We start from the raw sequence: 285156 nt of genomic DNA on the forward strand, positions 1-285156 counted from the left end.
AACTGACTTTGCTTGTCTTACTGCCACTGCAATTCCCAATGGTTAAAAAAATGTGCTGCTGTTGCAACTTTGATAAGGAATCTTTAGGCCATAGGATACTCAATTTTTTTTAATGCATCAAATAAAGAAGGATTTTGCTGTGTTTATGTGGGATTTGCTAGTACTTCAGCGCAGAGCAATGTAAGTCGGTCATTAAAACACCAATAAAAAGACGTTTTTGAAGGATTTCAATTTCTGGGTACATGCAAGTTTCGATATTGAATTTTCAAGTAAAGATTGATGAATAATGCAAAAATGAAAGTGGTTTCTTAGGAAAATGTTGTTGTCAATATTGGGTTTAAGCAATATCAATACACTGGAAAACAGTTTTTCAAAATTCTGTTAACAATTGTTGGGGGTATCCTAATAGAACTAAATATATCCTTAGTTTATGGAGCCAATGTTGCACTGCATTAAATTAGTGATTATTGTACACTACTCTCGAGTGTATCTCCTGAAAAGTTCCAGCGAATTGTTTTGAACGGCTATACTCCAGTCAGAAAGTAGTAGACGAATGTCACGAAGCCAACACATCACCACTGTAATGTGAATATTTCGCAATTTTTGAAGACGTTCTAATTTTTTTATGTCCCCGTAATAGACCAAATAGTTTTGATCTGTCTTTTCTGACGTATCGTTTCAAGATTAAATACCAGCGATACATTTCGAATTTTATGTACACTATGTTAGTCCCCGAGGGTCTCTACAGCCCAGTAGCTAAGTACTTCGTTACTAGCTTGAAAATACGAATTTAACTCCACTTTTTTGGCACACTGTTTTTGACTGTAATAGCTCTAAAACTTCATTGTTATTTCGGATTTCAAACATTTCGGTTGAGCATCACTGAAGAGACATAATTTGTCGAAATGCGCATCTGGTGCATCAAAATTGGTACCGTATAAGTTTTACATGTATACTGTAGAATCATTTAAATTCGAGGGGGCCAATTTTCGTGGATTGCTGAATTTTTACGGGTTCGTGGGGACGTAATTTCGTGGATTTATATACTAGTATTTGAAAGAAAGATAACTCTGGAATGTTTGCTTTGTCTTTATTCGTTGAGGATGTAAATTCGTGGGTGAGGGGTACCCACGAAAATTGAGCCACCACGAATTCTAATGATTCCACAGTATTCATATTTAAAAGAAATCTCCATTTATTGGCAAAGTTAGGCATTTGATATTAAACACTTCAAGTTATCCGATAAAGTATACATTTGGATTTGTTGTACAGTGGTTACTGCAGTTTTTGAAGAGTTCGAAATATATAAAGGGGTATAGCTTACTTTCTATTCGATACGGCCTACAAAATAGCGCATTTACAAACACGTTCAATAATTCATAATACAGTAGCTAATAAATCTCGCTAGTAACAAAGGCAAAATTCACAATTTTCTGACCAAAATTTCACGGAAATTATCATCATGCTGTATGAGTTATATTATAAATTGCTAATTAATGCATTGAAAAATACAGAATTTAGGAATTTAACCACAGGTGTACGTTAAACCAGAAAAGCTAAGGATGAATTATGCTGTATAGATATTGTAGAATTGTAAAATTTTGATTTTATTAGATATGGTCCGTATCGAATGGCAAGTGAGCTATACTCCTTTATATATTTCCAGAAAAGTCAAGGATGGATTATGTTGTATGGACTGTATTATTTCAAAGCCTTTTTGGTTTAAGGCGATCTTCACACCAAATATTCTTTACATGTATTATCAATTACCGTATGTTCTATTTCCATTCTTGGAAGAGGCTGTATCGAATTCTGCATGCTCTAGTTGTTAACGTGCTCTCTTTAGTTTTGCGGTTCCCTAAAGTAATTTTTGAAAATATTATTAGCAGTATGTGATGCCTAGACCCGCCTACTACGTCCCGATTGAACTCCAAAATACATAATGAGGTTCTCAAATACATTGAAAATACCAAACGAACCACATAACAAACATTTATCTTCACAATAAACAAGCATTCTGAGAGTATTGTATGGCAATACATAGTCCCCTACCGGTTGCAAAAATTACTGTACCACAACAATATTCAAAGTTCATTATGTAGGTTATGGTAAAAGCGAAAATTGGGGAACCAGGATAGAAATGGTTGGAAATCAACTACTATTTGAGTATAGACTAGACCAGGGAAAAAAGACAAAACTTATAATTAGGTTTAGGTCTTTAACCAAGTCAATAAACTGTGACATGTAGGTGATCATGAATAATTTAGCTATATTGTTGTATTACTATGCTAGAAGTTTTAATGAGTGTAGTATTCGTATCTACAGAGATAAGAAACTTGGATGTAAACCAACAAATCATGCTATTTTTCTATGTCCAAGGACCATAACTTAATGGAAAATCAACGGAACGAGATGAAATTTGAACTTGATCTGTAACTTGTTATGACAAAGCAATGTACCGAATATCAAATGAATATCTACAAGCACAACCAAAAAAAGTCCGGAAAACTGATAATTCATGCTATTTTTCTAAGTCCAAGGGCCAAAACTAAGTGAAAAATCAACGGACCGAGACGAAATTCGAACTTGATCTGTAACTTGTTATGGCAAAGCATCATACCAAATATAAAATAAATATATGCAAGAACAGAGAAAAAAGTGTGGAAAACTGGACTGACGGATGGAGCGCAAACCTAAAGCCCCCTTCGGCTTCGTCGGTAGGGGACTAATACATGTAACTGCATGCATACAGTGAGCTCTTGTTAACGGAGGTAATATAGGAATCCAATGTCCCCCACCCAATTCACTTGCACTCCAACCCCACCATTTCTTATTTGTATTATAATAGAAAACTATAATAACTATTCTTCAATATATTTTATATGTCATCAGGATACGTGTACTAATCACTAGCTAGAGAAGGCATTAGTAAATTGGTATAACGTTTGTCCTGATTCTTTTGTCGATAGTAGTTGACAATAAAATACGTATAAACTATACTCGTACCTAAACTTACTCCATCAACGGTACCCTCGATTGCCCACATTGAAACGTTCTTCAACCCTTCGATTTGAATAATCCAAACAACAGCTTAGGTGATTTCACGTTGTAAGGTAAGGCCATCTTTAACTGTTATCGACTTGGGGAGCTACCGCTCCCAACCCAAACGTTGTTAGCCTTTAATCTTTATTACACGAAGCATTGGCGAACACTCTTGGACAACCAGTGAGCCACCGCTTTCGGCCAATGTCAAACAATTGTACTTGTGTTATTCAGCTATCAATGTACTATATAACCGTGGAACACTTGATCTGGGTTTTCAATCCACCTTGAGCAATATCGTAAATAATAGATAGTATATGAATTTAATTGTATTCTGATGGGCTGTAATAGTCAAGATTATCATTAGTTAATAAACTATGAGATATATTGGACGCAAAGATTTAGCTAAGCCTATTTTTAAAAAAAAAAAAATCCACTCCGTTGCTCATAAGAAATGAATGAATAAATAAATATAGATGAAAATAAACCATGCATATTTTTTCTACAGGGTAACCCATGCGATATCAACTTTGAATATTTGGTAAGCGAGTGTAAATTTTTTAAAGGAACTTCCATGAGTCAATTTATGTACAACAGCACATACATCTTGTCATGAAGAGAGCAATAAAAAAAACTTATTAACTTTCCTGTGATTCAGTTTGGATATGACGGTGAAGCTATTAATCAACAAAATTCTCATATTCACTTAGGCCTGCCTTTCCAGTCTGATGGTTATTGGTCCAAGCATATTTCTAGTATTTATGAAAAAGCATCCAAAAGGTTAAACATATTAAGATTGCTTAAACATACTCTTGATAGGGGAATACTTATCAAGATCTACTTTGCTTTCATCACACCAGTCTTGGAATATGGTGATGTAGTAAGGGGTAATTGTACTAAAGAAAATTCTGAATTACTTGAAAAGATTCAAGTTGAGGCAGCACGAATAATTACAGGGCTTAGAGTTAATTTTTCAAAAAGCAATTTATATAGTGAATTGGGCTGGGAGCCTTTAGAAGCTCGTAGCGATAAACATAAGCTTAAATTATTCTATAAAAGAATAAATGGCATAGCTCCACAGTATATGTCTGACTTAATTAAACCTTTTCTTGCAACTGATCATGTGTATAATCTCAGGTCAAGTGGCAATCTTTATTGTCTGCCACTTTGCCGAACATCTTCTTACTACAACAGTTTTATTCCGTCGACAATCAAACTCTGGAATGAGCTAAAAGCTGATATAAAGAATTCTCCAACTTTATCCATATTCAAGTCTAAACTCAAGATGATGGAAATTCCAAAAAACCAAAAAGCACTTTAGTTTTGGCGACAGACGAGAAAATATTATTCTCTGTCAGTTACGGGAAAAAAGCTAGTAATTTGAATGCTCATTTATTGAAATATTATTTGACCGATGATCCACATTGTTTGCATTGTGGCTATGAATTTGAAGGGAATGTGCATTATTTCCTTGAATGTGCAAAATATAATCATCAAAGAGATATTCTTATGCAGCAATTTCATGACATCGATGTCCCGTTTCAATTGAACTATATTCTATATGGTAGTTCTAAGTATTCATATAGCTTGAATTGCAAAATTATTTCTTATGTTCATAACTACATTAAATCTTCTAAACGCTTTTGACAAGTTAATTTTTGGGATTTTTTATTTTTTTTTATTTATTTATCATTATTATTATTTTTTTTTTTTTTTTTTTTTTTTTTACAAATTATTCATTTTCTTTTTTCTTCTAACGGGCTGGATTGATCTACGTTGGTATTGATCTATATTATATGTATGTGTGTGACTGTAGGTGGAGGGTTAGTATTGATCTATATTATATGTATGTGTGTGACTGTAGGTGGAGGGTTAGTGTTGATCTATATTATATGTATGTGTGTGACTGTAGGTGGAGAGTTAGTATTGATCTATATTATATGTATATATGTATGTGTGTGACTGTAGGTGGAGGGTTAGTATTGATCTATATTATATGTATGTGTGTGACTGTAGGTGGAGGGTTAGTATTGATCTATATTATATGTATGTGTGTGACTGTAGGTGGAGGGTTAGTATTGATCTATATTATATGTATGTGTGTGACTGTAGGTGGAGGGTTAGTATTGATCTATATTATATGTATGTGTGTGTGACTGTAGGTAGAGGGTTAGTATTGATCTATATTATATGTATATGTGTGTGACTGTAGGTGGAGGGTTAGTATTGATCTATATTATATGTATGTGTGTGACTGTAGGTGGAGGGTTAGTATTGATCTATATTATATGTATGTATGTATGTGTGTGACTGTAGGTGGAGGGTTAGTATTGATCTATATTATATGTATGTGTGTGACTGTAGGTGGAGGGTTAGTATTGATCTATATTATATGTATGTGTGTGACTGTAGGTGGAGGGTTAGTATTGATCTATATTATATGTATATATGTATGTGTGTGACTGTAGGTGGAGGATTAGTGTTGATCTATATTATATGTATGTGTGTGACTGTAGGTGGAGGATTAGTATTGATCTATATTATATGTATGTGTGTGACTGTAGGTGGAGGGTTAGTATTGATCTATATTATATGTATGTGTGTGACTGTAGGTGGAGGATTAGTATTGATCTATATTATATGTATATATGTATGTGTGTGACTGTAGGTGGAGGATTAGTATTGATCTATATTATATGTATGTGTGTGACTGTAGGTAGAGAGTTAGTATTGATCTATATTATATGTATATATGTATGTGTGTGACTGTAGGTGGAGGGTTAGTATTGATCTATATTATATGTATATATTTATGTGTGTGACTGTAGGTGGAGGGTTAGTATTGATCTATATTATATGTATGTGTGTGACTGTAGATGGAGGGTTAGTGTTGATCTATATTATATGTATATATGTATGTGTGTGACTGTAGGTGGAGGGTTAGTATTGATCTATATTATATGTATGTGTGTGACTGTAGATGGAGGGTTAGTGTTGATCTATATTATATGTATATATGTATGTGTGTGACTGTAGGTGGAGGATTAGTATTGATCTATATTATATGTATATGTGTGTGACTGTAGGTGGAGGGTTAGTATTGATCTATATTATATGTATGTGTGTGACTGTAGGTAGAGAGTTAGTATTGATCTATATTATATGTATATATGTATGTGTGTGACTGTAGGTGGAGGGTTAGTATTGATCTATATTATATGTATATATTTATGTGTGTGACTGTAGGTGGAGGGTTAGTATTGATCTATATTATATGTATGTGTGTGACTGTAGATGGAGGGTTAGTGTTGATCTATATTATATGTATATATGTATGTGTGTGACTGTAGGTGGAGGGTTAGTATTGATCTATATTATATGTATGTGTGTGACTGTAGGTGGAGGATTAGTATTGATCTATATTATATGTATGTGTGTGACTGTAGGTGGAGGGTTAGTATTGATCTATATTATATGTATGTGTGTGACTGTAGGTGGAGGGTTAGTATTGATCTATATTATATGTATGTGTGTGACTGTAGGTAGAGAGTTAGTATTGATCTATATTATATGTATATATGTATGTGTGTGACTGTAGGTGGAGGATTAGTATTGATCTATATTGTATGTATGTGTGTGATTGTAGGTGGAGAGTTAGTATTGATCTATATTATATGTATGTGTGTGACTGTAGGTGGAGGGTTATGTAAGTATGTGTGTATGTGTAGAACATGTTGATCTATAAAAAAAATCAATTCATAGCAAAATTCAACAAAACTCTTATTAACTATTTTCATGTAAACCTCATTACAGTATTGTTAAATCTTCAAAAAAATCCTTTTTATACACTGTACCTTTATATCATGATACAAACTTGACCTTTGTATTTGGGAGAGGGCCTACATTGGCTCTGCCTGTTGCCCATCCTTTTGAGTTTCTCAATAAAATATGTTTAAATCGAGAAAAAAAGCACTCCAGATACTTTTGAAAGAGGGTGTTGTACCGAAGCGGGAATTTTTCCTAATCGGAGCTCCGTGCCAGCACTCGTGACGTAGAACTGGCTTTCATTCATATTTATACTCATTGCGTATTTGCCATTTAAATACCTGAAGGATTCCCCAGTACTAGGGACAAGCCTAATACATTTTATGTGTCAATACATTATACATGTAGTCTAAAGATAATTTCTGAAATCGTGAAAATTAAATTGTCTTCTTTTTTGCTGAGTATCAGATACAATGTATACGGTTACATGTTACATGTACGAGTGTATCAAATATTTAATATTCTATACTACTACAGTCCAAAAGCTCTTATAATCGTATGTATTATTTTCTACAACCAACAATTGGCAACTGTGCATTACTCTGACCACAAAACAAAATATGGAAAGTTTAATACGCATTAATAAAGTTCAACATTAAAGTACATGCATCTGTAAAAATTGATTCAACATAGCAATTTGCTACTGGAATACATATAAACTCAAACTATTTAACGGTTATTTACAGAGACTTTACATGAAACATTCATAAAAACTAGAAGCGTGTTTCAATTAAGAAAAAAAATCTAGATGAAAAAAAAAATGTGTTCGTGAGGGAGTCGAACCCGGTCCTTTTAAAAATAGAAAACATTTTTACATATAAGAGTCGATGACCTTACCCACTGAACCACGCGGTAGACCATACAATACTAAGGAAAATTAACGTGCAGGTGAAGTTGAAAATAATATCAGTGAGATCGTTTCAATTTTTTAAAATTTACAAAAAATGCCTTCGTGAAACAAAATTTCAAAGCGACGGTTTTTAGAGGAAAACTCGAAGAACATGTTCATGCTAAATTTATTTTGTTTCACGGTGGCAGTTTTTCTGAAATTCGGGGATACATGTACCCCTCCATTTTAACGCTAAAAATCTTATAAATCGCTTATTGCTTGATTTCAACTCGAAATAATTTGGCTAATTTTGTCAATACATGTCTTCTAAATTTATTTTCAAAAATTCTTGAATCAAGACAGAAGTTCCAATTCGTTTTATGATATATCTGAATAACTTAATTTTTTTTCGATCTTTCATACAACACCTTTACGGAAATTAACATGAGACGTGCAACACCTTTTAAAACGCGTTTCACGAAGTTCTCGTATGAGACATACTGAACACATACATTTCATACCTATGGTGTGACCAGGGGTCCGTGTTTGCCCAACTATCTAGTTTGTATTGCTTATAGAATTTATGAGATTGATCACTGTTCGTTATCTTCACCTTGCATTAGAAGTCACCCGATGAAATACACATGTAGCAGGGTATCCATATTTTCGGATTCGTGTCGCTCATATCCCTACTGTGATGTTTAATTTCACATTTACTGCAAGCAAAAAAAAAAAAAAAAAAAAAAAAAAAATTAAAAAGGAAAAATAAAAAACACCCCAAAATACTCCTACTTTATAGTATTAATTGTCAACGCTGAATTATTCGGCTATAAATCATACATGTAGATATCTCTAACCTCCTATCACCCATTGCATCTCCTGGCGATGTTTATCTCCCAGTATGGTGATCTGTTCATTCCAACTTGTTCAGGGAAGGGAAGTAAGCCCTATTCTATAACATCCCGCTATTATAAACTATTTAGACTCTGAACAAGGTCACATAGCTCCACCGTGTCAGGTCATTGTGTTCGGACATCAGGGATAAATCAAGAAGACAAGGATCATTAATCATATTTAGGATAAAGCTGTATACATCGGCTGCGTCGCCCCATTTACCAGACGACGGACGCACAAACAAGACGATTAGCAAAGCGAACAGGGACTAATAAGGTAAGTTTCATTCCCTTTCTCAAACAATTTCTGAGATATTTTTGCAATGAATGGGAAACAGTTTTAATAATGCATTGTAAATATGATTCTCCTTCACTGGAAGAAAATACAGTTCTTATCACAATGTACCCGCTCGTTCTGTCAGTATAAGCGTTAAGTGAACTCTTATATAGTATATCAACCCCCACCCCAACAAAGATTTAAAAAAAAATACAATACCCCTACTAAAATACAACCCCCACCCCAACAAAGATTAAAACAAATACCCCTACTAAAATACATTATTGTATATCAACCCCCACCCCAACAAAGATTTAAAACAAATACAATACCCCTACTAAAATACAACCCCCACCCCAACAAAGATTAAAACAAATACAATACCCCTACTAAAATACATCTGATAATGCTTTTGTACTTTCCCTATACAAGCGCAGTTTGATCCAATACCAAAGTTGGCATTGTATATTACGAAGACCTTTGAGTGCAAAGGAACTGCAATACACACAAAAACTACACGAAATTACAGATAAAAAGCCGAATCTAGTGCATCAACAAAAGTCCAATCTAAAAACGTAAATGATTTAAACAAGGAATACATTATTTTTAAAGAAACAACATTACTCAAAAAATTCGGAATTTAAAAATTACAAAATAAAAACCAACACACTGAATTAAAAGAAAACAAAATCAAATACACCAGGTAAGAAAGTGTTGTCTGGTACACACCAGGAACGTTATCACAAGAAAAAAAAACAAACATCCGTACCTTTTGGTTTTGTGGTACAGTTGCTATTGTCGGACCAAGGGTACGATTATATTTCCCACCTTGTGTCACATCCTCTTGTCAAATATGGGGGCTCGTCCGTTCCGTAATTCAACATTGTTGCAGGACTCGGGAGTTTCGATTCACTTGGGTAGGTTAAATCTGAGGAGGGAGCAGTAGTTATGTAAAGTGTTTACTAACCAGTTTAACAGCGCTGTATCTGTTGTTTTTTTTGGTAAAGCACCTGACGTTTAAAATCTATTTTTCCCTATAAATTTTGCTTCGTTTAAAATCTTATAATAGGTCATTTCTTTTGTTACTAGATCAATTTTATTGATTTCATATTTTTTATTGAGTGATATTTTGTTCAACAAATTGATGAACTAGCTACTATTATAAACTTTTTTTTCTGGTTATTTTGAAAATAATTAGTTTGCATATATAAGTAGAAGATGACTATCACCATAATTAATGGACCTCATAAAAGTAACTTCTTCACAGCTACTATATTAATCTTCTTTATGCCGAGCTGCTCCGTAAATCAATTACCGCATGCTCTAGTGCGCAATTTTTTGGTTTCTGTATGTTGTAGGCAAGGTATGGCTGTGACAAAATTATCAACATCGTCGGAGAGTTGGGTGGACACACTGAACGGAAAGTGGACGCCATTGCTATTTCTTGTATTTGGCATAGTGGCATTTTTTGGTCCTATGTATTTTAGCTCAATTGAATGTAGGGTTCCTCGAGAATTCACCACTCATGATACTGCAACCACCAAATCTCAGTGTTATGAAGCCACGAAAATTCGGAAGTTTTCTCCAAGACTTCCTGACACCGATCCAAATAAAGTTTCAGAAGTTTATCTAGGAGATGGATATAAAGATGGTGAAAGAACTCTGTATCAATATGTTTCATTAATCTTGATTTTGCAAGCTCTATTTCTTCGAATTCCGTTCATTGTATGGAAGTTGGGAGAGAGGAGATTGGGTATTCATTACTGTGTCAACACACAACACCAGGGAGACGATCGTAAGTCTGTGGGAAGAAGACTGGCAGTCTACCTGGACCAATGGATCCAACACCGGAAAGTAAACATTCTGTCACTAGGGGCATTTACAATTTTTCATTCCTTTATCAAATTGCTTTATTTCGTAAACGCATCAATGCACTTAGGATTATTGGACTCGTTCCTGAAGCACGAGAATGAAACCAGCTTTGGATCCCAGATTTTAGGAAACATTAGAGAAAACAAGTCAGTTTTTCAGAGTTCTCCAGCATTCCCAAGGAATGCTATATGTACTTTTTCCATACCTCTTCTTCAAAAGGATCAATGGTTTACGGTACAGTGTTCTTTTCCATTCAATCCGTATCTAGAACAGATAATGGCTGTGGCCTGGTGGTGGTTGATGTTCAGCGTTGCTGCAACTGTAGCCGATGGTTTATTTCACGTTTGTGGTGCCATCTTTCCGTTTTTCAGGGTCTGGTAAGCTTCAAACATATCCTCATAGAAGTATTATTGTAATCTTGATAAACGAAAAATATACATTTATCAACATTGATAATTCTTTTTAAATTTGTAAGTCTGATTTTATTTCAAAAATTGCATTTTTAGGTTTGTTAAATCAAATCTGATGAAACTAGATCTTGAAAATTCAAATCAAGTTTTGACGGACCGAAGTATTCAACAATTTGCTAATGACACTTTGGGCGAAGACGTCATATCCTTCCTGAAGCAGGTCCAAGAAACTGAAAACGGGTGCGTTGTTATGGAAACCGTCACAGAATTATGGAAGATTTGTAATGGTATAACACAACCTAGTCCAGCCATAGTCACCTACTCTGTACAACATCCAAGTTCTAGACCGAATTGTCCAACTGTACAATATCATAAACAGACAGGAGATATACAAGATGGATCAGAGGCATACAAAGGTGAAGGTCACCAGCCGACTGCGCCATTACTATATCCACCAGTGATGGCCGGCACACAATGACAGAATCCTCGGAGACTTAGATAACTAGTCTTCTTCTGTGCTCCAGAAATGCTCTATGAATAATAATATGTAATCTCATTCAAATCATAGATCTGTAGTTGCTCGTACATGTAATGCAATGTCTTGTAAATCAATGTATCTGTTCTGTTCGAAAAGTAAGATTAAATGTTTAATTTTTCCATCTCTGTTGTACTACTTTCTGCAATAGTTACATAAAATTAAATTGAAGTAACATGGATTAATTTTGCGCATCAGGCTCCGGGATCATGAAACTGTCTTAAACTTTAAGATTGTCTTAAATCAATAAAGTTGCGCTTAAATCTTAAGACTGGTCTTAAAGTGGATCACAAAAAAATCACTTAGGCTTAAGATTGGTATTTTGTCTTAAATTTTAAGACTGCCTTGGAGCTGTCTTAACTTTCTAAGACTATCGCTAAGTTCGTTCAAAATGGCCGCGCTGGTTGCATTTTTGAGGCGAGTAGGATAAAATCTGTCGTTGAAGATGTCTGTCCCTACCATGAAGCGGACAAATCATTTATTTAAGAAACAATAGACTGTCGGTAGATCGAAAACAGGATCTTGACGTCGAAAATCATATAATGAAGAAAAAAAAAATGTTTTTCTTTAAGCAGAGTATTGCCATTACAGGAAAAGAAGTCAAATCCATGTAATCGAAAAGTAACACCACTAGCCCAGAAAAATTGAGAGCGGGCGTTTTCAAATATATAGGCATAAATATGACTTCTTATGTGATCAAAATATCACAGGATTGATCGCCCGATTGTCCGTTTCACTGCCTGATCGTAGTTTGTAAAGTAGATGTAAATGTGAAAGTAGCATGTACACATACGACCGTTTCACTAAAAAGTTACGACTACAAAAGTACATGTATTTACCTGACTGAGTTTGTTGACAATGTGGAAGAAGAAAACAATCATTACTTGCAGTCTGCATTTGCACACGAGTAATGTGCAGTCCGAGCCCGAATTTGAAATTAATTAGAGTTATCCTTCTTTGCTACATGTACTCACACAGTCGACAAAATAAATAAAGGCATTGAATTTAATAAAATTATCGCTTCAATCACTCTTACATTCATTACTACTTTTTGAAAGAGGGAGGCGACAGGGTCAATACATCAAAATTTGTATGCACATGTATGTAAAAATGAAAATAAGTTAACTTTCTTTTTAATAAAAAAAAAGGGGGGTGTTGGTACATGTATGTGCCTGCGTCAGCATTAGTGATCATAAACTAGACGTTTTAGACACTGACTATGTTGTTTAAGTCATTTATTTTTTTTTTATATATCTTTTTGTTACGTCTACGCAAAAGAGTTCCTTGTTGCTATAAGCAATTTAAGATTCTAGACTTAAACTTAAGTTAAGACAATCTTAGTTAAGATTTGCTCAGGTTCGTTTTGTGATCCATTTAAGTCAGCAATCTTAGCTAAGTTCAAATCTTAATTTAAAAGTAGACCTATACACGGCCTACGTCACAATCAAATGTAAATGCGGAACCACGCGTCCGTTTTCCGAAATGTGGTTTTTCAAAGATATCAGTTTGATTTTTTACATGGCGATATGATTGTCCGATATTAATTCCTTCCAAGGCGTTCTTATCAACTGCGGTCAAATTTTGTACAATGTATTTTTTTAAAAAAAAAAAAAGGGGGGGGGGCTAAAGATGATTCAAGCTTTAGATAAAAATCGGTTGGAGAACAGACAACATTTTGGCGGATGAGGGCGTCCGTGAGATACATTGACTATTCATGTATGTAAAAGTTTTACAATGATCGATGTTCAACATATGGGATTACGCGGGCATCAGAAAGTTGGAGAGACGGATGGGAAAGGGGGACCAATTCATATTTCCACCAGCATCATAATAATAATATTTCTTTTGTGAGGATCCGGGTTAAAGTAGGTCCTCGGTACCCCATGCTTGTCGCAAGAGGCGACTAAATGGGACGATCCTTCGAATGAAACCACAAAAACAGAGGCCCCGTGTCACAGCAGGTGTGGCACGCTAAAAATCCCTACTCAAAGACCGTCGGCGTCGAGCATAGGCCTAAGTTTTGCAGCCCTTCACCGGCAATGGTGACGTCTCCATATGAGTAAAAAATTCTCGATCGTAATGATTGCTAATTCAAAACTACGCAGCTGTTGAATCCATATTATCATGAACAAATACATGGTAAGCTTGTGTAAAAATAAAAATTCACACTTCGCTGCTTCAGTGACCATGACCACAGATGTCGTAGACAATTATGTTCGCTGCTCCAATGTTGCAGATATTGACGCAAGCTTCAAAGAACGGCACAAGCTTCAAAGAACGGCTGCAAATAATTTGTTTTATTTCACCGACCGTCATAAATTTGTCATTTTTTCCTCATCCCCTCTCCTGTTTTTCAAAATTATTGGGGCGGCATCTGTATAATGCGATTACAGTGTAGTTCCTTATTGAGATTGCATCTACATACATCGGCGTAAGTGGTGTACATGTACGTATATCCAATTTATGTATATACAAATGATTCCATGATAAAAGATATAACACACATTACACACATGCATTAATCATAATAGCAAAACTATCAAAATTCAGTTTGTTACTTTCCTTTTACATTCACATTGTGAATACCATCTTCTAGAATGATTTGTTTTCAGATAAAATGTAAGATCTAATTTCAAACCACATGTATCTATAATACTTATAGTTTAACATAGTTCAAATTATTATCCAATGTTGTAAATATACTCAAAGTTCACATGTCGTATGAAAATATGATAATGTATAATTCAAGAACTTTTTGGGGGGTGGGGGGTGTACTAGTTATAGAGCTTATAGCTTTTAAAATGATGCGTCAACATATGATTTTCTTACGCAAATCCTTTTTCTGAGATAATAATCTTTAAATTAGAAACAATTTATTCAAGGTTTAGTCCATAAAAATTGGAGGAAAAGACCAATATTGACATCAAATGGCATTTTCAACAGTATTTCTTTTAACATGTGTGGGCTCACAAAGTGTACATTATGAAAATAGTTATTCAAATTTATTAAAATAAATGATTACATATCATTAAATAATGGGTATATAGTTTATGTTGCTTATTACAGCCCATTTGTTTTGGTAAAATAATAATTATTAAGAAAAATAAGAAGGAGGAATAGATTTTCGTTAATGCTGATTATATGTGGATGGGGTACTTACTTTTGAGAAGCAATAACAATGAAATTAGCATGTTGACATATATATTTTTCAATGTTTATCTATTACTGGAATATATATCTATCTTATAAAGGCAATTTTTTCATGATTGAGTCCATTTAAGGCAGAGTATAGGTCTACCTTAACTTTAAGACAGTTTCTTGATCCCGGAGCCAGTACTGTGTCGTATTCTGTCACTTATAATTCGATCAGCTACACGCATATCGTACTGAATGAAATTTTACACAAACATATTATAATATATTTGCATTTGTTGATGTTTTCTCTAATTCAACACTATACGACAGTCATATTGATTCTTTCAGTTCATTATCATATTAAAGATATCAAGATACAATGCTGGTTGTATTCATAAAATTGGGGAACAAGTATGCGAGTCTGTGATAAGAAATTTAGACAAAAGTGACCACAAGTCTTTGAGAAGCATTCATTATAAAAAACAAATTACGCTTAAACAATTTCGTATGAAGGAAGAGGAAGTTTCACCAGAAGATGACAGTTTACTTTAATTTTAAACAAGATATGATTATAATCTACCGATTATAAAGTCTCCCATACGAAGTACTACTGGTTGTATAAATGTGGCTTTTTCTGAGTACTACTATTTCCTCCCTTGACAAAATCCATAGCAATTTTAACTTCATTTTAAAAATCTAGATGATTGATTGATTGAATATTGTTTAACGTCCTTCTCGAGAATATCACAAAGGCTTTGATTTGAAATTTTAAAAAAATGAATCCCCTTTTTTGTTCAGTAAAACTGGTGTCACTTGACCTTGATCCTAGTTTGTAGGTCCCAACTTCCTCATATCATGTTTGATGATCATATGCCTCTCTCAGTCCTGACCCTGAGGTTATAAAACTTTTACCGAACTCATACTCAAACTCAGCCATGTTTCTCTTGGATACAACTCTGAGCAAGCTACGAAACATACTCGAAAAATCTTGAGCATGTAGATCTACTCAATTTCAGCGTGAAAATAATTTTATAGAAGTTTTATAACCTTTACTTTTGAGTATGAATACAATTTAGAGCACAGAGTTTGAGTATAAAAACGTGCTCAAACAGTTTTATAACCCCCAGGCCTGGTTCTAAAGTTATACAAGTTTTATACTCAAGGTCAATGGGGATACTAGTTTGTAGGTTACTACATCCTTTTATCATTGCTGAAGATGACATGTCTCTATCACTTACAGTTTTAAAGTTATACCAGATTTAGGTTTAGGGTCATAGCTTAAGGTCACTGGAGTCACTTGACCTTGATATCACTTTGTAGATCCCATCATCCGTTTAGTATTTCTGAATATTACATCTCTATATCAGACCTAGTTCTTAAGTAATAAAAAAATTATGATCAGAGGTTAAGGTAACTGGAGTCGCTTGACCTTGATACTGATTTGTAGATCTCACCATTCTTTCATTTATGAAGATCCAATGTCTCAATCAATTCCAGTTCTAAAATTACATGAATTTGTATGTTCAAGGTCAAAGGAGTCACTTGACCTTGATACCAATTTGTAGATCTCGTCATCATTTCTGAAGACCTCATATATCTATCAGACTTGGCTCTTGAGTAATACCAATTTTGTGTTTTAAGGTCAAGGTCACTGGAGTCACTTAACCTTGATACTACTTTGTATGTCCTGTCATCCTCTTGCCATGTCTGAAGATTCCAATTTACTATTAGTCCTGGTTTTAAAGTTATACCAGTTTTTATGTTCATGGTCAGATATCAAGGTCACTGGAGTCACTATACTGTGATGCTTGTTGGTAGGCCCTGTCATTTTCTGAAGACCCTAGGACTCTATATATCATATTTGTCAAGTTATATCTGTTCAATTTGGAATTAATTTTCCCCCATAGAGTTCTATGTTTAACCCCCCCCCCCCCCCCCCCCCCCCCCATAAATATACCCTAACCCCCTTCAATCTGAAAACAAAAACATTTCTACACATCTAGATATATTGACCTATCATATCCTTGAATATCTATTACGTATCACTAAAAATTCATTTAGTAGTAATTTAACTGGACGTAGTTTCTGTACCAAAACGTTTGATAATCTGACTTGTAAATCTTCTAACGTTGTCTACGCCATTGAGTGTAACCTGTGTGGCTTAATTTATGTGGGAGAAACCAAGGGTTCACTTAATAAAAGAATATCGGGGCACAGATTTCAAATTAATAATGGTGGTAACCAACTTCTTTACAAACATTTTAATGCACCGGACCACTCCATCTTGTCCATGAGGGTAAGGATTTTAGAAAAAATTTACCATCACACAAACAATCCTACATTGAGCACCCCCTTTCGTAGACAACGAGAAGATCACTGGATCAGGACTCTAGGCACTGCATTTCCATATGGATGCAATGATAATGTATATGATGTAGGAAATTTGACTAGTCCACAAGGAAATAACGTTAATGTGATGGGACTCTTTCCCAATACCCAAAGACGAAAACGCAGTCACGGACATCGTTCATATAAAAGACCAAGTATAAATGATGTCACGTTTGATTAACTTTTGCCTCACGTCAACAGACAATTGGGTCCACATCATATTCGTACAAAACTTTACTCTATTCCATTGAGGGTTTTACGTACGTTATTCGAAGAAGCTATGGCTAGTCTATACTTGGATTTTTCAACACCTGAATATAGACTGAACTCTATGATTATGGATGTTGCCTACCACAGGCTCTATAAACCAGCACGGACCATGGATGATATTCCTTCCAAATCATGCCGTCAGTTCCTTAAGCTCAAATTTACAAACAAAGGAATAGATGCCGTCAACATAAGCAACATTCTTCGTCATAAAAGGGTTCAGTCGTGTATTCCTACTTATTTCAAGTTCAAGTCTACACCCTGTATTTCCTACAGCTATACTTCTACTATTGTATCCAAACTTTTTAATTATAAACAAACTTTGCAGTGCTTAGATATAGACCATCTTATACGTAATCCACCAATGTGTTCTTGTTCTTCATCTTAAATACAGAAAACCTCGGTCTTTTAATTGGCGACAGAACTTCATCTCTATTATGAATTGTGTCGAAGATTATGTCAGACGGTGGGCTAAATATGAAAAAGAAGAACTTGATACACTGTCAGAATGGGTTAAAAGCATAAGAGGGATATTAAAATCCCGCATTAGACACATGAAAACAAAAGTACGTACCATCTATCCTTCTGTGTTTAGTAAACCAGAAGTGATAAAAGAATTAGATAGGTTACATGAGGAATATGTTTTGGTTCCAGCTGACAAAGCTAGTAACAACATTGTCTTTGTTTGTAAGGCTCATTATTACAACTGTATTTTAAACGAACTTGGCATTAATTCCACTTTTGGTAATCATACTTATACTCCAACTGCCCTTTCAAAAGACGAAATTCTTCAAAACCATGCTTCAGTTTTAGACACATTTAATATTCCAGTCAATGGGTCGAATGAATATGAGTTACCGTACCTATACTGGATTCCTAAACTACATAAAAACCCTTACAAACAAAGAGACATTGCTGGATCTAGTAAGTGCTCTACCAAGCCCCTATCTTTGCTCCTCACGAAAATGTTAACAGCTGTGAAGGAGAAACTTCAAACTTACTGTGCGACTACATATGCCAGAAGTGGTGTCAATCAAATGTGGATTCTAAAAAATTCTAAAGAACTTTTAGTAAACTTGAAATCGCAGAATTTTCCCCAAATCAATAGCATTAAAACCTATGACTTTTCAACACTATACACGACCATTCCTCACGATAAATTAAAGACTAGACTTTTTGACATCATAGACAGTTGCTTCTTCAACAAAAACGGAAAACGGAAATATTCATATCTAGTGATCAGTCATTCAAAAACTTACTTTGTTAAACACTACTCTGATTCCACGCACAAGTACTCAGAAGTTGAAATAAAAAATATGCTAGAGTTCCTCATTGACAATATCTTCGTGGTCTTTGGTGATCAGGTCTTCCAAGAGTCTGTTGGAATTCCCATGGGCACGAATTGTGCTCCTTTGTTAGCTGACCTGTTTTTATATTCATATGAAGCAGAATTTATTCAAAAACTTCTACGTGAGAAGAAAAAATCTCTCGCTGTGACCTTCAATTCGACTTTTAGATATATCGATGACGTTTTGTCTATTAACAATGATAGCTTTCATTCATATGTCGATTTGATATATCCCTGTGAGCTCGAAATAAAGGACACCACAGAGTCGTCCACTTCTGCTTCATACTGAGATATTTTATTGAAAGTAGACATTAACGGCAAACTGACAACTCAACTGTATGACAAACGGGATGATTTCAGCTTCTCCATCGTCAACTTCCCACATTTATGTAGCAATATTCCATTATCACCTGCATATGGTGTTTACATATCTCAACTGATTCGATATGCAAGAGCTTGTTCTGGGTATAGTCAGTTTTTAAATCGAGGTAAGCTACTGACAAACAAGTTGATGGTACAGGGATTTCAACAGTCTCGATTAAAGTCAGCATTTCGCAAATTCTATGGTCGTTATAACGATCTAGTTCGTCAATACAACCTCGCATTGGGTCAAATGCTGTCTGACGTGTTTCATACCGATTGTTAAGCCGTTCTTGGCACACTGATTTGACTGCGGATAACTCCGTTTACCTGATCAGGATATGGGCTCACGGCGGGTGTGACCGGTCAACAGGGGATGCTTACTCCTCCTAGGCACCTGATCCCACCTCTGGTGTGTCCAGGGGTCCGTGTTTGCCTAACTATCTATTTTGTATTGCTTGTAGGAGTTATGAGATTGATCACTGTTCGTTATCTTCACCTTGCATCTATTAATTTCATTCACTGGTTACGGAGAACGGTGTCGAAGAATTTTAGGCGCGAGAAAGAAGCGGAAGCGGAAGAATAATAGGAACCGAGCAAAAACAATAGTCTTCAAACTTCGTTTGGGAGACTTAACAAGGACAGAGTAGGGGTTTACTCATTGTCAAAGATAGTGTGTTAACTTTGTATTTTGTTGTTGTTGCTATGTTGGATAATGTACAGAAGCACGTTACATCAAACGCTTTTCATTTTTTAAATTTTGAAAATTTTCATGTTATTGGTATAGAAAAGTTGTTGATAGTGGTGACAAATTGTGTTTGGATTGCACTGTTTAGAAATTTTCAAGATGATCAAATTGGGGATGAAATATTTTAACATTTCTTAAAAACAATTCTATTTTGGATTCACTCAAAACATTTAAAGAACTTGTCCACCCCAAAAGAAACAGGCTTTCAGAACAAAAGTGGCAGCGCTAGGAGAAAAGAAGGGGGGGGGGGTGAACGACATCAAAGAGACACTACGGGGGATTAAACGGTATCAAAGGAAAACTACATCAACAGTTGACACACCTTGAAGTGGGAATTTCATTTTTAAAATTTGCAGCAAACTGTGTGAGGAACACGCAGTGCTTTTGGTAATCAATCCATAGGATGCGACAATTGGTTTCATTATTATTGTGTATAAATTGAGGGAAAGCAATCATTTTTTAAATAAAAAACTACGATGGTATTGTGATTTCTATAGTGACAAGAGGCCCACAGGTCTTATCGTTCAGCTGAGTACTAGTTAAAAGCATCACTAGTCCCAAGGGGTATGAATCTAAAAAAAATATATTCCTTTCTGAATATCTAGTAAGCTATATTCTAATGTTCAGCAACAGTATAAAACAAGATGTGTTCTTAAATCTTCAATGCCCTCAAAAGTGCATACACTGATGAAAGGCTTTACATAACATGATATATATGAGCCTCGCCAGGTAGAAATCGACCTTATGGCAAAATGTTCACAATTTCATATTTTTATTATTATAGATAGTACATGAAATAGTGATAAAAAAATTGATAACGGGACTAAATATCTGTAGTAATGACAAAGACATTGAAGTTTGAAAAAGAAACTTTTAAAAATTACTTTAAAAAACACCGATATTTTAGATTCAATTGTGACGTCATGAATTTTTGATAACATGACTGTTCTGTAAAATTAGTTTTATCAATATGTCATAATGATGTAATTAAAAAATACAAATAATTCAGCTTTGTCTGATGAAATACATATACATTCATTCCTCCTCAGGAGCTGGGCACGTGACATCTTTGTAAGGCCTAGTTCGATCATCAACTATAGTAACTAGAGTTGAACCAAACTACGATCGATCTGCCTTTGGTCGAAACAAGAAGGGGTGTCACTGCGCATGTCTGGTCTACCACACAGCCACCTATGCTTGCAGAGTGGTTGAACTTTAGTAACTAGACATGCGCACTGAAGGTCCGGAAGCAAGCTAGGCAAGCTCAATGAAGTTTCGGAAGTGGACTAGACAACCACATGTATTATGGTTGATGATCGAACTTACTTTGGTTCAACTTTAGTTACTATAATTGATGATCGAACTAGGCCAAGGTCTGATCTCGCGGAAAAGGTATTGCATTCTGTCATTAGAAAGTCCACCTGGCAAAATAACTTCCGGGAATTCAGTGCGCATGCCATCTAATTCGACTCGTTCTTTGAATAGATTAATTTGTACTGCTGGGGTATCAAGCGTTTGTTTCGCATATACTATGCCTGGTTCCTCAACTGTGAACATGAAATGATGGAATTTCCCGATCCCTTTCACCAGCTTACAATATATATTGAAGAAGGCATCCCACTTGAACCATTGAAAATCTCCACACCTTGCTACCGGATTGCTCTATTATTTTGTATTTAATCGGCGTACAGATGACAACCCGTTTCGCCGTAGCTGTTGGCCTCGAAGTAGTGATGCAATATACACAATACAGCATTTGGTCCGTGCGTATTACTTCCATTTTCACCTATAGTTTCATTTTAATCAATTAGGTAATTGGATTGAAGGGGAAATTCTCATCACATACTTAGAATATCTGTACCTTTCGGGGTTGTAGAAAAAACAGTGGTCCGACTTGCTGTCAAGAATGGGGAATAGTCACGTATTGAGAAAAGTCAAACGAATAATGTACAGAACATGACTGTAAATATCTGCCATGAGGTTTTTCAGTATTCTGAATTTCATCCCGTGCTATAGTAGCACACTCATTGTAGAACTCGTGCTTCTGTTTCGCTTGGTCTAAATGGTCAATCAGACGCTGTGTGAATTCCAACTTGGTATTTTCATCAAATGCACCAGTTATATTTTCACGGAGGTCATAACAGGTCTGGTTTGGGTTTAATGAATTGTATGAAAACCACACACGAATTCCAAGCTTCTTTAAATGTAGATAGCACGACGCACGGACTACTTGATTCCAGGCAAGCATCTTTATATTTTGCATATACTGCTGCTTTACTCTCATTACATAGAAAAAGAATAGGTGGCGTGATATAATGGGCAAATTTTATATTTATTATACATAATGTCTTTATATTATGAAATGTCTTTATACTATGGTATCCGGATAGGGCCATTTGCAAAAGCGTAACTGCACGTTATTCACAACACGCCAACAAGCAACGCACCTTCGCACTGAACGCCAACAAGCAACGCGCTTTCGCGACAACCACCAACGCGTCTTCGCGCTCTCACGCTAACAAGCAACTCGCCTTCGTGCCAACAAGCAACGCGTTTTCGCGCCGACAAGCAACGCGTCTTCGCGCTAACACAACTCGCCTTCGCAGACGAACAACGCGCAGTCACGATAACACAACTTTACACATCTCGCGCTTGTCTGCGCGATGGCAAGTTGTGTATAGTTTAGTTGTGTTAGCGTGACGGCGCATTGCTTGCTGGCGTGAGAGTGCGAAGGTGCGTTGCTTGTTGTGACTAACGTACAGTCACGCTTTTGCAATTGGCCCTATCCGGACACCATATTATACAGTGACGGATCCAGGATTTGTTAGGGGATAGGCTGGAGGCTTCAGGGTTTTGAGTTACTTTTTGGGGTTATTTTAGATATACGTTATACAATCAACAAATAATTTATTTGTTTATCTTTATGCACATGTTTGTATGTTTAATGTCATATCTTATGCTTTTGATATTGTCCTGCTATTTTGATTTTTTAATTTGTAGTCACAAAGTGGGTGGGGGGGGGGGGGGTACCTACATACACTGTATAATAATAATTATTAGTTATATAGCGCCTTATATGATTATAAATAATCACTCTAAAACGCTGTACGCAATAAAAATTTAATGACATGTTATAAAAGTAAATTATGATGGCTATATGACATGATATTAAAACTATATTAGCAAAACATCAATAAATAAATGTAAATTAAAACGATTAAAATTGATTCAGACTGTGCTTGTAGGAACGTTCCACACCATACTGATAACCGATTTGAAAGACGATAGTTGAAATAAATGTTTTATGCATAAGAAGTCCAATAACATTCTTCATGAAATCATAAAAAATTAACCTCCGACATATTCATAATATATAAATTCGTCACTGTAATAATATAATTGAATATCTGATCAGGGATCTTTTTTTAATTTTGTATTTATTTCTTAAATGGTTTCTCATATTTTCAGTGGAATAACGAACATACTGTTAATGCAATATATTCGTAGCATATTTCCGCTTTGCAGTACTTATTCATATGTGATGTGAAATACTTATGACTCGTGAATACATAGTAAATACTGAAAATAAAGAATTTATTAGTTTATTGAAAATAAGAATTTAATAGTTTCACAATTGCCAATATTTGTCAGTTCTTTCCACTATCTCAAGCATAGGTGGCGCAAGGTCCGATTACGTCCTTTTTGACTTCCTGTACAGAAGACAATTATAGCGATTTTGTTGAGAGGTTCGGAATTTTCAATGCCGTCTTGTTGTGTGCCGGGATGCTCGACCCGCGGGGTTGGGGGGGGGGGGGTGTTAAGCTTCACGAAAATAAAGCTCTGAAAAAATTGGATTATCGCCATAGAACGCAACAGCGACAATGATCGTTTTAAGTTTTGGAAACCACATCCACGCGGCATCGTTTGCCATAAACATTTCGAAGATGACGACTTTGTAGCTGAAACTATTCACGGTGGGTTGAAAATTTGCTCTGTAGTTCGAAAAATTCTGCATAAATGTTTTATGTTGAAATTTAAATTGTTCTTAATAATGCAGTCATCAATCAGCTGCCAATGGCTTTATAATTTTGATGACACGAAATTTTCACGAGCCCCGTGCGATTCAAGATTAAAATTCTCCGCTAGTCTATAATCTTGAATCGCACAGGGCCGGTAAAATTTCGTGTCATCGATGTATGAACGGAATATGGTAGTTCTTACAGTAATATATTTAAAATTTCTTTTAAAGATTAATTTTAGAGTTAACGAACACTTGCTGACAACAGTCTGACCCCTTTCTCCTTTCCATCCGTCGTTAGAACGACGAAGGGGATGGCTGTAATCACACTGTACCTGCAAGTTACATTACTGTAACTATAAGGCAATGAACATTCCTAGAACTTGTTTTTGATTACTGCATTGTAATTAATTTTTGAAATTTCACTTTCATTGTTAATTTTATAATTCATTTTTGTTGTTGTTAATATTGTGTTGAATTCAAACTTCAGGGAAAATGACAGTCTGGATTCTTCAATGCATATGACATTAATCAAAATATGCGACGAATTTGTCAAACTTTTACAAGTTATCAAAGTTTGCATTATCATGGTTATTTTGTTATGTCATGTTGACCAACTGACCCATGGAAGTACAGTCCAATACATCAAAGAAGTGAATACCAACCCTAGCCTATTTCAACTTCAAGTTTGTCTTTTGATGCAAACGAGGAGGAAAATTCACAGGATTAAGACATTTCTAAAAAAAAAAATAATTAGAATTTCAACATTTTGCTTAATCTATATTTTTATCAGAATTAAATACAAAGTTCTCATAAAGCTATAAATTTATCCAGATCAAGTAAATGGATATGTTACTATTTGATATGAAATTTATTGAAATATCTGGATTCAACTTTTCTGTTAAATCAGTGTGTGTTATTCCCAAGTGTGCATTTTAGGCACTGACCCTAGAAGTGAAGGTACCTGTGATGCATATGGATCATCGTTGTTAGTTTGCCGTTAATATCTACTTTCAATAAAATATCTAAGCATGAAGTAGAAGTGGACGACTCTGTGGTGTCTTTTATTTCGAGTTCACAGGGATATATCGAATCGACATAGGAATTAAAATTATTATTGTTAATAGATAACACGTGGTCGATATATCTAAATGTCGAATTGAAAGCCACAGCAAGACATTTTTTCTTCTCACGTAGAAGTTTTTGAATAAATTCTGCTTCATATGAATACAAAAACAGGTTAGCTAACAAAGGAACACAATTCGTGTCCATGGGAATTCCAACAGACTGTTGGAAGACCTGATCACGAAAGACCACTAAGATATTGCCAATGAGGAACTCCAGCATATTTTTTTTTATTTCAACTTCAGAGTACTTGTGTGTGGAATCTAAGTGACGTTTAACAAAGTAATTTTTTAGACGACTGGTCACTAGATAGGAATATTTCCGTTTTCCATTTTTGTTGAAGAAGCAACTGTCTATGATGTCAAAAAATCTAGTCTTTAATTTATCGTGAGGAATGGTCGTGTCATACGTTTTGATGTTGATTTGAGAAAAGTGTTGCAATTTCAAGTTTACTAGAAGTTCTTTAGAAATGTTTAGAATCCACATTTGATTTACACTCCTTCTGGCAAATGTAGTTGCACAGTACGTGTGAAGTTTCTCCTTCACAGCTGTTAATATTTTCGTGAGGAGCAAATATAGGGGCTTTGTAGAGCACTTACTGGATCCAGCAATGTATCTTTGTTTGCAAGGGTTTTTAGGTTATTTAGTTTAGGAATCCACTATAGGTACGGTAACTCATATTCATTCGACCCAATGACTAGGATATCAAATGTGTCTAAAACTGAAGCATGGAATTTCATCTTTTGAAAGGGCAGTTGGAGTACGATTACCAAAAGTGGAATTAATACCAAGTTCGTTTAAAATACCGTTGTAATAATGAGCCTTACAAAGACAATGTTGTTACAAGCTCTGTCAGTTGGAACTTGGAACCAAAACATATTCCTCATGAAACCTATCTAATTCTGTTATTAATTCTGGTTTACTAAACACAGAAGGATAGATGGTACGTACTTTTCTTTAATATGTCTAATGCGGGATTTTGATATACTTCTTGTACTTTTAATCCATTCTGACAATGTATCAAGTTCTTCTTTTTCAAATTTAGCCCATCGTCTGACATAATCTTCGATAGAATTCATAATAGAGATGAAGTTCTGTCGCCAATTGAAAGACCGAGGTTTTCTGCATTTAGGACCTTCTAGAATAAGTGATTTGAGATCCAGTTTAATTCCTGTCAACTAGTCCCCTTCAAGTGGCACTTTGTATTTCCCGAACAAGTCAATATTTCCTTTACAAATATATAATAAACATTTATATACATGTATGAAAATAGACATAGTAATGTTATCATGCAAAATTCTAATATATCATGGTATGATAAGAAAGACCTTGCTATAAGAAATCTATGTCTAAAACATGAAAGCTCTATCTTAAATAGTTCAGGAGATATTGAAAAGAGACGATTTTCATCTAAAGTAGCTCTAACTTCCAGGTCAAGATCAGAATAGCTCACTTGAGATTTCAGCCCAGGTGAGCTAAACGTACCATGTAATAATCGATACTTGAATCAATCGTGATTTTGTTTGGAATATAAAATTTTATGCAATGTGATCTGCCATGGATGCCACATGATTTTGTTCAGTTTATGTATTATTATTAAATGATAAACCAATTTCATAAATCCCTCTGGTGTGTCCAGGGGTCCCTGTTTGCCCAACTATCTATTTGGTATTGCTTATGAGATTTTTGAGATTGATCATTGTTCGTTATCTTCACCTTTCATAAAGCTTATCTTACCAAAGGCACCCATGTAAAGTTTTGTTAGCTGATCCTCATAGCACCCCATAATGGATAGCCAGTTGTCATGTTTGGCTTTGTTTTGAATTGAATTGGCAATGGTAAAACTATGGACCTTTCTGACATTTTTGTCATAAACTCGTGAGGAATGTGCTCTGATATTACATTTTTGAATGTTTGAAATACAGTTAGTTTGCACAAGATTCTTCCTGAAAGTGTACTATAGGCATGTATAAGCTTTTGTCTTTGCAAATCATTGTTGCGCAACATGTTTTCTGCTGATACCTTGCATAGATCAGTTTTTGGAGGGCCACAGTTCATATCAATGGTTGCTACTCTACTGAATAGAACATCTGATGTACAAAGATGGAGATCTTTGTTTCTTCTGTCAATTTCCAAGTTAGATGTTTTTAAATAAAGATCGCTCCCTGCTCAATGGCCGTAAGCGCCGAGCATAGGCCTAAATTTTGCAGCCCTTCACCGGCAGTGGTGACGTCTCCATATGAGTGAAATATTCTCTAAAGGGACGTAAAACAAAATTCAATCAATCACTCTCGGTTCTAAAGTTATACGAAATTTATGTTCAAGGTTAGAGATCAAGGTCACTGGAGTCAATTGACCTTGATACAAATTCGTAAATCCCCCATCATTAAATCTCATCTGTATCACACCTACCGTAGTTCTCAAGTAATACCATGTTTATGATCTATGGTTAGGGGTCATGGTCACTGGAGTCACTTGACCCTGATACTAGTTTGTAGATCTCATTAGCCTTTCATCATTTCTGAAGACCCCATGTGTCTATCAGACTCGGCTTTAGTAATACCAATTTTGTCCTACGGCCGGAGGTCAAGGTCACTGGAGTCACCTGGCCTCGATACTGGTTAATTGGTCCTCTCATCATCTTGCCAACGAGTCAACCATGTTGAAACTTTGAATTTCAGATGAAGATCCGCAGCATGTGAACTCGAGTCATTCAGTGCTGAACAACCACAATATGGTTGACTCGTTTGAACTCGGAGGCTAGTAGCTGGTGAAAACGAAACGGACGATCAACATTCATTCAAATATTGTGAGGGTGACCACAAGTAACTATATTTTAAACGGTAATTCTAAGTTGGACTGCAACGGATGACGGATGCATAACATCCAACGTAATGAAGGAAAATTGCATGTCGAAAGTGGTGTAGGGTTAACGACGGCGACCCAATTCTCGGAAGTTAGATTTATTTTTTCAAAGTTTCTGTGAAGTCACGATTATGTATCATAAAACAGAACAATATTTTGGCTTTCGACTGGGAACGCTTTAATGAATTATCACAACTAATACCGAAGTTTTGAGAGTTTGAAGCGAGCAACCGAGAATTTAAATGGCTGCTGTTAGCTCCCTTCAATCTATATACTATACCGGTATGCTTAGATTGAAACCCTGTTGTAATGTATTTTAATAATCCGGATATTGTCAGGTTGACCATACGTGTTCTATATTTAGTGTTATGTTGAGAACCGGAATAAACGAGTTGAGATCACGGCATGGCTGAATGTTGGTGTTTGGACTAGGTGTCCAGCTTGAATGTAACTGGTACTTTGTTAATGTTCACTGTCTCAGTCCATGGTACCTCTTCCTGAATAGTGTCCACATTCACTATGCCCAAGTATAGGTCATGTGATTCCTCGTCCACGTAATGCACAGATTTTGGTGTCTTATTACAGTATTTTGCAAAATGGTTACGACCTTTGCATTTGTAACAATTCTTGTTGTACGCAAAACATTTCCCTTTCTCATGTTGTTTTCCACACTTACTACACGCATTCAGTTTGTTAGTGTTTGGGTGAACGTGAGCTGTTTGTTTTCTGGTACTACCGCGGTTCTGTAGTTTTTCAGGTTTTCTGGTCACAACATGAGCAGCTAAAGCAGTTGATGGTTCTTTGTGTAAACTTTTCAATTGCTGTTCGGAAACTTCTGAAGCACGGCAAATGTCTAAGCACTTAGTTAATAATAAATCTGCTTCCCGTAGTAGCCTGGCTCTGCATGCTTCACTCGAAATACCACACACTATCCTGTCTTTAATCAAGGAGTCTTTCAAATCACCAAACTCACATTGTATGGCTTTGTTTTTTTTTAAGTCAGTGACATAATTATCGATTGTTTGATGACTTTCTTGATTTCGTGTGAAAAATAAATGGCGTAGATACGTTTAGTTCTTACGTGGTTCAACGTAGTCTTGAATGTTTTTCAGCATCCTCCTCAGGAATGTTGAATGTGTTGTAAATACGTCTCGCTTCGACACCACCAACATGTAAAAAGGTAGCACCCTTCACTTTTCCCGCCTTTTCGTCGATCCCAGAGGCTACCAAGTATAGGCGAAATCCTTCCAGCCACTCTTTCCAATTTCCAGCTAAATTCCCTTCTAAACTTAACTGCGACGGCGGTTTTAACTGATCCATTGTTTTGGTACGTCAAAGTTTTCTTCTTACACCATGAAATGTCTTCTACAGACATTAATATAACGGACACCTAGTCCAAACACCAACATTCAGCCATGCCGTGATCTCAACTCGTTTATTCCGGTTCTCAACATAACACTAAAAATAGAACACGTATGGTCAACCTGACAATATCCGGATTATTCTCCTGCTTAAGATAAAGAATAAATCATTCACCAATATAGTTACACATTAACTTGAAAAAAGTTTGTGAATGTCAATTCTGCAAAATTTAAATGTCTTATTGAATTAACATTTTCAAAATCATTTAAGAAATGAACATCACTTTTGAGCTGTTCATGGTCAGTATGAACGGATTTGGATTTGAGGCAAATTCTGTGAATCGCGCTAGCGATTCACAGAGAATTTGCCTCAAATCCAAATCCGTTCATATTGACCATGAACAGCTCAAAAGTGATGTTCATTTCTTATATTTATATTCATTTACTAAAACACCGTTTGTTTACATTGCTTCTATTTTGTTGCATAAAACGAACTCCTAGCCTCTGTCACAGTAGTTATTGTGACGTACGTCAACACATAGACATGACGTCACATTTCGTCTCACCCTGCCTTTTATCAACATTGCAAGGTGCACTGTATTTTGGAGGTAGGAGACCGCAAGATTGGGATGATAATCCACGTAAGTTTACGATCTTAATCCAAAGGTGTGACTTGAGAGATCTTTGTAACAGATGTTCTATTTTTTCCCAACCATTACGCTCTCTCAGTCGCGTGCTTTAAGCTAGTTCATAATCCGTTCATAGTCAATGTGAACGGATTGTGTCGCGCGCTGAAATTGGTTGGTTCATAGAGGAAAATGTGATTTGCAATATAAATATATGCTTGTATTGATTTATTCTTTATCTTAATGAAATGGATGTAATGTATTTTAATAATCCTGATATTGTCAGCTTGACCATACGTGTTCTATTTTTAGTGTTATGTTGAGAGTTGAGATCACGGCATGGCTGAATGTTGGTGTTTGGACTAGGTGTCCGTTATATTAATGTCTGTAGAAGACATTTATTTCACCTGAAGTTTGCATTGTAAGTCTTTTGGGAAGTAAATTTGAATGGGAAATCGGAAATCATACAAAATCGCTCTATATTTATTCGTATATTTGATTCAGTTGCTGTCAACACAACATGACAATACAAATCTTTCAATACATGTACATCAGTTAGATGCATAATATATAGATTGCTTGATTATTGTTTTAACGTCCCTTATAAGGACCTCCGTGCCCGAGTGGTTAGAGCATCGTGCTCAAAATCACACAGCCTCTCACCTCTGTCGTCGCGGGTTCGAATCCCACTCCCACCAGTAAGTGAGAAACTTTCCCATTTTACTTTCGGAAGCTCTTCCCAAGTACCTTGTATCTGGGTTCTCTCTTCCACCAATAAAAACTGGGCACTGCCAGATAACTGAAAAATTTAATGTGGCGGAAAACAGCAAAACAATCAATCAAGCAAACAATCCCTCTCGAGAATATTTCACTCACATGGAGACATCACCACTGCCGGTGAAGGGCTGCAAATTTAGGCCTATGCTCGGCGATTATAGCCATTGAGCAGGGAGGGATTTTTATCGTGCCACACCTGCTGTGACACGGGACCTCGGTTTTTGTGGTCGCATCTGAAGGACCGCCCCATTTAGTCGCCTCTGACGACAAGCAAGTATTTTAACCCTGATCCGATGAAGCAAAACAAACGAGAGATATTTGTAAAACATATATGACCCCAATGGTGCAAAATTGAAAAGAGTTATACGCATGCATCATTTAATTGATAGTAGTATCACCAATTCAAAATATTGAGCAGACAACTTCCTACGTCAAAAAAATCAATAGGGTTCATCTACTCCTTATGGTGTACCAAGTTTGATGTCAATCAAGCAACTAATTCTTAAAATATAGGAAACAATGTATTACTATGCCCAGTATGACCTTTAACTGTGTGACCTCAAAATCAATAGGGGTCATCTTCTCCTGAAGATGTATCAGTGTACCTTGTTTGATGTCTGTCAAGCAAAGGGTTTTCAAGACATTGAGTGGTCAGTATATTCTTATGTCCAGTTTGACTCTTGACCTCAAAATCAATAGGGGTCATCAACTCCTTAAGATGTACCAAGTCTGTCAAGCAAAGGGTTCTCAAGATGTTGAGCAGACAATGCCTTCCTATGTCTAGAGTAGATTGACCTTTTGACCTGAAAAACAATAGCGGTCCTCTTCTACTCATAACCAACTCGCATATGAAATATCATTACGATCAAGTGAATGGTTTTCAAGATATTGAACGGGACAACATGTGGTCTACCGACCGACAGGTGCAAAGCAATATGCCCCTATTCTTTGAAGGGGGTATAAAAATTATCCTAGTAGACTGGAAATTCATGACCATTTCGCACCTTTAATACAGAAAAAAATATTATCTACAATTTGACAGTTTATAGGAACATATATTATAAATATTTTGACTATGGATAGCTCCGTTTATCTGATCAAGATATACAGTGTAGGGCTCACGGTGGATGTTACCGGTGAACAGGGTATGCTTGCTCCTCCTAGGCAACTGATCCCACCTCTGGTATGTCCAGGGGTCCGTGTTTACCTAACTATCTAATTTGTATTGCTTATAGGAGTTATGAGATTGATCACTGTTCGTTATTTTCACCTTTCATTGTCAATTTTTAAAATTACATATTTTTGCTAGACAATTCACAAAATGTACTCCCTGTCAAACTCTTTCAACAATTTAACAACACAAAATTTCATACTGGATAGGTTATATTTCAAATGCACAATATGTTTGGAGCAATGGATTCCATATTGATCCATTACATGCTAGTCCCGTGAGGATTCGGGTTAGAATAGGTCCTCTGAACCCTTTGCTTGTCGTAAGAGGCGACTAAATGGGACGGTCCTTCGGATGAGACCGAGACCCCGTGTCATAGCAGATGTGGCACGATAAAGATCCCTCCCTGCTCAAAGGCCGTAAGCGCCAAGCATAGTCCTAAATTCTGTAACCCTTCAACGCCAATGGTGACGTCTCCATATAAATGAAAAATTCTCGAAAAGGACGTTAATCAATTTACAATCAATCAATCACAGGGCAATTTTCCCGATTTTAAGCATGATTCCCGATCTCAAAGTCACCCCCACCCCCAACAAAAATCTCGATTTTGTAAAAACGTTCCCCCGATTTACCACAACAAACCCCCGATTTCCAAAACCCGTATTTGAAATCCCGCGCCATTTCTTTGTTACTAGCCAATCAGAAATTGGGGCAATAGTTAGTCATTGCTGTTTACCTGTATCTTGTGGTATCGCGATCGTGTAATTTACCTGGACTACCAGTGTCGGTATGTTTATTGGACAGTGAAGAAAATGTTTTGATAGTAATTAATCGAGAAGGTGGATTTCAAATTGGCTTATTCTTCATACAAACTTGAACGACAAAGACCCCTTTCGGGATGGCTCACAGTATCCACAAAGATGTGTAACAGATACAGTGTACGTCAAATTATATATATATCCACCACTATTTGAAAACTTGAGCTGTCTGACTTTGACGCAGCTTGTTTTTGCATTTTCCTATCAGATGAACTTCTACACAATAGACAACCTGAAATTTGAGTGAGGATTGGTCATTTATTCTTGAACAAATGACTTGAAAACAAAATATTTATCCGAATCTAGCGATGTGTCATAGAAATTACAGGGGGCCTAGTAGCATTCAATAGGTTTTTTGGGCACGTTTAATTGGGAAGACTCAGGTAACCCCAGAATTATTCCCGCGTATGAGCAGAGGCTAGGCTCCTTGACTGAATAAATCAACTTTTGCTCACGTGTTTCGAAATATGGCGTTTACATGAAAATCGTCTGAAAGACCATTCATTAAAGTGGTAGTTTATTTTTACTTCCTTTAAATATCGAGCAGTATTTAATTCCTTTTACATAAATATAAATGCACACGCAGTACTAAATTAGTGTAAATATCAAAAGTAACCAAAATTAGATGGTACATGTATATAATTCACCCCCAAACTGATTTTATCTACAAATCAATATTGATAAATGCTTAAAAATATTTATTTTATTCTATAAAAACATCAGTTTCATTTAAACTTTAGTTATGTATCTTTTCTTGGCAATTTTGCTTTATATCCCCCTTCAATTATTTCACATGTCAAACTGAATATTTTTCTTCATTCTCCGCCACATGAACACTTGATGCTCCCACTAAAATCAGAGTAAACTTTTCCAATGCATGTTGAACGCTAATGTCATGAATACACGTTTTATTTACAACTCTAGCAACTCGCGGAATTCGAATTATTCAATCAAGCGTGTCCTTCGATATACAATTCGCATAAGTCTGTACTGTAGACAGTTAAATTGTAATGTTGAATTTGATATTAGCAATTATCCTTAATCTACAATCAAATAAATGATTTTTGATGATTTTTATTGGTAATTATTTGAAATGTCATGGGTGCAAAGGTTTTTGTTCGCGAACTTCGTGGCAAGGCAGATCACTCCTTTTCTGATTGCAGATTGTTCTACCAGACTCTGCAAGTCGGACATGTAGTCGTACCTTAATGCATGTGCTTTAATTTAAATTTTGATTCATAGATCAGTCATGTTACGGTGTAAAAGGATGCAATATAACTTGATGTTGAAACTTGAAGGGAATATATTGATATGATAGTTTATATTTTCAAAACTTTACTGGTGATTTTGATAAAATAATTATGTATATCTTTCAAAGTGGTTTTTTTTTTTTTAGTTTTGTTGATTGATTGCATATTGTTTAACGTCCCGCTGGAGAATTTTCAACTCATAGAGACGTCACAATTACCGGTGACGGGCTGCAAAATTTGGGCCTATGGGGGATCTTTATCATGCCACACCCACAGGGGCTTGTCTTCCGGATTGTGGTAAATAAAAAAATATCAAGAATATGAATACTCTTTAAAAAAAAAACTTTGAAGTCGTTCTGATAAAGATGCCGACACGTTTCGGCAATTAATACATCGTTTAAATTACACCCCTGCATCAATACATAGGACTAAAGTCGCCATCTCACCCGTTTCTGTACTGTATACTAACAATGTATTGGAATATCCTAGCAAAATTCGTCCCTACTACTTGCAGGGGGGTGTAATTCAAACGATATACATATATTCATTGCCGAAACGTGTCGGCATCTTTATCGGAACGACTTCAAAGGGGTTTTTCAAGAGTATTCATATTTTCACACCCCCACCCCCACCCCCAATCCGGAAGACAAGCCCATGTGGCCACACCTGCTGTGACTGTGACAGGGGACCTCAGGTTTTGCATTTAGTCGCCTCTTACGACAACCAAGGGGGTACTGAGGACCGATTCTAACTCGCATCCCCACGGGATGAGGTTCGTTGAAGTTGTTGGTCAAAAACACTTAATGTTGTGTTAATATATATTACATGTACTATGATTAGATTGATAGACAGATATTCATTTTCACGACAAAATGTCGCGAATATAGCGCTTTGAAAAAAGGTCGTTGCACGCAAAATCACCTATGGTTGTTTTGAAAAGTTGGCATGTTAATAACATACAATTATAACATCCAGCACAGTTGTCAAAAATTGAGGCGCTATAAGTAAATTCCTTACGTGACCTTGGGAAAATGATGAAAAAGTAAACTGATATTGTTTCTTGACTCTAACTGATGCAGAGAGAGAGAGAGAGAGAGAGAGAGAGAGAGAGAGAGAATCCGAGAAAAGTTGGGTTCACTAAATAGATCTTGTTTTCATGTAAGAATAAATAATTTTTCATATAAAATGAACTTTCTCGATAAGGACCATAGGGCTCTTACTTGTAGAGTAGTAGGAAAAGAAAATTTTCTCGTTTTGCATATCTGTATGAAGCATGTGATGAATTCTGTAACATACATAAAACTTGACGGCCCAGTTTCCAGGTCAAATGGCAACAAATGTTGAAAACCGAAGCAAGAGGCCCATGGTCCATATCGCTCACCTGAGTCATCTTGGCTCATATTTAAAGACTTTCCCTATATATTCGCGTATAAAACTTCGATCCCTATTGTGACCCCAACCTAACACCAGGGACCATGATTTTTACAAACTTGAATCTGCATTATATCAGGAAGCTTTCATGTAAATGTAAACTTCTTTGCCCAAATGGTTCTTGAGAAGTTTTTTAAAATGTTGTCCATATATGTGTATGTAAAACTTTCATCCCCTATTATGGGCCTCATCCTATCCCCGGGAGCCATGATTTTAACAAACTTCAATCTGCACTATGTCAGGAAGACTTTATGTAAACTTTTCTGGCCCAGTGATTCTTGAGAAGAAGATTTAAAAAAAGATTTTCTCTATACATTTGTATGTAAAACTTCGATCCCCATACTGTGGCCCCATCCTATCCTCAGGGGTCATAATTTTAACAAACTTGAATCTGCACAATGTCAAGAAGCTTTCATGTAAATTTGTATTTTCCTAGCCCAGTGGTTCTTGAGAAGAATATTTTTAAAGATTTTCCCTATTTATTCCCATGTGAAACATTCAGCCCTATTGTGGCCCTCATCTACCCCCGGGGCCATGATTTTAACAAACTTGAAAGTGTGCTGAATCAGGAAGCTTTCGTGTAAATCTGAGCTCTTCTGGCCCAGGGGTTCTTGAGAAGATTTTCCCTATTTATTCCCAAGAAAAACTTTGATCCCTTATTGTGGCCCCAATCTACTCCTGGGGCCATGATTTGAACAAACTTGAATTTGCACTGTGTCAGGAAGCTTTCATGTAAATTTCAGCTTTTGAGGTCCAGTGGTTCTTGAGAAGATTTTTAAATGACCCCACCCTACTTATGCATTTTTGTGATTATCCCCCTTTTGATAGGACATGGCCCTTCATTTGAACAAACTTGAAAGCCCTTCACCCAAGGATGCTTTTGGCTAAGTTTGGTTAGAATTGACCCAGTGGTTCTGGAGAAGAAGTCGAAAATGTGAAAAGTTTACAGACGGACAAACAGACAACGGGCGGTCAGAAAAGCTCACTTTCTAAAAAGCCCTTTCTTTTCCGCACGTCATTTTCCGATACAGTGAAGAATACGGATTGTCACTACCTGCAGTACCCTATGCCAAGTGTAGAGCCTAAACCCCAGTTCTTTTGCCAGCATCCTCGAAAAGATATGAATTGTTCTCTCTATGATGGGTAGATCTGTCATAAGTCATGTTTTCTTGAATGAACAAATTGGTAAAAAGTTCTTCAAATTTTAAAAAGAGTGATTAATTAAACAACCTCTTTAAAAAGTTGCATACACATGTACATGTGTATGTAAACTTTTATCATTTTACTCACAATCTGAATAAAAATGTGAACAACACAATCATGCACAACCGCTACATGTACTTTTTACTACTGCATGACTGGTGTTTACGCTGTCATATCGTAGAACACTAACTATATCCATAGAGTAAAATATGAGAGAAGGGTGATATTGTCAACAATTTATGTCTTCCTTACATTAAAATCGCCTTCCTCAGCTGTTTGTCTTAATGTGAATCTAGTCTATGCTGCGTTGGTGGCCACTGTCTCAGAGGAGGGAAAAAAACTTCTTGTAAACGTCTTAGGGAAAGGTACACTCACACGCCAAAGTAAAAACTTCTTCAATCGTGTCAAAAGGCAAATTACCAGACCATATGTGACTGCTATATTTCTGTTTAAATGTTATTTATTCACATAATATATCCGATGCCGCGTGGTGGCCGCTGTCTCAGAGGAGGAAATACTGACGATATAAACGTCTAATGGAAATTTCTGAAGGTACATTCACATACCAAAGTAAAAACTTATTCAGACGCTTCAAAAGACATTTAAATTAACACACCACATGTGACTTTGTTGTATTTCAGTTTGAATGTGTTTTGTTCACATGACGTTTTCTTACTTGAAAAACTTTTACAAGTATTACCAACGACACATCGCATTTAAAGGAATGAATGTATTTTTTTTTATCGATTTAAAATATAATCTTAAGGATATATAAATGTTTCAGTACCTCAACAGCTGAACACGCAGTTTACTGTTTATGCGTAAACCTCACTAGAGAGAAAGAAAGTGTACATGCTTGCGCCCTCCGATGGACTTATCTATCTCTCGTGCTCAAACCAACTGGCCCTGGTTCATTACACCTTTGATTTTCTGCATACACATCATTCTAGAAAAAATGGCCCCATTAGTTCACACTACCAAGAAAAATTCACATTTTTGGGACATGTATGGAAGGAACAGCAAACCAGTACAATCACTACCTTATTGATGAAGAATTCATGTAAAGATCGGCGTTGATGGTCAAAATGTCGTCCCAAGGCTCTAACACGGTTTCATTTATGCTAAATCATATGGATGTCATATTCATTTGTTAAAGTTGTACAACACACGTTAAATAATATATACCTTTTCGGTAATTAATTGATTGATTGTACATGTATATTGTTTAACGTCCCTCTCGAGGATATTTCACTCATGGAGACGTCATCATTGCCGGAGGGCTGCAGAATTTAGGCCTATGCTCGGCGCTTACAGCCTTTGAGCAGGGAGGGATCTTTATCGTGCCACATCTGCTGTGAGATGGGGCCTCAGTTTTTCCGGTCTCATCCGAAGGACCGCCCCATTTAGATGACAAGCAAGGGGTACTGAGGACCTATTCTAACCCAGATCTCCACGGGACCTATTGGAAATCTTGCCATAAGAAATAAGAAGATATGTTTGTAAAACACATATGCCCCCCCCCCCCCCCCATTATGGTGCAAAAATTGAAAAGGGTTATACACACACATCATTTAATTGATAGTAGTATCATCAATTCAAAATATTGAGCAGACAATATATTCCTGTTAAGAGTGAATTGATCATGTGATCAAAAAATCAATATGGGTCATCTACTCATTATTCTGTACCAGTGTACCAAGTTTGGTGTCAATCAAGCAAATAATTCTTAAAATATAGGAGACAATATACTACTAGGTCCAGTTCAACTATTGACTTTTGACCTCAAAATCAATATGGGTCATCTTCTCCTGAAGATGTACCCGTGTACTAAGTTTGATGTCTGTTAAGCAAAAAGGTTCTCAAGATATTGAGTGGACAGCATATTCCAATGTCCAGGTTAACCCTTGACATTTAAACATGTGACCTCAAAATCAATAGGGATAATCTTCTCCTGAGGATGTACCAGTGTACCAAGTTTGATATCTGTCAAGCAAAGGGTTCCCAAGATATTGAATGGACAGTATACTCCTATGTCCAGTTTGACCCTTGACCTTTGAATCAGTAGGGGTCATCTCCTGAAGAGGTACCAGTGTACCAAGTTTGGAGTATGTCAAGCAAAGGGTTTTCAAGATATTCAACGGACAGTATATTCCTATGTCCAGTGTGACCCTTGACCTTTGACTATGTTACCTCAAACCTTCTCCTGAAGACGTATCAGTGTACCAAGTTTGATGTCTGTCAAGAAAAAGGTTCTCAAGATACTGAGCAGACAGTATATTCCCATGTCTAGTTTGACCCTTGACCATGTGACCTCAAAATCGATAGGAGTCATCTTCTCCTGAAGATATACCAGTGTACTAAGTTTGATGTCTGTCAAGCAAAGGGTTCGCAAGATATTGAGCGGACATTATATTACTATGACCATTTTGACCCTTGACCTTTGACCACGTTACCTTAAAATCAATAGGGGTCATCTTCTCCTGAAGAAGTACCAGTGTACCAAGTTTGAAGTCTGTCAAGCAAAGGGTTCTCAAGATATTGAACGGACAGTATATTCCTATGTCCAGTGTGACCCTTGACCTTTGACCATGTTACCTCAAAATCAATAGGGGTCCTCTTCTGAAGATGTATCAAGTGTACCAAGTTTGATGTCTGTCAAGAAAAGGGTTCTCAAGATACTGAGCAGACAGTATACTCCCATGTCTAGTTTGACCCTTGACCATGTGACCTCAAAATCGATAGGAGTCATCTTCTCCTGAAGATATACCAGTGTACTAAGTTTGATGTCTGTCAAGCAAAGGGTTCTCACGATATTGAGCGGACAGTATATTCCAATGTCCAGTTTGACCATGTGACCTCAAAATCAATAGGTGTCATCTTCTCCTGAAGACCAGTGTACCAAGTTTGATGTCTGTCAAGCAAAGGGTTCTCAAGATATTGAACGGACAGTATATTCCTATGTCCAGTTTGACCCTTGACCATGTGACCTCAAAATCAATAGGGGTCATCTTCTGAAGATGTACTGGTGTACCAAGTTTGATGTCTGTCAAGCAAAGGGTTCTCTCGACATTGAATGGTTAGTATATTCCTATGCCCAGTTTGACCTTTGACCATGACCTCAAAATCAATAGGGGTCATCTACTCCTTAGGATGTACCAGTGTGCCAAGTTTGATGTCTTTCAAGCAAAGGGTTCTCAAGATATTGAGCGGACATTATATCCCTATGTCCAGAGTAGATTGACCTTTGACCTGAAAAACAATAGGGGTCCTCTTCTACTCATAACCAACCCACATATGAAATATCATTGTCATCAAGTGAATGGTTCTCAAGACATTGAGCGGACAACATTGGTCTACCGACCGACCGACGGGTGCAAACCAATATGCCCCTTTTCTTTGAAGGGGGGGGGGGGTATAAATGTACAAGATATAAAAGATCTACTTTAAATAGTTCAGCACATATTAAATACGGGAGATTTTATTTTATCAAAAGTACGATAGGTCAAACTCACAAAATTACACACCATTGTATGACATGAAAGGTCTTTCCGTATAGGTATAAAATATGAAAGCCTTAGTTCAAGCGATATTTTAAAAGATTTTTACTATATACATATATCAGCATACAACTTTTGATTCCCTGTTGTGGGCCTCAACTAACCCGAGGACCAGGATTTGCACAAACTTGGATTTACTCATGTCAGAAAGCTTTTATGTAAATTGTCACTTTTCTGGCCCAGTGGGTGTTTTAAAGATTTTCCCCATTTATTCACATGTAAAACTTTGATCCCCTATTGTGGTCCCACCCTACCCCCAGGGGGCATGGTTGATTGATTATGATTTTACGCTGTGTTGGCAATATTTCAGCCATTTTACGGCCGTTAAAGGATTTCCCCGAAATTTGTTTTTCACTTTTAATGATTAAAATCTACTGTCTGATGTGTTTAAAAATGTTTCACAAAACATTAAATATTATACATAATCACAGAAGCTCATTTTGAAAAGTTTATTGTTTGTTTTGTAAACAAAGATTGTGGTATGCTATTGTTTATGAAGTTTTCAAAAGAAATGGATATCGATAAAATTTTATCATATCTATCACATTTCAAGTATTCTTTAGATAAAATGTTTCATCTAAAAGTTAAGTTTGTGAATGTGCATAATTATGATGCTTTATATTGTAACATTAATATTTCACTGGTTTATTTGTGAACATTAAGACTCGAGTCTTTTTTTTACATAACACAGAATTAGGGCTAAAATATTGCTTTATTCTTGCATTCAGGTCAAGAGTTTGGCTGTCAACATTAAATGAGTTATATTTTAATCTTTAATATAAAAAAGCGAAAATATTTTCCTTAAATCGTGAACCAGTTCCTTTCATTGTAACTGAAATAAGGTGATTGTAAACCACGACATAAGACACCCTTTAACGTTCCATCCCACGGACATAAAAGTTGAAAAATAATACGTATCATTTCGTGTATATATTAAGCAGTTGCATTATAAAAGAATTCAGATTTTTCTGTAAAAATTGCATTCTTGTAAAAATTGTATAATATGATTGTTGTAAAATGTTTTTGCATTGATTGCACATTATTGAAAGGTCTATTTCGTGTTGGCGAAAAATCACTATGTGATGCATCGTTACATGTAATGGACAGTCACAAGATATACATTCAGGCTGAAATTCTCTGTTAAGTAGGTACGAATGGGCCAATTTTGAATTAAAAATACGAAATAATCACTTTGTTAAATGTAGATGTACGTACATCGATGGATTATCTCGTCGGGGTCCAGCTTGGAATAGGTCCTCAATACCCCTTGCTTGTCGTACGAGCCGACTAAATGGGGCGGGCCTTCGGATGATACCGCAAAAACCGAGGCTCAGTATCATAGCAGATGTGGCAGCCCTTCACGACAATGGTGACTTCTCCATATGAGTGAAAAAATGCCGAGAGGAACATCAAACAATGTACAACCAATCGATTATCAATATCTTAAATAGATTAGATATATACTCAATTGATGAACCTGAAGATATGCACTAAGGTAGGACTGGAGTACAAAATCTGCATTAGGCAAGTAATTTTAGAATATCTAATCAAACTAAACAAAACGTAAAATCCTACAATCCACTCCAGATACGATCGAGATCCACCCATCGTGTGCACCAGCACATATTTACTGAACCACTTCATAACAGTTTCTTGATACGCTATTTAATATAAATTATCTACATACCAATGAATAGTTTATTTCAAAAAATTTAACTCCGTGCATTAAGTTTGCTTTGCATCAATGATCAAGTTGAAATCGCTAAGGCTTACTTTCAGATCAAAAAGATAAGATAATTGGCATGGTGTTTTTTTCTCTTGTTTCTTTATGAAAGCGTTGGTGAATCTAAATGTATCCTACACACGTGTAGGTACAGTGTACATGTCAATATTATATAACATGGGATGGACGGTATGCCACTCATTCGGTTGTTTACATCCCAATAGATCATCCGGTACCCTTTTATTTCGACACACAACTATTCAGGTACATTGTATATTCAGCCAAAGAGCTCAATATAGATATTCATGCATACACATCTTAAATCAATTACATGAATATAAAAAATATTAGCAATATTGGCCTTGTAACATTTGTATGTGATATTTATATAAATAGTTATTGATACATACAAAATTAGTACATTGTAATTAGCAAAAACAGAACAGTTAATTAAAAAAAATTAAAAAAGAATATTGCAGAAAAATAGTGTATACCTCAATTTCTCAATTATATTCATTATTAATTTTAAGTTGTCCGACCAATAAATGTATTTATTTTCACAAAAAGTCAATATCTGTAGCACTAAATCTTTTGTAAAAACAAATTGTTTCGGTTTTTATTGAGATAAAGATGGCGGAGAGAGTAGATGATAGCCAGATATTTTTTATCTGAGTTTTCTCCCCTTGTTGAAATGTTGAAAAAATTAAATATTTTTATAATTTGTAAGGTGACCTTTCCTTTTCATTCCATACTTTGAAAGACTACGAAAACACGATCTTTTCATAGCGAGCTTTCCTTGGATATTATTTTCTAATTGACTTCTTATATACATGTACGTCAAAAATGTATTTTTCTCATAGGGATTAACTTTAATGTCTATAACAGATATTTCTTAAATTTCTCGTCAAGTTTGAAAATTCTCACGGTGAATCACAGTGGAAGTTAATTACCTTTCATGAAAGGTGAAGATAACGAATAATGATCAATCTCATAACTCCTATAAGCAATACAAAATAGAGAGTTGGGCAAACACGGACCCTTGGATGTACCAGAGGTGGGATCATGTGCCTAGGAGTAATCATCCCCTGTCGACCGGTCGCACCCGCCTTGAGCCCTATATCTTAAACAGGTAAACGGAGTTATCCGTAGTCAAAATCAGTGTGCCAAGAACAGCCTAACAATCGGCATTAAACACGTCAGACAGCATTTGGCCCAATGATAGGTTGTATTGGCAAACTGGATCGTTATAACGACCATAGAAATTGCGAAATGCTGATTTTTAACGAGACTGTTGCTAAAAAGTCTACTAGGAAACCATTTGATCTACTTTTGGCCCTTTAAGTAGGCCATGGTGCACGAATTAAGTTAAAATGTGAACTGATTATGTATTTCTCTGAGAAGGAATATATTTCAGAGCAATACCTGTGACAATACCCCTCAAAAAATCTGGAAAACTCTTTGACCTACTACTACCCCTAAAGTACTGTAGATCATAGTGCACCGATCCACCTGAAATGCTAATTGCACTTGTCTTCCTCCGAGAGGAAGCCTTTGACTGAAATATCAGGGCAACATCTGTATACGTAATGAAAAAATCTCGGAAAAGTGTTTGACCTATTTTTATACCCCCCGCAACAAGTTGTGGGGGGGGGGGGGGGGGGTATACTGGAATCGGGTTGTCCGTCTGTCTGTCCGTCCGTCCGTCTGTAGACGCAATGGTTTCCGGGCTCTAAAGCATTATCCTTTCCACCTACCGTCACCATATCATATATATGGACTACCCATGGGATGAAGATGTTCCCTATCGATTTTGGGGTCAAAAGGTCAAAGGTCAAGCGCACTGGACATCGAAGTAGCAATATGGTTTCCGGGCTCTAAAGCGTTATCCTTTCCACCTACCGTCACCATATCATACATATGGACTACCAATGGGATGAAGATGTTCCCTATCGATTTTGGGGTCCAAAGGTCAAGCGCACTGGACATCGAAGTAGCAATATGGTTTCCGGGCTCTAAAGCGTTATCCGTTCCACCTACCGTCACCATATCATTCATATGGACTACCCATGGGATGAAGATGTTCCCTATCGATTTTGGGGTCCAAAGGTCAAGCGCACTGGACATCGAAGTAGCAATATGGTTTCCGGGCTCTAAAGCGTTATCCTTTCCACCTACAGTCACCATATCATTCATATGGACTACCCATGGGATGAAAATGTTCCCTATCGATTTTGGGGTCAAAAGGTCAAAGGTCAAGCGCACTGGACAAAAGGTCAAGCGCACTGGACATCGAAGTAGCAATATGGTTTCCGGGCTCTAAAGCGTTATCCTTTCCACCTACCGTCACCATATCATACATATGGACTACCCATGGGATGAAGATGTTCCCTATCGATTTTGGGGTCAAAGGTCACGTGCACTGGACATCAAAGTAGCAATATGGTTTCCATTTAAATTCTTTAACGGCTTCTTTCATCGCATGGAGATGCTTGTGTTCCTAGATACCTTTTGGATCATAATACTGAAGTTTTACCTATTACCAACACCCTTTGGGAGATTGGGGTAAGCGGGGGGTATTCTTAGTGATCATTGCTCACATTACATCTTGTTAGCCCAGAAGTAGATCAAGGATTGACCAATTCAACTGAAATGCAAACTGAACTTGTATTCCTGAAAGAGGAAGCCTGTGATTAAGTTTCAGGGCAATATATGTATCATTAATATAAAAAAAAGCCCGCAAAACTGTTTGACCTATTTTTAGTCCTAATGTAGGTCACGGACGGACGGACGGACCAATCCAGCTGAAATGCAAACTGAACTTGTATTCCTCTGAAAGGGGCCTCCGTGGCCGAGTGGTTAGAGCATCGCGCTCAAAATAACACGGTACATGTATCTCACCTCTGTCGGCGCGGGTCGAATCCCACTCGCGCCGGTAAGTAAGAAATTTTCCCAGTTTAGTTTCGGAAGATCGGTGGTCTCTTCCCAGGTACATTATATCTGGGTTCTCTCTTCCACCAATAAAAACTGGGCGCCACCAGATAACTGAAAAATTGTTGAGTGTGGCGGAAAACACCAATCAATCCTCTGAAAGGAAGCTTATGTGCAAATTTCGGGGCAATATCTGTATCTGTACGGAAAAAAAGTCCGGAAAACTGTTTGACCTACTTATAGAGCTAAAGTAGGTCAAGGATAGACCAATCCAGCTGAAATGCGAACCTACTCTTATATTTTTTGAGGGAGATATTGTGACCAAATTTCAAAGTTGTACATGCATCCGTTACGGAATAAAGTCCGGAAAACATAACCCCGGACGGACAGACAGACGCACGGACAGCGCCATAACATAATACTTATGACGGGCGTATAAAAATGACATGGGTCACATTGTCCGATTATAGTATACCCACATACCATATATCAAGGCTTTTTGTCAAAAGTCAAAGAAATTACGATTTAACGTCCCTCTCGAGAATCTTTCACTCATGGAGACGTCACAAAATGTTGCCGTTGTCCCCATGGGAGCAAAATGGTTATGATCCGGACAACAGCAACAGGCCCACAGGCCTTATCGGTCACCTGAGTACTAGTGAAAAAGTGGCACTACTCCCAAGGGCTATGAAATCTAGAAAAATTCCTATTCTGAATCTCTTAGCTCAATTCTAATGGTCAGCAACAGTATAAAACAAGATGTGTTCTTAAAACTTCAATACCCTCTAAAGTTGTGAAATTCACCATTTTTTTTACATCCTTTTCTGCTTCTCCTAAGTATGCATTTACATTTTATACAGTATCAGCAAACTTACACATTAATACTATATAGTAAGTTTGGCCCTACTCTGGGGATCATCAAATTTAGAATTTTGGTAAAAGACTACCTGCTCTTTCTAAATATCCATTTAGTTTCAATTTAATATCAGTAACACTAAAGATGTTATTTAAGTCTTTTACACATAAATACTATATACCAAGTTTGGTCCCGCCCTGGTGTCAGAACCCCTACCCCCAGGGATCATGAAATTTACAATTTTGGTAGAGGCCTTCCTGCTTTACATCACTATGTATTTAGTTTTTCTTACACGTGTGTGGTTATTGAGAAGAAGATTTTTGAAAATTGATCAATTTTGGACAGTTTTTGCCCAGCCCCTAAGGCCCCAGGGGTGCAGGAATCCTGAAATTTACAGTTTCTGTCCCCCTTCTTCCAAAGATGCTTCATACCAAATACACTATATACAAAATTTGGTCCCACCCTTTGGTCAGAGTCCCTAACCCGGGGATCAAGAAATTTATAATATCAGTAGAGGCCCTCCTGCTCTACATCACTATGCATTTAGTTTTTCTTATACGTGTGCAGTTCTTGAGAAGATTTTTGAAAATTGGTCAATTTTGACCCCGCCCCTAGGGCCCAGGAGTCCTGAAATTTACAATTGATGTCCCCCTTGTCCCTAAGATGCTTCATACCAAATTTGAAAAGAATGGACTGGTAGTTGTCAAGAAATTAAAAATGTTCAATTCTTAACGCACGGCACACGACAATCAAATGCAATAGGTCACCTGAGTTTACTCAGGTGACTTAAAAATACCCCAAACAATTTATTATTTATCAAAATCGGCACGTGACACAGTCTTATCATGGCACACCCACATACGGTACCAAATATCAAAGGCTTATGTGAATGGTGAAGAGAAGTGATCAATCTCATAATTCCTATAAGCAATACAAAATAGAGAGTTGGGCAAACATGGACCACTGGGTACACCAGAGGTGGGGATCAGGTGCCTAGGAGGAGGAAGCATCTCCTGTCAACCTGTCACACCCGCCGTGATCCTTAAATCGTGATTAGTGTCAAAAAGCAAAAAATTATATTCGGGACCAAAATGCCTTTTATTATTTGACTTTTACATACAAGGTCATCAAAATGGTATGCGATACACGGTCTTATAGTATCCCTTCGGATGTAACCAGAACAACCGAGGCCCTATATCAAAGCAGGTGTGCTACGTTAAAGATCCCTTCCCTCCCAAAGGCCATTAGCGCCGAACATAGGCAGAATTTTGGAGCCCTTCATCGGCAATGGTGACGTCTCCATATGAGTGAAAAATTTACGACAATATGTTAAGCAATATACAATCAAATTAATAATAAATAGTTTATCTGTGATCAGTAAAGAGTTACATAAGGAATGATACATGTACAGGTAGGCCTTTACACATCAACACTACAAATGTGATAAAATCATTACTAAAAATGAAGACAATGTTTTAGTACGCAGGCTCTAGGGCTACAAAAGTAAAGGAAGCTTAGTTTTAACAATAATCTCCTTCCCCTTGATATATCCTTTTTCAATAAGCGAGCTTATCTAACATTGAAGATATAATAATAGTTATGAAGATACAAATCTTGAATTCAATTACATTACTCATATTATCATTCAGAATCCATGAAAAAAAGGTGCCGATGTAACTAGGTGCTGAATCAACCAGGTGCCGAATGTACTAGGTGCATAATTTACCTGTTGCCAAGTCGACAAATATTCTTGCAAATTTAAAGCACACATCTGAATGAGAAAGCACTGTGACGCCCCATTTAGCAGACGGTAGATACACACGGTAAGTGTTATTCATTTTCTCCATTTTTAACTTTCCCCATCCTTCTAGATATGTGAATATCATTTCCATGGAATAAGAATTTCTACAAATACGTTGGTTTATCTAAACGCCTCTAATATCTTGTAAACTAGTCCAGTTGGCGCTGTAAAAACCGGACTGACGCACCATATCTTTGCAGAGAATTTTCTCCTGGAAAACGGGCCCCGGGAAGACTTTCCCCTCGAAAAAAAAAATGGTCCAGCATAGAATTTCTCGCTAGGAAGAATTAACCTAACCAGGTTCATCTCTCCCCCTACGAAAAAACGTCGTAGTAAAAATATTCCCCAAATAACAGCATAATCTTCTCCATTCTATTTTAGCTATCTATCCGTTTTGGGTACTATTATAAGAATGTGCAAAACAATTTTCAACTCAAAGCAGAAAATCTTGTGCTAAAATTCATTTTACATAACAAGGCCATTGTCGACTTCTGTAATTAAAATATTTAGCTGAGAGAGAGTTTATATTTCTAATGTAAATGACCGATTGGCTTGTCAAATACATAAACATACAAAGGTGAAGGTGATGAACAGCGGTCATTCTCATACATGTACATGTAACTGCTATTGAGAATACAAAATTAAGAGTTGGGCAAACACGGACCCCTGGACTTAACCATGTACCTAGCAGAAGTACGTTTGCATCTCCTGTCGACCGGTCACACCCACCCAAAGACCTAAACCTAATTATAGATTTGTCTTTTTGAGACCGCAAAAACCAAGGTCCCTTGTCACAGCAGGTGTGGCACGACAAAAATTCCTCCCTGTTCAAAGGCCGTAAGCGCCGAGCATGGGCCTAAATTTTGCAGCCCTTCCACACCCAGCCGATGATGAAGTCTCCATAGTAGTGAAATTTTTGATTGATGTTTTCCGCCACATTCAACATTTTTTCAGTTATCTGGTGGCGCCCAGTTTTTATTGGTGAGAAGCCGTGAAATGTTGAGCGCGATACTCTAAACAATTGGCCACGGAGCCCCCCTTGAATATTCTCGAGCAGGAATGTTAAACAATATAAAATCAATCAATCTTTCTATAACTTTAAGATACTTTTGAGGTTTAAAAATACAAGTAGCGACTATTCGTCGTCAGAACTAAAATCGCTCAGGAATATAAAAAATACGGTGCGAGAATCCGGAACAATACAATAATTATGAATTGAAAACTCAAGGCCGAAACGAGTTTTAAGTTAAAAGAGTTGTGCTTGAATTATACGACAAATACGTTAAAATATTCAATACCGTAATGGTACGATTCAGAAACACAAGGCCGACACTCATAAATTATTATATGTATCACATTAAATTTTAAAGCTAACGAGTCCGGCCGTGTCTGTAAAAGGTTTGCCTCGTTTTGGATCAATGTACGTTAACGAGAGTTCGTACATGTACCGGGATCCTGTGGATATGTGTTGAACAAGAAGAGATACAGCGGGAGGAAAAAACAACCCACAATAAAACAGAATCATTGTATACTAAGATTAAGCTTATGACCTTAGTAAGGCCACGGATTTTATTTTATTAGGTGACCTATTGCCATCAGTCTTCGTCCGGCAACGTGTTTCGTCCGTTAACAATTTTAACATGTTTAACTTCTTGAAAACTACAAGGCCAATCGTTACCATTTTTGGTTTATCTCTAGGATAAGAGGAAAATAAAATATACAATTCATTATATTAGCCTCCAGGGCCCTCATGGTCGGGACAAAATATGCACACAAAAAAGCCAAATTTTTCCACACATGTGGGAGTAAATCTAAATGCATGGTTATGATGTCCATGAGACCCTCTACTAAAATTGTGACATTCATGGCACTTGGGTGAAGGATTTGGCCCTTAGGGGAGGGCCAATATGGCCGTATAGTGAAAATGTTCTTGGCTCAGAGGCTCGGGCCCTAGGGCAGGGCCAATATGACCATATAGTGAAAATGTATTAGATTGATTGATTGTATCTTGGTGAACATCCCTCTCGAAAATTTGTATCTTAGAAAATCTTGTCTATTGATGTATATATTTGAGAAAAACTAAATGCATAATTATGATGTCAATGAAGCTATCTACCAAAATTATTACATTCAAGGGTTCAGGGCCAAGGGTGGGGCCAAGATGGCCTTAAATAAAAATTTTATTCGGTATATACACATACATACATAAATACCAAGGGTAACCCATCATGAAAGCTTATTTCCAATGGAGTCCTTTGATGCACGGATGTTTGCGCTAGGGTGTCTTTTATGTGGGAGGTAACCCACGTGTCCGAGTGGGAGACCGCCATAGCCTCTCACTTACAACCACTGCCGGTCATGGGGATCGAACTCGGGTCGTAGTGGTGAGAAGCGAGAAGTGGTGCGCTACCCGGACACAATATGCCATATAGTGAAAATGCATTAAATCTTAGAAAATCTTCTCTACTGCCATATATATTTGAGAAAAACTAAATGCATGATTATGATGACCTAAGTCGTTAAAACAGGTACACTGTAAAAAAGAAGTGTTTAAAAAATAAACACCAAATTGCAACAGATAATAAACACCTTTTCAGGTGTTTAAGAAATAAACACGTTGAAGTGTTTAAAAACTAAACATACAGTATTTAAATTTTAAATACTCATTTTGTATTCTGTTTGATTATTAAACACTATAAACGCATCATGATTAGACAATTTTTAAACACTTCAACGTGTTTAATTCACGAAATAAATAATCACTTAATTAAACATGTTTAAATTTTCAACTCGTTTAATTTGAAACAGTTATATTATTCATAAAACATGATTAGAATTTTACACAGCATAATAACTATACAAACAAGTATACTCCTCATATTTAACAATCATTTAGATGATTATGATATAAAAACCACGTCATTATCAAACATACATAAATATACACGAATTTACAGGATATCAATAGATTGCAGTATTCCATCCTAAATTTAGTGTCAGTGTTATTTTATTTTACATACATCGAACATGAAATCGTGAATGTATTAGACTTAACTTTGGAGAACCCACAAAGTCTGTATTATAGACATGAAGAGCAGAGTCTTTAGACAGACATTGATATTTCACACATGTCAAATGTGAGATACGGGGTTGTTGACAAACATTTCCCCCAAGAACCTAAGTGAACAAATTTTCTCCATTTCTGAATTTGATACAGTGATGCAAATTCACATTAAGTGGTTTAGAATTGATCACATTAAGGAATACCATTTGCATCAATCACTTTAAATTTTACAATATAAATATATACAAAATGAATGCTAATACAATCGTGTTGAAATCAATACTGACACTATAAAGGGAGATCAACCTCACACAGAAAAAATAACTCAGAAAATTTAACAATTCAAACTATTATCAAAAATACAAATTCTTTTGAAAGGAAAGTAACAGTGCGTTGTTGATTCATTAATAAATCCATGATATGTTTACTTTCTAAGTTGCTGATTTAGGGTTTTGGCCAAGTGAATGTAATAAACGGCAAACAATGCAATGACTGAGTCCAAAACAGTTTCCGCTTGGGTAAAAATTTCGGTTTCGTCACCAATAATGGAGATTTCCCCCAGTTCCTCATTTTCCAAAAATACCAGAAGTCTTGGTGATTCCATTTCTTTTGTTTTGATGACTTTTTCCTTCTCTGTCTCGGAAAGATCCTGAAAATGCATATAGAAACTTGAGCAAATCTCGTTGCAAAGCAACGAGAGGTCTTCCGTCGGAGCTGTGTGACATAAAAACCTTGAACTTGACCATATGTCCTTAGGTCAGGTCCTAATGCAGCCTCAGTTAACATGAAAATCTGTTGTAAGTATGAAATCTAAATGTTTTTTCATTACTTGATATGGCCAGGACGGGGTTTGTATTTTCTAAAAAGTGAACTTGACAATGTGACCATGGGTCAAGGCCAGGACATATTCTTTGATCATATGGAAACTTTTTATCACTATTAATTAAAACACACAGTGCGCACAGAAGTCGTGTATGAATTTCACGCCAGGGGCACGTACCGAAGTTACATAATTTGGACGGAGTTCTGAATCAATGTTTAATCAAAGTCATTGTTTTTAAACAATACAACAACAAATCATTTGAAATGAGACTGGCCGGCCATGGGTTTCTGAATATTCTATACGCATGTTTAGATTTGCATGGTTTAATCATGATTATAAACTATTGATTTCAAAACATGTTCAGAAATAATTCGTTATGATTGTAAAATGTATCCATTTTCTTTTTCACAACGAAGAATTTGAGTAAAGCTTGTGTGTTCAGTTAAAGTAGTGTGAAATCACTGATCGCTAGTCCAGCAGTGATGAATCTCCGATATTAAACACACATTCAATTAGACATGATTGAGAAATGAACTGTATATTAAATTGCCTGACTCAATGCTCTAGAGTTTTGAATTTAAAACAAATCAAACGTAAGACCAGGGACGTATAAACAAGTATATACATCCCCGGAAAGACTGAATTATTCGAAAAATCCAATATGATCAAAAACATAATATTCTGTGTTATATTTGGGACGACAATGTTTACTTTATGTACATGCCCTGGTTCACACGCGATGGTTCCTCGAGTCGGTTACGTAATTGTAAACAAAAACAAACCCCGCGGTGTATGTAAGATGCGTGTAGTTAATGACTGAGTTATTCTATGCTTGAAGGTTTGTTTCTTCAATTAAATATATCGTTGTGTTAATAACAAACGTTGAGGAGATAACCTTTTCCTCTTTTTTTCTTTGGAACGGTTGTTTATATTAAAGCTACTAAATAATAATAAAAAAAAAGTTGTCGATAGATGATTTTTAAAGGAACCATAGATCACGTTAAAACCTTATTTTAAAAGAATATTAGCATTTCATGAAGTCAGATTTATCAATTAAAGCAAGTTTATTTAAGTTATACGCATATTTTCCCCCTTCACCTACCTAATGATACGGTTACCTGTTTTGCGGGTCAAGCTTTTTACTCATATATAACACAATACTCGAGCAAAATATTATGTTTATCAGATCAAGAAGAACTTTTCCAGCAAAAGCCATATCGAAATATTTACCGTTTTTGAGTTATAAAGCGAAAACTTTGAAGATCCCCAGATCCCTAATTTAAGGGGCCAGTCCCTTTTAAGGGATATTAAAAGAAAGCTCTTAACATTTTGCACAACTTTTGTTCTACACGTCTTAACAAAATATTTTTAGTTTAAAAGATACAAAGGAAAATATGTGTAATTTTTTGCTCCTTTAGGCGTCCTAATTTTTTTTTAACCCTGTCAACCACCATTTCGAACGCTGTAATCAAAAAACGATGTGCACAACTACAATGCTCCTACTTTTCATTTTCAATGCATTTTCTGCTCAAGCTTATACAGTCTCGGAGCCTTTGTCTGGAAACCAAAGCCCCTAAAATTTCATTCAAAGGGGAATAACTCGTGAACAGAAGGGAATTTCTGAAATGTAGTACATGATTTTAAAATTGTTCTGTAAAAGTTTATAAACCCTGAAAATTTGAGCAAAATCCATGCAGAAATGAGCGAGATATGAAGCTTCAAAGTTAGCGTCTAGGAAAAAGAAGAAGAAAAAAAAGAATAAGAAGAATAATCTTAACCAGCACAATCAGTAGGTCTTCCGTAACAATAAGAATATTTTTTATGCCTTTTAAAAATAAATCGGGCTCGGAAAAATTAGACCTTAAAATGTGCGTAATGAAAACGAACAGTTTACAACAGCTAGCCATTTTTGTGTTCTGATTCATTTTTAGTTCAAACTTGATACCAAAAAAAAATATGGAAGTATACTTCTTTTTTGTTATATCCTTATATCTGTGTGGCTTCGAGTGTCCGGCGTTTGGATGGAATATTATGACGTCATATAAATAATAATATTGCGTCATTCTCTATCATAACTTATTAAACACTGGTGTTTAATTTGCGAAGTCTGTGTAAATATTAGATATTTAATTTATAAATATATGACGATTAAGAATTGAACATATGTTTTAAACACCGGTGATTAAAATATTGATAGAAAGAAAGAAGTCGTCACATTTTCTATTCCTGCTGATGATATTTTAAAATATTTGGTATATGAATCTTAGTACCAAATCAACGTCACTTGTTAATGCATAATTGTAAAATTAAAAAATCAAGTTATTCCCTCTGTATACTTGTATTAGTTTCTGTGTCGTAATGTGATGTACAGAATCATTTATTAAATTAGGGAAATATCAAATTATGTTTTATTCATACAATAGCTGCGAAAATAATGTTAAATAACATCAAATTTATTGCATTTGAACACTATGTGTTTAAGGTGGACAGATTAAACACGTTGCTGATTGAACATCAAATTAAACGACAGTGTTTATGGATTAAACGCTGAAGTTTGGTGTTTAAACATATTGTGTTTCATTTTAAAACGGGTCAGTTGAAAACTTAAACACATCTTTTAAAAACACTGGTTTTTACAGTGTAGTGACAGTTCCATCGCCAAACGCTAGGCATCAGGTGTGAATGTCACGGGTCCTCGGAGATGACTTTAAAAACGGATGTCCTGTGTCACAGTAGGTATGGCACGCTAAAGAACCCTCACTGCCCAATGGCCGTAAGGGACGAACAATGGCCTAAATTTGAAACACTTCATCGGTCTTGGTGACGTCTCCATATGTGTGAAAAATTCTCGAGAGAGACGTTAAACAAGATATAATCAATCAGTCTACCCGAATTGTAAAATTCATGGCTCCTGGGTCAGGCCCTAGGGTGTCCTTCATTGAATGAGATGTATGTGAGTAATATAATTATTAATCTTTATAGAATAATAAATTTGAACCCAGTCAAAATTATTATAACTAACACTGAACACCTACACAATTTTATGTGGTAAACCAATCGCAACTTCTCGGTTGCTGGAAAGGCCTGTGAATGTGCGATTGGTTGTAGGATGTTGCCTGGTTCTTGGCGCTTCGTTCTGGATTTCCATAGGAAAGCTAATTGAAGACTAAAATCACGGTTTGGAGAAAAGAACAGGCATACTTTATTCAACAATTATCAAAACTTATTTCTTCTGTAAGATGAAAATCAAGCATCGATTAACAACGGATTGAATTCATATTGTTTTATCTTTAATAAGCTGTCATGAAAAGAAGAAGAGAAAACTGGCTTACATGTAGATCCGCCACAGCGTGTCTCGCCACTCTAACCTCATTTTTTGCTATTTCAGGGTAGATTATCGAAAATGAAAGTAGGTTTTTAGTTAATTTTACGATATTTACTAATCAAGTAAGATTCTATTATAGCTATGGACTTCACCGCAGATAGGAAACAGTATCAGATGTGCAAGCAGTGATTTCGGAGTTTATTGGCAAAATGTGTTAGTTTATACCAATGTAGGTATACTAGATAAAACCCCCGCACAAAATACAATTAAATAATATTGCATAGAGAAATGCGTGTTTGAATTGTTGCGCACATGAATGGAATGAACGATATCTTTAATTCAAACGAATTTTAAAACAATTTTTGAATAATTTCGTGCATTATTTATGTTATACTTATTTTCATCATATACAGTAAATAAAATTTGGTTTTTAGGAAGTCATTTGGAGCTCCAAATTAAATGTTCCTTATGTAACATGATCTCGATCTCGATCTCTCTCTCTCTCTCCGTATTGAAAATTAAATAATTTTACGAATGCAATTGTAATCCGTCATGCCGAATAGTTTACCAAAGACAGGCTTTCTTAATTTCAAAATTTGAAACTCAATACTACGAATGTGTTTATAATCACACGTTAGTTTTTCTCCAGTGCAACAATTTAAAGGCAAATCTATGAATACATGTCATTTCTAACTTCTCGTCCAACGCAATAATAGGAAATTTGAATGACAAACAGAAAAACTGCTATATTGTGAACAATGGCCTGATTTCTTGGACATTGCCAGGTAGTGTACAACCTAATTTTGGTATAAATGTTTTAACTTTTAAAGCTGACATGAATTAATAAATATAATATAATTCTATATGTCCGCCATATTTCTCTTATAATCCGCCATATTAGTTGGAATTTCTATTGTTATATGTATCAGGGTTCGCATGGTATATAAGGGGACGAGCTTTGCTACGCTTCACTTCACATCAGTGTCTTCGATTCACCTGTGCGGGTAGCTTCGACAGGTAACACTTACATCTCCGATACTAATTTATAGGACATCCAGAAGAAATGAAATCACGTTTTGGAACACCACGCAGTGCTCAAAATTATAATAAACATATCGTACAGTAGTAAATCATTCTAAATATATATATATTTGGATAAATATATCCATTTGTATAGAATGCCTTTTCTTTACGTGAACGTGCGTACATTTGCAGTAAATATGTCAAAACTATACAAAAATGCGGAGAAATATTTCATCTTTTATCTATTGATAAAATGGAATAAGCAAAGAGTATACAATCTATACCATTCACAATTACTTCAAGTAAAAGGCAAAGACATAAATACTACTGTACTTATAAAAATGGCATGTATGCTCGTCATGAAAACGCATCGAATGTGGACGACTATTTACCTGGGCCTACTCGTAATATCTGTAAAGGAACGCAGATGTACGTGTACACTTGTCGAAAATACTCTTAAGTAGTAGTAAAACTCCCTTTATTTGCATAATCCATGAAACAAAACGATAAACTCCATTTGCATTCCAACAGTAAACAACATTGTCCATTGTACAGACTGCGACACACTTAGCCCGTGCCGATCAGCTATCTTCAATCAGGGGAAGTATCAGAGTATAATATTTACCCTGTATTGTGTATGAATCCTTATACCATATGATTTACTGGTCAGAGTATTGCAGATTTATAAATCAGGAAATCATTTAGGTACATAAATTTGCATATACAACACTGACGAGTGTATGGGATGAGAGAGAGAGAAAGAGAGAGAGAGAGAGAGAGAGAGATACATGTAAAGACGAGAGAGAGAGAGAACCGATGATCTTGTAATAATCGTCCTCTTATTAAGACAAATGATATCGTAATTCAATAAAAAGAGAACAGTACTAGTAACTCAATATTGCTCTCATTAATTGATAATACAGATTTATTTGATTCATTTAAAGCACGCAATAATTAAAAATTAAACATATTTTTAAATAATGTTATTTTCAATTACTTCATTTTATGTTAATTTGGCGCTCAATAGATCTTATATATCTATGCCATTTTGCGTTATTACATTCTGCGTCGAACTCGACGCCAATTGTACTAATGCAAAATGTAATAATCGAGTTGATCATATTATGCGTCGTTATCAAACATCAAGGGGAGAGGACAAGAGTGTCTGTCACCCACCTTTAATAACAATATCCATTTATTGTCAGTTTGTCATGCAAACAAAAGATACATTGAGTGACAACCCCTCCCCCACTTACCCCAGCTTGAAAGTTCTGATAAAATAGTAGAAGACACACACCACCACCAATTAATAAAATGAAGATATGAGGCACTCATAGTAGAGGACTCTAACCACCCCATCCGACCCCCAACGATTGAAGAAAATGAAGTGTAGGGGGAAATTATTGAGGTAGTCAAAGAAAAAGACTCTTTAACCCTTCACCCCCACATTAGGAATTTGAACATCGGACAAAACATCTTGGTTTGTTTGGGTGTTTTGTTTTATTTTATTGCTGTTTTCGTTCATCCTTTTTAATTATTATTTTGAATGGCAAGAGATTTTGAAGAATCCAATTTTCCATTTTTTCCCCTGTTGTACCCCCCCCCCCCCCCCATGAAAAATGACGATACATGTCTGGTTATTACATGTACATTTTGCTTTGAAACACATGCATGTATACTAATTGTATGGTGCAAGTAGAATTGCACCCTTTACCAAGTTTTCCTTCATTTACACAGTGTAAGGAATGGTAAACCAAAATCACAAATCAAAATGCATAAAGACCAAGATATTTTCAAGCGTAGGAACTTCATTCATGAATACATAAATACATGTATTCAGAAAAATCGCATGCATGCATTGCAGGACTATAGCATTTGTGTGTTTTAACGTTTCTGTAACATGCCATAATGATTACTTTGAGGCTTGAGTGTAATTTATTCATAAATATTTTCATTTCGTAGATCTGGCGCAATGGCCATACCGCTGTACGTTGAAATTTCAAATTCAAATGTATTCGATAAGATGTTAGTATGCATAAATCAGTAAAATTCGTGTTGAGGTTTTATTTGATATGATACAATGTCAATATACTGTAATGCATTAGTAGGATATGCAAAAGGCAAGAGTATAAACATTTTCTTTTTTCATTATCAATATCTATATGATCACGAAAAAACATTATATAATTTATATCCGGATTCATTTATACCGATTTAGATATCAATAAAAACAAAGCTGCATAGTTTGGGAGAGGGGTTTCTATTGAGTCTGATGAAATTAAAAGAAGGAACCCGATATTTGCATTCAACTAGATGTACTTCAAAATGAATTCATTTCTGCTCTGACTGAAAGCATGATTCTAAATTCGGGAATGAATCTTGCATACAAAATAATTAATAGGGGAACACATAAATTCGAGCTCCTTTGGAATTTAATGAAATGTAGATAGGCACCTTTCTTTCAACACGAATTGATATGTTGTTTCAGGCACGAAAACAGGGGGTTGGGGTGGGCAGGAAGGCTGGTCTGCTTTTCCCACTTTTTTTGACAATTTACTTTTTTCCCGTTATTGTAACATACAAAATCAGTATTTTCTACATGCACAGTTCAAACTAATATTCTTTTTTTAAAATTTGTAATGAATTCAATTATAAGCATCAACTCCTGTAAGTTTCCAATATATTGTCAATCACAAATTCTTAAATAGCTGGAATCTTTAATGCTTTGAAGATTACATTTATATAAGTGATCAATTTTCTTTCCTTCTGTGAAATGATATACATGTATTATAAATCGAAGTAGGACGGTCGCTCTCGCTCTCTCTCTGAATATGGACATACAGAGACCGTAAATAATTATGTGGTTCCAAAAGAGACAACAAAACTATATTTTCGTTTATAAATTTCCTTTCATATGTGTCTTTGTGTAATGAACTGTTTATTATGGATTGCAAATGTAATACACGCATTTTTAAATAGATGTATCTTTTCGATCATTATTCCCTTATTTGTATATCCAAGTTTGTATATGATCATCGAGAAATTTTGAATTGTGCACGCAATATATCCAACCAGATATTAGATTCCCGATTTCTATAAACTGCAAAACCTCGACCAGACAAGCATTCAATACAGGAAAAATTTTCGACTCTGACATCTCCCCTGATTGAAGACACACTGTTTGGCACGGGTGAAGTGTGTCGCAGTCTGTATAATGGAATGACGACGTGTTGTAAAGTTCTAACGAGATACAAATGGAGTTTATTATTTTGTTTCGTGGATTTATCAGAATAAAGAGAATCTAATATTTTCGGTAAGTGCACATCTCCGATACCTGTTGAATAGACGCCCGTATTTGATACTTTGTTTGGCGATTATACCTTGTGCATTGCATACTGTGCATGTGGCATGCACCTTTATTTTGCAAGAATTGATATAAATAATATATTTTATGCTCTTTGCCTATTCCATTCTATCAGTATGTAATTGGCAAATGATTTATCCGCATATATTTTATTAGAAAATGCAAATACTTGCATGCACTTGCAAGTATGCAAGAATTTTTTTTTTTGTATTTTTGTCTAACTTATCTAAACTTCCAGAATGTTGCATTAGTATACAATCAATATTTTGTAATTTTGAGCAAAGTATAATGTTTTAAAATGTTATTTTATTTGTTTCTCATTCCCTTTATATTACTATCGGAGATGTGCACTGGTCGAGTCCACCTAGAAAAATCACTCAGGTGTGACAATCACATTTGGGGTATATACGGGTAGAGTAAATTAGGCTACCTGAGAGAAATATGGCGGATAAGATGAGAAAGGTGTACGTATTTATTAATTCATGTCAGCTTTAAAGTTATAAGGCGCAAACATCCCAAAACATTCCCGGACCATTCGATATCTGACATATACTGGACAGTTTTCGACTTACTTTCAAGATTATCTGTGTCATCACAATACATGTTCAACCAAAATAATAACTTTTTTGTGTTTATCCATGTGTTTGTACATATCAGTAAATGTTGATAAATTATTACAAAAAGCCATAATAGTGATTTCTATAATCACGGGAACAATTAAGAACAACGAAAATGTCAGAAGACAATTATATTTATAAAATTATCGACATGTCAGATCGTTGGTCTCGGGAGGGGTGCCCTTCGTTGAAGTAATATAATTATAAATCTTCATGAAATAATAATCATGGGCCCAGTCAAAACTAACATTGAACACCTACACAATTTTATGCTGATCATGTTGTAAACCAATCGCAACTTTTCGACTTGATGGAAAGACCCGATAATGCGCGATTGGTAGACCTAAGCGTCTATAGTGATGGCGCTTCGTTTCAGAAATTTCCATAAGGCTGATTCAAGACTAAAATCACGGATTGAAGAAACGAACAGGCATAATTTATTCATTCAACAACTATCGAAACTTATTTCTTTTGTAACGTCAAAATCAAGCATAGATAAACAACAGATTTACTTCATATCGTATTATCTAAAGTTGTTATTGAAAGTAAAACTGGCTTAGATCCGCCAAAGCCTGTCCGACACTGTACTCTCATTTTTGCTATTTCAGGTTAGTTTATCGAAAACAAAAGCTATGAAGTTTTTAATTAATTTTACGATATTTACTAATCAAGTAAGATTCTATTATAGCTTACGGACTTTATCTTTCACATGAAACAATATTGAAGGTACAAGCAGTAACACTGGAGCAAGCGTTTTGAAGTTTATTGACGGACTTTGTTATTTTATAAGAATATATATGTGTGAAAGAGAGAGATACTATATGCAAGATAAGCTCTCTACGAAATTGTGAACTTCATAACTCCTGGATTAAGGGTTCAGGACCTTGGGCAGGGCCAATATGGCCAAATAATAAAAATGTATAAAAATTATTTTTTCTTCTCTACTTCCACAGTCATGTGAGATAAATAAAATGCATGGTTATGTCCGTAATGTCATTTTCTTAAATTGTGAAATATATGGGTCAGGGTTATTTTGGGGAGTTGGGGGATGTCAAAGTGATTTATATGTTACAATCCCGTGGGGATCCGGGTTAGAATTGATCCTCAGTACCCCCTAGCTTGTCGTAAGAGGCGACTAAATGGGACGGTCCTTCGGATGAGACTGCAAAAACCGAGGTCCCGTGTCACAGTAGGTGTGGCACGATAAAGATCCCTCCCTGCTCAATGGCCATAAGCGCCGAACATAGGCCTAAATTTTGCAGCCCTTCACCGGCAGTGGTGGCGTCTCCATATGAGTGAAATATTCACGAGAGGGACGTTAAACAATATTCAATCAATCAATTTATATGTTACAAACTTCCATTTTTTCGTCTGATGTAAATCAATAGGAATTGTGTGCATATTTTGAAAGATCATAAAAATATGCTCAAAGGATTCCATATTGAGACTTAAATGCAGATATGTGACTCTCAGTATGGGCTATGATACTCAGGTGACCGTTAAGGCCCTTGGGCGTCTTGTTTCTTGCTTTACGGATTCACCGACACTAATTTCTGGAGAATCGAGAAAAAATAATGCAAATTCTTCTACTTAAAAAAAAAATCCGCTGATTATATCCAACATGCCAAACCGAAAAATAAAAATAAAATGCATTATAAATTTTACAATTGGAAAATCGTGAAACTCAAACCTATAGTTTTGTAGTTGGTAATCACTATTGGTTTTGCGAAATCGCAATATTCTGTATCTTAAAAAAAAAAAAAAAACCAGCATGCAGACAGATAAGGCCATTGATGACAGTAATGATGCCGATATCGTTTTTGTCGACGAAACAGGTTGTGTTTTATTACGAAAGAAAAAAAAGAATTGATAAAAATAAGTATATCTCATACAATTGGCAGTATTCTTGCTGTTAACGTAGACGAGAAATGCAGTGTTATTTGGGTACCGAAGGGTGATACCAAAACAAAGAGGAAGGTACAGTTTTTATTGAATTTAACACACCAATAGTGATATGTCATGATACGTGTATGTGCATGTACGTGCATTTCCGTCGTCAAAAATCTCACAGGGAATAGATCAGCGTGAGAAATTGCCATATGCTGTTGATATTTTTGAAATATACCCAATTCCCAGATAAGAGGTATATATATTTCACGGATATTGGTATACCTTGTGTAGTGGTGTAAAGAATTTGAGTATCAAATAAAAATGAAAAACACTTTTTCAAAAAAGATGATAGTGAATTCCAAGGGCAATTCTTTGTGGGTAAAATTATTTCATGGGGTATAGACATTCTGGCATCAAATATGGAATTACTACACAAAATTGTTTTAGTGCTTGCATTAGATTTCTTTCATTATAATTACAATTTGTAAATATGGTAAATGTAAATTTTTGTTGAGCAGATACAGCAAAATTACTGAACAACAAAGTATAAACATCATAGATAAAAGTTTTACATTGAATTTTAAATTGCATTTTTAAATTCATACATACTAGTTACTCATAAAGAGTTTTTGATCTAATACATGAAAGGTGAAGATAACGTACAGTGATCAATCTCATAACTCCTATAAGCAATACAAAATACATAGTTGGGCAAACACGGACCCGTGGACAACACCAGAGGTGGGATCAGGTGCCTAGGAGGAGTAAGCATCCCCTGTCGATCGGTCACATCCGCCGTGAGCCCTATATCCTGATCAGGTAAACGGAGTTATCCGTAGTCAAAATCAGCGTGCCAACAACGGCCTAACAATCGGTATGAAACACGTCAAACAGCATTTGACCCAATAGTAGGTTGTATTGACGAACTAGATCGTTATAACGACCATAGAATTTGCGAAATGCGGACTTCAATCGAGACTGTTTAAACCCCTGTACCATCAACTTGTTTGTCAGTAGCTTACCTCGATTTAAAAACTGACCATACACAGAACAAGATCTTGCGTATCGAATCAGTTGAGAGATATAAACATCATATGCAGGTGATAATGTAATATTGCTACATTAATATGGGAAGTTGACGATGTAGAAGCTGAATTCATCCAGTTTGTCATACAGTTGAGTTGTCAGTTTGCCATTAATGTCTACTTTCAATAAAATATCTAAGTATGAAGTATATTTCAAGATTTAAAATCAATTTTATTAAATTTTTAAATATTTGGAGGTAATTAAGGTGACTGTGTCATATAAAAGTACTGCATTATTGGCATGTAATTTATATATTGATAATAATTGATGTACATGGACCACAGATAAATTTTGGTGATGCAATTTACAATTATATTATTTACTTACACAAAAAGATACTTATTCTAAATCTGTATCAGAGTTGGAGGTTTCAAGAAATCCTTCATAAATGCAGTGTTCTTTATAGGAAATGCTCCCTAATGTATGTCACAACAAATGAGGGTAAAACTACTCTGGTTTACCCCAAGAGGCTATCCAAGTTGATAAAATGTCGATAGGCCATAAATCTTGATAGCATGTCTACCACAGATTTGTTACTGCATTGTATTACGTGTGAGTGGAATTGGAAATCTTTACACATAAAATGGCATGTTTTGTTTAGATTTTAATACATGTGAATACAGAAGTTTGTATTTTTCTTACTTGTAATTTAAGTCCTTTGGGGCTCTTCCTCTCTACATACATAACTGTAAGCTGTATCATACAGTGTCAAAATATTGGTGTAGAGAACTGCACTTAAAATGTGTACATCTGTTATCTGACACAAAACTAAGACACCCTTTGAATGTACACCAAGCACACCATTCAAGGAAAATTCCTCTCATATTAAAATTAACTGCTGGTGAAGAAGCATTATTCTGAGAAACCAATTTTTCCTCTCTAACACCTGGTTCAAACTGATACATGTTACCCAGCAGGGAGGTAAAAAAAAAAAAATATATATATATATATATGGTAGTTCCCAGGGATTGAAAAGATTCTTTAATCTTTATGAAATATCTCCCTACTGAAGAAATCTACATCTTAATGATTTTCAGAATTCATCATATACATGAAAATGACAAATGTGAACCCTTTAACACATTTTCAAGTTCACTTCCTTTAATTAAATAATAAGTTGTCGTCTATTTAGTATTGGAGTGCTGTGGTCACTCATTCTATGTTAGTTAAAAAGTAATAAATCAACGCAAGATGTTTAACTTCTTGACTTACAAATGTAATAAAACCATGAATCTCGCTGTTCTATTCATACTACACTCCCTGTTGTAAGTCAGAGAGAGAGAGAGAGAATTATGTGTAAATACATATATGAGCGTTATAGACGTTTTGCTACGAAAGGGCGGGGGCATATAAACTTTCCATGTTCTTTCCATTCTCTACCCACAAGTGTCGCTGCTCGTTAACATCTCTGACAATGCCGAAATTACAAGATTGTAAAACTCATTGTAAACCTATATAAACATTTCACTGAGCTCAATCAATTTATGGTGCAGAATTTTAAGATGAAGTTGTTATACCGTATGTAAACAAGTCCTAAAATTCTGATTTTAATTTTTTTAAAAAGCGTATTTGCCCAATTTTAAGTGATATCTATATGTAAGCTACAGTGCATTTATTCTAATTCGGTTTTAAATTCCGTTCAGTTTTCCGTTCCGCGTTTCAGCAACACTCGCCGTACATTCAGAGGACACAGACAGCCCACGGTGTACCCTAATCAATAACAAGGACCATAACGTAGTATTGATCGATCACCTTTGAATAAACCACAGGTAAACGCATCTCACATGAAAGGACAGCAGAATGAAAATACTCAAATGAAAAATTGCTATGTGGATACAAAACAAAATGTTGAATGGACCAGTGAGGTTCAATGGAAAATCATGTTCCGTCACCATCAACGATCATTCTCACCCGGACCGTGTAAAGGAGAATAAAGACGATATTTTTGTTCGTGTGACGTACAAAAATAAATATTATATATCGGGCATTTGTTTCAAAATTATATTTATTTTTGAGAATATGTTCTGGAAAACCTACAAAGCTTTAAAATTAGTCGACAAGGCATGAGAGGATGTCTGGGTAACGCAGAGGTAGCGCTCTCGCTTCTCACCGCTGAGACCCGAGTTCGATCCCCGTGACCGGTGTTATAGAGCCAGATTTCCCCTCATAGTGAGACTCACCCCCGGAAGTCTGGCTCTAAAGTGAACCTTCCCCCCAGCAGAATTGCTCTAGAATAAACCTTACCCCCAGGGGGAAGACACACTCAAGAGCCATAACACCCTCTTGAAGTTTCGCTCTTGAGGGACACCCCCCGCTTTCATCCCCTCCTGCGCAAACTATGAAATAAATTTTAGTTTATCGGACAGGGAATTACCTACCTACCTCTCTACCTACCTACCTACATATTTACCTACCTACCTACATACCTGAAGTTGTACAAGTTTAAAAGCATAACCGATATTTGTACGCAGATGAGAAGAAACATAAATTCGAAATTTCCTCATTTCGTGTTTCAAACTTCTAAAACTAATCAAGGCATAGGTATTGTGTGGGTCAAAGTTCAAGGTCTATGGGTAAAACAAAATGACATATCAATTCCAATGTGTTTTATTCACCGTTTTCTTCTCTTGAGTTTAGAGAACGACTTAAGGAGGTATGCTACACCAGAGAAATTTGATATGGATGAAAAGTGGAGGATATGTACAACAATATTTTGTAATTGTAAACGTTCAAATTTACTTTATTTAGGCAAAAAATGCAGTTTTAGTAGAAACCAATCCGAGAAAAATTGAAAACCGATGCTGGACTCGAATACACGATCTACAGTTCATCAGTCGACGTGCTTTTTTCTCTCTTTTATTGCAGTCGACGTGCTAATGTACAGAGCTACTCAGCTAGGTGAGGATTCTTTAAATGATTAGACAAATATTGCTGATATTTATATTTTCATTCATTTTTAAAAGGAAGTCAGCCACTATGACGATGTAGAGTACCTCCTTAAGCACAATCATTTAATGCCCTGGCTCTAGAGTGAGAATTCCCCGGGGGTTCTCCTGCTCTAGAGTGAACCTTCCCCAGGCTCACTCTAGAGCCAGGCTTCCGGGGAAAGGCTCACTCTAGAGCCAGGCTTCCAGGGGGAAGTCTCATTATGGGGGAAGGCTCACTCTACAACACCGGAAATGGTTGTTTGTGAGAGGCTATGGCGGTCGCCCGCTCGGACACGTGGGGTTCCTCCGGTTTTCTCCCACATAAAAGACCCCCTAGCGCAATAATCCGTGCATCAAAGGACCCCGTTGAAAACAAGCTTTCGAGTTTTCATGGGTTATCCTTGGTATTTATGTTTGTATGTATATATATGAGACATGATCAAAAAATGTCTGCATTTTTGTCTTTTTACTGGAAAATGTAACAAATATACATTTGAGTTAAAATATTTTCATCCCAGCAATGTTCATTATCATATTATTAAGAATTTTAATTCCAAATTATTTCCCTGGCGCGTCTTAAAAATATGGTATGTAGTCTGATGCAACAGTAACAGATGAGTCTTGTCACAATGTTAGAAATTTTTTCAACGATTAACATACCCGAGAGAAAAATATTCAGCGTAGATATATCAACAAAATTTTCATCTCGAATGTGATTATTCTTTTACACTTATATTTTAGTTAATTTTGTGTATAGTTCATATTATATAAAGGCTGTGACATGTCCTACTGGTTCATGTCACTCCTGTTACCAGAATAAAAATATGAAAATAACAGTTGTTCCCCTTTTCCTGGAACTCTTCCCATGTCGTACAATGTTACATCATTTCCTGTTGTTTCAGGTTTGTAAGCGCCATGTTTTTGAAGTGAAGAGGAAAAGGTTATAAAGGTATGTTAGTTTGGCCGATAGGTAATATATGATATACATGTGTCCTATCTGTTACCTCCATTATAAAGAAGAACTCTTTTAATTTTTTAATCTGAGTGAACAAATATATGAACTGAGTTACACAAAAATGATTTTAAATCGTTTGATGTCATAGGAAGAGTCTATTTTATTATATTAGGGTTGTTTATATTGAATATGTCCTTTATGTTACTGTCACTCATGTTACCATTAAAATTGTAACAGTAGGGACGTTGATGGAAACAGTTGGGAAAATTTAAACTTATGTATGATGAAATATGTTTTAAAATAAATGAATGAATTATATATTTATAGGCACTGAAAAATGAAAATGCATGTGATTTTCAAAAAAATAGTTGTTTGTGTTTGAAATATTTCCAATAGTATACACATTTATGGTAACAGTAGGGAAAATTGAAACTTATTTATGATGAAAAAAGTTTTTAAATAAAATGAATGAATTATATCTTTACAGGCAATAAAAAAAATATTTCATTCGTAGAAATACATGACTAATTTTTTTCAAATAGCGGTTAGTGTTTGAGATATTACCAATGATATATGCATATTTGGTAACAGTAGGGACAAAATGTGTAACATAAGGGGACATTGAACAAATGTATTCCCTCAAAGTTGGTATTTATGCACATTTCAGAATTTCAAAATATTCTTTTATGAACATTTCAATGTTATTCAACATAGAAAACCCAATTCAATGTATATGGATTTCACTTGTTAAATAATTAGTTTGGGTAAGAGGGTGGACATAGATGATATCATATTCACAGAAATGATATTGTTCCTTCTTTCTCTTTCATGGTGGGAGAGGGCAACTAACACCCTACCCCCAAAATTTCAGTTTCCGATTTAGGGGTCTTCGATCATTCCGAACCCGAAGTTTATTCACTAAGTGTAATGTGTTATTCATAAAAATTGGAGGGGCGGATCTTCGTAACTAGAGAGAGTAACATCACCATATCTTCACAGTGGTGGGAGAGGACCACTATTACTCTACCCCCAAAATTTCAGTCCCTGGGGTAGGGGTCTTTGATGATTCTGAGCCCAATGTTTATTCACTAAGTATAATTTTTTATGCATAAAAATTGGAGGGGCGGATCTCCGTAACTAGAGAGAGTAGCATGCAAGGTGAAGATAATGAACAGTGATCAATCTCATAATTCCTATAAGCAATACAAAATAGATAGTTGGGCAAACACGGACCCCTGGACACACCAAAGGTGGGATCAGGTGCCTAGGAGTAAGCATCCCCTGTGCACACTGCTTCAACTTGGTTGAAAAGCCTTTCAGAGAGCATAGATATTTCATCTACTATGAGTACTTCGGTTTTGCAAATACAATCAGAAATGTCTTTCCGGTAATTCCCAATTCTTGATCTTATGTTGGCCAGTTCATGTCTGCATTAAAAGAATTAAGCACATATTAACTAATTTATCTTTATACATAATTATGTAAGAAGAAATTGAGACCGAGTGGACAAATAAAAATAAATGATTTTCAAAATATGCCTGGTTCTATACCATATAGGTTTGAACCAGGTACCTTTTTTAATGATAAACCTCATTTGTATCATGAACGAATGCAATTCAAATAGTAGTATGACACGTGCTAGAGTAAATCCGAAACTAGTTTACCGTACATCACGCAGTGAAGATTCAACCCAATCCACAACCCTTCTCCACTTGCATGCATCTTACATCCACGTGTATGTAATTCTGATACTGTTGATGAGATCCTGAGGTAAAGTTATTGGAACAATCTGATTAAAATCCGATCTTTGATCTACTCCTTTGATCTAATGCGTAGCGATATAATATTACCAGTACTACCACAAAACATTAAAGTCTAGCTGGTTTCTATTCGAAATACTTTCTGTAATTTATTGGGGCAGGGGGGGGGGGTAGTCCACCACAATTTTTGTAACTATATTAGAACAGAAAAAGACACTTCAGAATTGTTTCTCCGATGTGGTGCCCCTTCCCCCTCATCTACACCACAAGGGTTTGCCCCCGTTTAAGAAATGTTGTAAACGAAACTAATTTCAAAATATAATATTGTTTATTTTATTTTTTAACGGAAGCACCTGTGTCTACAAGCCCTCGTAGTCGGTGCATACACCCCACCCCGAGTATTGAAATTCTTAAATACTAGCTAGGATGGCAAAGGTCAGTAGGGCCGAACCACCCCCACCCCCCTCTTGACAGATCATTTTGCTTAAAAAGGTAAAAATACATATTTTGAGGGTGGACCCCCAACACCCTTTTAAAACCAAAATTAATGGTTAAATCCCTAAAAAATTCCTGGATCCGCCCTTGAAGGGTTTATTTCCTACGTCACTTGTGATTGCACAACAAACAAAAACGTTATCACTTACCTCCTATCGTCTATCCCCGCCCAGCTATGAATTGTTCTGGCATTGGTCCCCTCGGGGAGATTTGTGCATGCAATGCCCGTGGTACAAACACAACTGACGTTATTACCTTTCTCCAAGAAATGTCTATATATCTCTCCTATCAAAAAGGTTTTCCTGTTCCCGCCTAGCCACCAATAAAAATATTGTGTCCAGTGATTGCTAAATTGAAAGTAATTTTCTGAGATTTCTGCCATTGTCAAATTGACTTCTTTTAAAAGTAATGAAAGCTCTGGTGAGAACTCTAAAACATCCGGGAAAATTTTGACCAATGACAGTCCATTTAACAACTAGTCATTGAATCGAACAAAATGGCCGTGACAGTTGTGAAAGCAGACGTATTTAAAAACTTTAGTCGATCGGGACTAATTGAGACTTTCAATTACGAACTGAGATAAGATATTCATCTTAAAACAGTCATAGGATGATGTCAATGTTATGCATGACACACTCTATTTACTCTTGTAAGTCACCGGGCCCAGCTAAATCTCGACCTCGCGAAACCCGCCGGATTTTTAAATTGATTTCTGCATATCTTTGGAAGCATATGGAATTTAGGGATGCAATTTGGCAGATATGTGGAAAAGTTATATACAAATAGATAATACAAGAAAGTATTATTATAAACATTTTATTTCTTTAAACGGTAAAGTGAGGTACCCTGTTAAAAGAGTTCTATACCTTTACTTTTATATAGTAATTAGACCCCAAGCGATATAAGTGCCTGTGGTTAATATCTATTTCCAATAATCCCGTAGGGATCGGGGTTAGAATAGGAACAAAGATAGCGGCTAGGTAGAACATTTACTGGATCCAGCAATGTGGTTTTGTTTGTAAGGATTTTTATGAAGTTTAGGAATCCAGTATAGGTACGGTGACTCATATTCATCTGATACATTGACTAGGATATTGAATGTGTTTAAAACTGAAGCATATTTTTTGAAGTATTTCATCTTATGAAAGGGCAGTTGGAGTACGAATGCCATAAGTGGAAATAATGCCAAGTTCGTTTGAAATAGAGTTGTGATAATGAGCCTTACAAAGACGATGTACATGTATATGCTTTTCAATATATTCTGCCTCACACGAATCATTTGAATAAATCATATCTTCATTTTAATTCAAGTCATCATCTTTCCTGTGAAAGGTGAAAATAACGAACATATAAGCTATACAAAATAGAGAGTTGGGGGAAACACGGACCCTCGGATATACCAGGTGGGATCAGGTGCCTAGGTCACACCCGCCGTAAACCCTATATCTTGATCATGCAAACGGAGTTATCCATAGTCAAAATCAGTGTGCCAAGAACGGCCTAACAATCAGTATGAAACACGTCAGACAGCATTTGACCCAATGATAGCTTGTAATGGCAAACTAAATTTTATAACGACCATAGAATTACTTTAAAAAGTGACATGGACACGATTTAAGTTGAAAATTTTCAAATTTTATTTTTTGATATTTAATGTTTAGAATGCTTAACTACGGCATTACTAATGATCAGCAAAAATTTGAATGTCAGTAGTCGAGGTACATGGGAGATACAATGGTCACAAGTCCTTGTTATGTAAACAAGGCTCGTGCCATGAGTTAAATAAACTAGTAAAGGTTTCGTTTAAAGTAGACTTTTTCAAATCATAAGAGGGGGGTCTCCATGGCCGCGTGGTTAGAGCATCGCGCTCAAAATCACACGGCCTCTCACCTCTGTCGGCGCGGATTCGAATCCCGCTCGCGCCAGTAAGTGAGAAAGTTTTCCAGTTTACTTTCGGAAGGTCGGTGGTCTCTTTCCAGGTACATTGTATCTGGGTTCTCTCTTCCACCAATAAGAAACTGGGCGCCGCCAGATAACTGACAAACTGTTGAGTGTGGCAGAAAACATTAACCAATTACACCCTAAGTGAATTCTTAACACAATTTACTATTTTGTAGTGTTTGGCACATCTCATTTTGTTTTAAACACGCTATTTTCTATTTTAACGTCTAATGAAAGAATTGCGAGTGCTGTATCTCACTTATAACTCAAAAACTAATATTCAAATTTTGGTTGACCATTAGAAAGACTTTCATTAACCATTGTAAACAATAAAAATGGAAAAATAAAATTTGAAAATTTTCAACTCAAACCTTTAAACGGGACAGTCAATGTAAGAACCACCAATGAGCAAATTTACGTTCCAAATGGAATATATCATAATATATATGTCTGTGATTTATTTCATCAGTGGCCATGGACGAAGAAAAGAGTTCATGGAAGGAAAAGAATGACAGTGTGGTGCTCACCGTTTCGGAAGATAAACACAAGCGCGTTTTCTGGTCTGGAAAAGTGGACTTTGTTCTTGCGTGTATTGGGAACGCGGTTGGACTAGGGAACATTTGGAGATTTCCTTATCTGTGCTATAAAAATGGAGGAGGTAAATCACGAACTTTCTCTACAGTAAATAATACAGAACTAGAAAACCCGGATCTCAATTTTATCTGTTTAGCTTCAATATGAAGTTCAAGATAAATATCAGCGATCAATCTCATAAATCTTATTAAAGCTGGTATGGATTCCGAAAGACGTACCAGATAATCAAGATATAGGGTCCACATTTTTCTTCTCACGTAGAAATTTATGAATAAATTTTGTTTCATAAGAATATAAAAACAGGTCAGCTAACAAGGGAGCACAAGTTGTGCCCATTGGAATTCCAACAGATGTTGACATACTGTTTATGTCTCCTTCAAAGAAGAGGGGCATGTTGTTTTGCACTGGGTTCACTTAGTCAAGGGTCAAAATGGACATAATCATAGATTGTCTCCCATATACATGTATTTAGTGTCATATGCTTGATTGACACCAAACTTGGTACACTGGTACATCCTAAGGAGTAAATATTGATTTTGAGATCACATAATCAAGGGACAATCCACTCTGGATATAGCGAGATATCGTCCGCTCAATATCTTGAATTGTTTTGACATTACTATTGATTAAATGATACGTGTGTATGACCCTTTCGCACCATGGAGGATATACATGTTTCTGAAACATATTTTGTTATTAATTGAGAGATTTTTGAAATTAATTTTAGTTCTTTTAAAATATAGTTTTCATTTGAATTGACACAGGTTATTAATTTGAATATAGATTTACACGACATCTAAAAACAAAATGGTCGGACATTTCCATGAGGAGTCGGGGAATCAGCAGGCATATAACAGGCGCATAACATATACACTGTTTATATACGGACCCAATTCTATATAAAACTATGAGGTCAAATTTAAGATACACATGGGAATTCAAAACCATATTTTACCAAGAGCAACATTTTGTACACAAGATATATCTTCCCCATTACTGGATGCATCAATATACTCAATCAATTTCTTTGATTTTCACCTGTAGGAGCATTTCTGATACCTTATTTCATCATGACTGTCTGCGGAGGGCTACCCATCATGTTGCTTGAGATTGGCCTAGGTCAATATATGTCCAGAGGAGGTCTGAAGTGCTGGGTCATCTGTCCATTGTTTCAAGGTGTGCTAGCCAACATATTACTTGCAAGTATACTTGTATGAATAAACAAATTATCAATTTATCATTTTGTTCAAATTAATTGTATTTTATTTAAAGTGGCATTAGCTTAATATTCTTAATTGTTCAAACACCACTTTACTATGATTTACGGATGTTTACAAATAATGTGATTATGATGTAACATATGAAGTATTTCAATCGAAGATAATCTATTGCAAGGTAGACCTAAAAAAACAACTTCCATAAGTGCCTAGGTCATGGATATTGCAGTATAGACTATAGGTAAACAATGGAGGAAATTCGAACCACGAGTAAATATTTCTCTCTGATCTATGGTGTCTCTTTTTACATTTTTGTGATTTTTCAGGAAGCTTACATGTAACGACATGTGTCATTGCCACAAAACATTAATTCATCCGTGTTTTAAACAAGAGGTACTGTGAGCAATGCTCACTAAGAATACCCCCCGCTAACCCCAATCTCCCAAAGGGTGTTGGTAATAGGTATAAACTACCTCTTTTCTGAGTGTAAAAACAAATGGCATGACAAACCGAACCATATTGCTACTTCAATGTCCAGTGCGCATGACCTTTGAACCCCAAAATCGAGAGGGAACATCTTCATCCCATGGGTAGTCCATATGTTTGGTATGGTGACTAGGTGGAAAGGATAACGCTTTAGAGCCCGGAAACCATATTGCTACTTCAATGTCCAGTGAGCTTCACCTTTGACCCTTTGACCCCAAAATCCATAGAGAACATCTTCATCCCATGGGTAGTCCATATGGTTGATATGGTGACTGTATGTGGAAAGGATAACGCTTTAGAGCCCGAAAACCATATTGCTACTTCGATGTCCAGTGCGCTTGACCTTTGGACCCCAAAATCGATAGGGAACATCTTCATCCCATGAGTAGTCCATATGTTTGATATGGTGACTGTAGGTAAAAAGAATAACGCTCTAGAGCTCGGAAACCATATTGTTACTTCAATGTCCAGTGCGCTTGACCTTTGGACCCCAAAATCGATAGGGAACATCTTCATCTCATGGGTAGTCCATATGTATGATATGGTGACTGTAGGTGGAAAAGATAACGCTTTGGAGCCCGGAAACCATATTGCTACTTCAATGTCCAGTGAGCTTCACCTTTGACCCCAAAATCGATAGGGAACATCTTCATCCCATGGCTAGTCCATATGTATGATATGGTGACTGTAGGTGGAAAGGATGACGCTTTAGAGCCCGGAAACCATATTGCTACTTCGATGTCCAGTGTGCTTGACCTTTGACCTTTTGACCCCAAAATCGATAGGGAACATCTTCATCCCATGGGTAGTCCATATATATGATATGGTGATGGTAGGTGGAAAGGATAATGCTTTATAGCCCGGAAACCATTGCGTCTACAGACGGACGGACGGACGGACAACCCGATTCCAGTATCCCCCCCCCCACACACACACAACTTGTTGCGGGGGGTATAAAAATGTCTTATCCCACTGGGGTATACTGGAATCGGGTTGTCCGTCCGTCTGTAGACGCAATGGTTTCCGGGCTCTATAAAAGCGTTATCCTTTCCACCTGCAGTCACCATATCATACATATGGACTACCCATGTGACGATCTAAGATGTTCCCTAACGATTTTGGGGTTAAAAGGTCAAAGATCAAGCGCACTGGACGTCGAAGTAGCGATATGGTTTCCGTGCTCTAAAGCGTTATCCTTTCTACCTACAGTCACCATATACATATGGACTACCCATGGGACGAAGATGTTCCCTATCGATTCTTTGGGTCAAAAATCAAGCAGACTGGATATCGAAGTAGCAATATGGCTTCTGTGCTCTAAAGCATTATCCTTTCCACCTACAGTCACCATATCATCCATATGGACTACCCATGGGACAAAGATGTTCCCTATTGATTTTGGGGTAAAAAATTAAGCCCACTGGACATCGAAGTAGCAATATGGTTTCCGGGCTCTAAAGCGTTATCCTTTCCACCTACAGTCACCTTATCATACATTTGGACTACCCAAGGGACGAAGTTGTTCCTAATCAATTTTGGGGTTCAAAGGTCAAGCGCATTCCTAGCGAAGAGACTATTCAAGGTTTATATCTCTCAACTGATTTGAAACGCAAGAGCTTGTTCTGCGTATGGTCAGTTTTTAATTCGAGGCAAGCTACTGACAAACAAACTGATAGTACAGGGGTTTCAACAGTCTCGTTTAAAGTCAGCATTTTGCAATTTCTATGGTCGCAGTGAAGCAATTAAAGCTCGCAAAAAAGCAGAAACCAACGTCCTTAAGGTATTACATGTATAATGAAAGGATTATGAACAATTTTGAAGGATTGAGATCAACATAAAAGTTTATTGTTAAATAATGATGAAAGTGAAGCAGATGAAATTCACACGAGTGGTAAATGATTAGAAGCTGACCTTTTCGCACTTAAGACTTTTTGCAAGAGTTTTCTGCCCTTTGTAAACATAAGAAAAATCTAATTTTCTAAAAATATGTGTGGTCAATGATTAATTTTATTTCATAAATTCATAAAAAAAAAAGTATATGTAACTTTCTACCAAAAGATAGTATGAAAATATAATTTGTTTTTAAAATATTGTAATAAAACATGCGTTTTCCATATACTTCAATGTTAAATTCTAGGTGAAATATATCAAGCAGAAAACAAAATTTTGAAAATTCCTATGGTGGATTATTTTTATTTGATGAACCCTTCAAAATGATACCATGATTACAAAAATTCCACCATCTATTTATTAGATAAGAAATATGGGAAAGGCATGGTTTTTTTTTTGTTTTGTTTTTTTTTACAATATTTTAAAAAGAAGCTATATTTTCATACAAATCTCTTGGTAGAAAGTTACAAACACTTTCTCTTAGTGAAAATATGAAATAAAATTAATCATTGAACACACACATTTTTAGAAAATTAGATTTTTCTTTATTTTTGCAAAGGGCAGACAACTCTTCATAAAAGTCTTAAGTGCAAAATGGTCAGCTTCTAATCATTTACCAGTCATGTGAATTTCATCTGCTTCACTTTCATCATTATTTAAGGTGACTCCATACTCGCAGTTTTATCTGATACAAGTTTGAAAAGTGTATTTATTTCCATTCATTAGAGTTAAAACTAACAAATTATCAAATAAAATACATAGGTCATCACACTTTTTAAGATGAGAGACGTACAGAAACAGAATCATATATCACCGTCAGAAAATTGCTATTTTCCTTAAACAACGTTATCAAATTTTCATAAAAACTGGTTATGACGATATAGTAACATTCATAACAATTTCATGAAACTATATCTTCACAAAAATATATGAAATGTCTGTAAAAATAAAGGAAATCTATCGCATAATAGACTTGATAAAGAAATCAATAGAAACAGAGTTATTGCCCTTGGATTCAATATTTTGACATGTTTCATTGATTATTCCTCGATAACTTAGACTTTTAAAATAGTTTATTTCTAACAAGATTTTTTACAATAAGTATCGGAAAATACTCCAACAAAATTTATGTTCGTATCATGCATAAATCTAAATAAATAATTGATTTTGCAAATTCTGATGACATCACAGGAGGGTGGAATTACTTTAACAATAAACATTTATGTTGATTTAAATCCTTTAAAATTGTTCATTATCATTTCATTATACATGAAGTAGTTAGTTCTTTATCAAAATTGTAAATTTCATGATCCTAGGGGGTAAGGGTTTGGTTTCAAGGTGGTATTAATAGATTGATTGTATATTGTTTTAGGTCCCTCACGAGAATATTTCACTCACATGGAGACGTTACCACGGCCGGTGAAGGGCTGCAAAATTTAGGCCTATGCTCGGCGCTTATGGCCATTGATAAGGGAGGGATCTTTATCGTGCCACACCAGCTGTGGTGGTGTCAATATTATTATACTGATTTGAAGAACTTCTTTAAGTTTGCTGATACCGTATAAAATCTAAATGCATATTTAGGAATAGCAGAAAAAGATGTACAAAAAGTGATGAATTTCACAAACCAGGGTTTTGATTCTAGGATGGGTCCCGATTAGTCATATCGTTCAATGATAATACATATATTATATTATGTAAAGCCTTTCATCAGTGTATGCAATTTTGAGGGCAATGAAGTTTTAAGAACGCATCTTGTTTCATACTGTTGTTGAATATTAGAATTTAGCTGAGATATTCAGAGCAGCATTTTTTTCTCTCTAGATTTCATAGCCCTTGGGAGTAGTGATACTTTAACTCAGATGACCGATAAGGCCTGGGGGCCTCTTGTTTCCATGTTATTTTGCCTCGTTTATCCGGAATTCCGCGGTCCGTATTTTGATGGGCGATTTTTTGTTTCTACAAAATGCAGTTTCCCCATTACGTTATGGTCATTTATACTGACGGTAATGTTTAAATGGTCTTTCAACTCTCCTAATCTTTCATGAAGTGGATGTTAATTGTAATAATAACACTGGATTGGTTGTCTATTGTTAAATCATAATTACTAAACCAATAACTCGCTGCAAAGTAAATAATAAGGTTTAATAGATATATGAGTTAATAAGTAACAAGCCTAGCTTATTTCCGGTTGAAATCCACCTATTCTTTTTCGATGTAATTTCCCTCTAGTATGATGCACTTAGACCAAGGGTGTTCAAGTGCCATCAGCCCAGAACTGAACAAGAGGTACTGTGAGCAATGCTCACTAAGAATACCCCCCGCTTACCCCAATCTCCCAAAGGGTGTTGTTAATAGGTATAAATTTCCTCTTTCCTGAGTGTAAAAATATGGTATGCCTTTGTAGAAGAAAATGGAATATATAGTCCGAACACAAATCCATGGTATAAACCTATAATTTTGACCTTGAGATCAAAGGTCAAGGCCATAAAGAGGTCATGAATGTACATGACACATAGTCTCATGGTGATACACCCAAGGTCATAAAGAGGTCATGAATGTACATGACACAGTCTCATGGTGATACACCCATGTCTTATGGTATGACTATGTCAAAACCTTATAATCAGTTTTGACCTTGATGTCAAAGTTCAAGGTCATATAGAGGTCATGAAGGTACCCGACACATAGTTTCATGGTGATACACTCATGTGTCAAATATGGTATGCCTATGTCAAAGAACAAAGAAGTTATGGCCCGGACACGAATCCATTCTAAAAAAAAAACTTTTAATATTGACCTTAGGGTCAAGGTCATATGGAGGTCATGAGGGTACTCGACACATTGTCTCATGGTGATCCACCTTTGTGCCAAATATGGTATGCCTATGTCAAAGAAGAAAGAAGTTATGACCCGGACACGAATCTGCACAGACAGATTCATATATACCCCCCCCCCCCCGAACTTCGTTAGGGGGGTATAAAAAAGTCAGGGTCCTTTCCATTGACCCACTTCTCAACTGCCGTCACGACTTCTTCGTCAGACCGGAAATGACGTCTACGGATATCCCTTTTCAAGTTTGAGAATAGTAAGATTTCGTTAGGAGCTACGTAAGGAGAATAGGCAGGATGTGGTATTAATTCATATCCGTTTCGCTCTACAGCATCCATTGCAACTGTGGACTCTCGCATTGTCCTGTTGCAGCAAAACACCTTTAAAGAGTTTACCTTGACGTTTTTCACGAATGGCGATTCTCAGCTGGTCTAGCAAGTTTGCATAGTACACTCCAGTTATTGTACTTCTCTTGGGTAAAAAGTCCAACATATTAACGCCTTTTGTGTCCCAAAATACTGTGTCCATAACATTGACAGCAGATGGTTGCGTCTTTAACTTTGGCCTCGGGGACCCAGGCCCTACCCTATGAGGACTCTGAGCTTTATTCTCTGGCTCATAATAATGAGCCCAAGTCTCATCTACAGTAACCAGACGCAAAAGACCCTTTCTTCCACCTGAATTCGCTTATCAGAGTATACCAAGTCCCAAACTTTCTTACACATTTCTTCGTCGGTGGCATCAGACCTGGCTTCATCTTCTAAAGACATTCTACCGCGTTTGAATTCCCCTACCCAGAATCTAACCTGAGCATAAGATGGAGCAGAAGACCCATAAACATCAGCTAACTCGCCATGTATGTCCTTGCTTGTTTTACCTTTTAAATACAAGTACCGAATAATAGCACGGTACTCAACTTTAGATGAAAAGCATGCCTTTGCATCAATAGCCATGTTTGACATTCAATATATCATTAAAGAATGACTCGATACGTGTGCAATTTTGTACCCAAGCATAAAACATATATTGAAACAAGGCATGAAATTTTTTCCCGCCTCGGTCAATCGGAAATGGGATAGGCTGGTATCAATATTGACTCACCCCTCGTATATATATAATATATGATTATTATACACTTTCACCATTCACAAGCGCTTTCTGGATAATTTACATCCATCTGCAGATGTACGTAAAATTACCTTAGCAACGTTTGATATAACGTCATGGGTTTTACAAGTCTTTGCGCATACTTCCCATAGTCCTCTGCGTCAGTAGTAAAACGTTGGGGATGATTTAAATTCCGAAAGTTATTAGAATTCTCTAAGACATTGAATATCTGATGAAGCTGTATTAGATCATATAAGTTATTATATCCAGGTTTTCAAGAAAAATAAGGGCCCGCTTGAAAGCCTGTAAGTTTGAATAATTCTGTAGGTTATTGGATTTGGCAGTTAATACAATGTTGGATTTTCAACAGGTATTGGGATATCAACACTCGTGATCACCTTCTTAGGCAGTATTTGTTATATAGTGATTCTGGCTTGGGGACTCTACTACCTCTACATGAGTATGCGTTCAATCTTACCGTGGAGTGTCTGTACCAATGAGTGGAACACTGACAGGTAAATCTCTGTAACAATGAATACAACACTGACAGGTAAATCTCTGTAACAATGAATACAACACTGACAGGTAACAGGTAAATCTCTGTAACAATGAATACAACACTGACAGGTAAATCTCTGTAACAATGAATACAACACTGACAGGTAAATCTCTGTAACAATGAATACAACACTGACAGGTAAATCTCTGTAACAATGAATACAACACTGACAGGTAAATCTCTGTAAAAATGAATACAACACAGACAGGTAAGTCTCTGTAACAATGAATACAACACTGACAGGTAACAGGTAAATCTCTGTAACAATGAATACAACACTGACAGGTAAGTCTCTGTAACAATGAATACACCACTGACAGGTAAATCTCTGTAAAAATGAATACAACACAGACAGGTAAATCTCTGTAACAATGAATACAACACTGACAGGTAACAGGTAAATCTCTGTAACAATGAATACAACACTGACAGGTAAATCTCTGTAACAATGAATACACCACTGACAGGTAAATCTCTGTAACAATGAATACAACACTGACAGGTACATCTCTGTAATAATAAATACAACACTGACAGTTAAATATCTGTAACAATGAATACAACATTGACAGGTAAATCTCCGTAACAATGAATACAACACTGACAGGTAAATCTCTGTAACAATGAATACAACATTGACAGTTAAAGCTCTGTAACAATGAATACAACACTGACAGATAAATCTCTGTAACAATGAATACAACACTGACAGTTAAATCTCTGTAACAATGAATAGAACACTGTAGATGCTTGTAAATGAGTTGACACTTCTTTGCAAATGTACAACAATTTATTGCTTCACAAACCTCATCTTCCCAAGGGTGGAAAACTAAAAGCACAAATACACAAAGATATAGCACAAATACAATATAATAATTGAACACACAAATACTCGCTCACATGAAATTGTATCTAAACGTTTCAAGCAAATTGTTACACTATAGGTCCGCCATATTTTTAAGTTAAGATAAACAGTTTTGAAAATGCACAAAATAAACAAATTGCACAATCTAGACTTATGTAGCACAGATCAATAACTATCTAAACATCATAAAATAAAGGTTAAGACTAAATGTACTCACTCTTTAGGAGGCACAAACACCAAATTCAACATAAAAAAGGCACATGTCGTGCTCAGGAAACAACAAAGGTACAATAAAATATAAAGCAATCCGGGATATATTTCCGAGCCACTACAAACACTATGATCAATTTTTGAACCGAGACTGGTATTGGCAAATACGTTGATATTACAGGACTTTAAGCTCTTGTATTAAAGTAAAAATTTCACTTTCTGGGTCGTTATAATGATCTTATTTGCAAATACAAAATTTCGTTAGGTTGAAAAAACGTTAGGTTGTCTGGCGTGTTTCAAAATGACAAAGAACATCCTATCAATTGACCTTTACAAAAAAAATCAAGGTACGCTACACACTGTCTTGTCATTGTATTCCCACATACTAAAGGTCTATGTCAAACGACAAAAAAGTTATGGCCCGGACAACCTAAGTATGAGAAGCAGAAGAAAAAAGAATTCACACTAAAACAATATGTCTCCCTTCTGCGAAGGGGAGACATAATTACATTGCAAAGGACAATTTTGTGCATGTTGATTGTCAACATATCTGTCACTCGGTACAAAAGCAATTGGCGGATTTAGAGGGGTGTGCCACCCAATATCTCCTTGGATTGAACATTTTAAACAAAAATCATCTTTTGCCCGTTTGGGCCTTTCAACCCCCTTGGGTGGAAAAGGTACAGATTTGGGTTAACAAACCACAACGTTTGAATTTTATGGATTTGCCCCTGATATCCATGTGTATTTGAATTTAACTTTGATGTGAATTTCTCATACACGTGAAAGCTTTAAAATTACTAGAATTATAAGTTGCTTGCTTTGCTGCTTTTGATAGGCGTATGCTGTACTGCTTTGCTTTGATTGAGAGTTTGTTGTAGATGTGCGTCATCCAGGGAGGAGTTATATGCACGGCTCTGTTTGGGCAACAGCAGCTTTAATTCCTCTATAAACATTGGGGAACTAATGAATAATGTAACCCACAAGGAAGCCCTTCTCTACATTGGCAACCAGAATTTTTCCACTACAAACTGTTCCGTAAACAACCTTAATCCGGTGGATCCTGCTGTCGAATTTTGGGAGTAAGTTGCTCATTTAATTGTTTATGTACCCAACATTTTCTGTCAACCCCGATGTCGACACGAAATGCAAGCTTTTAAATAAATTAATCATTGCAGTAGGACATCATCGAAAGTAAAGACATGGACATGAAAGATACATTTTACAAGTTATATTATTCTCTCGCAATCCATAACGAGAGTGGATATAGTAATGGAACAGGTCGTGTGTGGATTAGTATGTTTGAGTGTGTAAGGCTGAGTTTGTAGACACTTTACATACCACATTTTATGCTAGATTGATTTCATACTTTACATGTTGCTTTGTTATCGATCAAGAAAGAACCTTCTTGGTTTTGGGGTCAAAGTTCAAGGTCACTACCGGACATTATAGAAAAGGCTTGTACACACTAATTGCGAAGGGATATACCCCGCCTTACGAAGCTCTCATTTTCTTCTGTTTGCTACAAGTAAAGGTGAAAATAACGAACATTGATGAATCTCCTATAAGGAGTACAAGTTGTATTGATTTTGACTACGGATTAATCTTTCTACCTGATCAGATATAGGGTTCACGGCGGGTGTGATCGGCCGACAGGTGATGCTTACTCCTTCTAGGCACTTGATCCCACCTCTGGTGTGTCCAGGGATCCGTGTTTGCCCAACTATCTAGTTTGTATTGCTTATAGAACTTATGAGATTGATCACTTTTCGTTATCTTCACCTTTCATTTCAAAGGAAAATCTAGAGGATTACAGATGACCGGGAATTAGCATTCAAAGCAGTGATTAGCTCAATATTTACTAACGCCGGGGGCAAAAAAGGGATTTAGTACCGTAACCGCAATTTCCAGGGAATTAGCCACATCCAATTTCATATAGTGAAAAATCAGCAAAGGTATAAGACCGGCGAATATGGAAGTATACAACATTCGTGATATACATATGGTAGTCAATACATTTGACGTCACAATGTAATGGGCGGATGCTAGCTAAGCGCGAATTGAAAAGATCTAATCTTATCGGCGCCTACGGATGGGAACATTTTTTAGCACGGACTCTCTTGAAAACATTGGATTTAAAGTCCAATTTCTAAGTTGATTTTCAATCCACTTAGTTTTACTCTAATTGTATAAATGATTGATTGATTGTATATTGCTTAACGTCTCGCTCGAGAATTTTTCACTCATATGGAGACGTCACCAAGACCGGTGAAGGGCTTCAAATTTAGGCCTATGCTCATTGCTTACAGCCATTGAGCAGTAAGGGTTCTTTAGCGTGTCACACCTAGTGTGACACGGGTCATCCGTTTTTAAGGTCATCTCCGAGGACCCGTGACATTCACACCTTATGCCGAGCGTTTGGCGATGGAACTGTCACTACCTGTTTTAACGACTTAGGTCTGTCGCGGCTGAGATTCGAACCCAGGCTTTCCGCATGCGGGGCAAACGTTCTAACCTCTCTGCCACCGCATAAATGAATTATTTGGTAAAACGTATTCGAAACGAAAGTTTGAGGTCTATAAAAGATTAATACCAAGCGGAACATAATTATTAGACAGTTCAATTTCGACAATTCATCTAGGTCACAGTACAATGAGCGGGTAATAGGCCCACGAAAACTGCAGTTCCTGATTTCAATCAACATGTAGCTGTCACTTCAGGCGCTAAAATATTTATGTAAAATCAACTTTTTAAAATTCGATTCAACCACGCATGTAACTCGTATACTCATTAAAGCATATCTATACGATTAATACTTCAAGAAAACAGTGAATGTGTATGTGGAACTCGATTTACGAAGAAAGCTGTCCTCATTTCTCATGCATATTTACGCATATTTTATTACTATCGTTATGAACAAGACTGCATTGAATTATGTGTGTATATTGTATATTTGATACACATTAAAATCCACAAAATTGAATTTCAACGCAAGCATTTTAATTTAAATATTCTCAGTCTGTGCTGAATAATGTTCCCACCCGTTAGCTGCAGAAATGTAGCTCTGAAAAAATATTTTGACAGAACAGAGGGCTACAGATCCACCCCTTATAAAAAAAAAAAAACCCTTCGATTTGCGGCGCACAAAAAGCTGCGCACGGTTGAGGTCTGATATCGTTGTATTCTTTTGTTGCTGTCTCATAAATCTATTATTAAAAAATTCTTAACATATTTTCCTACTATACTTGTGTCCAAACATACCTTCAAATATTCATTAAAGTCCCATACGACCCGAAAACTCACGGCTTCAAATGATTTCGTTTGATGACGATTCTTATATCAAAAGACACCTGGTTATAAAATACCCACAAGTAGAATGTATATCTTTTTATAAGAAACCAGGTTATCCAGATTTCTAATGGTATAGAAGATGGGGGTGGAATTGTACCTCACCTGGCCATATGTCTGTTAGTGATGTGGGTAGTCGTCTATTTCTGTGTTTGGAGAGGTGTAAAATGGAGTGGGAAGGTAAGTGAATGAATTTCATTGTTCTCACCGTTATAATACCTCCTTACTTAACATAGTATTCTAAGAATAATATTCGAATATTTTCTAACAATTGTTAACAAGACACTAAAATATGTCAAGGTGAGGTTTATGAACTTAAATCCGTTATCATTTAGTAACTTTCACTGCCGACATTTTAAGTTCCAATGGAGAATTTTTCTCACGAGTAGAAACGTCACAAGCTTGATGTGGAATGACCGGTGCATAACATGTAACAGTGAGCGTTCTTAATCCTACCAACGTCTACCGCGAGACGGAACCTCCGTTCATGTCATATCCAAAAAGATCCGCTATTTTCATTTCTTATGCCGGGAATTTGGCGAAGAAACAGTTACTGACTTTGCTAAATGTCTTAGGATTGGTGTGGCGCTGGAAATAGAACCCGGGTGTCTCGGTTCCGATTTGAGGACATAACCGCAAGGCTAAGGTGACCGAAACACGATGAATCTATGCCATTCCGTGGACAGAATGTTTATTGAAAGGCGACTCAATTGCAGAACTCTGCCATTTAGCTACCTATCAGTTGACGGAATGACAGTTTCGTGATATACGATTAGTCTTTGTATGAAAAAGCCTTAGTATACTGCACACTAAAGGAAAGGTTGTTGGTTGTATATTGTTTTACTTGTTTTTTTACTTATATGGAGTTACCATTACCGGTTAAGGGCTGCAAAATTTAGAACAGGGAGGGATCTTTATCGTACCACACCTGCTGTGACACGGGACCTCGGTTTTGGCGGTCTCATCAGAAGGACCGCCCCATTTTGTCGCCTCTTACATGTACGACAAGCAAGTGGTACTGAGAACTTATTCTAACCGGGATTCCCACGGGATCTGATGGAACGGAAATACCGAAACGAATGCTTGTAGTCAATACATACTGTACATGTAGTTCAAAAAAGTTGACTCCACTCTAAATCAAAACTTGGTAAATTTTGACACTACTGTTTCATCTGGGAACGGTCTGTATGAACCTAAACAATTTTAAACATGAATTTTTCACGAAAAACTGCATCATATGAGAACAATCATGGCTGATGTCATCTTTTGTGTTTTCGCAACTATGTCAATCAAATACATGTGAAATACGAATTTAACAAGTATTTGTATGACTAATTACGACTTCTATGTATGCAGGTTGTTTACTTCACGGCCACCTTTCCTTACGTAATTCTGCTGATATTACTGGTGCGTGGAGTTACCCTTCCAGGAGCCGCAAAAGGAATAGAATATTTTCTTAAACCAGACTTCACACGTCTGAAAGATGGACAGGTTTGTTTATTAGTTTACAATAAAATGAGTAATACGAGTTTTAAAAATGCGCTTGAAGGTGTATTTCGTGTTATGTGAGCTGCGCAAGTTTGGCCGGATAGAAGGTTAAAAAAAGAAGTGGGTTATTGTGAAGGAATCCATAACCTCTCTTTAGTGTCGTTGTATGAATTGTCTGCACGTTGAAAATATAACGGTGATATTTGAGAGTCTACAAGAACACAGTGGCGAATCACGTGAATTTGGCATGCCCAATTACCCGGGAAAATGACGACGAAAGTCAACATAAGGAAAATTCAAACGAATACGTAACACCTTTATCATAAACGAATTGTCACATAACTTACATCAACATTTAAAGGATTTTCTCAGGAACAAATTCATACGAAAATGGTAGTTCTACGTGCGGTAGAAGCAGGGGACATTGACACAGTTTTCTTGCAGTTGGAAAATTTTTGACTAAAAAACTAAGGATATGATAGGCTAATGTAACTAGTTGTGTACAGAAATGCTTTGTTTTCAGATTGAAGAGGGTAAGGGTACATTTTGGGGTAAAGTATAACGTCCCTCTCGAGAACATTTCACTTATATGGAGATGTCACCACTGCCGATGAAAGGCTGCAAAATTTAGGCCTATGCTCGGCGCTTATGACCATTGAGCAGGGAGTGGGATCTTTATCGTAACACACTTGCTGTGACACGAGATCTCGGTTTTTTCGGTCTAATCCGATGGACCTCCCCCATTTAGTCACCTCTTACGACAAGCAAGGGGGTACTGAGGATCTATTCTAACCCGAATCCCCACGGGAAGAAATTGACAAATATGATAGAGTCCTATGGTCTTCAAAAGTTAGAAGAGATTGACGGGGCCTACAAACTAGTGTCAAGGGACTCCAGTGACCCTGGCCTCTGATAATGAACATAACTTTAAAACTTGGACTACTAGCTACATGGTATATTCAGAAATGATATAACTTATACTATAGTCCCGTAGGGATCCGGGTTAGAATAGGTCCTCAGTAACCCCCCCCCCCCCCCCCTTGCGTGTCGTGAGAGGCGACTAAATGGGGCAGTCCAAGACAAACAGAAAACCTACATTAAAACAATACTTATTTTGCAGGTATGGATGGATGGCGGCTCGCAGGTTTTCTTTTCTGCAGCTGTTGCCATAGGAGCCATGATAACTCTTGGAAGTTACAACATGTTCAACACGGATTTTTATAAGTAGGTAGAATCACGCTTTTCGTTATTCTAAAGGAGCATTAGCTATGAAAATGATGGCAACCATTTTTTCTCAAAATCTCCCAATGATATAGGAATATATATATTAATGACTAATAAAAGCATTTATTTTGTACAAAACGTAATAAAAATATACTTTTAGCGTAAAGAAATATATTTAAGGAAGAATTAATGTCTCGCAAGAAAATTGTTGTATAATCACCACCATTACACATTCACATGTCTACTTTGAGGTTAAAAAGTGTTTGAAAAATTAAGTACTGGTGTTATTTCTGAAATATATTATATACAATGTAGAGAATTTTTCATTGAATTAATTTTTTTTATGACAAAATGACAGCTAATGCCCCTTTAATTGTCCATTCTGTAGTTAACAAAGTGATAAATGTTGTATATCAAATATTGTTAAACATATCAAGTCAACACTTCTGAGCATATCGGTTTTCAGATTAAGCATATTTTGGACATCTAAGATGTGTTGAAATGCATGTTATTCAAACATTAACGATATATTCATATCACGCTTGCACAGCCTCAACATCTATACATGGACAAATTTCTTTCAAGATTGACTTTGACCAAAGTATTTTCCACATAATAGTATTCGCCACAACCGTAGGTGTTAACTTTCTGAGAAGAAAAGATTTATTCTGTAGGTGTACACTTGTCGTGGCGGCTGTGAACAGCGGAACAAGTATCCTTGGTGGCTTTGTCGTGTTCTCTGTTCTGGGGTTCATGGCGCATCAACAGAATGTCGACATAGATCAAGTCGCTGAATCAGGTTTGACAGCGTTAGCATTACTTATTAATTTTTCAAAATTCCTTAAATTAGTCGAATTGCTAGATATAAACATACAATACGATGTATTATGAAAGGCTACATCGCAATCAATCCTTGGGTGTATTGCACATCAGGTGAACGTGGAAACATAACAGGGATGATTTCAGCTTCTCGATCGTCAACTTCTCATATTTACATGTATGTTGCAATACTCCAGCATTACCTGCACGTTGTGTTCATGTCTCTCAACTGATTCGATATGCAAGAGCTTGTTCTGCGTATGAACAATTTTTAAATCGAGGCAGGCTACTGACAAACAGGTTGATGGTGCAGGGTCTAAAGTCAGCATTTCGCAAATACTATGGTCGTTATCACAATCTAGTTTGCCAAAACAACCTATCATTGGGTCAAGTGCTGTCCGACTTGTTTCATACAGATTGTTAGACCGTTCTTGGCACACTGATTTTGACTACCGATTACTCCTTTTACCTGACCAAGATATAGGGCTCACGGCGGGTGTGACCGGTCGACAGGGGATGCATACTCCTCCTAGAAACCTGATCCCACCTCTGGTATATCCAGGGGTCCGTGTTTGACCAACTCTCTAAATGAGATTGATCACTGTTTGTTATCTTCAACAACATTCATGTACAATGTCGGTTAACACTTATATTTTGGAAATACGTACATAAAGAATAATTTATTGAAATTCATAGCTTGTGCTGTATCATCTACATGAAAGGTGAAGATAACGAACAGTGATCAATCTCATAACTCCTATAAGCAATACAAAATAGATAGTTGGGCAAACATGGACCTCTGGACACACCAGAGGTGGGATCAGGTGCCTAGGAGAAGTAAGTATCCCCTGTCGACCGGTCACACCTGCAATGAGCCCTATATCCAGATCAGGTAAATATGTAAGTACTCGCTGCAATATTAAGACTTTTTTCTTATTAAAGGGACATAGACATGATTTGAACTGAAAGTTTTCAAATTCTATTTTCACATTTTAACAAAGCTTACTTAAGGTATTTCTTGTGGTTAGCAAAAATTTGAATGTCAGTTGTTAATGTAAACAAGGCTCGTGCCATGTTTTTGTTTAATTACATATAGAATGCGAAATAGAAATGAAATGTGATAAACACTAGAAACCGTTTAATTGTGTTCAGAATTACCTTGTAATTTGACACACACAAAAAAAGAAGTTTTAGGCAGTTATATTTGACCTATGTAAACAAAACCATGACACGAGCCTTACTTACTTAACAAAGAATTGTGAGCTCTGGATTTTTCTTGTACCTCGACACCTGATATTCATATTTTGGTTGACCATTAGCAATACCTTAGTAAGCATTGTGTTAATTAACAAGAGGCCCACGGCCTTATCGGTCACCTGATTATTAGTTAGAAGTATCACTTGACTAGTGCCAAGGGCTATGAAATCCTGTTTTGCGTACCTAACCTAAATTTTAGTATTAAGCAACACTATCGAAAAGACGTGTTCTTAAACTTCAATGCCCTCAAAAAGCTTTGAAGAAAGATTTACATAATATTTGTCGCATTAACACGATATGGCTAATTTGGACTCGTCCTAATTTTTCTTACACATGTATGTGCGATTGTACAAAAGAAAGTTTTTGAGAATTGCTCAATATTTGCTCTGCCTCTAAGGCCTCATGGGTGCAAGAATTCAGAAATTTAAAATTTACCCCCTCCCTTTTTCCCAAAAAGATGCTTTATAACAATTGATTGATTGAATATTGTTTTACGTCCTTCTCGAGAATATTTCACTCATATGGAGAAGTCACCACTGCCGGTGAAAGGCTGCAAAATTTAGGCCTATGCTCGGCGCTTTTGGCCATTGAGGAGGGAGGGATCTTTATTGTGTCATACCTGCTGTGACACGGGACCTCGGTTTTTGCGGTCTCATCCGCCTCATTTAGTCGCCTCTTACGACGAGCAAGGGGGAACTGAGGAGCTATTCTAACCCGGGACCAATTTGATTGATTGATTGTATCTTGTTTAACGTCTCTCGGGAATTTTTCACTCATATGGAGACATCACCAAGACCGGTGAAGGGCTTACATTTTTGGTAGAGGCCTTCCTGCTGTACACCACTATACATATAGTTTTTCTTACACATGTGCAGTTGTAGAGACGACGATTTTTTTTTAAATTCGTCATTTTTGACAGTTTTCCCCGCCCCGAAGGCCACAGGGGTACAGGAGGACGAAAATTCACAATTTATGTCCGTCTTGTGCCAGTGATGCTTCATACTAAATTTGAAAAGAATTGTAATGGTAGTTATGAAGAAGTCAAAAATGTTGAACTGTTGACGGAAGACAACCAATATTGCAATAGGTCACATGAGTTTACCAAGGTGACCTAAAAATGGAAAAATAAGATTTTCAGCCCAAATCGTGTCCTTTAAAGTTTGATAATTTTAGGCCTGCTTCGTCCATATTTAACATCATCATCATGTGAAACATTTTTTTTCCCTAGATATATTGTGTACATTCCATTTCTTTCTCATCGTCATCCATCTCTTGATTCTAATGAAGTTAACCCCCACGGCACTTAAGGTGAGTGAGGAACTTCTCACTGTAAACTCATTAAATGAAAAAAGTGAACACAACAAAGTAATTCGATCAATTGAAATCCAGGGTGACCGACCTGAATTGTTCATTATATCCATAATTCAATATAACTGATGTTGAACCTATTACATACCGATTGTAAGGCTGTTCTTGGCACACCCATTTTGACTACGGATAACTCCGTTTCCCTGATCAAGATATTGGGCTCATGGCGTGTGTGACTGGTCGACAGGGGATGCTTACTCCTCCTAGGCACCTGGTCCCACCTCTGGTATATCGAGGGTCCGTGTTTGCCCAACTATCTATTTTGTATTGCTGATAGGAGTTATGAGATTGATCACTGTTCGTTATCTTCACCTTGCATGTACTATGTAACTGTTTTTCATTCTGTTACAGGACCGGGTCTAATGTATATAGTCTCTAGTTACAGTTTTGTCTTCTATTCCAGGACCAGGACTTGCGTTTATAGTTTATCCGAAGGCTATTTCTCAGATGCCTCTACCTCAGCTTTGGGCAATTCTTTTCTTCTTTATGTTATTTTTGATCGGGATCGACAGTCAGGTATGTGTTGCATATATCTAGATTGTATGTTGTTTTATGTCCATTTCGAGATTTTTAATCTCATAGAGAGACACCAGTACTGTTAAGAAAGTGCTACAGTGATGTGCTTAGTAGTAGAAAATATTAATCATTCCCAAACCTACAGAAAGGCGTATTATAGTATTTACTCCTAATGCAGGGCGCTTGGCGAAGAAAACTATTTACATGTACCTGTGTTAAAAACGTCTTGCATCTGGATCAAGAATCCAACCCTGACAACTAGACTACAACAAGATTTTACATATGTATCTTAGTTTTTACTTTCATTTAGCACTGCTAAGTAATATATGCACAATTTGAAATACTATTGGTTATAGGAGTTATGAGATTGATCACTATTCGTTATCTTCACCTTTATAGGAGTTATGAGATTAATCACTGTTCGTTATCTACTGTAGACGTATTTAATTTCGTGTCTTGATTAAATTTCGTGTCTGGGAGTTAACAAAATTAAACCCAACACGAATTTTAATATCACAAAATCTTTATTTTAATGGAAGAAATCTGTGCCTTTATTATTCGTCGTCCATTTATGAATAACACCTTTCGCCATAACCGTACGCAGTCGTCACCATTGTACATATATATGTAATCCTTATGAGCACGGTGTAACACGAACCACGTCACACTGTGACAGTATGTGTTTTACACTGTGACAGTATGTGTTGTGACACTGTGACAGTATGTGTTGTGACACTGTGACAGTATGTGTTGTGACACTGTGACAGTATGTGTTGTGACACTGTGACAGTATGTGTTTTACACTGTGACAGTATGTGTTGTGACACTGTGACAGTATGTGTTGTGACACTGTGACAGTATGTGTTGTGACACTGTGACAGTATGTGTTGTGACAGTATGTGTTGTGACACTGTGACAGTATGTGTTGTGACACTGTGACAGTATGTGTTGTGACACTGTGACAGTATGTGTTTTACACTGTGACAGTATGTGTTGTGACACTGTGACAGTATGTGTTTTACACTGTGACAGTATGTGTTTTACACTGTGACAGTATGTGTTGTGACACTGTGATAGTATGTGTTGTGACACTGTGACAGTATGTGTTGTGACACTGTGACAGTATGTGTTTTCCACCGTGCGACGGGGAATACTTGTGGTCTATACTGTACATGTATCTGCGTTTTATTGTGTTAAAGGGACATAGAAGCGATTTTTAATAGATTGAAAAATTATTTGAAAATTTTGTTGGTATAGAAATAAAGAAATTTGATAAATAAGTGGATTGAAAATATGTTAACACAAGATATGTTTTGTATATACATAACATCCGGCTTGCAAAAGTCGTGTTTGTCATAGTAAGGAAACTGTATGTACGTGCAGAAGTGACAATCCCAAGATTTCTAAAATGTATGTCAAAAGCATTCACCATTTTGACATACAATAATGATAAATCAATTGAGGGAGCAAAGATAAAGGAGAGGGGACAGAGGAAAAAATCGTTAAAAATTTTCACCGAAGCCATCACATCTGAGTCACGTGACATGTAAACATAAACAGATCTCGTGCCTTGCATGCCCTTTAATCAACTCATTACATAAATACATGTACACTAGGGCAATTAAAAAGTTCAATGTAACTTAAAGTGATTGCTATCAAAACAGTAGTTAATTTTACACTACAAATAAGGATAACAATTAAGACAACATATCTAGAATGAAACCCATCCGTGTAACAGTGTATTATTTAATGTCATTTACCGGTACTCTGTAAGTCACGTCCTTCTTCGGGTGATACAACATCAGGGCCGCGCAACATTATAAATTTGTGTTTGGCAGTAGATTTCAATTTACCGTTAACTATACGGTCACGTGGCTGATGTTCTTCCGTCTAGCTGTGGTAGGGGTGTTAAATATTGTTTACATGTAGATACACGTATTTTGTAGCATGAAGAGAATCCTGATGTGTCCCATTGACAAACAAGTTGATGTTATAAGGGTTTCAACAGTCTCATTTAAAGTCAGCATTTCACACATTTTATGGTCGTTATAACGATCTAGGATGCTAATACAACCTGTGATTGTGTCAAATGCTGTTCGACATGTTTCAGATACACAGTTGTACCAATTGTTAGACCGTTCTTTACACACTGATTTAGAATGGATTACAGATATAAGACTCACGGCGACATGTCGACAGAGGGTGCTTACTCCTCTTAGGCTCTGATGTGTTCAGGGGTCTGTGTTTGCCCAAGTCTTAATTTCGTATTCCTTGTAGGAGTTATGAGATTGGTCACTGTTCCTTATCTTCACCTTTTCATGAAGGTCGAGCGGGCGAGGGCATGAACTTGGTTATCACCGGTCTTTATTTTTAATTTCATTGACGAACGGAATACAATAAAAATTATTTAAACATTCTAAGGGATTGAGAATTACCCGAGGGTACACAGATCAACGAGTGATATGATAATATCAACACGCTTCGTCTAACAAATGATGTATAAATGGCATATGTATCATGACGATACACTTCTGTTAGCAAGTTTAGAATAGCAAATAAGCGACATTGATAATACTCAGTATTCATGTGTTATTAAGTGATCTCAAACAACGAAAATAAATCCACACGAAATCGTGGTCAGTGCAAAACAACATTTTTGTCTTAGCAAAATTAAATGCGTCTACAGTATCATATCGATTGTAAAACAAAAACCGTAAAATAAAATCTCATGAATTGCTGTTCTCCCTAAATAATGGCAAATTCTGGTTTGGCATCATTTATACTATTATCACTGTTCGTTATCTTCGCCTTTCTTAGATATTAATAAACTGTTTAATTATCTAAAGTTTTCCCATAAAATACACCCATTTTTAAATTTCAGTTTGTGATGGTAGAAGCTGCTTTGGGACACGTGAGTGATATGTTTCCCCGTCTGTTCTACAAAGTCAAGGGCAGAATGATATTGTCGGTTGTAGCCTGTGTGATCTGGTTCGTCATTGGTCTTTCAATGGTGTCACGGGTAAGAAGACACTCATCTGTTTATTCATTAAATCTTGCGAAATACTAAATGCATTATTGATATGATCATAATAAATCAATTCACATGTATACATACAAAATAAATTTCTCTTAGGGAGGGATGTATGTGTTCCAGCTGTTTGATTACTACTCGGCCGCTGGTATGGTTCTGCTCTGGGTTTGCTTCTGGGAAGCTATCGTCATTGGATGGATATTCGGTAATTAGCATTACATTAATTTTGATACATGTTGGTCAGGAAAATGTGCTTAATTTTTAGAACTTGCTAGTGTTAGAGAGTCTGGAATAACCAGTCTATGCATACCTAACACGAATAAATTTTAATGTGACGTGTCAAGAAAATGAAATCCTCAGTAAAGGTGAAATAAAGACTGTATATAGTTCAGTGTATGGGTAATAATATTATGCCAAAGAATTACCCTAGTATTTTTAGAAAAAAACTAACACAACCTTTTACAATGACTTAAAGTGACATTTAACCTGGAATTACCAAGTTAATAGTACTAAATTTACTTTAACCTTACTTAACAATTCTAGGAATAACCCAGGGTCCGCTAACTAATGTCTAACACAGACCTATTATAAAAGTCGGAATAATCTAGGTGTATTCTATCCAGATAATTCTACAGATTCAGAAATTGCCTGAATCTCGATACTTACCTATATAGATGCTTACTCCTCCTAGGCACCTGATCCCACCTCTGGTGTGTCCAGGGGTCCGTGTTTGCCCAACTATCTATTTTGTATTGCTTGTAGGAGTTATGAGATTGATCACTGTTCGTTATCTTCACCTTGCATCTACAAGTTTCTGTATTGAATTATGATCAATTCTGTGATTTACCCAAAACTAGTTGTTCAATGATAATCTGAAGACATTTACAGATAAGGTCTAATAACAAAAGAGATCAGGAATAACCCAATCGATTTGTAATAAGTAATTTGGGAATAACCCATTTTACGTTCAGTTCAAAATTTACATTAAAACTGATTTACCTCAAATAAAGTAGCGTGACCTATCCCCTAAAGATATTAAATTAGAGGAGGCCTTTCGTTGAGCGTTGCAATTACTTAACAATGTATATACTCTTCAAAAACCAACGGGGCAACGCACGATCGTCTGTAGCAAATGAACGGGAAAATGTACTGTTGACAAACTTCACCGGTAACATCAACTTCACTTATAAATTCAAAAATACTACATCTTCGTTTTAAATGCCGAGTATTAGGCGAAGGAGCAATCACTACCTATGTTTATGTCTTGGTCTTGGCATGGCCATGGAACGAGCGGTGTTCAAACTCACAACCTCCCAGTTAAATTATACGAATTACAAAGTTTTGAAAAAATCCAAATGTCATATAATTATAGAATGTTTTATGAAAAACAAATGTCTCCCCAGCTCCCCAATTGGAAGTGCTCCAAATGAAACCTCTTCCATGGCACGGAGGAGAAAGCATGAGGAACATAGACAATATGAACTCCGATAAGCCACATAGGAGAAGTGTTCACAAACTATTTCACACCCTCCACCCCTCAGATCCACTATAACGTTAAGGACAACAATTGAATCATCCTGTCCCTACGAAATGCACATCTGTAAATGACATTGAAGTATCGTACAAAATTCCAAGTCTAATGGATAAGCCATATAGGAGGAGATGCATTCTATTTCAACACCATCCACCCCTCTTAGATCTGCTATAACTTTAAGGTAAATAATTGGATCCTCTTGTTCCGACAATATACGCATCTACAAATAGCAATGAAGCATTAACCGTTCTTGGCGCACTGATTTTGACTGCGGATAACTCCGTTTACCTGATCAGGATATGGGGCTCACGGCGGGTGTGACCGGTCAACAGGGGATGCTTACTCCTCCTAGACACCTGATCCCACCTCTGGTGTGTCCAGGGGTCCGTGTTTGCCCAACTATCTATTTTGTATTGCTTGTAGTAGTTATGAGATTGATCACTGTTCGTTATCTTCACCTTGCATTGTACAAAGTTAACATACTTAGAAATATGTTTTTAACATATTATTTCTTTGACATAATTATTATGTCTTACTTTTGATATATACATACTTAGAAATATGTTTTAACATGTTATTTCTTCGGATAAAACGTGAAAACACTTTCGGCAAAGAAAAATATCCACATTCACTAACCCCACCCCCTACCACACCCAACCAATCGCTGACACAGTACAACGTAACGAATTGCTTCTTTGACATAATTATTATGTCTTACTTTTGATATATACATACTTAGAAATATGTTTTAACATGTTATTTCTTCGGATAAAACGTGAAAACACTTTCGGCAAAGAAAAACATCCACATTCACTAACCCCACCCCCTACCACACCCAACCAATCGCTGACACAGTACAACGTAACGAATTGCTTACCACATAACAAACTCCTGCACTCGTTACCATAAGATAACGTTCGACAGTCATTACCATTGGATATACCCCCACATTCATCTCCACTCATTCATCGTTACCACAGAAAACCTGTCACAATCATAAACTCAGAACGGTTCCACCTTCGTTACCACAAAACCCTCTCTTCAATGGATACTTCAGAGCAATCGTGCGCATTGTTCCAACAGAACAATATCTTCATTACCAAAGAACAACTTCCCATAGGATACCACAGCACACCACCCAACAATCGTTATTTGACAACCACTCTCACACTCGTTACACTAAAGCCACTTAATACCACGCAACCATTTCCAAGACTCGATACCAACCAGTCGCCTCGAGCACTCGTTATCATACAACAACCTCATACACGTCTCATCATAGAACATAGTCGTTACACAAAACATCTTCCATCTTTGTAACCACTAGGAATTAACACATAGAGCCAGTTTTCACAAAACCCACATCATTCGTTTCTAAATAACAACCCCTAACATTTCCTCCTACAGAATAAAATCCAACAACAGCTACTATTAAATCCTATTGAACAGTAATCATAGATTCGTTTTCAGGTCGAGGTGATTAGATAAAAGTTTAGATCGTTGTCACGTTTGTCTTATTAAAAACAAGAGCGTACTTTTAAACTAGAAAACTGACAAATCAATGAATATATCCATCAGGTGCTCTACTTAATTACATGTATCTAGTTGAATTGGCATGGTTGGTGCATCAACAATTACTTTTTTACAGAACAAGAAAATATTGCATTTCATAGACATTCCTATCATCTAATAAACATTTAAAAAATATGAATTTCATAACTCCGTAGAGGCAACGCCAATAAATTTCAAAATCAATTATTATAGCGTACATGTATCATAGAAAGTGCTAACAGACGGAAGGAAGGACGGGTGGACAGACAGAGTGGTTAAAATAGGGCGCTCCTCATATGGCGAGACCCTAAAGAAATAATCATTGTGTCTCTATCTAACATTATCAGGGTCAGATAAATTCTACGATACCATTGAGTTGATGATTGGATACAGAATACCAAGGCTGTTCCACTATTGTTGGAGATACATTACACCTGTACTGACAGCGGTATGTCATAAAGAAACAGAATCTAAATTTCCATTTGTGTTTGAATTTTATTGTTTTGTATAATAGAAGTGCTTTATTTAGAAAATTAAATTAGATGAATTTATGTATTTTTGTTGCTTAAAAATGTGCATGTGGTATACCTGGGTTTTTTGTTGTAATTATCAGGGGATTTTTGTGTTTGAACTGGTGACATTTAAACCACTCAAGTACAACAACGTGTATGAATATCCACCCTGGGCTCAATGCTTTGGACTGATGCTAGCTCTGGTATCCATGTGCTGCATACCTGTCTACGTGATCTTTAAGCTCTTGTTTCTAAAGGGCTCCTTCAGAGAGGTGAATTAGATTGTTTCAATGTCATTTGTTTCCTTCACAGATCATTTCATTCATTAACGTCATATAAAGATGAGATGGATCACCGTTCGTTATCTTCACTTTTCATGAAAGGAAGTGTTTGCGAAATACTGTGTTTGTGTGTGATGTCGCAGTTTTGAAAATTACTGGGATTTCAACAATCTCGCTTTAAGTCAGCATTTCGCAAATTGTATGGTCTAGTTTGCAAATACAACCTATCATTGGGTCAAATGCTTTCTGACGTGGTTCATGCCGATGGTTAGGCCGTTCTTGGACACCGATTTTCACTACGGATTACTCCGTTTACCTGATCGTGATATAGAGCTCACGGTGGGTGTGACCGGTCGACAGGAGATGTTTACTACTCCTGGACACCTGATCCCACCTCTGGAATGTCCAGGGGTCCGTGTCCATCTAATTAAAATCAGGTCTTCTCTAACAGTTACACTGGAGAATGATTTGACAACATTGCGTTTGAGGTCATGCTATTTCACTTTTCACACTTGCCCAATCAATAACGGCTTTCGCTAACATGAAAATTTTGCAGTTATATTGGAACATACTTGGTATTTATCATATGTATGTCATGATTACCGAGAAGCACGGGGGAATAATCGAAGAGGATGGCGGCGGCCAAGAGCGATGTTAGAACGCCACAGAAAATATATTTCAACGATATAAATGAATGTATAATATCTAAGATCTTCCTTTACCGCTGATATTTGGAATTCGTTAAATCTTTTCATGGGTTGACGATATTTTTGTGAACTTACAATACGCTTCAGTAAAACGATTCCTGATTGGTACTTGATTCTTTATAAAGCTATTGTTATTGGTGGAATATTTATTAAATTATTCATGATACTTGGACCAATTACATGACCTTAAATGCTATGCTTCCTTTTCCAGTGTAACGGTTAGAGAAGATCAAATTTTAATTAGATTGAAGTCGGTATATGCCCAACTTATTATTCTGTATTCCTTATAGGAGTTAAGTATAATGATTTCACTCATGTTGATTTGATAAATCCCAGTGAACTCGAAATAAAAGACACCACAGAGTCGTCCACTTCATACTTAAAATACTTTATTGGAAGTAGATAATCACGCAATAACGGCAAACTAACAACGTTTCTTCATGACAGACGGGATGGTTTCAGCTTCCCCATCCTCAACTTTCCATATTTATGTAGCAATATTCCATTACCACCTGCGTATGGTGTTTATATCTCAACTGATTAGATACACAAGAGCTTGTTCTGCGTATGGTCATTTTTTAAATCGAGGCAAGCTACTGACAAACAAGTTGATAGTGCTGGGGTTTCAACAGTCAATGCTGTCTGACGTGTTTCATGCCGCTTGTTAGGCCGTTCTTGGCACACTGATTTTCATTATGGACAACTGTTTACGTGATCAGGATATTGGGCTCACGGCGGGTGTTACTGGTCGACAGGGGATGCTTACTCCTCCTAGGCACCTGATCCCACTTCTGGTGTGTCCAGGGGTCCGTGTTTGCCCAACTATCTATTTTGTATTGCTTACAGGAGTTATGAGATTGATCACTTCGTCATCTTCACCTTTCACCCCTGTTCGATACGTGTCATCTAAAAAGAAATATGTGCATTAACATTGAATTAAAGTTTTTATATATTTATTATTTGCAGCGTCTAAAGGAGTCAATTAAGCCACAATTAACAAGAAAACAACTGTGTAAAGAATGGATGATAAGAGATGAAAGCTTAATGATGCAGGAAAACCATTTCTAGAATCATTCCATTGCCATACAGATGTATGTGTGTTGAATGATAATAGTCTAATTTCAAGATATTTAAAATGATAAAATTATTAAATTTATAATCTCAATCTATGTCATTATAGTGTGGTACCTTTAGTCAGTCTTTTGTAGCGAATCCAAGCAAATAAAATGAATACGAGTAACATACTATTGAACATTTATTTAATGTGAAGAAATATTGATATGCCCCCCGAGATCGAAGATCGGGGGGTGGGACATTGGTTTTTGTCCTGGTCTGTCATTATGTCTGAAACTTTACGCTTGCTAATAACTTTTGAACAGTAAACGCTAGAGCTTTGATATTTCACTTGAATATTCCTTGTGACAAGACCTTTCCGTGGGTACGAAACCTTTTGACATTGACGTTTGACCTACTTTTAAAAAAAATTGACATTGGTCATAACTTCTTAATGGTAACTATTACAGCTTTCATATTGCATATGAGCATTTCTTGTGACAAGATCTTTCCGTAGGTATCCGGGTTAGAATAGGTCTTCAGTACCCCTTGCTTGTAAGAAGCCACTAAATGGGGCGGTCCTTCGGATGAGACCGCAAAAACCGAGGTCCCGTGTCACAGCAGGTGTGGCACGATAAAGAACTCTCCCTGCTCAAAGGCCGTTAGCACCGAGCATAGGTCTACTTTTTGCAGCACTTCAGCGTCAATGGTGACGTCTTCATATGAGTGAAAGATTCTCGAGAGGGACGTTAAACAATATTCCATCAATCTTTCTATTGGTACAAAGATATTTGCCCTAGTGACCTTGTCCATCTTTGAATTTGGCCATTATCGGGGGCATTTGTGTTTCACAAACACATCTTGTTAAAACATTAAGTCGCAAATTACATTACTCCATTTGGACAAGGAATTCAATTCATGTTTAAAGACCCACACACCACTTTTATGATTTGCAGTTTTTCACCCTGAAGGAAAATTAGCTCCCAAGTTTTAAAACACAACTACACAGGATTATATAACTATGTAGGTACTAATTCAATATTCATTTCATTATTCCAAACATATACATTTATTATCGTCGTCTATTCAGCTAAAAAAAACTTCTAAATTAATTCAAAGTTTTAAAAAGTTTGGATAGGACTACATTTTGTGCGAAAGGGATTGTTTAAAAGTTTTAAATCTGCACAATTTTTCAGTTTCTTTTTTATCAAATATGTTGTCAATATTTAGATCCTTAGATATTAAATTATTAATCCACCTACATGTTCTTGTTCTTCGTCTTCTTTCAACTATAGTCCTGCTGGACTGTCATTACTTGTGATGTTGATATAGTTAAAAATGAGGACCTGAAATCACTTTTGTCAGCCTCATTATTACCACTGTATTTCAAACAAACTTGGCATTAATTCCACGTTTGGTAATCGTACTTATACTGCCCTTTCCAAAGATGAAATTCTTAAAAATTCATGCTTCAGTATTAGACACATTTAGTATCCCAGACAGTGGGTCGAATAAATATGAGTTACATTACCTATCCAGGATTCCGAAACTACATAAAACCATTACAAAGATACAAAGACATAAAACCATTACAAAGATTGCTGGATCCAGTGAGTGCTCTACCAAGCCCCTATCTTTGCTCCTTGCGACAATATTAAAAGCTGTAAAGGAGAAATTTCAAATTTACTGTGCGGCTACATATGTCAGAAGTGGTGTTTTCATTTCCTTTTTGAGATTGCACAAATTTAAATGCATGCGGATCAGGAGTACATGGAGTTCCTATGTTGAAGAATAAGGACTCAGATTTGTTAACGCATTACATAACACATAAGAGATAAACAGGTTAAAATCATTATAGGTGAGTCTCTACTCATCGACACTCTTGTCAGTGAAATGTCCATTCGGCGAAATTTCACTTTCGTCAATGAATTTCACTTTTGACGATAAGCTGCTTTTCGGCGAAAAATATCTACTCATCTATACTAATGGGAATATGTCCGGAACCGGCGATTGACTGCGAGATATGCGGGGATTTAAAAAAAAATATTCTGGAGTTCCTCATTCACAATATCTTAGTAGTCGTTGGTGATCAGGTTTTCCATCGATTCGTTGGATTTCCCATTGGCACGGATTGCGCTCCTTTGTTAGCTGATCTGCATATTCTTATTGAAAAATTTCTACACGAGAAAAAAAAATTGCTGTGGCCTTCAATGTGACATTTTGTTATATCGACGACTTTTATATATTAATAATAATGATAATTTTCATTCATTTGTCAATTCGATATATCCCTGTGAACTCGAAACAAAAGACACTACAGAATCGTCCACTTCTGCTTCATACTTAGTTATTTATTGAAAGTAGAAATTAACGGCAAACTAACAATTCAACTTTATGACAAACGAGTTGATATCAACTTCTCCATCGTCAACTTCCCATATTTATGTTGCAATATTCCATTATCACCTGCATCTGGTGTGTATATGTAGGACTCCAAAGTGCGATGGTCTGCGCCAAACCCCGATGGTGTGACACGCCAAAGTGCGATGGTCCACACTCATGCGCCAAAGTGCGATGGTCTGACACACCGAAGTGCGATGGTGTGAGGCAAATGTGCCATAATGCGATGGTGTCGACACGACGAAGTCCAATAGTACATACTAATGCGCCAAAGTGCAATGGAGTGTCACGTCGAAGATTATTGAGTTGTAAACAAAACAGTGTTTTGGTAGAGATTGTACCAACCGTGTGTTGTTTGAACAAAATATCAGTGCAAAATACATGAACAAAATATAAGAATAAACTTAATTCATTACCATTTAGTTGTCGTGTTACTAAACACAACATTTTCCAACGCGAAATCGTGAAGAATGTTTTGCATTATAGCATACTCCCAGTAATTTATTATGTGTACATCACAAGCAAAAAATGATTATGAATTAAAGAATGTTTGGGCGAAGTAGATAGTTTGACAACAAGTGTACTTTGCCGTTCTCACAATCCTCAACAATGTAAACCTTGCCGTTGCTGTCGTCCATGTATATCTTAATCATCCGTGCCTTCCTCCAATATGTCCCGAAGAAATTGGTGTCGGCATTTATAGCAGAATGAACCTTCGTTGGTGCAAACTGACGTTGCATTTCTTCGGTTTTATTTTGAAAGACGTTAAGAATGACATCACAATGACGTGACGTCACAAACGTTACTGAACCCCGCACCATCGAACTTTGGCGTGACCATCGGACTTTGGAGCGACCATCGCACTTTAGAGTCTTGCATATATATCTCACCTGATTCGATACGAAAAGAGATTGTTCTGCGTATGATAAGTTTTTATCGGCTTTGTGATATTTGTAGGTCACCTGAGCTGAAAGCTTAAGTGAGCTTTTCTGATCGCCTGTTGTCCGTCGTCTGTAAACTTTTTACATTTTCGACGTCTTCTACAGAACCACTGGGCCAATCATAACCAAACTTGGCCAAAAGCATCCTTGGGTGAAGTGCTTTCAGGTTTGTTCAAATAAAGTGCTATGCCGCCTTCAAAGGGGAGATAATTGCAAAAATAGGGTGGGGTCATTTAAAAATCTTCTTCTCAAGACCCACTGGGCCAGAAGAGCTGAAATTTACATGAAAGCTTTCTGACATAGTGCAAATTCAAGTTTGTTCAAATCATGGCCCCCGGGAGTAGGATGGAGCCACAATAGGGAATCAAAGTTTTACATACAAATATATTGGGAAAATCTTTAACAATCTTCTTCTCAAAAACTACTGGACCAGGAAAGTGGAAATTTAGTAATTTATATGAAAGCTTCCTGACATAGTGCAGATTCAAGTTAAAATCATGGCCTCCAGGGGTAGGATGGGGCCGCAATAGGGGATCAACAGTTTTACATAACTGATAAATGGGAAATAAATCTTTAAAAATTTTCTTCTTAAGAACCATTGGGCTAAAGAAGTTTACATATGCACAAAAGCTTCCTGACATAGTGTAGATTGAAGTTTGTAAAAACCATGGTCCCCGGGGGTACAATGGGGCCACAGTAGGGGATCAAGATTTTACATACAAATGTATAGGGAAAATCATTAAAAATCTTCTGAAAAATCACTGGGCCAGAAAAGTTTACATTTACATGAAAGCTTCATGACATAGTGCATATTCAATTTTGTAACAATAGTACCGCAAACGATACAATATACGCCCGTCGGACCGTGAAATTCAACCTGGAAGCATATTGTGCACTCTGAATTGATATAACACACATTCTGAATAGAAAAGCCTTTAACTGGGTCATGGTGCACCAATCCATCTGACATGTGAACTGATTATGTATTTCTCCGAGAGTGAGGTTGAAACAAAATGTTGATGCAATATCTATCTATGATGATAAAAAGTCCAGGAAACCATCTGATCCACTTTAGCCCTAACGTAGGTCATGGTGCACCAATTAAGTTGAAATGTGAACTGATTATGTATTTCTCTGAAAGGGAGATTGTGACTAAATCTCAGAGCAATACCTGTGACCATACCAAAAACAATCTCGAAAATGTTTGACCTACTTCTACCCCTAAAGTACTGTAGGTCATTGTGCGCCAATCCAGCTGAATGTTAACTGCACTTGTCTTCCTCCGAAAGGAAGCTTTTGATTAAATATCAGGGCAATATCTGTATCCATAATGAAAAAAGCCAAGAAAACCGTCTGACCTATTTTTGTCCAAAAGTAGGTTAAATATGGACCAATCCAGCTGAAATGCAAACTGAACTTGTATTCCTCTAAGAGGAAACTTTTGACTAAATATCAGGGCAATATCTGTATTCATAATAACCCCCCCCCCCCCCCGGAGAACTGTGTGACCTATTTTTAGTCCAAACAGTAGGTAACGGATGGACCAATCCAGCTGAAATGCAAACTGAACTTGAATTCCTCGGAGAGGAAGCCTATGACTAAATATCAGGGTAATATTTGTATCCGTAAGGAAAAAAAGACTGGAAAACTGTCTGACCTATTTTAAGCTGAAAAGTAGGTCATGGATAGACCAATCCAGCTGAAATGAAAACTGTACTTGTATTCCTCCAAGAAAAAGCCTTTGACTAAATTTCTGGGCAATATATGTATTTCTTCAATTCGACTTTTAGATATATCGATGACGTTTTGTCTATTAACAATGATAGCTTTCATTCATAATTATGTCGATTTGATATATCCCTGTCAGCTCGAAATAAAGGACACCACAGAGTCGTCCACTTCTGCTTCATACTTAGATATTTTATTGAAAGTAGACATTAACGGCAAACTGACAACTCAACTGTATGACAAACGAGATGATTTCAGCTTCTCCATCGTCAACTTCCCACATTTATGTAGCAATATTCCATTATCACCTGCATATTGTGTTTATATATCTCAACTGATTCGATATGCAAGAGCTTGTTCTGGGTATAGTCAGTTTTTAAATCGAGGTAAGCTACTGACAAACAAGTTGATGGTACAGGGATTTCAACAGTCGCGATTGAAGTCAGCATTTCGCAAATTCTTTGGTCGTTATAACGATCTAGTTCGTCAATACAACCTCGCATTGGGTCAAATGCTGTCTGACGTGTTTCATATCAATTGTTAAGCCGTTCTTGGCACACTGATTTGACTGTGGATAACTCCGTTTACCTGATCAGGATATGGGGCTCACGGCGGGTGTGACCGGTCAACAGGGGATGCTTACTCCTCCTAGGCACCTGATCCCACCTCTGGTGTGTCCAGGGGTCCGTGTTTGCCCACCTATCTATTTTGTATTGCTTGTAGGAGTTATGAGATTGATCACTGTTCGTTATCTTCACCTTACATGTATATGTATATACAATGTAAATATGAAAGGCGAAGATAACGAACAGTTATAAATCTCCTGTAAGTAATACAAAAAAGAGAGATAGGACAAACACGGACACCTGGATATAGCAGAGGTGGAACAGGTGCCTAGGAGGAGGAAGCATCCCCTGTCGACCGGTCACACCCGCCGTGAGCCCTATGAAAGCTGAAGATAACGAACAGTGATCAATCTCATATCCCTATATCTTAAACAGGTAAACGGAGTAATGCGTAGTAACAATCAGAACGTCCTAAAAATTGGTATGAAACACAAAACCACCCCATATATATATATATATATATATATATATATATATATATATATATATATATAGATAGATAGATAGATAGATAGATAGATAGATAATAGTTACTTTTCGCAATGATTTGAAATGAAAGCGCTAAAGCTTTACTAAACGTCTTCGTGTTTCATTTTTAGTTTTTACATATATATATATATATACATGTATATATATATATATATATATATATATATATATATACAAAGCACTAAAATGACCAACGACACGAACAACGTGTCGTTGGTCATTTTAGTGCTTTGTATAATTTTTTGTATTTGACCTTGTATCCATGTTGTGGATCCGACACTTTGATGTATCGGGTGTTGTTGGAACTTTAGTGCTTTTATATATATATATATATATATATATATATATATATATATATGGTTGTTTGATATAATTTATATTCAAAGCTCGGGGATAGAAAACACAACGACTAAATTGGACATAAATCATTAAAGCTGAAAGCACTAACAGTGAAAATGTTATTCGAGTTTTCTGTTTTTTGACTTTTATTATATATATATATATATATATATTATATGTAGCTGTGTGTGTTTATGATATCATTTATGCTTAAAGGGGCATGGATACGATTTGAACTGAAAATTTTCAAATTTTATTTTTCCATTTTCATTGTCTACAATGCTAAACGGTAAGTGAGAACGTTTCCCAGTTTACTTGCGGAAGGTCGGTGGTCTCTTCCCAGGTACATTGTATCTAGGATCTCTCTTCCACCAAAACGAAAACTGGGTGCCACCATATAACTGAAAAATTGTTGAGTGTGGCGGAAAATATCAATCAATCAATACAATGCTAAACTAAGATACATGTATTTCTAATGGTCAGCAAAATTTTGAATGTCAGTTGTTGGGGTACATGGGAGATGCAGAGCTCACAAGTCTTTGTTATGTAAACAAGGCTCGTGTCATGTTTTTGTTGTTTACATTTGTTAAATATACTAGTAAACGTTTCGTTTAAAGCAGATTTCTTTCAATTTACATGTTCTGAACAATATTAAATAGTTTGTAGGTTTAGAACATCTCATTAAGCAATCTATATGTAAAGAAAAACATGGCTCGAGCGTTGTTTACATATTGAAGAATTGAGTGCTGTTTCTCACTTGTAACTTAAATTAGAATTACTTTAGTTAAGCATTGTAAAGAATACAAATGGAAAAATTAAATTTGAAAATTTCCAACTCAAATCGTGTCCATGTCTCTTCAAAGAGTAACGTTGAAGAACTTAATAGTGGAAATGGTGTTCTCAAATTATTTCCCAACCGTGTAAGAGTTCCACTATTTGATCCTCTTTTCACATTGATTTCATTCACTAGATAGAGTAATGTAATGTACAATTTATTTTAAACAATGTATTTCTTCATACCAAACTGAGTGAAAAAATACATTTGCAATGATCTGTAACCGGTAATCATCTTAATTGCTTGGTTCCACTTCAACAGAATCTGCAAACGTGATATCTGTAAAAGAATTTCCACAAATTAAAAGGCTGGCAATACACAACACATATCAAAACAAGCCTTCTGTAAGTATTGCATAGCAATAGATGTCTCCTGGCGGCCCGAGGTCAAGTTATCGGGGAATATTCTCTGTGAACACAAGAACAACCAGGTCCCCTAAAAGAAAAACCACATATAGCTGCTTTAGATTCCCCCCCCCCCTTTTTTTTTTTTACGTCCAAGGAGTATAACTCGATATTAAATAAATGGACCGGAACATAATCTGTAACTTGTAATGGTAAAGCAAATGTACGGAATGAAAAGTGAAGATAACGAACAGTAATCAATCTCATAACTCCTATAAGCAATATAGAATAGAGAGTTGGGCAAACAACGGACCCCAGGATATACTAGAGGTGGGATCAGGTGCCTAGGAGGAATAAGCATCCCCTGTCGACCGGTCACACCTGCCGTGAGCCCTACATCTTGATCAGGTAAACAGAGTTATCCGTTGTCAAAATCAGTGTACCAAGAATGGTCTAACAAACGGAATGAAACACGTCAGACAGCTTTAGACCCAATGATAGATTGTATTGGCAAACTAGATCGTTAGAATTTGCGAAATGCTGACTTTAAACGAGACAGTTGAAACCCCTGTAGGATCAGCTTGTTTGTCAGTAGCTTGCCTCGATTTAAAAACTGACCATACGCATATGCGTATCGAATCAGTTGAGAGATATATATCAAATGAATATCTGCAAACATGATGAAAACAAAACACACATGGGTCACATCGCTCACCTGAGTGACGTTGACCCTGTTGTTGTGATTATTAAAAAAAAGATTTGTTTTATCAATCTTTATTCCCATGAAAAGAATTTACCCTATATTTTAGCCCAACGTAGCCCGAAAATATCACAACACAGAAATACCTCAACACTAATATGACTAACATGATTTTGCTCTTCTTGTTAAGAGCAAGATCATGGTATGGTATGCAAGACGTTATGAGAAATAAATCTATATACAAAATATAGTGAAGACTTGTGTATGCCATGCCTGTTGTTTAATCCATTTTAATATGTTTATACAAAATACGGAACTTTTGAGATGTGCCGGAACGACCGATTATATTTGACGTTTACACACCACGGTCACTTGATAATAACCAATTGTAGGACAAAGTTGACAACGATACAAATGGTGTTTAGCTAGCAGACGGTCCGTAAAGAGCTATGCGCAGTCCCACGATGACGATCCTAGTCACTATTGGTGCTTAGTAACTGGATGTAAATTTGATGGAGGGGAAAAGGTGCATTTAGACGCGTATCATTGGAATTTTCAACACTATACACGACCATTCCTCATGATAAATTAAAGACTAGACTTTTTGACATCATAGACAATTGCTTCTTCAACAAAAACGGAAAACGGAAATATTCATATCTAGTGATCAGTCATTCAAAAACTTACTTTGTTAAACACCACTCTGATTCCACGCACAAGTACTCTGAAGTTGAAATAAAAAATATGCTAGAGTTCCTCATTGACAATATCTTCGTGGTCTTTGGTGATCAGGTCTTTCAACAGTCTGTTGGAATTCCCATGGGCACGAATTGTGCTCCTTTGTTAGCTGACCTGTTTTTATATTCATATGAAGCAGAATTTATTCAAAAACTTCTACGTGAGAAGAAAAAATCTCTCGCTGTGACCTTCAATTCCACTTTTAGATATATCGATGACGTTTTGTCTATTAACAATGACAGCTTTCATTCATATGTCGATTTGATATATCCCTGTCAGCTCGAAATAAAGGACACCACAGAGTCGTCCACTTCTGCTTCATACTTAAGATATTTTATTGAAAGTAGACATTAACGGTAAACTGACAACTCAACTGTATGACAAACGGGATGATTTCAGCTTCTCCATCGTCAACTTCCCATATTTGTGTAGCAATATTCCACTATCATCTGCATATGGTGTTTATATATCTCAACTGATTCGATATGCAAGAGCTTGTTCTGGGTATAGTCAGTTTTTAAATCGAGGTAAGCTACTGACAAACAAGTTGATGGTACAGGGATTTCAACAGTCTCGATTGAAGTCGGCATTTCGCAAATTCTATGGTCGTTATAACGATCTAGTTCGTCAATACAACCTCGCATTGGGTCAAATGCTGTCTGACGTGTTTCATATCAATTGTTAAGCCGTTCTTGGCACACTGATTTTGACTACGGATAACTCCGTTTACCTGATCAGGATATGGGGTTCACGGCGGGTGTGACCGGTCAACAGGGGATGCTTACTCCTCCTAGGCACCTGATCCCACCTCTGGTGTGTCCAGGGGTCCGTGTTTGCCCAACTATCTATTTTGTATTGCTTGTAGGAGTTATGAGATTGATCACTGTTCGTGATCTTCACCTTGCATGCAATGCATGAGGTTTTACCGATATCCTCAAGATATTCCCTAGATTTATTTCCCTCGCCAACTCCCATATTTTAATCAAATGCATTTTCCTATAAAATGGTTGTAGTAGTTCCTTTCTTCAAAGATAGCATTTAAATGCAGGAATGTGAAGCAATTGAAGAATTCCATGCTTGTTTACTTAGTTGTCATTGTAATCCGGAAGTGACATGCCCTACAAATGACGTTCAACGCGCGATAAAAGTCGAGTGGATCCGTATCTCGAAAGTCCCGTATTGATTGAATATTGTTTAACGTCCCTCGCGAGAATATCTCACTCATATACTTCACCACTGCCGGTGAGGGGCTGCAAAATTTAGGCCTATGATCGGCGCTTATGACCTTTGAGCAGGAAGGGATATTTATCGTGCCACACCTACTGTGACACGGGACCTCAATTTTTGCGGTCTGGTCCGAAAGACCGGGTGTTGCTAAAACACGGAACGGAACGGAAAACATTGTATGCAATGATGTGACGAGGAGGTCAGCATTTTTCAAAATAAAAGGTTTATCATGAACAAGGGAAGTAGAAATTACAGAGAGAGCAGGAAGTCATCCACAGAATCCACCGTTTCATATACTTCATACTAATGCATATGTATTTTAAAATCATTAACTTGCCATGAAAAATATTAATAATGAAAAAAAAAATAATGATATTGAAATAGACTTGAATTTTCAAATTTTATATCCAATGAAGACCCCCCCCCCCCCCCCCTTGAAAACAACATTGTAAAAGTAAAAAAAATGTCAACAATTTTCCACAAACATAGCCTTCTTCAATCGAACTTGCTTTTATTCGTGATTTAGTTCTACACCTGGTATAATGCATGTATGTATTTTAGTATCACATCAAATTTTAAAGCGAACGAGTCCGGTATAAAGGATTTGGGATGAGTTTATGTAAAAGCTCGTACATTTACTGACATCCTGCGGATTTGTGTTAAACCCGAATAGATACAGCGGGAAAGAAAGATTGAAACAGAACCAATGAAAACTAAGGTGAAGTTTACGATCCATAAAATGAGAAATTAACAGATATGAAATAGCTAAAAGACTAACAAACAATTTATGCTTGAATGGAATATTAAAAGGTCATCTCATTTTTAATCTAAATGTAAAGATACAAGTGTTTAGTTTTAAAATAAACTGCTAGAAGTCCTCCCTATTTAGGATAGCAATGTTGCGGTCACAAAGTCTCTATTAATTAAAAATGATATATCAAACACAAGATGTTTAACTTGCTGACTTAATAAGATCATGATTTTTCGTTGTTATATACATACCACACTCTCTGTTGTAGGTACACACATTCACTATTATGTGTAAATTTACATATAAATGTGCGTTAATGACGTTTAGCCACGGGGAGGGGGGGGGGGGGGTCATATAAATTATAAACTACGTGTGTACCTTCCATGCTCGCTAGTACACCTGTCAATGCCGACATTTCAAAATTCTTGTAAACGCTTTGTAAATTCTTATACAGACATTTATGATGCAGAATTTTAAGATGAAATTGTTTTACCGCTTGTAAACAAATTCCCACAATTTAGATTTTAATCATAATGAAGTATTTTCTTCCGATTTTGGGTGTTGGCTACATTAATCATTCTAATTCTTAAATTCTGTTCCGTTCGGTTCTGCATTTTAGTAACACCCCGAAAGATTGCCCCATTTAGTCGCTTACTACGACAAGGAAGGGGTACTGAGGACCTATTGTAACCCGGATCCCCACGGAACTTTTTACATTATAAATTATTGTTTAAATTAAATGTACAAAATATGAATGCTCCATCTTGAATAGTACGGGAGATATTTATTTGGTAAGATTTTCATTAAAAGTAGGTCAAAATTCCAGGTCACACCGAAGTAAATCAAGTTGTATAGATAAGATATAATAGCCCCCCCCCCCCCCTCTCCGTATGCGATGCAGCAGAAACTGATTCAGTCATTTTTAAAGAAAGGTCAAGGTCACAAGATCAAATATTTTTAAAAAAAAGATCCAACTCGGGTCAAAACTTCACAAAATAAAGTTTTGCCATAAAGAATCTATATACAAACAAGAGACCCACAGGCCTTATCGGTCACCTGATAATTGGTTAAAAGTATCAATTGACTAATGTCAATGGCTATGAAATCCTATTTTGCATATGTAAGCTAAATTATAATATATAGCAACAGTATAAAACAAAATGTGTTCTTCAAACTTCAATATCCTTGAAAGGCTTTACATAATATATGTAAAATTAACAAAATATGACTAATTTGGACCTGTCCTAGAGTCAAAACCCTAAGGTTGCAAAAATCATAATGTTGATACACTTGCTCCTACTAGTTAAGTTTTTAAATCGTAAAATCAAACATAAAGAAGTCTTTCAAATGTTTCAAATAATAAACACTATAATAATTTGGCCCCACCCTGGAAACAAAACCATTAACCCCGTAGATCATGAAATTTACAATTTAAATATCTATTTAGTTTCAATTTCGTATCAATAGCATTAAAGAAGATATATTATTTATATGTTTACACATATATTTACTAAGTTTTGGTCCCACCTTTACTATTCCTTCTAAATATCTATTTAGTTTCAATTTCGTATCAATAGCATTAAAGAAGATATATTATTTATATGTTTACACATATATTTACTAAGTTTTGGTCCCACCTTTACTCCGGGGATCATAAAATTTACAATTTCGGTAGAGGACTTCCTGCTCTACATCACAGCGTATTTAGTATTTCTTACACAATTGTGGTTGTAGAGAAGATATTTTAAAATTGGTCAATTTTTGTTCCACCCTTAAGGCCCCAGGGGTGCAGGAATTCTGAAATTTACAATATATGCCCCCCTTGTCCCAAAGATACTTCATACCAACATTGAAAGGAATTGGAATGGTAGTTATCAAGAAGAATTTAAATATATTCTATTGTTCACACCTTTGATAAACAACCATTTTGGGGGTACCTGTAAAGTACGAAACGAAACGAAATCTACCGAAACGAAACCTACCGAAACGAAACGAAACCTACCGAAACGAAACCCACCGAAACGAAACCTAACGAAACAGATTGTATAACCGAACTCTTTTAATTATAATAATTAAAAATGGTATCTTAGGCCCCTGTGAAAGTTACCACATATAAATAAAATTCGCCTCCCCTTTGATGTAGGCTTTCGGCTTGACTGTTACAAAGTTTTAAAAGCTGAAAAGGGAGGAGTAAGCACAAAGTACATATCCGTAGTTGATTAAATGCCATGCACAATTAGTTTCGGATCCATAAATTTCAGAACCGAGGGTTACAGTCTCAGAAATCTGGGGAAACACACTATACGAGGGGTGGGGTCGCCGACGTTGGATCCGCCTTTGGGCATAGATGCATTGTTTGAAGAAGGTGGTGTCTGAGAAAATTGAAAGCAGGAAGAGCTCTTAACCTCTTATTTTATCTCCAACTGCTGAGGTGCGAGTACTTTCAATAATGGAAAAACTCTATACATTTTGGGTGTTGCTAAGACGGGGAATTGAAAACGGGACGGAAAACGGAATTTTTTTAATGCAATAATATTAGGAGGAGGTCGGCATTTTGTAAACTGAAAAGGCTTATGAACAAGGGAATTTTAAGCAGAAATCATAAAGAGAACGGGATGACATATTCAGAATCCACCGTTTGATATACTACATACAAATACACAATATCCATATGTATACATATACATGTATTTGTCTTTAGAGCAAAAAATACTGAAACATGTATCCATGCCCAAAAGCGGATCCAACGTCGATGACCCCATCCCTCGTTTAGTGTGTTTCCCCAGACTTCTGACCTGTGAGACTGTAACCTTCCGTTCTGAAATTTATGGATCCGAAACTAATTGCACATGGTATCTATGTACTTTGTGCTTACCCCCCCCCCCCTTCCAACTTTTAAAACTTTGTATCAGTCAAGTCGAAAGCCTACATCAAAGGGGAGGCGAATTTTATTTATATGTGTAAACTTTAACAGGGGCCTAAGATATCATTTTTAATTATTATAATTAAAAGAGTTCGATTATACAATCTGTTTCGTTTCGGTAGGTTTCGTTTCGGTAGGTTTCGTTTCGTTTCGGTGGGTTTCGTTTCGTTTCGGCAGATTTCGTTTCGTTTCGGTAGGTTTCGTTTCGATTTCGTTTCGCACTTTACAGGTACCCCCATTTTGGCCCCACCCTGATACCAACACAATAACCCCTTGGATCATCAAATTTACAATTTTGGTAAAGGACTACCTACTTGCTCTTTCTAAATAATCATTTAGTTTCAATATAGTATCAATAGTACTACATGTAAATACGATATTCAAGTGTTTTATACATAAACACTATATACCAAGTTTGGCTCCGTCCCGGGGTCAGAACCTCTACCCCAGGGATCATAAAATTTACAATTTTAATAGAGGCCTTCCTGCTTTACATCTCTATGTATGTAGGTTTTCTTACACATGAGGAGTTGAAGAGAAGATATTTAAAAATTTGTCAATGGTAAAGCAATGTACGAAATATTAAATGATATATGCAAGCACGACAAAAAAAGTGCGGAAACCTGATTTCCCGGTCGGACAGACAGAGAGGGTGTAAACATAAAGACCCCTCCGGCTTCGCCAGTAGGGGACTGATATTCAGTCATTTATTGTAAAATGTAGACTAATACCATTCAACACACACGTTGTAATGGAACGATCCTAGAAATGATTTTGCTGGAGCAAAAAGCTTTCATCTCTTATCATCCACTCTTTACACAGTTGTTTTCTTGTTAGGTGCGGCTTAATTGACTCTTTTAGGCGCTGAAAATAAATGATATAATGTTATATTAAATGCAGTGTGTTCCTAGTACCTGAAATTCTTAATGAAAGGAAAGAAACAACATGGGATAGAGCACGATAAATCAAAGGTGTCTGATATTATAGACATCTGCTTCTTCAACAAATTCAAATTAGGAAATATTGATCAATAAATTACTTTCTAAACACCATTCTAATTTTAGGGACATATACTCTGAAGATAATATTAAAAAGATGCTGGGGTCCTCATTGACAACATCTATATGTAGTGTTTGGGAATCAGATCTTCCAACAGTGATCAATCTCATAACTCCTATAAGCAATAAAAAATAGAGAGATGGGCAAACACGGACCCCTGGACAAACCAGAGGTGGAATCAGGTGCCGTGAGCCATATATCTTCATCAGGTAAACGGAGTTATCCGTAGTCAAAATCTGTGTGCCAAGAACGGTCTAACAATTGGTATAAAACACGTCAGACAGCATTAGACCCAATGATAGATTGTATTGGCAAACTAGATCGTTATGACGACCATAGAATTTGCGAAATGCTGACTTGTTTGTCAGTAGCTTGCCTCGATTTAAAAAAACTGACCATACGAAGAACAAAGCTCGTGCGTATCGAATCAGTTTAGAGATATAAACACCATATGCAGGTGATAATGGAATATTGCTACATAAATAATGAAAGTTGACGATTGAGAAGCTGAAATCATCCTGATTGTCATAAAATTGAGTTGTTAGTTTGCCATTAATATTTACTTTCAATAAAATATCTAAGTATGAAGCAGAAGTGGACGAGTCATAAATTTTATCATCGATCCAAATCATTTTAATTGCAAATACCAACTAGTTGGAATATAGTCTGCAGGTTTTCATATCGATTCCTTTGCTTTCTTGTCATACTAATTTTGACTACATATTACTCGGATCAATACTGAGGGTTCACGGTGGATGTGACTTGACAACGGGTCATAATTATTCCTAGGCACTTGATCCCATCTCTGGTGTTTCCAGGGGTTTGTGTTTGCTTTGATCTCAATTTTAGGATGTATCAGATTGATCACTGTTATTTTCACTCTTTTCATTTCAGTGTTTAATCACTCTAAGTGCCGCATTTCAATTCTCATTCCATTAAGAGCTACTCTGTACGAAACACATTCCAGTTTCTGTTATTTTAAGGACATTCCAATCTGTGTTGGAGTTACTGTGTCTGTCTTACGTATTGCAATAATGAGACCAAGGCTTTATGGACAACTTGCCAAGATATGACATCGCACACGAACGCTGTTTTCTCAAATACTCCAACGCCTTTTTTGACGGCTACATTTATGAATGGCATGATCAATGACAAAGCGAAACAATTTATTTTACCTCTATGAAGGAGCCCTTTAGAAACAAGAGTTTAAAGATCACGTAGACAGGTATGCAGCACATGGATACCAGAGCTAGCATCAGTCCAAAGCATTGTGCCCAGGGTGGATAGTCGAGCACGTTGTTGTACTTGAGTGGTTTAAATGTCACCACTTGAAATGCAAAAATCCCCTGGTAATTAAAAAAAAACACCACTAGATATATATACCACATAAAGCTTAATTAAGTAACAATACATATATTCATCATTTAATTTTCAAGATAAAGTACTTCTATTATACTAAACAATAAAATTTAAACAGCCGGAATAGAAATTCAATATGCAGTTTGTGTACAGATCAATGAGCGTTTCAAGAAACATACCGCTGTCACTACAGGTGTAATGTATCTCCAACAATAGTGGAACAGCCTTGGTATTCTGTATCCAATCATCAACTCAATGGCGTCGCAGAATTTATCCGCCCCTGATATTATTGGAATGGGGAAAGTGATTACTTTTTATTTATGAATATGAAATCTCACTAAAATAAACCTTAGTTTTGATGAGAAAACTTGACATTAACAAGCGCTGCACTTCTTGCATTCCATTCTCTTGCCTTAAAATGAGTCAATGATTTGACATTGTATTAATTGATAAAGGGAAAGTATTAGTAGGATTCATTGATTGATTGTATATTGTATATCGAGAATATTTCACTCAAATGGAGACGTCACCATTGCCGGTGAAGGGCTGCAAAATGTAGGCCTATGCTCGATAATTACGGCCTTTGAGCAGGGAGGGATCTTTATCGTGACACGGGGCCTCGGTTTTTGTGGTCTCATCTGAAGGACCGCTCCATTTAGTCGCTTCTTACGACAAGCAAGGGGTACTGATGACCTTTTTTAACGCGGATCCCCACGGGAATAATAGCAGGAAGTGTTCCACGGGAATTGTTGTGGGATCTATGGTAACAAATGTGTGTTTGTGATAACGAATTCAAGATTCTGTTCTGGTTACAAAGATAGGCTGTTGTTCTGTGGTAACGAATGAGATTTTTGTTCTTTGTTAATGAGTGTAGGAGGTTGTTCTATAAGACGTCTGGGTAACATTGAGTCTTGGTGATTTTTACGTTTCATTGAGTGATATATGGGGAAGTTTCTGCGGTAACAAGCATGTGTGTTCTATTATTATAACTGATGTTGGGGTTTGTTTCATATGGTATGCGGTTACGAATGTGAAAGTGGTTGGGGGTAACGATTGGTGGAGACTGCTCTGTGGTATCCTATGTGAGAGGCTCACAGGATGAAATTATGTCATTCAATGGCAGAGCTCCGCCATTCAATCACCTCTCCAGACCTTTCATTGGACTTTTAGTCGACTGAATGGCAGTTTCATGTTTGTTCTGTGGTAATGAGGGTGCCACAGTTCTGAGTTGTTGAAGGTATTCTGTGTTAATGATCAGTCCGTGGTGATGAAGGTGGGAAGTAATAAATTTCAATATATAGAAAGAGATATCATTACTATGAATATTTGCTATATGTGGTATTGTACTCCATATAATAACATAGACAATACTTGATTATAGATACTAATATTCTGATTACCTTATTATACTTTCTTGAATGCAAGGTGAAGATAACGAACAGTGATCAATCTCATAACTCCTACAAGCAATACAAAATAGATAGCTGGGCAAACACGGACCCCTGGACACACCAGAGGTGGGATCAGGTGCCTAGGAGGAGTAAGCATCCCCTGTTGACCGGTCACACCCGCCGTGAGCCCCATATATACGAAATGTATTTAGAATACTATTGAAGGGAAATGAATGTCTTCACACAATCCGTTTATTTGGGGAGCTACTTTTATTCTTAGGGTGTGACGATTGATGTCTTTGGTGGGTAAACATGGGTAAAACTCGTCACATTTATAAAAGTAAGATATCGATATTGTGAGAAATTCTTCAGAGGGGGGGGGGGGGGGGATGATAGAGAGCATTATACACCAACAACTCTCAACACCCAAAGTGTCTGATCTGAATATGCAAAGCACTAAAAATGGGCAACGATGCGAACAATATACAATTCTCAATTTTTCGGGACGCAATACAAAATGTTCTCAGGAAAGTCAAGACGAACTCTGTGTAACACTGGAAAATTTCAGTATCTAGACGTTCTGTACTTTCTCAACCTTTGTAGTTAGTAATTTTAGTGCCAGTTTGCATTTGTTTTTATTTTATTTAGTTAGTTTTCATTTCTATGTACATATTCTATTGTCCTTACGAAGGGACAGGTTATCCCCAAAGTTTGTGCACGTGGTAAAGGGAACTGTGGACACCCTTGGAAAAGGGTACATGTGAACTTTGGCCTAAGTATTAATAAAACTATCATAAATTCTATAAATATATACCTGTATGTACAATTGGACGGTTTACAGGAAGTTTATCTTATATACTAATGTAATTGTGAAAGAATCGAGTAGAAGTGTTTTTTATATACATGTATGTGTATATATACATCTGTAAAGTTTGGCAATCTCCCGACTACATCTTTTGTGACTTGCGGTTTGTTTTACTTGTTATAGGGTATCTGAGAAATAGAATTTAAATATGAATGTATCCTACAAAACGATTCCTGTTTCCCTGGTTGTTGTAGTGTATAACATCTCTTTCGTCAGCTTTACTGACCATATCAAAGAATAGCTACATGTAGCACACCATCAGTTTCTTAAGCTGATCCAAAACTAATATTAAATTAGAATAAAAATATATCATATAGATTTCCATTTTGACTAATTTAAGGGTTATATAAAGAAAGGCATTTCAACTATTTACAAAATCTTAACGATACTTGCTACAAACATTTCTCAGATATGATGGAAATGTAAACTAAATTTGTTTTATAAGTAATATGAATAAAATTTACCGTATGGATTGTAATTTACTCCTATGATAATTTTTTTTTTGAATAGTGAAACGCGAAACCAAAGAAAAACTATTTATTCAAAAATAGTCTTACTTAATGCTACATTTTTTAGCTTTACTGTACAAAGTATTATTTTACGGACGGTATATTATGACGTCATAATGAACTTTAAAAAAAAGCGTAACAAACCCATGCATCCAATTTTTTTGGTAAAAAATGTGATGCTAATTACCGAATATCCATCCAATGACGATAGCTTCCCAGAAGCAAACCCAGAGGAGAACCATACCAGAGGCCGAGTAGTAATCAAACAGCTGGAACACATACATCCCTCCCTAAGAGGAATTTATTTTGTATGTATACATGTGAATTGACTTATTGTGATGATGATCATTATTTTGTAAGATTTATTGAACGAACAGATGAGTATCGTCTTACCCGTGATACCATTGAAAGACCGATGGTGAACCAGATCACACAGGCTACAGCCGACAATATCATTCTGCCCTTGACCTTGTAGAACAGACGAGGAAACATATCGCTCACGTGTCCCATAGCTGATTCTGTCATCACAAACTGAAAAACGTATCGATACTTTTGTATCTTTTATGAAAAATATAAATAATCAAACAGTATATTACTTCTATATAGGTAATGCCAAATCATTATTTGGGAAGTACCATTTTCGCAAGCCAAGTGTCCGATTCGCTTACTCACACCCCCCTTGGCGGATTTAGTCGCATATCTAAGCCTTCGAAATATCGCGCTTTGACTTTCCACGGCATTCAATCAAATTGCGCCATACATACAGTTTGATTTGAGTAATGGCGCCCCCCCCCCCCCCCCCCCATGTCTAATCCTTGAATGTCTCGCTCATTCGACATAGATGTGTCGCCGTTGCCATGACATTTTGTCTAAAAAACAAACACGAACGATTTTCGGAAAAAGTTTTGGGGTTTACGGTCAACTTCAAGAGACAATCGATCATGCACATCGCCAAATGACGTAAAGGACGGTATGTGCTGGGATAAACTGAACAAACTCAGCAAAATTGAGTACATTATAAAAACAAAAATAGAAACGTTGAAATCTGAATGGCATGTTTTGATACGTGATTTACGCCTTAAACACTAAGGTGACATCGGCGTACAGCAAGTATGCACACATAAATGAAAACCAATTTTATTGTTTTCATCCGTCAACTCCCTTTGGTAAACATACACATGTAACAGAAATTATAATGCGTTATCTGATTGGTTAGATTTTGTTTTTGTCACGAACGATAACTCGCTCGATCCTAAAGATGGCAGTTCAGTCGCAACTAAATCATCCAAGGGGGAGATGAGAGTTAGCGAATCAGACACTTGGCTTGCGAAGATGGGAAAGAGCATCATTTCATGAAACTTTATCTAATATATTTTACAAGTTGGACAGTGTAAAACATTTCAAAATGTGCATATTTTAATTGGTAGTGGCAAATGAAAATAAATTTCACTAAGATAAATTGTTGTCGTAGTCTAGATCTGGTAGTTAGGGCACTCGCCTCGCAACCTAGGTTTCATTCTCGATCCCGTTGACGTTTAACATACATGAAAGGTAAAAATAACGAACAGTGATCAATATTATAACTCTTATAAGCATGTATGTAGATACTTTTCCTTCTCCAAGCGCCAGCATTAGGAGTAGAAGTGACGAAACGTTTGATCTTTAAAACGGATATTCCGTATGTCTCTGTACACTTTCGCACGATATACGGCATTCACTGATACGGCCCTGTATAGTCCGTCACCTTACGTTAGTGACGTCTCTGCCTGAGTGAAAGTTGGGTGGACAATAGTTTTACTTCCATCGGAAATTTTCACTAGTATTGAAACTTCACTAGTTGTAGGTGAAGAACCAGAATTTATCGCTCAATATCGAAGCAGTGAGGGTTCTTTAACGTGCCAACGCTTGCCGCGACCTTCGTATTTGATTTATAAGATCATATCAGAAAAAACCGTGATTTTAGAGTAGGGTCACGGGGGGGGGGGGGGGGGGGGGTTGGGGGGGGGTTCAGGGAAACTAAAGAATATATTTCAATTAGTTAACCGCCGTTTTAATATCGCCAAAATGATGTAATAGGAAAAATAAAATCAATCTAAATGCCGAGCGTTTGACGAAGGAGCAATCACTACCTATATTAGTTGGACGAGGTCAACGTTGAACTCAAGACCAGACGCGACGGTTACGATTGATTAATTGTATAAATTAACGTCTCACTCGTGAATCTTTTGCTTACATGCGTCACCATTGCCGATGAAGGGTTACAAAAGTTAGATCTATGCTTGGTGCTTATGGCCTTTGGGCAGAGATAGATCTTTAGCGTGCCCACACCTGCTATGACACGTGACCTCGGTTTTGAGGTCTCATCCGAAGGACCGCCCCATTTAGTCGCCTCTTACGACAAGCAAGGGGGGTACTGAGGACATATTCTAACCCGGATCTCCACGGGCCAGATGGTTACACAGCAAACGCTCTACTACTGAGCTTCTCGAAAGGAACGTAAAAAAATATACAAAAAGATACATGAAACACATACCAAACTGTCGATCCCGATCAAAAATAGCATAAAGAAGAAAAGAATTGACCAAAACTGGGGTAGAGGCATCTGGGAAATAGCCTTCGGATAAACTATAAACACTAGTCCTGGTCCTGGAAAAGAAGAGAAAACGGTGATTAGACACTATATACATGATATCCGGTCTTGGAGTAGAAGGCAAATAGTGATCAGAGCCTATAACCAGCGGACTAAGCCCAAATATCTGACAAAACGGTGACCAGGAGAAAAATCCCACTAGGCCCGGTCATAAAATAGAAGGCTAAACTCTTTCCTAATGAACTTTAAATTTTAAACACAAGACCCGGTCCCAAAAAATAAATCAGTGATTTCGGAAATGGTCTTCTGATAAACTATAAACATCAGATCCAGTCCGCAAATAGAAGGCGAGATACTGTGCTCATGATGGGTGTAAGTGATATATCTATTTTCAATAAAATATCTAGGTATGAAGCAGAAGAGGACGACTCTGTGGTGTCTTTTATTTCGAGTTCACAGAGATATATCGAATCGAGACGTCTCCATATCAGTGAAATATTTTTGAGAAGGACATGAAACAATATACAATCGATCCGATTGATTGGATCTTGTTTAACATCCCTCGAGAATTTTTCATTAATATGGAGACGTCACCAATATTGGTGAAGGGCTTGGAATGTAGGTCTATGCTCGGCGCTTACGGCCATTGAGCAGTGTGGGTTCTTTACCGTGGCTCACCTACTGTGACACGGGGCATCCGTTTTTAAGGTCATCTCCGAGGACCTGAGACATTCACACCTGATGCCGAGCGTTTGGAGATGGAACTGTCACTACCTGTTTTAACGACTTAGGTCTGTCCCGCCCTGGATTCGAACCCGACCTTCCACATGCTGGGCGAACGCTCTACCTCTAGTCTATATCGAATCGACATATGAATGCAAATTATTATTGTTGATAGATAAAACGTCGTCGATATATCTAAATGTCGCATTGAAGGCAACATCAAGAGATTTGGTCTTCTCGCGTAGAATGTTTTGAAGACATTCTGGTTCATAAGAATGGGTCAGCTAACTTAGGAATACAATTCGTGCCCATGGGAATTCCAACAGACTGTTGGAAGACCTGATGCAGTGGTTTGGAAGTTTGACCTATTTTAAATAAAAAAGAATTGACCTATTCATTATACCCGAAACTATTAAAGGTAAATATTTCACGTTTTATATATATATATATATATATATATATATATATATACTATGTGACAAGACCTTTCATTTCATATCTTAACTTTGTGACCTTGAACTCTAAGTTTGACATACTTTTAAGAACATATAACCTATTTTCAAAACATCCGACCTATTCAATATCTCCTGATCTATTTAAGATAAGGCTCTCATATTTTATAGCTCCGTAGGGATCCGGGTTGAAATAGGTCCTCAGTACCCCCTTGCTTGTCGTAAGAAGCGACTAAATGGGGCGATCCTTTGGATGAGGCCGTAAAACCCGAGGTCCCGTGTCACAGCAGGTGTGGCACTGTAGAGTGTCATGATATGATCCTATCGTCCACTTTAGGTTTTCCACGCGTTGTTTTCTTTATGATTAAACATAACACTTGGTCTGCGGTCGATACATGAACTTATCATGTGATTTTAATCTACCGCTATTATGTAGATATTGTTATTTTGATATCAAGGATTTACAGAGATGTAAAAAGGTCAAACCTGATTCAGCGACTTGATCTATGTCGACATTCTGTTGATGAGCCATGAACCCCAGAACAGAGAACACGACAAAGCCACCAAGGATACTTGTTCCGCTGTTCACAGCCGCCACGACAAGTGTACACCTACAGAATAAATCGTTTCTCAGAAAAGTTAACACATACTGTTGTGGCGAATACTATTTTCATTATGGTTGTTCAAAAGCAATCTGGAAAGGAAGTTGGAATATTTTGAGGATATGTAAGTGTGATATGCATAGATTGTTCATGTATGAATAGCACATGTATTCCAATAAAAGGGAAAAATCTCTTCCATGAAGGGAATGTTTTTAATTTGAAAACGATATATCTCTCACAAAGTGTTCACTTGATATTTTTTATCGACATTTTGTATGACATAAGATCTGTCGTTTCATGAACTACAGACGAAAAGCCTTCTGCATATATAAAACACCATTCTACCTACTTATAAAAATCGGTGTTGAACATGTTATAACTTCCAAGAGTTATCATGGCTCCTATGGCAACAGCTGCAGAAAAGAAAACCTGCGAGCCGCCATCCATCCACACCTGCAAAATGATGATTATGAAAGATGAAGATAACGAACAGTGATCAATCTCCTAACTCCTAAAAGCAATATAAAATAGGGAGTTGGGCAAACACAGACCCCTCCATATACCAGAGGTGGGATCAGGTGCCTAGGAGGAGTGAGCATCTTTCACATATTTCAATGTGTGTTCCTTCCGATTATGTGGGGGTTCTCTTTGAGTTTTGAATTTGGATTTCTCTTATTGTTTGTATGAAGATACTATCTGGTAGTTTGTAAGAGGATTGTCTCTGTTTCTTCGTGTAAAGCGATCTCTGATCAATTCATCACTTTTTATGCCCCCGAGATCGAAGATCGGGGGGGGGGGGGTTGTATTGTGTTTGTCCTGTCTGTAATTCCGTCATTCTGTAATTCTGCCTGAAATTTTTACCTTGCTAATAACTTTTAAACAGTAAGTGCTAGAGCTTTGATATTTCACATGAGTATTCCTTGTGACAAAACCTTTTTGTGGGTACCAACAGTGTTTACCCTTTGACCTTGGAGTTTGACCTACTTTTAAAAAAAAATTGGCATTGGTCATAACCTCTAAATGGTAAATATTAGAGCTTTCATATTGCACATGAGCATTTCTTGTGACAATATCTTTCTACTTGTACCACGATATTTGTCCCTGTGACATGTTTGAAATCGGCCGTAATCGGGGGAATTCGTGTTTCACAAACATAGCTTGGTTTTTACTTCTTTCCTTTAGGTCACTTTGCAAAAAAAATCAATCATATATACTGAGATATCTGCAATTCTAAGGTCCACAGTTCGACATACACTTAGCGCTGAAGGTCGCTGTAGTGCGAGTTCCTTAACGTGTCAAAGTTTGTCTCGCTGTAGTGCGAGTTCCTTAACGTGTCAAAGTTTGTCGCGACACTGGACCTTTTTAAATCCTTGACTCTCACTCCTTTATCAAAATGATTATTATTCGTTTTCATGATCCTACATATAAATACAAAATCTACAACGGAGCAAACACGGATCTCTGGTTTCACCAGTGGTGGGATTAGATACCTAGGAGGAGTAAGCATCCACTGTTGATCGGTTATACCCACTTTGATTCATTTACCTTGTTCAGGTTTAACATACACCCGAATAATGAGTATGAAACACATCTGACAGCTCATCGGCACTGACGACGTCTTTATATGAGTGAAAAATTCTCGCGAGAGACGTTAAACAATAATTTGTGAAATGCTGATTTAAATGAAACTGTTTAAACCCCCGTAACGCCAACTTTCTTGTCAGTAACTTCATTAATCATACACAGAGCATGTTCTTGAGTATCTAATCATTTGGGAGATATAAACACCATATCCAGGCGATAATTGGATATTGCTATATAAATATGGGAAGCTGACGATACCATTCCATCAGCCATAAAATTTAGATGTTTGTTTGCCATTAACCTCAAACGTTTAGTGTAAAACATATCCAATTATGAAATAGATGTTAAAGGCTCGTGTTGTCTCCTATTTCAAGTTCACTGGAATGTCTCGAATTTACATACATGTATGAATGGAATGACTATTTTTAGTATAAAAAAAAAAACATCGATGGCGTACGGAAATATCTAGTTGAAGAACGCAGCAAGACATTTCTTCTTGTGTAAAAATGTTTGAAAGAATTCAGCTTAAGAAGAAGAAAAAAGGTAAGCTAATAAAGGGGTACATGTAATATCTACGCCAATGAAAATTCTCAAAGACTATTTGAAGACCCTAATCTGCATAAATATTATCAATAAGGAATCCAGCATCATTTTAAAAATCAGAATAGTTTTAATGAAGAAATTTGTTGGATGACTGATCACAAGATATGGATATTTCTGAATTCCATTTTTTAAATACCGAGCGTTTGGTGAAGGAGTAATCACATGTTATGTATATTAACTTTGATGCGGCTCGAACGCTCTGATTACTGGTGTTCGGTTTTTGATTGGTTGTATCTGGGTCATCTTTGATTAAGTGTAGCTTGAATGTAGTTTTTCTTTGATTGTATGCAAGATCTTTCTTGTTGTGTTTTGTACAATTTGCGTGTGTTGCAACACAACAGGTTTCGAAAAAGACAACGAAACCTAGGAGAAACAAATACAAACGGATGTAGGGGGATAGGCAAAATGCATTATCTTCTGAAGAACGTTTTAAAAACGTAATGTGTATCTCTACATGACCCCATTATTACTTATTTCACTGCAGAGTTGTGGAGAAAACTAATGAAGATACCTGTGCATCCTTCAGACGTGTGAAGTCTGGTTTAAGAAAATATTCTATTCCTTTTGCGGCCCCAGGAAGGGTAACGCCACGCACCAGTAATATCAGCAGAATTAAATAAGGAAAGGTGGCCGTGAAGTAAACAACCTGCACATATAGAAGGAGTCGTAATTAGGCATGCACATATTTGTTAAATTCGTCTTTTAAATGTTTTTCATTTACATATTTGAATGTAATGGCATTGACAAAATTCATTGTTCTATCAATAAATGTTAGAAATATTGGAATAGTATTCTTAGAAAACTATGTTGAATTGGAAAATCTTATCATCATGAGAATAATGAAATCCATTAACTTGCCTTCCCAGTCCATTTTACACCTCTCCAAACACAGAAATAGACGATTACCCACATCACTAACAGACATATGGCCAGGTGAGGTACAATTCCACCTACATCTTCTATACCACTAGATATCTGGATAACTTGGTTTCTTATAAAAGATTTACAATAAGGTTATGGATATCTGACAGAAACACACGTCTTAGTATTAGAATGGTAATATGTGTAGCAAACAAATGATATATGTGTAGGACTCCAAAGTGCGATGGTCTGCACCAAACCCCGATGGTGTGACACACCAAAGTGCGATGGTCCACACTCATGCGCCAAAATGCGATAGTGTGAGACAAATGTCATAATGCGATGGTGTCGACACGACAAAGTCCGATGGTATATACTAATGCACCAAAGTGTTGTAGAGAGACACACCGAAAACCGTTGGTTTGTAAACGGCACAGTTTTTTTTTTGGTACAGACTGTACCAATTGTGTGTTTCAACAAATGTATCAGTGTAAAATCCATGCATAAAAAAAATAAGAATAAGAACTTATTTCATTACCATTTAGTTGTCGTGTTACTAAACACAGAATTTCCAACGCGAAATTGTATAGAATGTTTTGCATTGTAGCATACTCTCAGGAATTTATTATGTGTACATCACAATTGATAAATGGTCATGAATTAAATAATGTTTGGGTGAAGTAGATAGTTCGACAACAAATGTATTTTGCCGTTCTTTAAATCCTCAACAATGTAAATCTTGCCATTGATATCGTCCATGTCAATCTTAATCAGCCGTGCCTTCCTCCAATACATCCCGAAGAAGTTGGTGTCAGCACAGCAGCAGAAAGAACCATCATTGGTGCAAACTGATGGTGGATTCCTTTGGTTTTATTTTGAAAGACGTTAAGAATGATGTCACAATGACGTGACGTCACAAACGTTACGGAACCCAGCACCATCGCACTTTGACGTCCGTAACTTTATCAAACCATCGCACTTTCGCGTAAACATCGCACTCTGGCGTCCGTAACGTTATCAGACCATCGCACTTTGGCGTGAACATCGCACTTTGGAGCGACCATCGCACTTTAGAATCTTACATATATTACAATATTACTAAATGAATGGAACAAAGACAACCAGGAGGCCCATGGACCACATCGTTCACCTAACCAGCAGTTCTCAACTGTAACAAAATATTTAAACTCCGTTTTGTATCTTTTTTCTAGTGCATGGAACTATGGTAGAAGTAATCTGAACTGAATTTTTGTCATTTCACAATTTAGGAACCGTTTGTTTAAAAAGATTACACTTGCTTTCGTATAATATCTCAAATGAATACAATGTGAAACTCGCCTAGTTCCAAATGACAATGATTTATGATAGTCTATTTCCAATTGTTTATTTTCTTTACCGACGTATCCTGTCTGACAATTGGCTCACTGGTTCTCGAGAAGATTTTCAAAAGATACAGCCATATTGTCACCTACATTTCTTCTACCAAAGATGTTTTGTACCAAGTTTACTTCACATTACCTAAGTGTCTGTGAAGTAGATGAAAAAGGTGAATATAACAAATAGTCGGTGAATATAATAGTGATCAATTTAATTTGTAAAAATCAAATTATGGAATAAAAAATCTTAAATCCCCATAACCAAAGGATAGTGAGTTCTACGTTTGATTGTAGTAGTTTTTGAAAAACCGAAAATGTGAAGTAACGACGACGACGCACATCACACTATTTTGGATCAGAAAAACTCTCTGGAGTCTTCAGCTTATGTGAGCTAAAAAGTATATCTTTCGAAAATGGAATCATGAAAAACATCACAAAATAAATACATGATATCAAAATGAATGCCATAAATCATACGTTATCACTTATGTTTCATTTTATCTTCAACGTTTTACATAATTGTATTTACCTCTACTAGCAGCAAATAGAACGAAATAACTTGTATTGCAATTGTATGATGCGTCTCATGTTAAAACCTTTATCCAACATCACCTACTGCGATTATTAATGCATGCATTTCATGTCGACATTGGGGTTAAAAGAAAGTTTCTGACACACAAATAATTCAATGACCAACTTACTCCCAAAACTCAACAGCAGGATCCACGGGGTATAAGTTGCGGACGGAACAGTTTGCGGTGGATAATCCCTGGTTGACACTGTGGAGAGTGACATCACCTTGGATTAAATTCTCCTTCAGTTTCCCAATGCTCATAGTGGAATTGAGGCTGCTGTTGCCCAAACAGAGCCGAGTGGATAACTCCTGACTGGATAATGCGCATCTACAACAAACTCCCAATCAAAGCAAGATTGTATAGCATACGTCGTGATATAACACAGTGAAAGAAGTCAAGTTATAATTCTAATTATTTTAAGGTATTCGAACCTCATCAGACCACGTGATTAAAGAGATAATGTCGGGGCATTTCGTTGTATGTTGGAAAGTGTCAGAAATAATAAAAGTATATCAATGAACAAATTAAATTGAACAGATAGCTATCATGAAAGGTGAAGATAACGAACAGTGATCAATCTCATAACTCCTATAAGCAATGCAATATAGATAGTTGGGCAAACACGGACCCCTGGACACACCAGAGGTGGGATAAGGTGTCTAGGAGGAGTAAGCATCCCCTGCCGATGTTAGGTAAAGATGATGAACAGCGATCGATCTCACAACTCCATTGAGGAATGCAAAATAGAGATTTGGGAAAACACGGACCCCTGGATATACCATATTTACCTGTCAGTGTTCTATTCATTGTTACAGAAATTTACCTGTCTGTGTTGTATTCATTGTTACAGAGATTTACCTGTCAGTGTTGTATTCATTGTTACAGAGATTTACCTGTCTGTGTTGTATTCATTGTTACAGAGATTTACCTGTCAGTGTTGTATTCATTGTTACAGAGATTTACCTGTCTGTGTTGTATTCATTGTTACAGAGATTTACCTGTCAGTGTTGTATTCATTGTTACAGAGATTTACCTGTCAGTGTTGTATTCATTGTTACAGATTTACCTGTCAGTGTTGTATTCATTGTTACAGAGATTAACCTGTCTGTGTTGTATTCATAGTTACAGAGATTTACCTGTCCGTGTTGTATTCATTGTTACAGAGACTTACCTATCAGTGTTGTATTCATTGTTACAGAGATTTACCTGTCAGTGTTGTATTCATTGTTACAGAGATTTACCTGTCAGTGTTGTATTCATTGTTACAGAGATTTACCTGTCAGTGTTGTATTCATTGTTACAGAGATTTACCTGTCAGTGTTGTATTCATTGTTACAGAGATTTACCTGTCAGTGTTGTATTTATTGTTACAGAGACTTACCTGTCGGTGTTCCACTCATTGGTACAGACACTCCACGGTAAGATTGAACTCATACTCATGTAGAGGTAATAGAGTCCCCAAGCCAGAATCACTACATAATAACAACTGCATAAGAAGACGATCACGAGGGTCGATATCCCAATACCTGTAAAAAGTCCAAAATATTAATATCATCCAAATTTTAATAGCCTACGAAATTGTAATAATCTAATATCAGAATATACAGGCTTTTATAAAATCTCACTTTATTCTAATACACCAACAGAAATTTAATAACGTACAGCAATATTCAAACGTTCAGGGTTTAATAAGTAACAGTAAGTTAACACACCTACAGAAATTGACTATTTACAGAATTTCAACCGTCTACAGAATTTTACTATATGCAATCTATAAAATTCAAATGTCCTACAAAATTCCGATAACTTGCTTAGTTTTAATCATTTATAGAATTTTATTACAACTAATAAAAATAAGAATTCCAAAAACTGACCGAATACAAACAAACACCTTACAGAATTCTTATTACCTACATAATATTGTAGATGTTACAGAATTCTTATTACCTACATAATATTGTAGATGTTACAGAATACTTATTACCTACATAATATTGTAGATGTTACAGAATTCTTATTACCTACATAATATTGTAGATGTTACAGAATTCTTATTACCAACATAATATTGTAGATGTTGCAGAATTTTTATTACCTACATAATATTGTAGATGTTGCAGAATTCTTATTACCTACATAATATTGTAGATGTTGCAGAATTCTTATTACCTACATAATATTGTAGATGTTACAGAATTCTTATTATCTACATAATACTGTAGATGTTACATAATTCTTATTACCTACATAATATTGTAGATGTTACAGAATTCTTATTATCTACATAATATTGTAGATGTTACAGAATTCTTATTACCTACATAATATTGTAGATGTTACAGAATTTTAATGCTTAACGTATACTTTAATAACCTACACCATCCTAATTACTTAATCTATAATTCTCATAATTTACGAAATTTCATTAAACTGGAAAATTATGTTGACCTTCAGATTTCAAATACATAACAGTATTCTGATGACATATAGGATTGTATTAACCTACATCATTCTACTAACTTACAGAATATCAGTAGCTTAAGGTATTCAATGTATAACGAAAGTTATACATAATGATGAAAGTAAAGGTGATCAAATTCACTTGACTGGCACAGGAATAGAAACTGACCTTTATACACTTGAAACTATTTTGAAGAATTATCTGCCCTTTGTAAAATTAAGTAAATATGTGTGGTAAATTAATAATTTTATTTCATATTTTCATAAAGAGAAAGTGTCTGTAACTTTTTACCAAGGAATTTGTATGAAAATATAATTTCTTTTAAAAATATTTTAATAAAACATGTTCTTCCCATAGACGTTAATGTAAAATTCTACATGAAATAAACCAAGTAGTAATCAAAATTCTGAAAAACCCTATGGTGGATTATTTTTATTTAATGAACCCTTCAAAATGATAACAAAAATCAAACCATCCATTTACTATATATGAAATATGATCGGTATACACTGAAGACCTTAAATAATGTCAATAACCCCCATAATTCAATAACAGGTGATTTCCATTTCGTATAGAATGATAATAACCGATATACATGTAATTAAGACAACATACATCATTTCTTCATGAACCTACATTTGTATACCATTTTCTACAACTGTACTTTACTAAATTTCAATAATGGAACTATGCAAATTAAGCGTCAGAATTTTTCATCTTAGAAAAAGGATTGAATATCTTCGAATGAAATCTGTATAATTGTCAACTAATGAACACACTAATCAAAACGTCTTTAAAGTACAGTAATGAATGGATGACGTTTCAACGATCAAATGTGTAAAAGTAATATACCTTCAAAGCAAATATAATTCATTTGAACAAAATGCTAAATTGATATTTTGATTACTCATGCAAGCATAGATTTGTGAAAAAGAATCTTCTGGTAGGCACACCTTGAAACAGTGGACAGATGACCCAGCATTTTAGACCTCCTCTCGACATGTATTGACCTAGGCCAAACTCGAGCAACATGATGGGCAGTCCTCCACAGACAATCATGATGAAATAAGGTATCAGAAACGCCCCTAAAACAACAAATCAAAGACATTGAACTGAGAAGTTGTAATATATCTAGTAATGGAGAATATAATATATCAAGTGTACATACATGTAATGCTGCTCTTTATCCAATCTTTGAAGAATATTAATTTAAATTCACGCGTATTTACATTTCACCTTATAGTTTGATATAGAAAATAGTCCATATCTAGACAATCTTTTTTGTTGTGTTAAAGAATTGTGACATGTAGATGTATGGCTGATTTCATAGTTCTCTATGAACATTTCTGTCAATTATTTTCGATAGTATGAATCTACATTCGTACACAAATTATTTACCTGTCAATGCAAAATATAGCAAAATTAACGAAGGCTATTTTCAAATAGTAAAAGCATGAATTTCAATCATATTTTAAACCACGCAAAAGTATGTCAACGTATGAAAGGTGAAGATAACGAACAGTGATCAATCTCAAATGGCATACTGGTGTATTCATAACAATGGATTTTATGCATATTTCCAATCAAAAAGAATTCAAACTATAATAGCAAAGAATTTGAGAATGACTGGGGGAAATCTATGTTGTGTATATCCAATATAGACTCCATTACATCACACTCTAATGATTTTAATTATTACGCAAGGTAAATAATCATTCTCACATAAATTGTAGATTATATATGTAACCGGTTAACAGAGAATGATTATTCCTCCTGTGAACCTGATTCCACCTCTGCTCTTTCGATGGGTATACTTATTAATACTACTCTCAGTTTTGTATTCTTTATAGGGTTTATGAGATTGATCATTGCTCGTTATCTTCACTTTTTCCATGTAAATGAAATGAAATGTTTTAATGCTAAACATCGTGTTTTAACAGCATATACGTACGATAGTTATGGCAGAAAGGTTCCTAATTAGATTTTACTTTGAAACACATTGCGATTTGTTTTTACAATTAAGAGGCCGTCCACGGAGATAGCAGGCAGTAGCTATAATACGGCTGGCACATGCAATTCCCCAAAATTTTATTCATACCCAATAAAAGTTAAGGTCATACGCCAATTTTATCGTATGTAAAGTGAATTTCACAAAAAACATTGTTAGATGCCAAAACTTGGCCTATTTCATAAATTCGAGGACACTATATAATCTATAGAAAATGATCATTTTGTAAAGTTAAATAATACCCAATACAATAAAATTTGTCCAGAAAGTATAAACAATATTTGAAGGAAATTCCTTAATAATTAAGATGAAACAATAAAATTGCTGGGAAACAATGCTGTTGTTGAGCATTTACTGACAGAAGTAGCCAAAAAGCCAGTAATTTGAGTTACCTCCCTTGGCGTAAAAAATGTAAAATGATCCGAAACTTGCATAAATTGTAATTTTCGAAGAAAACAGTATTTATTTAGAACATTTTTCACTTATCTCGATTTTTTTTATCAAGTGTAAACGTGGAATTAATTTTTTTTTAAATTTGATGGTGAAAAATAAATATTCAGCCCGGACCTTATCAAAGTTTCGTGGGTAAACAGATATGGCTGACAAGTGATAGAAACGTGAAGTTTTTCTAGGAGTGGTCCTTATTTTAGGGACTTGTCAATCCTTAATAATTGTTCAAAAGACATAAGTGGATATTCAAGATATTTTAAAGTTGGAACTGCGTGTAATATTCAACCTAGATTGACCCCCTGCTGTACAGATCGGGGTACTTCGAATTCGACGTAAAAGTTTAACTGCACGGTGCAGATGCTTACTAGTATGCCGAGGTCATTGCGATTCTTTTGGGATTTACTGGAGGCAACCACCACCAAATGTTGTTATCTACTACACAAAGGAAAGTGTAAAGCAGACAGAGCAGTAAACTTCAATGTTTCAAGGGAAATATTTGTTCCCGTTGGAAGTGGTAAGTATAAATGTCGAATTTTCTCTGTTATTTTTCTTTGAAAACTGTCTTTGATTGCTAGACAATTTTGATGCAAGTTCTCATGATGTGTCAATGCAAACAATTCATTTGATGAAATGATTCTTTTTAAAATAATAATGATTAAAATGATAAATCCCCACAGTAAAAAAAAAACATTAAATCAATCTGGGGGGGGGGGGGTGTTAATGTAGGGATTTTTAAAATCTGTACTACAACACAATGTTTATCCACAAATCATTGAAGTAAGAAACAATAGAATCACACAAAAACAAGATGAAAGTGGTGAAAAGTGTTTATTGTCCTGCAAGCTATGTACATATCAGCATGCATGCATAAAAAATAATATATATTAAAATTATATCAGATTATTTTTGACTGATTTTTTTTTTACTAGCTACTTTTCCCATGTGTTTGTTTTTTGGATTCCTAGATTTAATAACTATTAAAGGATGAATGAATCAGTGTGAGAGGGTAGTATATGTACATGTATGTATGTGACAAAAACCGAATAATAAATATAAAAAAAATAATGATATATATTTATTCATGTAATTATGCAACTATAAGAACCATTATGTGTGTGGGGGTGGGGGTGGGGTGTGTGTTACAGGTTGATTATCATTAATTTCTCTAAATTTAAGCTGAATGGATTATAAAATTCAGATGGTTTAACATGACACAAAATCTGATGATTTATTTGCATGCACACAGGTACTAAAGTGTATTAGTGTGACATACATGTATATACCAATTACCAAAGCTCGATAATGAATACAACGCCCATTTCATTACAGATTTGGAAAATAATTATAGTCAAATCACCCCTACTGCAAACCAATTATCAGACTGTATCAGTGATTATATTTATTTATTTCAATCAAAAGATTTTAAATTCAGAACATGGTACATCTGACCTTGTCATATTGTCATAATTCATAAATTATGTAAGTTTAGAACTATTACAGATAAGAGCTTAATTCCACATTTGACATGTATATTTCTTGAGACAAATCCTGACCAAAGGCATCCAATGTTATGATGTCACAATCCTTTTGTTTTAACTCACTTGACAGACATACATGTAGAATATAAAAACTTTAACTTTGACAATAACATAAGAATGGTTAGAGATGGGGGTTGGATATCTGTCTGGAACTTGCTCATGTTAGTAATAAGGCTCTCATATTTTTATTCCTTATTATTTTGGCACACTGATTTTGACTGCGGATAACTCCGTTTACCTGATCAGGATATGGGGCTCACGGCGGGTGTGACCGGTCAACAGGGGATGCTTACTCCTCCTAGGCACCTGATCCCACCTCTGGTGTGTCCAGGGGTCCGTGTTTGCCCAACTATCTATTTTGTATTGCTTGTAGGAGTTATGAGATTGATCACTGTTCGTTATCTTCACCTTGCATAATAAGACATTTCTTTTGATATCAATTTTTTTTTTTTTTTTACTTTTGTGCTTGGCCTACTTTTAACAAAATATAACCTACAGTAGGCAATTCTCCTGAACTATATATAAGGTAGTCTAGCCTTTTATGTTTAGTATTTAGATATCTTATGGCAAGAACTTTCATTTGATACCATGCTGTTTGATATTGTGACCTTGGTTTTGAAGTTTAACCCAGATTTTATTATATTGATATTTTACATAAAGATATACAAAATATGTATATTCTTTATTACCAGACTTTTAATTTAGTACCTGACCTTAGTCTTTAAAATAGCATGATTTTCAAAAACTTTAAATTGGTATATAGTTTCTCAGCCACTTTGGATTGGGGTTTGATATATATTTCACATATTATAGATTACTAATGAAAAGAGCTTTACTTTTGAACTTCTGACTTTGACCATGTTGACCTACTTTTGAAAAACATTCATTATTACCAGATCTGTTATATCTTGAGGGATAAGGTATTGGGTTAGTTTGTTTCACATGAAATGCCTAATGACCAGAATTAATTTTATATCATGACCTTTGACCTTGAGACTATATCAAACATATGATCTTGACTTTCTTAGTGCATTGCTTACAGTGCTATTTAAACATGTTCATCATTTTATTTCCATTAATTTACACAACTGTTGTTATTTAGATCTCAGCTGAGTCCAAGATAGGAAGAGGCTTTGGAGAGAACACAGAATTACTACAGACAAAAGACTTGTGAAGTTATAAGGGGAATTGCAGAACTCATAGCTCCACTTCAATCTAGATATGTTGACAGTTATTTCACAGAAACACTTTGCAGCTGACAAAGATAATCAAATGATGACCACTACTTTAACTCTATGGTTGCAGCATATTTCAATTTTTGAAGTGACAAATTTTATTCCTGTTTGTGAACCAATATTCAAAAGAAACACTGCTATGGCATTAGACATAAATTAGAAGAGAGTGGTGGGGTGGCAAAATAAGATTCCATACTGTGAAATGTATCAATTGTTAATATACATGTATCAATATAAATTCAGTGCCAATTTTCATAATTTCTAGGGGAAAAGTTTGTTTGTAACAAATGTCAGAAATATGCACTAGCTCTTACTTTGCAAACCATGCTACTAAGTACCAGGCATTAAGACATGATTTGTTTATTGTCATTTGTTAAACAGAGACAGAGACAGTGATTTGAAAGGGGGGGGGGGTTCCAGAAAAATGATCTAAAATCTGCATTAGGTCATATCCGATGAATTGATAAAGTAAATATGTTTATTATTGATTGCTAGTTACATGTAACCTTTTATGCATCAGTTGAAGATACTTTATGAACATTTTCTGTCAATGGGTAAAATTCAACAAACATTTTGTGTATCTGGAAGTGGTCAATATATATTTCAGCATCAGAGTAAACATGCATTAAAGCAAGTCTGCCAATCTGATGTAGGCAGAAAATGGAATATGGCATGTTTTTCATGAATGCAAAGGGAAATGCTTTACAAGAGAGTCAAAAAATTTCTGGTTAATGCTAAATAACTATCTAGATGTCCCAGAGAAAAGGAGAGGGTGTTTTCTACCCCTCCCCCCAACCCCCTCGGGATCTGCCAATGTCAAGTTTGTAATGTGAGTGAATGAATTTAGATTCTTCATGATAGGCAATTTATTAAAATTTGATTTACTGATAATTTTAACTTCATATATGTGTGTTAATTAATTGACTATTATCTCAAATCCTGTGTCAGAAATGACCTCTAAAAATCAACATTGTAAAATTTTATACAATGAATTACATAGGCATTTTTTTTTTTTGCCTTTATTATGTAGAATGTATACAAAGACATGAAATTTATTTCTGAATGTTCATATGTTCTAGTAATTTTTCATGAATTTTAATCATTTAATCATTGATTTGTTATATCTACTTCATATTTATTTCTATTTATGTAGTTCAACAATCATCATTTAAGTAGTTGACCTTTTTGCACTTATTGAAAATTTTGAGATTTCAGTTCAACTTTTCACCATCAAACCTTGCTTTTCCCACTGATTTATTTTTGTAACTTGAAATACACCTCTTCAAGTTTCTGGTTATACATAATCTATTTCTTTTGAGACATTGTATTGGGTTTTGTGAGATCTTATATTTTGATCATTATTTTGTAAAATATATTGGTGTGAAATATGTGCAATTTTAACAATTAATAAATTCATTCATTGGATGAATATACACACAAAAACCCTCTTAGTTATTGCATATAGTGTATATCTAACATATAAAATATTGCTTTTCTCTATTTTTTAGTTATATGACATTTTAGAGCTGTTCAAACATAGCACTTTTTTCCAATATTTCGTGACCTTTTTGCACCGAAAATTATCTCAAAGTTGTTTTTCCATGTTGAACCCAAACTATACATGATAGAAACTTTTTATTTGGCAAATTTCATATTGGGGTCAGTAGGAACCTGTGCACAAAGTTTCATGAAAATCTGAGAGATAACATGTGCCGAGCTCTGCCTGATATCATAATGGACACCCTCTTAAGAGAACAAAAAGATTGTAAAATACAATTTTCGTTAGTCATTTATTGATCTTAATATTAGATAGTTGGTAAATGGGTTGTGAAAACCGGGTCGGACCGGGTCACCTTCGTAACCTGAATATTTTCTTCCTTAATTTATTTTCGTTTGATGTGAAACTTCTTAATCCCTATCTGGATGATGCATTGGACCTTCGCTACAAACATTGCGGCATAAGCTTTGTTGTGAAACTATCAACGATGATTTATTTCAAGGCTGATAAAATGATAAATACACATCTTTCTGTGAATAAATTTGATATATGTGACACAACAATGAAACTACAGATGATTTCCATAAATATTATAATATATCACTAGATCGCTGCAGTACCTATTAATCGAGTCTTATATATTTTATTTTTACGATTATTAATAACTAAAATCCGGGTCAAAAAGAAACCGGACACGGGTAACCCTAGCCGAATATTAAAATCCCGAATAAAATGAGGTTGTTAGCCATCACTTTCATCTTCGACGAATCCTGAACGTAATGCAAATTCCCTTCAATTACTAATTATAAATGGATATCACTTTGATCTCACAAGGATGCAATTTAAATAATCTTATTCTCCTACGGTATACACCCGCCTATAAGTCGGTTCGCCTATAAGTCGGTTGTATATTTTGGAGGGATTTGCCATTGACCCACTTATAAGTCGGTATCATAACTTTTTTCAAGAATCGTTTGACAATTTCTAACATTTTCACCTCTGTTTCACCCCTGTTTCAATAATATTTTGTGAAATGCGCTGATATTTAATCCTTTTCTCAACAAATCAATTTCAATAATATACACTTACGATGAATAAAATCATTAAAATATGTAATTACTTGTACTTATAATCTTAGAATACATGAATAATATAATATGTCCAGTCAACGTTAATCATGATAATCGTCGGAGTACGAAGTTGTTTAAAAAATACTCTGCATTACCCTGTCCAGAAAAATGCTAGTTTTCTGAGGACTCGCCTATAAGTCGGATAGTGAGTTTTGAACCAATTTTTAACTCCCAAAAATCCGACTTATAGGCGAGTGTATACAGTAATGATCTACCTGACTCTAAATTATTCAGCTTTCTCCACCACACTTAAAATTTTAATTAGTGTACATAATTGCTCTCCAGGTGCTCCTTTTAAAACATTATCTTCAGTTTAAATATACATGAAATATGCAGAATTTATCAATCGATAAATTTTTAAGACCAGAATCGAAACATTAGCAACTAAATCGGAATAAATAACGCCGACGTCGGTCAACCGCATCCTGTTTTCTTTTCATCTGGATTAGAACAAATCGCCGATAAGGAAAATGAAAGACATATGAATTGCCAAATAACGCATTGAGTATCAAATTAAACTCCATGAATTGAACAAATACAAGTTTTCCAGCAGATGCATAATTCACAGAAAATATGCAACAATGTGTGTTATACTCTCGCTACCCATTTTACCAACCCGATTTTACACAATCATTGCATTCTTTATCTGTTGGTGATATCATGTGCTAAAATTTGTGCCGAAGACTAAATGTATCACTGAGAATATATTCTGTAAGTTTCAAAACAAACAATGATATATCCACGAACAAGCTAAAGAAATCGGGTACGAAGCTTTTTAAGGTGACCCGGCCCGGTTTTCACTACCCATTTTATCAACACGCTTCATGTAAAACTTATAAGGTACCAATTTTGATGTTCCAGATGCGCATTTCGACAAAATAATATCTCTTCAGTGATGCTCAAGCCGAAATTTTGGAAATCCGAAATAACAATAAACTTGTAAGAACTAAAAAGGAGTTTTATGAATATAAAATGTATAGTACTGAGGATCTGTAATATTGATAAAACGTATGATGGCGTGATAAGTACATTACATCATTCCTTTCCAATCTATTCTATATGTTGATAAATATAAAGGGTAATCAATGGCTATTTCCAGGAGAGTACTTTACCTCAGCACAAGGCTGTGGGGAGGTACTTTATGAACTCTGAGGTGGCAATGGCTATCTCCAGAATATTGTTATTCTGTGCTCTAACCTTTCGATAATAGCATATCATATTACAATATATGTTGAAACAAATGACATGATCAATATAAGTACTGTATTTTATTTTTCAAGTAGCATACAATAGGTATTTTGTTTGAATAAAAGAATAGGACTGTACTTGTCATATTCTTTAACTCGACATATAGATAAATGTATATAAACGGCGTTTTCTCTATGAACAATATTCATTGATATGTCGATTCTATACAACGCTGAATCACCGCGTGTCACAGATAAAACAAATTCCGAGTAACACCGTCGATAATTACATCCATCGACAACGCTTTAGCTACTAACAACATTCACCTTTAATTTGATGTTGATTTGATATATTATTAAAACGCCTCGTTTTACGAATGAAAAATCTTTCGTTTCAAGCTGTCGAACGATTCCTTCAACTGCAATTTACAAAAAACCCCGCCGCTTACGGATGAACATTTTTTCCGAATCACGCCGTCGGTTTCTTAAACTGCATTAATTTACACACAAAGGAATAGATGCTGTCAATACAAGCACTGTTTTTGATCAGAAATAAAACGTACGCCATCATATTTCAAGTCTACATACTATTTTTCCTTACAAATATACAGACCATCTTTAACAACATCCTTCCATATGTCCTTCTTCTTTCAACTTCAGTCCAGATGGACATGGCATTACTGGTGATGTAAACGTAATTGAAAATGGCGGCCTGAAATCATTCATTTTAAAATGTCCCAAAGCCAGGGAACTGCGGTCGTTTAATTGCCGACACAACTTTATGTATTGTGTTGAAAATGCCAGACGATGGGCTATATACCAAGAGGAAGACTTTGACATTTTGTCAGAATAGATAAAGAGTATAAGAGGAAAATGGAAATCTCGTATAAGACACACTGAAACAAAAATGCACACCATCTGTATTTCCGTGTTTAGTAAACCAGAAGTAATGAATCAGACATGTTACGTGAGGAATATGTACTGGCGACAACTGACAAAACTTGTAACAAAGTTGTCTCCGTTTGTAAGACTCATTATTACAACTATATTGAAGAACTTGGCTTTAATTTCACTTTTAGGCATCCAACTTCACCTGAGTTATAAATAACCCAATAAAGTATGTACACCAAGGAAGACAACTATTGCCACCTACTTAAGAAGCGACCGCTTAGATGTTATATGATATTTGGTGTCAGTGGTGGGATCAGTATATTTTCCTATATATTGGTTTGAAGATTCGAATTCTTACGTCTCCTTAGCTATAAATAAATCACAAATTTTTACGTCTTCTCAAAGTTAACTAAATTGATGCTAGAAAAATAAATCACGTGGTCATTAAAGTCCATAAATTAAATAGCTATGATGAAGAAATAAAATGCTGAGAAATAGTACACAACGAAGCTACCGGAATTTTTCTTTTCGTGCCTGTAATGAAAAGGGTTATGGTGATGTGGGCATTTTCAGTGCTGAAGGTCCTAAAAAGCTGGACAAAGAAGACAACAAAGATCAGAATCGAAAACTAAGGAGAGATGACAGAGACTTAGCCAATGATCAAGATACACCCTTACTGGATAAAGTCGCAGAGTGGAGGTTTACTGTATTCAAGAAATATTGGAGAATTGTAACATTATCAGATCTCTTTAGGCGTCTACATCAAGACTAGAAGACAAGAACAAAAACAATCCGACTGAAACGGTGAAGTCAGTGTCCTTAGCATTAGAGAAAGTGGTACATGTAGAAGAAAGAAAAGAAAACAAATCTCCTTTGCTGACAAGAAACTTCATTAACGAAAATATGCAGTTGGCCCAAAAGTCATGCAATTGAACCAACAAATACTTCACAAACCGATGGAACACAACCCTAATGATAAACCAGAAAACTTTATTCGGCCAGCAACATATAGGATGCTATTCAAAAGTAAGGAGTACAAGAAACCTAATTCAGAATCAGATGAGATCTCTTCAGCAGAATAGACAGAGAGTAATGAAAGCTTGAGAATAGATATAACTATATGTACTACACAGGATGAGACAATCCAAGTAGTTAGAATCCATAATTTCACAGGAAAAGAACATTGGAAGCCTGGATCAATACTTTTGAAAAACATTGTCAACAAATGTTAGGCAAAACAAAATGCCACCTTGGTTTTAAAGACAAGCTGGGTATTTCATTTCCGGTCAGTTCCCAAGAAGAACAAGGTGAAATAACCACAAGTGTTTGAAGAACTGGGTAATTGTGTATCAAATATATCGAAACTGCACAGTTTAGTAGACGAGGACAAAACCCTGGTGAATCAATGATATTATGCAGCGGATCTCAAACGTCTGAACGTAAAAGCTCACACAAACCGAGACAATGCAACACAAACTTATCACCTATTGAGATTTTAGGATGGATTACGAAATATGAAAGCAAGTTTTGAAGTTCAGTACCATAAATAACCCAAGAACATTGGTGAAGCAGTATCCTACATGGTGGTGTTTGAGGAGACAGGAAGGAAGACCAGGCTGGAAACATATCGGTAGATCAAGTGGACTGCAATTCAAGTTTCAGAAAGTATTACAGGCAGTGAACATTACGATGATGTCATATCCTCACCAACTTGAAAAGTGGCACAGAGATTGAACGAAAGAAAGACGGTTTCTCTAAAGAAGAATGGGAAGATCCAAAAGGAACGTAACCATAATAAGACAAAAACTCGAGAATAGGAGAGAGAGGAAATAAAAAAGCATATTGAAGAAATGGATGTACGGAAAGATGATAAAAGTAAACTGCAATGTCAGTACTGTAATAAGCATGGACGTGAAGCAAAAATATGTTATCAGCTGTTTAGAAATTCAAAAACATCCATCCAAATAACTTCGTCTTAACAATAGAGCTCATGGACAGAAATATTCGCAAATGATACCACAGGAAAACTATACTAAAATACCAGATCAGAATTCATACTGACTTCATATAAACTTCCGGCAACCAAGACTAGACATCCAAGGTATGAAAAACAGTTCGTAAATTGAGCAGAATATACAAGGGTTATATCAGAAATAAATATTCTTCAAAGACCTCCTATAATCCAGTCAGCATGCAAGGTGAAGATAACGAACAGTGATCAATCTCATAACTCCTACAAGCAATACAAAATAGATAGTTGGGCAAACACGGACCCCTGGACACACCAGAGGTGGGATCAGGTGCCTAGGAGGAGTAAGCATCCCCTGTTGACCGGTCACACCCGCCGTGAGCCCCATATCCTGATCAGGTAAACGGAGTTATCCGCAGTCAAGATAAACCAAAGGAGAGATATATCTGAAAGTTAAATGAATACATACGGGAATGAATTACAAGCCAGCATTTCCGTGCCATTACAATTAAATTAAATGGGGATCGACCCGAGTGTCCGAAAACAGACCCTTAATGAAATCAGCCAATCTGAAATAAAAGAGAATGTTAATCAATTAATTGTACAAAATGATTCAGTAAAGGAAATTGTAAGAGGAAAACAATTGACAATGGTTTATACATTAGAGACAAAGTACTAGGAATTAAAATAGTTCTTACGACTGATACGGGTGCACAAAGACTGATATTTCAGACCGTGTTTACTGGAAAATACCAGAAAGTCAGAGGCCTACATTGCACCCAACAGCAAAATTGACTGGTGCATGTGAAACACCCATGGTTGAATTAGAGAAGTCTTGTTTTGATTTTAAATTAGGGAAGTTTAAAGTACATATATGAAGCCATGGTTGCTGATGAAGGGATCCTAGGAATGCATATTCTTCAAACTACTATTAATGGATCTGCTGATATACTCCTTTGAGAGGGAAGGATTAAATTAAGACATTCAAACCTTGAAATTCCTTGTATTAAAATTGGAAATTCTCAGATGACTAGAAAAGGTAGATTTGATGATGATTTTACAATTCCTGGCTCATGTGAAACCATTATTAATGTTTTTGTAGAAAGGAATAAAAATAAAGTGGATTCAAATGTGTTATAAAAAATGAAAATTCCCTGCTCATGATCCGGCGCCATGTGTGGCCAACATGGAAGAGAACGTGACAGCTCAGGTTAGAGAAACGAATCCATTTCCAATAGATTTAATCATCAAACAAGATTCTGTTCTTGGAGAAGCAGTCGAATTTACATTTCTACTGAAATAAATGCAAACGGGAAGAGATTCGAAGAACTTTCATTCTATGAGAAGAATCGGAAAAGATTCCACAAGTACGATAGAAGAAATATATTCCAATAACAAATACATTGATTGATAAGATGTACCAGTTCCATATCATTTAGCGGAGTTATATAATGTAAAGAGAGAACAGCAGAAGAAAGGCTATGGATAAACGTTCTGGTTAGAATTCATGATACATGCTCCGGAGATGTAATGATATTGGACTCACCCACCTTGCAGATCACACCGTAGACACAGGAAACGCAAGACTAACCAATCATCCACCACGTCGAGTCCCCATAACATTTGCAGAGGAAGAAAGGAAAGAAATCAAGCAATTGGAAGAACAAAGAATAATATCAAAGTAAAATTCCCCCATGGACATCATCAATCGTGCTAGTTCGGAAGAAAAATGAAACGATTCGTCCTTATGTCCATTATAGAAAATTAAATACTTAATTACGAAATAAACGTTAATAGTTGTTGTTTGGTACATGAATGTTGACATATCATTGTACATGACATGATATGGAAAGCATTTGCCATTATTTATTAAAATGATGCTGGAGTTCTTCATTGACAATGCCTTTATAGTCTTTGGTGATCAAAGCTTCCAACAGTCCGCTGGTATACCCATGGACATGAATTGTGTTATTTAGTTAGCTGACCTTATGAGGCAAAATGTATTCAAAAGTTTCTACATGAGAAGAAATAATCCATTGTTGTGGCCTTCAACTCGACAGTTAGATATATCGACGACGTTTTATGAAAGGTGACGATAACAAACAGTGATCAATCTCATAACTCCTTTAAAGTTGTATGGCCGAATTTCGACAAATCTTTTGTACCTTGTAAAAATGCTGTTAAATCATCGCTTGTATGTATTCATGATGCTGTACGACATATCATATATTATTTCATCTGTTTTAACCAGAATTGTTTGATTTATAATCGGTGTTCACAAACAACTGTCACTCGGCCATTTCAATTACCAATCACGTGTTCAGATCATCGGTGGTCTTATCTTTGTAAAGCTGTGTATTTTGTTACAACAGTACCTTGCCATGAGTTTAAGAGAAATAAAATTATCAAATACCTCTTAGTAATTGTTGTTTACACTCTTTCAGTCTTAAAAGTTAGACACTTGCGTCTGATTTATTTACATTATGTTGGGATTCCCCTGAAGCACGTGAGGCCATTTAAGGTATTCAATGTATAATGACCATATTTCGTATCTAATAAATGGATGGTGGAATACTTGTAATCATGGTATCATTTTGAAGGGTTCACCAAATAAAAATAATCCACCATAGGAATTTTCTAAATTTTGTTTACGGCTTGATTTATTTCATCAAGAATTTAACATTGAAATATATGGGAAAAGCATGTTTTATTACAATATTTTAAAAACAAATCATATTTTCATATTAATCTCTTGGTAGAAAGTTACATACACTTTCTTTTTATGAATTTATGAAATAAAATTAATCATTGACCACACACATTTTTAGAAAATTAGATTTTTCTTATTTTTAAAAAGGGCAGACAACTCTTCCAAAAAGTCTTAAGCATTCACACCTGATGCCGAGAGTTTGGTGATGGAACTTTTCCTACCTGTTTTAATGTCTTATGTCTGTCGCGGCGGGATTCGACCTCCGTCCTTCCGCATTGGGGGGGGGGGGGGGGGGGGGGGTGCGAACGCTCTGAAGATAACATCTAGACCACAGCGGCAGTAATTGATATATTGTGATGAACTTCATGAATAACTCAATGAATTTGTAAACTTTAAATACGAGTCGTTTTCAAACAATGAATTGTTGTCAAGGATGTCAACTCGTGGCAGATACCTACAAATTGACTGCTTGGATGTTACATACTATGACATTGAAACCTCTCTTAATGTGCATATAGGCATTTAGAATAAGACAATTAATTGTATGTGAAAATCTGCTTGTCATATGTGAAGGATGAGGGTCGTTTGCTGATATTTTGCATGAAACCGGAGAAGAAACATGTAGCTGTGAATCTTGATTTAAAAAGTAGGGATTATTTGGTCCTGTTCTAATCGATCATTGTTTGCGTAACTTTCAATTTTACGATGTTCGACATTTAAATATTTTTGATGAGGAATAGTTTGAAATCCCAAGCCTTGTTTATGAAAATCTTGCTACACTTTAAATTTCTAACTATTTTATCTTCAATGCTATTGGATATTCCAATTGCTACAAATTGATTTATTGCATGGAATTTAGTATATATAAATATCGGGTCACATGACGATACGATAATTATGTGACAATAAAAGGGGGTCCTTTCTGGTATATTGAATATTTCTAATTTCGTTTAACCAATGAACATCAACGTAGCGACATGGATTTTTGCGACACAATAAGAGATTTGTGAAGTGTCGATTTAACGTTACACGGTCGGTAACCTTAACATCCTTACATGGTAAATTCATGACATAAGATATATGAGACTTCTCACTGTTTGTTACCTTCACCTTTTTCTTATTTGATATTTGAAACTTCAGAGATAATCTTTGAGACCCACATTTTCTAGTTCTAGTTTATTTACTATAGTGAAAGTTCGTGTTTTACCTCCTCCATTTTTGTAGCACAAGTAAGGAAATCTCCAAATATTCCCCAGTCCAACCGCATTCCCAATGCACGCAAGAACAAAGTCCACTTTTCCAGACCAGAAAACGCGCTTGTGTTTATCTTCCGAAACGGTGAGCACCTCTCTGTCATTCTTTTCCGCTGGTGAATTCTTTTCTTCGTCCATGGTCTCTAATAAAATAAATGAAAGATATATATCGTAATGTATTCTATTTGAAAGTGAAATGGTCATATTGATGTGTGGATTTTCAGGTGAGATCATGAGTTGATTTATTTAAATATCACACATCCTTAAAATTGTTAACAAGTTCACATGTGCATTTAACATAGTGCAAATGTTGGATACATAAACGCAAATTTTGCACCTGTGTATATTGGGCGCACATCAGACGTCAAGAGGGGTAAGGAAGAATTACCATTCCTTGTGCAAAGTGCAAAATGTACATCTAGTCAGACTTGGTACATATGTACATGTTAACTTTCAGTTCAAGTGAATTTATTCGTGGTGAGTTTTAACCATCTGAACGCATATACATTTTTGTACACATTTTCAAACTAGTCAAATTATATTATTTTCTATAAAATTTTGCTATAAGAAGAAATAACCTCTTCCTGCGGCATTCAACTCAACATTTAGATAAATCGACGTCGGTTTATTTATTAACAATGCTCATTTGCATTCGTACATATGTATGTCGATTCCATATATACAGTGAATCGCATTATAAAATCATAAAATATAATCAAACACTATAAATAAATAAAAGAAAGCAAAAGTGAGCAAGCTCACATACCCCACGCTCCAACATTGCTTGACAATATATGCCTCACATAATGAATGGTAATGTTATACATTACTGCAAGAACAGGACAGACGGGCTCGAAATTTTAAGTTCAAAAGAGGCATAACTCCCAGAAAAATTATTGAATCGGGATTTCCTGGGAATATGCCCATCTAAACAGTGTGTCCTTATTAACTACAAAGTTTCACGTAATTCTGTTGAGCGGTCTCAGAGGAATTGTGCTGACAAGAACAGGGCAGGCAGCCTCGAAATTCTAAGTTAAAAAGGGGCATAACTCCAAGAAAAATTACTGAATCCGAATTTCCTGGGAATATGCACATTTACTAAGTGAATCCTTACTAATAACAAAGTTTCACGAAATTCTGTAGAGCGGTCTCGGAGGAGTTGCGCTGACAAGAAAGGGACTGACAAATGGGTCCAAAAATTATACCTTCCGCAACTTCGTTGTGTGGGGTATAATAACATTCATTCAAGTGCTTGTCAAAAAAAAACCAAGCAAGCAAAGCTGTCCACGGGCACATGTAACAAATCTTTGTGGAAAATCACTTATGGGTACTACATGTATCTCCATCTACAAAAATATCTTATTGAAATATCAATGTAGGTTCTGTTTATCCAGCGCTACCTATACAAGGCGTATTTGGCTTAATTACTAAACCAAAATACAGCATTTTAAGCTATTTTTGATACACTGAGAAAGACAGTCCATTCCTGAACAGACACAAAAAGTACCTCTTTTATGCTGCACATTAAACCAAATATGACTTGATAATATTTTATCATCATCAAGCACTGATGCTTTTATTAAGGGTGTCCTCAACAAAATAGCTGATTCAGCAATTCCTTTACTATGTTTAGGGTCATTGTCTTCCAAGGTACGCCTACTTTGTGGGGTTTGTGTTCATTTAATAAAAGCCCTATCATATATGGTTAATTCATAAAAATATTGAGTTCGGCAAACAATATTGTTTACTTTGGCGAGTACATGTACAATCAGAAAATCTGACAAAGTCGATAAAATCAACAACGTAAACGCTATGAATTTCATACACCATACGGACAATTATAGCGATACCAAATGAAAGCATTTCTCAATTTAAGATAGATTTAATAAATGCTAATTTTGAAATTGATAATTCATGGCATATTATACAAAACATAGTAGTTACACACCAAAAAATGTACTAAAATTCACACTTTTTAAATAATCAACATATATAACCACATAAATTCGATCCCCTTCTCATTATTTCATGTAGCAGATCATAAAAATGTATATCTAAAACATATTAAACAGTCCATGATCAATGTGTTTTGGGGCTTGACGACTGGGAAGTTATGATGAGATGTACATGTATCAACATGTACTAAGGAACAAAAACTACCAGTTATGACAAGTTTTTGGCTGTAAGTATCTCATAAGCAAATACATTATGACACTTCCATTTCGTTTGCCAAGTAACCTAGACATTTGTCCCAGTGACCCAAAAATGAGTAGGGAACATGCACCAAGATACATCAGCCTTCCCCAGAAAGAAAATTAACATATCCACAATTCTAAGTATAGATATCATCGAATATAAATGAAATGTAGATATAGTACAAAGTTAAGTATTGACGAATTCAAATAATGAATTATTATACGATGCAAATGAAAACTATACGACATGAATAACGAAATATAGAGGACAAGGAAACAATTTTAAATACAAATGAAACGAAGCAATACAAATGGATAATTATAGAATATTGATATAGAAGATTGATTGTATATAGTTTAACGTCCCTCGAGAGAATTTTTCGTATGAAAACGTCACAATTATAGAATACAAATAGAAAAATCATGCACTATGAATAGAAATAGAAATATACAGTTATGGAATGGAAAATTATACAAATAGAATTCATACTATACAAATGGTCAATTAAAATTCATATATTTAATTGCTGTTATAAAATTTAGAAATTCATTTCAAAATTAAGGATTATCTCCCTCATGCATAGCTCTTATCCTTGGACGAATTTGGTTCCACTTTTTTGGCACGCTGTTTTTGGCTATATTTAGCTCTAAAACTTCATAGTTATTTCGGATTTCAAACATTTCGGTTGAGCATCACTGAAGAGACATTGTTTGTCGAAATGCGTATCTGGTGCATCAAAATTGGTACCGTATAAGTTTTACAATAGAAATTGTGAAATATACAATTATTAAAAGAAAGACACGGTAATCTGCAGGTACATATCTATTAGTACCTATATGTACCGTGCAACTATCGCAGAATGTAACGTCATGAACTTGTTAATATTCAATTATTTCACCAAGTTAATTATGCCCCCTTTCAAAGAAGAGGGGCATATTGCTTTGCACATGTCGGTGGGTCAGTAGACCACATGTTGTCCGCTCAATATCTTGAGAACCATTCACTTGATCGTAATGCTATTTCATATGTGGGTTGGTTATGAGTAAAAGAGGACCCCTATTAATTTTCTGGTCAAAAGGTCAAGGGTCAATTTACTATGGACATAGGGATATACTGTCCGCTCAATATCTTGAGAACCCTTTGCTTCACAGACATCAAACTTGGTACACTAGTACATCCTAAGGAGTAGGTGATGCCTATTGATTTTGAGGTCAAAGGTCAAACTGCATATAGGAATATACTGACCACTCAATGTCTAGAGAACCCTTTGCTTGACAGACATCAAACTTGACACACTGGTATATCTTTAGAAGATGACCCTTATGATTTTGAGGTCAAAAGTCAAGGGTCAAACTGGACATAGGAATATACTGTCCGCTCAATATCTTGAGAACCCTTTACTTCACAGACATCAAACTTTGTACACTGGTACATCCTAAGGAGTAGGTGATGCCTATTGATTTTGAAGTCAAAGGTCAAACTGCATATAGGAATATACTGACCAGTCAATGTCTAGAGAACCCTCTGCTTGACAGACATCAAACTTGACACACTGGTATATCTTTAGAAGACGATGACCCTTATAATTTTGAGGTCAAAGGTCAAGGGTCAAACTGGACATAGGAATACATTGTCTTCAATATTTTGAGAACCCTTTCCTTGACGGACATCAAACTTGGTACACTGGTACATCTTCAGGAGAAAGGTCAAAGGTTAAACTGGACATAGTAATATATTGTCTCCTATATTTTAAGAATTATATGCTTGATTGATACCAAACTTGGTACACTGGTACAACATAAGGAGTTGATGACTCCATTGATGTTTAGATCACATGGTCAATTCACTCTTGACATAGGAAGATATTGTTTCCTCAATAATTTGAATTGATGATACTACTATCAATTAAATGATGCATGTGTATAACCCTTTTCAATTTTGCACCATGATATGATAATGGGGGGGGGGGGGGATATGTGTTTTACAAACATCTTTTGTTTTGTTTTTTTTGTCTTGAAACTTATTGACAGCTTTAGGTAAAAGAATTTAGTTGAATTTTTGTGCTTTTAGAGAGAGAGAGAGAGAGAGTTAAAGAAATGTATTATGCTCAGATCACCATTGTCATAAGGTATTGGGCTCTCAGCCGTCACGAGGGAAGTGCACATATCATGACTATTTAAATAAATCTAAGGGTGTTTCGAAATAAAAATATACATAAATGAAAGGTGAAGATAAACGAACAGTGATCAATCTCATAACTCCTACAAACAATACAAAATAAATAGTTGGGCAAACACGGACCCCTGGACACACCAGAGGTGGGATCGGGTGCCTAGGAGGAGTAAGCACCCCCTGTCGACCGGTCACACCCGCCGTGAGCCCAATATCCTGATCAGGTAAACGGAGTTATCCGTAAATGTAATGTAGTTTACATCATATTTGTTAGTTTAAGATTGTATAAGTTATGAATATTCTTCATAAGCATGTGATAGGGGTGGATGGTTTGCAACCCCCCTCTTTTTTTTTTTATATGAGATGATATATATTATGCCAGCCTAGTGGCCTCTCCCCATCTCTACTGATTGGAATTTTTAAGCAGAAAAACACACTGCTAAAGTTGAGAGACAAATATCACAATTTAAGAAAATCTGGCTTGGCAAATCTAGCTTGTACTTTAACATTTAACTCCCTACCGCCTATGTTTTTGTGAAATCAGTTGTAGGTTTAGTGAACACTTTGCAAGGAAGAGAACACATGTAATGAAATCACACAATATTTCTTATTTTTAAGGTATATAGGCATAAAACATGACAGTAGAACTTGACCTTAAGAGAACAGTATTTTCCCGCACAATGTCACAGAAAGATGCTGTAAGTCGGTCATTCCAAAGGAAGAATTTTTTTTCACGTGACTCTACGGAAAATGCTGAGAACGATAATTTTCCCGCGCATCGTCAATGAAAAGAAGTTATTTTGAGTTTAGGCTACCACAAAAACATTGTGTATAACCTGCTGTTCTATCAAGAATTTATTTTTAGTTGAGGCTTTTATAGCGATCGATCGGACAAACGGCCAGCTGTTGTATTGTGAATGAAGTAAGAATATCTGTAGACTGGCTGCATTAATCATCACTAATCTTGTTTTGTTCACGAAATTATAGGATTTTTCCTTTCAAAATACTTCATGATAAATTTATCATTTTGGTAAAATTAATGAAAAATACGTTGTGGATTTCACTAATCACTATGCTTTAGTCACATAAGATTGAAGTTTGAACACATTTTACTTCAAATCTTTAAAGCAAAATTGTGTGATTTACTATTTTAATGTCCCTGTGGGGATGCGGGCTAGAATAGGTCGTCAGTACTCATTGCTTGTCGCAAGAGGCGACTAAATGAAGTGGCTACTAAATCGGACGAGACGTCTCCATAGGAGTGAAAAATTCTCTAAACAAGATACATGTAAAATCAATCAACTAAATGGGACGGTCCTTCGGGTCAGACCTCAAAAACCGAGTTCCCGTGTCACGAGAAAGATCCCTCCCTGCTCAATGACCATAAGCGCCGCGCATGTCTAAATTTTGCAGACCTTCACCGGGAATGGTGACGTCTCCATAGGAGTGATGTTGTTTAATGCGGCGTTACACTATATACAACCAACTAAATATTCCACTGAAAATAGAAATAAGGTATGACAAGAGTACCGCAAACGGTACAATATACGCCCGTCGGACAGTGAAATTCAACCTGGAAGCATATTGTGCACTCTGAATTAATACAGCACACATTTTGAATACAAAAGCCTTAAAGTGGGTCATGGTGCACCAGTCCATCTGACATGTGAACTGATTATGTATTTCTCTGAGAGTGAGGTTGAAACAAAATGTCGGTCCAGTATCTGTCTAATAGTATGATGATAAAAAGTCCAGGAAACCATTTGATCTACTTTTACCTCTAAAGTATGTCATGGTGCACCATTTAAGTTGAAATGTGAACTGATTATGTATTTCTCTGAAAGGTAGGTTGTTACTAAATTTAAGAGCAATACTTAAGACCATACCAAAACAAATCTGGAAAACTGTTTGACCTACTTCGACCCCTAAAGTACTGTAGGTCATAGTGCGTCAATCCAGCTGAAATGTTAACTGCACTTGTCTTCCTCCCAGAGGAAGCCTTTGACTAAATAGCAGGGCAGTATCTGTATCTTTAATGAAAAAAGCCCGGAAAACTGTCTGACCTATTTTTAGTCCAAAAGTAGGTCAAAGATTGACCAATCCAGCTGAAATGCAAACTGGACTTGTAGTCCGCTGAGAGGAAGCCTTTGACTGCATATTCTGTAATGAAAAAAAGCCCGGAAAACTGTCTGACCTATCCCCCCAAAAATATGTCAAGGATGGACCAATCCAGCTGAAATGCAAATTGAACTTGTATTCCTCTGAGAGGAAGCCTTTGACTAAATATCAGGGCAATATCTGTATCCGTAATGAAAATAAGCACGGAAAACTGTGTGACCTATTTTTTCCAAAACGTAGGTCAAGGATGGGCAAATCCAACTGAAATGCAAACTGACCTTGTATTCCTGTGAGAGGAAGCCTTTGACTAAATATCAGGGCAATATCTGTATCCGTAATAATAAAAAAAAAAAGCCTGGAAAACTGTTTGACCTATTTTTCCAAAAAGTAGGTCAAGGATGGACCAATCCAGCTGAAATGCAAACTGAACTTGTATTCCTCTAAGAGGAAGCCTTTGACTAAATATCAGTGCAATATCTGTATTCATAATGAAAAAAGGCCCGGAAAACTATTTTATCTACTTTTAGTCCTAATGTAGGTCACGGACGGACGGACCAATCCAGCTGAAATGCAAACTGAACTTGTATTTCTCTCAGACTGTATCTGTAAGGAAAAAAGTCCGGAAAACTGTTTGACCTACTTATAGCCCTAAAGTAGGTCAAGGATGGACCAATCCAGCTGAAATGCAACCTCACTTCTTACAATTCTTAAGGGAGATATTGTGACCAAATTTCAAAGTTGTACATGCATCCGTTACGGGGAAAAAATCCAGAAAACCTTACCCCGGACGGACGGACAGCCAGCCACAGTCAACCAGCCAGCCGGACAGACACACGGACAGCGCTATAACATAATACAATGTACGTCCAGTCTAATGACGGGCGTAAAAAACTGTTCTCATTGTCATTTGTGTTAGAGAACCTATGCTGAAGCGCTGAATGAAGCAATATTACACTGTCTTCCCGTACAAAAATCATTTCTATATAATGCTATACTACATGTAGTATATATTTGATAGAACCAAAATCTTTATATTGATAAGATCATAAACTTTTTTTGTCAAAGAATATGGTTAACTTTACATACGAAACTGTCATAAAGGCACATTTCTACATTAAAACTATTCAGATAAAGATCTAATATTGCTTTTGAAAGCGATATAGACTATGTTTATTTGCTTCGAAACGTAAGTGGTGACTGAATGTGTGGAAATACGATACAAGAGAAATCAAGCTACAAACCCCTTCATAAACAGAACAACTAACTAAAGACGTTTATACACAGATGTACATTATAATCTGCAAATTGTATATTACAAACTATCTGCTGTCTTAAGTATTTCATAGTATCTTGATTTTATTGTTTTCACAAGCACTGCTAGCAAGACATATGGTTTCTGTTCTGAAGTTCTTCTATTGCGTTGAGTTTACAGAATAAACATTGTTTTTAAAAAACATATTTGGGTCAAATAGGTATGTAAATTTCAATCTTATAAGTAAATGATACGATATATTAGGAAGACTCGTAAACACGTCAAAACCGATTCCACTTACATATACCTCCTTACATGTAATTAAGTCTGATGCACTTTTGAAAAATTATAACCGCCCTAAACTGGCTGAAACATTGCCAAAACGGCGTAAAACACCAATCAATCAATCAACTGTTATGGGTTTGGTGTATTCATGAAAATATTTCAAAATATTACAGGAATGCGCATGTTAAATTGATCTAAATTGCTTACCTGTGAATGCTTAATCTGCCACACTTCAGATCTCACATGGACGAGACTAAATCAAGAAAATACACCCACATTGAGAACGACAAGTTTGTATGTACTGGGAGGGCGGGAAGGAGCACGAGGGTGATTAGTTCGCGTGAAACGTATTAAATTTCATGGAAAAACAAACAACAGAAACGCCACTTTGGTCGCCTTCAAGAATCTTAAATCTAAATACTGTGTGTGCTTACAGTGTAATCGTGGGCATTGTGTAGTGACCAGTCCATATCACAATGTGAATGTCACTCTGCCCCGCCAGGCACAGTATACACATGGGGAGAATTTCCCTTGGGGGAACCCCGAGTGTGAGAAGATACGCAACATGTTTTTGTGACGCTAATTGAGAAGACGTGGATACCCTGAAAATTCTACCTGGTACACGATGTACAGAGTGTATATTGCGATAATAGGTCCAGATAGAGCTCTGTTAACATATAATCAGAATGTGAATATATCCCGATCGGAATACATCACCAACTTACTGGATACAGCTGTAACTTCTGCAATTTATTTACTAGTACCGTGTAATCTCCATAGGCAACGGACACTTTAGATATTATAATTTTCATGTGAACAGGTTTTCAAGTTAATTTTGTTTCATCAAGTTTTTTTTTTTTTACATAAAAGATGACACTTTGACCAAGCCAGTTTCTTAGCTTAGAGTGCATTTAAAACATTCCTCCCCTAAAATTTCCAACAATAAGGTAAATCATTTTATTAATTTCACCTTATCATAAATGACAGAAAATAGTACAAATAACTACTTAGGAGACATATTTCAAGCCCTATAAAATCCAGGAGCTCAAGGCCGCTCCCAGACCCCCTGCCTTATAAACTTGCGCCCTACCCGCTTAACCGCAATTCCTGGATCCGCCCCTGTCTATGATCCCGTAACTTTGGCCATAACATTTGAATGGTAAATGACAGATTTTTATATTTGTATTCTTTGTGACAAAACCATTAGATGGTACCAAAACATTTTGACATTGTGACCTTGATGATTGACCTACTTTTTGTGGCTTGGAACTTGCTTAGAGTGTTGGGATTTGCTTACCAGTTAGAAAATTCACTCTACATGTTTAATGATAAATTGAATCGGATGCATGCAAATTAGCCGGGACGAGGGTGTTGTATTTGACCATTCCTCATTTCTTTCTCTGCATATCTATGTTTCTTTGAGAAATCTACAGTTCGGATAGAATAGCCATTAACGACACGTTTCGTATCGGAAAATTTTCACAAAATATACAGTTCTTATCGAAGTAAAAAGTAGGCGTTGTTAAGCGAAGCTCGCGACTTGATTCATGATTAAGACTTGTAGATTCAGACACCAAACTTTTATTTTTTTAATCATTATTATTGTGCTGGGATTAGTGTAGTCATGGCAACATTTTTATGCACTCTATTGCCACGCATTGTTACAGTAAGTTAGTAATTATAGTGACATACATCATTTCCTATAAATGCGAATTCAAAACACCCGATCCATCAGGCCTATATAAATGTATAAACTGGGTAGTTTGCCGAGGGAAATTCGTTAATAAAAAAAATAATACAATCTAAGTTGACATGCATGTACACAATGTGGGGTTACAACCAGTAGTAACAAATATGTTCTGAGATTTAAGTATGCAGTACAAGGTAGTAGTAGCAGTAGTTTTATTCAGGCAGAACAATCATTTTGTATAAAACATCATCAGAATATAAATAAATAAATGCACATGTCAATTGTATAAAACTTAGCATTCCAGATGTTATCACAGTCTTTTATCACAGTATTGTCATCACATACAAGATATTATCACTGCTGCATTATGTACATATATCACAGTCTACCTAGGATAACCCATTAAAGCAAAAGTATTGTTTATTTCCAATGAGGTCCTTGAGAAATTAAAAATATATCGATGCCAATAAATAAATTATAATTGGATGGCATGGACAACAATGTGTAAAATATTTTGGTAAATAAATGAAATAGTGTGGCCTAAATAGAGTAAGATCAATGTACAATTAAAAACTTAAAATAAATAATCAAACTTGAATGAGGTTCAATTTCTATATACAAACTCCCTATTCTCCCTCTGGCGGGCTTCTTGTGCAAGGTGTGTTTTAACTAATGTTTTGAAATTTACTTTATTATCAACAGACTCTATTAAAAGTTACTGATTGTATATTGTTTAACGTCCCTCTCGAGAATTTTTTCACTCATATGGAGACGTCACCATTGCCGTTGAAGGGCTGCAAAATTTAGGCCTATATACTCGGCGCTTATGGCCTTTGAGCAGGGAGGGATCTTTATATCGTGCCATACCTGCTGTGATACGGGACCTCGATTTTTTCGGTCTCATTTCCCCCACGGGAACACAATCTAAAGAACACAGAGTACATATTCTGTCTTCTAATTCTTCTCTTTTGTATCGCCGCGTTTCTATTCTAATTGGAAGTATACCACATCTTCATAGATCTTTAAAGATCTTCGATATTTTGCTCGTGGAAATTTAATTTGCGGTACTAAAATTTGTTTTAATATCTTTATATAAACATAACTTAAGAATTGATTTACTTTTACATGTACTAGCCACTTCATTCTTACAATTATGAAGCAACTAGTTCTCAAATCACCAGTGTCACACAATAGTATCATATTATATATTTTCTGTAGAATTTAAAAATTCACATAAAGACTTCATTTATGATGTCCAGTTAGACTTATTACATTGTATATTGTTTTACACATGTTTAGTAATGTTGTCTATCGATAGTAGACAATTCCAGTATCGTATAGTTTATGCAGTGTCAGTGGTAAGGAATCTTCCATCCGAATTCACCATGTAATGCAGGTAAAGGAATGAATATGTGATAATGACAAATTGCACGATTCTGAACCATCTCAATGTTGTGGTAGTTTCGAAGACCCCATACTTCACTACAATAGTTCAAAACAGGAGCTAAACAAATTAAGAAAAGTTTTTCGAAAGTTGAAATTCCTATGTCTTTGTAAAAACGAATTTTTGAGACCATTCTTCTCAATGCACAACCACCAGCTTTCGGTGGAATATACAAGTTACGATGGAGTCATTTCTGACGACACTCATCCTGTTCACACTTATCCTCCCCTTTTCTCTTCGTTGCACAATATCTTAACTATCACCAAGAGATGTATAGCAAAATCAAGTGTTCTATCACTACCTGAAAATTAAAAAGTCGATGCAATTTACATGTGAGAGACAAATGCCTAATTTAATGATCTTCATACATGGATAACAAAGCAAACATAAAGAGCTGCTGCTGAAATAATTTGAATTTGTAAATGGATGAATAAATATATATATTATATATATACTGTATTTCCTTGTTATGTGCGGATTCTGGAATTTTTTCATGGGGGTCTGGTCCCCCCCCCCACACACACACACCCCCACCCCCGAAATCCCATGGCAGTAATGCACATTTGTGGTGAGATGAACTTCAGAAGCAGTAGTGTTGATAATCAGTATGTTTGGAAGTATATTGTACATTGTAAGGAATAAATGTAATTCTATCGTGAAGAAATCTCTGACAATTGATATTGCACAAATTATAAATTTGATAAAGTGGTGCTATAGTTTTCATTTAAAAAATGTCAGTTTGTTTCAGTAGAAGTTGCAGGAGCTGATTATCATGCAAACTTTGTTACCAACGTTCGTTTCATCCTAAATGTTCATTAGCACTTCTTGTCAATGATTGATAGTATGGGATTTTACATCTCTGTGGGAGTCACACGTACATGTAGAGATGTCAACACGTGGTGAAAGGCTATAACATTTAGACCTGTGCTTGGTCGTTAGGGCATTTTGGGCAGTGAGGGTTCTTTATCTTGGTACTAAGCATGTAATTTCATTTATGCACGTATCAAACAGAAAAACTAAAAGTTTTAAATTTGGTAAACATCAACAGTTTAATTTTGACCTTGGATTTGGAAGTGATCTCTAACAGTACCATGTGAAATGTCATTAAGGTATCGTGTGAATGGTATATTGACCTGTCATGATATAATGCACAGAGGTATGGGACACCATATAACGTTTTTTGTTGTTGTTCTGAAATGCTGTCAAGTCTTCAAATTGAAAATAAAGGTCATCCGAACGACAATGATTTATAATGCATGGGGTTCATTGTATCAAGTGTTGCATATTATTCAATAAAGAAACAACTTGCAATCAGCACTCGAAATCCTTTAATCAAGTTGCAGCTCAGACAGAAAGCTAATAACAGGCAACATGCAGAAACAATATGGTGTATCATGCATTTGATAAAACAGCAAAAAAGAATGAAAAAGGAATGAAAAAGAGTATTCTACACACAACTTATCATTCCTATCAACACAGAGTTGTAATATGCATAATACTTCAAGAACATGAACTTTTACAAGATATCTAAATTCTATACCTTCATCAATAACCAGTTTCTATTGCAATTAAACAATTTATACACTGCTGCATAACAATTAATTGATATTCATGAACATAATTTACTGTGGTGACCCGTTTCTTTAAAAAAGACTTTTTAAATTACTAATCAAACAGATCTTATGTAATTGCATTATTAAATGTTTTATAAATCATATTCATCATCACTTTCAGTATCACTTTTTACTTCTAATTCATTGTACAATTTTTGATCTCAGAATACATCACCATTGATGCTAATAACTTCTGAAGCAGTGTCAAAGGACCATGTTGAAGTACATCATCAACCGTAAATATTCTTGACAATTTTCAATAATGCTACATTTGTATGGACAGAATCACTATTGAATGTAGGAAAACATGATACCTTTCGTCCTGTGTGTGGTTCCTGTAAACATTCTCTAAGCATGTCCAGTTTGTGCTTAAAAAGATTTAATTCTTCTGCTGTTGCATCTCTTTCCAGAAAACCAGAACAATCTTCAAACCTCATTTTAATAAATGCACCATGAGTCTCGAGACATAAAATGTCCTTACAATTGTATGTTTGGTAACATATATCACAACACTTATGTTTGTAATCAATCTCCTCCTTATTAGACAAAGAGGCAGAGGTGATAATAGCTCTCCTGCACTTGGTGGCTTTAATCAAATTTAACATCTCTGGTTCTATTGTTTTTAAAATACCACAGTGACTTTTGAAAATTATAAGTACCATCTCTTCCTGCTCTACCCATTTGTTAGATGAATGTAAAACTTATACGGTACCAATTTTGATGCACAAGATGCGCATTTCGACGAATAATCTCTCTTCAGTGATGCTCAACCGAAATATTTGAAATCCGAAATGACAATAAAGCTTTAGAGCTATTATAGGTAAAACCAGTGTGCCAAAAAAAGTGGAGTCAAATTCGTCTAAGGATAAGAGCTATGCGTGAGGGAGATAATCCTTAATTTTGAAATGAATTTCTTAATTTTATAACAGCAATTAAATATACATCCGTATTTTCAAGCTACATGTAGTAACGAAGTACTTAGCTACTGGGCTGTAGAGACCCTCGTGGATTAACAGTCCACCAGCAGAGGCCTCGACCAAGGGATCACAATGTAAAACTTATACGGTACCAATTTTGATTATGTAATGTAAAACTTATACGGTACCAATTTTGATGCACCAGATGCGCATTTCGACAAATAACGTCTCTTCAGTGATGCTCAACCGAAATGTTTGAAATCCGAAATGACAATGAAGCTTTAGAGCTACAGTGTGCCAAAAAAGTGGAGTAAAATTCGTCCAAGGATAAGAGCTATGCGTGAGGGAGATAATCCTTAATTTTGAAATGAATTTCTAAATTTTATAACAGCAATTAAATATACATCCGTATTTTCAAGCTAGTAACGAAGTACTTAGCTACTGGGCTGTAGAGACCCTCGGGGACTAACAGTCCACCAGCAGAGGCCTCGACCCAGGGGTCATAATGTAAAACTTATACGTACCAATTTTGATGCACCAGATGCGCATTTCGACAAATAATGTCTCTTCAGTGATGCTCAACCGAAATATTTGAAATCTGAAATGACAATAAAGCTTTAGAGCTATTATAGGTAAAAACAGTGTGCCAAAACAGTGGAGTCAAATTCGTCTAAGGATAAGAGCTATGTGTGAGGGAGATAATCCTTAATTTTGAAATGAATTTCTTAATTTTATAACAGCAATTAAATATACATCCGTATTTTCAAGCTAGTAACGAAGTACTTAGCTACTGGGCTGTAGAGACCCTCGTGGATTAACAGTCCACCAGCAGAGGCCTCGACCCAGGGGTCACAATGTAAAACTTATACGGTACCAATTTTGATGCACCAGATGCGCATTTCGACAAATAATGTCTCTTCAGTGATGCTCAACCGAAATGTTTGAAATCCGAAATGACAATGAAGCTTTAGAGCTACAGTGTGCCAAAAAAGTGGAGTAAAATTCGTCCAAGGATAAGAGCTATGCGTGAGGGAGATAATGAAATGAATTTCTTAATTTTATAACAGCAATTAAATATACATCCGTATTTTCAAGCTAGTAACGAAGTACTTAGCTACTGGGCTGTAGAGACCCTCGTGGATTAACAGTCCACCAGCAGAGGCCTCGACCCAGGGGTCACAATGTAAAACTTATACGGTACCAATTTTGATGCACCAGATGCGCATTTCGACAAATAATGTCTCTTCAGTGATGCTCAACCGAAATGTTTGAAATCCGAAATGACAATGAAGCTTTAGAGCTATGAATGTATCCAAATCCCGTGGAGGTACAACTTCATGTAATTTAACCCCATTCCTGCTGCATTTATACATATCAAAATTCTGGTTATACCATCTTCGTCCTCCTTGTCCTTCCTTATGGCTTCTTCAACACCTTCAGTTGTCTTGCTATGATACATGTTAAAGAAGTTTAGATTGACTGCCTAATTCAGACAAAAATAAGTTAAAAACAGCTGCACAATCTTTAATTGTATTGCAAAAATATTAAATCTATTTGTATTTTATCTTTCAGTTTATGCAATTTGTAGTCAGCCAGCCAACTAAAAATTTCCCTAACTGGTGCTGCATTGAGCATCTGCTTCATACTTAATATTGGGACATTATGGTGTGTCGATGATAATACAGGAATGATTATGACTTCTAAAACACAAACCCTTCGTAATCTTCCTTCTGTTACATGGGCTTGCTGTTGCTGTCAATGTAAGTATTGACACACCAATGTTTAGAGAGCGCAGTTCCCCTATATGTGAAAACCATCCACGGAATGCTGACTCTGAATGTTTGCCTTCTCCCTTAAAAGTAAAACAATTTTCATATTATCCAACATTAAATTCTATGACTGTAGTAGCAATATGCAAAGTGGATTCGTTGTACTCCCCCACCTTACTATCTTTTTCTTAACATCACTCCAAAAACTTAACAAGTATATACTCTTAAAACAATCTTATAATACTATGTGATACTTCAGACTGAAATTCAGTCGATAGCTGGAGATTTATTATTCACATTTTCATTCTATCACTGTTGAGTTTAACGAGTTATGAAAGGTGAAGATAACGAACAGTGATCAATCTCATAGCTCCTATCAGCAATACAAAATAGATAGTTGGACAAACACGGACCCTTGAATACACCAGATGTGGGATCAGGTGCCTAGAAGGAGTATGCACTCCCTGTCGACCGGTCATACCCGCCGTGAGCCCTATATCCTGATCAGGTAAACGGAGTTATCCGTAGTCACCATCAGTGTGCCAAGAATTGCCTAACAATCAGTATGAAACACGTCAGACAGCATTTAACCCAATGATAAATTGTATTGACGAACTAGATCGTTATAAAGACTATAGAATTTGTGAAATGCTGATGCTGTTGAAACTTCTGTACCATCAACCTATTTGTCAGTAGCTTGCCTCGATTTAAAAACTGACTACACAGAACAAGCTCTTGCGTATCGAATCAGTTGAGATATATACACGTAAACACTAAATGCCCATGGAAATTCCAACATACTTTTGGAAGACCTGATCACCAAAGACCACGACGATATTGTCAATGAGGAACTCTACCATTTTTTTTTTTTTTTTATATTTCTAACCTAGAATCTAACATGAAACGTTTATTAAGGATAAATATTTACGACTTCCAAAATTTTGTTTGAGTTTTAAATCTTTTAAATATTTGGTAAATTTCAAATACAATTTACACACTACCGGCACTTAAGTGTATATGTCCAGATTTTGACTGAAAACAGAAATGTTTTGAAAATATCAGTAAATGTTGAAGTGGTATTTGTGCATTTTATACCATTTAATTGGACTGCACGATATAATAAAATAGAATAATCACATATGTTCACCATCTGCTGCGACGTTTATCGAAATTCCCGCTATATTGTTTATCCTAGACATCTTAATCCCATAATGCAACAGTAACAATGTCTACAGTAGCTGCAGAGTCTTCGTAATGTAGTGTAGTAGGCTGTGACGTCATACATGTAGCTAGGAAATATCATGTCTCGCTATCTACTACCGCTATCAAGTGTTACATCGTTGTACGTTGTATATGTGTAAATCTGCTTGTCAAATTCCTGGCAAATGATTATTCATTATCTTTTTTTATACGCCCGCATAAAATACGGGCGTATTATGCTATACCGTTGTCGTCCGTCTATCTGTCCCTTTAATTTTGTCTTCGAAACTCCTCCTAAACCCTTTAGGGGATTTTGATGAAACGTTGTACAGAGAAAGATCACAATGTGGCGCTGTGCATATTGCAAGGAGAATACTGTCCAATGTTTTTTAAAGGAGTTGCGGCACTTGAACTTAATTTTTTTCTATTCAAAATACTTTGTCTTCGCAACTTCTCCTAAATCCTTTGGGGGATTTTAATGAATTTTAGTACACAGAAAGATCACAATGTGGAGGTGTGCGTACTGCAAGGGGAATACTCTCCAATGTTTTTAAAGGAGGTACGGCTCTTGGACTTGGTTTTTTCTATTCAAAATACTTTGTCTTCGCCATGTTGATCAGCTCCTGTCCCACTATTTTTGAAGGAGTTACATCCCTTGGACTTAGATTTATTTAATGTAAAATACATTGTTATTGCAACTCCGACGAAATCCTTTTGTGGATAATCCTTTTCTTACTTGTTCAAATTCCTGGGTCAATAATGTATGCGGGCGTATCATATACTGGTTTAGCTGTGCCCTATTATTTGATATTATATAAGTCTACAATTTTTTATATTTAGTATGCCTTTGGTAATTATGATCTTGAAATCGCCACAAATGTGCTAGACATTTAAAATATGAAAGTCAGTCGTGTGGTATCAACGTCCTGGCGCAAGTTTAAGATCGTTGGCTGTTATTGTATGTGAAAGCACGAGAGGAAACAATCAGAAAACAAATTAGAGGATTATCTTTGGTAAAGAACATCCATCAGCTTCAAGACAAAATGCTGTCATCCAAACATCGTTTTTGACTCTGAAGAGGCCTATTTGTGGCTTTAGCTCGAAGTTACGATTTGTTTTTCTTATGAAATTTTGACTGATAAATTCTCAATTCCAATCCACAAGAACCATGATGCTTCCTCCATTCAATGCATTCATCCCAAATACGGCAATATCCCATACCACCATCACTTGTCCCAAATTAAAGATACGTTATATATAAATATCTTTAATTCAAGTCACGTTCTCACCAACACCGTGAACTTGTAAGGGAAGACTGTCAATAAACAAGTTTACGTTTCAATATAACTTCGATATATCTTATCATTGGCTATGGACGAAGAAAGGAGTCCACAGAATGATAGAGTGGTGCTCAATATTTCGGAAGATAAACACAAGCGCGTTTTATGGTCTGGTAAAGTGGACTTTGTTCTTGCGTGTATTGGGAATGCAGTTGGACTGGGGAATATTTGGAGATTTCCATATTTGTGCTACAAAAATGGAGGAGGTAAAACACGAACTTTCACTAATGTAAATATTTCATATCTAGAATACGTAAATCTCAAAGTTTAACTCTTCACCTTCAAATATGAAAAAAGGTGAAGATAAGGAACAGTGATCAATCTGATAAATCTTATTAAGAATACAAAATATACTATATATGGCATATATTACATGTAGTTAAAGAATAACAGTTAAATCGGGTATGTATATGCATTTTGTTTTCCTAGGTAGTCGCAACTGGTGGCGATAGCTCAGTGGTAGAGCGTTCGCTTCGTACACGGAAGATTGTAAGTTAGAGCCCCGCTCATGCCATGGCCACGTCAATCCTAAGACGTAAACATAGATACATGTAGTGATTGCTCCTTCGCAAAATGCTCGGGCTTTAAAAGCTAGAATCACATATCGGTCGGATAATCTTAAAAGCGGTGGTCCCGTATCGCAGTTAACGAACCCTTACTGCTACGGCCTTGAGCACTATCGTTAACTTCCCATGTTCATGTAGCAATATTCCATTATCGCTTGCATATGGTATTTATGTATCTCAACTGATTTGATACGCAAGAGCTTGCTGTGCGTATGTCTTTTAAAACAAGACAGGTCACTGATAAAGTTGATGTTACAGGGCTCTCAACAGTATCGTTTAAAGTCAGTATTTCGCAAATTCTAATGACGTTATAACAATCTAGTTTGCCAATACAACCTGTCATTGGGTCAAATGTTGTATGACATGTTTCATACCGATATTTAAGCAGATCTTTACACAAATATTTTAATTACGTATAACTCCCTTTACCTGATCAAGACATATTACGCACGGTGGTTGTGACCGATCGACAGGATATTCTTACTCCTCCCGAGTACCTGATCCCGCCTCTGAAATGTCCAAGGGTCTGTGTTTGCCCAAATTGTAATTTTATATTATTTACAGGAGTTATGAGATTGATCACTGTTCGTTATCTTCACCTTTTACGAATGTACCCCGATTAGTACATCCATAGATACACGCGCCAACATTTTAAGCATGTGTCACAGACCTGTTTGTAATCTGGTAAGAAGATCTGATATTGTTGGAAACTGTTTCTCTTATTGCGTAAATATGCTGAGGCTACCTAATGATGCACCCCAGACTACAGTTCAGTTACGTTGTCTAGAAACATTATAAACGTCAATACAATGTTCACAGAGCACGATATTGCAAACGCCTTATACTGACTGATATAAATATCGACCGCCCTCGAACTGATCGACCAAAAGTTCCGTCCCGTCAGATTAGTTTAATGAGGTTACAACACTTAGCAACTGTACAAAATAACTGCAAATGATACACCGTGGATACATAGTCTAAGAATAAGCCGACATCCTGTGCTGAGGCGCCTTTGCTCCTAGATGTATAACATCAAGCTGCGTCACGTTGCAGTGGGAATAATCCTAATTGGCATTAAAGTGACGTCAGAACTCGAGTTGCAAAGAGATCGAGATAGAATGAGTTTTTTATGCAAAGATGGCACCGTGTACTCTCTGACGAATCAAATTCAAGATTCACCACTCAGATGGACGGTGATGTGTTTTTCAACGTCGCTGTGAACGTTGTACCGATAACTGCATCGTGGAATGTGTCGGGTTTGGTGGTGGTAGCGTTAATACGTAGTACGGGATCTATAGTAAGTGTAAAACCCACTTGGTCATTAGTAAAGACAATGTGACAGCTGTTCTGCAACCGGTAGTGGCGCCAATTGTCCCTTAGCACAACTTAACTTTTCAAGATGACAACAGCCGGTGCTATGTGGCGTGACGTGCGATTGAATATCTTCACCAAAGCAATGTCAAAACGTTACCTTGGCCTCTTTCTTTCTCCAATAAATAATTTGTGGGACATGTTAAATCGACGCATTCGAAGACGTCCAAATCCATAAGAGATTATACTTAATTTGCGTCTACACTTCTCATTCAATGTACTGTTGTATATACAATTCAGTTGAGATGTTTTCAGTTTTCATTTCATTTGCATAAAATGGTGAAGATATCGGACGGTGATCAGTCTCACAAATCCTGTCACCCATATAATCCACACTTGTTAGCATAATTATTTGGAAGTATATTGTTTTGGAATCTATGTTGAATACCCACAACAATTTTCCCTGAATCATTTTGTTCATCATAATTTCTTCACTATTTTATGTGCGGTGATTAACGTTTTCATTAGAAATATGCAGAAAATTCCCTTGTTATGTACTTATCTATAAGATCTTATGGGATTTATGAGATTGATCACTGCTCGTTATCTTCACCTTTCATTAAATTATCTATAAGATCTTATGGGATTTATGAAATTGATCACTGTTCGTTATCTTCACCTTTCATTAAATTATCTATCATATCTTATGGGATTTATGAGATTGATCACTGTTCGTTATCTTCACCTTTCATTAAAAGATATATCTTTAGTTCGCACACATTTATATGGATTCAAAGATAATTTTAATTTGTGTTCGTACGTTTTGAAGTCTTTAATATTTTGTTTTACACAAGCAATTAAATTGAATATCATATAAAAACGACAACAAATTCCGAAGAGAATTACAGAATCATTAGACATTCAAAGTTTACAAAATTCTTGAACATTTTCTTGTGTTATTTCTATATTGAACTATGTGGTAAATTAAACATATATGTGTGGATTCAAAACCAAAAGAGGTCTCCATATGAGTGAAATATTCTCCAGCGGGACGTTAATCAATCAAAACCAGAAAATGGATGAAGAGCAACATTTTGTGGGCAAGATATATTTCTCCATTGCAATTGCCAGTGAATATCATTGATTTCCTCTTGTAGGGGCGTTCCTGGTACCCTATTTGATCATGATTGTCTGTGGAGGACTGCCCATCATGTTACTCGAGTTTGGCCTTGGTCAATATATGTCCAGAGGAGGTCTGAAGTGCTGGGTCATCTGTCCATTGTTTCAAGGTATGCTAGCCAATATATGATTTTTTTTTCAAAGGAAAGCCCTTGCATGAGTAAAGAATTTTTTTTAATCATTGTCTTCAACTAAATGAGATTTTGTTTGAAGTGACATTACTTTTATAGATGAAACACTATGCCTCAACTTATGTATTTTGAAACACTATGCCTTAAGGAGATATACTACATTGTCATAATGGTTGACTTCCTTTCAAAACATGAATGGAAATATAAAAGGCAATATTTGTCTAATACGTTTAGATCTATTACTTAGCTGCGTAGCCTAGTGGGTTAATGTGTCGACTGCTGAATTGTAGGGCAGTAGGATTGACTGCTGAATTGTAGGGCAGTAGGATTGACTGCTGAATTGTAGGGCAGTAGGATTGACTGCTGAATTGTAGGGCAGTAGGATTGACTGCTGAATTGTAGGGCAGTAGGATTGACTGCTGAATTGTAGGGCAGTAGGATTGACTGCTGAATTGTAGGGCAGTAGGATTGACTGCTGAATTGTAGGGCAGTAGGATTGACTGCTGAATTGTAGGGCAGTAGGATTGACTGCTGAATTGTAGGGCAGTAGGATTGACTGCTGAATTGTAGGGCAGTAGGATTGACTGCTGAATTGTAGGGCAGTAGGATTGACTGCTGAATTGTAGGGCAGTAGGATTGACTGCTGAATTGTAGGGCAGTAGGATTGACTGCTGAATTGTAGGGCAGTAGGATTTTAAAAAACAATTCTGCTAAAGCTGCATTTATGAAGAAATCAAAATAAATGTCAAAGTTTTCAATTTCAAAATATTGTTGTATATATTCACCACTTTTCACCAATATCAAAAAAGGGACGTTAAACACGATACAATCAATCTAATGTAGTATTCCTTCTTAATGTAACTGTAATTTATAAATGTTTCTTCAACTAAGGTGTGCACCATGGAAACTACTAAAACCCAAAGTAGACACATCACTTTCTGAATATAAAGAATCTGAAACAAATTCCGCCATTTTCAAGCAAAAATTATCCGAAATAAAGCAATCCAAGCATACTACAATTGATATCTATACAAATATCGACAATCATTATATTATACAATATTTACAAGAATGCGACTTTTACAGAAAAATTTGAAAACTTTTATAATACAACTGTTTATAAACACGAATTATTTTTTGTTTTTTAACCTTTCGGATGGGACGTTAAAGGGTGTCCCGTGTCAAGGATCACAACCCCCTTGGCACGCAAAGGATCGTTTCCCTGATGTTCGAAAAAGAGTAGGCTCACTGGGGCCGTCAGGGAAACTCAAACACCCACAACCAAACATAATTGAATTAGTTAACCGCCGTAGGATGGCTGAAATATTGCCAAAAACGGTGTAAAACCCCAATCAATCAATATACAATATCAGCAAACTTACACATAAGTACTATATACTAAGTTTGGCCCCACCCTGGGGTCAGAACCCTTACTCTGGGGATCATCAAATTTACAATTTTGGTAAAAGACTACCTGCTCTATCCATTTAAGTTGAATTTAGTATCAACAGCACTAAAGAGGATGTTATTTAAGTGTTTTACACATAAACACTATATAACAAATTAAGTTTGGTCCCACCCTGGGATTAGAACCCCTACCACAGGGATCATGAAATTTACAAGTGTGGTAGAGGACTAGCTGCTCTTTCGAAATATTTATTTCGTTTCAATATAGTATCAACAGCACTAAAGAAGATGTTATTTAAATGTTTTACACGTAAACGTTATATACCAAGTTTGGCCCCGCCCTGGGGTCAGAACCCCTACCCCGGGGATCATGAAATTTACAATTTTGGTAGATTCCTTCCTGCTCTTCATCACAATGCATTTAGTTTTTCTTACACCTGTGTAGTTATTGAGAAGAAGATTTTTGAAAATTGGTCAATTTTGGCCCTGCCCCTAAGGCCCCAGGGGTGCTGGAGACCTGAAATTTACAATTTATGTCTCCCTTGTCCCAAAGATTCTTGATAACAAATTTGAAAATATATTAAAATTCTGTGGTTTATTACGATTATGTAGGTAATTTTAATGTTGTAAGATGTTTGAATTCATTACGTTATTCCAATACGTCAGTTTCGAGATTAGAGCTCTCCTGTGTAGGAGGTGCATTTAGTGGAACTTTGAATGCTTAGGTGGGACAGAGTGGTACTACAGTCAATGAGAAAGATGATAAAATGTATAAAAACCTACTTCTTTTTAAATACTTGATGTAGGAAATATAAAATACTATCAAAAGAAATGTTTTACTAAAGTGGAAACAAGTAATGTCCTGGATATGATAGGTAGGAGCAACAAAATAATGAGATATAAAAAGAATTCCAAGTATTTAATTACTTCTTGAATACTTTTCATTTACTTAGTTTGTGTATCAGTCGAAATTGGGTGATAAAACTGCGTATGTTAAACTTACCGATGAGATTCATTTATGCAGTGATGAATATATGTTCCACTCCCGCATGTAAACAAGTTGTTTTGCACCATACTAAGTACGAGAGTTCTCCAAAGGGAAATAACTCGGACTTATCTCGAAACCGGCGTATTCCATTGATTACATGTAGTAAAGATGAAATTCTATAAGTTATCAGAATTCTGTAGGTTATTCGATGTTTGTAATGTATTAGAATTACGTAAGCTATTATAGCTTGTACGTTTGAATAAATCGTAGCTTTTCAACTTCTCTAGGTGTATTAGAATTTTTAAAAGTTATTAAATCCTGTAAGTATGAAAAATTTTGTAGGTAATTAAAATTTCTTAATTAGTTACTGGAATTATGTAGGTCATTAGAATGTGGTAGTTGATAAATATTTGTACTTTTGACAGGTATTGGGATATCGACCCTCATCATCGTCTTCTTAGGCAGTTGTTATTATGTAGTGATTCTGGCTTGGGGGCTCTACTACCTCTACATGAGTACGAGTTCAATCTTACCGTGGAGTGTCTGTACCAATGAGTGGAACACTGACAGGTAAATCTCTGTAACAATGAATACAACACAGACAGGTAAATATCTGTACCAATGAATACAACACTGACAGGTATATCTCTTTAACAATGAATACAACACTGACAGGTAAATCTCTGTAACAATGAATACAACACTGACAGGTAAATCTCTGTAACAATGAATACAACACTGACATGTAAATCTCTGTAACAATGAATACAACACTGACAGGTAAATCTCTGTAACAATGAATACAACACTGACAGGTAAATCTCTGTAACAATGAATACAACACTGACATGTAAATCTCTGTAACAATGAATACACCACTGACAGGTAAATCTCTGTAACAATGAATACAACACTGACAGGTAAATCTCTGTAATAATAAATACAACACAGACAGGTAAATCTCTGTAACAATGAATACAACACTGACAGGTAAATCTCTGTAACAATGAATACAACACTGACAGGTAAATCTCTGTAACAATGAATATAACACTGACAGGTAAATCTCTGTAACAATGAATGGAACACGGACAGTTAAATATCTGTAACAATGAATACAACACTGACAGGTAAATCTCTGTAACAATGAATGCAACACTGACAGGTGCAGTCCCTGATACGTTTCACTTTACCATTTTCCGTCCGCTCACTGTGCGCTCTCTGTTTACAGTTTTGCGCTCACCGTGCGTTCATTGTTCACCACCAAAGTGAAAGGACCGGTTTTCATAGCAAGGCAAAATTGAACAAGGAGTGTGTGCGTAAGAGTGAAAGTAAACTTTCTTATTATATCAGAAATTTAATTTATAAAATGCAAATATCAGGATTATTAACTGCGAAAATTCAAAGAAAACTACAGGTCACTCATCAATATCAAAGAATAGAAAAAATCATCTACGTGGGAATAAACCTTTTATACTATTTAGAAGCGTTCAAGTGTTAACATGAGGTACCTATACCACCCATGTTGTTTGTTTAATGCATTTATCTCGACTCTTTTCGAGGATGTTTTTTAATTGTGTGGAATCCAAACGACCGTGCTCGTAAATTTTGAAGTCAAACATACACACCTGTAAATTCTTGGCGCTAATTACATGTACTAGACTATCTTTATTTTACATGCATTGTTTACACTCTTGTATTAAGAAATTAAATACTATGTATCTTAAGTCAAAATATATAATACGTGTAGTATGCCGAGATGCTGCACCAATATTCATGATTTATGAAAACGAGAAGAATTCTAAACATTATATTATATAAGAGGGCGAGTCAATAAGTAACCACCCTATCCCAATTCCGATTGACCGAGACGGTCACGGTTTTCATGCCTTGTTTCAATACATGTTTTATACCTGTGTACAAAATTGCACGCGTATCGAGTAATTCTTTAATAAGATATTGAATGTCAAACATGGCTAGTGAAGGAAAGACATGCTTTTCATCTAAAGTTCAGTATCATGTTATAATTCGGTACTTGTATTTAAAAGGTAAAACAAGCAAGGAAATACAAGGCGAGTTAGCCGATATTTATTGGTCTTCTGCACCATTTTATGCACAGGTTAAATTCTGGGTAGGGGAAATCAAACGCGGTAGAACGTCTTTAGAAGATGAAGCCAGGTCTGGGTGCCACCGACGAAGAAATGTGTAAGAAAGTTCGGGATCGGGTATACTCTGATAGGCGAATTTAGGTGGAAGAAATAGCGGAGGCATTAGGCATTTCACATGGTAGCGTTTCAACAATCTTACATGATCGTTTAGGTATGCACAAGCTAACAGTCCGTTGGGTTCCCAAATTCCTTGGCGATGAGCAAATGGCAAACAGAGCATCAGTATGAAGCGCCTTGTTGAAGTGTTTTAGGACAAAGGGTGGTTTTCGTTTGCGTCTGGTGACTGTAAATGATACTTGGGCTCATTATTATGAGCCAGAGAATAAAGCTCAGAGTCGTCAGTGGGTAGGGATTAGGTCCCGAGGCCAAAGAAGTTCAAGACGCAACCATCTGCTGGCAATGTTATGGCCACAGTATTTAGGGACGCAAAAGACGTTATTATATTGGACTTTTTACCCAAGAGAAGTACAAAAAGTGGAGTGTACTCTGCAAACTTGCTAGACCAGCAGAGAACCGCCATTCGTGAAAAACACCGTGGTAAACTCTCTAAAGGTGTTTTGCTGTAACAGGACAACGCAAGATTCCACACTTGCAAAGTTGCAATGGATGCTGTAGAGCGAAATGGGTATGAATTAATATAACATCCTGTCTATTCACCTGACCTAGCTCCTAGCGACTTCTTCGTATTCCCAAACTTGAAACATGTTATCCATGGACGTCATTTCCGGTCTTACGAAGAAGTCGTAACGGTAGTTGAGGAGTGGGGCAATGGAAAGGACCCTGACTTTTTCAGTTTTGGGCTGATGGCACTTGAACACTATTGGTCTAAGTGCATCACACTAGAGGGTAATTGCATCGAAAAAGAAGAGGTGGATCTCAACCAGAAATACGTTAGGCTGTTTACTTATTGACTCCCTCTCGTATATTTCTATTTTTCATGTATACATGTATCTGTACATATAATACTGTAAACAATGTGCATATGAAAATTTCTTTTGTTTGTGCATGATTGTTACGTGCATTGATGTGAAAATTACGATCGCTTCATGAAAAATATACATCCAGTACTTGCACAAAAATGAACAAACAGAAGTATTCATATTTATATATTCTCTACTTAATTATAAACTAAGTACAATCTAAGGTAAAAAGAAAATCCTATATATACCGAATGAATAGACCATTATGCGTTCATCATGCGCTCACCGTTCACCGTTCACAGGATTGCATTCACCGTTCGCCCTGTGTGCCTTCACCATTCGCTCTGCGTACGTCCACCGTTCGCTCTGTGTGCGTTCACCGTTCGCTCATCGTTCAAGGTGGAAAGTAGAAAGTTTCAGGAACTGTAAATCTCTGTAACAATAAATAGAACACCGACAGGTAAATCTCTGTTACAATAAATAGAACACCGACAAGTAAATCTTTGTAACAATGAATACAACACTGACAGGTAAATCTCTGTAACAATGAATACAACACAGACAGGTAAATCTCGGTAAAAATGAATACAACACTGACAGGTAAATCTCTGTAACAATGAATACAACACTGACAGGTAAATCTCTGTAACAATGAATACAACACAGACAGGTAAATCTCGGTAAAAATGAATACAACACTGACAGGTAAATTGCTGTAACAATGAATACAACACTGACAGTTAAATCTCTATAACAATGATTACAACACTGACAGGTAAATCTCTGTAACAATAAATGCAAGGTAAATCTCTGTAACACTGAATACAACACTGACAGGTAAATATCTGTAACAATGAATACTACACTGACAGGTAAATCTCTGTAACAATAAATAGAACACAGACAGGTCAATCTCTGTAACAATGAATACAACGATATGTAAGTAGTTTAACAATGGAAGGAACACCGACAAACAAGTGTCTTTAACAATGACGATTGATTGTATCATTATTTAACGTCCCACGTGGGAATTTTTCATTCATATGGAGACGTCACCAAGACCGGTGAAGGGCTTCAAATTTAGTGTGCCTCGAGATTCCAATATCTTGGGCTGATATTGATCGAGGGTTGATATAGAGTGTGATGCAGATTTTGGCATATATACTGTTCTGTTCTTTTTATTATATATTTGAAAATAGAGAATTTTAAGGGCTTATTAACGTATGAAAAAGAAAAACAACGATTACTGTTTTTTTTTAATAATATAAGATATAAAATGAATACATGTACTGTATGGTCAATAAAACAAGATAGCAATTTCTATAAACTGTTTTAATTTTATATAGTTTGATATTTTTTACTTATCATTATCATTTGGACCTACATTTCAACTCAATCAATTCCTCAAATTCTCCTCGCTAACGATTCCAACGTTCTCTCCCATTTCTATCTGTCTTGCTCTTTGTTTCACCATTTGTTTACAAAATTTATATCACCAAGCAGAAAAAATCCGAAGTACTTCGAATTAAAACTACAGAGGTGTTCCAGAAAGGTACGATAAGGGGTGAAATAAAGGGTTCTGATACAGGGTGAGTGATAAAGGGCGCGTGCATGTGTTCATATCAGAGATGCATAAAGTATGTATTATATAACTCATATATAATAATGTACTTTATGAGATTGACCAGTTTTCCTTATTTTCACTTTTTCACAAATTGACAGAAATGGATCTACATGTACTGAATATAGAATTCAAATTTGTAATAAATCTACGAATTGATTGCTTTCTAAAACACCCAAAATGGTATCCTTGTGCTTTCTATTCATCATAATTTGCACTATGAAGAAAAATACAAAATAAATACTGTGATTAGTTTTGACTGAATTTTATAAAATGGTATATCCAAGTAGTTTTTGTAGGGAAATGCCTGCCTCATCAGCAAAAATTGTTATGAAAATTATTGGAATTCTAAGTTGATGTGTTTCATCGTTTTACCGAGACGTGTGCCGTGTGTTGTAGATGTGCATTATCCAGTCAGGAGTTACACACCCGTCTGTGTTTGAGCGATATCAGCCTTAATACCTCTATAAACATTGGGAAACTGGAGAATCTAACTCACAAGAATGACACTTTCTACCACGGCAACCACAGTTTCTCCACCGCAAACTGTTCCGTAGACAACATTTACCCCGTGGATCCTGCTGTCGAGTTTTGGGAGTAAGTTGGTCATTTAATTATTTATGTGTCAGACACTTGCTTTTAACCCCAGTGTAGACACGAAATGCATGGTCTAATAATCGAAAAAGGGCGTGATGCTAAATAAAAGCAGATATATTATACAGGATTCCGTTAGTACAAGTAGAGGAATATACGATTACACAAATAGTTAAAGATAAAATGAAACATAATTGATAGTAAATGATTTATGGCATTGTTCACTATGATATTTTGTATGTATTTACTTTGAAATTTCTTATAATCTCATTTACGTGTAACCATTAAGACCTTTTCAGCTAATCTTCGACGAAGGTTCAAACACAGGGGCTAAGCCCGTTTTGGGCCCGTACTCTGTGATACTGTACCATCAATATAGAAAGGGGTCTAACTCTGACCCAGATTAAAAAAAAAAACCCAAAAAACTAACCACTCGCTTCAAATGCCTAAAAAAATTTAAAACTAGGTACGCTATGCGTAATTCGTCGTTTACCTTGCATAGATTGATGTTTTAAGTACGTGCATGCCATATTTCAAGCCACAGGTTCTTAAAATAACAGAGGTATACGTCATCGTTCTCTCGATTCCACTTATTTATTTTTACTAGGACATTTACCGGTCCAGGTCACGGAGTCGTTTCTCGCATATGACAGCAGTGAAATTCAGACTAGTGTGGAAGATTTCGGACCTGTCAATTAAAATTGCACATCTATTATACGCTACTTACTTCCTCACACTTAAATAAAGTTCTCTATGTTCGTCGTATCTGGTTCGCTTATTTTACAAAACATTAACTCCTGCCTCTAACTGCCATTTTGAGAAACGCACTAAAGACCCGAAATACCTCAAACTTTAAAGAAGGGGAAAATGGGTAAAGATAATCTAATTGAAATAAAATAATAATAATAATAAAAAAAATAACAAATTCCAAAAAATGTTCAATTTCCTTCTCTAGGTACAATATCACAACTATAATGTTTTGATCAATTTTAAGGTATTTGAGATTTTAAGTATATTGGGTATTTAGTGCTTTCATTAAAATGGCAGATCATGTCAACAGTTGATGCTGCTGAGGAAAACATAAGTCGTGTAACGTCTACACGAAGAACATTATTAAAGTATGAAGAAGTAAGTAGCGTATAATTGATGTGTTTTTAATAAATTTTAATAGTGTAAAATAGTAAATAGGATAAAATATAGAAAATTCTTTGGTGTCTCTTGAAAACCTTCATCTCAGTAACTATCAAGGGAATATAACAGCAAATTATTGTAAATGGTGTGGTGTCTTTAAAAGCTTTTCCCAAAAATAACCGTGCATAGATTATCAAAACTTTTGACTAAGCTTTATCACATTCAGTAGTTTGTTCAAACCGTAATTTTCGGAGTCCAGAAAAAGGGACATGATGGAGTTTCTTAAGGTTACATAGAAATACATGTAGAAAGGAAAAAATCTTCCATCTTTTTAAAACAAAAAAAGAACAAATAGGTTATAAATCTTAAAACGAATATCCAAGGAAACATGCTTATTTCGTGTAGATATAAGTTTGTTTAAACCAAACCATGGAGGGATGACCATTAACAATAAGTTTAATTATTATAGAAGCATGCTTATAAATGTTGTACAGGTTTGTTCAAACTGTAAATGTCCAGGAGAGGGGAACAAGGGAGACCCCAAAGTTTACAAAAATATGTATGGTATAAATCTTTCTTCTTTTTTTTTTTTAAACAAAAGGGACTATCTTTGTCGCATTTTGGAACAAATTAAGGTTCGCATAGAATATGTAATGCACTAGATTTTATGAAAGCAAGTGTAAAATAGGCCCTGAATTATGAAATTATTTGCAACATTTTTTAATTTATTGGAGAGAAAATTTCAACCATGGTTCCGTGGGCTAGGAAAAGGATACAACTCTGTGCTTAGATGAGCGATGTGGCCCACAGGCCTCTTTCACTTACGTATTATTGCACTATTTTGAAGTCATTTATGAGCTAAATAAATGACCATTCTAAAACCATGACCTGTGTTGTTGTTAGGTACCCTCAACTATAATGTATATCTTTTACAAGAAACCAGGTGATCCAGATTTCTAGTGGTATAGAAGATGGGGTTGGAATTGTACCTCACCTGGCCATATGTCTGTTAGTGATGTGGGTAGTCGTCTATTTCTGTGTTTGGAGAGGTGTAAAATGGACTGGGAAGGTAAGTTGATGAATTTCATTATTACGAAAGCCGATAGGTGCCAGGGTATAGAATTAATATTTATTTAACTGGCGGTCGCCACTTAATTTATGTGGCGGCCGCCACTTATTAACTGGCGGCCGCCATATAAATTAACTGGCGGCCGCCACTTATTATCTGGCGGCCGCCATATAAATTAAAAGGCGGCCGCCAGTTATTTTATCTGGCGGCCGCCACTTAATTCATATATGGCGACTGCCAATTGCAAAAACAATGTAATTCGTATCGCTGAGTGATTATTTTGGAAAGATTTAGAATAGTAATCAAACACGCAGCATCGTTTTTCAAAGTGTATAGGGACAGTCGGAGGAGAAATTGTCTTCTACAATTGTTGACAAGCAGAAAAGGAACCTAAAATGTCTCTTTTGTCCAAACTTCGTACTCCTAAATTGGAGGGAGGGGGCTCCGTTCATTCTTCAATTGATCAGTTCATTCATTATTTCATTTTTACCATTCATTACTACCACCAAAAGAGTGTGGTGGGGGCCAGTCCGCCAATTAATCTTATTTCAAATGTGAAAATAATTATAGTTTGCATGTGAAAATAATAGAAATTGAACGTTGTCAAAAAAAACCCGGAGGGTCAGCCCCGTGGTTCTACGTATTTAACAGTACAATCGAAAAACAATAATTTAATGCTTATATATATATATATATATATATCACATACATATTACTAAGCATTGGGAGGGATTGCACCCCTTTCATTTTGAGAGAGAGATAGAGAAAGAGAGAGGAATTGAATAACTGGTGACAGCCATATTTATAATGATTTAAACTGAGTGGCGGCCGCCATATAAATTAAGTTATTACATGTATATGAATCATTGCACACTACCGAAACATTTATGTAGTTAATCAATTATAAAAGGTTGAATCTTGTCGATTTGAAATCTGTAAAATTTGACAATATAATGTTTGAGCTGGGATACATCTGCATAAACCTAAAAAGTTCATCAAAATGCATTAGACGAATTTGATTCCACTTTTTGGCACTCTGTTTTCCCCTAAAATAGCTCTAGCAAGTTTGTCGTTATTTCGGATTTCAAACATTTCGGTTGAGCATCACTGAAGCGACATTATTTGTCGAAATGCGCATCTGGTGCATCAAAATTGGTATCGTATAACTTTTACATTAGTCACTTATAACTGCATCACCTTTATAACTGATGTCGAGTATTGTTATTGTTCATATGATATTTAAAAAATGGATTTAAAACATTCAACAAGTATTTGCATGACTAATTACGACTTCTATGTGTGCAGGTTGTTTACTTCACGGCCACCTTTCCTTACGTAATTCTGCTGATATTATTGGTGCGTGGAGTTACCCTTCCAGGAGCCGCAAAAGGAATAGAATATTTTCTCAAACCAGACTTCACACGTCTGAAGGATGCACAGGTATCTTCATTTATTTAGTTTTCTCCACAACTCTGCAGTCCAATAAGTAATAATGAAGTCATGTAGAGATACACTTTACTCCTTCAAAATGTATTTCAGTATTATGAAAGGTGAAGATAACGAACTGTGATCAATAGCACAACTCCTATAAGGAATACTAAATAAAGAGTTGGGCAGACATATTTTTCCTATCCTCACAAAATCAATCTGTGTTTTTCCTCCTTGATTCCGTTCTTATAAATTTTAAGAAACACAAAACTAACATGCAAGAGATCAATCAAAGCTTAAGAAAACTCATATTCGCGCTACACATAATCGAATAAAACCCACACACAATCAATAAGACATAGGATCAAGAAAAAACCCACACACATACAATCGGAGATCGGATCAGAAAACAAAATCACATACAATCAAACAGAGATCGGATCAGGAAAAAAAACAACCTCGCATACAATTAATCAGAGATCGGGCAGAAAACAAGAGGTACTGTGAGGAATACTCACTAAGGATCCCCCGCTTACCCCAATCTCCCAAAGGGTGTTAATAGGTATAAATTACCTCTTTCGTGAGTGTAAAAAAGAAAGGGCAGGACAAAACTTTGGGTAGTCTCTTTCTCTAGGAGTGCACTTGACCTTTCACCTTTAGACGCTAAAATCGATAGCCTAAGTAACATCTTCGTCCCATGGGTAGTCCATATGTATGATATGGTGACTGTAGGTGAAAAAGATCACACTTTAGAGCCCGGAAACTATATTGGTACTTCAATGTCCAGTGCGAATGACCTTTTGACCTCAAATTCGATAGGGAACACCTTCGTCTCATGGGTAGTCCATATGTATGATATGGTGACTGTAGGTGAAAAGGATCACGCGTTAGAGCCCGGAAACCATATGGCTACTTCGATGTCCATTGCGCTTGACCTTTGGACCCCAAAACCGATAGAGAACATCTTCGTCCCGTGGGTAGTCCATATGTATGATATGGTGACTGTAGGTGGAAAGGATAACACTTTAGAGCCCGGAAACCATTGCGTCTACAGACGGACGGACACCGATCCCAGTATACCCCCCACAACTTTGTTGCGGGGGGTACAAAAAAAAACCCATATACAATCAATCAGAGATCTGATCTGAAAAAAACCTCACATACAATTAATCAGAGATCGGATGAGGAAAAAAAATAACTGCATACAATCAGAGACCGGTCGCAGTTGTTCGAACCCCGCTCATGGCATGGCCGCTTAAAACCAAAGAGGCAATTACTCCTTCACCAACAATCGGCATTTACGTTTTGGAATTCGAAAATCATCTTGTGATCAATCATCCAACATATTACTCCATCAAAAACCAGCCGGATTGTAAACACAAGTACAAGTTGATATTAAAAAGATACTGATGTCCATTGACAGTATCTATGTAGATTACGTCGTTAGAATTCTCAAGAGCAAACATTGTGATCCCTTATTAGTTGACATGTTTTTATATTATTATGAGGCAGAATTCATTCAAAACCTTCTCTGCATGATACGAAGGCATACTTTGCTGTGACCATAGACTCAACGTCTCGGTACATTGACGACGTTTTATCTATTAACAATATTTATTCAATTCATATGTTGATTCAATATATCCCAGTGAAATTTTTATGAAAGACACCACAGTTTTCCACATCTATTTCACACATTCTGAATCTTCGCACAATTATTCTGAGGTTGATAATAAAAAGAATTTGGAGTTCCTCATTGACAATATTTTCGTAGTGTGTGGTGATCAGGTCTTCCAACAGTGTGTTGGAACTCCCATAGGCACGAATTATTCTCTTTTATTAGCTGACCTGTTTTTATATTCTTTTTAGGCATAGTTTAACATTTTCCGCATGAGAAGAAAAAATTTGCTGTGGCCTTCAAACCGACATTTAGATATATCAACGACGTTTTATCTATTAAAGAATAATCATTCTCTTTCATAACCCCAGCCAAATCGAAATAAAAGACACCACAGTATTCCACATCTGCTTCGTACTTTTATATTTCATTGAACATCGATGATATCGGCAAACCAACAATACAACAAACGGGAGGACTTCAGCTTCTCCATTCAACTGGATATGACGTTATCTCTCAACTGATTCGATACGCAAGAGCTTGTTCTGCGTATGATCAGTTTTTAAATCGAGACACACAAGTTGATGCTACAGAAGTTTTAACAATCTCGTTTAAGTCAGCATTTCGCAAATTCCGTGGTGGTTATAACGATCTAGCTTGCCAATACAACCTGTCATTGGGTCAAATGCTGTCTGACGTGTTTCATTCCAATTGTTATGCCGTTCTTTACACACCGATTTTACTACAGATTACTCCGTTTACCTGATCAAAATATAAGGCTCACGGCGGGTGTGACTAGTCGACAGGGGGTGCTTATTCCTCCTGGGCACCTGATTCCAACTCTGGAATTGCCACGGATCCGTGTTTGCCCAACTCCTTATGCTGATGCTGACAATTCTGTATTCAACTGCGTTTTCCATCCGCAGTTTAAAGATTAATATGGTAGAAACAAGATGTGTATCAAATCAATTGGTCTACGAGTTAAATAAAACATATACTTGATTCTAACTTACCTTTGGACATCGTAAAACCCTCATCAAGTTCTGAAACACCACCATGGAAATCACTAATACCCAAAGTAGACAAACTACTTTCTGAATATAAAAAAAATCTGATATAAATTCAGTTATTATCAATAAATAAATATCCAAAATAAAGCAAATCAAACATTCTACGATTGATTGAATATTGTTTAACGTCTCACTCGAGAACATTTCACTCATATGGAGGTGTCACCACTGTAGTTGAAGGGCTGCAAAATTTAGGCCTATGCTCGGCGCTTATGGCCCTTGAGCAGGGAGAGATCTTTACCGTACCACTGCTGCTGTGACACGGGACCTTGGTTTTGCGGTCTCATCCGAAGGACCGCCCCATTTAGTCGCCTCGTACGACAAGCAAGGGGGTACTGAGGATCTATTCTAACCCCGATCCCCACGGGGTTTCTATAATTAATATTAATACATATGCTACAAAAGACCAAAGTAAAGTCGTTGCTGCGTTAAAGGGTGCCACGTGTCAAGGATCACAACCCCCTTGGCACGCAAAAGATCGTTTCCCTGATTTTCGAAATAGAGTAGGCTCACTGTGGCCGCCAGGGAAACTCCTACATCTACAAACATATTTCAGCTAGTGAACCGCCGTAAAATGGTTGAAATATTGCCAAAACGGGGTAAAACCATAATCAATTAATGAATGTATTCCTTAAAGGAGTTATGAGATCATTGTTCGCTGTCTTTACCTTTTCATATGTATGTTGTGTTGAAAATCTTATGTTAAGGGCAAACTAACCTCTTACCTTGATAACTAATGGAGATGACTTCATCTTTTCCACCATTAACTTCCCATAGATCCCATTATCACCTGCACATTGTGTGTATGTCTCCCGGTTGATTCGATACCCGAGAGCATGTTATGTCAGGGTATAGGGTTCACGGCGGGTGTGACCGGTTGACAAAGGATGCTTATTCCTCCTAGGCACCTGATCCCACCTCTGATGTGTTCAGGGGTCCATGTTTGCCCAACTATCTATTTTGTATTGCTTAGAGGAGTCATGAGATTGATCACTGTTCGTTATCTTCACCTTCCATGTATATGATCAAGTAACCACACACAGTCAGAGAAAACCAACAGTGAAAATAAATCAGAGAGAAGTCTCATTCAATCAGAGAGAACTCATGGATTGATCACTGTTCAATATCTTCATCTTTCACACATAAAGCTATGAGAAGACAGACACAAACAATCAGGGAGAACATACATTAAAATAATAACTATTTTACAGGTATGGATGGATGGGGGGTCTCAGGTGTTCTTTTCTGCAGCTGTTGCCATAGGAGCCATGATAACTCTTGGAAGTTATAACAAGTTTAATACAGATTTTTATAAGTAAGTAGATTTTATTTCAAGTGTGTAATATATTTATCTTCTGTAGTTCATAAAGCGATCTACATTATATGAAATAAAATGTTGATGATACCCACATCAAATGACCACTTTTTTCAGAATATCTTTTTCAAACCGAAGATAATCCCGACACATTCAAAGACATTTATTATTCCTTTTCTTCAAATAGATTTGCTATATATTCATAACATATTTACTACATATCCTCAACAGTCATGTAATAAATTGATTTTGAATAATCATAATGAAAATAGTATTCGCCACAACAGAAGCTTTATTCTGTAGGTGTAGACTTGTCGTGGTGGCTGTGAACGGCGGAAAAAGTATCTTTGGTGACTTTGTTGTTTAAAAAAAGATTGATTATTTTTTCACCTCTGGTGTGTCCAGGGGTCCGTGTTTGCCCAACTATCTATTTTGTATTGCTTATAGGAGTTATGAGATTGATCACTGTGCGTTGTTTTCACTTTTCATTCTGTAGGTGTACACTTTTCGTGGCGGCTGTGAACAGCGGGACAAGTATCCTTGGTGGCTTTGTCGTGTTCTCTGTTCTGGGGTTCATGGCGCATCAACAGAATCTCGACATAGATCAAGTCGCTGAATCCGGTTTGACATTATTACTTCTCTGTTAAATAGGTTCGCTTTTGACTTTTGGAGTATTGTCAATTTTTTGTAAGTAGATTTTTACATTGAAGGGGAATCGTGAAATCAAAAAGAAAAAATGGGTTTACAGTGCTTGTTATTAGTCGACGGAGTCGAAAGGGACTTGCGCTCTGTCCGTCCGTCAGTTCAGTTTTCCGCACTATTTTTCTCTGTTCTTGCAGATATTTATTTGATATGTGGTATGTTGCTTTGTCATAACAAGTTATAGATCAAGTGCGAATTTCGTCTCGGTATGTTGATTTTTCACTTAGTTATGGCCCTTGGACTTAGAAAAATAGCATGAATAAGCAGTTTTTCAGACTTCGTTTGTTGTGCTTGCAGAGTTTCATTTCATATTTGGTAGATTGCTTTGCCATAACAAGTTACAGATCAAGTTTGAATTTGGTAATGGTCCGTTTTTCACTTAGTTATGGTCCTTGAAAATGAACTCTGAATATTGTTGTGGTACATTAATTTTTGCAACCAGTATGGGACTATGTAATGTTATGCAATACTCTCAGAATGCTTGTTTAATTTTTTTTAACAGATGACTCATTAGTTTTGGTATTAATATTACCAATTCTTGAACAGAATTAAGCTTCAAATACTGGATATATATATATATATATATATATATATATATATATATATATATATATCAATACTTCTCTTCCCCCTTCCCGTCTCTTCAATTCAACGAAATGAATTCGTTGTAAAATCGAATAAATTAAACTTTGTTATTATAAGAGATATGATGCAACAACTTGAACATAAGTTACTAAGTCTTGCCTGGAAATGAAGATGGAACATTAAAAAGTGGGGATATGGATCAGATTTTTTAATTACATGTGTAATGGCTAAAATACTAAATTCTTATGCAAAATTTCTGGGAAATTAATATGGACGTTTTTTTTTTTTTTTGTCTTCTATTTCAGGACCGGGTCTAGTGTTTATAGTGTATCCGAAGGCTATTTCCCAGATGCCTCTACCACACCTTTGGTCAATTCTTTTCTTTTTTATGCTATTTTTGATCGGGATCGACAGTCAGGTATGTGTTGTATATTTCTTACGAGAATTTTTCACTCATGTAGAAACGTCATCAGCGTTAGGTGAAGTGCCCCGACATGTTGCTTACAGCCGTATAAGTAAGTTCTTGATCGTGTCAAAGCCTACCGAGACACACGGGATAACCGTTTAAAAATCGTATTAAAACTTTCCGTGACTTTCACTAATTACGTGTATGCTGTGCGCTTGGCGAAGGAAAAATGTATATACATCTACACCTATCCTATATCAAACGTCTTAGATCAGGATCGAGAATTGAACTTAAAGCAATACAAGCTGTATCTCACGGCAAATAAAATGTAAAATAAAAGAACATGTATTTAACATATTTTCTGATTGAATATTTAAACTTAATAGAATCAGAGTGAGTCTGAAACATTAAATCCGTCAAATCAGTACAAAATGTCGATTCATGAATCATTGTCATCCTAATTCATGCTCTTAATCTCCGATGTACATTGACCTCGTACTACGGGCCACCAGTTCGGAAAAAAGCGAAAGAGAGGCACTGAGCACGTGTCAGATTTGTAAACAATTTATTATGCCAATTTGATAGAAAACTCACTATCAAAATTTCATTTGAGTGGCACATTTGCGTAATTATTACCTATTACACTTACAGAGTACTTCTAGTCATTCCTGAAACGATGTAATATTTTAAAACTAACGACACGTGTAGTTACTCAAGTTATTATGCGTCTTTGTATATGACCTCGGTCTCACCAACCCAATTATGTTCGGCAATCATCGTTCCCATATCCGTGTCTTCGACGCAATGGCGGTTTATACGAAACGTACATTGTAGGTGTGCTCTCAAACAATATTCCTTTATTTATTTTGCTGATTTTTTTTTTCAAATCTTGAGAATTATATTAGTTTTACCGATAGATGTTATTTGGTGCATAATTGGATAGTTAAAAAATTACCGTCAGTTACAGCTTGAATTGCCTTTGTAAAGATTTCGAAGCGAGTGTCCAAACGACTAGACTAAGACAAGATTTTATCTTAAATGAAATTATAATCATTCAAAGCAATATTAGCTCTAAATCTGAAATTTATTTTGTTGAAAAATGTGCCATTATGATAATTTTGTTTGTAACTTTAATCATAATCGTTGATAAAATTAAAATGTGATCAAAATATAAAGATTTCGGTTCTATTGAATATATCATAGCATATAAAAATCAGTATGTGTACGGGAAGACACAAATGTAATCGTGTATCATTCAGAGCCTCTGAATAGGTTTTCTAACAATATCAACAAACGTTTATATATCTTATTTTTGTCTGTCATTGAAATAGTAAATCGCAGTTTTACACTTTGAATTTTTTTTACTGATTGTAAAAGTTTCATGAAATCCTGTTCCCGATCCATGGATAAAGAGAAATAACCATTTGGCATCTTCGATAATTAATTATGGAAAATTAACTGTTTAATTATATTAAAAAACATTCATAAAATGTTCAAAATTTAACGATACGTTTTTCAGTTTGTGATGACAGAATCAGCTATGGGACACGTGAGCGATATGTTTCCTCGTCTGTTCTACAAGGTCAAGGGCAGAATGATATTGTCGGCTGTAGCCTGTGTGATCTGGTTCACCATCGGTCTTTCAATGGTATCACGGGTAAGACGATACTGATCTGTTCGTTTAATAAATCTTACAAAATAATGATCATCATCACAATAAGTCAATTCACATGTATACATACAAAATAAATTTCTCTTAGGGAGGGATGTATGTGTTCCAGCTGTTTGATTACTACTCGGCCTCTGGTATGGTTCTGCTCTGGGTTTGCTTCTGGGAGGCTATCGTCATTGGATGGATATTCGGTAATTAGCATCACATCTCGATAAATGTTGGTCGGGAAAGAGGTGCTTATTTTTGAGAACTTCCTATTTTCAGATGATAATCTCATAAAAGACCTGGAGGTGAACTTCAAAGTCAGCTTAATGTTATCGACTTTGTAAATTGTTGAAATTTTTGTAACAATCAAATTAGTATGCATGATATTGTCGACGACGATTTGCCTATTAACAATAATAACTTTCATTCATATGTCGATTCGATATATCCCTGTGAGCTCGAAATAAAAGACTCCACAGAGACGTCCACTTCTACTTAGATATTTTATTGAAAGTAGACATTAACGGCAAACTGACAACTCAACTGTATGACAAACGGGATGATTTCAGCTTCTCCATCGTCAACTTCCCATATTTATGTAGCAATATTCCATTATCACCTGCATATAGTGTTTATATCTCTCACGATACGCAAGAGCTTGTTCTGCGTATGGTCAGTTTTTAAATCAAGGCAAGCTACTGACAAACAAGTTGATGGTACAGGGGTTTCAACAGTCTCGATTGAAGTCAGCATTTCGCAAATTCTATGGTCGTTATAACGATCTAGTTCGTCAATACAACCTATCATTGGGTCAAATGCTGTCTGACGTGTTTCATACCGACTGTTAGGTCGTTCTTGGCACACTGATTTTGACTACAGTAACTCCGTTTGCCTGATCGGGATATAGGGTTCACGGCGGGTGTGACCGGTCGACAGGGGATGCTTACTCCTCCTAGGCACCTGATCCCAACCCTGGTGTGTCCTGGAGTCCGTGTTTGCCCAACTATCTATGTTGTATTGCTTATAGGAGTTATGAGATTGATCACTGTTACTTATCTTCGCCTTTCATATGATGTATTTGTATTATATCACCTAAATCACTCAGGTGACCCATTGCTATTGGTCTGCGTCCAACCTCGTCCGTTAACAACTGAACATATTTGACTTCTGACGACTAAAACATCACTCTAATTACCACCCAATAAAATTCCTCCCGCATTTCCATAGAACACTTGCTGATATTAATTCCCCTCTATCAATAATGCAATAGCCAATCATATACTAATTTTTAGTACGAGATAATTAACCATGAGTTATGAAATTCACCATTTTTGTATATCCTTTTCTACTATAACTAAGTATGCATGTAGATTTTATACAGTATCAGCAAACTTACACATACATACTATATACAAAGTTTGGTCCCACCTTGGGGTCAGAACCCTTACTCTGGAGAAAATCAAATTTACAATTTTGGTTAAAAAGAAAAATATCTGCTCTATCCATTTAGCACTATATACCAAGTTTGGCCCCGCCCTGGGGTCAGAACCCCTACCCCGGGGATTATGAAATTTACAATATATGTCCCCCTTGTTCCAAATATCCTTCATACCAAACATGAAAAGAATTGGAATGATAGTTATCAAGAAGAAGTTAAAAATATCTATTGTTCACACATTTAATAACTGACCATTTTGGCCCCACCCTGATAACAAAACCCCTACCCCTGGGATCATCAAATGTACAATTTTGGTAAAGGACTACCTGCTCTTTTTAAATATCTATTTAGTGTCAATATAGTATCAACCACACTCAAGAAGATGTTTTTTAAGTGTTTTACATATAAACACTATATACCAAGTTTGGCCTCGTCCTGGAGTCAGAACCCCTACCCCGGGGATCATGAAATTTACGAATTTAGTAGAAGCCTTCCTGCTCTATATCACCATGCATTTAGTTTTTCTTACATATGTCCAGTTCTTGAGAAAAAGATTTTTGAAAATTGGTCAATTTTGGGCACTTTTTGCCCTGCCCCTAGGGCCCCAGGGGTGCAGGAATCCTGAAATTTACAACTTATGTTCCCCTTGGTCCAAATATGTTTTATGCTAAATTTGAAAAGAATTGGAATGATAGTTATCAAGAAGAAGTTAAAAATGTCTATTGTTCACACATTTAATAACTGACCATTTTGGTCCCACCCTGATAACAAAACCCCTACCCCTGGGATCATCAAATTTACAATTTTGGTAAAGGACTACCTGCTCTCTCTAAATATCTATTTAGTGTCAATATAGTATCAACAGCACTAAAGAAGATGTTATTTAAGTGTTTTACACATAAACACTATATACCATGTTTGGCCCCGTCCTGGGGTTAGAACCCCTATCCCGGGGATCATGAAATGTACGACTTTGGTAGAGGCCTTCCTGTTCTACATCACCATACATTTAGATTTTCTTACATGTGTGTGGTTCTTAACAAGCTTGCGTATTTCAAACTTGAAAGTGCTTGTGAATAGAGTAGTCATATTCCCCATCTTCAATGTTATCAGGGGCGGATAAATTCTACGACGCCATTGAGTTGATGATTGGATACAGAATACCAAGGCTGTTCCACTATTGTTGGAGATACATTACACCTGTAGTATCAGCGGTATGTCACCTGTACACACGAAATGTATATCAAATTTCTGAATTCGGTTTCTTTGAAATTAATTGTTTAGTATAATATATTAAGTACTTACACAAAACTTAGATTCCGTTTGTTTGACTTTTATTGTTTAGCATAATACAAGTGCTTTATCTGCAATATGAAATTAGATGTAATTTTAAACATTCTTGTTATTTAAATATGTTGTATACTGTATATTTGATATTTCTTTAAATTAGGGAATTTTTGCATTTCAAGTGGTGACGTTTAAACCACTCAAGTACAATAACGTGTATGACTATCCACCCTGGGCTCAATGCTTTGGACTGATGCTAGCTCTGGTATCCATGTGCTGCATACCTATCTACGTGATCTTTAAACTCTTGTTTCTAAAGGGCTCCTTCAGAGAGGTAAAATAGATAATTTCAATGTTATTTGTTTTCTTCACTTCTTATAGATCTTGTCATTCATAAAAGTTGTATGACAGGCGTACAGGTATTTGAGAAAACACTGTGTTCGTGTGTGATGTCTTATTTTTTCAACTTGACCACACACATGCTCAAAGGCCATACGTGCCGGGCATAGTCCTAAAATTTTGCAGTCCACACCTTTGGTTTCGTAATTGCAATAATTGCCCTTTTTCACCAGAAACTAGACTGTGGATCTTAAAGTGACCTCCGTATGCGGTTTCGTTAGATCCTTGTGTAGCGATATACGTGAGCGGATCAAAGGATCTGATTTTAAATTGTGGTGCTTACGGCTTTTGAACATGGGGGATCTTTATCGTGCCACACGTTTGACACGGATCCTCGTTTCTTTGCGGTCTCAGTCAAAGAACCACTCCATTTAGTCGCCTCTAATACGACAAGCAAGGGAGTACTGAGGACTTATTCTAACCCGGATCCCTACGGAAATTTGGATGGCTGATTACAAAATTTTAGATACATGTAGTTTAAAATTCCTTTGCTTGACGCATTAGCTAGCTCGCTATGGTGTGAAAAGGGTACCTTTCAATGATATATATCTTGAGGAACGATAGATCGGGACGTCTATTAAGGATCTTAAGGCCTATCTTGTGTTTCTTTCGTTTCATGAAAACGTAATGTCACGTATTTTACAAATGATTTGAGCATCAATATTTAATGATATCATTTAAATATTTATTTTCAGCGCCTACGGACGTCAATTAAGCCACACTTAACAAGAAAGCAACTTTGTGAAGAGTGGATGATAAAAGATGAAAGCTTATTGATACAGAAAAATCATTTCTAGAATGTTATATTGCCTTACATGTATTGAATGTTAATAGTCTACTTTTTACGGTAAATGATTAATAATCTCAATCTTTGTCATTATGATATGCATTTTGCCAGGCTTGCTCGTATTGTCAGTGTGCATCTTCTGGACACAAATTAAACTTTCATGCAAAACTTGGATTGGTTGTTTGTTTTACGTCCTGTCGAGAGTCTTGCACTCATATTGAGACGTCACCAGTTTGTAGGTGAAGTACCACGAATTTAAACCTATGATTAGCACTCAGGGCCGTACCAGTGAGGGTTGTTAACGCATCAACACCTGTCGCTACACGGGACCCCCTTTTTAAGGTTGTATCCGAAAAACCCGCGATTCTCACTTCCAAATGACGAGCGTTTGGCGAAGAAGCAATCACTACCTCTGTTTGTCGCGGCCATTGCACGGGTAGGGCTTGAACTCAGGAACTTCCGGTTACGAAGCGAAAACTCTACCCTTGAGCAACAGCAAAACGTAAATATTTAAGAATCAGTGTTTCGTGTGGAAAGATACATCAACTAAGTTTATGATTATACAAACTTTTGAGTTAATTCTAAGTCTATGATACTTCGTCTAGAGGTATAAATATTAACGAAATATTGGATAAAACATCGTCGGAAACATGGTCGGTTTCGTTATGATTTACCTCGTGGTAGCGAAACAGAAACTGTAAAACTCACACAGCAGGAAATTAACTCGCAGAGTTATTTTCGCTATGTTCGCTGAAACAAAATTTCCGCGAAGAACAAGGTACGGTTGTATACATAAAAAGGCCCAAAAAATTTCTCTCTATAAAATGTGTCTGGAATTAACCTTAATCAGCGTTTTAAGAAAGTAAAATAAATGCCAGGTATACTATATCAACAAAATCAGAATGATAGTCCTAAATGGATAGCATTATGACATCATGAATAAGACATTTCCCGCCCTTTTCTCAAAATAAGCCTGAAAACTGTCAAATGTCATACAAATTATTGCTCAGGAAAAGATGTGCGCATTTGTCGAGCAAAATGAAAATGATATATATTGTGTATTATTTTGAGATGAAAAACATGTTTCAATATGAATTTGCTCGACGCATGCGCTGTATGTTTTCTAAAAGGAAAACCACCTGAATTTGTGGATATTTTCATTGAAAATAGCATTTTTGCAATTTTATGCCAACTTCAAGCTCTCGTCATATGACACAAATCATTTTGCTGATCAAACTGAGTGAATTTTGGGTTTACTAAACTATTCCTTAATTGAATGCAAGGATTTGAGCTCCAAGTGAAATCATCAATATTTTGGGCCAGATGACTGTAGAAACTGTACCTACTTCTTTAACATTCAGTGAATTAATCTTTCATATTGATAAAACAACACATTGAGGGATATTAAGATTTGTTTTTCCGCGAATTAAACCGACTGTGATTTGTTGCTAAAGGACCGCGATATTAACCTGCTATACAGTACACAATAAGTAATGTGCACACAGGATTCGGAAACAAGTTGTAGCAACTTATATTAAATAAATCCGTTTCCTTGAAGTATCTTTGAATGATAAATGTACATTTGCCCTTGTTGCATGACAAAGATGAAAAAGTAAAGAAAAATGAAAGAAAAAAATTTAACAAGTAAATTAATAAACATTTGAAGAGATGTTATAACACAAGTTCATAAACTACATATTCACAATATAAATAACGGTAAGAAAGTACTGAATATACAATAACTTCCAAACAAAATTAGTAAAGATTTTGGAAGTATAGCAATACGATAAAATACATCCATGCTGGCCCGATACTGAGATGTCTACACACATTGATCAGCTTATACCTGAATTACGATAGATTTCAGATGTATACCTTGGGGTCAGGTGGGGTATGGAAATAAAGGAAGTGGTAGTGACCGTTACTGGGAAAATTTTGGTCTGCGTGTGGTAACACCATGTTATGAACATCTCTGTCAACAAAACTTAAGAGAAAATGCAAATAAACAACAGATATGTACACAGGAGAATAGAATTGTAGAACATTATTAATGATATGGGTGCAAAATATTGTGGTAAGGGTAAAATATTACTTAAACTTTATACTTGATAATTAACACTTGCTAATGGAATAGAGGTATTCATCACTAGAAGCAATGGCAGTATGATATAGTTATATAAATGTTTGTATGGATAAATTAACAAAGAACATGATTTGTCGGACATTATAAGCTGGTATGAATAGTGCATTATACGTGCTAGGCAGTGCACGATTTATAAATAACCACAGTGACATATGTAGAGCCACTCTCGTTCATCATGTGACCAGGTCCGACTCCTCCGGATCCCGTAAGTCTTATCCCCATTGTTACGGACGCTGATCTTACCATTTGATGTCCATGCCTGCTTTAAGTTGTGTTCTCGACAGAGCTGCCTACACAGGTAGAGAAGACGGTCACGATATTTGGTAAGATCTTCATTAATTGCAATGTGCTTAGTTTCAGTTTTCTTACGCAGATTCTTTGCATCCTTCATCAATGAAAAATTCACATCAGTAGAGCGAAGTCTGACAATAATTTGTCTCAGTGAATTCCTTTGTTTCCGAGGATCGCCAACGCGGTGGGACTCGATATCGGTGGGTGCAAGTGGAACTCCCGCGGATGATGCAACTTCACGAAGTTCTTAAGTAGTTGATTCGTCGGGTGATTCAGGTATTCCGGAAACTCGGATGAAAGGTCGACGGCCGTACTGTTCTAATTCGTTTACCTGCAGATGTAGGTCTCCGTTCTCGTTACGCAGTTGGGTCATCTCTGTCCGTATAGGTTCCACCATCTCCTGAATTATTCCCTGAATCTCCTCTCTGATGGAAAGTCTAACAGATAGCGCATCAGCAATTTTCTGCAAATCATCGCCTGATATTGTAAGATGATGAGGATTGAATATATATGGTGCTAGGTAACCAAACCGTGGGGGTTGGTGTTGCATCATATGCATTGGCGAGGTTTTGAAGTCCGGGGTAGAACTAAAAACCGGAGCTCCGAGTTGGTTGAACGTACCGTATCTCCATACCAGAATTGTTCAGAGATCCCTCAAGAGTTTTTTTTACTTGCAATATCAGACTATGTAAACGAAAGATCACATTTGTTCTTATCACACATACTACACAGGGTACAGACGTGGGGATAATGTTTAACTTCGGTAATGAGTAGTGGTTTTTTTTTTATATCAGTCTTTAATTTCAAAATACATTAATATTTCGGGGTAAAGTCTCCGCAGAGACCCCCTTATAATCTTTACCTAGGGTGCCAGGGGCCCCCTGGATTAGACGTATACATGTATAGGCATAGGCATACATATACATATATATAAATTTATACATCTACATATACAAACACAAACATATATACATACTTATACAAACACACACATATATAATATATGCATCTGTTCTATAACAAAATTCATTAACATGTTATAGCAAAAAAGGTTGTTATTTTTACGAAGAAAAAACCCCAACAACACAACAATATATGTATATAAAGAACCTGAAACTGCCATATGAGGGGTTAACCAATTCAAAAGTTCATATCACAACCCCTATGGCAGCACTACAGGAGGACAGGACCCCTCCTCATAGTGGGAACTTCTTGCAAAGTACCAGTAAAACAAAAGGTTTATTACAAAATTTTATTTGATATATAAATATAGTTGATTGTAATCAATTTAAATTGTTCAAAATAACTCACATCGAAAACAATATTAAAAATGTGCATATACGGATATTTTTTAGAGGTTTCATATTAGAAAAAGTCATACCTGCAAAGGTGTATAAATTACAATTTGTATTTAATTGCTTTCATAACCTTAGCATAATTTTTATCCTGAATTTTTGTGTACACTTCTGTATAAAAATTCAATTTACTTTTTATGTGATTACATATTTCTTGAGGCTTTTCGTCTTTGTTATCCAGTCTACAGTACATTTTATACTTGTATATTTTACAGGCAATAAGAGATATTATGCTATTCAAAAAGAGTGTCTTTTCATTGTTTTCATAGTAAAATCTTATCACCATTGTTTTCCATGATATATCAAATTTTAAAACTTGTTTAACAATGCCCCGTATATGAGAAACATTTTTACATTTTAAGATAAGATGTTCATTGTTTTCTTTAAAGTCTCTGCAAAAGACACAAAAATCATTTTCTACTGTTTTCCATTTCTTCAGCAATTCTCTGTTACACAATAGGTTATTTAACAATTTATAATCAAATTCTGATATACTTCTGTCTCTTATGGATAAGATTTTTTGTTCATAATAAGTAATGAGTAGTGTTGGTATAAAGCTCACATACCTCGATCGAAAACAAAGAAAACTTCCAAAAAAAACTTCAATATCACAATTGTTCTTTTAACCTGTTTATGTAGTTTTAACTTTTATGTCCGTGGGATGGGACGTTAAAGGAACCCCCTTGGCACGCAAAAGATCGTTCCCCTGATGTTTGAAAAATAGTAGGCTCCCTGAGGGCCGTCAGGAAAACTCAAACAATCACACCCACATAATTCAATTAGTTGGCCGCCGTAAAATGGTTGAAATATTGCCAAAACGGCGTAAAACTTCAATCAATCAATCAATCATAACTCCAATAAGCAATACAAAATAGAAAGTTGGGCAAACACGGACCCCTGGATATACCAGAGGTGGTATCATACGCCTAGAAGTAAGCATCTTATATGATAGACCCCGTATATATTACATTGTACCTCTACTTAAGAAGTACAATACCTACAAAGCTATTTAAACAAGATTGCTACACATAGCCATTATCCCCCACAGCCGCAATTATTTTAAGCGCAACAGTCCCATAACTCCTACAAAATTTGTCGAATCGATATGACGTTGCAATATGATCAACATATGGTGACAAAATTTGAACAAAATCCGTTGATCGGTTTCGGAGGAGTTGCGTCCAAATTTGTTCCTATAGTGTAGCCTATACAAATTCAACAAAATCACATTACGCCTGTACAATTTGTCGAATCAGAATGGTGGTGAAATATGATCAACTACATATGGTGACTAAAAATCCGACAAAATTTGAACAAAATCTGTTGAACGGTTTCGGTCCACTAAGTCAAGCGGGACGGATACCAGTATTTCTATGCCCCCTTCCGCGTTGCAGTGGGGGACAAAAAAAAATCAATTTGACCCAGATTAAATGGTTGATTGGTTATATATTGTTTAACGTCTCTCGAGAATTTTTCACTCTGTATAGGGCTGTAAAATTAAGCCCTTCCTTCGGCGCTTAAGGCCTTTGAACAGGGAGGAATCTTTATAACGCCACACCTGCTGTGACACGGGGCCTCGATTTTTGTGGTCTTTTATCCGAAGGATCCGTAGTGTTCTTTTACGACAAGCAAGGGGTACTGAGGACCTGTTCTAACCCGGATCCCCACGGGACAGAATTAAATGAACTGAACATATGAACCTGGTCTGGCAGTATTTATATGTAAGAAATTTTAAGTCTTTATCTTTTAGTATGGTATATCAATGAACTCACCTTTGAAGTGGACTGCGGATTGCACAGTGGTTTATATTGGTTGCTGTCATATGCATCCATGTTAAACATTCTATCTAGATGTAGATGACTAAAAGACAATTTTAGCATTTACCGCGAACTTTAATTAGAGTTATTTATTTTCGATAGCAGCGGGGTCTTGACGGCATTTGTTTTTTTACTTATAAGAATTTCGAAATGATCACATTTTTTACAATTACAAATTCACGAAATTTACCATTTTTCTGGAAATATGTAGTGTTTTGTTAATTTTAGAGCTTAGTGTTATTTACATCCGGTAATATTAAAGTCCCCTATCATGTTAAAGTCTTCTATCATTGAACGATATTGGTTCCACGAAGAAATAAACACTCAGATTTATTACAAATCATTGTTTTGTTTTATATCTATGTTTCCTAGGCCATACATAGCAAATGCTGGGTCGAATCCTTTACAAGTTTGATAGAGGCCTTCCTGCTCTACATCACTATGTATTTTTTTTTTTACACGTGCGGTTGTACAGAAGATTTTTGAAAAAAGTGTTAGCCCTGCCCCTCAAGCCCCAAGGGTAGAGCAGTCCTGAAATTTACCATTTATGTTCCTCCTGATGCTTCATATCGAATGTGAAAACAATTGGAATAGTCGTTATCAAGAAGTTAAAATTGTTCAATTGTTAACGACGGACGCAGACTAATTGCAATAGGTCACCTGAGTGACTGAGGTGACCTAACAACATATGTCGATTCGATATATTCCTATGAACTTGAAATAAAAGACACCACAGGGTCCTCCATATTTGCTTTGTACTTCAATATTTTATTCAAAATAAATGTTAACGGAATACCAACAACCCAATTAAATGGCAATCGTCAACTTCCCATATTTATGTAGTGATATTCCGTTATCACCGGTATATGGTGTGTATGGCTCTCAACTCGATACACAAGAGTTTGTTCTGCGTATGATCAGTTTTTAAAACGGGCAGGCTATTGACAAACAAGTCGATGTTACAGGGGTTTTAACAGTCTCGTTTAAGGTTGATAGATCCTCATGTGATGTCATAGGTTTTTGCAAAAATCGTTATTATGCCCTCCTTCAAAGAAGAGGGGCATATTGCATTGCACCTGTCGGTCGGTAGACCACATATTGCCCGCTCAATATCTTGAGAACCATTCACTTTATCGTAATGATATTTCATATGTGGGTTGGTTATGAGTAGAAGAGGACCCCAATTGTTTTTCATATCAGAGGTCAAGGGTCAATCTACTCTGGACATAGGAATATACTGTCCGCTCAATATCTTGCGAACACATTGCTTGACAGACATCAAACGTGGTACACTGGTACATATTCAGGAGAAGATGACCTCTATTTATTTTGAGGTCAAAGGTCAAACTAGACATTGGAATATAATGTCAGCTCAATATCTTAAGAACCCTTTGCTTGTCAAACATCAAATTTGGTACACTGGTACATCTTCAAGATGACCCCCTACTGTATTTGAGGTCACATGGTCAAAGTGGACATATGAATATACTGTCTGCTAAATACCTTGAGAATTTGCTTGACAGATATCAAACTTGTTACATTGGTACATCTTCAGGTAAAGATGACCCCTATTGATTTTGAGGTCACATGGTCAAAGGTCAAACTGGCAATAGGAATATACAGTCCATTCAATATCTTGAGAACCCTTTGCTTGACAGACATCAAACTTAGTACACTGCTACATCTTCAGGAGAAGATGACCCCTATTGATTTTGAGGTCACATGGTCAAGGGTCAAACTGGAGATAGTAATATATTGTCTCCTATATTTTAAGAATTATGTGCTTGATTGACACCAAACTTGGCACATTGGTACAACATAAGGAGTACATGATCCCTATTGATTTTAGGTCACATGGTCAATCCACTCTTGACTTTACTCAATATTTTGAATTGATGATACTACCATCAATTAAATGATGCGTGTGTATAACTCTTTTCAGTTCTGCATCAGGGGACATATTGTTTTACAGACATATCTTGTTAAATTAAACTTTTCACATGATAGAAAAATATCTTTCTGAGGAATTTTAGTCACTGCATAAAAAAAAGAAATTGGTATTCTATTGATACTGAAAAAGTTTATACTATCATAGCTAATCAATTCTTTATAATAAAAAAAATTGTCAAGGGCAATAACTGCTATGTTGGTATTTCCTCTACTGCATGTCTATTATACATGATTTTCCTAATATCCACAATTAATATGTACATATTTATGAATTAACAGTTTACTTTAAACTGTTGGCATTTGTCATTTCAACAAGCTTTTATTTATTTTAATTATTCTGTATAACGAAAATGTGTGATTTTCTGATGTTAACATGAAAGGTGAAGATAACGAACAGTGATCAATCTCATAACTCCTACAAGTAATACAAAATAGATAGTTTGGCAAACACGGACCCCTGGACACACCAGAGGTGGATCAGGTGCCTAGGAGGAGTAAGCATCCCCTGTCGACCGGTCACACCCGCCGTAAGCCCTATACCCTGTATAGCCATATATTTCCGTTTCTGTATGTCTGACATCTTTAAAAATGTGGGCACCATACACATTTTCTCTGATTATTGATTAAATTAAACTATATTGAATATTAAATGCGAATTAATAGTTTATGCACTTTGAACCATTAATACTGATTTCACTCATATGCAGACGACACCAATACCGATACCAATCAAGATATAGGGCTCACGGCCGGTGATTGATTGATTATTTTACGTCCCGTCGAGAATTGTTCACTCATATTGAGACGTCGGGTGTGAGCGGTCGACAAGGAATGCTTACTCTTCCTAGGCCATTGATCCCACCTCTGGTACACAATGTATTTCCAGGGGTCTGTGTTTGCCCAACTTCCTTGTGGGAGTTATGGTATTGATCACTGTACGTTATCTTCACCTTTCATGATGTTTTTGCTATATTAAATTATATTGTGCAAGATTATCTAAATTTACCACGGACATACATGTACATTATAATTGAATACTGTAAAAAGTATACACTTCCGCGTATTGTTCTTTCTGCCATTTTCCTTGCAAACCATACGCACTACGCAGTGTCAGTACCATTAACTATGGAAATATGGGGGAAATTTACATGAAATTTTCAGATTTGTAATCGTGTACTTAATGTAAATAACCCTTACGCGTAAATTTACACGTTTACATGATAATATTAAAACTTTATTGAAGGAGTTTTATAAAATATTAACCATACTTAAGATGGTGGGTACCACATTCAATGCGGTACTGCTGCTGAACTGGAACTTAGAACGTATAGGATCGAAGATGACCTTAAAGGGGCATCGACGTGATTTGAGCTGAAAATTTTCAAATTTTATTTTTCCATACTTATCGTTTACAATGCTTAACAAAAGTATTTCTAAAGGTCAACCAAAATTTGAACATCAGTTGTTGAGTTATAAGTGAGATACAGCACTCGCAATTCTTTATTATGTACACGTAAACAAGGCTCGTGTCGTGCATTTGTTTATATTAGACTGTTTAATAGAAAATAGCGTGTTTAATTGAAAATGAGATGTTCCAAACACTGGAAAATATTTAATTGTGTTAAGAATTCACTTATAAATTAAAAAATCGGTTTTAAAGGAAATGTTTACTAGCTTATTCAACCTACATGTATGTAAACAAAAACATGGCACAGGCCTTGTGTACATAGCAAGGACTTGTGGCCTCTGTATCTCCCAAGTACCTTAACTACTGATATTCAGATGTTTGCTAATTATTAATAATACCTTAGTTAAGCATTCTAAACATTAAAACTCCAAATGTAAAATTAGAAAATTTTCAGCTCAAATCGTGTCCATGTCCCTTTAATTAAAAGGACACGATGTATTTGACTGATACTTATTGCTGACTGATTACATAAACTCCACACGCCAGAAACATCTGTGTTCAGTACAGTGTACATAATGGTGACACTGGGCCTCGGTAACCAAGAGTGCGTAAAATTTAGAAATGAACTGAATGGCAGCAAAGTTTTCAACAAGCAACAATTCGAAGTTAATTTAAATCTTCGATTTTACACGACTAATAAGAGGGTGAATATAAACGCAGGTAAATAGGGGTACCAACGAGGGTAACTATGAAAGGAATGGAAAGATGTCCCCCTAAGGATAACTTCCCTAAAACTAAAGATATCAAATAAAAATACTCTAGACTATACTGTAATGATTCGTAAGTGTGATACTTGTAAACATTGTAACGATGTATTATTTCTATTAATGATGTACTATCTTACAAACCTAACTGTTCAAATGGTAATCAAGTTACTAAGCAATTATATAATCACTAAGTTCTATCAATCCGTGCCTCAGTATCTTCTTTCTTCATTGCAAGTTTAGTTACGTAAACCTGTTGATTTCATTGAGCATGCGTTAATAAATAGCCTTGAATTTCGTCGTGTTTGGACTCCTGTTAACCTTACTTAACGTAATGGATTACTGTTGTTTAACAACAAATAACCAAACCATTTAGACAAAGAAGAGTGATAATGACTCATTAATTACCACCAAGACCTTGATGTTCATAAGGACAAATCTCGGTTTGTTGTATCAAAGGTCACAATATACATGTATCTGGTCAAAACATAGCATGGACATTGATATTTCATAACTGTATTGTTTCAGTTTATTCGGAGGCATAAGTTATATTGTTAAAACGTCATTGATTATGCAATTTGTAAGATTTTCATTTTCCATTTTAAATTGACGCGGAAGTATGCAACGCCATAAATAGATACCTCGAACAAATAAATAACACGACAACTGATAATTGGATTTTAATTACATCACATTATCTAAATTTAGTTGTGTGTTATGTGTCTTGCATTTTTGAATTATTTTTTTGTTTGGTGAGCATTATAAAACCCCACGCACCTGTACAGGATACAGCCTTATACCTTGAAGCATAAATAAATAAAAACATTCATTATAATGAAGAAAAAGGGACACTTTTCTACTTTAAACCATAAACATGTTACGAAACGTAGTGATACATGTACGGTTTAAACCTCATGCTATTGTACTCTAGGGATGCATGTAAACTCTGATGGGGAACGGGGAATTCTAGTGATTGATGGGGACCTTCACATGGAACGGTTTAGTAATCTATTTGTGACCCCTTACTTTCGAAACTCTCACGGACACCATATAAAAGTATATGATTATAAAACTCTAGGATCATTGTCATGAATTAAAGAGAACGAACACCTTTTCCGAGCTTTCGAAATATCAGTATGACAGTAAAATCAAAGGGTAATTTTCATTATATAAAATTTAAAGGACATGGTTTAATCAAATTCTCTAGGACAGAATTTATAAAATTTTATTTCTTCATTCCTTATGAGTTCTGAAAATGGATTCGTAATACAGAGTTGAAACGCATTTATTTTTATTTTACTTTATTTTTATAGAGTTTACGGCAGTGGACTTCCTGGGGAAGTACTATGTTGTAAGCAATTGTAAATGTGGAGAAGAATCTTCACAAATACACGGCAAAGACAAATACACGGAAACTCTAATCCAGAAACTAAGTTCTTGGAGATGGCGTGTGGCTTATTTGACACTGTTCGGAATGATCGCCCAGATAATTCATAGGAACTGTATCAGCTTCGCCTTGGTGTGTATGACGACGGACGTGAGGGAAAACACCAGTGTCGCGCACTCACACGAAGAAAGAGATGAATTATCCAAATACAGGGTAAGTACACCACGGCTTTATATGGAAAAATAAACCGCTGTTCGAAACCTGTTTAAAAATTTAGTTTAAAGAAATTGGAACGTGCTTGAGATTATTTGATAAAGTGGAACATTTTGAGATGAACGTAAGTTTTCAATTTCGAAAGCAAAACAAATGAGGCATTTAATTTTGGTAAACGCAGGAGAAAATATCCACCGTGATATAATAATATAAAGCAAGTAAAGTGACTTAATGCAGAAGTTTTAACCATGTTCTAATTGACAACTCATGCTGTCAGAAATGTGGGTTTCATACAGGAAATATGAATCATTATTTGTTCTAATGTCTGTTATACAGATATAAATTGCAACTGAATGCTCAAGTACCGCTGGATTTACTTTTATATGGAACCTCATAAAAATGTATAATTTTCATACTGAGCTATTTCAGTAAGAGCAAACTTACAAATAAAAATCAATATATGCACACAGGGGTGCATGAGCCGAGTTGCATGGGATCTTCCTAACCTGCTATCCAACAATATAACCAAGTTTCATTTAATTCAGTTTTAAACTTTTCGAGTTCCAGAAACCATATTTGTCTGAAGTTTTCAATTTTTAGGTCAGATGGTCAATCCACTCTGGACATAGGAAGATATTGTCTGCTCAATATTTTGCATTGGTGGGGCCCTACTATGAATTAAATGATGCATGTGTATAACCCTTTTCAATTTTGCACCATGGGGGCATATATGTTTTACAAACATTACTTGTTAGAATTCGGTTTTCGTTTGCACTAATTGGCTTCCGTAGTTTTATCATTATAATATATGTAAATAATAGATAATTGTCACTTTATTACCGATATCTTAATATATGTTATGCAGTTTTATCTCTATTCTTAAAATTTCTTATAGACTTTATTAATTGCAACTTACAATGTATGGTTTTTTAAAAATATATATATGATTGTACCTCAGGCGAAGGCTTATCTATGCTCTGCCTAATCTGATTATGAAATGCATGCATAATGAAATATGCTTGAATCAGAAAAATCAGTATATCAGAAGAAAACAGTGCATTGCGCAATGACATTTAATACTTAAAGTAATGCATTAGGACAAGCGAGGGATACTGAAGTCCTAGCCTAACCCGGATCCCCACGCGGTATTGTGCTATGTAATTTATACATAAACCAATGAATCCAGTAATGTATCCTGTACATAAAACAATGCATTGCCGTTGGGTGTTTTACTAACACATAAACCATAAAACCAAAATGTGATGTACATGTATTATGCAATGTAATTAATAAAATGTTTGAAGCTTTGAAATCAATGCTTACAGCAATGTATTAAAAGATGCATTTAATACAAAAGCTAGAGTACATTGTATTGGGCGTTTACGTCCCCTCATATTGAGACGTCACCAGCTGCCAATGTATTAAATATCTAAACAAATTTATTAGTGATTGGGATAAATACATAAACTATGTATAAGTCGATTCAATCAATGTGTAAACCAACCTATTGGGCAATATGTAATTATGACTCCCCTCTTCCAAGGAGGGGGGGGGGTGTGTAATTTCTGTCTGTCTATCTATCACATTTTTGTCTGTAAGGCTTATCGATTTGAAACTTTGAATAGTGCTTTACTGCCATTTTTAAATGTGCATATCATCGGAAAGTTCTGGAATCAAATTATTTTCCTAAATATTAAAGAGGATCTCAGAGGAGTAGGCGATGTAAAATAGCTTGTGGACACTTCTCCTCTATGGTTTAAGTTATTTGATAGACTGAAACTTTGTATAATGCTTCATTGTCATTTGTAAATGTGCATATTGATAATATGAGATTGATCACTGTTCGTTATCTTCATCTTGCATATTATTTTAAATGTTAACGGGGCATGGGAATGATTTGAGCTGAAATTTTTCAAATGCTATTTTTCAATTTTCAATGTTTAGAACGCCCAACTAAGGTATTTCAAATAGTCAGAAAAACAAGAGATGTTTGTAAAACACATATGCCCCCCATGGTGCAAAATTGAAAAGGGTTATACACATATACATCATTTAATTGAGAGTAGTATCATCAATTCAAAATATTGAGCAGACAATATTTTCCTATGTCAAAAGTGGATTGACCATGTGACCTAAAAATCAATAGGGGTCATCAACTCCTGAAGATGTACCAGTGTACCAAGTTTGATGTCTGTCAAGCAAAGGGTTCTCAAGATATTGAACGGACAGTATATTCCTATGTCCAATTTGACCCTTGACTTTTGACCATGTGACCTTAAAATAATTAGTAGTCATCTTCTCTTGAAGATGTACCAGTGTACCAAGTTTGATGTCTGTCAAGCAAAGGGTTCTCAAGATATTGAGCGGACAGTATATTCCTATGTACAGTTTAACCCTTGACCTTTGACCACGTGACCTCAAAATCAATAGGTGTCATCTTCTCCTGAAAATGTACCAGTGTACCAAGTTTAATGTCTGTCAAGCAAAGGGTTCTCAAGATATGGAGCAGACAGTATAATCCAATGTCCAGCTTGACCCTTGACCTTTGACCATGTGATCTGAAAATCAATAGGGGTCGTCTTCTCCTGAAGACGTACCAGTGTACCACGTTTGATGTCTGTCAAGCAAAGGGTTATCAAGATATTGAACGGACAGTATATTCCTATGTCCAGTTTGACCCTTGACCTTTAAACATGTGACCTCAAATAAATAGGGGTAATTTTCTCCTGAAGATGTACCAGTGTACCAAGTTTGATGTCTGTCAAGCAAAGGGTTCTCAAAATATGAATGGACAGTATATTCCTGTCTAGTGTGACCCTTGACCATGTGATCTCAAAATCAATAGGGGTCGTCTTCTCCTTAAGTCGTATCAGTGTACCAAGTTTGATGTCTGTCAAGAAAAGGGTTCTCAAGATACTGAGCAGACAGTATATTCCCATGTCAAGTTTGACCCTTGACCATGTGACCTCAAAATCAATTGGGGTCATCTACTTCTTAAGATGTACCAGTGTGCCAGATTTGATATCTTTCAAGCAAAGGGTTCTCAAAATATTGAGCGGATATTATATTCCTATGTCCAGAGTAGATTGACCCTTGACCTTTTGACCTGAAAAACAATAGGGATCCTCTTCTACTCATAACTAACCCATATATGAAATATTATTATCATCAAGTGAAAGGTTCTCAAGATATTGAGCGGACAAAACATGGTCTACAGACCGACCGACCGACCGACAGGTGTAAAACAATATGCCCCCTCTTTTTCAAAGGGGGACATAAAAATTGAATGTTGCATGAGAGGTACAAAGCTCAATTCTCTGTTATGTAAAAAAATTACAATGTAATTTTGAACACACAATTAAATAGTTTCTAGTGTTTGGCACATCTCCTTATGATTTAACCATGTTATATTCTATTAAGTATTCTATATTTTAACATAAACATGGCACAATCCTGTTTACATAGCAAAGAATGGTACATGCCAGTGCTGTATCTTACTTCTAACTCAACAACTGATGTTTAAATTTTTATTGACCATTACAAATACTTTAGTTCAGCATTATAGACTATAAAAAATGAAATTGAAAAATATCAGTTCGAATCGTGTCCATGTGACTTTAAAGAAGGTCGGAGAGGAGCAGAGGATGTACATGTAAAATAGCTTGGGGCACGATAAAGGTCCCTCCCTGCTCAATGACCATAAGCGCCGAGCATAGGTCTAAATTTTGCAGCTCTTCACCGGTAGTGGTGACGTCTTCATACGAGTGAAAGATTCTCCAGAGGGACGTTAAACAATGCACAATAATTCCATGAACAGGTTGTTGAACTTAGTCCGTTTTGATTCATTTTGTATTGTTTAAATTGATGTCTTGGTTTTAGCGGGCTCATCCGAAGGACCGCCCCATTTACTCGCCTCTTACGACAAGCAAGGGGTACTGAGGACCTTTTCTAACCCGGATCCCCACGGGATTAGAGAAAATATTATACCATATACAGGTCATGGGAGATCGTGTCAAAACACTGTGTCTCCATATGAGTGAAAAATTCTCGAGTGGGACATTACACATTATAAAACTAACCCAACCACAACGGAAAACACGACCGTGATACAAAAACATTATTTGCACATTTTAGATATCGCAAAATGTGCTTAGGGACAGTACAACCCAGAGTCTTGTCCTGTCAGCCTACTTCTACGGTCAGCTTGTATCTCCTTTCATCTCCGGCCAGGTGTCGTTACGGTTTGGAGTCCGACGTCCCATGGCGCTATATATGATGCTCTCTACGTTGTTACTGATGATAACACCAGCGGTAGTCCGAGTGAGCTCATATTGGCTCATTGCTATTCGAGCATTACAAGGATTTCTTGGAGTAGGTGGCATTTTCTCATTAATTTTTGCGGATCTTGTTCTCATATTAAAGGTCTGCAAATAGCCTTCAAATTTATATTATTTCCATTACGATTTATTTTCCATATTTTTATTCATAATATTTGAATACTTATGGTAGAATTTGAAAATAAACATGTTATCGTTTCTGAGTGAGTTTGTTCTTGTTTAGTCTGGATGCCTACCGATGTATTCTCAGCTGTGGAATGAGTGGGCCCCAAAGTCTGAACGCAGTCAACTCCTGGCCTTCACCTTCTCAGGTTTCTCACTGACTTTTTCATTTGAAATAGTGTTCGCCTTTAGAGACCGTATTTCTGCGACAAATTACTTGCATACAAAAGTCTATGATTGTATTTGTAGCATGCAACCCATAAATCTATATACAATAAGTAGATTGACACCCCAGGTAATTTTTCTTAGGAACTAATATTTTACTTCAATCTGTCTTTACGTTAAAGAGTGCCCCATGTCAAGGCTCACAGCCACCATGGCACGCAAAAGAGTATAAAGATCGTTTTTCTGATTTTCGAAAAAGAGTAGGCTCACTGTATTGTTAAAAGACAAGATTATGTACCTATTTTATGTAATGATTGATATGTGTTGCTTATGTTGTGTTGACACCAACAGACAAATCAAGTTTAATTGAATAAATCTTGAGTCAATTTTAAGTGCAAAGAGGTCACGTTTAGAAGACTAGTCCAAGAACAAGCATTGCAATCCCACATTTTCTTTTTAATTTCCTAATACATTTTGGCTGGCAATACCTAACCCTAATCAATACATGCAAAGTTATAGCATCCTGCGCAGTCTTCTCTGGAGCTAATTTCTTTAAAAAACCACAAGCCCACGACAGACCAGACGACGCACGGTCACGAGTGTATATATATATATATATATATATATGTATATTTATTATATTATATTTCATTTTATTAGAATGAAATAAGTCCTAGGCAAAATACAACATAAGTGACAGGATTTTAGATTTGTTACCAGGAGTTTAGATTCGTAATTTGTTTTAACATCCATTCTAATTTAAATTTCTAGTAATGAGTGTTTTTGGATATCTAAATTCTTTTTACGAATTTGAGGATAATCTATACGACGTTATATAATACTAGTATATACATATAAAAAGGAGCAAACAATATCTAATCAATAAACGTTTTATCATATCACAGGTTTGGATCTTGGAATACTGATTGTGTTTGCCAGTTCTGGACATCTGTGTGAAATCCCGATCGATGATGGATGGCCCTTTATTTTCTACACCAACGGTGCAAATCGTTTATTTATTTTTTTCCTTTTTCAATGTAAAATGACGCGTTTAATGAAATCAGAACAGCTATATTCTATATTTCACATTATACATCATTATGAATTTCTTTTTACCCTGACAATAATAGGAGGTGTAACACTTGTCTGGTTGGTGATGTGGCTGGTATTCATGACAGATTCTCCAGTATCTCATCGCTGGATCAGTATACAGGAATCAAACTACATACGAGGGGATGACATTGACAACTTAAGAAAGAAGGTGTTAGTAACACGACAATCACACCGATAAGACACAATATATCTCATATATTGAGTACACTCTATCTCATCTCACGTTTCCATGCTCGTGTGTTTTTATTTTTAATGTTTTCTATGTATTTGTTTATTTTGTGGTTGTAGAGTCTTGATGACCAGAACAAAATGAGAACTCCATGGCTACTGATTCTAAAATCGGGACCCGTCTGGGCGATGGTCACTGCCATGGTTACTGTAGCGTATGGCATGACAGTTGTATTTTCATACCTTCCAAAATACATGAATGATGTCTACAAGTTAAACACAAGTGAGGTACACATTTTTATTATACTGTTCAAAATGCATAACAAAAGTCATTTCCTTATTCTTAAGTGAATGCTTCTTTCCGGAGTTTAGTCTGGATCTATCTCTTTATGAATGAGTATAATACAAACACAAAACATGGTAGTGAATATTCCTATCTTAGCAAAGTGGAAAATGGAATTATTACAACTCTTTTATACAGAAGCCTAACGTTATAGGTCATGTACTCCAAATTATTATTTTTATGCCCCCTTCAAAGAAGAGGGGAATATTGCTTTGTACCTGTCAGTCGGTCGGTCGGTCGGTCGGTATGTCAGTCGGTAGACCAGATGTTGTCCGCTCAATATATTGAGAACCATTCGTAATGATATTTCATATGTGGATTGGTTACGAGTAGAATAGAACATAGATTTTCAGGTCAAAAGGTCAAGGGTTAATCTACTCTGGACATAGGAAGATGCTGTCCTCTCAATATCTGGAAAAACCTTTCCTTGACAGACATTAAACTTGGTACACTGATATATTGTGAGGAGATTACCCCTATTGATTGTGAGGTTCCATGGTCAAAAGTTAAGGGTAAAATGGACATATCAATATATTGTCCGCTCAATATTTTGAGAACCCTTTGCTTGACAGACATCAGACTTAGTTCACTGGTACATCTTCAGAAGAAGATGACCCTACCCCTATTGATTTTTAGGCCACATTGTCAAGGATCAAGCTGGACATAGGAATATACTGTCCGCTCAATATCTTGAGAACCCTTTGTTTGACAGACATCAAACTTGGTACACTGGTACATCTTCAGGAGTAGATGACCCCTTTGAACTTGAGGTCACATGACCAAGGGTTAAACTCGACATAGTAATATACTGTCCGCTCAGTATCTTTAGAACCCTCTGCTTCACAGACATCAAACTTGGTACACTGGTACATCATAAGGAGTTGACCCTTATAAAATTTGGATTCATATGGTCATAACCATGGACTTCTTGTTTAAAATTTATAATTTATTTATCATGAAACTGTAATATGAAAAAAAGTGCAGTAAAAGGAAAATTTTCTAATTTATGGTAGACACTATCATTTTCTGTACGTATAGAATGACACATTCTGGTTGGCTATTTAGCAGACGAAATAAAAGACACAACAGAGTCGTCCACTTCTGCTTCATACTTAGATATTTTATTGAAAGTAGACATTAACGGCAAACTGACAACTCAACTTTATGACAATCGGGATGATTTCAGCTTCTCCATCGTCAACTTCCCATATCTATGTAGCAATATTCCATTATCACCTGCATATGGTGTTTATATCTCTCAACTGATTTGATACGCAAGAGCTTGTTCTGCGTATAGTCAGTTTTTAAATCGAGGTAAGCTACTGACAAACAAGTTGATGATACAGGGGTTTCAACAGTCTCGGTTGAAGTCAGCATTTCGCAAATTATATGGTCGTTATAACGATCTAGTTCATCAATACAAATCATTGGATTAAATATTGTCTGACATGTATCATACCACTTGTTAGGCCGTTCTTGGCACACTGATTTTGACTACGGATAACTTCGTTTACCTGATCAGGATATAGGGCTCTCGGCGGGTGAGACCGATCGACAGGGGAAGCTTACTCCTCCTAGGCACCTGATCCCACCTCTGGTGTGTCCAGGGGTCCGTGTTTGCCCAATTATCTATTTTGTATTGCTTATAGGAGTTATGAGATTGATCACTGTTCGTTATCTTCACCTTTCACGGTAATGAATAACACCTGTGAAATACAACTAATTTCCATACCTACCCTGTTATATACAATTCACCTGTATCAACAACACATGGACATGTTTTTCAGTACTGTCACATGTACATTACTATTATGAGTAGCATTGAGAAGTGAATTTGTTACAAATAAATTTGACATCGGGGTCTAATCAGTCTTCGATGGACAGTGTATTAAAAAAGACCACGGGGTATATTCCCCATACATCCCTGGTTAAGCCCACATAACTACATAAGACTGATTAATATTCACTTTTTACCTGAACAGAACGGAATGATGTCAGCCCTTCCATTCCTTGGGCGAAGTATGTCCATCATTTCCATTGGTGTCCTAAGTGACAAAATACTAGCGAGGAGGGGAATATCAGTGACAACTTTAAGAAAAATCAACCAATGTCTGTGTAGGTAGCCAAACGGTGGATTAACAGTTAAACTATTGTATGAAGGTTCATCTTGCCGTGCTTTTATTTTCATGGAATGCGAGAATCTAACACAAGAGATAATAAATTATCAGTGACGTCTTCCATAGATAGTGAAAATTAGATAGCGAATTCAAGAAGGAGCCAGACAAAATTTCGTTTGGAAAACGCCAAACATATGCACAAGCGAAATTAAAATGTTCGCTACCATTTAGTTTTAGTTGGGTAACATTGAGGCTAATTTTCAATTTGTTTCTCAAACTCAGATTCTAAATGGGTTACTATTTGTTTTACTTTAATGCAAAATTAAACCGAGTTGAATTCCAGATCTACATGTAGTTTGAAGCAATAAACTGAAACCTTATCTGAATTTGGAAACAGATTCACCCGTAGCTGCAGATAGTATAATTCCTGAATACCAGTATGTATATACATATAATATGATATCGCATTTCTTATAGCATCCTGTTTGGCGGCGCTGTCCATTTTTCTTGTCCAATATGTACAACAGAGTGAATTGGCCATTCTCCTCATAACCATTTCCACCACGGCTCTCGGTGGCACCATGTCAGGTTCCTATACCAATGCTCTTGAGTTGGCACCCAGGTAACAAAAATGATTTCTAGATATTTCCTTGTAGAACATTAAGTGGATGGGTTTTTCCTGTTATTACGAGTATATTGTACCTAGTTAGTCAACCGTACTAATTTCAGAATACTTACGTCTGTTTTGTAACAAATGTACTTTGATTGATATAGAATATAAAGCATTATACATAAGTGTTTGGAATGGAGTGGTTTGATATTGTGGAACGAATTTACTTTGCTGGTCCTCTTTAAAAACGCGCTAACATATATTAAACTGACTTCTTTATAATTTGCAATCGCACTAGGAATTGCCAAATTAGAAAAAAAAGTTCGTTACCCCATCTTAAATTCTATGACGTTTTAGGAAACTGAAGTTAGAAACTCCTTTTCAGACAAGAATTTTTAAATACGATTAATAAAAGATTATTTTTTATATACTTTTCCAGTTTGTTGAAAGTATGGCATTCTTTGTTAATTTTAAACGTGCCGAATCTGCGTATAGCATGTATTTACGACTTTAGACAGTTAATTGATATTATCTAATACAAGTAGGCCTTATTAGGGCCCCGCCCTCTGGCTGGTGCTCTATACAATTACTCTGTCCGTCCGTCACCACTATCTAATTTATATGGCACGCGATAACTTGAATTTTTCATAAATTTTATACATAATACTGAGATTAAGCATAGGAAGATCCTTTTGATTTTAAGATTTATCGTTTTTGTCCATTATTTGTAAATTTTGCGGTTTTGGAATGTTTGGATAGCTGATGGACTCTTCTTGCAGTTGTGATAGCCACGTCTGGAGGTGCAGCAACAACAAATATACAATTATAATAGACAAATATCCATTCGAAAATCATCTTGGGGCAGATTTCAAAGAGGGACTATTGGTCATTAAACAGTTTGCCTTCTTCATGTCCAGGAGTGAATAAGACTGTCTAAAACAAACTGCATTTTCAGCATCTGATCAACTAAGCCTAACTCTGGGGTCTGCAAGGAGGGGTCATAAATTTCAAATTGCTCATTATAATCATGCAAGCAGTTTACGATGTAACTGCTTGATTTCCAGGAGCAAGGACGATTTTCAAAAATACATTGCATTTTCAACAATCGGCGATTTATCAGTACCTTCTCAGGGACCGACCTCATTCCCAAACTGGAATATTTCCTAATTTAAAACAGTGTTTCCTAATTTTGTGAACAGTACCATTGTATGGTTTCTCTCCTGGAAAATACCAGGAGCATGGTCTTATTGTCCATTAACCTCCTCCATATAAAGCATTTAACAGTACTGAATTCATAATTCAGTTTTAAAAGCAATCTAAAACATCATCATCTTTCCCGTAAATCCGAATTTCTTCCATTAGTATTTTTCATGATAATATTTGTTTGAATGAAATAATCCATCATTTCCACTTACTAAATCGACTTATTATACCCCCTGCAACAAGTTGTGGGGGGGGGGGGGGGGGATACTGGAATCGGGTTGTCCGTCCGTCTGTAGACGCAATGGTTTCCGGGCTCTAAAGCATTATCCTTTCCACCTACCGTCGCCATATCATATATCTGGACTACCCATGGGATGATGTTCCCTATTGATTTTGGGGTCAAAAGGTCAAAGGTCAAGCGCACTGGATATCGAAGTAGCAATAAGGTTTCCGGGCTCTAAAGCGTTATCCTTTCCACCTACAGTCACCATATCATACATATGGACTACCCATGGGATGAAGATGTTCCCTATCGATTTTGGGGTCAAAAGGTCAAAGGTCAAGCGCACTGGATATCGAAGTAGCAATATGGTTTCCGGGCTCTAAAGCGTTATCCTTTCCACCTACAGTCACCATATCATACATATGGACTACCCATGGGATGAAGATGTTCCCTATCGATTTTGGGGTCAAAAGGTCAAAGGTCACGCGCACTGGACATCAAAGTAGCAATATGGTTTCCATTTAAATTCTTTAATGGCTTTTTTCATCGCATGGAGATGCTGTGTTCCTAGATACCTTTTGGATCATAATACTGAAATTTTTACCTATTACCAACACCCTTTGGGAGATTGGGGTAAGCGGGGGGTATTCTTAGTGAGCATTGCTCACAGTACCTCTTGTTAGGTTAGGATTATACATTATTTCATAAAGACAAAGTATATTTTCAGTGCATTTTGGGTGGAACTGTGCACTTCATTTGTAGAAATGAGAATGTTGTTTACTACACTGTATAATGAGGTAGTAAGATATTTTTTTCAAATAAAATTCAGTTTCCTCTTCCTTTTCGGGACTTACACTATGCAGTTTCATCACATCTATTGATGTAATGTAATGTGTTTTTGTCAAAGTTCTAGTTATAAAAACAATATATATTTTCCAGTTTCATTTTAAATAAAATTGTTCATTAAATTTTCCCAATACCCCCAAAATGGCGTTTCCAATACCGTACAAGTGGAATTTTTAGCGATTTCCCCATGAAATTGGTATATGTATTGAGCGAGAGCTAATTTTAGCGACTTTATTATTACAGCAAGATAACTATTACATCTCTTGCTAATGATGACAAAATCAAATCGTCGCTAAAACGTCTACTTGTACAATATAGACTAATAAATGACCGGCACTTATCAACTAAACGCACTCATTCTTCATTTTAATCATAGAAACACTATTTTATGTCCAGAAGTAAAGAAATTAAGTTTGTAAAATGGAAGTTGAAGATAATGAAGTGATTAATCTCATAACTCCTTTATGAAATACAAAATAGAGAGTTGCTGTCCAATGTTTTTTCAAGGAGTTCTGGCCCTTGGGCTTAATATTTTCTATTGAAAATGCTTTGTCTTCGCAATTTCTCCTAAACCCTTTGGGGGATTTTCATGAAACTTGGCACAAAGAAAGACCACAATCTGGAGGTGTATATCGCAAGGGGAATGCTGTCCAGGATTTTTCAAAGGAGTTACGGCTCTTGGACTTGGGTTTTTTTTCTATTCAAAATACGTTGTCTTCACAACTCCTCCTAAACCCTTTGGGGAATGTTGATGAAACATGGTACATAGAAAGATCACAATGTGGAGATGTGAATATTACAAGGGGTATGCTGCACCACTGTTTTTTAAGGAGTTAGGGCCCTTGGACTTAAATTTATTTTATGCAACTCCTCTTAAACCCTTTGGGGGATTTCAATGAAACTTAGTACAAAGAAAGATCACAATGTGTAGATGTGCATATTACAAGGGGAATGCTGTCCCACTATTTTTGAAGGAGTTACAACCCTTACTTAGACTTAGATTTTTTTTAATGCAAAATATATTGCTATTGTAATTCCGATGAAATCCTTTTGTGGGTAATCCTTACTTACTTGTTCAAATTCCTGGGTCAATAATGTATGCGGACGTATCATGTACCAGTTTAGCGATGTCCTATTTTTTGAAATTATAAAAACTTGCGTACAAGCACTCAATGAAGGGTAAATATAACGAACAGTGATTAATCTCATAACACCTATAAGGAATACAAAATAGAGAGTTTGGCAAACACGGACCCTGGATATACCATATGTGGGATCAGGTGTCTAGGAGGTGTAAGCATCCCTGTCGACCGGTCACACCCGCCGCGAACCCCATTGAAGAAACTTGAAGAGGAAATTGTCACTCGTATCATGTGATACATGTACTGTACTATATTCATTACTTTGGCCATTATTGTATTTATAATTTCTGTTATCATACAATGTGTAACAAATGATAATGTCATCCATGTACTGCATAGCCATGTTAAGTCAATGTTCATAAAGCTCATTTAAATAACTAGTCTTCACTGAAAATATACTTATATTCTATAATCATGTCTCCACAGGTCATACGATATCTCCATAGATAATAAAATATTTCCATATGTAATCAAAAACTTCCGCGAGTCATTAAATATCTTCTCCATTGGTACTCTTTTACATCCATAGCATCTTCACAAGTCAAGGGTTATTGATTCGTTACCTCCCACTAATTAGTGCGAGGTAACGAATCAATAACCCTTGACTTGTGAAGATGCAACCATAGGTAATCAAATACCTCCATATGCATGTAGGTAGTCAAATACACCCATAGGTAATGAAAGGCGAAGATAACGAACAGTGATCAATCTCGTAACATAATCAAATACCTCCAGAGGTAATATGAATATCTCCAGAAGTAATCAAATACCTTCATTGGTATTCCTCCATAGGTCATCAAATACAACACAAGACTAAATTATGATTTATGTATATTCAATGATAATTCTAGTTAAAGAGGAGGCCCTTATAATTTCGGCAAGTGTATTCGGCGCGTCCGCAAGTCAACTTATTTTTTTTTAAGGAAAATGCATCACTTATTTAGATCGTACGAGCCTGTGGTTTGATATGGGTGTATTCTAACAAATTGTACGTCAGTGTTTAGTATAAATCCATTCTCATATATATAGTGCAGATACTGACCAAAAACAAATAAAAAATAAGCGATAAAGCTATAAAGTTCAGAAAATCAAGCTCATTTCAGTGTTTATTACTACAACAAAATTGTACTGGGAATCATTGACCACGATTGACGCGTGGACGCGCTGAATACCACTAGCCACAATCCACTATACTACTAAACAGTATATTTATTCGGCAACATATTCATACATTACCCTGGAAATATTACATATATGTACATAAAGGTAATAATTTCTTGTGTATATGATATATATCTAATACTGTTCGATTTAATTTGTATATATTTCTTTGTTGTTAACGTCCCTTTTGAGGCTTTTTTTTTTTTACTCATGTAGAGATGTCATCTACCACGGTAAAAATAACCATGGGTGTTTTTATGTCGGCAGGTTTGCCTCATCCCTGTCTGGGCTTGCCTTTACTATAAATGCTTTGGGACAGATCACTGCTCCAATGATTACATCTCTAATGACCCAGGAGGTAAGTATACGTTTCAATATTTGAACAAATAAATATAATGCATAATGCTCTTCGGTCGTTTTAAAAATAAATCCGATCAGGACACTATTTTGAAAAGCTTGACAACATCACGATCTTCTGATCGATTTACATTCAATAATAATTGAAAACCGAACATATTTTTTTCAGTAGATGAGATGGAGGTGTACTTAACATTTATTATTTATGCAATTTTAAGGATACGAACGACAGCTGGCACAATGTTTTTCTCTCCCTGGCGTGTGTCTATCTCTTTGGAGGTGTAATATACGCATTCTTTGGGAGCAGCGAGGAGCTGTCCTGGTATTCCCGGATCGTTAACAACCGGAGGTGTAATTCACATGATATTCCCAATATATCGTCAACAATTTTCAGCAATAATAACACAGAGACGGGCAGTTTCCTGAAACCGTTATCTCAAATAAACTTACTACATTACACGCAGAAAATAGACGAAGGAACAGTTCATTTCTAAGACAATCAATACTTCGTTTAATTCCTGCAGATAAGAAAACTATTGTTCTGTTGTTTCTTCTCCCTTATTTATTGACTTGTGGTATAAATACAAAACAAAATGTATATACCATTCTTATGAGTTTTTATTCATCAAATTAAGCGATGTTGTAGTTCTTGCTGACATATTCAATGGATACAACAGTTATCTGTTTTATTTTTTGGGGTTCACACTTTACGGTGACTTCCGCACTTAAAACAAAAACGCTGTGCCGTTATCGTAAAATTGTTAAAATAAATGATATTTATAAGCCCAAATAGTCCATATTTGGTTAAAGTCCTGTCGCCGTTCAATTTCTAAACATTTTCCTTATAGCAATATACCCTGAATATATCATATTGCAAAGGATTAGTACATACATGCCTCTGCTGGTGGACTGTTAGTCCCCGAGGGTCTCTACAGCCCAGTAGCTTAGTACTTCGTTACTAGCTTGAAAATACGAATGTATATTTAATTGCTGTTATAAAATTTAGAAATTCATTTCAAAATTAAGGATTATCTCCCTCGTGCATAGCTCTTATCCTTAGACGAATTTTACTCCACTTTTTTGGCACACTGTTTTTACCTATAATAGCTCTAAAGCTTTATTGTCATTTCGGATTTCAAATATTTCGGTTGAGCATCACTGAAGAGACATTATTCGTCGAAATGCGCATCTGGTGCATCAAAATTGGTACCGTATAAGTTTTACATTCATCCAACAAATGGGTAGAGCAGGAAGAGATGGTACTTATAATTATTACCATATAAGTTTTACATTATGACCCATGGGTCGAGGCCTCTGCTGGTGGACTGTTAGTCCCCGAGGGTCTCTACAGTCCAGTAGCTTAGTACTTCGTTACTAGCTTAAAAATACGGATGTATATTTAATTGCTGTTATAAAATTTAGAAATTCATTTCAAAATTAAGGATTATCTCCCTCGTGCACAGCTCTTATCCTTGGACGAATTTGGCTCCACTTTTTTGGCACGCTGTTTTTGGCTACATTTAGCTCTAAAACTTCAGAGTTATTTCGGATTTCAAACATTTTGGTTGAACATCACTGAAGAGACATTATTTGTCGAAATGCGCATCTGGTGCATCAAAATTGGTATCGTATAAGTTTTACATGTGCCATGCATATAATGTTTAACGAACAAATTACGGACGGTATCAATACTTGGGTAAGCATAGGTTATTTCACCTGACGTTAAATATTTCGTAGAGAGAGTAATATCGAAAAAAAATATGCCCGTGATACTAAACTACTTGCAATAACACAACGGAAATCGACATGGGAGTGTCACTCTCCGACGAATAACAAGAAACTGCGTCTACCTATCATTTACCCTCGGTATACATGAAAAATCGATATCTTGCATGTAAATATTATTAGCTATTTGGGCAAAATCAAGATTATTGTCCCCTCCCAGTGGCTATAGGTATTTGCTTTGATCGTGCCCCAGGGACTCGTTGATTTTTTTTAAGGACAGTGAATTTTTAATGTCTTCAGGGGCTGTCAATAAGTATATACACTGTATATGTACTTGCATAGTATTTTGTCCATAAAGGTGAAGATAATGAACAGTGGTCAATTTCATAACTCCTATAAGGAATATTAAATAGAGAGTTGGACAAACATGGACCCCTGGATATACCAGAGGTGGGATAAGGTGCCTAGGAGGAGTAAGCATCCCCTGTCGACCCATCACACCCGCTGTGAGCCCTATATATTGATCAGGTAAACGGAGTAATTCGTAGTCAAAATCAGTGTGACAAGAATGGCATAACAGTCGGTATGAAACACGTCAGACAGCATTTGGCCCAATGGTAGGTTGTATTGGCAAACTAGATCATTATAACGACCACAGAATTTGCAAAATGCTGACTTTAAACCACTGTAACATCAATTCGTTTGTCAGTAGTCTGCCTCGATTTAAAAACTGATCATGCACTGAACAAGCTCTTACGCTTCGAATCAGCTGAGAGACATAAAAACCACATGCAGGTGGTAGTGGAGTATTGCTTCATCAATATGGGGATTTGGCGATAGAGAAGCTGACGTCATCCCGTTTGTCCACGAGGAAATATAAAATTATTATTACGACACTAATAACTATAAAGGCATAACTCTGGTGAGTTGTTTGGCAAAAATATTTACTTCTGTTTTAAATGATAGGTTATTAAAGTGATCTTACGGGAATAATTCTGTGTCAGATGCTCAGTTTGGTTTCAAACCAGGTTTTGGCACTACAGACGCTATATTTGCATTACAAAGTGTCATTAGTAGAACGTTATCACGCAAAAATAAGTTACTTTTGCTGTTTTGTTGATTATCAAAAGGCTTTCGATAATGTCAATCGAAACAGTTATTTTTTAGCTCTTCTGAGCCGAAGGCTCAAAGAGCTAATGCTATGGCCATTTGTACGGTGTGCGTAAACTTTTTAGAAAAAGGGCTATAACTCAAGAACCCCTTGGCCAATTTTTTTCAAATTTGTTACAGGGTATCATTGGCCCAAGGGCTTTCATACATACTAAATAGAGGGATGTGACCCTTTAACAAGGGGAGATAATCAGGAAAATACAAACAAAAGTAGTGGTTGCTAAAAAATCTTCTTCTCAAGAACCACTGGGCAGATTATCATCAAACTTACACATAAGGATGAGGATATGTTGTAGATTAAAAATTGTTCAAGGCATTACCCTGGGGCAAAGGGCGTGGTCTCAAGGTCACTTCAAAGTTGACCTAAATTTATATTTCCTTAAATCTTTGATATTTTAGTCATTATAAGGACTAGGATCATCAAATTTTGACAGTTGATGCATCTTAGGACCTTGTGTCAAGTTGTCTCAAAAGTAGGTCACGGTGACCTACTTTTTGAATTTTGCAGGTATTTATTTTAAAGTTAATTTTGATGCATATCTTGGACACTTTGAAGCCTATGATCATCAAAACTTGTCAGTTGGTGGATCATGGGACCTTGAAATGCGTCAACTGAAAAATAGGTCACCGTGACTTACTTTCTGAATTTTATGGCTTATCATTTATAGATATATTTTAAGTTGTTATTTCAAATACCGAGAGGTTTAGAATCATCAAATCTTGTAAGTTGATGCATCTTGAGGCCTTGAAACATATTTATAAAATAAAAGTAGGTCACAGTGACCTACTTTTTGAATTTTGCAGATATTCAAATTTCACATTTTCAATTTTAGATGCATATTTTGGGCACTGTAAAACCTAGGATCATCAAACTTTGTCAGTTGATGCGTCTTCAGTCTTCGGTTTGTGTCGACCAAAAAGTAGGTCACCGTGACCTACTTTTGGTATTTGACAGCTAAATTACTATATTTCAGACACTATTTGACCTACAATCATTAAACTTTGTCAGTTGATGCATCTTGAGTCTTCGGAGTGTATCGACCAAAAAGTAGGTCACTGTGACCTACTTTTGGCATTTGACAGTTATATTTATATATTTCAGTCACTAATTGACCTACAATCATCAAATTTTGACAGTTGATGCATCTTGAGTCTACGGAGTGTGTCGACCAAAAAGTAGGTCACCTTGACCTACTTTTGGAATTGGACGGCTATATTTATATATTTCAGATACTATTTGACCTACAGTCATCAAACTTTGTCAGTTGTTGGGTCTTGCATGTTCGAAGGGTTTCGACCATAAAGTAGGTCAACTTGACCTACTTTTGGAATTGGACGGCTATATTTATATATTTCAGATACTATTTGACCTACAGTCATCAAACTTTGTCAGTTGATGCGGCTTGCATTCTCAAAGGGTGTCGACCAAAAAGTAGGTCACCTTGACCTACTTTTGGAATTGGACGGCTATATTTATATAATTCAGATACTATTTGACCTACAGTCATCAAACTTTGTCAGTTGTTGGGTCTTGCATGTTTGAAGGGTGTTGACGAAAAAGTAGGTCACCTTGACCTACTTTTGGAATTTGACGGCTATATTTATATATATCAGATACTATTTGACCTACAGTCATCAAACTTTGTCAGTTGATGGGTCTTTCATGTTCGGAGTTCGCTGACCAAAAAGTAGGTCACTATGACCTACGATTGGAATTTGACAGCTATATTTCAATATTCAGATACTAATTGGCTTAAAATCATCAAACTTTATCAGTTAATATTTCTTGGGTTCTCAAAATGTGTAAACCAAAAAGTAGGTCATATTGACCTACTTTTTTGAATTCTTAGGATTTAACTAAAGATTTAGAATACTAAGAGGCTAAGAATAGAAATGGTGGGGTTGTACAATTTATCAGAAGAGCGATTCTAGGCCCTTGGGCCTCTTGTTTAAATTCTCACGCTGTGGCATCACTGGTAAACTACTTACAATTATCAAATCACTATATAGTAACTTAAAATCCTGTGTAAGATTTCAATCCGAATTACCGAACTTGTTCTCATGTAGAAACGGATTAATGCAAGGTGAGAGATTGTCCCCCTTTTTGTTCTCTCTCTATGTGAATGATTTCGATAATACATTTATTAATAGCTTATGTGATGGAATTGACTTTAAAGATATATCACTGTCTTTGCTAATGCAAGGTGAAGATAACGAACAGTGATCAATCTCATAACTCCTACAAGCAATACAAATTAGATAGTTGGGCAAACACGGACCCCTGGACACACCAGAGGTGGGATCAGGTGCCTAGGAGGAGCAAGCATCCCCCGTTGACCGGCCACACCCGCCGTGAGCCCCATACCCCGATGAGGTAAACGGAGTTATCCGCAGTCAAAATCAGTGTGCCAATAACGGCTTAACAATCGGTATGAAACACGTCAGACAGCATTTGACCCAATGCGAGGTTGTATTGACGAACTAGATCGTTATAACGACCATAGAATTTGCGAAATGCTGACTTCAATCGAGACTGTTGAAATCCCTGTACCATCAACTTGTTTGTCAGTAGCTTACCTCGATTTAAAAACTGACTATACCCAGAACAAGCTCTTGCATATCGAATCAGTTGAGATATATAAACACCATATGCAGGTGATAATGGAATATTGCTACATAAATGTGGGAAGTTGACGATGGAGAAGCTGAAATCATCCCGTTTGTCATACAGTTGAGTTGTTAGTTTGCCGTTAATGTCTACTTTCAATAAAATATCCAAGTATGAAGCAGAAGTGGACGACTCTGTGGTGTCCTTTATTTCGAGCTCACAGGGATATATCAAATCGACATATGAATGAAAGCTATCATTGTTAATAGACAAAACGTCATCAATATATCTAAAAGTCGAATTGAAGGTCACAGCGAGAGATTTTTTCTTCTCACGTAGAAGTTTTTGAATAAATTCTGCTTCATATGAATATAAAAACAGGTCAGCTAACAAAGGAGCACAATTCGTGCCCATGTACGCTGATGTTTACTGTACTTTTTTTCTGAATCAGCCACATTATCAGTTTACTGTAACGAATGGGACCTCAAGGTTAACTTTAAAAAAAAAAAAGTTCTTGTCTTTCGTAACGGAGGGAAAATAAATGCCGCCAACAAATGGTGTACAATGGTAACGAACTAGAAGTTGTTGACAACTTTAATTATCTTGGTCTTACTTTAAATTTTAATGGTAAATTTATAAAGTCTCAGTGTATTATCGCCGACCAGGGTAGAAAATGTATGTACCATATTCTTCGAATTTGTGACAATCTGTCACTGAATATTGTAACTAAACGTCATGTATTTGATACTTATGTTTCAAGTGTTTTGAATTATGTTAGTGAAATTTGGGGTTTTAACCCAGGTAACGATGTTGAAAAGGTACATGTGGACTTTTGTAAGGGAATTTTACATGTAAAGAAGTGCACTCCAAATTATATGGTTTATGTAGAACTTGGTCGTGTGCCAATGTATAATTTACGTATGATAAAAATGGTTAAATATTGGTTAAAAATTATTAAAAACGAAATTGTATTCTTCAATCTATATATGATGACATGTTAATTTGCAATCACAAGAACTGTAATTGGCTCTGCCAAGTTAAGCATTTATTATTGAAAAGATTTGGTGATGTATGGTTTAACCACTATGATAATAATGAAGTTTTATTTCTAGAATGTCTCAAACAGCGTTTAACTGACAACTTTATGCAGTCACGAGATGAATTTTTTGATAATTCACCCAAATGTATTCTGTATAGACACCTTATTGATAATGTTACCATTCAATTTTACTCGAGAAAATTTATTCCGGAAAATCTTATTAATCTTTTAGCAAAATTTAGATTGTCTGCTCACCAGCTTAGAATTGAACAAGGTAGATATAATGGCACAGCAAGACAAGATCGATTGTGTGAATTTTGTAATTTGAACGAAATTGAGGACGAATATCATTTTATTTTAATATGTACTTTGTACAAAAACCTCAGATCTGCATATATAAAAAAGTATTATCTGTCGCATGCTTCTATGTTTAAACTGGTACAATTGATGTCAATTCATAAAAGAAAACAACTCTGTAATCTGGGTAAAGTTTTAAAAAGTGCTTTACTCTTACGATCTAGCCAAACTATCGTCTAAATAAATGTATATGCTGGTTTTTGTTGTTGTTGTTTTTTTAAAATGTAAACTTGACTTATAACTCTCTTCATGTATGTCCATCCTCTAATATTCAATCCACTTTTCATATTGTATACATCTTTTTTGTTTATACTTTGTAATTGAATATGTATTATGCTGATGAGCCGTAAGGCTTAAAGCCAATAAACAATACACTACAATACGTTAATACTTTAAAAATGTGATTTAATGAGAAACCGCATAGTTGCTATTAATGAATAATTATAATATCTTTAACATATATTTCACATGTATTACTATATATACTTAAATTTAATATCATAAAGAAAACTAAACAAGAGGTACTGTGAGCAATGCTCACTAAGAATATCCCCCGCTTACCCCAATCTCCCAAAGGGTGTTCCATGCGATGAAAAAAGCCGTTAAAGAATTTAAATGAAAATTATATTGCTACTTCGATGTCCAGTGTGTGTGACCTTTGACCTTTTGACCCTAAAATCGATAGGGAACATCTTCATCCCATGGGTTGTCCATATGTATGATATGGTGACTGTAGGTGGAAAGGATAACGCTTTAGAGCCCGGAAACCATATTGCTACTTCGATGTCCAGTGCGCTTGCCCTTCGACCTTTTGACCCCAAAATCGATAGGGAACATCTTCATCCCATGGGTAGTCCATATGTATGATATGGTGACTAGGTGGAAAGGATAACGCTTTAGAGCCCGGAAACCATATTGCTACTTCGATGTCCAGTGCGCTTGACCTTTGACCTTTTGACCCCAAAATCGATAGGGAACATCTTCATCCCATGGGTAGTCCATATATATGATATGGTGACGGTAGGTGGAAAGGATAATGCTTTAGAGCCCGGAAACCATTGCGTCTACAGACGGACAGACAGACGGACAACCCGATTCCAGTATACCCCCCACAACTTGTTGCGGGGGGGGGGATAATAATTACGTAATACAACGTCTTATCGACATCACTTATATTTCTTTAATATGATTTTAGCTGCAGAACTGTAGCTCTCTGAAAAAATATTTTGACGTAACAGAGAGCTACAGATCCATCCCTTATAAAAACCTACAATATACGGCGCACAAAAAGCTGCGCACGGTTGAGGTCTGATATTGTTGTATTCTTGTGTTGCTGTCCCATAAATTTAGTGTAAAAAAATTCTTAACATATTTTCCTACTATACTTGTGTCCAATCATACCTTCAAATATTCATTAAAGCCCCATACGACCCGAAAACTCCCAGCTTCAAATGATTTCGTTTGTTAACGTAGCCATGTTAGGTAGCCGGTCAATTCGAATCCCGGTTCATTTCCATACTTGCACAAATGTCAATAACGTCTAGATGTGAACTAATATCCCCACAAATGTTTTAAATAATATATATCATCCTAGTTCCTTTAAATAATGATTATTCAAATAGCTAAATTCACGGCAATGCGGCTTCCATTAGTCTGGTTTGGTCTCCATCCATGCCTCACGAGTGCTAAGGACCTTTGTAGCATTTTCATTAATCAAGACCTTATTTTACCTTTAGAAAAACTATATTTTTTAATTTCTATAAATTATTCGTGTTGATAATAAATGAAGAGCGAATATATAACTTATAACGAATTTTATGAATATATACCAACATACCAACAACAACAGGATTCGAATTGACCCGGCTACCTAACATGGCTACGTCAACAAACGAAATCATTTGAAGCTGGGAGTTTTCGGGTCGTATGGGGCTTTCATGAATATTTGAAGGTATGTTTGGACACAAGTATAGAAGGAAAGTATGTTAAGAATTTTTTGATACTAAATTAATGAGACAGCAACACAAGAATACAACGATATCAGGCCTCAACCGTGCGCAGCTTTTTGTGCGCCGTAAATCGAAGGTTTTTATAAGGGATGGATCTGTAGCTCTCTGTTACGTCAAAAATAGTTTTTCAGAGAGCTACAGTTCTACCGCTAATATGATTTATAATTAAATACCAAAGTAGTTTGTAATGAATGAATATCTATGGTATCGTTTTTCCCATAACCTACGTAAAATTCGTAAAACACGCATCTGGTGTCATAAAGGGAAAAATAAACTGATTTTTGGGTAAGTATTCTGAAATAGTAGACGATAGTGTGAAATACAACTTCGTATTGATATTCCATCAATCCAGTGGTGAAAGCATATTATCTACGTTCAATCCAGAATGGTCAATAGTCTGGAGTTACGGTACACAAAATATTATTTTTTGAAATTGAATGTAAACTCTTCATGGAATATATTTCAGAAAGTGAAACATCAAATCATGAGGTACTTTTTTTTATTCGTTAAGTCTTTGTCGTGCTGTTTACCCGTAGCAAGCAACTATATTAAAAAAGCATGTCAAAGGGTCCCGCTTTGAGACCGGTCCTGACAGCACGCCATCTTTGAAAGAAATCCTCATTCCACGATGTTTGTTTTGAAATTGACTGGGATTGTCTCCTATCATAGATAGGTCCCTAATTGGAATGCTCCGCACTTGATCTGGATATGAATCTACCACGACTAGTGGATCTTCGAAGTCTTCGTCGAAGCCTGATAGTACCTGATAATGAAAAAAAAAATCGGTTATCTATGTAAATGAAATGTAGTCCCTGAAATACATGTGTGCATCAGCGAAAGAGCGTTTTGTAGATGCAGACAGATTTTTTCTTGGATTTAGAGATAACTAAAACAAAACAACAATGAAGATTTTTATCCTCAAAATTATTTAAAAATTCAGTTGCTTTGGTTCATTGATCATATATAGACTCTGACCAAACCTTATACTCTAAATACATAAAATTGACTTTTCATTCAGTAAGCATTGTCATAGAACAATTCTATTCTTACTCCATTGATCTAAATTTGGAGCGCAGCAGCATGCATTCATCGATGACCTTTTTTTTTCGCGATATCCAGACTAACCGCCGTTTCGAAGGGAAACAAAAAATTATCACATCTTGAAGACAGCTTTCAAGACTAAGTCGCTAAGGGTATATTGATCAACACAAATGATCAGTAATAAAATTGGCTTGAAGACATTAATCCATGCATGTACAATGTACCTTGATGTTTATTTGCAGAAATATTATCTTGTCTATTAAATTCCCCATATTGATCTACATTGGTTTGCTTACGGCATCCTCAACAGGTGTACAGAAAATTATGTCTCCTTTCCATCATCAAATGCACATGTAGTAAATCATTGTTTGTGATAAACGTAATTTGACTTGTTGTGATAAGTTTGAGTGTGGCATTTGTGACCTATTACTTTTAGCCAATGTGAGGTGTCTGCTGTGCCTTCACGTATATCCTTTAGCAGATGTCCTTCAAAGGGCAAGGTCATATTACGTACATGCATGTAACAATTTTAATTAACATTACTTAATTGTTTTATTTTATGGTGATGCATCCCGTGAAGATCCGGGTTAGAATAGGTCCTCAGTACCCCTTGCTTGTCGTAGAAGGCGACTAAATGGGGCGGTCCTTCGGGTGAGACCGCATAAACCGAGGTCCCGTGTCATAGCAGGTGTGGCACGATAAAGATCCCTCGATCCCTGCTCAATGGCCATAAGCGCCGAGCATATGCCTAAATTTTGCAGCCTCTCACCGGCAGTGGTGACGTCTCGATATGAGTGAAATATTCTCGAGAGGGACGTTAAACAATATTCAATCATTTATGGTAATGCACCTACATGCCATATTTCAGAATATACATGTACTACAATAGCGATGTATTTTATAGCACAATCTTATATGAATTTCCCCAATACACAAAAACGTAAACTTAGTAATGGACGACATTGTTGCTAAAAAAAACTCAAATATACAATATATTGCGTTTGATTCACTTTTACATTACGTTAATAGACAATTCTGGATCCACATCTTATTTGCATAAAACTTGATCTCCTTCCATTGAAAGTTTTGAATACGTTATTAGAAGAAGCCAAAGGTAGCCCACACCGGAATACAGACCGAGTTATGGCATTGATGTTGCTCTTTAAGGTAGCTCATTACACTAAACGTTTGTTTAATGGCTCGTTAAAACACCTCTTATGAAGTATGATTTCACCATCAAAAGAATGATACAAGCTCTCAAGTATTTCATTTGAAATTTTCGTGATTTTTTCCGGAATGATAAAAAGGGTACTTTGTTTGCAAATAAAATACTCTAGAGTCCAAATTTCGCTGTGATTTGGTGTATGATATGAATATATTGAACTGTTGAAATATTGTGTGAATAAATATTTTTATACGTCCATCTTTAGACGGGACGTACAAATGTATTATGGTATAGCGATATCTGTTCGGGGTTTTCTGTTTCTAATTTCATTTGTCTGTCACCAATCAAGCTGTAGCTTGCTATGTAGCTTCTTTGTGGATCACTCTAGATCTTATAGCAATTTTGATCCATTTCGACCTCTCTTGTAGGAGTTTTGCCCCTTTATTTGAAAGTTATTGTTATATGGAGGATACATAATTTGGCTAACTCCTCCAACAATTTTCAAGTGTTGATCATCTTGTTTTACAGAGTGTTTTTATGGATATTGAAGATAAAGATGTGCATGTGGGAAGGATTTTAATTTCCTTCAATTTTTGAGGAAATTACAGGTTATTGAACTTAGTCAGTTTTGAGGAATTATTACATAGAGAGTAAACGATTTGTCTGTTTCCCCCCCCCCCCCCCCCCCCACACAGTTTTCAAGTGAGGACCTTCTTATTTTACAGAGTATGTATTTGTATGGGTATGAAAGATGTGCATGTGGCAAGGTTTGTGATTTCCTTCAATTTTTAAAAAAGAAAATTACAGGTTGTTAAACTTGGTCAGTTTTGAGGAAATATTGCACAGAGAGTACATGATTTGTCTTTTATCTTACCGTCTTCGGTTTTCAAGTGAGGACTTTCTTATTTTACAGAATATTTGTATGGGTGTGGAAGATGTGCACGTGGCAAGGATTTTTATTTTCTTCAATTTTTCAGAAAATTACAGGTTGTTCAACTTAGTTCATTCTTAGGAAATATTCATATTATGCAAAGAATGTATGTCACAGCCTGATAATGGTTTATATTATCTGAAGCAAAATTCTACAAATTATGGATTAAGAAATACACCCTATGTAAGCATTTTCACGGGCGTATTATGTACCGTTTGTGGTGTATGTGTATATATATATATATATATATATATATATATATATATATATATATATATCTGTGTGTGTGTGTGTGTGTTCTGAATTACATGTACCTTATCTTTACAAAATGGCATTGAGTGGCCTGTGTCTGAAAGACATTTATATGTTACTTATTTGTGTGATATATGATCAATAACTGTTACAAACTGTTGAAATAAGGAACCTTTTCGGAATTCCTTGTATAAACTATATATTCTGAGTGACTTCTAAAATAACCTTTGTCTGAAAGCCTGTTACTTATTTGTGTGATATATGATCAATGCCTGTTCAAAAACCTTTGAAATAAGGAGCGTTTTCCTTACATGAGGTGTATGTTCTGAGTGATTTTGACGTTTCTAAATGACATTGGTCCAAAAGTCCCTGATTAAAATGATCAATCTATGATGAAAGGTTTAAGAGATGGAAATTTTTATATAAAAAATTGTTGAAACAAGAAATTTATGTTCTGAGAGATCTTGACCTTCTAATTGACTTTCGTTCACAATTCCTTGTCTCGAGGATTATATCAATTTCTGATGAAAGGTGCTCGGACGGACATATAAGACGACGACTTTATGCTCTAATGGAATACAGAAATATTCATATCCTGCCCTGGCTTCAGTCAAACTAAAAATTGCTTCGTTAAACACCACTCTGGAGTTCCTCGTTGACAATATTTACGTAATGATTAGGTTTTCTTCTTTTGGAATCCCCATGGGCACAAATTGGCCTTCATCTCGACATATAGATATATCGAGGACGTCTTATATATTAACAATGAACAAGATAACCGTGATCAATCTCATGAAAGGCGAAGATAACGAACAGCGATCAATCTCATAACTCCTATAAAGGTGAAGATAACGAACAGCGATCAATCTCATAACACCTATAAGCAATACAAAATAGATAGTTGGGCAAACACGGACCCCTGGATACACCAGAGATGGGATCAGGTGCCTAGGAGGAGTAAGCATCCCCTGTCGACCGGTCACACCGCCGTGAGCCCTATATCCCAATCAGGTAAACGGAGTTATCCGTAGTCAAAATCAGTGTGCCAATAACGGCCTAACAATCGGTATGAAACACGTCAGACAGCATTTGACCCAATGGTAGGTTGTATTGACGAACTAGATCGCTATAACGACCATTATAGAATTTGCGAAAAGCTGACTTCAATTGAGACTGTTGAAACCCCGGTACCATCAATTTGTTTGTCAGTAGCTTGCCTCGATTTAAAAACTGACTATATGCAGAACAAGCTCTTGCGTATCGTGAGAGATATAAACACCATATACAGGTGATAATGGAATATTGCTACATAAATATGGGAAGTTGACGATGGAGAAGCTGAAATCATCCCGTTTGTCATACAGTTGAGTTGTCAGTTTGCCGTTTCAATAAAATATCCGTGGTGTCTTTTATTACGAGCTCACAGGATCTCGAATCGACATATGAATGAAAGTTATCATTGTTAATAGACAAACATGTTCTTAAGTTGATTTGATATATCCCAGTGACATGAGTGACCTCAAAACAAAAGACACCACAGACTCCCATATTCAATATATGCTTCATATTTGGATAGTGTATTGTACATAGATGTCAATGGCAAATTAACTAAAAAAATTATGACAAAGGAGATGAATTCAGCTTCTACATTTGTCAACTTCCGATATTTGTGTAGCAATCTTATTGTGTTGATGACGCTCACCCGATTTGAAACGGGTGGGTATGTTCAGCATGTGGTCAATACTACAATAGGGATAGGTTACTGACAAATAAGTAGATGTTACGGGGTTTTAAACAGTCTGGTTTAGTTCCACCTTTTAGATAACATTGCATAAGAACCGGAAGTCTTCCCATTGACACTTGCTTTCACTTAAGATTTTTGGAAGTTTCTATAAAGATCTGGTGAAAACTACTTTTCAGTCTGATGTTTTGCCGGATATACACAGGGAGAAAGAAATAAGTTATAAATAGGATAGAATATACGTAAATATTTCCATCTGATGGGAAATGAGTTATTGTATCCATTCAATCTCTTTAAAACTCTGCACAAACAATTGGTTTATCACTATTTCACTGTATGGAATTAAGAAAAATACTGTAAAAGTATTATATTTGGCTTGTACGATATTTGGCGGAAATCGTTTTTTCAACAAGTTAGCGTAGATATGATTTAGCGCATTCCTGAATTACTTTAAACATCTAGATTTACGGATGGCATTTAGCGATGTACTTGATTTAGCGGAAGCTGCGTTCCGCCAAAGGCGCTAAATAGAATACACACTGTCAGCCAAATGTAATACATTTACAGTAACCAAACTTATTGGAAAGGTTCGTCGGATGGGACGTTAAAGGGTGTCCAGTGTCAAGAATCACAACCCCCTTGGCACGCAAAAGATCGTTTCCCTGATGTTCGAAAAAGAGTAGGCTCACTGGGGGCCGTCAGGGAAACTCAAATACTCACAACCAAACATCATTCCATTAGTTAACCGCCGTAAAATGGCTGAAATATTGCCAAAACGGCGTAAAACCCCAATCAATCAATCGAAGCAAAAAGCCAACCACAGGCCTTATCGGTCACCTGAGTAATAGTTAAAAGTATCATTAGTCCCAAGGGCTATAACTCTGGAAAAAAATTCCTGTTCTAAATACCTTAGGTAAATTCTAATATTCAGCAACAGTATAAAACAAGATGTGTTCTTAAAACTTCAAACCCCTCAAAAGTCTATATACTGATAAAAATATAATAGATGTATTATCAGTAAACGATATCACTAATTTGGACCCATCCTAAAGTCAAAACCCTGGGGTTGTGAAATTCACCATTTTTGTACATCCTTTTCTGCTTTTCCTCAATATCCATTCTGTATCAGTAAACTTAAAGAAGTCCTTCAAATGATGAAGACAATAATCACTATAATAATTTGGCTCCACCCCGAAACCAAACTCTTACTCTCTTGGATCGTGAAATTTACAAGTTTGGTAAAGGACTTCCTACGCCTTCTAAATATCCAATTAGTTTCAATTTAGTATCAATTGCATTAAAGCAGATATCATTTACATGTTTTGCACAATACACTCATCCCGTGGGGATCCGGGTTAGAATAGGTCCTTAGTACTCCTTGCTTGTCGTATGGGGCGGTCCTTCGGATGAGACCGCAAAAACTTAGGTCCCTTGTGACAGCAGGTGTGGCACAATAAAGATCCCTCCCTGCTCAATGGCCATAAGCGCCGATCATAGGCCTAAATTTTGCAGCCCTTCACCAGCAGTGGTGACGTCTCCATATGAGTGAAATACATGTATTCTCGAGAGGGGCGTTAAACAATATTTAATCAATCAATCACATATACACTCTACACTATATGTACCAAGTTTGGCCCTGCACTGGGGTCAGAACCTCTACCCCAGGGATCATGAAATTTACAATTGTAGTCGAGCCCTACCTACTCTAAATCATGGTGCAGTTAGTTTTTCTTAAACATGTGTGATTCTAGTGAAGACGAATTTTTAAAATTGGTAAATTTTTGGCAGATTATGCCCCGCCCCTAAGGTTCCAGAGGTGCAGGAGTCCTGCAAATTACAATTTATGTCCCCCTTGTCCCAAAGAGACTTCATACCAAATTTGAAAAAAGGAATTGCAGTTATCAAGAAGTTACAAATGTTCAATTCTTGACGGACGACTGACGCAGACCAATTGCAACTGGTCACCTGGGTTTACTCAGGTGACCATTTGTACTTCCTTACAACATAGAGCAATCCGAAGTGAATTACACACCATTTAAATTAATTGAATTAATTATCTTATCTGGTAATGAATTCTAACATTTATTTCTTTAGATGAAAAGTAATTCCATTGCTTTGTGAATTCCACCAATCACGTACAAGTATCCCTTTTAATTCCTTCTCTAATTTGTACCAGCAGTGTAAATATCTTGGGAATTTAGTACTCTCATTCCTATGACGTGACTAGTCGAGTCGTGTGTATACATGTATCTTCAATCTCTGTATATAACGAAGTTATTCAACTATTCAGAGATAACAGAAAATTCTACATTAGCGTATAGAACAGTCTCCTCCCATAGTGATACAATCTGCATGGCGTCTACAAATTCTAACATGACTGTACTATTTATATGTCTGTTTTACTGTACACACTATTAGACGTTAGCGGCAAACTAACAACTCAACTTTATGACAAACGGGATCACGTCAGCTTCTCCACCGCCAACTTCCCATTTTTATGTACAACTGTATATAGCAATATTCCATTATCACCTACATATGGTGTCCATGTCTTTCAGGTGATTCAATACGCGAGAGCATGCTTTGTGTGTGATCATTTTTTAAGCTGAGAGATTTAGAGTCTGTTGACAAAGACGTTGAAATTACAAGGGCTTCAACAGTCTCGTTTAAAATCAGCATTTCGAATTTGATGTTCGTTATAATGATATCAACAGCAAATATAACCTGTCATTAAGCCGAATGGCATCTGATGTTTTTCATGCCAAATGTCAACCGTTCTTTACATACTGACATTTATCTACGGATTACTCTATTTATTTGAGAAAACTTCACTATAAAAATATGGCAAATTTAGTATTATACAAAATTCAGTATTTGTTGCTTTTATCCCATTAAACACAGAAATATTCATTTTCTGTAACATTTCATTCAAGCTATCAATCTCTACCTTAAACATAAAATAATACTCTACAGTAAAAGTCAAAATCATAAAAGTAGTCTCCCATCTAAATTATATTTCATCTATAAACATTTTTTTTCTAAATTTTCGTCAATGTATCTTCTTTTATATACGTACTTTACCCATCACCTATAGCTCATTTGCATTTTGTTGTAAAGGATTATCCCCAGTCTTTGGGTAAATACTTTATAATTAACAATAGGTTTTATGATGTATTAGTTCATTTATTTATTTTTACCATTTTATAAATCAACGAAATTATCATGGCATTTCTATGAGAAGAAGGTAGCGAGCCATTATCAAAACTTTTTGTTAGAGATGTATGACATACATCTTTTTCCCATCCCAAATGCATTTATAAATGCAATTAATAATCCATCTTATCCGGGAGATTGATTGTCGTTCATACTATCAAGCGCTTTATTACACTCTACATTGCAGTAAAGACGGTATTTTACAATCTTCCTGTTCTTCTACAGTGAGCGTCTGATATTTTCTATTGCGATGATAATTATTTGTATCCGTATCTGAAATATTTTTGCTAGCATATAAATAACTATAAAACGTATATAAGCTCTTCATCAGCGAAGGGTGCATCATTCTCATCCCAAATTTGACAGTCACTTCTTTTCTAAATTATAAAACTACATATTTTTCACTTTTCACTTTTTATAACGCTCCATATTTTGCATATGAACAAGTGAAGATCGCGAACAGTGATCAATGTCGTAAATCCTATAAAAGATACAAAATTTGGAGAAGGGCGAATACGGATCCCTAGACAATCCAGAGATGGGGTGAGGTGCCTACGAAGACTAAGCATCTCCTGTTGACCGGTCACACCAAGCGTGAGTCCTATCAGGTAAACAAAGTACTCTGTAGTCAAAATCCGTAGTTTAAGAACAGCATAATAATGCAGCTCTACATTTTTGTATATAGTGATTGTCAATGGGACTGGTTCACATTTTTCGAAAGAATTATTTTCATTTTTGATGTTAAAAATCAAAAATATAGCTCATTCAATGTTGACAACCAAAATTTGGACCGTCTTAATGACGTATAAGAGCAATATTTTAGCTTGTGGTATGTAAACAAAGATTCGGGTCTTTTTATGTAAACAAACAAACCAGTGAAATGTTAATTTTGTAATTTAAAGCATCTTCATTTTGTACAATTACAAATTTTAACTTTCAAATGACACATTTTACCTAGAGTATACTTGAGATGTGATACATGTATATATAATAAGTTTGGATCAATATCCATTTATTTTTGAAAACCCCGTAAACAATAACACACCTCAATCTTTGTGTTCAAAACAAATAATAAACTCTATAATGAGCTTCTGTCATGATGAATAACCTTAATTCTTTATGAAACCTTCTAAACATATTACTCTGTAGATTTTGATCATTTAAAGTGAAAAACAAAATTTGGAGGAAAATCGTGAATCAGTCCCTTTAAGTGCTTACTGGGTAAGGTTTCGATAAAACATGGTATTTGCTAAGCCTTGTAATTTCTTTCGAATAATTGATACTAAAATCTTTTGTCTGCACTTTTAGGCACTCTCAATATCTGAAAGGGTCGTTTACACCATTCATCGATTTGTAGTTTGTCTTTCATATAAGTAATTTGTCTTTTCATATAAGCTCTTAATCGTTTATACCAACGTTTTTAACTAATAATAAGGAAGTATTTACTTTCAAGCCTAAATAATCGCTAACGCGTTACATTTCCAGTCTCTGGTGCAAGAGAAAATTGCGAACGAAAAATCGCAAAGATTAAGATCCGACTGTGCAGTAGACCTCCTCGATTGCATTGGGGATACATGTAACTTGACTCGTGCAATCTGAATAGGGCTTTAATTCGAACAAAATGTACTTAACACTACCCTTTGCTATCATTTCCTGTAAAGGGCGACAGGAATTGTCACTTATTCTTTTTTATTTAAGAAATTTGATATAAATAAACCGATTGTGCAGGAGATCGCCCGTTGCTCATGAGATTTGGGATTTTGCAGTTGGTCGATTTTAAAACAATGAGAGTGAAAACATTATATTATACTGAATGGTGAAAGTCGATAGTCTGTCATTTCAACAGTATTTGGAATTTATATATTTTGTTGGAAATTTTAAATCATACTATCACCATGACCGCGAAATTATGACATTGGGTGATTTTGTATGCATGTTTTACACTGTGTCAATATAATATTTAGTAAAAACACAGTTAAACAGCAAATATTCATAAAAACGTATTTTCATACGTATTTTTACCAACAATAGTTTGCAATTGCATGCTTAGAATTTATGAATTTTATCAAATTTCCCACTGTTTCGTTTAATAATGTGAACACGCTTTTCACAACGGAAGTTACATAGCAACTGGTCATTCCGCAAAGTACACAGTCACCAAAACACTACTGCTTTACATTTAATAGCCATTTCGTTTTTATCTTGCGTAAATTAACAACAAACCAAGCTTACAAGAGTTTGTAAAACATTGCCTAAACATTATATTAAGTTATTACTATAAACGTAGCATTTTACTGATTTTTTTACGATTTATTTCATTTGGATGTTAATCGGCGCCAAATTAGCGTTTCTTCAGTTGCCACAACGGGCCTCCATACCCGTAACCATGCAGGCAGAAATAACCTTTTCCTTGGTAAATTCAACGAATCTCTTCCAATGCGGGTTGAAAGTTAATCTGTGCGCATGTGTATAAAAAAAAAAGTGAGATTCAATCATGCTTGAATACTACCGCATTATTGCTATGTTGAAAATGTAACTTCTTCTTAGCTCACTACACTAAAGCTTATATTCTGTATGACACCACGTCACAAGATGGCGATTTAAATGTTTTATGAAATTATTTGTATCGATTGACTTGTTTGTCTATCATCATAGCTCTGTGGTTAAAGCATTGGGCTGGTAAACCGTACATGTGTAGATCTCGAGTTTAAATCTCCCAGAGTCTTTTGTTCATATGTGTTGAAATATATTATTTTGAAAATCATGTTTTTATCCAAATTTGTATAGTTTTTGCCTTTTTGGCATATATACTTATTGTATATCATCATAGTCTTTTATAATTAGATCAATTCGTACTGATTTGAGAAACTATTTCTGGGTGTAGTGAGCCACCTTAAATGTAAATGTAGCTTGATTGTAATTTGTCTTTGATTTGTGTTTTTGTACCATTTGCGTGTGGTGAAACATAATATGCTAATTTGGATAAAAACATGATTTTCAAAACAAAAAAAATTATTTCAACACATATGAACAATCTGGCGGATTTGAACTCGAGATCTGCGGTTCATCAGCCCAATGCTTTAACCACTGAGCTACGATAGACAAACAAATCGATCGATACAAATAATTTCACAAAACATTTAAATCGCCATCTTGTGACGTAATATCGATCATAAAGAGTATAAGCTTTAGTGTAGTGAGCTACCTTTAAAAGTCTGTTCGCAGTATTAAATGCAAAGGTAGGAAATTGAATAAAATGTGAACATGCCAATTATTGTTCTTTTTCACGACCACCATGACTTGCAGTTTAATCGGCCAGTATGTAATTCAATGAAATATACGGCTGAAAATATAGCACAACCTGACTATAATAGTTATATGCCATTACTAGAGCCTTATTATTACGTCCTGTACTTTTCTGTGAGCAGTTGCTTATTTGGGGATCAGTTCTCGTATGGATAAATGGTTACCCAGTGAGTGGTCATTGGTGTAATCATTTTCCAAATATTTCCATTCCAGTTTAACGTACATGTAATATCCTCTCCAAAGCAATGAAATTAATGATATAACTCTTGAAAATAACATTGCTATGCTGGAAACTTAGTTTTACGACCTGGAAATGACAGAAGTCAGAGGACCAGAGATCTGTATGGAGGAGATTTAGACGTGAATATTCTATCCCATGCAAAAACTTAACCAACTTTAAGAGAAAACAGAATCCATCGTCTTAACACCGAAATTTCGGCTATACCACCATAAACGAAGCACCGTATGTAAATGACCAAAGTGTTCGGTTTTATGAGACTAAGCATATAGAAATTAATATCACCTTTGCCTCACCAAAGTTATCACCAGTTCCGACATAATGGACGAATTTATCCAAACCGACGGGTGTAAGACTGCTTTGTGCCCTGACCACATCCCAACTAGAATATGTTCTTTCAAATGGCAGTGATGTAGCCGACTTGGCTAAACTCTTGCGAATACAGAATTTGACGGCATGAATCATCACTTACCCCAGAAAAGTGAACATATAACACCTTTTCCCATTTCGCAACCTGACCTTCCTGGATACCAGCACAAGATTCTCGTTTACACGTGCACTGCGACACATAGTCTGACACCAGAGTACACGGAACTGATCTGATGATCCGCGCCTGTCAACGAGACGTGATCCAACTCTTCGGATCAAGTTACTGTAGTAATGATAAATTTATTATATACCCCCTTGTGCATTGTAAATCCACATTTATAAGATAATAAATGTAATCCAAATTACCAAAAACACACACATACCATGAAATTATGTTTTGTGTACGCGGTTTCGTTTGTGACGCGGTCAATATTTTCCACAAATAACGTTGCGTTGATGCATTGTGACGGCATTAGTTTCTGAGGATACCGATACGGAATCAGAAAACCACAGTGTGGTGATCCGGAAAACCGGATCACACGCTGTGAAATCCACAGTATCAACAAAAGATACATTGATGGGTATATAATAAATATAGATATATAGTATTTCTATGCTTTGTGAAAAATCACAAAATCTCTATGATCATACACGTCAGAAGGATATTATTATACACAATAAATATGAGTGTAATCTGAAATATAAAAATAACAATTTGCATGGAAAGCGTGTATTTTATACATGAACATATATCTTTATATTGTGGGAATGGATTAATGTGTTGCCAATGAAATAAATTAAAACTGTAATACCCCCTTCAGATTAGCCTTACACATCGTCGTCGCCTAATAGATGCTATGTATCACTGTTTAATTGTTTTTTTTAACTTGTCTGCATTATTTTTTTTTTACAGAGACTTTTAATATATTTTACCAGAAATAGATGCTTTCAAATTCATATAACTTAATGCAGTTTTATTTTTGGTTATTGATAGTGTAAAACGCTTTTGAGTAATTTTAACAATCATATGGAGCGCTTTACATATGCAAAGTGAAGATAACGAACAGTGTTTTAAAATTTATAGGGACCTTATATAGGTTATTGGCAGAATATGACGGCGTGAGGTCTTTGCTCGGTAAAACGTTAAAGTAAGAATTTATCAAATGCAAACATCATTATATATTAAATCTTCAAATTTGTTCAAACCACATCCCCGGACTTGAGTGGGGTCGCAAGAGGGGTTAAATGTTATACATAGATAGATGTATACAAATATCTGTAAATTTTCCTTATCAAGAACCACAAGGACATATTATTTCAAAACAAAATGTAAGCTGCCTTTTAGCGTAGATTCAAGTTTGTTACAACATAATCAGTAATTACATATCTCTTATAAAATTCCCATCGATACATCTATATCTAAAATAAGATGGGCACTCTATCCTCATGTAACGTCATATGTTTTTGCAAAATCTTAAACTTTGTGCATAGTAGAAATTCATCTTTTGTAGAAATTTTATTCACTGGGTTCCGGGAAAAAATCTAGTCAACTAGGCCTATTTTAAACTGAAAACGTTTATATTTCCTGTATATAAATGAATTGTATATATATTTTTTAAAAATTACCAAGGGCAATAATCCATGTGTTGGTCTTTTTTCTAATGTATTATATTTTCCCCGATGAATATATACAAATATTTACAAAGTACTTGTAACAGCGTTTAAAAAAAAAAAACCTTTTAAAATAAAATTTGTCATGTTAACCAGTTTTTGTGTACATTTACCTACGTTGTTTAAAAGATGTGGGATGAAATCCTAAGCCCTGTAGTTTGAAATGATGCCAGTTCGCACCCGATATGACTTTCATTAATATTATATGGAGAAATAATACAAAAACGTCGGATCTGAATGTTATCTCTCGCTCTAATTTCTAAAGAAAAGTGCACTTGATAAAAATTCACTTTAGCAAACCGATTCAACCTTCCCACTTCTCCATGTTAATGTTATGACTTAATCAACATTCATTTTTGAAGAGACATGAACTTGGGATGATTAGGCATGCCAAAAAGAGACAGAATGGCTACATCGTGTTTTAAATTCTGAATCTCGATACTAAGTCACCCAAACCTTTAAAAGTGCATGGAAGATATTTATACACTAGTTATGCTGATTAGATCGACCACGTACATGCACTTTCTGTCTTCTTCCTTAATTGTTTTTTTCTCTTACATCGATTTACCAAATTTATGTGCGGTTTCATATCCTACAAATTAAAACAAAATATCTATACTGTACATTGTTACGCATTCAGGGCAAAACCTTCTTTTACTTTTATTCTTTTCTATCTCGAAAGTAGTATAGAATACTGATTCCTGTATACCATTTCAAACCAAATACAATTGACTCGTTCTCCGTCCTTGATTCCAGTCAATGTCGCTACGTCATTAAAGGACAGGTAACCATCGCCGCTATCAGAGTGGATTAAGTTTTTGCAATCGTTATATGTTGTTTTATGTTCCATTTGGAAAATGTTTATTCCTGTAGAGGTGTCACCAGCTGTAGGTGAAGTACCACAAATTTTGACCTATACATGACGCCTAAAGCCGTAGTAGTGCTGAGTTGGTTTTTTTTATCGTACCAATGCTTAACGTAACACGGGACTCATTTCGGGTTCATATCCGAAAGTGGATAAAGTATTATGTGCATACAACGGTAAATTCGCATCCTGAAGATAAATCATTAATTTCCGCAAAAAAGCGAATTGGAAAACAGCATTGTTTTTCCTAAATTGAATTTTTTACAACTCTCATTTAATAGCATTTTGTTTTATGAAGTAGCATTAATGGCTGGATTAAGTGAATTTCAATCAGTGGGCTATACTTGGAGTCCATGATTAAAGAGTCAAAGACAAGGTTTCTTTTGCTTTTCAACAACGCACTTGAAACTGATGTTCATTTAACATTGCTCTGAATTTAGTGACAAACGAGAAATAGAAACCCCTGTGGGAGTCCCTTGCCAGAAATCAGCGATGTTCGACCCTACGTTTTGATATCGAAAGTTCTTGCCACTAATTCTAAGATTTTACATCTGGTGCATCAAAATTGGTACCGTATAAGTTTTATATATGGTATGTCCTCCAAGTTCTTCAACTTTCAGGAGGGACGTTAAACAATAAACAAGATTCGCTCTATCAAATCACGGAAGTTGAATTATATATTAACGATACCGACCGTTCCGGATTGATCAGAGTTCCGAGTATCCGGCCTATCGAAATGCCAGAGGATACCGAATACGCGGGATATTGTCAAAGCCTTGTCATTGAAAGGTGAAGATGCGACACAAATTATTTTTTCATCACCATCAGGCACGTAGCATCGCCTTTTAAAAGTGGGGGAGCGAGGGAGAGAGAAAGAGAGATGACTTCACATATTGTATGTATAATTTCATTGACAAACAAAGGAGTAAACAAAATATGTAAATTTTGAATGACTTTCAAGATCCCATATTGCGCGCGCATGTGTTGGGGGAGGGGGGGGGGTTCGTTTTCAGTTAGGGGAGGGGGATGCATGGAGCTTGGTCTCAAATACTTATGTTCGATTCATAACTTTCTTACCAATAAGAAGTCACTCCTACTGTGGGGAAAAAAAGAGGTCCATGGGCCACATCGCTCACCTGAGTCACCATGGCTTTGATCCCTATTGTGGCCCCAACCAATCCCCGGGGGACAGGATTTTTACAAACTTGAATCTGCATTATATCAGGATGATTTCATGTAAATGTAAACTTTGCTGGCTCAGTGGTTCTTGAGAAGATTTTTAAAGATTCTCTATATATATATTCCCATGTAAATACTTGATCACCTAATGTGGCCTCAACCTACCCCCAGGGGACATTGTTTTAACAAGCTTGAATCTGCACTATGTTAGGAAGCTTTCATGTAAATATAAACTTTTCTGGTCCAGTGTTGCTGAAGAAGATTTTTAAACATTTCCCCTATATATTTGTATGTAAAGCTTTGATCCACCATTGTCCTACACCCGGGGGCCATAATTCTACCAAATTTGAATCTGCACTATGGCAGGACGCTTTCGTGTAAATTTGTACTTTCCTGGCCCATTGGTTCTTGAGAAGAAGATTTTTAAAAGAGTTTCCCTACATATTCGCATTGAAATCTTTTATCCTCTTATTGTGACCCCGCCCTACCCCTAGGGCCATAGTGTTCACATACTTGAATCTGTATTATATCAGGAAGCTTTCATATGCATTTCAGCTCTTCTGGTCCAGTAGTTCTTGAGAATAGGATTTTTAGGTCACCTGAGTAAACTCAGGTGACCTATTGCACTTGGTTGTCGTCCGTCGTGCGTTAACAATTGAACATTTTTAACTTCTTCTTAATAACTAACATTCCAATTCTTTTCAAATTTTGTATGAAGCATAATTGAGACAAGGGGGGCATAAGTTATAAATTTCAGGACTCCAGCACACCTAGGGCCCTAGGGGAGGGGCGAAAACTGCCCAAAATTGACCAATTTTCAAAAATCTTCTCTAGAACCGCACACGTGTAAGAAAAACTAAATGCATAGTGATGTAGAGCAGGAAGGCTTCGACCAAAGTCGTAAATTTCATGATCCCTGGGGTAGGGGTTCTGACCCCAGAACGGAGTCAAACTTGGTATATAGTGTTTATGTGTAAAACACTTAAATAACATCTTCTTTAGTGCTGTTGATACTAAATTGAAACTAAATAGATATTTAGAAAGAACAGGTAGTCCTTTACCAAAATTGTAAATTTGATGATCCCAGGGGTAGGGGATTTGGTATCAGCGTGGGGACAAAATGGTCAGTTATTAAATGTGTTAACAATAGACAATTTTAACTTCTTCTTGATAACTATCATTCCAGTTCCTTTCAAATTTGGTATGAAACATCTTTGGAACAAGGGGAATATATTTGTAAATTTCAGGATTCCTGCACCCCTGGGACCTTAGGGGCGGGGCAAAAACTGCACAAAATTGATAAATTTTCTTCTCTAGAACCGCACACATGTAAGAAAAACTAAATGCATAGTAATGTAGAGCAGGAAGGCCTCTACCAAAATGGTAAATATCATAATCTCCGGGGTAGGAATTCTGACCCCAGGGCGGGGCCAAACTTGGTATATAGTGTTTATGTGTTAAACACTTAAATAACATCTTCTTTAGTGCTATTTATACTAAACTGAAACTCAATGGATAGAGCAGGTAGTTTTTTGCCAAAAGTTTGATGACCCCCCAGAGTAAGGGTTCTGACCCCAGGGTGGGGCCAAACTTAGTATATAGCATTTATGTATAAGTTTGCTGATACTGTATAAAGTCTAAATGCATGCTCAGGAATAGCAGAAAAGATGTACAAAAAATGGTGAATTTCACAACCCAGGGTTATGACTTTAGGATGGGTCCAAATAGTCATACCTTTTAATGTTAATACACCTATTATTTAGAGCCTTTCATCAGTGTATGCACTTTTGAAGGCAGTGCAGTTTTAAGAACACATCTTGTTTTATACTGTTGCTGAACATTAGAATTGAGCTTAGATATTCAGAACAGGAATTTTTTTCTAATGCCATAGCCCTTGGAAGTAGTGATAATTTTTCACTAGTATTCAGGTGACCAATAAGGCCTGTGGGCCCACCCTATTTTTGTGATTATCCCCCTTTTAAGGGGGCATAGCCCTTCATTTGAAAAAAACAAACAAACTTGAAAGCCCTTCATCCAAGAATTCTGTTTGCCAAGTTTGGTTGGTCCCCAGACCCTTTACCGCTTGGTGCCTACACTTCTATTTATCATGTATTATGCCCCAGAGATTGTAATGGTAAACTTATCATTTCCCTCTAGCCCGTTCGTCTTTCAGTTCTAAAGTTTAATTCTGTGTCCACTGCACATCGTACTTTTTTGTCTTCAAGCTATGTGCGAAAGGTACGTTTCACTGATTTCTATGGTAGTGGGCAGTTTTTAACTGAGCACTCGACCGCCTCGCTGGTCTAGAGGTAGAACGTTCGACCCACATGCGGAAGGTCGGGGTTCGAATCCTGGTCGCGACAGATCTAAGTCGTTAAAACGGGTATTGACAGTTCCATCGCCAAACGCCCGACATCAGATGTGAATGTCACGGGTCCTCGGAGATGGCCTTAAAAACGGATCTCCCGTGTCACAGTAGCGGTGGTACACTAAAGAACCAACCCTCACTGCTCAATGGCCGTAAGCGCCGAGCATAGACCTAAATTTGAAGCCCCTCACCGGTCTTGGTTACGTCTCGATATGAGTGAAATTTTTTCGAGAGCGACGTTAAATAAGATACAATCAATCACTGAACATTCGTTTTAAAGGATGTTCCGGTAAAATGGCAGTCAATTCGAATCGAGAAAAATGATATTTCTAAGTGTTCAGTTTACAATAACTAATTACATATAATTTACGATTTTTGACAGTGTGAAGGACTTATGAATTAACAATGAGGTTATTTGTGTTCAATTTAACTTCAAACGTTCAGTCATTGATGGTTTTCAAGTAGTTTCGGAGCTATTCTGCAATTTTCTGCTTCATTACGAGTATATGGGACGAATTTTAACTGTGGTGAGGGCCTGTCCCGAGACACAGTTAGATTATTCTAACTAGGACTAGCTAGCTGCAAACCTTGTTTCGGTTTAGTATACGGTAGGTGAAGTAAATTTTCAAACGTTTCTGAAATTGATTGATTACAGCATACTAGTATGATTAAGCAAAACTAAAAATCCTCATCATTAAGATGATGTTATTAATAACCTAGCTACAGAACTCGAAGTGGGGTTGGGTGGAATATACCTGAGAGCTATAGACCCACCTCTGATAAAAACACTAGTCGCGGTAGCTCAGTGATGAAGCGTTTGTTTCGTAACAGGGAGGTCGTGAGTTCGCGCCCCTCTCTTGCCATGACCAGGCCAAACCTAAGGCAACCATAGGATGTGATTGCTCCTTCGCCAAACGCTCGCCATTAGAGGTGGGACTCATGGGTCTTTCGGATATGACCCTATTTAAACGGAAGTTGCGTGTTGCGGCAGACGTTGGCACGTTAAAGAAATCTCACCACTACTATGGTCCTGAGTGCTAAGCATAGAGGTCTAAATATGTGGTCCTTCGTCTACAGCTGGTGACGTCTGAATATGAGGGGAAAATGCTCGACGGGACGTAAAACAAACCATCAATTAGATCAAAACCTTCGATTTACGGGGGTTTTCTGTGCAGGTTTGAAGTTCCGTATCGCTGTAATCTTGCATAGCCGTCTAAAGTTTTAATATGAATGTAATTTTCATACATTGTTCCCAATGCAATGGAATTTTAAGTCCCATAAAATTCACGAAGTAATAGACTTGATCGTCTTTTATTTCATAAAAGAGATCATGTCGAGCATATTTTTGTACATGGTTTGTCCCTGGTATTTACAGTCATTTGCATCTAAAGTGACGCAATTTCTCAAATCTTGATAGAAAGCTGATTTCAGAAAACATAAACAAATTTCTTCTACATGTATCAATATATTTGTACTGGAAAATAAATTTACGGTGTTGATAATATAGAATTTACGGTATATGTATTATAAAATTTACGGTACAGATAATATAAAATGTGTGATATCTGCGCTCAATGTTACCTAGAAATAATCCGTGAAAATGATCATTTTACATGTCAGAAAACCGAAAATGGCGGCAAAACATCATATTTATGATACCATGATTCCGGTTTTATGTCGTATTTATCAACTTAAAAACATATTGAGTTGCATCGGAAATTTTACACAAATTACACGTGGTTTAAAAACAAGAGTACAAATGTTAACATAAGAGAGCAGCCGTTATCATAATTATATACTCCTACTTGACACTGTACAGTTGCGTCTCTACACGAGTGAAAAAAATCTTGAAAGTACAAACAAAACGTAAATGTCTTCTGAAAATGTACACCAATTATTAGCAAGAATCCAACCCAAGCTCGGACATCTGAAAGTTAACATGACACGATAGTTATAAAAATGACTGGATCTCTTCATATTTAATACAAAAAACCATATTTACCACTTTCACGTTTTTGCATCATATTTTCAAACACTAATATTACGCTGTATAAAGGAACGTATATTTGTTTTTACAATGTTATCCATAGCATGTTACTGGTGACCAATAGCAACGTCTCTGGCGCTTTTCCGGTATTTTTGAGTGCTGTATTCTGTCCAAAAATTGTTTTTGGTTCATGAGGATGTGCAACAAAAGCAAATTTTGTGATGCTGTTGGTAGCTTCATCTGTTGAAAACTGTTGGTTAATTCCTACAAACAGACGAAAATATGTTATAATTTTACTGTAATAATTCAGTTCGAATTTAAGTTTAGCAAAAGAGCAATCCATTATAAATGAAATATGGTGTTAGTAATTTCTGTCTTAAAAAACATAATGCATATTTCGCTTAATGTATGTAATACTTAGCAAGAGGCCCATGGGCCACTTCGCTCACCTGAGTCATCTTGGCCAATGTTTAAAGATTTTCCCTATATACCACGTTTAAAAATATGATCCCAATATTCTGGCCCCATCCTACCCGCGGGGGTCATGATTTTAACAAATGTGAATCTGCATTTTTTAAAGTAAACGGCCACACAAATTTGAAAAAACTTGTCTGGCACAGTGGTTCTTGAGAAGATTTTTAAAGATTGTTTCCTAGATATTCACATGTAATACTTTGAGTCCCTACTGTGGCCCCACCCTACTCCCAGGGGCCATCAATTTTACAATTTAAATCTGAATTGTGTCAGGAAGCTGTCTTGTAAATTTGGACTTGTCTAACCCAGTGGTTCTTGAGAAGAATTTGTAAATGATTTTCCCTATACATTCGCATGTAAAATTTGATTCCCTACCGTGGCCCCATCCTACTCCCGGGGGCCATGATTTTAACAAACTGGAATCTTTACTATGTCAGAAAGCTGTCATGTAAATTTGAACTTGTCAGACCCAGTGGTCCATGAGAAGATTTTTAAATGACATCACCTCCATTTTACAATTACCTCCCCTTTGAAGGGGACATGACCCTTCATTTGAATAAAATTGAATCTCCTTCACCCAAAGATGATTGTACCAAGTTTGATTGAAATTGGCCCGCTGGTTCTTGAGAAGATTTTAAAAAGTTGTCAGTGTATTTTCGCTATTGTCCCGCTTGGAGAAGGCAGTTGCCCATCATTTGAACAAACTTGAATCCCTTTCACCCAAGCATGATTTGTCAAGCATGGTTGAAATTAACCAAGTGGTTCTGAAGAAGATGAACATGTGAAAAGTTAACGACAACGACAGACAGCGGAAAAGTCTCAGGTGAGCCAATAATAATTTACAGAAGGTAGCCCGATTAGTACATGGTACATATTACTACATTAATTTTGTATTCTTCCCTGGAGTCTTCTGAAATACAAACTTTTGAATATACATGTCTTTTTAAAGCTATCATATTACGCTGGTAAATTAAGGCAACTACTAACTGGTCACGGCTGATTCGTCCAATAAACACACAGAGCTCTTCCTGTGTGACGTCACAATAATTTATCTTATTTTCAATATCTGTATTGATTTTCAGAGATGTTAAATACATATTTGTCATATATCATACATTGATTGAATTAATTAGAGCGGTAAATGCTATATTTTACACTTTATAAATCAATTATTGTAAAATGTGACGCAATGTCCGGCTAGTGCATGATGTCACATCAAACACAAAATATTGTGATACAAAAAAAATGGTGAAACAGATATTGAAAACGATTTTCTTCGATCAGGGGATATTAATACTTGATGAAAGGTTTGCTCTCCTAAAATAAGTAATTATTTCTTAGGATAATTCTTGCAGCACTTCAACGTGTATATTTTCAATAAATATAAGCCAATATATCCCCGAGGCACTCGCATGGGAGTCGTGTATTCCATGTTTGAGGCAAACGTAATGCACCATGTTCCGGAGTATCTATCTTCGTATATTTATATATTTCAGTTAGACAATAGTATCAATTTGTATGTCCCTGTAATCGGAGAATCGGGGCATGTAGTTTGTGGTCGGTTTGTCCACAAAAACTGTTAACCTTTGATTTTTTTTTAACCTGGTGACCTTCACCTTGGAGTTTGACCTACTTTCAAAAAGCTTTAACCTTGACCATTAATTTTGAATGATTAGCGATATGCCTTTCATATTTCACATGTGTATTCTTTTTGACAAACCTTCCTTTAATTATCAAACTTTTTAACCTCGTGACCTTGGAGTTTTACCTACTTTTGATAAACTTTTATCTAAGCCAAAACTTTCGAATGTTTAAAGATGGGGTAATATTTCACGTGTATCCCCTTTCACGAGACCTTTCTTTTAGTGTCAAAATGTTTGACCTCATGGCCTTGACCTTGGAGTTTGACCTACTTTTTAAAACCTTTAACCTTTGTCATAACTTACGAATAGTTAGTGACAGGGCTTTTACATTTTACAGGTGTATTCGTTTCTTGGGTACCATAATTAATTCACTGCTAAACTATTTAGCCATATCGGTCCCGTATCGTGAAGATTTCCTGTTATAGTTTTCTAGTTGGTTACAGATTTGTCTCGTTAATCTGTTGAAATGCCAATCACATTCAAAGATTTTAGTGTTCTCTTCTTCAGATAGGACTTTAAAGTGGCTACAAAAAGTTGCAGGAAACGATACATGTAATGTTTACATCTATTGAGCCGAGAGTGCGCAACAGTTTGCAAACGTTTGGAATAGCACGTCATAACAAAATTGCATACTTTTTGCAGAACAGACGTCGTCGAAAAATACATACCTTTGAACTTAATTTCACCTTGAATTTAGATGTAATGTATTAAAATTGTCATTGCTAACGTCCCATTTTCAGAAATTGTCTGTGCTTGTCAGTCAGTTGCCTTAACTCTCTATTTATCATAAACATCAGAATATCGATATTTACATTGTACGTAACCTACATTGATACTCTCAAATATATATTAACACATTCTTCCAATCAAATCATGTTACGATGGTTGATGTGTAAAATACATGTAATAAGACAAATTAATGATGAATGGATGGATAGATACACTGTACATGTAGATTGATGGGTGGATATACACACACAAGACTGTAGGAAGCACAAAACCGTTTGAGCTGAAAAGTACTTCAATCAGTGGGATTTTAGTCCTCAAAGTTAGATTTAACATCATACAAACCTATGCAGAGCAAAACTATAAAACAATCGAAGAGTATATGTTTTACATAGCTTACACATGAACACGAAAACACGAAACAACACTTATACATGTACGTATACACTGTACAAATCATGAACATAGAACAAAGATCCACGAAATTAAATGATACACAGTAAAACATATTACAAGTGGTCCACATACAGCGTCACAAATATATATTAAATAAGCGCGAGACAATATATTGTGAGGCAGCATATATACCAAACATCACAATAAAACAAAAACTTTGTTGCTTAGAGTCTATTCTAGTCGTTATATAGATTTTGTTTGGTTGATTTTTGTTGTTTTCCCCCTGTTTGGTCCGATGAAACATGCATGTGTAGGAATTAATGCATTCTTGATATCAATTTTTAAGTCGTATTTCTATTAGATTTCCCCCCATAAAACACCGTGTGTATGAATTGAATATATATTTGTTATATGGTAGTGTAACAAATGAAAGATTATTTCTGAAATCATAATACTCGTCTTGTTATTCGTGGATATCCGACGCCCTCCACTGGGGGAGCGATCGTTGACTTAATCATTTCAATGCATCAAGTAACTTAAAGGCATTAAGTAAGGCCCGGCTGAAGGGGAATCAAATTTCCGAAATATTAATGTCTAATGCTCAATAAAGAACAAATGAAAGCATTTTAAAATGTGATTAATAAATGGCGAGAACTACATTACTCATCAAAAAACGTCCTTTGAGATTGTTTTACCAGTTTTATACAGAACCAGTCGTTGATTGTTCACTAGCCATTATTTATTAGTTTCACCATGTTTAAAAATTTAAGATTCGCCAGAAAAAAGTCTTGAATAGATGAAACATGTTGTTTCTTTTACAGTTAGATAAAGTAAAAATTGTGAAAACGTGCAATAGATAATGGATATGGAGATATATAACATTAATGATAAAAAGGGGAAAAAATAGAGAGAAAATCTTACCCAGTTATTCCTTGTAGATGAATACTATGCAGTAAGTTCTAGCAAGCGTTGTGATTGTGACGTAGTGTGTGACGAAAACAACACATGTCCACGGACGGCCACAGTAGACATTAACGCAAAACATGTTTAGACAAGACAAACTACATAATGTACATACATCGTCTAACCCTATCGTGTAACACATGAAAATATGACACATTATATACATCAATTGATCTGGAACTGGGAAGAAAATCATATACATGTAAACATATACATTTTATGCAGTACTTGTTCAAACCAGAGCAGCTTAAAGTTGCCTAGCTCTAAATATTCGCATAATGGTTTCTATACATGCTACATGTATTTAATAGTCACAATATTCATTTGTAAATCAAAAAAAAAAAGAACCGTGTCGGTTTCAATTTCAAAACTTGCCTCCGGAAATACAACTTTTATGAAAATACCAAGGAAGTCGGGGGTGCACTATTTTCATATGCTTGATTTTGAAATTGTATACATTTCATGAAGTCTTACTCCAACTCATCCGGCAGAATGTATGACAATCTAAATAATTATACAGTTTTACAAACTGAACCAATTTATTGAATTTAACGTCATTAACACAAAAATTTACATTCAATCTTTTCATTAATCAAAACGTATCATTCTCTGCTAAAAGCATCCATTTGACATCTTGCAAATGAGTTTGTTGTCTGTAAAATAATCTCCATGAATAAAAGATCAAACACTGGAAAGGAGTAGGTAGAATAATGTCTCGGTAGATGCTGATTTCTAAACCATACTAATCATGAACAAACGGAATAACTTTACAAATTCAGTAAAAATCGATCAGGAAAAACGTAGCTCAGAGTAAGCGTGACCAATCGAATTGGGGGGTTAAAGTAGTCACGTGAATGCCCATATATACAAGATAAGTAAAAGCTGATATCCCAATGTTAGATTATATAATTTTGCACGTTTCCATGTTTTATCGGAATTTCGAAAGCGATGAATAAAATAACCGTTCCAAGTTTAAGATAAAACATGTGTATACTGTAAAGTGTTTGGCATCTATATAAATATATTAAAATCACATATGAGGTTTATTCCGGTGTAGAATTAATCTCGACAGCTCTCTACCTTATGCATGAATTTTCTCATGCATACACAATTTCATGTTCTTAATCACGACTATGAAGAAAAATCAGTTGTAGTTTTCAGCATATATAACTAGACCAATCAATCACACGGATGGGGTTGTTGTGGCCGATCAGTTTTTATGTTCAGTTCTGCTCACTTGAGACTATTTGGAAAGCCTAGAATGACTGAAATTGATTTTCATACAAATGAAATCTAAAACATACCGTTACTTTTATGAATAGTTTGACATTCTAAATCATTTTTTCTCTTTATATTGCGTTCTTTTAAATCAAAGTCTTTTAGAGGTACTGTTTTTTGGTATCGTGATGTATCAACTTTGTTTGGCAAAACGATCATGAAATGATTTTTTTATGCCAATAAGGCGATGGTAAAATGACTGCTTTTATTAGTCCCCTACCGGTTTGTAAAACCTAAGGGAACTATAGCTTTCTTCTCCATCTGTCCCTCTGTCTGACAGTCACCTCTGTCCTATGGTTTTCCAAACTTTTCCCGTTATGTTTGCGTGGATTTATTTGAAACTAGCTGTGTAGTTTCAGAGTGGCAAACTGCAGATTAAGTTCGAATTTCATAACGTTTGAGGGGCAAGTTTGAAGGAGGTATGCTACACCAGAGAAATTTGATATCATGGATGAAATGTGGAGGATATGTACACAATATTTTGAAATTGAAAACTTTTGAATTTACCTTTTTTAATCGATAAGTGCACTTTTAGTAGAATGCAATCTGACAAAAATTTAAAAGCCATGTTGGACTCGAACCCGCGATCTATAGTTCAGCAGTCGACGTGCTAACCTACTGAGCTACTCAACTAAGCAATGATTTTTGAAATGAATAGACAAATATTGCTGATATTTATATTTTCATCCATGTTTTAAAGGGAAGTCGGGCATTATGACGATGTAGAGTACTGCCTCAAATTAATTCTATCGGGATCGGGGTTGTGTTCCGATAGAACTGCGGTAAAAGTAGGACGTCTGAATAGGGGCAGTCGACGAACTTCGATTGCTGATTTTGTAGGAAAAAATCTTCATTAATTTTAACATCCCAAGCTCATTAATCGCAAAAGGAACATATCAATAAAAATATATATATCAAAGTGGATCAGCTCATTGGACGAATATGACACTTTGCATTGATTATCAAGGTTAAAACAAGAAACCTATAGTCTGTGGCGTAAGTTTTAGTCTGTGGCGTAAGTAAATTTGTAGATTTAGTGCTATATGTGTTTTTGTTGTTTTGGTTAACAAAATGAATGTATATTATTTCCATGTATCAACATCAAATATTTAAACATACATGAACAGTACTGATGACAACTTGTTAATAATATATCGGAGGTAATAAATATCGCGGGGAATACAGGAAATCCTTTAGATGTAATGGAAATATTACATTCTGATGGTTACAAGTACTCGGAAATTCATGTAATTTATACAATGTGATAATATTGAATACTTGGTGATTCAAGTGAATTTGACAATATGAAAATAACTCTTACTTGGTACTCTGTTAATTTTATAATCTGTAGATAATGCGTGCTCGATATTTTGTGTGAAGTTTACAAATTGTAGATAAGGAGTTTTTGGTATTTTATGTTACATTTCTAAGTTTACAAATCGTGGATCCCGAAGTTTCGGTAATTTATGTGAAGTTTACAATCTGTGGATAATTAGCACTTGGTATTTTATGTGTAGATAGTAAGCATTTGGCATTCTGTAGTGATTGTACATACCCGGTATTCATGGTTATATCCAGGAGCAGAATAACTTTTAACATGTTCTGTGTATCATATCGGAGCCTATCATATAGAATCACAAATGGTTTGGGTCTCTCGCCAATATATTGACTAAGAATTACGGCGGTTAAATAGACTATCCATGTATCATTTATACACAGCCCCGATTCGAAAGAAATTAATACATAAATAGTATACCCCACTTTAGTCCTCTGTGATTTGTACTTGAATAAAAAGTAGCATCAACAATTGATGATATGTTAAATTGAATCGCTGCTGGATTCATATTTTAATTCCATTGTCTAGTCACGAAGCGTGACACAGTTTTGTTTTAAAGCATTATTGATCGGCAAAACAACCTTCCACCGATTTCTCAAAATCCAATTCGTAAGTTGTATTACCCAACCTCACCCTTTATGTCTCAGACCAAATATACCAAACTGGTGCTGTGGTCAGGGGGAAAATGCATATAACGTGACGAAGAAGAAATACAACTATTTAGGACCTAACCCAACAGAATCGGAATGCCTGGTAGTTATATGCAATAATTTCTGAAAGATGTGTACAACTCTAAAGCAAGTTCCATTTCGAGATAGGGACAGATGGAAAAAGTATTGATGATGCCAACTTATATGATATCAATTGTAAACTGGTGTCGGTGCCGTGACCAGGAAAAAGGAAAATGCCTATAACACGACGGAGAAGACACATAGTTATTTAGGGCCCGATTCTTGATTCCTATTGTACATATTAATCTTTGATATCATTACCATCAATTGTTTCCTTGAGAGTTAGGGATATTTTGGATATTGCAATACAAATGCCGTGTCCTTTTATTTTTTAAATGCATTAAAAAGTCAGTATGATTACATAAGTCTGAGATATATTTACCAGGAATAGGTGAATAGATTTTAGTCGTGGTAACAATATACATTATCAAAACAACTACCCTTAAACGCTCCACAGCATGACGTTTCACACGAATATCTTTTTATCACATATTCTTTATTCCATGAAATGATTCTAATTTACCTCAATTGTATTAAAGGAATTTCAATGAGGCTGGTATATCTATATTCTCGAAACTTGGGATTAGTAAAACGTCTGCTGATTTCAATTACCGTTTATAGCATTATTATTTGTACGTACGTTACACGCTCCCATGTGGTGGAAATACCTATTGAGAAACCTTTCTCAAAGTTCAAGAAGGCGTAAATTATTTCGATGTTCATAGGTTGTTACATATTTTACAGTCATTAACATATTAACTGTGATTTATAATTAATGTCACTTTGGATTCAATGTATCTGTCCATGCATGTCTTCTTTTTTCTTCTGATTACAACGACCCGTGGGGATCCGGGTTAGAATAGGTCCTCAGTACCCCTTCCTTGTCGTAAGAGGCGACTAAATGGGACGATCCTTCGGATGAGACCACAAAAACTGATGCCCCGTGTCACAGCAGGTGTGGCACGATAAAGACCCCTCCCTGCTTAAAGGCCGTAAGTGCCGAACATAGGCGTAAATTTTGCAGCCATTCACCAGCTATGGTGACGTCTCCACATGAGTGAAAGATTATCAAGAAGGACGTTAAACAATATTCAATCAATCAATTGGATGTTTTTCTGTTGTAGAAATACACTCTTAAATTACATTGCATTGCAGCTCATTTTTCATTCTTAATTTTCCATTATATTATACGTGAATCTGTGTCGTTTCGAATCGTTCATTTTAGTGCAAAAACAAAACGGGGACTTAATTGCCAGGTTGAATCAATGGTGGGTTCCAATCAAAGCTTAGTCTTCTTATGTTTGTAATTATGATCTTACATTGTAACTCTTCAATGTAAAAATTATATAATGTATATGCATCCTTTTCTGTAGATGCGCCACATTTGATAAGATAATATATATGATTAACTAGATCAGTTTTCGTGTTACTGGTGCCATTGGTTTTAGTATGGATATTTTTGAAACGGTTCCAAAGTTTCCAAAAATGTGTCAGTCTTCCTTAAATTCATCTCTGGAAATTCAAGTTTCCAAAGATTTAGGTGAAAGGTGAAGATAACGAACAGTGGTCAACTATAGCAATATACAATTGATAAATAAAAAATTGTTGTTTCTAATGACATCATCACTTCATTTATCTCTATGTCCCAAACACATGGCCATTATACATGTGTACATGTATGCGTGTCTCAGAAAATGTCGTGCTAGAACTGGTGGCTTATATACTACTTATCTGAATAACACTCAATCACAGAACATGTCTTATTAATACTTTTGCGAATAATTAATTCCAAATCTAATTAACTCTTAAAAATTCCGTATTCCCCAGTGATGTAGCCCCTTTGTGATTAATATGTTTCTTGAGGTACAGTAACAAACCTAATAAGTGTTTTGTTTATTAGTCGAGGACTAAACCTTTTAGATGTATGAATACATAAGAAAGAAATACAATCAAATGACGTCCCGGACGCTCTGTTGTCACCCATAGTTTGCTACTCGCCGGCGGAAGAAATGTAGACGGCAATCACCTAACGCGTTTTACCCGACGATAACGTGTCTTTCTACCCCATGGCAAAACAAATGATGCAATACAGACCTGGTACAAATAGTGTGACATTTACGAAAAAATAAAGGTTTGTTTAACGGCAAGAAACCCTCGAATGGAAGCTCAGATTCCATATTCAGTGAATCTTAATCTTAATTCATCATATACACACATCATTAGAGGTAAAACAAATCAGGAAAGTAAAGCCCCAGGTACACTGTTTCCTTGTTAGATCAGCAAGCAATATGAAATTAGTTTTTAACTTTTATATTATTTCATGACTAGCTCTATCCTTACATGTAACAGTATATATTCGAGGAGAAAACTATTTGATAAACTACGGACACAGATGGTGTGAAAAGGTGTGGCGATATAAAGCTTGGCTTGCGTCACTGATTAGGATTGTCGCCATCTGATGCGCAAGGAGTAATATGTAGGCAACGTTTCGTTTCACACCGGCTACCCTTAATTCTGTAAAAATGCTGCTGCTTTTTAAGACATAAATTCTTTTTGAATGTTTAATTCATGCATTAATAACTGAATTTTCAGAAAAGACATCAATCGTCATTCTGTGTGTTGTATATGGAAGTAAGGAAGGTATTGTATAAAGATTGTTAAAATATCTCTGGTTTTGATTCGAGATATGGAGATTTAAAATATACTTGGCAAAAGAGTATCCTCGGTGTGAATAGCTCTTCCGCATTTACAGTTCTAGTAAACTAAATTAAAATCAAAGGACGCATTTCTGAACAATCAAATCTATAATGCAAATAAACTAATTCAAGAGGAATTGTCAGAGAAAGATAGGTGATTCTAAGCCCATCGACATTTTCCAATCAACTTTCATTTTCGCACCTGACCTTTCAACGGTACATTTGTAATGTCAGGTTTACTTATTCAGGTTCTGGCAACATCGATTTTCGAAATAAATGTGCATGGCAGAGATACTCCAAAGTGATTGACTGCAGATGAATTAGCAATAGTTTATCATTCGTGTTTGAAGGATGATCGTTTATGATATTCGATTGAATGGAATTTGTATGTATATTTCAATACATTGTATATGCGTAAGTTATCATGTGTTCAAATTCAAAGTTAGTAATATCCATATAATTTGTCGCCTCATACTAGCAATACCTCTCTTACAAAGCAAACGCAACCAATTATGTGAATTTAAATACTCCATCCATTTAATCACTAAATGACGCGTATATCATCGCACAAAATTTCCTATAAACCAACGTTGTCTGAATTTATCTAATATACTTTGTGATATTGATCATTTATCATTATTAGCTGCTAATCACAATTTAATTTCACTGTCTTTTTTTTTTTTTTTTTAATTTTCCTTGTCAGTCTTACAGTACCTACCTCTGTCTGTGGCCGGAGACCGTTTGTGTCTTCATTTAAAGCGATGAACCTAGTCCAACATAACTCACTGGCAGCCAGCATCAGCACCACTGTCCTCACCACAATCACTGTGTTCGTCATCGCTACAGCTCTATAGACAGGTGATATATGTCCTCTCCCTCCCGAGTATCAATTGTTTGCTATAGAATGAAATTACTGTTTTGGCATGCAGTGTATTATAAGTAAACGATGGGCGTGTGTTTCGCGCGGGTCGTGGGTTTTTCGAATGTGATTGGATACAATTACAGACGTCAACAGGCCGCTTCCGCTCTTCGTTGTCATCACATTGATACAATTTCTGTGAAATTCCATTATCTCATTTCATTTGTTTTTACGTTTCATTCTTTAAAACAATAAATGTATCCCCTCCCTACTAACGTGATAATTCCCGGTGGAGAATAAATGAATTTCTAAATATGTTTATTTGTTTTTGCTAAGAATTTTATCACTGAATGAAATAGGCTTTAAATGAACGTACATCATTTATATTTAATGACACAATCCGGAAACAAACTGGCAATTGATTCAGTTCCTCAATTTGAATTAATATTTTAGAAATGTGCACTCATAAATGCTTTGTAACGTTAAACACTGAATGTCATTTTAAAAGTGCTGAAAATTACACACGAGTCCCAAAAGAGCTGAAAATCATACGAGTCCAAAAAGATTAGTTTTTCACGTTTTACAAAGGCGGAATGAAATAAATTGAGTTCCGACGGAGATTCAACATTTGATTGGTCATTATAGCCTAAGCTTGTATTGTGCCCTTGGTTTCATCTAATGCCATTAAATACATGGAAACTTAGGGATTACACCGATAATGCCTCATAACCAGATATTTATTTTACTATTATACCCTGTAAATTGATCCATCTACTTTCGAATTTATTGACAACGTCACAAAATTGATGTACTTTGTACTTTACAAGCTCTGAGATGTTGTTACTAACACGGGTAGGAACTTTACATGTAGACTTCCAGAGTCTTACGTATATTATTATCTCTAATGAAACAGGTAAGGTATAAAGACATTACGGCTAAGAAGAATGATTCACACAGAAAATAACGAAAGAGAAATCTCAAAACAGAGATAACCAACACATTCAAAACATTTAGTCGTAGATAATGAATCACGTAGATTGGATCCTTTTGAATTCGTAGCACAGCTGAGGAGTGTTTTCACGCTTTGCTTAATATCAATCTCATTTTCCTAATTGTACACGAAAAGAAACAGGAGTGTGTATTTTGCCATGTTTATCTCGAGTTCAAACTTTGTCAAAATCTCATATTCTCTCTATTTCCAATATATGCCGTGGTTTTCGCTATTATTCATTGTAGAACTCTCGCTTTCTAAGCGGTAGGTACTGACCCGGGTAGAACAGTTCTTTCGCAAAGTCGCTGGTTCTTAAAAGCCCGTAGTATCTGAGACATTATCAGTATACTGAAAATTTACTGTCCCCACCCGCGTACAGTGCATACAGTTAGGTCAGAATGCACCTTATGAAGGTAATATATATATATTACGGGGGAAACAATCTTACTAGCTACATTATCAATCAATCAATATACTTTAAAGTACTCTTCAAACTGAAAGACATATTCAGTAAAATATATATGTATTATTTGTCACATGTAAACTTGCTCTTTAAATATACATTTTGTATTTGAGACAAAAACAGCCCTCGAAACAACTTACACGTGTCTCATTTAAGTGAACATGCTTTAATTACATTGATTGATTGAATATTGTTTTACGTCCCTCTCGAGGATATTTCACTTATATGGAGACGTCACCACTGCCGGTGAAGGGCTGCAAAATTTAGGCCTATTTCGGCACTTACGGCCTTTGAGCAGGGAGGGATCTTTATCGTGCCACACCTGCTGAGACACGGGACCTCGGTTTTTGTGGTCTCATCCGAAGAACCGCCCCATTTAGTCGCCTCTTACGACAAGCAAGGGCTACTAAGGACCTATTCTAACCCGGATCCCCACGGAACGCTTTAATTACAAAATTGACGAAAGGCAGACGTATAACAAATAATCGTGTTGGATAGAGGAATCTGTAATTTATCATTAAATTTAAGGCAAATGTTACTACTTATGGCATTTGAAAAATCACTATGTGACTTCTATTTCTAATGTTTTCTGCCTTTGTGAACTTTATAAATTGTAATGACAGACATTTTTCTTATGAATGCTTTGAAGTTGTAAACAGTGCGCATATGAATCTTGATACGTGTAAATATTAGTACGACTATTTTAACGACTGGGAAGTCCAAAATGAAAGTAGAATGTAAATATCAGAAATTTCTTTTTTGCATCAGGATATGAACTGCGACGGCATACCTTTAAATCAGGTACACGGAGTAATCCGTAGTCAGAGTCAATACGTAAAGAACGGCCAAATAATTGGTATCAAAAATATCCTATGCAACATTCGACCCAATACAGGTTATATTGCAATTTATATCATTATTATAACGACTACAGAACTTAAGATCAATTCTATGTAAAAATCAAAGAAATCAGATAGGGTCTGGCCACTCAATGTCACAGATTTCTTTGATTTTCACAGTATTAACTTTACTTGTACCATCTTACATAATTTTAACCCCACCGCCAAATTTCTACCATCCGTTGCCATGGAAACCGACAGCAGTCTATGAGGGCTAATTGAACTGCAAAATTCAGCCCGTTTTACCCATGTTTTGTCCTTGTGGTATATAAAAAATTAAAAAAGACAACTAATTTTCTCCATAAATCTCGATTCCCTATTAAATTCCCTCCTTATTTATGATATCTATATCCACCTGTGGTAAAGAGTGTGTTACTGACCGCTGTACCAATGTATTATAATTTGGCACTTTGCCAAAAAGTGATTTTTTGTTGGATTTCATTGATGAATTTAGATAATTTGGAAAATACATACAGCATAATCAACTGCCATCAAAGGATGTCCATATCAAAGACTCTTAATATATATAAAAAGATTAATGGTGAAACGTAGTGCAATTGACCTGTAGTAGCATGAAAACTGTAGATTTGGGTATTTTGCCAAAAAGTGATTTTTTGTTGGATTTCGTTGATGAATATATTAGATAATTTGGAAAATACATACAACATAATCAACTGTCAGCAAAGGATGTCCATATCAAAGACTCTTAATATATATAAAAAGATTAATGATGAAACGTAGTGTAATATATCTATTGTAGCACGAAAACTGTAGATTTGGACATTTTGTCAAAAAGTGATTTTTTGTTGGATTTTGTTGATGAATATAGATAATTTGGAAAATACATACAGCATAATCAACTGTCAGCAAAGGATGTCCATATCAAAGACTCTTAATATATATAATATATATAAAAAGATTAATGATGAAACGTAGTGTAATTGATCTATTGAAGTAAGACAACTGTAGATTTGGGCATTTTGCCAAAAATTCATACTAATGACAAATAATACAACCTACACCATTTTCAGTCAAAATGAACAATATGAGCCATTGATATGTCAAAAATAGACATGGAGAAGTTTAAAATATTAATAAAAATTAGTTACTAGAGTGATTAAAAAACACCATGTAAACATAAACTGTAATCCAGTAGGACCACCCCCCCTCCCTCCCCAAACACCAAGTAGATTTTGCAATCATTTCCATAAACGAGCTATAATACATGTACTGTATTGCCATGTAAACTATTATCAATAACTATAAAAAAAAGTCTTCTCAAGATATTGGGCAGATACCAATAAATTGTTCATTGTACTACCTTGTATTTGCTGACCTTTGACCTGGAAATCATTAGGGTCATCTACTATTCATAACCAACCAACATATGAAATATAATTGAACAACAAGCTCAATATATTGGGGGGACACCATCGCATAGAGTACTAGCTGCATTGCACCTAGCCATTTTTAATTGATTGATTTATTGATGTTTTCCGCCACACTTAACAATTTTTCAGTTATCTGGTGGCGCCCAGTATTTATTGGTGGAAGAGAGAACCCAGATACATGTACCTGTGAAGAGACCACCGACCTTCCGAATGTAAACTGGGAAACTTTCTCACTTACCGGCGCGAGCGGGATTCGAACCCACGCCGACAGAGGTCATGTGATTTTGAGCGCTATGCTTCAACCACTCGGCCACGGAGGCCCCTGCCATTTTTAATCTTTTGACCTGAAAATCAATGGGGATCATACACATGTATACTACCAGTGACCAACCCCTGTATGAAATATCACTATCAATCAAAGGGTTCTGAAGAAACTGGTCAGACATCAATTGTACAGAGTATTGTATTGCATCTGGTGACCTTTGGACCAGAAAATCAATAGGTGTCATTTTCTACTGTAGAAACTGCATGAAATTTTAAAATTTATTGAAGTTTGTTCAGTGTTAATGTAATCTATGTTGACATACCAGTAATTAGTAAATTTATAATATTAACACAGAACAACTCATTTTTGCAAAGTTGTTTATTCAACAAACATGGATTGTTATTAAATTCACAATGTTATCCAAACAACACAATCATCTTTTTTTAAAATCATTATAATAGTGATTTTCCTTCAACTGTTCAGTAATGAATCCTTATTCAGTAGGCTCACATAAGACACTCGCAGGTTAATTTTGCAATGTTTTAGTTATACATTAGTCTTCTGACACCAAAACTTGATCTTAACTAAGTCATGGTGTGTCCTTAGAAGAATAGACTACCCGTTTACTGAATCAGGATGGACTTGTGTCGTGAGGTGTGTTCATTGACTGTAAAACTCGCAGTTTTTTCCCCATTCTCTAGAGCTCTCCTTTGTCTTCTATATCATGTAAGAGTCATGGAATGCATCTTCTGCTCTTCACGTTCTAAAAAAATGTGTTGAACAAATATTGAAAAGTTCATCTTATTTTTCACATTTTCATACAGTACACACCTAATTCAATTTGATTAAACTAAATTTACATGTACAAGATCATTCATGATGCTAGAATAGTAATTTTACCACTTAATTACTTAATTGATAGATTATCATCCCCGCCCGCCCCTCAAAAATCATCTGTGAAATAAGCATAGATTGATATATCTGGCATTAAATTATGCACTTCTGTTGACAAAAACTCGTTTGTCATTAATATACTTCTCAGTAATGAAAAATTAAAAAATAAAATCCTCCCACCTGCCCCATACTTTTTGATGACCCTGGATGATAATCTTACTAATTAAGTTGAATTGGCCTAAAGGATGTTATGTTTTGATACAGTTTGTATACATGTTTATGCTGTATTGAAGAACTATTAATAGTGTTAATACTCATAAATTAACAAGAGGTCCACAGACCTTTTTGGTTACCTAAGTATTAATCAAATTAAAAAAAAATTCAAAGTATCACTATAGCTCTAAGGGCTATGAAATCCATGATATTTGAATTTAGCTTATAAATATGCAGAACAGGAAGATTAAATATTCCTGTTCTGCATATTTATAAGCTAAATTCCAATATTCAGCAGCAATATTAAACAAAAGTTGTTCATACTAATGAAGAACTTAAAACATAATATATATGTTATACACTATATGACTCCAGAGTCCTTCGATTTACAATCTATGTTCCCCTTGTCCCAAAGATATTTAAAAGAAATTTGAAAAGAATTGGAAGGGTGGTTATCAAGAAAAAATATTAATGTTCAATTAACGTCTTATGATGACTGACGCAGACAAATAACAATATGTAGGTCACTTGAGTGATTCTCAACATTGACCTAATTAGAATTAATCATTTTTACAAATGATACTGAGCTCATACACATGTGTACATATATATGCACGTCATTGGCAACAAAACAACTAGTCTTTTTGAGTATGCTAAGTGAAGTATAAATTTTTTAGGAAGTTGTGATGAAAACGTTTCAAGTCATCATGTCGCATAAAAAATGGATGGTCTCATGTGATTATTCTAGAGAAAGAATTCAGTTTCCATACAGGCTCTAACCAAGAAACTAAACCCAATGTACCACGTACGTGCACATTCCCCACATCTATTAATTTGTTTTAGGATTTCTAATACTGGGATTCAAATTTGAATTTCAAATTATGCACTCAATGTGTATGTATTAATGCTGAATACTTACCTCTTCAAAGTCAGCAACTTGGTCAACTCCATCTTTAGGTGATTTGCACAATATGATGCTCATACAGCTGAAACACAGAAAAGCACACATTAATTACACAAAATAGTGGTCATGTACTTTGGCTAAAATATGTGATTATTGGATCAAAAAGTTAGAATTAAAAAAAAAATTGAATATTTACAATTTACATTTAATATTTTTTAATTTACTTTAGTTGACAGGACCAACCTGTATTAAAATTTGAGGGCCCAGTTACAGGACCCAATTCAAAATCATCAATTTCCCCCTACTTTCATCATTTAATTTTTCCCAATCAAGTGTCCTAATGTTCATAATTACAGAGATGAGAAAACTTTAAATCATAATAGTATTTTTGTGATCTCTTCTGTAGATTAGAACCATCACACATTAGTGGGGGTTACCACAGGTAAACAAACTTGAAGGTAGCCTTGCTCACCAATATACAGTTTATGATTTTAACAATCTTTATCTAGAATGTACACAGGACATTCACATGTTTGTTTTTATTGTAAACTTGGGGGGGGGGGAGAAAGAGAGAGAGAAAGAGAGAGAGAGAGGTCATCACTTAGGATTACATGTCTTATCATAATGTCCACAAGAAACATGGTTTTATAAATATTCCCCTATTTTACAGATCCTGAACTCTGTGTAAATGTGATAGGAAACTCCCTGAGTGAATGTTAGGTAGGGGACATACTTAACTAGTATTCTATTGTACACCCATGCAGTAAATTTCTGGACTACTTACAATGTTCAGTCTACATGTATACCACTATAGCTGACTAGCCTGGCTGGCAGTATCAAATAACTTGGGGTTCTCATATGTTTACTTTTCTGATACATTTTATTCAGCCTTTACTTTAGAATTTGGATTCTAAATCAAATAGAATACTTACGTCAATACAAGTTCCAACACGGCAACAGGCAGGGCTTTTTCATATTTTCTATGAATATGTCTGTCAGCCTTCTGTTTCCCTGGTCATTCTTTTAGTCGGATGTGATGCAATAAAGCGTCAAATTCCACAACATTTACTTTTTCTACGACTACGTACAGACGATTGGATGCTAGAGTCCGGTGCCTATGGCAAAGATCAAACGGATTTGTATTCCACGAAATAAACCGGAATCCTTTAGCACAATTGAGGATAATGATCGTGGTAGTGAATTAAGTGAACAAAGAGCATCTGATATTGATAAACTTCTGAAGAATAATTTGAACAAGAGGCCCATGGGCCACATCGCTCACCTGAGTCACCTTGGCCCATATCTGAAGACTTTCCATATATATTTGCATGTAAAACCTTAGTCCCTATTATGGCCCAAACTACCCTTTGCAAACTTGAATCTACACTATGTCAGAAAGCTTTCATGTAAATGTCAACTTCTTTGGCCCAATGGTTCTTGAGAAGAAGATTTTTAAAGCTTTTTCCTATATTTGTATGTAAAATTTTGACCCCCCCCCCCACTTGTGGCTCCATCCTACCCCCGGGGGCCATGATTTGAACAAACTTGTATCTGCACTATGTCAGAAAGTTTTCTTGTAAATATCAGCTTTTCTGACTCAGTGGTTATTGAGAAAAAGATTTTAACTATATATTTGTAAGTAAAACTTTGATCCCCCTTGTGGCCCCATCCTACCCCCGGGGGCCATGATTTAAACAAACTTGAATCTGCACTATGTCAGAAAGTTTTCATGTAAAAATCAGCTTTTCTGGCTCAGTGGTTCTTGAGAAGAAGATTTTTCCTATATATTTGTATGTAAAACTTTGATCCCCTATTGTGGCCCCATCCAACCCCCGGAGCCCATGATTTGAACAAACTTGAATCTGCATTATGTCAGGAAGCTTTCATGTAAATCTCAGCTTTTCTGGCTTAGTGGTTCTTGAGAAGAAGATTTTTAAAGTTTTTCCCTATATATTTGTGTGTAAAACTTTGATCCCCCTTGTGGCCCCATCCTACCCCCGGGGGCCATGATTTGAACAAACTTGAATCTGCACTATGTCAGAAAGTTTTCATGTAAAAATCAGCTTTTCTGGCTCAGTGGTTATTGAGAAAAAGATTTTAACTATATATTTGTATGTAAAACTTTGATCCCCCTTGTGGCCCCGGACATCCAAACCCCGGGGCCCATGATTTGAACAAACTTGAATCTCCACTATGTCAGAAAGTTTTCTTGTAAATATCAGCTTTTCTGACTCAGTGGTTATTGAGAAAAAGATTTTAACTATATATTTGTATGTAAAACTTTGATCCCCCTTGTGGCCCCATCCTACCCCCGGGGGCCATGATTTAAACAAACTTGAATCTGCACTATGTCAGAAAGTTTTCATGTAAAAATCAGCTTTTCTGGCTCAGTGGTTCTTGAGAAGAAGATTTTTCCTATATATTTGTATGTAAAACTTTGATCCCCTATTGTGGCCCCATCCAACCCCCGGAGCCCATGATTTGAACAAACTTGAATCTGCATTATGTCAGGAAGCATTCATGTAAATCTCAGCTTTTCTGGCTTAGTGGTTCTTGAGAAGAAGATTTTTAAAGTTTTTCCCTATATATTTGTGTGTAAAACTTTGATCCCCCCTTGTGGCCCCATCCTACCCCCGGGGGCCATGATTTGAACAAACTTGAATCTGCACTATGTCAGAAAATCTTCATGTAAAAATCAGCTTTTCTGGCTCAGTGGTTATTGAGAAAAAGATTTTAACTATATATTTGTATGTAAAACTTTGATCCCCCTTGTGGCCCTGGGCATCCAAACCCCGGGGCCCATGATTTGAACAAACTTGAATCTGCACTATGTCAGAAAGTTTTCATGTAAAAATCAGCTTTTCTGGCTCAGCGGTTCTTGAGAAGAAGCTTTTAAAAGATTTTTCCTATATATTTGTATGTAAAACTTTGATCCCCTATTGTGGCCCCATCCAACCCCCGGAGCCCATGATTTGAACAAACTTGAATCTGCATTATGTCAGGAAGCTTTCATGTAAATCTCAGCTTTTCTGGCTTAGTGGTTCTTGAGAAGAAGATTTTTAAAGTTTTTCCCTATATATTTGTGTGTAAAACTTTGATTCCCCATTGGGACCCCATCCTATCCCCGGGGGCCATGATTTGAACAAACTTGAATCTGCACTATGTCAGAAAGTTTTCATGTAAAAATCAGCTTTTCTGACTCAGTGGTTCTTGAGAAGAAGATTTTTAAAGATTTTTCCTATATATTTGTATGTAAAACTTTGATCCCCTATTGTGGCCCCATCCAACCCCAGGGGCCCATGATTTGAACAAACTTGAATCTGCATTATGTAAAACTTATACGGTACCAATTTTGATGCACCAGATGCGCATTTCGACAAATAATGTCTCTTCAGTGATGCTCAACCGAAATGTTTGAAATCCGAAAACACTATGAAGTTTTAGATCTAAATATAGCCAAAAACAGCGTGCCAAACAAGTGGAGCCAAATTTGTCCAAGGATAAGAGCTATGCATGAGGGAGATAATCCTTAATTTTGAATTGAATTTCTAAATTTTATAACAGCAATTAAATATACATCCGTATTTTCAAGCTAGTAACGAAGTACTTAGCTACTGGGCTGTAGAGACCCTCGGGGACTAACAGTCCACCAGCAGAGGCCTCGACCCAGGGGTCATAATGTAAAACTTATACGGTACCAATTTTGATGCACCAGATGCGCATTTCGACAAATAATGTCTCTTCAGTGATGCTCAACCGAAATGTTTGAAATCCGAAAACACTATGAAGTTTTAGATCTAAATATAGCCAAAAACAGCGTTTTCATGTAAATCTCAGCTTTTCTGGCTGAGTGGTTCTTGAGAAGAAGATTTTTAAAGTTTTTCCCTATATATTTGTATGTAAAACTTTGATCCCCCTTGTGGCCCCATCCTACCACCGGGGGCCATGATTTGAACAAACTTAAATCTGCAATATGTCAGGAAGCTTTCAGGTAAATTTAAGCTCTTCTGGCCCAGTGGTTCTTGAGAAGAAGATTTTTAAATGACCCCACCCTATTTTTGCATTTTTGTGATTATCTCCCCTTTGAAAGGGACATGGCCCTTCATTTGAACAAACTTGAAAGCCCTTCACCCAAGTATACTTTTGGCCATGTTTGGTTGAAATTGGCCCAGTGGTTCTGGAGAAGAAGTCGAAAATGTGAAAAGTTGAACAGACAGACGGACAGACAGACGACGGACAAAAAGCGATCAGAAAAGCTCACTTGAACCTTCGGTTCAGGTGAGCTAATAAAAACTGCAATTTCCACCTCCTGCCATACTGAAAACAAATGAAGGCTGTTCATATCTCCAATACAAGAGAGTGTTACAAAGGGTAATAACTATTTCTGGTGTATTTTGGTTTGTGCACCAGAGGAAAGTACTGGTTTATGTGTTTATCATTGGTTTCTCCACAAATATGTTTCTGTACTTTTTTAAAGTCAGATTCAATACATTTAACTAGCATGTGAGTTTAAACCAAATGACTGGGCAAATATATTTTATCCCTCTCTAAAAATTACATATATCAAACCCTTATACATCATAAAAATAACTATTTCCATTGTTTTCAAGGATTAAATAAATACAAAAAAAGAAGAAGATAAAATCCAGCTCAACATAATTTTTACCATTGTTGTTTTTATAAACAATAGCGATTAATTTTTAATTATTAAAAAAATAACATACATGTACATAATTTATCTTGTCCAGCTGTTAGAGGATCGGTTTCCATGGCAACCGTTGCTAAGTCAAACCTTTGCATGTCCTTTTTGTTTTATACCTATCATAATATTGTTACACACAAAGTTTCATCAAAATCTGTGACATACCGTGGCCACTGAATTTTGATAGTTACATAGAATCAGTCTTAAATTGTAAAATGCCTACTTCAAACGAGATTTGGTCTCCATATGAGTGAAAAATTCTCGAGCGAGACGTTAAGCAAGATACAATCAATCAATCAAACGAGAATTGGTGAAACCTTTGTACATGTAACATCAACTTTTTTGTCAGTAGCATGTTTCGATTTAAGGATTGATCATAATCAAGAGATTTTATTCTTCACGAGTAGAAGCTTTTAAATAAATTCTGCCTCATATGAATACAAAAGGCCCACACCTTATCGGTCACCCGAATACTCGTGAAATAGTATCACTACTCCCACGGGCTATGAAATCTAGAATAAAATGCCTGTTCTGAATATCTAAGCTAAATTCTAGTGTTCAGCAACAGTAAAACAAGATGTGTTTTTAAAACTTCACTGCCCTCAAAAGTGCATACACTGATGGAAGGCTTTAAATATAATAGGTGTATTAACATTAAAACATCAAAAGATATGATTAATTTGGACCCATCCTAATGTCATAACCCTGGGTTGTGAAATTCTCTATTTTTTGTACATCCTTTCCTGCTATTCCTAATATTCATTTAGATTTTATATAGTGTCAGCAAATTTACACATAAATACTATATACTAAGTTTGGCCCCGCCATGGGGTCAGAGTCCCTACTCATCAAATTTACAATTTTCGTAAAAGACTACCTGCATTATCCATTTAGTTTCAATTTAGTATCAATAGCACTCAAGAAGATGTTATTCAAGTGTCTTACACATAAACACTATATACTAAGTTTGGCCCCGCCCTGGGGTCAAAACTCCTACCCCGGGGATCATGAAATTTACAATTTTGGTAGAGGCCTTCCTGCTCCACATCACTATGTATTTAGTTTTTTCTTACATGTGTGCGGTTCTTGAGAAGAGTTTTGAAAATTGATTTATTTTGGGCAGTCTTTGCCCTGCCCCTAGGATCCCAGGAATCCTGAAATATGCTCTTTGTTCCAAATATGTTTCATACCAAAGAAGAAGGTACGGTTGTATACATAAAAAGGCCCCAAAAATTTCTCTATATAAAATGTGTCTGGAATTAACCTTAATCAGCGTTTTAAGAAAGTAAAATAAATGCCAGGTACATGTATACTATGTCAACAAAATCAGAATGATAGTCCTAAATGGATAGCATTATGACATCATGAATACGACATTTCCCGCCTTTTTCTCAAAATAAGCCTAAAAACTGTCAAATGTCATACAAATCATTGTTCAGGAAAAGATGTGCGCATTTGTCGAGCAAAATGAAAATGATATATATTGTGTATTATTTTGAGATGAAAAACATGCTTCAATATGAATTTGCTCGACGCATGCGCTGTATGTTTTCTAAATGGAAAACCACCTGCATTTGTGGATATTTTCATTGAAAATGGCATTTTTGCAATTTTATGCCAACTTCAAGTTCTCGTCATATGACACAAATCATTTTGCTGATCAAACTGAGTGAATTTTGGGTTTGCTAAACTATTCCTTATTTGAATGCCAGGATTTGAGCTCCATGTGAAATCATCAATATTTTGGGCCAGATGACTGTAGAAACTGTACCTACTTCTTTAATCAGAATTGGAATGATTGTTATGAAGATTGATTGATTGTATCTTGCTTAACGTCTCGCTCGAGCATTGTTTACTCATATGGAGACGTCACCAAGACCGGTGAAGGGCTTCAAATTTAGGCCTATGCTCATTGCTTACAGCCATTGAGCAGTGAGGGTTCTTTAGCGTGCAACACCTACTGTGACACGGGTCATCCGTTTTCAAGGTCATTCCCGAGGGCCCGTGACATTCACACGTGATGCCGAGGGTTTGGTGATGGAACTGTCACTACTTAGGTCTTTCGCGGCCGGGATTTGAAGCCCGGCCTTCCGCATGCGGGGCGAACGCTCTAATCCCTCGGCCACCGTGGCGTCATAGTTATCAAGAAGTTAAAAATGTATATTGTTCACACATTTAATAACTGACCATTTTGGCCCCATCCTGATACCAAAACCCCTATCCCTGGGATCATCAAATTTACAATTTCGGTAAAGTACTATCTGTTCTTTCTAAATATCCACTTACTTTAAATTTAGTATCAATAGCACTAAAGAAAATGGTATTTAAATGTTTTACACATAAACACTATATATCAAGTTTGACCCTGCCCTAGGGTCAGAACCCCTACCCCGGTGATCATGAAATTTACAATTTTGTTAGAGGCTTTCCTGATCTACATCACTATTTATGTAGTTTTTCTTACACGTTTGTCGTTCTTGAGAAGATTTTTGAACATTGGCCAATTTTGGACAGCTTTTGCCCCGCCCCTAAGGCCCCAGGGTAGCTGGAGTCATGAACCCTTATCTTTGCTTCTTGTAGAAATAGTAACTGCTTTGAAGGAGGACTTTAGATATATTGTGCAACAACATATTCGAGAAGAGGTGTAAATCAGATGTAAATTCTAAAACATTCCAAGAAAGTTTCAGAAAATTGGAATCATAAAAACATCCCCAAATCAACAGCATCCAAACATATGACTTTTTAAACATTTTACACGCCCATTTCTAACTATAAATGAAAGGCTTTTTGACAACGTAGACTGCTGCTTTTTCAATAGAAATAGAACACAGAAATATCCATATCTTGTGATTAGTCGTCCAATAAAATTACTTTGTTAAACACCACTCCGATTTTACGCACTTCTACAAATATTCTAAAGTTGTTATCAAAAAGATGCTGGGATTCCTCACAGGCAATATCTACATGGTCTTTAGTCCTCAAGCAGTTTATTGGAACTATCATGGGAACGAATAGTGCTCCTTTATTAGCCGGGTTTTATGTGCTTTTGAGTCAAACTTTATTGAAAAGCTTCTAAACGAGAAGAGAAAAAAACATCACTTACTGTGACTGTGACCTTAAAGGAAAATAAGCTGTAATGTAACACTTATACGGTACCAATTTTAATGCACCAGATTCGCATTTCGACAAATATATCTTCAGTGATTCTCAAGCCGAAATTTTTGAAATTCTAAATAACAATAAACTTGTAAGAGCTAAAAGGAAAACTAGAGTGCCCCCAAACAAAAAAAACTGGAACCAAATTCGTCAAAGGATAAGAGCTATGCACGAGGGAGATAATCCTTAATTTTGAAACGAATTTCTAAATGTTATCACAGTAATTAAATATACATCCGTATATGGTAAGTTATCAGTAGAAATTCATTTCAACATTAAGGATTATCTCCCTCATGCATAACTCTGATCCTTTAACATTACAGTAACAGAAAATAATATACGCCAAATGGGAAAAAAGAATATGTTTTAATATTAGTAGAATTACATAGTAATAGTTATACATTTGAATCCCTACTAAAACTTAAACCGTTGAATATCAAGCTGTAATCACTGCACACATCCATGTGGCGGGAGAGAATAAGCACTTTAAACATATATAAAGTATAGTAAAAAAAACTGTTGTTTAGTTGAATATTGTTAACGTCCCGCTCGAGAATTTGTCACTGATATGGAGAGCGTGTCTATAGAAAAGTGAACAGAACAATGATCAATCCCATAAATCCTATAAAGAACACAAAGTTGGGCCTTTTGTTCTTTTCATACTGTTTTGGATTCATACATGTATATAATAGACAATATACGTATATACACTGAACAATTACGTGCAGGGTTCTATACTTAAGACATGTTCGATCGACTCAGTCTAGTAAAAGGCTTAGTCCGGTCTAGTTTATATTGTGTCAAGGTATCCCGACTGGTCATGTCAAAATATCACATCTTTAATTATAAAACAGAAGTATGAAAGGTGAAGATAACGAAAGTGATCAATCTCATAACTCCTTTAAGCAATACAAAATTGAGAGTTGGGCAAACACAGACCCATGGATATACCAAAGCTGGGATAAGGTGGCTAGGAGGAGTAAGCATCCCCTGTCAACCGGTCACACCCGCCGTGAGTCCTATATCATGATCAGGTAAATTATAATTAAAATTTCTAAGATGACATTCACAATAACCCTTTAACCTACAATTGGCATCGCGTATGCTGTTTCGCTTTTGTTTTTAATAAATTTCTAGGTCTACCCAGTTATAAAACGCCCTCTAGTGACATTTTGAAAGTAATTTTCTTTACGATAACTGGTTTGCGATATATTTTTTGAAGTTTAAATAAAAACATTAATGTCGGCTTCCTTTCTGAACGAATATAATGAAAATGACAGAAAATATACTGGTATAATATATTAAAGTTTTACATCTCTACCAATTTCTACCGATTCCTGATGCTGATTTTTCTTCACTGACAATGTAGCTAGTCAGCTTTGCTTTCTGGGGCGGAGGTAAAAACGGAGATAAGGTGCCATCAAAGAACATGTTTTAACGCAGGATCACACTGAAAACTAGCGTTATGCTAATTTGTGTAATCCTGGATGAATAAAGGCTATTAAACAAAGGAAAAAATATGTGCAACAATCACATTGAATACAGCACAAGTTATTTTAAATATGGCAGACCTGTTTTATTCTGAAAGTAGTCTCATATTTCATTCTCTAAAGATACAGATATTCTCATTTATTCTGATGACAAGTTTCGTAATAATTCACCAATGTAGAGTATGTTAGTTATGGAGAGAGAGAGAGAGAGAGAGAGAGAGAGAGAGAGAGAGAGAGAGAGAGAGGAAATATGAGGTCAGGTCTAGTAAAAGTTTTTAAAGTTAATGGTCCAACTGGTCTAGTTCTTTTTTTAACTGGACGTGTTTATAAAGATTTCGCAATACCAAGAAATAATACTAACAAAATCATTATCAATCAGTTTGATTACAAAGAGCATTGAATAGGCCCAAATACATTCTTGGAGTATGAAAAATAAATTGTGAAAACCTTACACTACTTTGACCCCCTAGCGCAAACACCCGTGCAACAAAGAACCTCATTGGAAATAAGCTTTCGAGCTTTCATGGGTTATCTTTGGTATTTATGTTTGTTTGTTTGTATGTATGTATGTATATACCGAATAAACATTTATTCATTTTGACGACAGTACATGGTGACCTTGATACGTCGTGAATAGTACCTGCAGCGGTTGCACAAATTATAATTGATACGCTAAACTCTTCAGAGTTGTATCAGTAAGTTAGTAGTTCCAGTGGAACTCAAGAGTTTTAAAGAAACCACTATAAAAATGTGGAATATGAAAATCTGACAAGGAAACATGACATACAGTGTATTCCAAAAATATTTTCAAGTAATACTTTTCGAATTTTAGCATGCGAGTCTAACTAGCACATCATTAACGCAGTTACTGTAGATTCCGACTAAAACAATTCGGTGAATAATCGTAAATTGTTATAAACAAATATAATTCAAAGTATACAAAGTTTAAAATTTAGATTATTTCCCATACAGAAGGGGACTACACCATATAACGTTATCATAAAAAGTGATAATACATATAATCGACTGTAGCATTTCAAACATGACAGCATTCATTTATTCATATAATATCAACTCACCTAAACTGTAAGCCTGTTGTCCTATCACATTCCTTAAATAGTGTATTCTCAAAAACGTGCTCCGGACACGATCTCTTACTAGTTTTTTTTAAAGAAGAAATATTCTACTTATAAAACATTATTATTATCTAATTAACATATTCAATAATCAAGCCTTCTGATTGGATTATAAGCTAGTACCTCAAACGTTTATACACTACTTCGATCAAGGAATAATCAGCAAGTGAAGATAATGAAGAGTGATCAATCTCATTAATCCTATAAGTAACACAAGATTAAGAGAAGAGCAAAGATGATCCCTGATTATATCAGTGGTGCCTACATGTGCATATCTGCTCTCTAGGGAAATATTGGGACAGCCCAGAGAGCTACAGATCTTCCCTATATATATTTATATATATATATATATATATATATATATATATATATATATATATATATATATACATGTGTATATATGTATATATATATATATATATATATATATATATATATATATATATTTATATCATTGTGCGAAAAACATTCAATTAAATATTTGGTAAGTAATGTAGCAAAATGTTAGAAATGTTTGTTCACGAAGCAGTCAACTTCTGGCCTAAGTGAATACAAAGATATATGTACGCATATTGATATTTGAGGATGTGTCCATGGGGCCTGTTGAGTATTATTTGTTATATTATTAGATTCTTACTCTTTTCAAATGTTTTTCACGCAATAAAAACTTTGACGTTACTTTTCAATTCAATCGGATCACGTGCTCGTCCTTTTCCGTAACCGGTTTATTTGTAGTTACGGAAATAGCCGAGTATTTACGATTGTTTTCAATTGTAATACTCACTATGACGTCATAGTACTTTTTTGTATGTAGTCTTGTGATACATTGCTATGACAGACTGAAGAAGACCGGTAACACGGTCGAAATATTCAAGAAAGTGTTTTATATACGATATACGAAATAAAAAATACATTTTCAAAAAAAATGATATTACTCCAAATCTCAGGTGCGAACCTATTTAAAATAATTGTAATTAATTATTGAAACACCAAAAACAGAAATTGCTTAACCGGTCGCGGTAGCTCAGAGGTAGTGTTCTATTCGTAACCGGGAGGTCGTGAGTTCGAGCCCCGATCGTGACATGATCGCTTCAAATCTAAGACGTTAAAATAATAAGTGATTGCTCCTTCGCCAAACGCTCAGCATTTAAAAGTGAAAATTACGGGGTTTTCCTGATAACAACAAGAGGCCCATGGACCACATACCTCACCTGAGTTGCCTTGGCCCATATTTAATTGATTGATGTTTTCCGCCACACTCAACAATTTTTCAGTTATATGGTGGCGCCCAGTTTTTATTGGTGGAAGAGAGAACCAAGATACAGAAGAGACCACGACCTTCCGAAAGTAAACTGGGAAACTTTCTCACTTACCGGCGCGAGCGGTTTTCGAACCCGCGCCGACAGAGGTTAGGCCATATTTAAAGATTTTCCTTATACACATACGGATGTAAAACTTTGATCCCTACTGTGGCCCCAACCTACCCGCGGGGGCATGCTTTTTACAAACTTTAATCTGCACTACAGTATGTCAAGAAACTGTCATGTAAATGTTAAATTCTTTGGCCAACTGGTTCTGGAGAAGATTTTCCCTATATATTTTTATGTAAAACTTTGATCCCTTATTGTGGCGTACCCTTTCCCTGGGAGGGGGGGGGGGTGCATAATTTTAACAATCTTGAATCTACACTATTTCAGGAAGCTTTAATGTAAATGTAACCCTTTCTGGTCAACTGAATTTTAGGAAGAAATTTCCTACATATTTGTATGTTAAACTTGGATCCCCTATTGTGGCCCCACTCTACCCCTGAAGGCTATGATTTTGAGAAACTTAAATCTGCACTAAGCCAAGAAGCTTACACGTAAATGTAATCTAACTTCTGGCCCAGTGGTTCTTCAAAAGATTTTCCCTATAATATTGATTGTATCTTGCTTAACGTCTCGAGACGCTCGAGAATTTTTCACTCATATGGAGACGTCACCAACCTACCCACGGGGTCATAGTTTTAAGAAATTTGAATCTGCACTATGTCAGGAAGTTTTCATGTAAATTTCATCTCTTCTGGCCCAGATATTTTTGAGAAGATTTTTAACTGACTTAACCCTATTTTTGCATTTGTGTGATTAGCTCCCCTTTGACGGAGCATTGCCCTTCAATTGAACAAACGTGAATTCGCTTCACCCAGGGATGCTTTGTGCCAAGTTTGGTTGGAATTGGCCTAGTGGTTCTGGAGATAAATATTTTTAAAATTCATCATTACTATTTCGCTATAATATATCCTTGGAAAGGGGCGTGAACCTTTATTTGAACAAACCTAAATCCCCTTTACCCAAGAAGGCTTTGTGCCAAGTTTGGTTGAAACTGGACCAGTGGTTCTGGAGAAGATGATTAAAAGTCGTCAATGTATTTTCACTATTATCTCCCCTTGGAAAGGGGCGTAGACCTTCATTTGAACAAAATGGAATCCCCTTTACCCAAGGATGCTTTGTGCAAAGGTTGGTTGAAATTGGTTCAGGAGAAGAAGTCGAAATGTGAAAGTTTACACAGACGGACGACGGGTGATCGTGAGCTTTCTGCTCGGGTGAGCTAAAAACAGAGGTACCATGTCGCGGCAGGCGTTGGTACGATAAAGATCCACACTGCTACGGCCCTAAGTATAGGTCTAAATTTGTGGTACGTCACCTACAGCTGGTGACGTCTCAATATGATCGAAAAATTATCGACGAGGCGTAAAAACAGACAATCAATCATAAATTGTTTTAGTTAAAATTGAATATATTTCTGATAAGGTTTGCTTATTGAATTTCAGCAATTACGAATTATTTATTTTTTCAGATGGTAGATCTATATTCCTACGCGTTTAATCAAAGATTTGAAGTTTAAAAATAAAGAGATATACAATAGATAAGAATATATATGTAAACATATTTGAACAAATTGGACTAATAAGAATTCGACATCTTTTTCAAGAATTTATCGATTGTAAACTCATTTTAATCACAGACTTCACATACCAGTTTTGAGTATCAGGCTTTACTTTTTAAACAAGAGTTGTCAGAAGACAACATAGCCAGTATATGAAGCTCATCGGGAAGAATGGCTCTACGGTCTCTACTTAACCTAGTTGAAAAAGGTTAAGGTTTTTTGAATAGGTCAAAAGTGTTGATATCATATCGAAGGCCTGATCATGAGGTGTCTAGACATGAAACATCGATCCCTATCACCTTGGTTCAAAAGATAAAGCCAAGGTTAGTGATTTTTGAAAAGTAAGTCCAAGTCCATTGATTTATTGATTGTTTAACGTCCCTCTCGAGAATATTTCACTCATATGGAGACGTCACCATTGCCGGTGAAGGGCTGCTAAATTTAGGCCTATGCTCGGAGCTTATAGCCATTGAGTAGGGAGGGATCTTTATCGTGCCACACCTGCTGTGGCACGGGACCTCGGTTTTTGCGATCTCATCCGAAGGACCGCCCCATTTATCGCCTCTTACGACAAGCAAGGGGTACTGAGGACTTATTCTAACCCGGATCCCCACGGGACTGAAATACATGTACTTAGAGACTATTGAGGCACTGGAAAAGTTGATCATGTATTGAAAATGCATGTCATTAAAATCGTCTGTATATTTGGACACTAAGCAGAAAACCTGTTTGCATTATTACAATGAGCAACTGGCCTTCTACCATAATTTTGAAATGTATGCCCCATGGTTAAGGAGTAGTTCAGTAAACTTCTAACATTTCTTTTCAATCAAGTACACAAACAAGAGCATTGGATTATCTATTAAATGCACTGAGATAAACTTCAATGGAAAAACGCATTTTGTTTTGATTGGATAAAATGTACCCTCCTCTAAAATATTTATAAATTGCATGTACCAACTGTGTATGATGGTTATACGAATATAAATATCCAAACAACTCAACTGTATGACAAACAGGATGATTTCAGCTTCTCCGTCGTCAACTTCCCATATTTATGTAGCAATATTCCATTATCAACTCCATGAAAGGTGAAGATAACGATTAGTGATCAATCTGATAACTCCTATAAGCAATACAAAATAGATAGTTGGGCAAACACTGACCCATATGGTGTTTATACATCTCAATTGATTCGATACGCAAGAACTGCGTATGATAAGTTTTTAAATCGAGACAGGCTACTGACAAACAAGTGTATGGTGCAGGGGTTTCAACAGTCTCGTTTAAAGTCAGCATTTTGCAAATTCTATGGTCGTTATAACGATATAGTTTGCCAATACAACCTATCATTGGGTCAAATGTTGCCTGACGTGTTTCATACCGATTACTAGGCCGTTCATGGCACACCGATTTTGACTACGGATTATTCCGTGTACCTGATCAAGACATAGGGCTCATGTCGGGTGTGACTAGTTTCTGTGGAAACGAGGGGGTTATTTATATTCGGTCTTTCTATCCCCCTCGTTTCTGTCCAAGCCTTCATAAAGTATGTGGGAAATTAGTCGCGCTTCGGTTTGAATTTATTTCAGCTTACATTTGATGTGAATCGTTCGAAAACTTACATAAATCAATTCATGAATGATTTTGCCGCAAGGAAATACAATTGAAACCATTCAATTCCACACGAAAGCAACGATAATCGTCGTCACAAACAAACACAATCGCTGTCAAATTCGCCTCCATGATAAACAATGACTTCAGCGCATGCGTCACCACATTTTGTAAAACAGCTAGAGGCCCAAGAGGGATATGTGAAATGCCTTACTTTAGTAAATCGCACACAAATCTAACTTTTTCAGTTTATTTTCATTACACGCATCGTATTTTTGTGAATGGACATATTTTTCTGAATTTGAAAATACAGAAAACAATATAGATAAAAAGGAAGTTGTTACATAAATTATTCTAAGTGTTTGTTGAAATGAAAAATAGAAGAAAATGTACGTAATTTATATGTAATCGCAAGTTCGACATTGTCTGGGGGGGAAAATGCGCATATTGTTTTTGCTGTGCTGTTTGTTTTGAAAAATGTCATTGTAACAAAAAAAAAAAAAACAACAACAAAAAAGAAAGAAAGAAAGAAATAATAAAAAAAGAAAGAAAAAAGATAAACAGAAGTGTTGAAATGTATGGGATTAAACATTGTTTGATTGATCTCGACCATAATATCAGGCGCGGATATAGGTTTTCAAAGAGGATGAACCAGAGGATCTGTTGACTGTTGTTGATACCATGATATGTGTTTTGTACAGTGTACTTATTTTTTATCGTATGCTTGCAGTTTTATAAGTTAGTTACCGATTAAAACATCCTTTAAAAAAGAATTAGATATGACAAACATTTATATTTACAATGTTTATTGATAAATGTTTAGTATCTGACAAAAAACTTAATTCACTTAGTCTTCATCAACATCCCCTCCCCCTTAAAACAAAATTTGATGATGTTGAAAATAATAATCAGTGTACATGAATATCGATGTCGGATTGCATAAACTTGCAGAAGTTTCGATCCCCCCCCCCCCCCCCCCATAAATATTTAAAATTAAGTTTTGATCCAGCATTGATGATTTGACATTTTCCCTAAAAGAGTTCAATTGATTATTTCGGATGCATGTGAATGAATCTCTTTGTTAGATAATTAATGTCCAGTTTGATATTGGGGTAATCGTTCATTAATGACACTCCAGAAAGTCTCTCCTTGCCCATTGTGGAACGTAAAGTACATCTTTACAAGTAAGTGTTGAACTGAAAAGGACCTTTCTGGTTTGCAGTTGGTAATGGGTAAGGTGCAGTCGATGAAGAATTATAATTTCTGCAGGTTGGAAAATATCTTTATTGAATTCCGACAAGCATTCCACTTGGCATCAACTAAATCTGCGACTGACCTTTTCTGTTTCCAAGCGCTGACCTCGTGTTGTTGAGACGTGGGCGATTAAAAGTCATTTCCCCGCACAAATAAACTCTCTCTCTCCCACTCCAAAATTAAAAGGAGGATTGCAGCCCGTGCAACCCCCCCCCCTTGTCGAGATCCGCCAACAAATGTTAAGTGGACTGAAATTAATCACCTTCATTTATTTGCAGTTTAACAGTCTGTATAAACAGATAAAGTTCTTCTGTCACAGGTTTGTTGTTCTGTCATATATTTGTTGTTTTTCAATTCATGGTATGAAATCCCCTACAAGAAGATACACCACCACCCCCTTAAAAAAGAAGAAGGTATAATGAATAAATATAATAACAAAATATGAAAATAAAAATGAATGAATATAAAAGGGGGGAAATAGACACATGAGATGAGGTTCCTTTAATGATATTTAATCCCATTTCAGGAATGCAGTACACACTGCCCACTTTGCACCTTTGAGTGGTCTTTTTTAAATATTTTTTATTCCCAATTACTTTTTTTTAATTATTTTGTTTCCAGTAATTCATTATTTTCATATTCAGAAGAATAAGTCCATTCACAGATATGCAATGCAATGCGTGTGATGAGAAATAAACTGGAAAAAGTTAGATTTGTGTGCGATTTACTAACAGTAACTCATTTCACCCCTCTTGGGCCTCAAGGTGTTTTACAAAATGTGGTGACGCATGCGCTGAAGTCATTGTTTATCATGGAGGCGAATTTGACAGCGAAAGGCTGTTGTGTTTGAAATGACGACGTTTATCGTTGCTTTCGTGTGGAATTGAATGGTTTCAATTGCATTCCCTTGCGGCAAAATCATTCATGAATTGATTTATGTAAGTTTTCGAACGATCCACATCAAATGTAAGCTGAAATAAATTCAAACCGAAGCGCGACTGATTTCCCACATACTTTATGAAGGCTTGGACAGAAACGAGGGGGATAGAAAGACCGAATATAAATAACCCCTCTTTTCCACAGAAACTAGGGTGTGACCGGCCGACAGTGGATGCTTACTCCTCCTAGGCACCTGATCCCACCTATGGTATGCCCAGGGGTCCGTGTAATCCCAACTATTTATTTTGTATTCCTTAAAGGAGTTATGAAATTGATCACTGTTCGTTATCTTCACATTCCTCATCGAATTTCGGATTGTTTCTGCATTCACAAGTACATGTTTTGCTTTACTGCAAGTATTGTAAACTGTATAATCTGTACTTTTTTATGTATTTGAATATACCTGGGTTACAGTGTATTACTATATTTTGTATATCAAATTCATTTCAAAACTATTCCTCGAAGTTTCATCACAATTCTTTGATAGCATTCAACAAATAGATAATCCTACATACAGTGGGATCTGTGTATACGTATTCTACATACAGGAGTATCTGTGTATACGTATTCTACATACAGGGGGATGTTTGTATACGTAACGTGTTCACATAATCAAAGCAGAGGAATAACGGTGGGTGTGACGTCATGTTTCGACGCCATTTGCGTGTAAAAGATTAGCGAATCGGTAAAACCTTAGGAAATAGGCAGCAAGCTGTTCACAGATTATTACGGATTACTCCGTTTACCTGATAAAGATATATAGGGCTCGCAGCGGGTTTGAACAGTCAATAGGGATGCTTACTCCTCCTAGGCACCTGATCTCATCTCTGGTAAATTTATGTCCAGGGATCCGCTTTTGTCCTCCTCTTAATTTCATATTCTTTATGGGATTCATGAAATTGCTAACTGGTCGTTATCTTCACTTGTTATTTGTAACCCTAAAGTTAGTACCTTGGTCACCATGGTGGGTAAACTGGGATAAAAGAATAAAATAACAAATTAAGTAGCACTTCATTTTTATGGCAAAACACTGTTTTCATGTTAAAGGCTAATTGGTTTTCCGTTACGAATTGACCAACCTTTATTTCATAATGATACCTACCTAAATGTCAATGAACCTTTTAATAATGTCAGCCTTTCAGATTGAACATTAGAACTTTGGCTGTTGAAAGGGAATATCCGACAGACTTTATACAAACACCAAAATCACAGCAACGTAACTAATGAACACGATCGTCCTAAATTATATCATTTTTTTTTTTCATTCCAATTTGGGGGAAATTGGGTCGTGAATCCTGAATGATTTGAACCAAACGAAAGCATGTCACGAACTCTTATGACAGCAAGAGTTAAACTATTTGCAATGCGTGGTTATGTACTAAAGGTATGTCACGGTGTTCCAATTATTAGTAACTGTATAATAACATTTCAGTTCATACGTTCATAGTCACATGTTTACTGATCAATAAAACTTCACAGGGTAAAATGAAAATAGGCATATATGACGCGTTGGTCTCTGAATCCACTGCAATAGGACGTGTCATTTCTTTCATTTACGCTATGTGATGTTTCCATGCAACTATTCCCGTGGGAATCCGGGTTAGAATAACTCTCAGTAACCCTTGCTTGTCGTAGAAGGCAGCTAAATGAGGCGGTCCTTCGGATGAGACCACTAAAACCCGAGGTCCCGTGTCACAGCAAAGATCCCTCCCTGCTTAATAGACATACATATGTACATGTAAGGGCCAAGTATAGGCCTAAATTGTGTAGCCCTTCACCGGCAGTGGTGCCGACTCCATAGGAGTGAAAAATTCTCGAAAGGGACGTTAAACAACAATCAATCCATGCAACTTCTATTTTTGTTAAATTGATTTGTCCTAAATTGATCTTCAAAAACCCCTTCCACTTTCTACAGTACACACTACTGGTATTCTAGGCACAATTGGCACATAATGCAGCGTATTGATTACAGGAAGATAACAGGACACGGGTTGAAATAGATTGCCAACTATCCAATCGCCAATGCTTGAAGCAATACATCTAAAGGTTGGATGAAATAAAAGCTCACCAGAAAAGATATTCTCCGTATCAAGATATATGACAATGATAAACTAAAATATCATTCTATATAACTTTTTCTCCAGCAAAAGTCAATCGGTGTTTATAGGGGAATGCAGGAAACGTTAAATTAAATGAATTGAAAATCAAAGTAAGTCTACAGTTAATAGAGATTAATCGGCTTTATTCAAAGGGTGACTTAATCAGTGTAAGTGCTATTCTTCGATTCTCCTGTAAGACAATTGGCGAAACTCTTAAATACAACGTGATCAGTCTTTCAAATACCAGGTGATCAAACTTTAAAATACTCCGTGATAGCAATACAACCAATATACAGCATATAATGCGTTCGATAGCTTGACAAGGTACAAACAATATCGATCACTGTAAAGACCGAACAAAACAGCAAGATACAAATTTCTCTTCAAAAATCAACGTATCAATAAAAACAATATGTGCTTTTACAACTTTTCCCAAGATTGATATTTTGTAAATTTTACACAGGCTCAAATAATATTAGTTATTTATTTACTGTATCATTTTCTTAATGAACTAATGTCTCTTTTTACTTTGAATTTTTCTTATAAACAATTCGGTTGTTAATAATCATAAAAATTAATCCCATTCGCTTTTCTTCAGAAATTATGTTACAATTAGTAAGCTTTGCCTCATTACAGTGCATAGCATTCAATGTATTCTGAATTTTTAAAGCTGTATGGTCCGAATTACAATATTTTTTTCCATCTCGTAAAAACGCTATTAAATCATCGCACGTATGTAGTTATGAGGCTGTATGACATATCATACATTATTTCACCTGTTTTAACCAAAATTATTTGATTTTAAATCGATGTTTACAAATAACCGCGTCATTCTGCCATTTCAAGTGACAGTCACGTGACCAGTTCAAACTTTCAGATCATCGGTGGTCTTATCTGTGTAAAGCTGTGTATTTTGTTACAACAGTACCGTGCCATAAGTTTAATAGAAATAAAAATATCAAATACCTCTTAGTAATTCGTTGTTTTACGCTCTTGCAGCCTTAAAACTAAACAGTTGCGTATGGGATTCCCATGACGCGTGTGTGTCTATTTATAGACGTCTATTTACGGGATGATTTATATATGTGCCACACTATATTTACTTTCTAAATAATATTCTCACTGTTTTCTTTTACATGCAGATGTTTTCAAGAATGTAATTAAGGGAAAGTTAATAACTTTATAACGTAATTAATCTGCTTTAAAGTAATTATGTACAAAAATAATACATGAACATCGGGTCATACAGCTTTAAATATAGATAATAGGTTTATGAAAACAATAAATAGTTAAAAAATTCTTCAATAATCTTTGCAAGTAAGTGTTCAAAATCATGAAAAATAGCAAGTAAACCGTGCAACATGCTCTGAATTTTCTGATGTCTAGCTGAGTGCATAATCTGAAGGTTTTGTGGTTTAATTTACAAGTGAAAGACATGTCCAGAATGCTGTCAAATCTCTTGCTGTGGCCTATAATTCGACATTTAGATATATCAACGATGTATAAGCTATCAACAACAATAATTTTGATTCATATGTCGATTCAATATATCCCAATGAACTCGAAATAAAAGACACCACAGAGTCGTCCACTTCTGCTTCATACTTATATTTCCATTCTGATATTTTATTGAAAGTAGATATTATCGGCAAACCAACAACTCAACGTTATCACAAACGAGATAATTTCAACTTCTACATCGTCAACTTCCCATATTTAAGTAGCAATATTCCATTATCACCTGTATATGATGTTTACATCTCTTTATGATTCAATACGCAAGAACTTGTTCTACGTATGGTCAGTTTTTAAATCGAAGCAGGTTACTGACAAACACGTTGATGGTGCAGGGGTTCCAACAGTCTCGATTGAAGTCAGCATTTCGCAAATTCTATGGTTGTTATAACGATCGTTTGCCAATATAACCTATCATTGGGTCAAATGCTGTCTGACGTGTTTCATACCGATTGTTAGGCAGTTCTTGACACACTGATTTTGACTACGGATAACTCCGTTTACCTGATCAAGATATAGGCACAGGGGCTAAGCCCGTTTTTGGGCCCGAATTCTGTGGTACCATAAACCGGACTTAGTCCCTGTGGATATAGGTATCACGGTGGGTGTGACCGGTCAACAGGGGATGCTTACTCCTCCTAGGCACCTGATCCCACCTCTGGTGTGTCCAGGGGTCCGTGTTTGCCCAACTATCTATTTTGTATTGTTTATAGGAGTTATGAGATTGATCACTGTTCGTTATCTTCGCTTTGCATATATCTAGACTATATTTTCAGTGGAATGAAGGGCACTTCATTCCTTCATTTGAATGAATTGAAAGAATCTAGTAGAACAAAACCGCAGCTAGAAAATATTTTCACATAGCATACACTGCAAATAATATAGTATAATTAAACGATGATTTGAACTGGGGCCATTCAAAATGCCCTATCTATCTACACGTATCGTGTATATCTAGCTAGCTAGTCACTTCTAATCTTTTCCTTACAAAAAGAAATTAGAAATGTTCTCTTTCTTTTATTAAACTACACCCCTACTTTATTTCATGTCATTGGGTACCTTGTTACACCAGTTTTATGATAATCAGAAGTCATAAAAACATCTAAGCAGTAAAAGAAATAACGATTAATGCGCAATAATAAAAAAAAAAATATTCGAGACAATTCAGTTTATCGTATGCTAATATTAAATTGGATCAGTTTTAGCAAAAATATCTTCACGCGACCATTGTTATGCTGCAAATTATCAAGACAAAAGTAATAAATCCCATTTATATATATATTTGTATACTCTAATAGAATTCAAAGGATCTCTAGTATGACGGATGTGACCTTTAACTAACCTTGGCACAAAAACTGGAACCGCGGCACGCACTTTTCAGTGTGTTCAAAGAAAGTATACATTCTATAGTTGATGTATATAAACGCGTCCATAGAATATGAGAACGATCTATCATTGAATAAGGTACGTCAGACAAATATTAAACTCCAACGACTCGCATAAAAAACGAATTAACGAACTGAGATAACATTAAATCAGCTTGAAGCGATTGATATAGACAATGAATCGTTTGATATACACATAAATTGCATTTCAAAGCTTGCAAACAATTGTTAACGGTTCATAATGATAACTAGCTTTATTCAAAGGGTAACTTTATCTGTAATATGTAGACGGTGCTCTCGTTAGAGCGAACACACACAAGATCCCGGATGTACATTTCCCCTTTATGACCTTTGACCTATGCATGACACTAAGGGCCCAAACTTCCGCCAAAGGTCGTTTCTAACGTGCTAACGCCACGAAACATCCGTTTTATAGTCACAACCGAAAGAATCATGTTGAGCTATCTACAAACATGTTGTACAATGGGAAATGTTACAAGTACTTTGAAGAGCTAATCATTTTCGCTAAAGAATCGTTAAATTTGTTCTACAGCAATTTGTTGCAGAGAGAGAGAGAAGGAGAGAAAGAGAGGGAGAGAGAGAAAGAGATGTTGCTTGATGTTTTCACTCATGGACCCCATTAGTTTTCAGTGAAATATCTGCATTATGTATGTATGGCTCCAGGACTGTAGCAGTAAGGGTTCTTTATCGTGCCAAAGCCTAACGTGATTCGGGGTCTCTGTCAGGTCATATCTATGTTGAATGCTTGGTAAAAGATCAGTCACTACCAATGTTTAATGTCTCAGGTTTGTCGTGGCACCTGAATTGAACTCGGGCCTCCCAACTGCAAAGCAAATGCCTTAACCACAAATTACTCACGCGATCGGTTACAGACATTTGTCATGACTTATAGTCAATAAAAGCGTGCAATCTATGTCGCCGGCACTTTATTAGAAAATAAGATATATCAAATCATATATTCTGTGTGCTATACATTCATGGACCCATAGCATCCTTAGAAATGGTATTCCTTTTTATTTCCCCTTTACTTATAAACTTGGTAGGAAGCCTAAATACCCTCACTTTGTAACATACATCGCAGACTCAATTTTTAAAATTGAACAAGCAAATGTATCTCCATCCTCATGTGATTTATCAATATTAATGGTTAAAAATGGAATTTTTTAAAATTAATTTTCACTCAATATAGTTTTATTTAAGTAATTACCAAAGAAAATGTATATGTTGCCACCTTTTCAAAGATGTCAGACATACAAAAACAGAAGTATGCATCAACATCAGAAAATCACACATTTTCGTTAAACTGAATAATAAAAATAGATAAAACCTTGATGAAATGACAAAACTTAAATATCAACAGTTAAAAAAAACCCTGCTAATTCATAAGTATGTATAAATTAATTGTGGATATTAGGGAAACCAATGTATAATAGACATC

General features: G+C 35.9%; 6 protein-coding genes across 14 annotated transcripts; 4 read left to right on the plus strand and 2 right to left on the minus strand.

Moving 5' to 3' along the window:
- The first annotated feature begins 10002 nt into the window (after positions 1-10002).
- On the plus strand, positions 10003-11760 carry LOC130046272 (innexin-11-like). The gene is made up of 2 exons (XM_048894473.2): positions 10003-11115; positions 11245-11760. The coding sequence occupies exons 1-2, from the start codon at positions 10085-10087 to the stop codon at positions 11624-11626; spliced, it is 1413 nt and encodes a 470-aa protein (XP_048750430.1). The 5' UTR covers positions 10003-10084; the 3' UTR covers positions 11627-11760.
- A 35532-nt stretch (positions 11761-47292) lies between these two features.
- Positions 47293-100421, plus strand: LOC125662347 (sodium- and chloride-dependent taurine transporter-like). Of its 5 annotated transcripts, none has more exons than XM_048894536.2 (16): positions 47293-47461; positions 66461-66507; positions 71179-71367; positions 72348-72479; positions 79206-79350; positions 81351-81551; positions 83865-83997; positions 85174-85308; positions 86426-86529; positions 87204-87328; positions 90377-90489; positions 93371-93508; positions 93623-93725; positions 96953-97053; positions 97219-97389; positions 99072-100421. In XM_048894536.2, the coding sequence occupies exons 3-16, from the start codon at positions 71184-71186 to the stop codon at positions 99171-99173; spliced, it is 1887 nt and encodes a 628-aa protein (XP_048750493.2). In that variant the 5' UTR covers positions 47293-47461; positions 66461-66507; positions 71179-71183; the 3' UTR covers positions 99174-100421. The 5 variants fall into 5 exon arrangements, with proteins under 5 accessions (XP_048750493.2, XP_048750507.2, XP_056008900.1 ...); XM_056152923.1 differs by lacking the exon at positions 47293-47461 and adding an exon at positions 65380-65529; XM_048894550.2 differs by lacking the exon at positions 81351-81551.
- A 6236-nt stretch (positions 100422-106657) lies between these two features.
- LOC125662374 (sodium- and chloride-dependent taurine transporter-like) lies at positions 106658-154392 on the minus strand. 3 transcript variants are annotated; one of them, XM_048894584.2, is made up of 16 exons: positions 154309-154392; positions 146033-146221; positions 131163-131294; positions 129130-129274; positions 127875-128075; positions 125795-125927; positions 125448-125582; positions 123099-123202; positions 122634-122758; positions 120916-121028; positions 118776-118913; positions 118570-118672; positions 115797-115897; positions 115434-115604; positions 113945-114063; positions 106658-106795 (listed from the first exon to the last, which is right to left on the minus strand). In XM_048894584.2, the coding sequence occupies exons 2-15, from the start codon at positions 146214-146216 to the stop codon at positions 113962-113964; spliced, it is 1887 nt and encodes a 628-aa protein (XP_048750541.1). In that variant the 5' UTR covers positions 146217-146221; positions 154309-154392; the 3' UTR covers positions 106658-106795; positions 113945-113961. The 3 variants fall into 3 exon arrangements, with proteins under 3 accessions (XP_048750541.1, XP_048750537.1, XP_048750548.1); XM_048894580.2 differs by having other exon boundaries at positions 113931-114063; XM_048894591.2 differs by lacking the exons at positions 146033-146221; positions 154309-154392 and adding an exon at positions 139181-143228 and having other exon boundaries at positions 106664-106795; positions 113931-114063.
- A 9701-nt stretch (positions 154393-164093) lies between these two features.
- Positions 164094-190025, plus strand: LOC125662333 (sodium- and chloride-dependent taurine transporter-like). Of its 2 annotated transcripts, XM_056152926.1 has the most exons (14): positions 164094-164280; positions 167109-167240; positions 170082-170226; positions 174765-174962; positions 177027-177159; positions 178465-178599; positions 182487-182590; positions 183087-183211; positions 184183-184295; positions 185803-185940; positions 186044-186146; positions 188492-188592; positions 188829-188999; positions 189760-190025. In XM_056152926.1, the coding sequence occupies exons 1-14, from the start codon at positions 164106-164108 to the stop codon at positions 189859-189861; spliced, it is 1875 nt and encodes a 624-aa protein (XP_056008901.1). In that variant the 5' UTR covers positions 164094-164105; the 3' UTR covers positions 189862-190025. The 2 variants fall into 2 exon arrangements, with proteins under 2 accessions (XP_056008901.1, XP_056008902.1); XM_056152927.1 differs by lacking the exon at positions 189760-190025 and having other exon boundaries at positions 188848-188972.
- A 10487-nt stretch (positions 190026-200512) lies between these two features.
- On the plus strand, positions 200513-215722 carry LOC125663617 (uncharacterized transporter slc-17.2-like). The gene is made up of 11 exons (XM_048895901.2): positions 200513-200577; positions 200852-201179; positions 205314-205550; positions 205740-205827; positions 206749-206844; positions 206974-207104; positions 207245-207412; positions 209450-209582; positions 210062-210206; positions 215037-215127; positions 215345-215722. Exons 1-11 carry the CDS (start codon positions 200513-200515, stop codon positions 215618-215620), a joined length of 1758 nt encoding a protein of 585 aa, XP_048751858.2. The 3' UTR covers positions 215621-215722.
- An 8794-nt stretch (positions 215723-224516) lies between these two features.
- LOC125662519 (uncharacterized) lies at positions 224517-255533 on the minus strand. Of its 2 annotated transcripts, none has more exons than XM_048894774.2 (2): positions 255322-255515; positions 224517-224797 (listed from the first exon to the last, which is right to left on the minus strand). In XM_048894774.2, the coding sequence occupies exons 1-2, from the start codon at positions 255439-255441 to the stop codon at positions 224561-224563; spliced, it is 357 nt and encodes a 118-aa protein (XP_048750731.1). In that variant the 5' UTR covers positions 255442-255515; the 3' UTR covers positions 224517-224560. The 2 variants fall into 2 exon arrangements, with proteins under 2 accessions (XP_048750731.1, XP_048750736.1); XM_048894779.2 differs by lacking the exon at positions 224517-224797 and adding an exon at positions 243669-244624 and having other exon boundaries at positions 255322-255533.
- Positions 255534-285156: the final 29623 nt, after the last annotated feature.

The sequence above is a fragment of the Ostrea edulis genome, chromosome 1 (assembly GCF_947568905.1).
Source record: "Ostrea edulis chromosome 1, xbOstEdul1.1, whole genome shotgun sequence".
Taxonomy (NCBI): domain Eukaryota; kingdom Metazoa; phylum Mollusca; class Bivalvia; order Ostreida; family Ostreidae; genus Ostrea; species Ostrea edulis.

Coding starts and splice junctions, on each gene's coding strand:
- LOC125663617 (XM_048895901.2), top strand. CDS start 200,513: ATGCATGTAAACTCTGATGGGGAACGGGGAATTCTAGTGATTGATGGG. Junction 210,207..215,036: donor GCTCTTGAGTTGGCACCCAG/GTAACAAAAATG, acceptor TTATGTCGGCAG/GTTTGCCTCATCCCTGTCTG. Junction 215,128..215,344: donor CATCTCTAATGACCCAGGAG/GTAAGTATACGT, acceptor TGCAATTTTAAG/GATACGAACGACAGCTGGCA.
- LOC125662374 (XM_048894584.2), bottom strand. CDS start 146,216: ATGGACGAAGAAAAGAATTCACCAGCGGAAAAGAATGACAGAGAGGTG. Junction 131,295..146,032: donor GTGCTACAAAAATGGAGGAG/GTAAAACACGAA, acceptor TTGTTGTTTTAG/GGGCGTTTCTGATACCTTAT. Junction 129,275..131,162: donor CATCTGTCCACTGTTTCAAG/GTGTGCCTACCA, acceptor GACTTTTTACAG/GTATTGGGATATCGACCCTC.
- LOC125662347 (XM_048894536.2), top strand. CDS start 71,184: ATGGACGAAGAAAAGAGTTCATGGAAGGAAAAGAATGACAGTGTGGTG. Junction 90,490..93,370: donor TGATCGGGATCGACAGTCAG/GTATGTGTTGCA, acceptor TTTAAATTTCAG/TTTGTGATGGTAGAAGCTGC. Junction 93,509..93,622: donor GTCTTTCAATGGTGTCACGG/GTAAGAAGACAC, acceptor AATTTCTCTTAG/GGAGGGATGTATGTGTTCCA.
- LOC125662519 (XM_048894774.2), bottom strand. CDS start 255,441: ATGACGAACACAGTGATTGTGGTGAGGACAGTGGTGCTGATGCTGGCT. Junction 224,798..255,321: donor GTCTCCGGCCACAGACAGAG/GTAGGTACTGTA, acceptor TTTCATTATCAG/GTACTATCAGGCTTCGACGA.
- LOC125662333 (XM_056152926.1), top strand. CDS start 164,106: ATGGACGAAGAAAGGAGTCCACAGAATGATAGAGTGGTGCTCAATATT. Junction 174,963..177,026: donor CCTGCTGTCGAGTTTTGGGA/GTAAGTTGGTCA, acceptor ATCTTTTACAAG/AAACCAGGTGATCCAGATTT. Junction 178,600..182,486: donor CACGTCTGAAGGATGCACAG/GTATCTTCATTT, acceptor ACTATTTTACAG/GTATGGATGGATGGGGGGTC.
- LOC130046272 (XM_048894473.2), top strand. CDS start 10,085: ATGACTATCACCATAATTAATGGACCTCATAAAAGTAACTTCTTCACA. Junction 11,116..11,244: donor TTTCCGTTTTTCAGGGTCTG/GTAAGCTTCAAA, acceptor TTGCATTTTTAG/GTTTGTTAAATCAAATCTGA.